Source organism: Citrus sinensis, chromosome 4 (assembly GCF_022201045.2).
Source record: "Citrus sinensis cultivar Valencia sweet orange chromosome 4, DVS_A1.0, whole genome shotgun sequence".
In the NCBI taxonomy this organism is placed as follows: Eukaryota; Viridiplantae; Streptophyta; class Magnoliopsida; order Sapindales; family Rutaceae; genus Citrus; species Citrus sinensis.
In genome coordinates, this window is record NC_068559.1 from 3,673,194 (window position 1) to 3,929,103 (window position 255,910).

General features: G+C 33.8%; 35 protein-coding genes, 2 long non-coding RNA genes, 1 other non-coding gene and 1 pseudogene across 103 annotated transcripts; 22 read left to right on the forward strand and 17 right to left on the reverse strand.

Annotated features, from left to right (window-relative positions):
* The first annotated feature begins 785 nt into the window (after positions 1 to 785).
* LOC107177997 (serine/threonine-protein kinase/endoribonuclease IRE1-like) lies at positions 786 to 1,816 on the forward strand. The gene is made up of 4 exons (XM_052439341.1): positions 786 to 1,063; positions 1,162 to 1,298; positions 1,379 to 1,623; positions 1,736 to 1,816. The coding sequence occupies exons 1-4, from the start codon at positions 786 to 788 to the stop codon at positions 1,814 to 1,816; spliced, it is 741 nt and encodes a 246-aa protein (XP_052295301.1).
* Positions 1,817 to 8,298: 6,482 nt separating this feature from the next.
* Positions 8,299 to 8,751, forward strand: LOC127901762 (uncharacterized). Its single transcript, XM_052439342.1, has one exon. The coding sequence runs from the start codon at positions 8,299 to 8,301 to the stop codon at positions 8,749 to 8,751; it is 453 nt and encodes a 150-aa protein (XP_052295302.1).
* Positions 8,752 to 10,201: 1,450 nt separating this feature from the next.
* Positions 10,202 to 11,375, reverse strand: LOC102622691 (uncharacterized). The gene is made up of 5 exons (XR_008054351.1): positions 11,142 to 11,375; positions 10,949 to 11,053; positions 10,662 to 10,865; positions 10,406 to 10,576; positions 10,202 to 10,320 (listed from the first exon to the last, which is right to left on the reverse strand). It is a non-coding gene; the product is annotated as an uncharacterized LOC102622691 (long non-coding RNA).
* A 96-nt stretch (positions 11,376 to 11,471) lies between these two features.
* Positions 11,472 to 12,140, reverse strand: LOC107177996 (uncharacterized). The gene has a single exon (XM_015532613.3). The coding sequence runs from the start codon at positions 12,138 to 12,140 to the stop codon at positions 11,472 to 11,474; it is 669 nt and encodes a 222-aa protein (XP_015388099.2).
* A 21,386-nt stretch (positions 12,141 to 33,526) lies between these two features.
* On the reverse strand, positions 33,527 to 35,365 carry LOC127901935 (uncharacterized). Its single transcript, XR_008054289.1, has 3 exons — positions 35,264 to 35,365; positions 34,658 to 34,837; positions 33,527 to 33,751 (listed from the first exon to the last, which is right to left on the reverse strand). It is a non-coding gene; the product is annotated as an uncharacterized LOC127901935 (long non-coding RNA).
* Positions 35,366 to 36,111: 746 nt separating this feature from the next.
* LOC102622391 (LOB domain-containing protein 1) lies at positions 36,112 to 38,049 on the forward strand. Its single transcript, XM_006485865.4, has 2 exons — positions 36,112 to 36,585; positions 37,395 to 38,049. The coding sequence occupies exons 1-2, from the start codon at positions 36,208 to 36,210 to the stop codon at positions 37,728 to 37,730; spliced, it is 714 nt and encodes a 237-aa protein (XP_006485928.1). The 5' UTR covers positions 36,112 to 36,207; the 3' UTR covers positions 37,731 to 38,049.
* An 11,532-nt stretch (positions 38,050 to 49,581) lies between these two features.
* On the forward strand, positions 49,582 to 51,110 carry LOC127898635 (LOB domain-containing protein 1-like). The gene is made up of 2 exons (XM_052439986.1): positions 49,582 to 50,257; positions 50,454 to 51,110. The coding sequence occupies exons 1-2, from the start codon at positions 49,994 to 49,996 to the stop codon at positions 50,793 to 50,795; spliced, it is 606 nt and encodes a 201-aa protein (XP_052295946.1). The 5' UTR covers positions 49,582 to 49,993; the 3' UTR covers positions 50,796 to 51,110.
* Positions 51,111 to 55,033: 3,923 nt separating this feature from the next.
* Positions 55,034 to 56,113, forward strand: LOC102627876 (LOB domain-containing protein 1-like). Its single transcript, XM_015532653.3, has 3 exons — positions 55,034 to 55,039; positions 55,132 to 55,485; positions 55,605 to 56,113. Exons 1-3 carry the CDS (start codon positions 55,034 to 55,036, stop codon positions 55,947 to 55,949), a joined length of 705 nt encoding a protein of 234 aa, XP_015388139.2. The 3' UTR covers positions 55,950 to 56,113.
* Positions 56,114 to 58,956: 2,843 nt separating this feature from the next.
* Positions 58,957 to 60,841, forward strand: LOC102621805 (ATP synthase subunit d, mitochondrial). Its single transcript, XM_006485863.3, has 5 exons — positions 58,957 to 59,242; positions 59,642 to 59,723; positions 60,238 to 60,302; positions 60,390 to 60,476; positions 60,553 to 60,841. The coding sequence occupies exons 1-5, from the start codon at positions 59,072 to 59,074 to the stop codon at positions 60,652 to 60,654; spliced, it is 507 nt and encodes a 168-aa protein (XP_006485926.1). The 5' UTR covers positions 58,957 to 59,071; the 3' UTR covers positions 60,655 to 60,841.
* Positions 60,842 to 61,124: 283 nt separating this feature from the next.
* On the reverse strand, positions 61,125 to 66,099 carry LOC102621508 (uncharacterized). The gene is made up of 7 exons (XM_006485862.4): positions 64,465 to 66,099; positions 63,773 to 64,190; positions 63,349 to 63,493; positions 62,564 to 62,679; positions 62,392 to 62,470; positions 62,009 to 62,242; positions 61,125 to 61,787 (listed from the first exon to the last, which is right to left on the reverse strand). Exons 1-7 carry the CDS (start codon positions 65,630 to 65,632, stop codon positions 61,440 to 61,442), a joined length of 2,508 nt encoding a protein of 835 aa, XP_006485925.1. The 5' UTR covers positions 65,633 to 66,099; the 3' UTR covers positions 61,125 to 61,439.
* A 5,307-nt stretch (positions 66,100 to 71,406) lies between these two features.
* On the forward strand, positions 71,407 to 72,569 carry LOC102621215 (uncharacterized; annotated as a pseudogene).
* Positions 72,570 to 72,618: 49 nt separating this feature from the next.
* On the reverse strand, positions 72,619 to 75,877 carry LOC102617222 (sodium/hydrogen exchanger 6-like). Of its 32 annotated transcripts, none has more exons than XR_008054115.1 (7): positions 75,239 to 75,877; positions 75,082 to 75,133; positions 74,883 to 74,996; positions 74,146 to 74,210; positions 73,958 to 74,009; positions 73,821 to 73,840; positions 72,619 to 73,733 (listed from the first exon to the last, which is right to left on the reverse strand). XR_008054115.1 is itself a non-coding variant. In XM_052439522.1 (5 exons), exons 2-5 carry the CDS (start codon positions 75,426 to 75,428, stop codon positions 73,270 to 73,272), a joined length of 369 nt encoding a protein of 122 aa, XP_052295482.1. In that variant the 5' UTR covers positions 75,429 to 75,456; positions 75,566 to 75,875; the 3' UTR covers positions 72,619 to 73,269. The 32 variants fall into 32 exon arrangements, 7 of the variants coding, with proteins under 7 accessions (XP_052295482.1, XP_052295483.1, XP_052295481.1 ...); XR_008054114.1 differs by having other exon boundaries at positions 74,875 to 74,996; XR_003066403.2 differs by lacking the exon at positions 74,883 to 74,996 and having other exon boundaries at positions 72,619 to 73,027; positions 73,636 to 73,733; positions 75,239 to 75,873.
* Positions 75,878 to 76,539: 662 nt separating this feature from the next.
* LOC102616707 (mitochondrial import inner membrane translocase subunit TIM14-1) lies at positions 76,540 to 79,255 on the reverse strand. Its single transcript, XM_006485852.4, has 3 exons — positions 79,078 to 79,255; positions 77,504 to 77,682; positions 76,540 to 77,080 (listed from the first exon to the last, which is right to left on the reverse strand). The coding sequence occupies exons 1-3, from the start codon at positions 79,078 to 79,080 to the stop codon at positions 76,924 to 76,926; spliced, it is 339 nt and encodes a 112-aa protein (XP_006485915.1). The 5' UTR covers positions 79,081 to 79,255; the 3' UTR covers positions 76,540 to 76,923.
* A 428-nt stretch (positions 79,256 to 79,683) lies between these two features.
* LOC102616417 (methylesterase 1-like) lies at positions 79,684 to 81,149 on the reverse strand. Its single transcript, XM_006485851.4, has 3 exons — positions 80,697 to 81,149; positions 80,329 to 80,466; positions 79,684 to 80,227 (listed from the first exon to the last, which is right to left on the reverse strand). Exons 1-3 carry the CDS (start codon positions 81,126 to 81,128, stop codon positions 79,946 to 79,948), a joined length of 852 nt encoding a protein of 283 aa, XP_006485914.1. The 5' UTR covers positions 81,129 to 81,149; the 3' UTR covers positions 79,684 to 79,945.
* Positions 81,150 to 83,249: 2,100 nt separating this feature from the next.
* Positions 83,250 to 85,952, reverse strand: LOC102615935 (septin and tuftelin-interacting protein 1 homolog 2-like). Of its 2 annotated transcripts, XM_006485850.4 has the most exons (3): positions 85,793 to 85,952; positions 85,436 to 85,601; positions 83,250 to 85,128 (listed from the first exon to the last, which is right to left on the reverse strand). In XM_006485850.4, the coding sequence occupies exons 2-3, from the start codon at positions 85,548 to 85,550 to the stop codon at positions 83,474 to 83,476; spliced, it is 1,770 nt and encodes a 589-aa protein (XP_006485913.2). In that variant the 5' UTR covers positions 85,551 to 85,601; positions 85,793 to 85,952; the 3' UTR covers positions 83,250 to 83,473. The 2 variants fall into 2 exon arrangements, with proteins under 2 accessions (XP_006485913.2, XP_006485912.2); XM_006485849.4 differs by lacking the exon at positions 85,793 to 85,952 and having other exon boundaries at positions 85,436 to 85,723.
* A 9,358-nt stretch (positions 85,953 to 95,310) lies between these two features.
* LOC102615633 (uncharacterized) lies at positions 95,311 to 103,016 on the forward strand. Its single transcript, XM_006485848.4, has 23 exons — positions 95,311 to 95,678; positions 95,789 to 95,868; positions 96,001 to 96,087; positions 96,188 to 96,238; positions 96,335 to 96,452; positions 96,536 to 96,592; positions 96,938 to 97,002; positions 97,533 to 97,616; positions 97,865 to 97,915; positions 97,999 to 98,061; positions 98,167 to 98,213; positions 98,514 to 98,583; positions 98,725 to 98,787; positions 99,392 to 99,481; positions 99,575 to 99,613; positions 99,893 to 100,042; positions 100,128 to 100,205; positions 100,304 to 100,389; positions 100,745 to 100,793; positions 100,892 to 100,972; positions 101,400 to 101,493; positions 102,272 to 102,389; positions 102,750 to 103,016. Exons 1-22 carry the CDS (start codon positions 95,561 to 95,563, stop codon positions 102,334 to 102,336), a joined length of 1,686 nt encoding a protein of 561 aa, XP_006485911.1. The 5' UTR covers positions 95,311 to 95,560; the 3' UTR covers positions 102,337 to 102,389; positions 102,750 to 103,016.
* Positions 103,017 to 105,028: 2,012 nt separating this feature from the next.
* On the reverse strand, positions 105,029 to 110,786 carry LOC102614957 (protein IQ-DOMAIN 3). 5 transcript variants are annotated; one of them, XM_052439528.1, is made up of 7 exons: positions 110,643 to 110,786; positions 108,773 to 108,852; positions 107,927 to 108,016; positions 107,503 to 107,829; positions 106,993 to 107,220; positions 106,459 to 106,581; positions 105,029 to 106,047 (listed from the first exon to the last, which is right to left on the reverse strand). In XM_052439528.1, the coding sequence occupies exons 3-7, from the start codon at positions 107,999 to 108,001 to the stop codon at positions 105,346 to 105,348; spliced, it is 1,455 nt and encodes a 484-aa protein (XP_052295488.1). In that variant the 5' UTR covers positions 108,002 to 108,016; positions 108,773 to 108,852; positions 110,643 to 110,786; the 3' UTR covers positions 105,029 to 105,345. The 5 variants fall into 5 exon arrangements, with proteins under 5 accessions (XP_052295488.1, XP_024956978.1, XP_006485908.1 ...); XM_025101210.2 differs by lacking the exon at positions 110,643 to 110,786 and having other exon boundaries at positions 105,029 to 106,044; positions 108,773 to 109,081; XM_006485845.4 differs by lacking the exon at positions 110,643 to 110,786 and having other exon boundaries at positions 108,773 to 109,079.
* A 1,301-nt stretch (positions 110,787 to 112,087) lies between these two features.
* LOC102614657 (cyclin-L1-1) lies at positions 112,088 to 116,293 on the reverse strand. The gene is made up of 9 exons (XM_006485844.4): positions 116,147 to 116,293; positions 115,596 to 115,777; positions 115,401 to 115,482; positions 115,022 to 115,162; positions 114,615 to 114,784; positions 113,227 to 113,500; positions 112,709 to 113,129; positions 112,532 to 112,570; positions 112,088 to 112,426 (listed from the first exon to the last, which is right to left on the reverse strand). Exons 2-9 carry the CDS (start codon positions 115,745 to 115,747, stop codon positions 112,368 to 112,370), a joined length of 1,338 nt encoding a protein of 445 aa, XP_006485907.1. The 5' UTR covers positions 115,748 to 115,777; positions 116,147 to 116,293; the 3' UTR covers positions 112,088 to 112,367.
* A 92-nt stretch (positions 116,294 to 116,385) lies between these two features.
* Positions 116,386 to 122,595, forward strand: LOC102614084 (protein REBELOTE). Of its 3 annotated transcripts, XR_371445.4 has the most exons (15): positions 116,387 to 116,571; positions 116,714 to 116,841; positions 117,012 to 117,069; positions 117,335 to 117,458; positions 117,546 to 117,591; positions 117,690 to 117,784; positions 118,062 to 118,130; positions 118,453 to 118,980; positions 119,273 to 119,575; positions 119,739 to 120,062; positions 120,295 to 120,501; positions 121,222 to 121,311; positions 121,393 to 121,490; positions 122,122 to 122,332; positions 122,429 to 122,595. XR_371445.4 is itself a non-coding variant. In XM_006485843.4 (14 exons), the coding sequence occupies exons 2-14, from the start codon at positions 116,733 to 116,735 to the stop codon at positions 122,246 to 122,248; spliced, it is 2,175 nt and encodes a 724-aa protein (XP_006485906.1). In that variant the 5' UTR covers positions 116,386 to 116,571; positions 116,714 to 116,732; the 3' UTR covers positions 122,249 to 122,595. The 3 variants fall into 3 exon arrangements, 2 of the variants coding, with proteins under 2 accessions (XP_006485906.1, XP_006485905.1); XM_006485843.4 differs by having other exon boundaries at positions 116,386 to 116,571; positions 117,015 to 117,069; positions 122,122 to 122,595; XM_006485842.4 differs by having other exon boundaries at positions 122,122 to 122,595.
* A 1,153-nt stretch (positions 122,596 to 123,748) lies between these two features.
* LOC107177991 (uncharacterized) lies at positions 123,749 to 124,791 on the reverse strand. The gene has a single exon (XM_015532589.3). The coding sequence runs from the start codon at positions 124,690 to 124,692 to the stop codon at positions 123,910 to 123,912; it is 783 nt and encodes a 260-aa protein (XP_015388075.1). The 5' UTR covers positions 124,693 to 124,791; the 3' UTR covers positions 123,749 to 123,909.
* Positions 124,792 to 129,443: 4,652 nt separating this feature from the next.
* LOC107175982 (uncharacterized) lies at positions 129,444 to 131,843 on the forward strand. The gene is made up of 2 exons (XM_052439347.1): positions 129,444 to 130,079; positions 130,161 to 131,843. The coding sequence occupies exons 1-2, from the start codon at positions 129,444 to 129,446 to the stop codon at positions 131,841 to 131,843; spliced, it is 2,319 nt and encodes a 772-aa protein (XP_052295307.1).
* Positions 131,844 to 132,062: 219 nt separating this feature from the next.
* On the reverse strand, positions 132,063 to 133,180 carry LOC102611942 (uncharacterized). The gene is made up of 4 exons (XM_052439348.1): positions 132,989 to 133,180; positions 132,806 to 132,901; positions 132,579 to 132,707; positions 132,063 to 132,461 (listed from the first exon to the last, which is right to left on the reverse strand). The coding sequence occupies exons 1-4, from the start codon at positions 133,178 to 133,180 to the stop codon at positions 132,063 to 132,065; spliced, it is 816 nt and encodes a 271-aa protein (XP_052295308.1).
* Positions 132,580 to 134,485, reverse strand: LOC127901905 (uncharacterized). The gene is made up of 7 exons (XM_052440066.1): positions 134,260 to 134,485; positions 134,067 to 134,171; positions 133,765 to 133,983; positions 133,506 to 133,676; positions 132,989 to 133,420; positions 132,806 to 132,901; positions 132,580 to 132,707 (listed from the first exon to the last, which is right to left on the reverse strand). Exons 1-5 carry the CDS (start codon positions 134,320 to 134,322, stop codon positions 133,217 to 133,219), a joined length of 762 nt encoding a protein of 253 aa, XP_052296026.1. The 5' UTR covers positions 134,323 to 134,485; the 3' UTR covers positions 132,580 to 132,707; positions 132,806 to 132,901; positions 132,989 to 133,216.
* An 81-nt stretch (positions 134,486 to 134,566) lies between these two features.
* Positions 134,567 to 135,256, reverse strand: LOC127901764 (uncharacterized). The gene has a single exon (XM_052439349.1). The coding sequence runs from the start codon at positions 135,254 to 135,256 to the stop codon at positions 134,567 to 134,569; it is 690 nt and encodes a 229-aa protein (XP_052295309.1).
* Positions 135,257 to 137,201: 1,945 nt separating this feature from the next.
* On the forward strand, positions 137,202 to 140,757 carry LOC102613779 (adenylosuccinate synthetase 2, chloroplastic-like). The gene is made up of 5 exons (XM_052439213.1): positions 137,202 to 137,364; positions 137,965 to 138,269; positions 138,994 to 139,686; positions 139,878 to 140,189; positions 140,335 to 140,757. The coding sequence occupies exons 2-5, from the start codon at positions 137,979 to 137,981 to the stop codon at positions 140,503 to 140,505; spliced, it is 1,467 nt and encodes a 488-aa protein (XP_052295173.1). The 5' UTR covers positions 137,202 to 137,364; positions 137,965 to 137,978; the 3' UTR covers positions 140,506 to 140,757.
* Positions 140,758 to 141,831: 1,074 nt separating this feature from the next.
* On the forward strand, positions 141,832 to 144,777 carry LOC102613486 (elongation factor 1-alpha). Its single transcript, XM_006485840.4, has 3 exons — positions 141,832 to 141,997; positions 142,892 to 143,373; positions 143,563 to 144,777. The coding sequence occupies exons 2-3, from the start codon at positions 142,912 to 142,914 to the stop codon at positions 144,442 to 144,444; spliced, it is 1,344 nt and encodes a 447-aa protein (XP_006485903.1). The 5' UTR covers positions 141,832 to 141,997; positions 142,892 to 142,911; the 3' UTR covers positions 144,445 to 144,777.
* A 507-nt stretch (positions 144,778 to 145,284) lies between these two features.
* On the reverse strand, positions 145,285 to 147,873 carry LOC102613194 (uncharacterized). The gene is made up of 2 exons (XM_006485839.4): positions 147,708 to 147,873; positions 145,285 to 146,052 (listed from the first exon to the last, which is right to left on the reverse strand). Exons 1-2 carry the CDS (start codon positions 147,778 to 147,780, stop codon positions 145,409 to 145,411), a joined length of 717 nt encoding a protein of 238 aa, XP_006485902.1. The 5' UTR covers positions 147,781 to 147,873; the 3' UTR covers positions 145,285 to 145,408.
* A 54-nt stretch (positions 147,874 to 147,927) lies between these two features.
* TRNAP-AGG (transfer RNA proline (anticodon AGG)) lies at positions 147,928 to 147,999 on the forward strand. Its single transcript has one exon. It is a non-coding gene; the product is annotated as a tRNA-Pro (tRNA).
* Positions 148,000 to 152,358: 4,359 nt separating this feature from the next.
* LOC102612893 (transcription factor GTE1) lies at positions 152,359 to 157,356 on the forward strand. Its single transcript, XM_006485838.4, has 9 exons — positions 152,359 to 152,691; positions 152,789 to 152,914; positions 153,070 to 153,285; positions 154,002 to 154,079; positions 154,761 to 154,976; positions 155,156 to 155,254; positions 155,598 to 155,656; positions 156,600 to 156,750; positions 156,851 to 157,356. The coding sequence occupies exons 1-9, from the start codon at positions 152,380 to 152,382 to the stop codon at positions 157,037 to 157,039; spliced, it is 1,446 nt and encodes a 481-aa protein (XP_006485901.2). The 5' UTR covers positions 152,359 to 152,379; the 3' UTR covers positions 157,040 to 157,356.
* A 645-nt stretch (positions 157,357 to 158,001) lies between these two features.
* LOC102611995 (E3 SUMO-protein ligase SIZ1-like) lies at positions 158,002 to 171,589 on the forward strand. 6 transcript variants are annotated; one of them, XM_015532595.3, is made up of 17 exons: positions 158,002 to 158,170; positions 158,250 to 158,300; positions 159,541 to 159,621; positions 161,769 to 161,839; positions 162,049 to 162,211; positions 162,413 to 162,543; positions 163,894 to 163,962; positions 164,764 to 164,851; positions 164,966 to 165,041; positions 165,695 to 165,768; positions 165,966 to 166,073; positions 166,423 to 166,581; positions 167,832 to 167,936; positions 168,023 to 168,103; positions 168,201 to 169,325; positions 170,185 to 170,545; positions 171,297 to 171,589. In XM_015532595.3, exons 2-16 carry the CDS (start codon positions 158,271 to 158,273, stop codon positions 170,191 to 170,193), a joined length of 2,370 nt encoding a protein of 789 aa, XP_015388081.1. In that variant the 5' UTR covers positions 158,002 to 158,170; positions 158,250 to 158,270; the 3' UTR covers positions 170,194 to 170,545; positions 171,297 to 171,589. The 6 variants fall into 6 exon arrangements, with proteins under 6 accessions (XP_015388081.1, XP_024956395.1, XP_006485897.1 ...); XM_025100627.2 differs by having other exon boundaries at positions 168,201 to 168,762; XM_006485834.4 differs by having other exon boundaries at positions 158,003 to 158,170; positions 168,201 to 169,317.
* Positions 171,590 to 175,011: 3,422 nt separating this feature from the next.
* LOC102611312 (uncharacterized) lies at positions 175,012 to 184,074 on the forward strand. 9 transcript variants are annotated; one of them, XM_052439596.1, is made up of 12 exons: positions 175,018 to 175,180; positions 175,695 to 175,932; positions 176,008 to 176,118; positions 176,344 to 176,432; positions 177,380 to 177,488; positions 177,944 to 178,011; positions 178,475 to 178,552; positions 179,110 to 179,174; positions 179,351 to 179,417; positions 179,517 to 179,699; positions 179,899 to 179,955; positions 183,236 to 183,496. In XM_052439596.1, the coding sequence occupies exons 2-12, from the start codon at positions 175,698 to 175,700 to the stop codon at positions 183,479 to 183,481; spliced, it is 1,308 nt and encodes a 435-aa protein (XP_052295556.1). In that variant the 5' UTR covers positions 175,018 to 175,180; positions 175,695 to 175,697; the 3' UTR covers positions 183,482 to 183,496. The 9 variants fall into 9 exon arrangements, with proteins under 9 accessions (XP_052295552.1, XP_052295556.1, XP_052295558.1 ...); XM_052439598.1 differs by having other exon boundaries at positions 175,019 to 175,180; positions 176,020 to 176,118; XM_052439594.1 differs by having other exon boundaries at positions 175,031 to 175,180; positions 176,008 to 176,166.
* Positions 184,075 to 184,404: 330 nt separating this feature from the next.
* On the forward strand, positions 184,405 to 188,422 carry LOC102610310 (uncharacterized). 3 transcript variants are annotated; one of them, XM_006485827.4, is made up of 7 exons: positions 184,405 to 185,040; positions 186,514 to 186,631; positions 187,180 to 187,310; positions 187,404 to 187,472; positions 187,619 to 187,765; positions 187,963 to 188,088; positions 188,184 to 188,422. In XM_006485827.4, the coding sequence occupies exons 1-6, from the start codon at positions 184,798 to 184,800 to the stop codon at positions 188,077 to 188,079; spliced, it is 825 nt and encodes a 274-aa protein (XP_006485890.1). In that variant the 5' UTR covers positions 184,405 to 184,797; the 3' UTR covers positions 188,080 to 188,088; positions 188,184 to 188,422. The 3 variants fall into 3 exon arrangements, with proteins under 3 accessions (XP_006485890.1, XP_006485891.1, XP_052295559.1); XM_006485828.4 differs by having other exon boundaries at positions 184,418 to 185,040; positions 186,523 to 186,631; XM_052439599.1 differs by having other exon boundaries at positions 184,796 to 185,040; positions 186,504 to 186,631.
* Positions 188,423 to 191,828: 3,406 nt separating this feature from the next.
* On the forward strand, positions 191,829 to 194,338 carry LOC102609997 (hypothetical protein). The gene is made up of 4 exons (XM_006485826.3): positions 191,829 to 191,986; positions 192,716 to 192,872; positions 193,061 to 193,357; positions 193,508 to 194,338. Exons 2-4 carry the CDS (start codon positions 192,738 to 192,740, stop codon positions 194,132 to 194,134), a joined length of 1,059 nt encoding a protein of 352 aa, XP_006485889.1. The 5' UTR covers positions 191,829 to 191,986; positions 192,716 to 192,737; the 3' UTR covers positions 194,135 to 194,338.
* A 1,578-nt stretch (positions 194,339 to 195,916) lies between these two features.
* On the reverse strand, positions 195,917 to 198,910 carry LOC102609225 (uncharacterized). Of its 4 annotated transcripts, none has more exons than XR_371444.4 (5): positions 198,658 to 198,910; positions 197,739 to 198,482; positions 197,202 to 197,621; positions 196,263 to 196,333; positions 195,917 to 196,140 (listed from the first exon to the last, which is right to left on the reverse strand). XR_371444.4 is itself a non-coding variant. In XM_006485823.4 (5 exons), the coding sequence occupies exons 2-5, from the start codon at positions 197,744 to 197,746 to the stop codon at positions 196,114 to 196,116; spliced, it is 405 nt and encodes a 134-aa protein (XP_006485886.1). In that variant the 5' UTR covers positions 197,747 to 198,482; positions 198,658 to 198,908; the 3' UTR covers positions 195,917 to 196,113. The 4 variants fall into 4 exon arrangements, 3 of the variants coding, with proteins under 3 accessions (XP_006485886.1, XP_006485887.1, XP_006485888.1); XM_006485823.4 differs by having other exon boundaries at positions 197,202 to 197,500; positions 198,658 to 198,908; XM_006485824.4 differs by having other exon boundaries at positions 197,202 to 197,500; positions 198,650 to 198,908.
* Positions 198,911 to 199,578: 668 nt separating this feature from the next.
* On the forward strand, positions 199,579 to 208,127 carry LOC102607668 (RNA pseudouridine synthase 5). 6 transcript variants are annotated; one of them, XR_008054179.1, is made up of 15 exons: positions 199,579 to 199,656; positions 202,072 to 202,149; positions 202,237 to 202,294; positions 202,459 to 202,486; positions 202,601 to 202,647; positions 202,758 to 202,848; positions 203,718 to 203,883; positions 204,287 to 204,374; positions 205,256 to 205,334; positions 205,539 to 205,614; positions 205,874 to 205,941; positions 206,476 to 206,548; positions 206,627 to 207,060; positions 207,183 to 207,303; positions 207,583 to 208,127. XR_008054179.1 is itself a non-coding variant. In XM_025101036.2 (15 exons), exons 1-15 carry the CDS (start codon positions 199,632 to 199,634, stop codon positions 207,300 to 207,302), a joined length of 1,170 nt encoding a protein of 389 aa, XP_024956804.2. In that variant the 5' UTR covers positions 199,579 to 199,631; the 3' UTR covers positions 207,303 to 208,127. The 6 variants fall into 6 exon arrangements, 3 of the variants coding, with proteins under 3 accessions (XP_024956804.2, XP_024956805.2, XP_024956807.2); XR_008054180.1 differs by having other exon boundaries at positions 206,627 to 206,705; XM_025101036.2 differs by having other exon boundaries at positions 206,627 to 206,705; positions 206,967 to 207,060; positions 207,183 to 208,127.
* A 4-nt stretch (positions 208,128 to 208,131) lies between these two features.
* Positions 208,132 to 216,889, reverse strand: LOC102608361 (uncharacterized). Of its 5 annotated transcripts, XM_006485822.4 has the most exons (7): positions 216,610 to 216,889; positions 216,322 to 216,439; positions 215,947 to 216,238; positions 215,314 to 215,572; positions 214,718 to 215,211; positions 212,785 to 213,966; positions 208,132 to 211,295 (listed from the first exon to the last, which is right to left on the reverse strand). In XM_006485822.4, the coding sequence occupies exons 3-7, from the start codon at positions 216,167 to 216,169 to the stop codon at positions 208,261 to 208,263; spliced, it is 5,193 nt and encodes a 1,730-aa protein (XP_006485885.1). In that variant the 5' UTR covers positions 216,170 to 216,238; positions 216,322 to 216,439; positions 216,610 to 216,889; the 3' UTR covers positions 208,132 to 208,260. The 5 variants fall into 5 exon arrangements, with proteins under 5 accessions (XP_006485885.1, XP_052295926.1, XP_006485884.1 ...); XM_052439966.1 differs by having other exon boundaries at positions 214,718 to 215,572; positions 216,322 to 216,428; XM_006485821.4 differs by having other exon boundaries at positions 208,132 to 211,292; positions 214,718 to 215,572.
* Positions 216,890 to 225,398: 8,509 nt separating this feature from the next.
* On the forward strand, positions 225,399 to 230,295 carry LOC102607377 (serine carboxypeptidase-like 27). Its single transcript, XM_006485815.4, has 9 exons — positions 225,399 to 226,348; positions 226,509 to 226,604; positions 226,758 to 226,850; positions 226,952 to 227,037; positions 227,162 to 227,422; positions 228,935 to 229,062; positions 229,145 to 229,240; positions 229,694 to 229,799; positions 229,929 to 230,295. Exons 1-9 carry the CDS (start codon positions 225,985 to 225,987, stop codon positions 230,067 to 230,069), a joined length of 1,371 nt encoding a protein of 456 aa, XP_006485878.1. The 5' UTR covers positions 225,399 to 225,984; the 3' UTR covers positions 230,070 to 230,295.
* A 9,225-nt stretch (positions 230,296 to 239,520) lies between these two features.
* LOC102607086 (serine carboxypeptidase-like 27) lies at positions 239,521 to 243,333 on the forward strand. Its single transcript, XM_006485814.3, has 9 exons — positions 239,521 to 239,974; positions 240,187 to 240,282; positions 240,404 to 240,496; positions 241,334 to 241,419; positions 241,512 to 241,772; positions 242,087 to 242,214; positions 242,332 to 242,427; positions 242,722 to 242,830; positions 243,025 to 243,333. Exons 1-9 carry the CDS (start codon positions 239,590 to 239,592, stop codon positions 243,175 to 243,177), a joined length of 1,407 nt encoding a protein of 468 aa, XP_006485877.1. The 5' UTR covers positions 239,521 to 239,589; the 3' UTR covers positions 243,178 to 243,333.
* A 1,243-nt stretch (positions 243,334 to 244,576) lies between these two features.
* LOC102606795 (tetraspanin-6) lies at positions 244,577 to 246,581 on the forward strand. Its single transcript, XM_006485813.4, has 3 exons — positions 244,577 to 245,315; positions 245,460 to 245,773; positions 246,293 to 246,581. Exons 1-3 carry the CDS (start codon positions 244,824 to 244,826, stop codon positions 246,330 to 246,332), a joined length of 846 nt encoding a protein of 281 aa, XP_006485876.1. The 5' UTR covers positions 244,577 to 244,823; the 3' UTR covers positions 246,333 to 246,581.
* The last annotated feature ends 9,329 nt before the right edge of the window (positions 246,582 to 255,910 follow it).

Here is a 255,910-nt window from a genome sequence, read left to right on the forward strand (position 1 = left end):
AATAATTCACAAAATAAATCAATAACATATTCACTGATATCTAAAACTCCATTGTTTATGCTGAATAAGATCACCCAAAAAATATATATTCTTTAAAGATACATAGGTTTACATTTTAGTAATCCTAAAAGATGAACACCTAAAGTGAACCTGTGTTAAAAGAAAAAAAAACAATAATGATTTATGATATGAACAGATATAAAACTAAAAAAAAAACGTGTACAAACTCATTAAAAGTTATTTTACAATTGGTCTACAAATATGCAACACACAAAAATAGAAAATCAAGAATTACTAAAAAAATGATAAACTCAACAAACAATTGGGTTAGTGAGGTAAACATTTTCTTTGGATCTTTATGCAAAATAAGTATAATAAGGCTCATTACTTTTAAAGATATAAGCTTCCTCACTTCTTTGAAAGTCTCTGGCGGTCGAGAAATGTTTTTGTTGTTTTCCATTAAAATGTTTCTCTACCACTCAGAATCATTATTGCCTTCATAAGGATGTTGGCCACCAGAAATGTAGTAAAATTGAGCACAAAAATTCACCATAAGTCTTTAAAATGCAAATTTCAAAAATTCATAGAAGGGTTAAATTTCTGGATCTAGAATAAAAATTATGGAGTATTAAATATCAGTTATTTTGTTTATTGATTTAATTTATGAATTAGTGATATATGTTTATTTTCATCAATTATCTTTGTATTACAGAGTTTCTGTGATGAAACATTGCGATTATACTGTTTTTGAGATATGTTTAAGATATGGGAGTCGTGGGTCAACCATGCGGAAAGACACACATGAGAGGCGTAGAGCGGTTGTGAAGCTATTTTCAGAACATGATAATGAAGTGAGAGTGCTAGCTCTTCAAAATTTGAAACAAATAAATTCTGATTATGTTGTTCGCTATTTTAAAACAGAAAGAATGGATGAGAGTTTGATGGTTTTCATGGAGCATCGCAGTGGAAGCGTTGTGGATTACTTAACTTTTAAGAAAAATCCTAACATGTTCAAGAAGTTTGCTCACTATGACTTCTCAACTGAATCAAAAAGGCTGATAAAGTAATTATAATCTAATTTTTCCTTTTGTCTTTTCTTCTCAGAGTTGTTACAAGATTGTAATTTTAATAAATTAATCACCAACTGGCATGGCTGTCTAGGGATATGATTAAGGGGTTGTATGTGCTACATGGTCAGAATTGTGTACATGGCGATATTAGGCCGAATAATATCCTAATTGCGCATAGAGAAAGTCATCGTGCAAAAGTTGATAAGTGTATAACTTCTTTTGGAGTTGGTAAGTAATCTGTATTTTTAGAGTTTCTTGTGTATAAAAACGTTATGTTTCAGCTTATTTTTTATTTTTATTTTTTTTAGGCACACAAGGTTGGCGATCGTCTGAATTCAATCCGGGACCAATAAGGGCAGCTGAAGATATTTTCAGTCTGAGGTTGGTAATTTTTTACTACATTTCTGGTGGCCAACATCCCTATGCAGGCAACGATGATTATGAGCATGAGAGAAACATTTTGATAGACAACAACAAAAATATTTTTCTACCAGAAGAGGCTTCAAAAGAAGTAACGGATCTCATGACTCCTCAAGCAAGCAACCTCATTGAGGTTATATTATGCAGAGATCCAAGAAAAATGTTTACTTTCACTGTTTGTTTAGTTTATAATTTTTTTTTGGGTAATTTTGGATTTCTTATTTCTGTTTGTTTTATATTTGCAGGCCAACTACAAAAGCTCTTTTGAAACATCCTTTTTTTTGTCAACCAAGAAGGCTATGGAATGGACTTTGTTCAAACCCTGAGCAACATACTTTTTACTAGTCAAGTAAAATATCAAGTGGATGCAAAAATATATCTGATTCAAACGTTACTTGATTTGAGTAAATTGCATGGCGAATTGCTGGACGACATTTGGCATATATCTAACAATAATCCTCCAAGAACCAGGCACTTGTTGTTGGAGATCGACAACACAGCTGATCACTTGTACAACTATCGCCCTAGCCTTTTTGGTATATTTGAGGAAAGAGTGTGTGATTACTACTTTACGAAGCTACTGCGTCTCCTAACTGAACTGTATTGGGTGGTTTGGGCTGATAAAGACACGAGAGAGCAATAACATATTCACTAGTATTTAAAACTCCATTGTTTGTGCTGAATAAGATTACCCAAATACATGTATTCTTTAACGATATTTAGGTTTACATTTTAGTGATCCTAAAAGATGAACACCTGAAGTGAACATGTGTTAAAAGAAAAAAAAATAATAACGATATATGATCTGAAAAGATATAAAACTAAAACAAACAAATGTGACAAACTCATTAAAAGTTATTTTACAGTTGGTCTACAAATATACAACACACAAAAATAGAAAATCAAGAATTACTAAAAAAAATGATAAACTCAACAAACAATTGGGTTAGTGAGATAAACATTTTCTTTGGATCTTTATGCAAAATAAGCATAACAAGGCTCATTACTTTTAAAGATATAAGCTTCCTCACTTCTTTGAAAGTCTCTGGCGATAGAGAAATGTTTTTGTTGTTTTCCCTTAAAATGTTTCTCTACCACTCAGAATCATTATTGCCTTACTAAGAATGTTGGCCACCAGAGATGTAGTAAAATTGAACACAAAAATTCACCATAAGTTTTTAAAATGCGAATACAAAAATTCGTAAAAGGGTTAAATTTCTGGATCTAGAATAAAAATTATGGAGTATTAAATATCAGTTATTTTGTTTATTGATTTATTTTGTGAATTAGTGATATATGTTTATTTTCGTCAATTATCTTTGTATTATAGAATTTCTGTGATGAAACATTGTGATTATACTGTTTTTGAAATATGTTTGAGATATGAGAGTTGTGGCTCAACCATGCAGAAAGGCACACATGATGGGTGTAGAGCGGCTGTGAAGCTATTTCCAGAACATGATAATGAAGTGAGAGTGCTAGCTCTTCAAAATTTGAAACAAATAAATTCTGATTATGTTGTTCGCTATTTTAAAACAGAAAGAATGGATGAGAGTTTGATGGTTTTCATGGAGCATCGCAGTGGAAGCGTTGTGGATTACTTAACTTTTAAGAAAAATCCTAACACGTTCAAGAAGTTTGCTCACTGTGACTTCTCAATTGAATCAAAAAGGCTGATAAAGTAATTATAATCTAATTTTTCCTGTCGTCTTTTCTTCTCAGAGTTGTTACAAGATTGTAATTTTAATAAATTAATCACCAACTGGCATGGCTGTCTAGGGATATGATTAAGGGGTTGTAGGTGCTACATGGTCAGAATTGTGTACATGGCGATATTAGGCCGAATAATATCCTAATTGCGCATAAAGAAAGACAACGTGCAAAAGTTGATAAGTGTATAACTTCTTTTGGAGTTGGTAAGTAATATGTATTTTTAGAGTTTCTTGGGTATAAAAACGTTATGTTTCAGCTTATTTTTTATTCTTTTTTTTAGGCACACAAGGTTGGCAATTGCCTGAATTCAATCCGGGACCAATAAAGGCAGCTGAAGATATTTTTAGTCTGAGGTTGGTAATTTTTTACTACATTTCTGGTGGCCAACATCCTTATGCAGGCAACGATGATTATGAGCATGAGAGAAACATTTTGACAGACAATAACAAAAATATTTTTCTGCCAGAAGAGACTTCAAAAGAAGTAAGTGATCTCATGACCCCAGAAGCAAGGAACCTCATTGAGGTTATGTTATGCAGAGATCCAAGGAAAATGTTTACTTTCACTGTTTGTTTAGTTTATAATTTTTTTTTGGGTAATTTTGGATTTCTTATTTCTGTTTGTTTTATATTTGTAGGCCAACTACAAAAGCTCTTTTGAAACATCTTTTTTTTTTGTCATCCAAGAAGGCTATGGAATGGACTTTGTTCAAACCCTGAGCAACATGCTTTTTACTAGTCAAGTGAAATATCAAGTGGAGGCAAAAATAGATCTGATTCAAACGTTACTTGATTTGAGTAAATTGCATGGCGAATGGCTGGACGACATTTGGCATATATCTACCGCGTCTCCTAACTGAACTGTATGGGGTGTTTGGGCTGATAAAGACATAAGAGAGCAATAACATATTCACTAGTATTTAAAACTCCATTGTTTGTGCTGAATAAGATTACCGAGAGACATGTATTCTTTAACGATATATAGGTTTACATTTTAGTGATCCTAAAAGATTAAAACCTGAAGTGAACCTGTGTTAAAAGAAAAAAACAAGAACGATATATCATCTGAAAAGATATAAAACTAAAACAAACAAATGTGACAAACTCATTAAAAGTTATTTTACAGTTGGTCTACAAATATACAACACACAAAAATAGAAAATCAAGAATTACTAAAAAAAATGATAAACTCAACAAACAATTGGGTTAGTGAGGTAAACATTTTCTTTGGATCTTTATGCAAAATAAGCATAACAAGGCTCATTACTTTTAAAGATATAAGCTTTCTCACTTCTTTGAAAGTCTCTGGCGATAGAGAAATGTTTTTGTTGTTTTCCCTTAAAATGTTTCTCTACCACTCAGAATCATTATTGCCTTCATAAGGATGTTGGCCACCAGAAATGTAGTAAAATTGAGCACAAAAATTCACTATAAGTCTTTAAAATGCGAATACAAAAATACAAAATTCGTGAAAAGGTCAAATTTCTTGATCTATAATGAAAAATTATTTTACTATAAAAAAAATTAAGATTAAAGAATAATAATAATCAAAATTAATTGCAAATATCTCTTACTACTGTTATTGGGTCCGGATTAAATTCAATTGATTGCCAAACACATGTGCTTACAATAAAGAACAAAAAGTAAGAGCTAACACGTAATGTATTTATAACTAAGAAACTCTAATAGTACAAATTACTTTACCATCTCCAAAAAAAGTTATACTCATGTCAATTTTTAGACGCCACCTTTCTCTATGTGCAATTAGTACATTATTGCATATGAGGTCATCATTTACACATTTTTCATCAGTTATTACATAAATCCCCTCGATTATATCCTACAAAGCGATGCCAATTGACAATTAATTTATTTAAAGGTGCAATTTTGCAACAACTCTAAAAAGAAAAATTAGATTATACTTATTTTATTAGTCTTTTTGATTCAACAGAGAAATCACAATCTTTAAACTCCTTGAACAACATGGACAACTTCGGTTTGTTTGGATTTTTCTTAAAAGCTAAATAATTTACAAGGTTGTCAATGCAATGCTCCATTAACACCAACAAACTCACTTTTTCTACCAGAACCACACGTGAAAGTTCCCCTACAAGTGGCTCGTCTGTGATAACTTGTTTGGATTTGCGTGAACTAGCGGACTCCATTTCTTTATTTTTATACTAAAGTAACGAATAATGTAGTTAGGGTTTTTTTTATATAAAGTAAAGATTTTGCACGTTTCAGTGGATTATTTTTTCGAAAAATTTCTTCACAACTACTTACAACTCTCTTGTACGCCGCTCTGCACAACTGATCTACGACTACCATAACACAAACATATCTTCAAGATAATATACATCATGATGTTCAATTATAGAAACATAATAATACAAAGATAATTGATGAAAATTAATAAACAATCACTAATTCACAAAATAAATAAATATACACATTAGTTGGTCTATGCTTTATGTTGAATAAGATCACCTATAAACATGTACTCTTTAGTAATATGGGAAATTTACGAAAATAACCATTAATATTTTATTATTTTCGCAATTAATCCTCTCAACTTTTTTCTATCAACATTAGCCAAACACAAGCCTTTCTTCCCAAATTACCCTTCTTTACAGAACAAAACCAACATTGTTTCTCCCATATCGCCAAACCAAAAGCAGCTTTTCACTCTTGAATCATCAGCCAACGGCGACCGCAAAAGACAACGATAAAAGTGATATCCGATCATAATCTATCCAGATCCAACACAAATCGACATCACTTAGTGGTATGAATTATTTTCTGAACTTACTGAACTGAGTCGGGTGACAGGTTGCCTGTCGCACCCACCTGGAGATTCATTAAAACTGTATTATTTTAATATGACTCAAATAAATTTTTTTTATAATTTCAGGCTTAATGGATTCAGTTGTACTTGAATTGTGTTACGATGGTTGGTGGGAGACATTAGAGAATGGCCGTATGGAGTACGTGAATAGTAAAAATCGAGCTTTTTTGGTTGGAAAAAATTATCTGTTTGATCAGTTATTGGCAAGAGTATACGAGGTGTTACAAATAAACCCTAATGACTATAGTATCACAATGAAGACAACATTGAGGTCTAGTAACACATTATATCGTATATGTGCAATGCCCATGGATATATGTGACGATGAAATGGTGAGGGTTGTGTTGCATATGGCATCTGACGTAGTTAATTTTGGATGCATTCCTATATTCGTGACCACATCACCTTGAGTTCCGAGCGAAGGTATTGAGCCACATGTCGATACAGAAACTTCGTTTAGAGCAAATATGTCTAGCCCCGATAATGATGAAGAGGTGTTGCCAAGGACAATATCGCTGCAGCAATATTACTCTCCAATCCACGACAATTATGACAACGATGATGATAATGGCGTTACGTTACAGGATGTTGGAGCAACGGTATTTTCAATAACGTCGTTGGAGCAACGATATTCTCCGTATTACAACAATGATTTTCGGGCAATGATGATTTTCATAATGAGACAGAGGGGGATAATGTTTGTGCAGAACCTTCTAATAATACGAGGCGAGGCACTCGTTTCAATAATGATGGTGATGATGGAGGAGTCGGTCCTTCGAATGTTCCGTCGTTTCAACATGAGGATGAGTGTGAAGACAATACTCCTGTGAATAACAGAGGCAATAGACCTATTCCTTCTATGGTTCGATCGAGAAAGAGAATTGACCCCCTTATAAGTCTTGCTCCAACTTTGCCTTCGAACATGGTTGCTCCAAGCTTTGTTAGCAGTTGTGACTCAGATGATATCAGCGTGGGTAAGCTATTTGCTGAGAAAAATGAGCTTATATTACAACTATGCAAGGTGGCCTTTAGAGATAAGTTTGATTTCAAGATTGCACGGTCTACTACGACACGTTTCGAGGCTCACTGTTGTTCAGAATCATGTAAATGGCGTATTCGAGCAACTAGAAGTTCGAACGAGCAAAATGTTCCTTGGGTGGTGAAGAGAATTGATAATGTACACACTTGTCATAATGAGGTATTGGTTGATGGACGTCATCAAGTAAGGAGCCGGGTTGTCGGTCATATTATCGCAGAAAAATATATTCAAGATAAGAGGATTTATACTCCCAATGACATAAGAGCAGATATGCAACAAGAATACAATGTTCAGTTAACATACCAGCAGGCATATAGGGCGAGAGAAGTTGGTCTTGAAATAGTTCGCGGCAACCCTGCAGAGTCATACAACTTGCTCCCTAAATATTCTCACGTACTAACTACAACGAATGAGGGTACAATCACTCACCTCGAGCAGGATGGAGATGGTAATTTCTTGTACTATTTTGTAGCACTCAGATATTCCATCAAGGGGTTTATGCAGTACATTCGGTCTGTCATTGCTGTAGATGGTACTCATCTGAAGGGACTATATCGTGGAAGCATGTTCGTGACAACATGTCTTGATGGTAACAATCAATTGTATCCGTTAGCCATTGGGATCATGGATTCAGAAAACAATGATGCTTGGGAATGGTTTATGATGAAGTTACACGCAGTGATTGGTGATAGACCTGAGTTGGTAATTATCCCTGATCGATGCACTGCCATAAGGAGAGCCGTTCTTAAAGTATTTCACAATGCAACTCATGGCGTTTGTTTTTACTACGTCAAAGGTAACATTAAGTCACAATTTAGAATGTCCAAAGCTCTTTGGGATAAATTTGAGCCTGCCTTTATTAATGCAGCAAAAGCATATGGCCACGAGGAATTTAAGAGACAACTTAAAGGGTTGTGGATGATCCACTCGGGTGCGGCTGATTACCTAGAAAATAATGTCGGTACGTGTAATTGGGCAAGGTCTCAGTTTGAAGGTAGGAGGTATAACATTCTTACCACCAACATCGCAGAGAGTGTTAATGCTTTCATGAGGGAACCTTAAAAATTTCATGTTACTCATCTTGTTGATCACTTTAGGAAAACATTGCAGCAATGGTTTTATGATAGAAAAATTGTGGCTGAATCAATGACTACTCGGCTAACAACATGAGCGAATGAAATAGTCACTGAGAGGAGAACTATAGCTGAAAGAATGATAGTTCGGCCGGTGTCTCCGCATCACTTTCAAGTTATAGGCGGTGGGCTTAAGGAAGGGTTGGTTGACTTGCAAAAGAGAACTTGCTCCTGCAGAGTGTTTCAGCTTGATCAGCTTGTGTGTGCTCATGCAATTGCGGCGTGTCTAACACACCGGGTGGATTTTATTAACTTTTGCTCGGACTTTTACACTACAGAATTGTTGGCGATAGCTTATGCACAACCAGTGGAGTCAGTTGGTGATGTGGCTGATTGGGAAGTTCTAGATGAAATTCAGGAGATGCAAGTATACCCACCAGTTGAGGCACCACCACCTGGCCGTCGTAAAGAGCTCAGAATACCCTCGGCTGGCAAGGACATTGACCGGCGGACTGTAAGATGCGGCCGGTGTCATGAACTAGGCCATAATCGTAAGCGATGTAAGAATCTTATTGCGTCGACTCGAAGTTAGTTGTATTTTGTGTGTTATTCGTTGGTTAAAACTATTATTGTTTTTGTGTTTCGTTGGTTAAAACTGTTATTGTTTTTTGTGTATTGTACACTTATATTTCAGAAAACTTTATTTTATTTTAAAGTTCAAAATGTGAGGCATTAAAATTATATAAACTTAAGTGCGCAAATTAAAAAAAATCAAATTTCAACATTAAAATTACTACATAGGTCTACAATATAATATCGTCATTAAATATATCAACGACAATCTTCTTTCTAAAGTACTCGACATGACTAGCGTTAAACTCCAATATAAGCCCGAACATTAAATACATCGTAACCATCAATACAAAAACACCGCAATCGCCAGTGCCTCTTTCTTGTTGCGGCACGCTCTTAACTGCAATAACTTTCCACGGGTCTTCACTCCACAACTCGGGTCGGATATTGTAGAAGCCAACATATTCCAACCATCGAGGGAATATAACTTCAAGTGGCTTGAATTTCAACTTGTACCTTTTGTCGTCGCGAAATGTGAGTAATGAGTCATAAATCCAAACTTTATTTTTCCGAAAGTGAACTCGTGCTAGTACCCAATGCGCGCCGTCCAAGTTAACAGGGATAAATAACTGCATATAAAAATTAAAAAACATGTTCGTTATATATGCAATTGAAATACAACAAAGAAAAAGCAACAACTCGAATATTTTCATTATAGAGCACGTGAAATGTAATAAAATACATACCATATCGACATCCGTCATTGATTTGGACATTGTGTGTTGTCGCCCATAAAGATAACTATTCAAGCGGTCGTCGAATACTAATGAATCGACCGCACAATCCCCGTTGTTCCATAACTGATTCAAGAACACCTAGTACATAGATAACCAAGAAATGCATAAATGAACAACACTTAAAGGCAATAATTAAAAATCAAATTAAATAGTATTTATAAGTTTTGTCGGCACGTTACCCAAAAAAATGTGTCAGTATGTGTGACACGTTGGAGTAAGGCATTTGGATACTGCCGTTGTTTCTCGCTAATCAAGCGGAGATACTCGTGAATATGCTGTATAAAAAAAAATATTACAATTTAAAAAAAAATTATACACAAATCCACAACAGAATACACCACGAGGAAAATATAAATCCCTCATCGCCTAGCCATCCCATCGAAGATATATTCAAAATTATTTGAAAGAATGACCGCGGGTACTGGACTCTCCGGCGAACTTTGCTATCACCAGTGAACCATTCGATCAAACTCAGCAAACAGACTAGAGTCCTCCAATCCTCTCAGTGGATTTACATCCACACTCGTACTCATGTCAATCGCATGCTCCATGATTTGGGGTCGCGATAAAGGCCGGACGTTCTGTCCTCGCCTGACCGGAGGAATCATGTAAGGACTGTTATAAACATACGATGGTATGTACGCGCGGCCGAACTTACTAACCCCCGGAGGCGCCTCTGTGAACACCTGCACGCTCTCCCCACTAACATTCCCGTAGAAACTATACAATGACGTGGGCGTAGACAAATTTTCATTGCCCACGTCAGTATACACTCCATAGTCATCCGGGGCCTGTACATTCGCCAAAAAGAACATATTAAATAACTATCAAATTAAAAGTTAAACGAACATAATTATTAAATTTAAATTAGCTTACCGCATACGAGCGTGCAGTGGGAGAATCCTTATTTGGACGCTTAGAAAATGTGTCGATGAAGCCAACAAAGGTTTCTTTAAAATCTTTTAATTCTGACTTTATTTCATACACGTTACGATCAATCTTATCCAGCCGTCGTCGTACGTAATCATTAAACTGTTTTGTCCTCGACTATTACAAAAGGAAAAAATAAATTTAGAATAACAATAAAAAAATAATAATTTATAAAGGAAAAATATCATATATTATTTATAACCTCAGAATCCCGTGCGTCATCAGAGTTGTCTGTTTGCTGCTGGTGGTCATCAACAGCCACCTCATCCTCAAAAGTGTCATGACCCACCTCATCCTCAAAAGTGTCATGATGCTACTCTGGTATTGGGTTTGGTATGTCATCATGATCGTCATGCTCGTTTGATTGCCTTGTAACCGACGGCATCGCGTTGATTGAGGGTTGGTGCTGTATAAAGTATCATTTAAAATTAGTAAATGAAAAGTCAAAAATTTCGATTAACAAATTTTTTGTACTTAGAGTATACCGACCTTATGAACCCAGTCTGGAATGCTTGGCAAGTAATCCTTCACAGAGAGCCAATATTTTCTGCTACTCTCCTTTGAATTTAGCTCAAGAGTTTGTAAAACGTCCCCCTGCCATAAATTCAATTGAAAATTTTAAGTAAGTATACATTTCTTAAATTTAGTAAAGTTAAAAAAATAAGTAATACATATTACTTACAAGACGAGATTCGTCGTTGAAGAACGAATAAACCTCCGCAAAGTTGATTCTCGAAGACGCCATGGGCTTCCATTGCAGAATGCAGGGAATCTTATTCTTCATTTTGACGACCCATGTTGATGGCAACCCTCCGATTGCTTCGTAAATCCAAGCCTACAACAACCAAAGTGAAAAATCAAATAAAACAACTATCAAATATTTAATACTATAAAACTTATTAATAAACAAAAAAAAAAGCTCCTGAACCCCAGACGTAAAGCCGTAAAGATTGTATTTTTTAATATTATGATCTGGATTTTTCAACCGAGTCTTCTTAAATTTCTCGTCTTTCTAGAATAGTGCATTGTCAAGACTCTCGTAAATCATTTCCCACGACAATAGACCCCATGGATGCTTTCGGAAGTACTGGATATCATCAACTTGGTCAAGCCAATCGAAATTAATTTGACAGTGATTTTTTCTTGCATTCAGTACTCTGTCCGCAAAATAAAACAGCGCAATCTTTAATGCGTCCATATCGTCCATTTCCTCGAATTTCAACTCCTTAAATACTGCATCGAATTGCTTCACATTAATCTTACGATGCACCCCACCAAAATACGTATTCCGTAGCCTCTGCTCCATTTCATCATTTTCTTGATTGGTATCAACACCAAATGAAAGTCCAGTAACCAAGCACCATTCAACAATTGACAAGCGAATCAAATGCTTACCAATTTGAAACCATAATTGATCCTCACGGCTATCTTCTTCATGGGCCACTTGCTGCAGTAAAAGATTGTGCAAAATTACCCCACTAAATGGAAAACTTCGACACTCCAAAAAATGCCCAAATATATCCTTTTTGAACATACTCAACTGCCGCTTTGTTAATTTTTTCTCGATGGCTTTTACGACCGAAGATAACATACACATGCTCAAAATTCGACCAGGAAAGTGATCAGCATAACGAAAATACATCTTGCCTACTTCAATATCCGGTGATTCTGATTTCGCCATGTATCTGTAATATTTATAAAATTATTACATTACATTTACAGAAAAAAAATTGACTCGTTAAAAAAAACTCTAATTTTTGGTGCAACAGCGCCTGCTGTCACACCAAATATGGTGCGACAGCAAGCCGTGCATGGGCGCACGCTGCTGCCTAGCGATGGACGCGCGCGCGCCCTGCGCCCCTCCCTCCCCACCCCCAAAATTAAGCGCAATCACTCCAAAATCGAAAACAATACTCCCAAACACCACCAACCACCACAAACATCATCACCACCACTATTATTCTCAAGCTATAACTATTATTATTCTAAAATCTCATTTTAAATTAATGAAAATAAGAAAAATAACTAACCTAGGTTTTGTTGAAGGTTGTAGATCGTAGATCGGATGTCGGTGAGAGATGGAGCCGCCGCCGACGAGGGTTGATGTCGTCGCCTATGATGGGAGTTGGATCGGTTTGGGAGAGATGAGTGAAAAAGAGTGTTAGGGGAGAGATGAGGGAGGGGTATTTTGGTCTCAAATGTTGTTTTATGGCTAATGTTGATAGAAATATTTTTGGGGGGTTAAGATGAAAAAAAGCAAAAATTTTTTGGTTATTACTGTAAATTTTCCTAGTAATATAGGTCTACATTTTAGTGATCCTAAATGATGAACACTTGAGGTTGGGCTGAGTGAACCTGTGTAATGCACAAACAGAATTTATCTCAAGGGCAATAAGGCATTATATATCTTTCACTAGAATTTTTGCAGGATTTAAGATCACAAAATCCGTCTAACATATTGTAATGTACAAACAGTTATGCAAGAAGTGAAGATAGATCAGCTTGTCTTTGGAAGATTAATAAAGGAAAATTATGTCATAGTTTTCTTGGTATATAGTACATATAAAAGATATTAATTGCATAATAATTTGGCTTGAGCTGTTTACTCTTCCATTTTTTTATGATTGTTAGCTGTAAATTTTTCTTATTAATTCCATATTTGTTAGCTGCATAATATTTTTTTCATTTGAACTTTTTTAATTTCTCTTTAGGTCAGCTGAATGGAGTTTTTGCTTTGGCTTTTAGTAAAGGTGGATCTCTACTTGCTCACAGTGGGTTTGACGGGTCTGTCTTCTACTGGGACTCTGTAATTTTTTAATTAAAAAGGAAAATTTAGCTTATCAATGGGGACATTGAGGTGAAACTATTTGATTTCTTTTTTAGTGATCAAGTTATTCTCTTTTATTTTTTTTAAACACTTATAACTAAACATATGGTTTTCTCTCAGTATTAAGTTGGCACTCAACAAGCCATGTAATATTAGGTGGTCAAGAGATTGTATGGCTTACACATATGATACTGCAGGAAAGGTTTAATTTTAACATTTTTGTAGGTTATAGCAGTAGAATGACATGTGGTGATTTTACGCCTGATAGTATTCATAAATCTATCATTTTCTTCTACCTCGTTTTTTAGGCTTCAACTATATTTGTTTTATTTATATATTTTGTAATTTTATATTGACTGTTGTTTGTTTAAGGTAACGCAATTTGTGCATGTTCTGATGATACATCATTAAGGATTTTGAATTTTGGAAGCATGAAAGAAAGAAAGGTCAAAAAAGGTATAATTATAGATTTTGATTTGCAATTTCTCTATTTGTTTTCCCTAAGTCACTGAAGTTGAGATTTGAACTCAAAGAAATGAGTGGATAAGGAATTTTAAAATTCGAAATTAAATATATGATGGTTGCTTTTAATTAATTCTCAAGCTTTTTCACCTTCTTCTCTTTTCCCAATCTTTTTAAACATCGTCATTATATTTTTCTTATATCTTGAGTAATTAAAAGTTCCCAAAATTATAATTTGGCCTTTAGAATATGCATAAATATTGTCTTGGTTTACCTTCTCCTTAACTACTATGCTTAGTGTTTGCATTTAAAATAATTAGAATTTTAAAAAGTTCGAATTTATTCCAATAAAGCTAGTATCTTCTCATTTTATAGAATATGGTGGCTTTTTTTAGAGGCAAGAGGCAGCACATGTCATGTTTGTCACCTTTCTTTTATTCAACATATCTTTATAACTAGAGTGTACCAAACTGTCTTGCTTGATTGTTTTATAGTTCAAGTTTTGAAGACTAGATCTACAATAGGATTAGTTGCTTTATGTTTTAATTAAAGATTACATTAGTAGTTGTTTACTTTGTGTCATCTATTTATTTATGTTATGCTTTTTCTATAAGAAGTCGATATCATGGAGCGGGTTTGATATGCTTGACCACAACCTCGGATTCAACCCTTACACTTACTAGTTCTAAAGATGGTTCTGTCTATGTCATTAGATTACCAGATGGAGAGGTTAGACTTTATTTAGTTTCAATAAAACTTTTCTAATCTATATTGTTATTTATTCTATTTCTATGTTGTTAATGTTTCTTAGAGTGGGTAACTTAGTTCACTTGACTCTCGTAATTTTGCTTTATATAAGCCTTTTACAAGTTGATCATTTAAGTTATAGCCTGAACAAGCACTTTTAAATTATGGTAAAGAATAATAATTCTAAATAAGATTGGATAAGTTCATTTTGTTTGTTGAATCAAATCCCAGTCCATCCTTTTAACTTGTGTAAAGATATTAAATTTTTCACATGCTAAATTTCATTACATTTTTCTAAGAAAATTCATTTTTCTGTTCTTGTTTAAAGATATTTACCAAGTTGACATTACTCCTAGGCATCGTAGTTGACACAGTATGGAAAGATAAAAGATTGTATGTTTTTATTGATTGATATTTCTTGTTTGGGATAGGGTTTCCACAAAATGATGTTTGATGGCACGCTTGTCTCAGCACATGTAGGGACATGTTCAGATATGGATGATCAATTTTTTTTTATTCCATGTACCCTACTAATGCCACTCAAAGCATAAATGCAGACTAACTAGTTCTTTTTGAGAGGTTGACATAATATGGGAAGATAAAAGATTGTATGTTTTTATTGACTGATATTTCTTGTTTGGGATAGTGTTTCCACAAAATGATGTTTGATGGCATGCTTGTCTCAGCACATGTAGGGACATGTTCAGATATGGATGGTCAATTTTTTTTTTATTCCATGCACCATAACAATGCCACTCAAAGCATAAATGCAGACTAACTAGTTCTTTTTGAGAGGTTGATGTGTAGGTTTTTGACCTTTTATCCTTTGTTTGCACGTAAAAGTTTCAACCAATTGGCTTAGTCCCTTGCACCAAATGGTGACAATTGTTGACTTTTGCTTTATCTTTAATTTTTGTTTAGTTATTGAGGGTGATTAATTGTTCTACTAGGGGTGGCAATACTACCTGTAAACCCACAAATCCGCCTAAATCCGCCCGTTACAAGTAATTTTGTAGGTTGCAGGCAGATATGGTATCATAAATTAAAACCCACATCAAGTTGCGGGTGAGTTTGGTATATGTCAAATATTCGATGGATACCTGTATAGATGTCCACTAACCTACACTTTTTAGGTATTTTTAAAATTTTAATTAAAAATATTTAAACTTAAAAAATATAAAGTGAATAAATGTAAATGTTCATTTACATTTATTAATAATATACATGTCTACATTTTGGTGGTCCTAAAAGATGAACACCTGAGATTGGGCCAGACGAATTTGCTTCTTAAATGACTAGAAAACTAAGCTATACATAGTAGGCACTAATTGATGTTCTATCATTCAAATCACTTTCGTAATCTGCATCAGTGAATGCAGTAACTTGAGATCATCATCTTTGACAAAATTCAAACCATAATCTCATGTCTCTTTTCAGTATCTCAGAACTCTTTTGCAGGCCATCAAGTACTGAAGAGTTGGTGTACAATGTAAGTAATATGGTCTTATTAAGATTAAGTACTGAAGACCACCAACTATACTCCTGTAATAAGTAGCATCTTCAATGTAATACTTTATCTCTCCCTCAATAATCTTCTATAGTTTAGAATCTTTACCACTGCTCATTAATGTGATTATACCTTTGCATTCAAGCATATCCACTTTACTAAGTAAGTCTCTGATATATTCTTCTGAGACAAGTAGATGTTGTTATGATTATAAAGCACTTCTATCATAAGGAAATATAACAATTTCTCTAGATTCTTTAATGGAAATATAGAACTAAATTGTTAAATAAAATTCTCCAACACTATACTATTGGGTCCTATAACAAGAATATCATCAACATATATTAGCACCATAATCAATGATGTTTTGGTTTTTCTCAAAAACAATGATGAATATGATTTTGAATTCTTGAAACCCTACTATAAAAGGCGTCCTCTGAGTTTTTGAAACCAAGCCTTAAGAGCTTTTTTGAATCCATACAATGCATTGGGCAGCTTGCAAACAAAATTAGGTTTGTTCTAATTGGGGATGACAATGGGCACCGCCCGCAGCGGATTTGGTAATGTTTGTCATTACCAAACCCAAACACGCACAAAATTTAAATTACCAAACTCACCCGCAACCCGCAGCGGGTTTTATTTTTTTAACAAAACCACCCGCTGCAGGTTTCGATAATTACTAGACCCGTAATGGTATCCAACTAATTTTTTACGAGTTTGTACATTTAAAATCATAAATGTTCAATATATAAATTTACAATAATAACCTCAAATTTCACATACCATATTCAATTTTAAATTTAACCAATATAAATGAAAAATTAAAATTTCAACATCAATCCAATACAAATTCTCAAATTTAAATATAAAATACACAACATGATACCTCTAATAATGATTAAGATTAATATTTTTAAAAGAATAATACTTTTCAAATATTAATCTGAAGAAAAAAATTATAATAATGAAATAATTCATTCAGTAAGTTAAAGAAAAATAGTTCATATAAAAATATTTTGATTATTTGGCACTTTGCATAATTGTATTATTTTCCTTATATACTTTTTAAATTTAATTTTTTTCAAGTAAAATTAAATTAAAAATATTTAAAAAAATATTGCAGGTCTAGCGGATATCCATGCGGGTATCCGTCAAATATGGGGCTAATACCAACCCCATCTGCATCCAAGTGCGGGTTTCAATTTGTAATACCAAACACACCCGCAACCCACAAAATTATCCATAGCGAGTGGGTTTTGGCGGGCAGGTTTGGGCGGATTTGCGGGTTTACAGGCACAATTGCTATCCATAGTTCTAATCAACAAAACACTTTGGTTGCTGCATAAAACTTCATCTATTAAATCGCCATTAAAAAATGCATTGTTAACATCTATTTGTCTAATTGGCCATTGATGCATCACAACCAAGAACAACTCTGACTGTTACTAGTTTTACAACTAAGGTGAATGTTTCAAAATAATTTACCCCTTTTATCTACTGAAAACCTTAACTACTAATCTTTCTTTACACTTACCTAAGTTGGCATCATTATTATACTTCACTATGTACACTTATTTACTACCAATAATTTTCTGATTTTCAAACTTTCGTGCTAAAGACCAAGTGTCATTCTTTATCAAAGCATCATATTTATCTTTCATGGCCTGAAACCATTTTTCATTTCACAAAGCTTCATTAATTGTAAAATCTAGTTCTTTATGGATCAGCAGTGCAGTATATACACTTTTGGCTTAAAAATACATGTTTTTCCTCTTGTGATCATGGAATGAGTATTCTGGTGTTTGTTTTACAAAGGTTAAGTGGTATTGATTGTTATTTGAGAATATGATAGATAAGATAGAAGAAGAAATTTAAGTATTTATTGTAGGCTGATTAGCTGTAAAATTAGGAATATGATTAGTGTTTAGGATTGAAAATGTGTAAAACCATTTGCCTGCATTAAATCTACTGATAAAAGAGGTTCAGTATTGCTAGAACATACTGGAAGAAAAGATTTAAAACTACTAGTTGAAGGATTAAAAATGATAGGAAGAGTAGACAGATGAAACCCTTGATGCGGAGTAAGAGAATAACCAGACTCTTATTGTACTTTATCAATAGAGGTAAACAAAAGATCTAAAGCAAAAGGGAAGGTGTTTTAATATATATATGTCTTGTGATATATGTGTGCCCAGAAAGATGTAAGCATTTGTAACCTTTGTGAAAAAGGCTATAACCAATGAAGACACATTCAATTTAGTAATAATCAAACTTGTGTTTATTATAATCTCTTAAAAATTGATAATAAGCACAACCAAAACACTTAAGCATCTTATAATCAGCCTTATGCTCAAAAAGTTTTGATATAGGGTTGTCATCTTAAGAGCAGAGGTTGGTAACCTATTCATGTGATAGAGACATGGAATTAGACCAAAACTTTAAAGGTACTTTAACTTGAGCTAGTAATAAGGCCTAACTCAACAACTTGCCTATATTTACTCTCAACTAAACCATTTTGGTGATGTGTGTATAGACACGAGTGTCCAAAAAGGGTATCACATTGGTTTAAAAGTTCAACAAATGGTCTATATCCCCTAGTAATTATTGTTTGAAATTGATTTTCAATTTGTAACTTGTACAATTGAAAGACATCTAAGGCTTCATATTTCAACTTCAAAACATAAATCTAAGTATATTTAGTGAATTCATTAACAAAGCTCATATAGTATCTAAAGCGTTCTCTAGAAAGGGCTGGTAAGGGTTCTGACAAATTTGTATGAACAAGCTTAAGTACAGATTTGGTTTTAACTTTGTAATAGGAAAACAAAGTTTATATATCTTGCCTCATTGACGTGCTTCACAAAAATGTCATGTTGTTTATTTAATCATGTTTGTAGAAAGATTATCAATTTGATTAAACTTGAGTAAATACAGTAAACTTTGAAGATTAGAATGCCCAAATCTTCTTTGCAGAAGAGTTATTTTATTAGCAAAATCATAATATATATCAAAACTAGTGTTATGGAAATGAATTTTTGAAGAACTAGTGTTATTTATAAAAGGCACTTGAGAATTGATAACATTGAATAATGGTTTATTGACCTAACTCTAAGACAAAAAAGAAGAAGGTTTATTGATCTTGGAGGATTTGAACATCAATTTATATAATCCTTTCTCAGCAATCCCTACATCAAAACCTACCCTTTTAGTAAATCCTTCACAACACAAAATGAACCAAAGAATTTAATAGAGATATTATTATCACCAGTCAGTTAGGAAACATTTAACAAGATCTTTATAATAGAAGGAACAAGCAATATATCTTTAAGCACAATATATGAATAAGCATGTGGTATTTTAAAGCCTCCAAATGCAAGATAAGAATCACCAATGTGAGTTATTGATAATCTTTCACCAATCAATGATAAGTTTGTCACTACCTCTTAACTCCTTTGTGACATTCAGGTTAGCCATGCTGTTAGTTAAGTGATGAGTAGCACTACTATCTAGGTACCAACCTTCATCTGTTGGCCCTTCAAAGTTTGCAACATAAATAGCTTTAACTCCAGGCAAGCTAATAAAGATAGTCATATAGGATAGTCCAAGAGGAAACCATAAGTTGGTTATTTTAAAGTAAGCCATTTGTGTTCTAGAATTGTTTACCGACCATGGACTATTATTTGGTGAGTAGTATTTCACATAAACAATTCAAAGTTAGCCATATAAATAGATCTTGGAATCTTGCCCTCGTAAAACTATCTTGTTGACTGAGATACATAGTTTTCGATACACATGTGCTAGCATTCAGCAGCTGTATGCCTTGACTTAAAGCAAATTTAACATGTAGGTACTGATTTATCTCCATTAGTGATCTATGATTCAACAGGGGACAAATTACCATTGTCAATCAAACCACCACCAAGAGAACCCTTTCTAAAATGAGCAAAATTTCCAATCATCATCATTTGACCTCTTCAATGATTAGCAACGTGACCAATTCCAAAAGGAAATCCTCTTGGATAAAAGTTGAAGAATATCGATATGCCACTTAATGAGCTATTTCTAACCCCTGAATGATCACTATAGTTGTTCTAAAAACCTCGTGTATAACCTTTCTTGTTATCATCACCTCTTATTTATGCATAATAAGCATTGATCATGCTATAGTTATTGCAGTTAGACATATTACCATAATTGACATTGAACATATGTTTTTCACTTTGACTTTGTTCAAGTCCAGGTTCATAAGTAAGAAGTAAAGCATAAGCATTATCATAATCTAATTTGCTTGTTGTTATGAATGTAGCTATACCTAGATATCCAGCTTCTATGCCATTTAAAATCTATTGTAACAAAGCTTTTTCACAAATTGGAATAACAGCACAAGCTAGCTTATCTGCAATTGATTTCATTTTCAAGCAATATTCTTTTATACTTAAAGAATCTTTACTCAAGACATTCATCTCATATCTAAGTTGAAGAACCCTAGTCTCTGATTGGACTCCAAACTTTTTCTTCAAAGTTCTCCAGAAATCAAAAGAAGTATTACACGAAAGAACAATGCTTAGGATACCTTCACTAATGGAGCTAAGTAACTAGTTATGCAGCATTTGATCATGTGATCTACAAGTATTATACTCAGGATTCTCAACTTGTTGAATAGATCCAAATGTTGCTCCAACTAGAGCTACCAAAATTTAACACGACCTGATTACCCGAAACGAACACGACATGAATGAATGGGTATGAGTCCTCAAATTTAACAAGATTATTAAATGGGCCTGGTCCAGGTTGACACGAATTTTTTGGTGTCAGGCTAGGGTTAAAGTTCTTGACCTATTTTCCTAAACAATGACACGATTGTATTTTATATTTTAAAATAATTTTTAGATTCTTGTCATTGAAATCAAATACTAGACAAGATTCTGTCTTTTTAATTTTTTTTTTTTTGAAGATGGATATATATACAATGTTTTATTTATAAAATTTTATATAAATTTAGAACTTTAATAGTGTAAGTGTGTAATTTGTTGATACACATGTATATTTTATGATATAGATATATAATATTATTTACATATATATAATTTAAACTTTAAATAGTATAAATGTGTAATATGTTCGGGTGTGTATATAACATTTGTTAAATATATAAATATTAAACAAGTTATTGGGTAACTTATTTATTTTCCGTGTTGGGTTTGGATCTCAATATTTTAACACAATTATTAAATGGGTTGTGTTTACGTCGACCTAAATTTGACACGACACAAAAATAATCCGGTGACCCATTTTGCCAGCTCTAACTCCAACATAGTTTGGTCAAGCTATGAATTGGTTTGGAGCTACTTTCTCTCCAATGACGTAGCCTTCGAGACGATTTCCTCTTATGGAAGCAAGAACAAGATTATGCCAGATCACGTAATTAAATCGATCTAATTTTACTGCAATAATGAAGTAAAATGTTGTTTGTGGTATTTGACTTGTAGTAATTGAATTTGAATTTGAATTGAGATTGCTTGAGCTAGCCATTTTGGCTCTGATACCAATAAACAATTGTAATATTGAATGAAGAGTTGTTGTTTGGCAGCTGAGAAAATTTGAGAAAAAAGATAATTTTCTAAATTTGTTACATATTATTTCTTAATAGAACAGCCCCGAATATGAGCTGTCGATATGCGCATTACAAGCATTAACAAATCATTAATTAATTCTAACAAATCAGTAACTAATTCTACTTAGTTAACTCTAAGCATGTATAACAGAATTAGTTGAGCTATCACTGCTGCTGCTGATCTGTCTTGTTGACTTGGCATTACTCACACGTGACTTAACAACCAAATGGCTTTGCTTCTTCACTTCAGCATAGCTAGCTATCTTCACAAATATCATCTTTGCTCATGAGCAGTTCATATAATGTGATGTTGAAGACGATGTTATAGCAATAATGGAAATGAATGTAAGCTTCAGGAAAATGGAAACGAGAAACATATATTAAATATCTCAGTTCCACATCTCACAGGGCCGATAATCTACTACTCTCTGTACTTAACGTAGACATGTTTATTGTTTCAAACATTGAAACACAACAGAGAAGACTGTTTCTTGTTTTGGGAAGCTATTACAAATCCTGGATGAAATTAATGGCTACCGTGTGTTTGGTTAAACAATCAACTTGGTTATGGAAGCACACAAATTTTCCTTGTCATCATCAATTATTTGCAGAATTTTTCTGGAGCAGTGTGCTCTGGAATCTTTTTGCTTCTTGTCCCTTTGGCTGTCCCGGTCTTCATTCTTCATTCCCTTTCTGTTTGCCATAAATCCTTGGGTTCCTTTGTCTTCTTTCAAAGGGGCAGGATCGGAAGACCTGACGCCTGAAGGAAAAAGTACTCTGTTTCTTTCAGAACCAAGCTTCATATTCCCAGTTTCTGTCTTCTGAAGCTTGCTAGGTATTGTTCTTTCTGAAGCTCCATTGCAGTTACCAGTAACTGTCCCAGTTTTAGAACTGCTATGTGTACCGAGGTGGAACTTCAGATCTTCATTCGGTGTTAATGCCATAGAATTTTCCTATCAATAGAAATATTATTCATACAATTGGAGGAATTAGCAACGAATAAATTTATTTAAATGAAGTTGTAAATAAGCTAATTAGTAAACAGAAAAAATGAACCGATATGTTTTTAAATGTGTATAACTAACCGCATCAAAAAATCCAATCTTCGGAGATGGCATTCGAAGACCTGAAGGTTTGGTGTTTCTTGATACATTCTTGAGAGCAGAATTGCTTCCTTTTGCCTTTTTATTGAGATGTTTAGTTTGAGACCGTGTGTCCGGATTTTCATGCCTTATACAGCCTTCATTATGATGATGGCTCTCAGAATCTAGTGCTTGAGTGTTAGCACCATCAAAAGATGTCTCTATGCAAGGAGTAGTGTCCAGATTTCCTGAGGGGTTCTCAGATATTTGGCTAATAGAAGCAAGTAATTCTGAGGAGCTTATATGGACGGAGCTTGCAGGTGATACGTAAAAGGACTTGAAAGAGGATGGCAGATGACAAGGAAGACTAGAATTTAGAATATCAATTTTTTTGGCAGATAAATTTCTTAAAGCAAAAGGCGAACTAGAAAGTCGAGAACTCAGAGGAGATCTAGCAGCTTGATCGGATAGAGGAAAGGCAAGTTCTGCAGATTCATTTGTGGGAGTGTGTGAACCAGAAGAAGTTGATTTAGAGGATGCTGTAGCATTAGGTATCACACAACAGGATTCTGCTAGAAAAGGTCTTTTTGCTACATTCAAATGTTGACCTGCGTAGTCGTTACAAAGTTCAACAAAAGTACCAGTCAACACTAATGAAGACAGAAACCTCAACCATGGGAATGCTTGCCTGATGCAGTTTTGGTAGCTTTATTTTCCATTTTGATCGGCTTTGGACCCAAAGAAGCTCTTTTCCTGCAATCTGTCGATAGAGGGCTAACTCTACCTGGTACATTTGGCGACTTAAGAGATGACAAAGGATTGCAATTTCCACCTCTTGCAATATTCTGGATTCAACAAGTATCCAATGTCAGTCAAAAACAACATGAGTTCCATTATAGTCAATTAATACATACCTGTGCTTGAGGGGGGAGAGAAGTTGATTTTGCTATCCTTTCTGATGCATTATTAGTGTTATGCTTTTGCTTATTGGAAGCTGGCAGCAAGGATTTCATCTGAAATTTCAAGTTCAGATCGCTTCTTTAACAGAGATGCATCAGATATAGAAGATGGGAAGTGATAAGAACCTACCTTGACTCGAGAGGAAGTATCTGATTTTTTCAAAGCTGAAAACAAGAAGTTAGAAGCGCTAGTGAGCATGTGCAACCAAGCACAAAATATGCTTTCTGCAAACACTAATAATACTCACAATGGGAATTTATATCTCCCAACCACTTTCCTCTTCTTATATTGGAACTTGAATTCGCAGCATTAGATACCGTGGTTGAATTGTCAAAGGCTGCTTTTAGATCATCAAACAAATCATTCTCAAGGCTTGCTAGATGGAAACCATCACTCTTAGCTGTGGAGTCTGTCCCAGCAGAGCTCCAATTTTTTTCTTCAGTATCAGGAACTAGATATCTTCCAGAACCCCTATACCCTTTGTTTACTAAAGACAATTCTTCAGGATTCAAAACTCCTATTCATGTAAAAATAATATGTTCATAGTAAATGAAAGAGATAGCAAGGGCAATAAAAGGATATCTGCATTATGATTATTTCATTAACTCAATTCAAAATCATACCTGCACTTGTAAAAAATGCATTATCCCAAGCTAAGCTTCTGCGCGAATTATCCTGACAAACACTGCTTGTTCTTTCTTGTTCCAAAGGCCTTGACGGTCGAAAACTCAGAGTTTGAAACAGCTCTTCAGGCTCTAAAACTCCTGAGAACATGCATACACATTGCGTAAAAGTTCTCAGGTTGCCATGAACTCATTATGAAGAATTGCTAAAAGACAGAAAGGTGAAAAGCAAATTCCAATGTATAAATTATAAACAAGTACTAGTCTGAATTTTAACAAAACATAAGTGTAATCAGTTATTCATTAGTAAACACAAATATGTGTTGATGCAAATTTCTTGCATTTCAAGTTTCTGACAACAAACCTGGGCTTGTGAAAAAGGCGCTATCCCAAGCCAAACTCTTGCGATAATCATATTCTAATGAATCTCCTTTCTTTTGTGATGTTATGTCTGCTGCTTTCCTATTATACTGAGCATCAATCTTCTGTCTGCTCTCTGAAACCTCTGCAAAATTCAAGTTGGTGAAGAATATTTTACTTTATTCCATTTTTTCAGAATTCAGAACATATTGGCCAAAAAAAAAAAATGCTTCAGAAAATAATACTTGAAAGTCTTGATACTTTATAATTGCTTGATGATATTCAAGCAAAAAAAGTCTAAAAAATAAATAAATGGAAATGAAAAGCAAGGAGGAATTGGAAATAGTAAGTACTTGAGAATTGAAATTCTTGAAAATGGTTCTTGGATGACATCTCTAATTTTTTTTCTTTTTTTCAAGATTCTTCTACTTTGGTTGAATGTCTTTACTTAAAATACATATTAACGGAGGGAGGGAAATTAAAATTTTAAAATTTGGTAAAATTAAGCATTATTATTATAGTGATTAATGCGGCAGTTATGGAAATAGAAGATTCTGTTATAATATTAGCTGTAAATAAACAAAGATTTTTTTGTTTTTCCCCAAAATCAGCCAAATTGAACAATGACGAACAGCAATTTTTTTCCCCCCACTATGAAGAGATCAAAAGTACCATATTTGCATTATTTATAAATCAGCTTTGAGAAGCAAAATGTCTGTATAAGGTTAAGCTCTATAGAACTCGGCATCTTCTTTTTGGATTGATATTATAAAAATTGGATTGGCATCGAAGGATTTTTGTTCCAAAAATAGAGAAATTGATGAATGAAAAATAGCAATTTTATTTTAACATTTGAAGCTATCAAAATAACGTCTTTGTATAATTTAAAAATCTGCTTTGAGAACCAAATATCTGAAGGTTAAACTCTATAACCCCAAGTTATATTTTTAGAAAAACTTTGATTGATATTATAAAATTTTGTTAAAATTTAAGATTGAGGCGATCTGACTTTTAATTACGACGATTGTGAAAGATAATTGTCGAACATAAGTGTGCAAGTAGACGCAACAGATATAATATGAGTTATAAGAATTTGTTTGAGCAAATACAAGTGATTAATAAAATTAAAAAATAACAAAGAAATTATTTTAATATATATAATATAAACTATAAACGTGATTTTTAAAAGTTCATTAGAGCTTGAATATTATCCCTCCAACATACACTTATATGATTTTAAGAATGGAGCTTTTTACATCCCTTTTTAATTCTTATAATACTCCTTTATAAGAATTTTATAAAATACATACCATATTAGAATTTGACACCCCTTCATATTTTATTTTCTAAAATACCATTAGTGTAATTTATAAAATACATACCATATATTAAAATTAACCATCTTCCTGTAAAATTTCATCCAAAAAAATAATATTTCTTTTAAATTTTTATCTATAAAATTCATACAAATTTTAAAATCTTAAATTGTTTTCTTCTTATCATATGTTTTCTATCTCTATGACTCTAAGTCTAATAATTAAACCTTAAAGTATAAATATAAATTATGAAATAGTATGGGTATAAAAAGTTTGTTAAAGAATAATTTATTGGGGGGTTCAATTGAATTCCCACTTAAAACAAGAAATGAATTAATTTGTTTTGGTTATCTTGGTAATTAAGTAATGATATAGCCACAAACTTTTATACAAACTTATTTTGTACAAACTGATGTGGCATGATAAAATTAGTTGAATTAAATATCTCTTGGGCCACATGATTTAGTTATATTATTTTATATTTTCATTCAACCAATAAATTAATGCCACATTAGTTTATACAAAATAATTTTGTACAAGAGTTTGTGATTAAATTATTACTCTTTGTTCATTTCACATTAGAAAGGGGCTTCATTAGAAATTTTAAGGGGTGTCAAAAGGCCTACTACAATCGTTATCTAAGCCCAAAACCAATCTTGTCACTGACTTTTTTTGTTGGGCTTTGCAATTTACTCCATGAGTAATTTGTGAGATTTTTGCTATAAAATGTCGACGCCCAGTTATGGAATTTCATTTAAAATTTGCTGCTTCAACTATAAGTGTGATATAAAGTCCAACTTTTATTAAAAATTATTTGCATATTCAAAATGTTTAACAATTTTTATTTTTATTTTTAAGTTTACAATTAGAAGATCATAGCATCATGGCCATAAAATCTTTCTAATGTCCCATTTAAAGTCACACCCTTGCTCGAAAATTAAAAATTTGTGCGGTTCAATTAATCTGAACTAAGCCATAAGCAAGCCTTTTAGTTTTTTTTCAGTTTCATGTCCTAATAAAAGCTGAAATTTGTGGTTGCGACTTCAGCACAAAAGTGCTTTTGCAGGATTCTTATCTATCGTTTACAATCCCAAACGGGTGATAAATAATAAAAATCTTGAACCCACAGTTGATAGAGATGAGAGATTCGTAGGTTGAAAGTTAAAAGCAACTACAGACAAGAATCACTTTTAAATCTTCTAATTTAAAAGCAGATTCACCAACACATCATACTTTTGCCTAGCTCTTTAAAATTATTTTGAAGCATACAACTTCCCCAGCCTTTAAATAAAAGTTGTAAAAGAAAAAAAAAAAGTTCACATATGCATTATTAATTCTCTCTCTCTCTCTCTCTCTCTTTTTTTTTTTTTTTTGAATTGACATTTGCATTATTCTTAGATATATTGATTGTACGACCAAAAGTTATTTTCATATGCAAATGTCTACATTTTTTTACATTTGAACTAATTATTAATGACTAGTGATAAAAAATATTTAAAAAAAAAACTCATAACATTAAGATGCTATGATGATACAAATACTATATTAGTTCATTTCTCCCCATATTTTGTAGCTAATTATCTGTAGTTAGCTCCAGTTTGTATTTTATGAAATGCAAATGTTCATAATAGGGAAGGACTAATTAATATGATAAAATATTATGTTCAATGAATGATAACTTTTATAATTTTTTCTTATGTATATTGTAAAATTAAAATTTTTGTGATGTTCATTTGCGTACTAGATTTTGAATAAAGTTTTTTAAACTTTTCTTCTGTTTGCTTTTGTTCTGTCATCAATTATTTATAAGTGACAAATTTATTTTTCTTTTAAATTTTAGAAGTTTGATGATATTTTCTAAAGTCATGTATTATTTTGAGAGTTTAACTATAAAAAGGAGTAGTTGGTACGCTTCAAGTTGGAAAATTGACTCTACCAATCAAGACCAATACATTCCATCAATTCTAAGCTAAAAAAATAAAAATAAAAATTTAATTAATTTGCTTTTGAAATTGTATTATGTATGTTAATTAATTCATACTAGGGATGGACTAATTAATATGATAAATATTATGTTCAATGAATAATAACTTTTATAATTTTTTCTTTTATATATTGTAAAAGTAAATTTTTGTGATGTTCATTTGCGTACTAGATTTTGAATAAATTTTTTAAAACTTTTTTTCTATTTGCTTTTATTCTGTCATCAATTATTTATAAGTATCAAAATTTATTTTTCCTTCAAAATTTGAAAGTTTTATGATATTTTCTAAAGTCATGTATGATTTTGAGTATACAACGATAAAAAGGAGTAGTTCGTACACTTCAAGTTAGAAAATTGACTCTACCAATCAAGAGCAATATATTCCATCAATTCTAAGATAAAAATAAAAATTTGAATTTAATTAATTTGCTTTTGAAATTGTAATATTTATTTTATGGTTGGACTTTTGTCCCTCAAATGGGTTCAATGCCTTGAAATTTGATTTACATTTAGAATACAAAAATCATGCAAGAATGTTGCACTTCATTATCTACTTACTAGGGGAATCTAGAATTTGTCAAAGGACATGGAGACTTACCCTTTTGTTTAGTTGCCAAAAGTCTCCACATAAACAACTTTTTTAAATGGATTTGTTCTAATTATTTTAATTAAATATCTTTTATGTCTCTAACATGCTCTACCAATAGTACCTACCCTTATTCTTCACATCCCATTTCAAATATTTTTAATTTTAAATGTGTATGATAGGCAGGCCAAAGAAAATTGCATTGATTTTTTAATTAATTGTATAATGTCAATCATATTTGGGGGGGAGGGGGGAAATTGGAAGAAAATAAAATTTAACGAATGATTCAATTATAAACAACCAATAGGAGAATACAATAAATTCAATAATTTTGAATTTGAATCGTACGGGTTTACAATAATATACAGTAACATATGTTGAAATAATCTGGTTACTTGACGAATATTTTTGTATACATAGAAATATTTATCTCGATTAATTAAAATATTAAACAAAAAATTAGGTGCCACACGTAATTGTTTGACCATAATTGCATGTAAGTTGCAATACCCTTTTCCTATTCACACAGGATGGACCTCTTATTGTTGGATTAAAAGGGTTTATTTAGTGGAAAGCATATATTGCTCCACTACGCGTATAATATAAGCAACAAGGGTCTTAATTCTTTTTCAATTATTAGGGTTAAATGGTTAGAAAATCAGAAATGTCTAGAATAAAACCCACTACATAAAAATTGTATATGTCATCCTCACAAGTTGGTTCTTTGACTCTCGAGTTCTTGAGAAGCAAAAGTGGCTTCCAACCAACCTTGCTTGACGTGCCAAACGGATAATACCATTCATATTTTCTTGCAAAGACTTGGAAAAGAAATGAAATGTGGATACACACAAACAATAATCAAAGTATCAAACCGCATCAAGTGTAAAAGAGGTGCATATATGAGAGGGAGGTGTGTTAACATCTTTAATTAAGAGTTTCGAGTAAAAGTGAATGTGAGCATAAACTTCAAGTTATTATGCTTTTATTGAGTAACATTATTAAAAGCATAAGAAGTACAGGCATGTTGCATGTACCCAATTGAGTAATTGTTGCAGCTCGGCACCAACTTTAGAGGCACAAAGTATGTATTCATGATACATGAATTTGAAGATCCAATTTTTAGGGGAAAAAGCTTAATAGATTGTAGGTGGTTGCCTTTGCATCTCACTTTTTATGAAAGGGAGGGGGGGGGGGGGGGGGGGGGGGGGGGGTTGATTTTGAAATAGAACAATAATAATAAAAAATGAGGGACAAAGAACCGAGTGAGAAAGCCACCAAAATGATAAGTCCAAAAACGCGTGGGCCTTCTTCGGTGGTTAAAGATTCTAAAGAATGTAAATGGGGGCCAGTTAATTTGGTGCAAAATATGCCGTGTCAAAAGTTAAATTCAACAAATAAATTGCTTTTACATTCGTGGTTTAAGAAAGGGCTTATAAATTCTCTATATAATTATATGGGGAAGCATGTGGTACCGTGCTACAGTTGCATTAAGTCGTTGGATGTCAATGGACCTCATCAATCCAAGTGCATCCAACGGTTTGATTCAACTGTGGCACGGTACTACAGTTGCACCGTAGCCTGATCCTAATTATATAATAAAAAGACTTTATCAAATTGGTATAGATTGAAAGATGAAAGTGTGCTATCATGCATTTAACTGAGTGATTTTCAAGCGTTTTTTTTAACCGACAATTTAAATTTAAATTGTAGAGAAGACAAGAGACTAAAAAATACATTAAATTTCGTTTATTCTTCTGTATTAAAGAAAAAAAAAAGATAAAATGTTTAGTTTTTTAATTAATCAATTATCAAACGGATTAGTCCTACCCACCGGACACATTAATTAAGTAGGCAATTTCAGTAGTGATTAATATAGAAAATCGGAATGTCTTTGGTCATCCAATGTTCTAGTTAAGTCATGGGCAAGGTACGCATGATATTCAAATTGTTGCTTCATGGGTCAATAAAAACTCGCCGTCTTGAGAAAATTGGTCGATTTTGAGCGATCTAGTCATATTTCTTCTGCTAATTTTAATAAATTTAAGAAGTAAAAAATTGGGAAAAATATCATTAAATTCAAATCAAGATCTTCCTATGCACGCGCATTAAACCTTTATGTCTCTACATAAAGCCACCTAACTATTAGCAGCATGCATGCCCAGTTAATTTGGCTTATAATAATTCCGAAATATATTTGCGTATAATTCTATAGTCTAAATTGGCGAATACAAACTATAAAATAAAATTCACTCGTGACTCATGACTTCAAATAATTTTAGTTATTCTTTCATATCTTCTAGTGTGTCTTTATTAATTGCAATAAGAGAGAATGATACATTCTTCTCCTTTTAAAATTGCTTTCACTATTTGGATTTTCGTTAAATTTTTAATACATAATTTTGTTAATGGTATTCAAATAAGAGTAATAAATATGATATTTTAAGTTTTAACAAACAAATGAAATTTAAATTTAATTTGTACGGGTCTCAAATAATGAATTTGTATGTGAAATGTTACATTTATCACTCAACTTTCTTTTTAGTTAATATTTTAACAACATAGATGAAATGTGGTATTAAAAATTTATAAGAGACCAAAATAGTAAAAATAATTTCTAGAAGGGACAAAAAAGTCATTCTTTCTTTCAAATAATTTTCTAAAAGAGAAAATAAAGGTATTTTTCCCCTTTTTCCACACTTATATGTCAATATGACTTTAATTAGTTATATATAATAGGTTAATATAATTATTAAGCTTTAATATTTGCATGTTGGGCACATAAAGTTGTTATAATGAGTACTGCTAAAGTTAATATATAAATCAAGATTTTTAATTTGCTGGCTTTAAATTTCCTAGTCTTACTTTTGGTTGACTTTTGTTGAAAGGGAAAAAATTGACGTAAATATTAAGTTAAACAAAAATATTGAAGACTTCTGTTAGATTTTTGGCGACAGCCGTTGATGTTGATTTTTTTTAGTGCCAAGAATAGGTGTCATTAGTCACTAGATTATGACTAATTGTTTATTTATTTTTCTTTAATAATGGAATTTGAGATTAAATAAGAGAAACGCATTATCCTTAAACTCTCCATTAGCTTTTCTTTTCTTTTTTTTTTCAGAAACTTATGAGTTAAATTCCACATGCAAAGGACTAAAAATACACGATTAGGACAAGGAGAACCTTCTTAGTTGAAGAATTTCTATCTTGACATGGAAATAGCCATGGTAGCCATCTTGGTTGAATATAATGAACTAAAAATTGATTGTAGAATTGGCTAGCTTTTGTTCTTTCGTTAATACATGTTATGATATTGACATAGCTAAATAATTATGATGTATAAGTTTCCATTCTTCCCCTTTCTATTAAAATATTTAAAATTAGTATAATTAATATTAAGTTATTCCTTTTAAATAAGAAAATCATTAAAATAGATTTTACTTAGAAAAAAGTTCGAGAAAATTTTAATTATATAATATTACACTATTATCCTTACGTTAAATATGTGGGTAATAGTGGCATTACACCAAAAAATAGTGGTGACAATTGTCTTTTCATCACAAAGTTATCTTAATTGAAATAAATAAAAATGATAACAAATGATGAATCACTTTCCATCCTAAAAGATTTTTAAATAAATTATCACTTAAGCTAAAAACTTGAGTGGATAGGTAAAAACTTGTCAATCCACCGAACCCCTTCTGATCTCCCTGCGTGGGTTGCATGCACACATGAAATTAATCAGTTGAATAATTTAATTAAATCACACAGAGCTAAATGCTAAAATTGATTTCCTTTAATTCTTGAAGGTGATAAAGAGCCAAGACCAAGAGGACACCAAAGTAAAGGATAGCTAGCGAAGAAAATCACAATCTTATGTTCCAACTGCTTCCACTATAAACCCATGTTAAAGACTTGATTTTTTCTAATTCAATGAAAGTAATGTTATTTGAATGAGTTTACAATGGTATATACAAGCCAAAAAAGTCTTTTTCACATATAAAAAAAGTCACTAACATTTTTAGACTTTATATATACATATATATATTTGCTATATCTAAATCAAAGTTCTCTCATTTTCTTGCTTCCCACGAGGCACGAGCCTATCTGTTTCACCCAACTAATGCCCCACCATCGGACCAAAACTTTCCCATTTTGTTATGATAAAATCACTTCAAACTTAAGTCATTATCAGTAACAGCATTAGTTGTTTAGTGTTTGGTTGTGAGAATATATGCTGTCTCTAATATGGCATCGGTTTTGATTTTATTACCTCATTGGATGAGTACGGGCCAGGTGGCTTTTTATTGTGGGAAGGTAAAGAAAAAATGGGACCAGATCTTGTGAGCTCTTGTCACATTATTAACATTGATCATTGAAAAGATATATAGAATTATGTTATTGGTACCTGCTTTATGATCGAGGTTAATTAACGCGGGGGTTAATTAACCTCCAATATTAATAATTACCCGTAAATCATGTACATAATCTCTTACAATTCTATTGACAGTGACTTCAATATTCTCTAATTATAAGATATTGGGCTTGTAGTTTAATAGGTTGATAATATCAACAATATTTAATGAAATCGACTTTAAGTCTCTACGAAGAATTTCTTCTCTTTTTTGATAGAAAAATGTGAAGTAGGGATAGATTTCTTTCAAAACATTATTAGTGAGAGTAAATTTCAAGTTACGATCCGAAATTGTAAAATAAATATACGGATTGTGACAATTTAAAAAAAAAAAAAAGATTTCTTCCCCATGTTGTTAGTGTGAGTAGATTTTTAATGTAAATTCTAAAATATCAATAGATTAATTACGATGAATAAAAAAAAGGACTTAATTGCCCTAGATGTGTTTTTAAAAAAAAGAATAATTCACTATTTGTTATTGTAAATATCGTTATATGTTATGCTTCTAGAATTTTATCCGGACCTAAGCTTTTCACTTGAGCATATTTCACAATGGGCAATGTTAGTAAATAAATTAGTAGATTATGAAGAAATAAGTAAAATCTTGACTGCGTAGATAAAAACTACACTTGTTACAAAATCCATGAAGATTTGTTTCTATTGTTTTTTTCTGCACTTTATTAACTGTACGTGGAATTGAGCTTGCTAAAATCGGCGTGATTGCATCAGCCATGAGGGCAGCGAGGCCTCCACAGTTGCGTGCTTGAACAGTGCTTCAAGTAAAGTAAGTCATTTGGCCAGCGCCTACTTATACTTAAATTATTTGACAATTTGAGTAACGAAATCATTAAGAAGTCTACTTAGGGAGAAAAAACAATGTATTGGTGTCGCATTTAGAGTAATTCTAGCATGAAAAGCTAAAGAAAAGAGCAAAGTAAGCCAAAATTAATGAAAATCAAGAAACTCAATTAAAATGTACTGTTTTTGCACCAGCTTTGAGAGCTATCCAGCTCCCCTGGATTATGTATTTAGACACTACTTGAATATTTGGATACAAAGTGATACGACCAAAACCAACAAAATTTTTTGAATAATTTGTAAAATGATCATGGTGAGCTACCTATCTATGGCTGCTGCATGTGATTCAACTTAAAACAAACATATATACCATGTCTCATTTGTACACTCATCCAATAAGATTTTGTAAATATAGATGAAATCAATCAATTATGGTAGCGAATAAAATAGACGTGACATAGTTTTGTTGACTGTAATAACGGTTTTATCTAGCTTCACAGGCATGGCCAATTGGTTTACAAACAGTTCTATTTAACTAATTATCCGGATTTAAATCTTAGAAGTAAGGAATATGAAATAAATTTGACCTCTGCCTACCCTATTGCCTTTAAAATTATGATAAATAATATTAATAAACGATCTATCTAAGACTTTCTTGTAATTTAATTTTATTAATTTCTTGACGAGTCAATTCAACCCCCCCGGAAAATATTGTGAGGCAGTAATCTTCTGTGCTTTTTCACAGCAAAATACCAATGAAGTAAAAGAGAGGGATAAAAAAATTAAAAAAAAAAAAGACTCAAGTTGTAACTTTGTGACTTGTCTTGTACTCGAAGTACAGTTTGAACACACAGAACTTTTGTTAGATAATAACCTATGAATTAGTTAATTAATTAGTTATGTTTATAAATTAAACGATACCTTGCTGCTGCGCATTTGTCAAAATATATTCCCCAGTAGGTGGTGCTTGCCACTTTGTTTCTGATGTCATCTACAGTAATGTGAAGGTGACTGCATATGCTGCAAAGGGATCTTAGTTGAGATTGCGTCAGTCAGTTGCTCACACTCGTTATCTTCTCAATCGAGTTCACATACGATTAACTGCTTTTTAACTGTAAAAATAATTAGCAAGAGTACTACTGGAAGTTCTTATTAATTGTTAAATTCATTTTGGATTCATTTGCAATGTGGGTGAAGATTTTCTTTTAATTATTTGGTGGTAAATTTTTGGTCCATTGTAGACAAAACATCTAACTTATGTTTTATAATTAAAGCATATAGTAATTACGTAGAGTATAATAACAAAATGAAGAGAAGACATATTACAAGATCGGTCACTCAAACCGATATATAAAATTGAAAGACTCCAGCATTCTCAAATGGGTTTTTTCAAATAAAAACCGAAGGATTATCCCACCAATAATAAATCATCTAACAGAAGACCCAAATTAATAAATCAGTCATACAAAAAAAATGTGCATATGATTAAAAATACATGCGGCGCCGAATTAGACTTAGTAATTCAACCATTTGATTTGCAATCACCGCGGAGGCTTGAAACTTGAACTCACAAATAAGATAAGCTAAAGCTGAAAATGAGCCTCTTATTTTCAAGGTGCAAAGCAGAACAACTAAAATAGAATGAATAAATACACAATCCGAAACGTGATTTTAATACAAACACTTTCATTTCATATGTATCATGCATGCACGAACAGCTAATAAGCAAGAGGTGGAAGTCTTTAGAAGCACGTTCTGATGTTGTACAATGCAATGAACCTCGAAGTTCCCAGGTTATAAGTAAACAGAACGACAAAAACTTCGTGGACTGACTTGGTCAAACTATCCTAAACAGTGAGCCAATTTTTGTGTGCGTTTCCTCATTTGTAGTAACAGCACAATTGAGTGCCATGTTATGACAACCTTGACCTGGAATGGTCCAGCATACTATTACAGGTTGCAGCCAACGTTTATCACATATTTGAAAGTACATCCATAACCCTGATCATCAAAATATATATATATGAAAGGTGGTTTTTTTTTTTTTTTTTTACCTTGAAAAATTCATATTAACGTTATCAATGATTTTTTTTTAATAGTTTTACCACTTATTTTTTTATAACACCTTGGTAATTTTGACATTAGGTAGCAATATAATACGATAAAATTCACCTCCATGTAATTTGAAGTTCTTTTCAATAATTTTTTTGACAAATTTTATAGAAGAATTTAACCTTTTTTTTTTTGGTTCAAACGAAGAAATGTTTCCGTCATTCAATTAAAATTAATGACATCATCTAGTGGCTCGGTGACATACGCTTTAGATACAATTGTCATTCTTGCCTTTTCCTTTCTCTATATAAACCCCTTTTGCCTTGAACTTTGTTTCAACTAAAGCAGCTCCTCCTCATCCCTTACTGTCTTTGCTTTCTCACTAACTACTACAACCCAACAGTTTTCTTCTCTCAAAAATGGAATGCAAACACAAAATTAATGTAGCAATCCCAATCACTAATATGAAGAACACTCAATTCTCATCTCCATCTACTTTCTCTACTTCTCCTCCTTCTCAATCTTCTCCACGCTTCCCTTCTCCTAATCATCAACAATTGTCTTCTCCAGAATCTTCTCCAAGCTTTAAAGCTTCTCCTTCACAATCCTCTCCAAATCTTGCAGCTCCCCTCTCTCCGCCGCCTATAGTTCTTAGCCCTTGTGCTGCTTGCAAAATCCTCCGCCGCAGATGCGTCGAGAAATGTGTTTTAGCTCCATATTTTCCACCAACCGAACCATACAAGTTCACCATTGCTCATAGAGTCTTCGGTGCTAGCAATATCATCAAGTTCTTGCAGGTATGCACTTCTTTTGTATGTGATAAATTCAAACTAATTAAATGTCCAACCATTTTTTTTCTAATTGGGAGAAAAAAAAAACTTGTTAATTGTTTTATTTTCATCAATTAGTTGTGTGATTAGACTTTGGAGTGGTTGATTGTTCCACTCTTTTTTGGAAACTTACGGACTTCTCTAATCAAAAGAAAAGAGAGTGTGACATTTCAACTGATTTCATGCAACTTTAATGTTTGTTTTCAATTCACTTTCTTTAATTTAAATAGAGTAGATTATTCAAATGGATCCTTTTTATTTCTCCTTATAAAGGAATCATCATCACTCTTCCTTGACGGGGCACTGGCGCAGGGTCAATCTGCCTCGTATACAAGTTTTACAAAGCTTAAATTTTGCCCCTTTCTAGAAAATATTGTGAATTTTACAAAGTCAAACAATGAGTATGAACTTAGCACATGGGTCCACATTAGAAACCAATTCCATGCCCCAGCAGCTTAATATCATAAAGTTAGCACATGGCCCGTTAAGACTTAAGCTTTGACAGAATCCAGCGCTCAGAGAACGGTTTAAAATGTTTCTCATTTAGACTAGACTTGCAAATTAAAATTAAAATATTTCAGTCATTTTATTTTATTAAAATGTAAGGGAGGGTAAATCCCAAATTAATTTTTCGCCTCCCATCTTCTCAAGATTCAAATTCTGGTGGTCAGACAATAAAATTGTTTGAAAACGATTTGAAGCAGCCTTGGGGCTGAAAATTTCAGTCATCCATATTTGCACACAAACAATGTCTCATGCCATTAAAAATTTTCCAGGAACTGCCAGAATCTCAACGAGCAGATGCAGTGAGCAGCATGGTCTATGAAGCAAGTGCCAGAATCCGGGATCCTGTTTACGGCTGCGCCGGGGCTATTTGCCATCTCCAGAAACAAGTCAGTGAGCTTCAGGCTCAGTTAGCCAAGGCACAGGCTGAGCTTGTCACCATGGAAAGCCAGCAACGCAATTTAATAACTCTAATTTGCATGGAAATGGCACAATCTCAAGAACAAGTCTTGCAGCAGCAGCAGCAGCAGCAGCAACAGTTCATGGATACTAGCTGTTTTTTGGATGACAATGGTATTGGATCAGCTTGGGAGCCTCTGTGGACATGATCAAGAGAAATTAAAGCAAGATTGTTGAAATTTTAACCTTTTAAGAGATTATTTACATAAAGCTAAACATACTTAATTATAAAAGTTTCTGATCAATAATTAAAGTTATTTGCTGCGCGGTAGATGGGAGTGATTATTATGTGCTTTAATTTTCATTAGTCTTGTTGACAAAAAGGAATCTTTGAACCATCTGGAGAAGTCCTTTGTTAACGGTTCGAGATTAATTATTAGTTTATCTTTATTTACATTTAGTGAAATTTTGTTTTTAACTAATTTTATAGACATAAATAACCCAACCAAGATGGGAATTCAGTGCTGATTTGTGTTTCGTGTTGATATTTTTAAAAGACTGTGATCGCAAGTTGCATATATGAGATTAAAACTTGTCCATATATTATTATAAATGCACATGTAATATTATATTTTAAAAAGATTAACAACTTATATCAACATTGCATTTAAATTCTCTGAAAAAAAAAGGCAAGGATATAACTTTTTTTTTTTTTACGAGTTTATGCTAATCTTTTGATCAAATTAAAGAGCTATATACAATAAATGTATATTGGTGACCTAATTTTGTCATCTAAAATAGATTTTTTTAGTTCCTTGTCAAACAATCTCTTGACTTTGACTTTGTCACCTGTATATGCTAAAGAAAAATAACCTAAAAATTAAATGAAAATTTTTATGAGTTTTTTATACATCGCCGACACCAAAAATGAATAAGGATATTTTATATCTTAAAGATAGAATCCAAAAATGTGCACGCAATATTACAATAATGAAACTACTATACATAAAATATATTTTTTAGACAATTATTGTCGTTAAAATTCCATTGCGAAGATGTATTATGGAGTAGATTTTTGAAATTACATCATAATTTTATTTTTCTTAATAATTTTTAACCAAAAAAGTTTGGGAAATGTCATCGAAGAGACTATTTAATTTCTATGCACCTCACACGGGTTGTTGATTTGCTATAAGCATAGAAACAAGTTGTCGGCATCATTCTATTTTCTCACAACTTTTTCATACTTTCGCTACAAACAAGCGGTTCATATGTAAACTGATAAAAGGCAGGAGACAGAGTGAAACTAAAATTTAAAGGTCAAATGCTTATTGGGGCCTACTTCAACTTCATGGACCCCATTTGCGTATGCTAGCTCCTTCTTGATTGCAAAAATAATCAATGCTCTTCCAAAATCGTACCAGAAATCCGTCAGAATGGGAAGCATCTTCCCAGGAAAAAAAAAAAGGCATTAGTTAATAATTATATATATATATATACAGTTTAAATTACATTTATGGTAATTTATAATCGATTTTTTTAGTGTAAAATAAGTAATAAAATAGTGGGATCAGACGGGTCAGTGAGTAAATTTTATCTGACTGTAGGTTATATATATATATCATTGACTAGAATCGAATAATTTATAGCATTTTCTCAAAGTGATTTTGGACCGAAAGAAAATAGAAACATTATAAAAAAATCAGAATTTTACACTCATTAATTTACAAACACAGAGACTAAATTTATGTAATGATTAGAAATAATATGAAAATAATGCAATTAACATGAAGTAAATAAACAAAAAACAAATATTAAGGCAATTAATCTTCATTACTGATTCTTTTAAGTATTTGGTAAAATGTATCTGATCTGTCGATTAGGTTACAAATAGGGATGGCAACTGGATCGCTTCATAATGGATATCCACAATATCCATCCAATTGGATCGGATAATATCCATCCAAAAATTTTTAGATTTTGAAATTGATATTTTAAAATTATATCCAGATGGATATGGATAATTATTTTTACCCAATGGATATCCATTTAACCCAACACAAGTTTAAAAAATTTTAATTTTATAAAATAAAAAATATAAAATATAATAAACAAACAATTATAAAAATATTATATTAACTAGTGAAAATTTTAAATTCCTCTTATATTAAAAACTAAAATTTTCAAAATTATCCTTTAATTTTTTAACTTATTTAATACTATTAATAATTATTATTTTATTTTATTAATTTAATATTATAAATGGACATCCACCGGAAAGTCGCCGGACCACCACCGGATCTCGCCGGACCTCCGCCGGAATTCACCGGAAAGTTGCTGGACCGCCACCACCGACCACCGGACCGCCATTTTATTATATATATATTATTAGTAATATAAATAATTTAATAACTAAATTTAATATTAGAATTTTAAATATTTTATATTATTATTTTTATATAATAAAAATAAAATATCCATGGATCTTTATAGTTATATGGATAAAATTCATATCCATGTCCAATATTAAATACTGAATATGGATATGGATATATTCATTATGGATAATTATGGATTTATGTTTGGATGGATAATATCCATCCATAATTGGATATTTGCCATCCCTAGTTACAAATTTGTGTAATGGTAAATTCCAGTATAATTAATTATAACAAGTATGTGTGTGTGTGTGTGTGTGTCCCGATTCTATTGAATATATATACAGAGTTAAAAAAAAAAAAAAAAGACGATGCTGCTAGTGTAACTGCTGACGCTAAAAAGAAAATAACTGGTGTTTGAGCACAGCTGCACAAGTCTTCAAGAAAGCAAACCTTTTGTAATTAATTACCCGTCCTAGAGTGTTTACATCGTTAATCACTTCAATGAGCTGGACAAGAAAAATGGCAACCATGAAATTGATCATTAATGTAACAAGACAAAGCAACATTAATTGAGACGCATCATTTATCTTTGAAATTTGATTAGTACTACTTCAAGGATTCAGACTGCGAACACAAAGACCTTTTGTTCTAGCAAATAAGGCATTTTCCTTTGACAAAATTCCTGACGCGTATAAGATGCCATACTTATCAAAATATCCCAAATAAATTAAATAAGTAAGTTTTATTAATAAATTCACTTGTTCTGGAAACTTACATACCTTGCCTTCAAATTCACGATTATACTTTATTGAATTATTTTGTACTATATTAATACTTTTAAAAAAAAGTTTTATTTTGTTTTTTTCTCTACACAGTTTCAATTATGGTTTTCATTAGAGGGGTTCGGAATTTAATCCAATATGCTCAATCGGAGCAATTCGATCCCAATTGATTTGATTTATTTCAATCCGGTGGATTGATGGATTGGATGTAATTGAAAATTTTAAAATTTATAATCGGTCGATTGAATGTGGATTCGCTTACAAAAATCCAATAATCTAAGGAGTCATCTTCTGATTTCATATAATTTAAAGAGTATTTTTGCTCGCAGTAACACCAATTCAACTGAATAATAGAGGGCGAGAATTAGTGTTTAGTGGGTAAGGTTTCTTATTTCCTTCATAAATTTTTTTTTAAAAATAAAAACTGAACTAAGATAAAATAGTAAAAAATATAATAAAAACTTTGAAAATTTAACTTTCTTTTTTTAACAAGAATGAATTTGATGGTCTTGAAATATAATGTAAGAAATGATTTATTTTGTCAAACAGTATGGGGGTTTTTAATAATTTTTACTAAACCAGTTTAGATGGGAACAAAGAAACTTTCCTTTCAAAAGGAAAAAAAAAAAAAAAAAGCTGCCTTCCTAGTGTTAATTTACCCTCCGCAAACCATAAAATGGTTTAGGTTGTTTAATGCGCACAATTTCAATCATCAACTTATATTTTTATAAAGAGAGAAATTGATATGAAAAGAGGATCCTAATTCGAAAATTTGACAACTCAAAAAAAAAAAAAAACCATGCTGAATTTGTATCCCATCGTTATAGAGGAGTCACTTGTACTTATAAGTAACATAAACCTTTCCATCCGGGTTAGTTTTTTGAGTTGAACATCTGGATGTTCCTGGACTCATCCTTTACATTTAAGCATTATCAGGGCCTGGCATTCGGGATGTGCTGGAACAATACAAGTACCATGTAAGACGAAAAGACCGGCGCCGGTTTAGTGGAGGTATGGGACTATAATAGATCGAATACGTTGATGAGAGAATTTAATTCAATTAATGTTTTGAAAATCTAGGTTGCTCTCACATCCAAGTCACAGTTTGTGATCAGGACGAGTCATTCAATTGACGCTGGCTCTATAAAAGGTAAAAAGTCTAGCTTGTGGAAGCCAACTTACAATTAGTCGAGTGAAAGAATTCGTGGAGTTGAGATAATGATGTGCATGAGGCTAGGGTTGATTTGCAATACATATGAATAAATAAACATTTGCCCGCTTGACAGGGCACTTTGTTTACGTAGACAATGAACACCAGGGAATTTGTGGAATTCATCGCTCCCATGGAAGCTGCCATATGTTTGTTTACGTAGACAATGAACACAAGGGAATTTGTGGAATTCATCGCTCCCATGAAAGCTGCCGTATGAGGAAGCAAATTATTAAATTGCATGCAAGTTCGCAGTATATGCATGCGTTTTGACTTTGAAATATGTATACATTAAACGCAAGAAATTGACCGCACGTTTTAACTTCCTTCAGATATAGATGGTAATTGCATTTCGATTCTCTTTCTTCAAGTCAGTATATGTGCAGGGTGTATTATATTTATTAATGTGGGTACCAGTTAATTTTATAAATAAACCAAGTGCAACCAGTGCGAAGTGTGAACTGTTTAATCTATAAACTACAATCTCTCCTGCGATCCAACTTCGGGAGCCAAAGTCAAAACAATTCTACCGGTGGTTTCAAAATAGTCAACCCAGAAGAGTCAAACTGCCACCTCATCTTGAGTTCTTCTCCTCTAGAAAGTCTCCAGAAGTAATTTTCGTTTTTATTTTTCCGATTTTCTCTTCTATTTCAACTTCAAGACTGTTAATTTCCATGCCAAAAATTCTCAAACTCTAAGCACTTTTTATTATTGTTGGTAGTTACTAAATCTAGACTTGATCATTTGAGTTGTTAAATATCTTATGCTGTTTGAGTTTTTGTGATAGTTTATTGTTATGATCATAAGAAAATCACAGTCCTTAAATTTTTATTGTGCATTGATGTAAATACACACATGACTGAAGATTATAAAAATATCAGAGCTTATATCCAAATTTTTGGAAAAAATTACACCATATATAGAATCCAGATGCAACAATTCGAAAACAACACGATTTAATTGTCCTGATTTGCATGAAATCACACAGTGCTCAAGAATTAACATTTAACAACACCCATGATCTTGTAGCAACAGCTATTCAATGAAGCTAAATTAAATGAAGAAACATAGCATAAATAGAGAAAGGACCAGACAAGTAGTTTAATTTGAGAATTGAGAGTATAAAATGTATCTACGCAGTAAATGTTATGCTTTCAAAAATGAAGTTGAAGCTTAACAATTACACAACAGCCATTAGTTAGTTCATTTGCTTTTCATTAGTTTTTGACAAGGAATCCCATGGAAAAGGAATTGTAACTCATGGGGCTTTCCTCTGTGAGAATTTGTAATACAATGTGTTTGGTTAACAGGAAAGTTAACGAGAAAATGAAGAAAAAGAGATAAGAAGAATCTGGAGTTTATTAGATCTAATCACTCAATCATAATAATGATCTGAGCTCTCTTTATATACAAAGATCAATACACACACTCAAGTCTGTTATAACAAATACACGTACTTAACAAACTTGTTAACAGTAATCTGAGTCAGCTAACTAACTTGAACACATCAGCAGTAGAATTATCTTATGCTTGCAACTCCATACTCTAACCATGCTCTGTAACATCCCCTCTCGAGCTAAACTTTCCAGGATGAACGTTTAGCTTGCTTCGAAGGTAATGAAACTGATCAAAAGTTAATGGCTTGGTAAGTATGTCTGCAGTTTGATCTTCACTAGGAACGAATTGCACAACAATCTTCTTTGCTGCTACTTTCTCCCTGATGAAATGAATATCCAGTTCCACATGCTTGGTTTTAGCATGATACACTGGATTGTAAGCTAAGGCTATAGCACCTTGATTATCACACCACATTATAGGAGTTGCGGCAAGCTTAATTTTGAGTTCATCAAGCAGTGCTTGAATCCATACAGCTTCAGATGTGGCCTGAGCTAAAGCTCTATACTCAGCTTCAGTACTGGACCTTGATACCACTAGTTGCTTCTTAGAACACCAGGAAACTAAGTTTGAGCCAATGTAAACTGCATACCCAGCAACTGATTTTCTATCATCGTTATCACACGCCCAGTCTGAGTCACTGAAGCAATTCATTTGTAAAGTTCCAAATTGATAAAAATACAGACCAAATTGAATTGAGCCCTTCAAATATCTGAGAAGTCTCTTACAAGCTTCCCAGTGTTCTAAAGTTGGTGAAGACAAATATTGACTAAGTTTATTAATAGAGAAAGCTATCTAAGGCCTTGTAAGTGTCACTTATTGCAAAGCTCCAATTATGCTTCTATACTGAGATGCATTAGTAATGGTTGAACCTGATCCTTTTCTGAGCTGATGTCCTGTAGACATAGGAGTAGGAACAGGGCTACAATCTGCCATATTATGCTTAGCTAAGAGATCAGCTATATACTTTGCTTGAGAGAGATAGAATCCATTTGAAGTTTTTGAGACTTCAATCCCAAGAAAATAATTCAACTCTCCTAAGTCCTTCAAAGTAAAAGTTTTTTGCATATTAAGAATCATTTGCTGCACCAGCTGATAACTAGAACCAGTAACAATGATATCATCCACATATACAAGCACAAGCAAAATGTGACCATTTTCCCACTTATAGAAGAGTGGACTATCAGACTTAGAGTTAAGGAACCTCCATTGAGATACCATAGCAGATTTGAACCTGTCAAACCATGCTCTGGGGGCCTGTTTTAATCCATAGATGGCCTTCTTGAGTTTACAGACATGAGTAGGCCTGGTGGAATCAGTAAACCCTGCAGGCTGGGCCATATAAACATCTTCAACCAAAATACCATTTAAGAAGGCATTATTGACATCAACCTGTCTTAGAATCCACTTATTCATAACAGTTAAGCTTAAAACTATTCTGACAGTAGATGCTTTCACAACTGGACTGAAGGTTTCAGTGTAATATTCTACATGTGTTTGATGAAATCCTTTAGCTACAAGCCGTGCTTTGTATCTAGAAATGGTACCATCTGAGTTGTGCTTAATTCTGAAAACCCACTTACTTCCTATCACTTTGACAGGAGCTGAAGGTGAAACTAAGTCCCAAGTATCATTATTTTTAAGTGCTTGATACTCCTCTTGCATTGCCTTGAACCACTTTGGATTAGATATTGCTTGGGTTATAGATGTAGGTTCTGAAGGTTTAGCCAAAAGATCAGCAAGATATGATTTAGGCTTAAAAATACCAGCCTTTGATCTGGTTATCATATGGTGTCCTACTGGAGGAGCAGCAAGTATGACATGAGGTGGTGAGTTAATATGGCTTGGTAAAGATAGATTAGGTGATTGGTCTGTGGGAGAAGATATAGGAGAAGAAGATAGAGATGGTGAAGGAGCATATACCTCTCTGGGAGCTGGAGATGAAGTCGCTGAGGAATCACTTGTTGATTGAGGTTGTAGAGGAGATTGTATTGGAAAATGAGTAAAAGAAGGAAGAACAAAAGAGACTGTATTTGATGAAACACAAGACTGAGAGACAGAAGAAAAGTTTGAACCAGACACATATGGAAAGGAATTTTCATAAAAAATGACATGATTTGAGATATACACTCGACCAGAGGAATGAAGACACTGATACCCTTTATGGTGGCTGCTGTAGCCAAGAAAGACACATCTTCCTGACCTAAAAGCAAGCTTGTGTTTATTGTATGGCCTGAGATAGGGAAAACAAGCACAACCAAAAATTCTAAGAAAGTTATAATCTGGTGTTTAAGCAAAGAGCTTTTGGTAAGGAGAAATGTTATTTAAGGTTGGAGTAGGTAACCTATTGATGAGAAAGACAGCCGTGTGAAAAGCATTCCACCAAAATTTGAATGGCAAATTTGCTTGAGCTAACAAGGTAAGGCCAATGTCTACAACATGCCTGTGCTTTCTCTCTATTCTATCATTTTGATGGTGAATATAAGGACAAGGATGCCTAAACTGAATTCCAGACTGAGCAATATAAGTAGAAAAACTTCTAAACTCACATCCCCAATTTGTTTGCACAGTTTTAATATTTCTATTCAAGAACTTTTCAATGAAACTTTTGAAGGTTTGAAACACTTGTAGTGCATCAGACTTAGCAGCCAAAGGAAAAATCCACGTAAACCTACTGAAATCATCTAAGATTGACAGATAATAAGAGTAGTCTTGTGTTGAAGTAACATGTGAGGGACCCCAGAGATCAGCATATAAAAGCTGAAGAGGTTCAGTTGTTTTTGTGGCAACAGAATCAAAATGTAACAAATGACTTTTGCCAAATTGACAAGCAGAACAAAAATTCAAGACTTTGGTTTTATTGAAAATACCAATAGTACAACTCTTCAATATAGTTTTAAGAGTATGAAAAGCAGGATGCCCTAGCCTTTTGTGAAGCAAATTAACATTTACTTCACTTGCTCTAGCTATGAAAGCTTTCTTACATGACAGATGATGAACTGTATCAGAACTGTTTAGTGAACCAGAAGGATTACAAGACATAGTAGGAAAATAAGCAAACATAGACTCAAATTTATTGGAAGAAGATTGACATAACAAAGCTGTGCTAGCTTGAGAGAATTGAGATGCACTTTGAACTTGATACAATCCTCCTTTTGCAATTCCTCTAAGCAAAATGATCCCTGAGCTCCTGGCCTTAACAAAGCAAATATTTGCAAAGAATTCAATAGAAACATTATTATCAGCTAAGAGTTTGGAGACACTGAGTAAATTTTTGGTTATTTAAGGAACATGACGAACATGATTTAGTAATAAAGGTTCATATGTGGTTGTGTTTAGCAATATTGATCCAATGAGATTAATATGCAAGGAGGAACCATTTCCAACAAGTAGTTTTTCATTTCCAGTATAAGCTTTTGGTGCTAGAAGTTTACCTGAATCATTAGTGATGTGATTAGTAGCACCACTATCAATGTACCAGGTAGGATCTTCAACAATCTCTGGAACATGCACTAATGGAGCTGAGGAAGAACCACCACTGTTATAATCTTCATTGGAACAAAAAACAGGTGCAGAAGGTGTGAAACCAGAGGAGCTGCCATGATGAGCAACATAAAGTGCAGTGGGATCTGAGTGCATCACATAGCCTTGATAATCAGAACCTCTTGGCATATTAGAATTTCCAAGATTAGATTGACCAAACATATTGCCAGGCTGAGGATAAAAACCTCTACCATAAACTCCATTATAAGATCGACCACCATTGTTTCCAAAACCTCTTCCAAAATTCCTTTGACCAGGCCTAAAGTTGCCATTAAATGCTCCTCTAGCTTGATTCCTAGAAGGCACAAAAGCAGAGTTGTACCTGTTTCTGCATTTATTTGCTTCATGCCCAGGTATAAAACATATTAAGTGTTTAAATCTGCATTTTAAGTGGCATAATTCTAGCCTGAGACTGAGAGATAAACATACTTGTGAGTGCATCTAGGAGCTCTTTAGCTGTGGAGCAATAAATCACTGTTGCAAGTAAGTTTTGTTGGATGGACGACATCATCCAACTCAGAATCAATTGATCAGTCTTAGTCCAAGCTGTATATTCTGGATTGATCTCTTGATCCTCTACTAGAGTTGATCGACTAGTAATAGTGCTTGCTGACGAGAGAAACTTCTCTGGACAAATTCGATCACCATTGACAAAGCTTTCTAAACCGTTTCCTTTGATTTATGTTAAGATCTGAGTACGCCAAACAATGAAATTATTCTGATCTAGTTTGACTGGAGTTGCAAAGCTATAGGATCCAGAAATCTGATTAGAGCTCATCATGTTTACTCTGATACCGTGTGAGAATTTGTAATATAATGTGTTTGGTTAACAGGAAAGTTAACGAGAAAATGAAGAAAAAGAGACAAGAAGAATATGGAGTTTATTAGATCTAATCAATCAATCATAATAATGATCTGAGCTCTCTTTATATACAAAGATCAATACACACACTCAAGTCTATTATAACAAATACACGTACTTAACAAACTTGTTAACAGTAATATGAGTCAGCTAACTAACTTGAACACGTCAGCAGTAGAATTATCTTATGCTTGCAACTCCATACTCTAACCATACTCTGTAACATGGTTTTCCTCCATGTCACCAATTTTTTTTTTTTAAAAAGACTTATTGTGTTTATTTTGAGTATGCTTAAAAAACTTATAAGGGAACTAGGTGGTAAAAATAATTATTAAGTAAAAGTAAAGAAATGATACCTAAAAGTAACTTCAAAATATAACGTTACACACGATTTGAATTAATGTGAAAGCTTGTCTTAAAACTGTCAGTATTTATAAATATGAACGGTTGAAATCACATATAAATAAATAAACGTTGGCCCACTCTTTGATCTTATAATAAACAATCAATTTGGTCGACGTGCGCATACTATATTTGCGAAGAGTTTATGAATGTCTTTCATAATTATAAATCCTTTTATGGAAACCAATCAAACTTCGGTGCCATTAATCTTGATATAGTAGTTTTTATATATGCACCCACCAGGCCTTAAAAATATTCTCTCATTTATGTACCACCAAACATTGTTGCCTCTCTTAAGTAATTGTATATATATCTTAAAGAGCTTTAGCTTGTATTGTCATATATTTGTTTTATGAAAAAAAAGTCAACTCCAACACTTCATGAACATATATTTCTGTTTTTTTAATTATGTAAACTTGTACACAGGACCCGAGCTAGAATTGAAAATTTAGGGAGGCCAAATGTTGTTAGGGTATATATTTAGGATTAAAGATAAGAAAGAGTATTTTGTTATTTGGGTAAATTGTTACACTTTTAAATGGCCAAATTATGTTTAGATCGTCAAATTATTTTTTACCGAACACAACTGATTTGGGCTGTTCTTTTAAACTAGATACTCTATCAATAGTTAAATAAGTGATCGTCAAACATGACGAGAGGGTAGATTTTTAAATAAGTGATGTTTTGGCAATCCACAATCTTAAACATGTAGTTAATGAGATGCCGTATGGAATGCACAAATCATTTAGTAATAGGCCAGGAAATTGCAGTGCTAGATCCCAATAGACCGCAACTGTTGTTAGGGGACGAACTCGAAGGACAAAGATCTTTACTTGTCCATTTTCAAGTATTTGAATTAGATGACCTTGTATTAAACATTCATGCATGTGACTCTCGACCTTAATTGACAGTCAAGAATTAGCATTTTAATTCTGGTTTATCATGACGTGCATTGATAGTCCAATCGTTCCCCCTTTTGTACGGGAAACCTTCTTTACTTTTCAAGTCTTGAGGACAACGATAGTTCATCATTCTAGAGCACTACCACCGTACTTGACTTGCTGAACGAAGAATTTAAGCTAACATCTCAATTGATTTATTTTTTTATTTTTCAAAAATGAAGTAGGAGGATGGACAGTTCAAATTGATTTTGCAACTTCCAACCTCCTTTAGGAATTTAATTTGGGATGCCTACTAAATAAAATTATTTGAAAATTACTCAAACAAGACCCTTCAAAGCTTGGTGTGACGTTGTTGTGTGTGATAGTTGTTGTGAAAGTTAAACTAACAACTAAAATATTTAGTAAACCTCAAATACTGAACTATGTTTTAGAAACTAAATTAATTTTTAAGTTCTGCTATTATAGACATCTTTTATTTTACAGCAGTTACAGGTTTAAGAATCACAACACCTAAGTATCAAGGAGACTTTAATTTCTATGTTTAATCTCAAATGCTGTGAAGGAAGTTCTCTGACAAAAAAAATTATAAACTAGCTAGTGTGACAGTACCATATCATTTTTTAGAGCTTTATATCCGTAGTACAATTGGTAAGTGGCAAAGGAATGTTTGCTCTCAAGGAATCGCCATTAACAGTAGTTTCAGTATCACTCTTTATTTGATTGTCATAAATTCTTTTCAGTTAAAGAATTTCAATAGATAATACATTATATTGATGACGTCACCTTGTGAATTTGATGACATATTCTTAAAGCAGCCTTCCCATTCTTTGCTTTATTAGTTTTCTCTATTTATATCCACTTTGCTTTTAGCTTTAATTTGTTCAACTAAGGCAGCTCTTCTTCTCCTTATTGCATTTTGCTTTCTCACTGACTACTAATCAACTCCCTCAAAAGTGGAAGGCAAAGACAATATTGTAGCAACCCCAATTACAAATATGCAAATTACTCAACAGTACTCCACTCCATCTTTTTCTTCTCCTCGAAGCATTAATGCTTCTTCTTCACAATCTTCTCCAAGTTTTGCTACCCCACCGTCGCCGCCGTCTATAGTTCTTAGCCCCTGTGCTGCTTGCAAAATCCTCCGCCGCAGATGCGTCGAGAAATGTGTTTTAGCTCCATATTTTCCTCCAACTGAACCACAAAAGTTCGTCATAGCTCATAGAGTCTTTGGTGCTAGCAATATCATCAAGTTCTTGCAGGTATATATACACATATATATATGCACTTGTTTACTTCCATGTGAAAACTGAAATCAACACTATACTTCTATCTGATGTCCTAAACCAATTTAAAAATATTTTTTTAATACAAATTATTAGCGTTGATTTCCAGAAATCAATTCGACGCGCTAGCTAGCTTTAAATAACCGATATTATGCCATTAAAAAATATTCAGGAATTGCCGGAACCTCAAAGGGCAGACGCAGTGACCAGCATGGTTTATGAAGCAAATTCCAGAATCAGGGATCCTGTCTACGGCTGCGCCGGCGTGGTTTGCCATCTGCAGAAACAAGTCAGTGAGCTTCAGGCTGAGTTAGCCAAGGCACAGGCCGAGCTCGCTTCCATGCAAAGCCAGCAACAAAATTTGATTGCTTTGATTTGCATGGAAATGGCTCAATCTCAAGAACAAGTCCTGCATCGTCATCAGCAGCAGCAGCCGCCACAGCAGTTCATTGATACAAGCTGTTTTTTGGACGAATACAGTCTTGGCTCTACCTGGGAACCTCTCTGGACATGAAGAGAAGTTAAAGCAATAGGAGTGGTTGACACTTTTGACCTTTTAATTGCAGATGATCAAGATTTAAAAAAAGCTAAACATACTTGATTAGAAAAGTTGCCGATTAATAATCAAAGTGCTTTGTTACGGTAGGTGTGAGGAGGATTATTATTATATGCTTTAGTTTTCATTCTCCTCATATGGGTTCTTGATTCAAAAAACATGTTGTATTCTTGTTTTGATAAACAAGTGGCTCACATACAGGTTATATACGTCATTCTATATATGTAAAAATTTGCTCTACCATAATAAACACTCAGAGGGCTTAATATTCCATATATGTATTCTGGTTTTGACAAACACGTGGATCACATACAAACTCATAAATGCAGCGGACAACGAAATTGAAATTCGAAGGACCCATTCAATTTATGCCCCATATCGATTCCAATACGATTCATACCAGAAATCCAATTGATAATGTGAAAGCATATTCAAAACTAACAAGCTGTCACTCATCAAATAAATGTAAAATGAATATCGTTTGAAATTATCTACGTATGGGTCAATATTAATTTTGTAACCCACCAACTATCAACTATTGTGGGTCTGAATCTTTGAATCGTTACCTAAGATGCTTATGAATGCATCATATCTATGTAGTGCACCAGCGAAACCATATCCACTGGGTAGGTGAATTTATTGTTATTGTGTACACAATATATATGATAAAGAAATAACGTCTCTATAAATTAATATTGTTATGAATGAATTCTATGAAGTGGTGATAAAGATAAATAAAAGATAATGATATACGATGAATTATAAATTCAGATATTCTGATCAATTTTATCAATTAATGGCATGCCGTGTCATACAAGTCATGTTTCAAGTTTTCTGCCAGAAGCCAATCCCATTGGTAATCCATGCTCAAAATTTGAACGAATGGGTTTGAGTCCTCACATAAGTTGGGATTCTATTTTTTAATATTTGTGAGGGTAGAAATTTAAATTGTGACATAATAGAATTGATCTAAATTGTCTTAATAAATGACACATCATTTGGGATAAAAAATTTGGGATGTGTAGCATTACTCAATTTTTTATTGTAATATATACAACAGTCTTAAAAAAAAGTTGTGTTAGAACATTTAACTTTGTGTCAAACTTTTTAAGTTGTGTTTCAAGTCTTTACGTTAGAATTGTAAACCTAGTCATGTTCTGAAAGCTAATTAGTCAAAAAACTTTTTTTTTAAGAGGTTAATCAAGCATAGACTATTATTATTTTTATTTAATATATATTTTGGTTGAACAGCTATAATTTAAAATTTACAACTTTAAAATATTTTGTAAATACTTGAGATGTGGATTGTAAATTAAATTAAACTTTGTGTCAAACTTTTTAAGTCGTGTTTCAAGTCTTTACGTCAGAATTGTAAACTTAGTCATGTTCTGAAAGCTAATTAGTCAAAAAGCTTTTTTTTTTTAAGAGGTTAATCAAGCATAGACTATTAATATTTTTATTTAATATATATTTTGGTTGAACAGCTATAATTTAAAATTTACAACTTTAAAATATTTTGTAAATACTTGAGATGTGGATTATAAATTAAATTAATTTTAATCCACATTTATATGATGAGAATTTTATAATATATTTATTATTTTTATCAGAATTATTATTTAAAAATAGTATTCACCCCATACTATCAACTTTTATTTTTCAGTTTTTATTTTCAACAGTAGTTTTGACTTATATCTCACTTCAGCTAATCTAGATCCATTAATTTGTCTTTTGAATTTCATAGCTTAAAGCGGCAATTGTGATTAAGGAGTCGGTACACTTTTTTAATAACTAGCAAACCGAACATCGACACAACATGCGCGAACGTGCCGCTGCTGGCTAGCTTCAACGCAGGCTCAAATCAAAAGATCTTCACAAGCATTCGTTTTTCAATTAACAAAAGTTTCACAGGATATGCATTTCTTGGAAACCTTCAAGATCAGATCCGACGACGGCTAAAACCTTGTAACCATGTGCTGCCCCATGACTTGCAATTAAAGTATTTAGCTCATCGTGACTCATGACGTGAAAACATTTGTTCACAAATCTGAACACAAAGAAGATCCTGGACAACTCAGCTTCAAATTGGCCAGCATGCACCGTATCCGTACTCAATGGCGGATCTAGAAAAATAATTTACCGGGGGCTAAATTAAATGATAATAAAATATAAAAACTGAAACTTGAATATATAAAATTTTTGATAACACAGTTACAATTATTCTCTACGAGATTTCATATTCTGAAAACGTTGTGCAATAAATCCATTATCAATACTATTAAATACATCTTTCTACATAAACAATCAAATTATTATTTGTCCATTCATCTCCCATCCGATTCTGAAGTTCATTCTTCACAAATTTCGTTGTTGAAAATGTTCTCTCTACTGTGGTTGTAAAAACTGAAAGAACTTGGACTATCTAAAAATGTGACAGGGATTATTTAAAAATTTATTAATTTTTCTTTCAAACAAAAATAGTTTTTTTTTTTCAGTGGGGGCTTGAGCCCCCACTAGTCCTACACTACATCCGCCTCTGTCCGTACTGCAGGGGTCTCATAGAGTCTTCATGAGAATATTCGGTCTACGAATCTATGTTCTTTCTTGACATTGATTTTAAAGTTTCGTCGGTGGATCATTCTCTTATAGCTATTGCAAAATTATCACAGGCTTAATTTAGGCTCAAAAGTTAATTCAAGAATTTAATGTTGTCTCAAGTTTATTTACCGTTCATTCAATAACTAGTTTAAACATGTACATATTTGTAATTAAGGCCCTATTTAAGATTGAAATTAGATAATTGTAGTTTAAAAACTATAGCATTAAACTATTTAGTAAACACTAGTTGTTATATCTTGGAAATTAAGTTGATTTGATTTTATATTTGCATGATTGAAAAAATCATTATATCTTTACTAATTCTGTTAAAATTATAATTTAAAATTATATTCACAACATACTGTTAATTTTTATTTCATAATTACAGTTTTTTTTTTCACAGCAACCTCCAATCAGGGCCTAATCATATTGAATCAAAATCCGGATTCCACCAAACGGTTGCATGCTAGCTATATCGATATAGATTTCAAGCACTTAATCAATGGCCAATTAATCAAGAAATTCAAACTTTCTAGCTAGATAAAGTATTAAGATATTGCAAAAATGCGAGACGGACTTTAATTAATTCAATAATACATGTGCAGGTTCTTGCACGAGGAAATGATCGATTTTCTAGACTTGATGAGCATTGCTTATGTGAACAAAATAAAGTCAAAATTCTTCTTTGCATGCAGAAAAGAGATTCAATATTGCATGCTAGCTCGATCACATGGCCATCACTTGTGCTTTGATAAATTATCATGCCAAGCTGCAAAATGTTGACAATATATATTTTAGTCACGCGATAAAATGCTTTCCGTTTTACCACCTGAGCAGGCGCGCCGATAAACGTGAATCACGTAAGTTCCATTTTTTCACGTGAATACATTACTTGTCCCACATTTGAGTAACTGATCATAGTCTTAAATTTGTCCGGACCAGTCAATCCGTTTGCATTTTGGCTCACCGATCCCTCTAATCTGTGTGTTTTTATTTAAAAGAATTTATAGCAGCCCACTAAACGATCGAGGCCAAAGAGATAACCAATGGTGTGCAGCCACGTACATATTTTGACTCTGCGTCGATTGATTAAAATATAATGAAATAATATTTGCCTCCTTGTGGGGTTTCTTAATTGGTTTATGTATATATACTGATGAAATTAACTGACCCGTTTTATTTATGCATGCTACAAGTTCATACATTTGTTTTGACTTCAAGCTGTTAATTACACAGCACAAACATCAAATGCTTTTTTTTTTTTTTGGTTAATTCGAGTCATTAGTATGAAAATTAATAATTTAATTTAAGAATTCATTAATTGAGAATAAAACTATGTTAAAAAAATAAACTTATTCGTGCAAGTGATGTTACCTTATATTATTATGAAAAGAGTGATTAAATTGTCATGCAAAATATTCTCTAGCTCCGAATTCTGAAATATATATTCTAGATATACCAATGTAATATCAAAAGTAGTATTTATTATGGGGCTAGCCAATCACGTTGCTTATCAGCTGGAAAAGACAAATTGATAACTTTTTTATTAACTACACGTGCACGAAGCTACGCACTAGCTTCCTTGTCTTTAGTTAGGCATGGAAGTCGCTAGACGACTCAACTATTGAAGTAGAAAAGTTGAATGTATTAGGTGTTGAAATATACTGTGTAAATCTTGAATGGACTTAAAAATTAGTATAAATACCAACTTGGTATAACTCATTCACTCAAGAGGAGTGGCGCAGCGACAAAGTTGCATTATTATATTATCAATTTCATGACCATGCACACTACATTTCCCCCTCTTTCTTCTTCTCCTTCTCCTTCTTTTCAATCTTCTCCAAGCATTAATGCCTCTCCTTCAAAATCTTCTCCAAATCTTGCTGCCCCACCGCCTATTGTTCTTAGTCCATGCGCAGCTTGCAAAAGCCTTCGCCGGAGATGCGACGAGAAGTGTGTTTTAGCTCCATATTTTCCACCAACTGAACCACAAAATTTCATCATTGTTCATAGAGTCTTCGGAGCTAGCAACATCATCAAGTGCTTGCAGGTATGTATGACAGGGACTATAATTAGCTCAAACTATAGGGACAGAAGGAGCTGGCATCTACTCTTATTTGTGGCTAGCATTTACCCTTGTATGTACTAACAAAACATTGTGTTCTTCAGGGACTGCCAGAGTGTCAACGATCAGATGCAGTGAGCAGCATGGTCTACGAAGCAAACGCTAGAATCCGAAATCCGGTGCATGGCTGCGCGGGTGCAATTAGTCAACTCCAGAAACAAGTGATTAAGCTTCAAGCAGAGTTGGCCAAGGCACAAGCCGAGACGGTCAGCATGCAGTGCCAACGAGACAATTTGGTTGCCCTAATTTGCAAGGAAATGACGACACAATTTCCTCAAGAAACCATGAATAGGGTCTTGCCCCAACAGCAATTCAATGACGACGACGCCACCACATGTTATTTAGATGACAAGGATTTTGCCTCCACTTGGGATGCTCTTTGGACTTAAAATTAGAGTTAATTTACATGAAGTTGATGATTGATGAAGAAGAAGAAGAAGAGAGATATTAGTAATAATGAATTAGACAGAAAAGTTTCATTTGAAGTATACTATGGGTTGTAAACTTAGTCCGGAAAGAAATATTGCGATAAATTTGTTGATTGTGCCCTTCATCCTGATTTTTCTGTTAAATCTTAAAATAATTGGCAATGATCAAAATGCACATAGCATGCTTTTAATCAATAATGTGCCTAAGAAGAGACGGTGACACAGTGAAAGACTTTAACATAAAAAATAATTATTGTGAACTGTATTATAAATTTAATCAACCGTGTGGAGAATCTGCAGTGCACTTAAATATTTGAGAAATTTTATAACGGGTGTAAATTTATTTTAGCAAATATAAGAATTAACTTTTAAATTCTCAAAAAAAAAATTGAAATCTTCTGAAATGAATTTTAAACCTAATAAAGGAGGCACAATATATAAAACTTGCATATAATTAAATAAGTTAAATCTAATTTCAATTAAGATCGAAATCTTTTTCTTGAATTACTTGTTAGGCTCGGAGATCGGCCTCCCAACTCTCTAAACGAACCATTCAAGTTCGCTTGTCACCATCATTCTATCGAACCTTAACCTATTGTTCTGACAAACGTACGTGATTTAACCTATTAAAACGTATCCACCACCACACGGTCAAATTCTTAAACTTTGAAGAACTGCAACTCCTTGGACCCCATAACTTATCTTTACGGTGATATCTGCGCATATTAATATAATTTCTGTCCCCCCAATTAGGAGCCATTAATTAACCGAAATTTTTTTTTTCAACCGATTTCAATGTGAAAGTATTGTCTCTTTAATTAAACCGGCATTATACTATTAATTGTCGGATCCGTCAGATCCTACCATTAATACTACTTAATGAATCGTTATACCATTGAGTGGTCGACGTTCACAGTACAAGAATTTTGCAAACCGTTTGCGCCTATCGATTTTACAAATGCCTTTATGGAAGCCATTCAAATTTCGGTGCCTATATTAAAGTCTTGATACACCAACCAACCAGGCCCTTTAAACTCTTTCTAATTTACGTACCCACCAAGGTTAGCTATCTCTTAACGACGTGGCACATATTGGCTACGCAAAAATGTTACGCCTAACACTTGACGTTGATCTACAGAGATTGAGTAATTTGCATATATACAACACGTCGCGTTTTAATTGACATGCAGTATTAATACTTTCACACGGAAAATCTTCATCTTATAATTAATAATGATGTGGCTAAACCGCATTAACAAGAATGTCAATTGCCACACTAATTACATTCCGTGTATCTTAAATTTGTATAAATTTGTCAAAAAAAGAAGAAGAAAAATCTAAGACATTTGTATCCTCTTTCCCACATGATTTTCATCTAGCTTTACCCTTAGCAAATATAGAAACGAGACGCCATTGGTTTCTATATAATTAAGACAGTTCGTTCTATACAATTGATTGGCAAAACTTTCGAAATTAATACAGTTCAAGAAATGGATTTTTGCCATTTCTGGATATATTTGTATCAAACAATATTGTAGTTATTTGTAAACAAATTTAATCACGAATTGTTGGAAACTTAAAAGTACTTTTAAGCGATCACGAGACACACTGATTTATTCAGTTAGTAGAATTCTTGACGTTCAATCACATAACCAAAAAAGATAATGCTAGAAGCCGCAATAAGTAAAGATCCAGTTCGTGATGGGAACAAAGAGACTTCCCTATGAAAAGGAAATTAATTGAATAGAAGATACGGCAGCAAAAACCCAGTTTTCTGAAATTAATTCCACACAATCACGACCAAGAGACTCGGAATGACTTTTGGTGAAAATCAAGTTGAGAAAATGATGTGAAGGAAAGAACTCTTAACTTCGATTGGTTATGTATATATCGCTATCATTTACCCTCCTTGACGGGCGTTCTGTGTTTATACATGAACGCGCAGGTGAAGCGACTTCGAACGAGAGGGAAAAGTCTTCTTGTGTTGAAAGCAAATTTGTTAATGTTCTTTCACAAATTTGAACACAAAATCCCAGTATTATTAGACCCTTTACTTTCGTGAAAGATTCATTAATCTACAATTTCATCACAAAAACTTCAGTTTTGCACTTATTTTACTCTCGTAGGTACCTTCTCTCAAGTCTAAATCTGACAGATTGAGGGGCTGTTTGTTTTTTCGATTTAATAATTTAATTGACTTAATTGCAATCAGTTAAGTTATTAACTCTGTTTGATATTCTTCAAAATATACCTGTCTAATTAATTAATTTTCATCCATACCTAAATAAGTTTAATAATTAGCATTACTGTCCATCTCTATAACTTGTGATAATATAGTGGTAGATTATTTTTATTTTTATTTTATTCAAATTAACATTATTTATCTTTATAAGTTCAAATGAATATTTTTCATATGAAACATCATAAACAATAATAAAATTGATTAACATATAGTAACTTTGAATATTAAAGGGTTGTATTCAATTGAGTTGATTATGTCATGAAAATATATTAATTTATTTTTATACTTTGAGATGTTATTAATTGCTTAACATTTATAATTTGTAAGGATATAGATGTAAAAATTCTGGTTTTCATATTTTTTAAAGTTAAAAAATAAAAAATATTAATGCTTATTTTTAGTAATTCAGACAAAAAAATATATATTATTCAGATTTAAATATTCATCTCTATTCAGAATTCATATTAATTCAGTTTTATTTAGATTTCAGATATAAAAAAAACGACTTGAGAAAAGAGGAAAAAAAAAATATTGCAATGAACTGTTTGGGCCTAAACCAATTGAATCCTTAACCTAAGCAATTTTTTAACTGAATGGGAGAGTCCACTTAGAATAAGTTTGGGTGTATACAGAAATAGTTTTTAGTTCAACTGGATTGAGCCCAAACTAATATCCAGGGAGCAAAAAAAAAAACAAAAAAGAGACGGCTTGCCATCTCTCTGTCACTAGCACTTATTCTTTGTTTTGATACCCTCAGAAAACACAAAAGCTTGTTGTTTGGGAGCTGAGAAAATCAAAAAATTAAGAGAAAAGAAAAAGGGAAAATCAGTCGAGAGAGAAAATGAGCGGAGCTGGCAAGAAAATAGCTGACGTCGCATTCAAGGCCGGAAGGACCATAGATTGGGAAGGGATGGCGAAGATGCTGGTCTCCGATGAGGCACGCAAGGAGTTCGCCACTCTCCGTCGCGCTTTCGACGAAGTCAACTCCACTCTTCAGACCAAGTTCAGCCAGGTACCTAAACACTCTTCCTCTCTCTCGATTGTTCTCATCCTGTGTGGTTTTGGCTAGATCTTGTGGCTTAGGGTTTTTCTACATCGTATTGTTATCAATCAAACATTTTGATTGATTTAAAGTTTCGATCCCCCCCCCCCAAATGAAATGATTGAATTTTTTTTTTTGAGTGCAGTATTTAATTAGTTAATATTGTGCTAGGCATCTAACTGTAGGCATTGCAGCTGAAATTTCTAATTGTAAGAACAAAAAATGTAAATTTCAATCCTATTACACTTTTTATGGTAGGTAATTCTATAAATTCTTCTGAATTGGCAGTTTACAGAGATCATTCGTAGAAGGATTGTAGTTTTCAATAATTATTGATAAGAGTAATAACACCATTGCTGCCTTGTTCAGGAACCTGAACCTATTGACTGGGAGTATTACAGAAAAGGAATTGGCTCTCGCTTGGTGGACATGTACAAACAGGCTTATGAAAGTAATTTTCTAATTCATTATGGCATATAATGTATCTGTCAAATGCTACCAGAATTTGTAAGTAGTTAGATTGAGCAATATTATGTATGTTTTTATTAATTGAGTCCAAAAGGAACTTGGGTTTGCAGCAAAAAATTTGTCCTAGATATATTTATACGTAATACCTGAAGTTTGCCCCCTGGCCGTAGCTTGGCTGGCTGTGAATGCTTTGTGCCAGCGGTCATCCAAATTCAGGTAATAATAGGAGACAAGTGTTGGTGATTACTAGGTGAGGTTTCTCGTCCCAATCTAGACACTTTGAAGGCGTCTTTTCCCTGAGATAGTGTTATGCTGCTGAGTGTGTGCCTCTTATCATTGTTCAGAAACATCAGAAACATTGAAACCAGGAATGATTGAAACCAGAGAGCCAGCCTACTGGATTCTTGACTCATTTTTCTGCAGTTTTAATCAACTTGGCTTCTAAAATAATCTTATTTCATCTAATTGACTGTTCTTTTTTAACACATTTCTGGCAGGCATAGAGGTCCCAAAGTATGTAGACAAAGTCACCCCTGAATACAAATCTAAGTTTGATGCTTTGGTGAGGATCAACATGATTTTCTTTCTCTCTCTCGCTGTATCAACTCCTTCCCTTTTATCTGATACTTTTTGTTTTTATGGTATATAGCTGGTGGAATTGAAAGAAGCAGAAGGGAAATCTCTTAAGGAGTCCGAGCGTTTGGAGAAAGAAATAGCTGAGGTTCAAGAACTGAAGGTAAGTGGAATACGGACGTGTAATTTGTTTTTAACATGTAACAGTCTATGATTTCTCACGCCTGTCATTTGAACAGGAAAAGATCAGCACCATGACCGCTGAGGAATACTTTGAAAAGCATCCGGAGCTCAAAAAGAAGTTCGATGATGAAATCAGGAATGACTACTGGGGCTATTGATCACACATTTGCTCAATTTAGCAGCTGCATTTCCTAGCTCGGCCAAGATTTTCTGAAGTTGCCCTGTTTTCCCAGCTTGTTAAATAATAATGATCATTCGAATTGTTTTTGCATAAACCTGTTGCTCATGGTTTCAAAAATTTGAGCTTTGATCACATCTATGCTAAACATTCAGTTTTCGTGGCAATGCATACATTTTAACTTTAAAGAGCAAATAATGTTTCATCTCATGGTGAATATTGCCGAATTTCATATATTTCAGACAATTCAAGGGAAACAATCTTGATTCTAGAACAAAGTGATAGTCTGAAAACATTAGAAATCAATCAGTCATGTTCATCGACGGGGAATTCCAATCGATTGGGCACGGCCTTTGAGTCCATAGTCTCTTGAATTAGTTAATAGAACATATTTATTTGTGATCAGTGGTTGAGGTTTTTCATCAAAGCATAAAACTTCAAAACAGTAGGTATAAAACTGAAAATTTAACTGCACAAAATGTCAAAACGTACAGCAATGTCAATTTTGAATGCACAATACAAAACTTCAACCAGCAAGGTATTTGGACTATTCATCAATAAAGTATTTGAGCCTTGCGACCGAATAAAGTTCCGCAAGAAAGAAAAGCACCATGTCAAAACGAAAGGCAGACCGAAGACTTGTCGACAGATAAAAATTGGAAGCAAATGCCGCTAGTTGTTTCAGAAAGTGCACAAAACTTTCAGGCAGCACTAATTTGCTCAAGACAAAATTCCATGAGTTAGTAGTAGGACTATTACTTGTATCTATCCAGAGCTAGCCAACTTCTTCTGGGACAACTCATCTGCTACTTCATCATTTTTGTCCATGGCTTTCTTAGCTAGCTCATAGCCTGCAAAGTTCATAGCACCCAGAGGAGCAATCCAGAAAAATCGGGGCAGTGCTCCCTTAAATAGGCCAAGGGGTCCCTCATGACGGAGTATAGTGTAGGCTACCATCGACATTGTTGCAGCTCGACCCTGTGGAGCAGTCATCATTCTAGTTTTCATAACGTCAAAAGGTGTAGTGATAACAGCAGTTAGCCCTCCGGATAAAGCTCCAACAAAGATTGTTTCCCAGGGCTCCAACTCCCGCCCAAGAAGTTGCTGGACCATCTAAAATTATCATACAAAACCCAGGTTATAATCGATCAAAATTTAGCAAGATCCTTTTTAACATAAAAATTGGACAAAACTGCTGGTAAAACAGTCACAAAAAAAGGCAACAAAGGGAAAATAATTGTTCCAGAATGCACTGAAATAATAAATAATGAATTAAAAAAATACCATTAGCGCTTAGAAATTTTTTTCAATTCTATCCAATGTAAAATCTCTACCTTCTTGGATTCTCCATAAAGTCCTGTGCCAACAACGTAGAATGGGACCTCCCGGCAAAGAGTGGCACCAGTTCCACGGAAGAAACCCTTAAGACCATCCTGATGCCAAGTACCAACAATAGCTTCTCCAACATTGTTAAATAGCCCAGCCTGCAACCGCTGCTTGAGTACTTCACAAGGAATCCGCACAGCTGTCCCCAAAAATGTGCTACAGAATGATGATATAGATTGAACCTGTAAAACATCCCAATAAAGATAAGAATTGAAATCAGCATATACATTTTATTAGTTCTTTTTTTTTCTCAATTTTCAATTTTAGACGTACAATTTATTTGACTCTCAGAGCATAGTTAAAGAAAAAGGTCACAGATTGGTATCATTACCTGAAGCTCTTGTAGATTGGGAGCAACATTTAATAGCACAAGCTTACTTACTTCGTATATTCCGGTTCGCAGGCCATGGCTGTGAAATCAAAAGAAAAGCATCCAGAATTACAAATTAATGCAACCAAGTAAAAGGAAAAATGATGAAAAACGAAACCACTGCAACAAAAACCTTGAAAACTGTCCAAGAATTGCAGGAATTGAACCCCTATATAATGCCCGCACTCCAATTTGTGGAAGCTTTGCAATAATTTCTGGGAAGGTAAGAGTTGATGCTTGCACTCGAGTCTGGTATACCAAAAACCATCACAAAAAAGAATTATAAACATTAAAGAGAACAGGACTAAGTCAATATCAACAATCCAACATTTTGTACAAACAAAATAATCCTGAAGATAAATATAATTCTCTTTCCGCCTTACACCTTTTAGCTTCAATGTTTCATGTTGCAGTGCAGAAGGCATAGAGAGAACATCATTTAAGTTATCTTTAGACAATTCGAGTGTTTATTTGTTTCCTTTGTGATGCTCCTACTGGCCCATAAAGAAGGATGCAACAGCCCATCAGGAGAATACCTATCTGAAAGAGCCTAATAGGATATGATTGTCATATTCTACCATGTGGCACAAAGTGGATAAACAAGGCCCAACAAGAAATCAGTACTACAAATGAAACAAGTATAGCGTTCCTCATTATGGTCTATTAAGCAAAAGCATGACTTTTAGAGACTCTTTTAGTTATTCATGTCTATTTGTTCTCAAAAGTACTCATCTAAAAGCATGACTAAAACATGATAAAACCCATTGCTTGCTTGCTAGCTTCCTGGCACTACGATAACATCCAAGTGGCTCCTAATTTTTGTAAATTTTATATCCATAAAAGCAATTATTCAAAAGGTTAAATGAATAATATAAATGCCGCTACATGACTACAAAAGGATTAAGCTCAGGGATTTGCCTTTATAGTATCGACGGGGTGCATCAGAGAAGTGGAAAGTGCACATGAAAGGCCTCCAGCCAGTGCAGATTTTAGAACACTTCCAGCAGGTATTTCTACTGGTGGTGGAACAGCAACAACAGTCGCAGCTTCAAACCAAATACTCCTGTATGTATAACAAAAAGAAGTTACTAACAGATTCAAGTAACCTGGTCATTTGCAAAGCAACCATGTTATTTAAGAAAAAAAACAGTTTCTTTATTATCCCTAATCTCATTCCCAGAGTTTATTCTTCACACCCTAAGCATTGATCCCACGAAAAAGATGAAACCACTCATACCCTATTCAAACTACAGAAGTCATAATTTCTCTGAACAAAGGCATTACAGTAGTAAAATGGATTTTAGCACCTTATATCTCATTCAGATAAGTAAACTAATCTTACCGAGGATCATCTTGCAGCCGATCAGAGGGCAGCAAAACCATGAAATTCCGAAAATGTCCATATGATATAGATTCTTCTGTATCAGCATTCAGAAACCGCATCATAGCAACAGCATTTTCTTCATTTGCTGGAAGTCCTGCATTTTTTAATGATGCCAATATTTCGCTCTTTTGCAGTGTTCCAGACTTGCTTAAACAGAGAGAAGTATAAGCACGGAGAATGGTTGGTTCTTTCTGTTCCATTAAGGATAAAAACTGCTTCCAACCAAATGATTTTGAAAATAGGTGACTTCTAGTACGACGCATAAATTCCCGAGCATATCTCCGTGGCAACTTTCTCTTTCTCATTGCAATTTCTAGATCTTCCAAATTAACTTGGCCATCGCCATCTCTATCCAGTTCCTCAAAGAATCTCCTACCTATAGGAGTAGAAGAGTTAAAAGAGTAGTGATCGCTGTGGACAATTGTGTAAACAAAGATTACAACTTTGAAAATTTAGTAAACAAAAGAATGCAACTATCATTTCCATCAGAAGAAAAATAACCATATGGAGCCATTGGATCCAATGACTGTAGTTGAAAAGCACAATACAAACCATTCTTTAGCCAAAACTGAATCTATGTCCCCCCAAAACAATTAAAAACCAGAATTATGCAACATTCAATAAATAACTGAGCAGCATTAAAACTATACCTTCAGCCTCTGTGTATCTAAAGAAATCCTGGACAGAGAAAAGTTTCTTCTTATCAGGATGGTCTTTAGAAGTTCGCCCCAGCTGTGGTAAGAGCTCAATCAGTTCTGTCAATGAAACAGTGGATAATGTAGATCTCAAACGCTCCACATTTGATAAAGGAATACTAAGTATCCCACCGGCCACTTTCTGTGCAGAATTACCCCCTGTTTCTTCCCTACTGTCTGAACTAACACCATTTTCTCCCTCTTCATTGACTGAATTGGTTACCCCAACTATGCTAGAAGGCATACCTCCTACTCTCGCAAACTTTAGGTTCCCTAAAAATCCATCTACCTCAGCTTTTCGACCTTCCCAAATACTTATAAGTGCCTTCAAATGATCAAATTGAGAGGGAGGTGAGGATGACGGCGAACAATCACAACCCTTCTGATCACTTTCCTGCATGAGCTGATCAAACTTCTGAAGATTTTGTATCAGCTGATCAAATACAAACCCAATGAAACACTCGAGCAGTACAGGTTTTCCCTCGCCTGCTCCACCATCATTCTTACATGCATTATCTAACTGACCCTTTAATTCATTTCGCTTAAACTCACAAGAAACCTTCGATTTTGTCCCATCCACACACGAACTCAAATGCCCTTTATCTTCCTCGCCCAACTTCTGAATCCGTTTCTTCCCCATCTTAAACGGACTTGGAAAAGACTGAACAAACCCATTAAACAACAACGACCATGCAACCGCAAACTGCAAGCAGTTCATACAAGACCCATCATCCTTATCCAAAGCTTTATCTTTCACTCCTTTCTTCGACACCACCTCAACTTTCCCGAAATTTGGTGAAAACATCCCTAGGAATGTCTTCACCGGTACTCTAATTGACAACAAACCTTTCTTTTTCTCTTCACTCCCCACACACTGGCCATTGCCACACTCTTTACCACTGCTATTACCATTACCCTTCTTCTTCATTAACGTCTGTATTTTACTATTCTTTTCATTTCCATTAACTAATTCAAGATTATTTACATTCTTCTTATCAGCTACCAAGCAACTTTCAAGATCTTTCGCCGCTTTCTTAATTCCTAACTCTATCGGCGAAAGCGTTTCTTTAAAATGTTGAATCGAATTAAAAAACGACTCAATAGGATCATTTGCACTCACCATTACTGCCTGTTAATCTAATAACACTCTCTGAAGATTTCCAACTTCAACAACAGAAACAAACCAACATGTCCGCAGAAATTAAGAAAAATACCTGAGACAAACAAAATCACAGTGAGCGGAAAATTTTGTTACCATAAGATCGGTGGTAGAGGATGAAACGACGACGCAGGAAAGCTCATCAATTGAATCCAAAACAGCCAAAAGCTATCTGGAATTTGCTTTCGTTAATTTGTTCAAAATTTTTTAGATACGAAATGGGAAAATCATTCTTTTAAAATTTTTTTCCCTTCTGTAGAGTACAGATTCTGAGCACAGTTTGATAGTGAAATTGAAGATTAGAAAAGATATGAAATTACGAAAAAGGGGCTAATATTAGAAAAAAGAAAAAGAAAATCTAAAATTAGACAAATTTTCAGTTTGAGGCCGAGGGAGAAGGAGGAAGAAGAATAAGAGATAGAAGTTGTGGTTTTTTAGTTTATTTTTTAATTTTTATTATTCTTCAAATTTCAGTGAAATTTAGGAATAAAATAACAATAATAATAAAATGGAGGGTTATTATTTGTTATTTTTTAAATAAATAAATTATTTGGATAACGAAGGAGTATGAATGGATAGAAGCTGACGTAAGACCTTGTAGGATTAGATGGAACGGCTATTGCCTCTTGGGCCGTTTTAAGAGTTCTGATTACTTTAATTTTGTTTCTGTATTGATGTCGTTTAGTGTGTAATAAATTAATGAAGGAATAAATCCTAAATGGATTATGCGATAAAATGTAATCATTTGATTCCTTTCGTAGAAGAATTAATAATGACTTTTGTTATGTTATATAATCATGTAACATATATGATTATGTATCACTTATTGAATTTCATTCAACGATTGTAAAAATATGAGATAAAAAAAAATTATATTATTTTCACAATCGTTTGATGAAAATTTAACGGTTACTACATAATCATGTATGTTACATAATTATGTAACATAACAACCTCCATTAATAATATACTTTATCTTTCGGTAGTCGAAATAGATAGCCAAAAAGATTTATCCTTAGGGGTAATATATTCAAATAATTGGGGCATTTCTTTTATACCTTAAATTTAATATGTCTAAATAATAATTTTTATTAGTTCCGACTTAAGAGTCATCCAGGTTAAATTAATAATTGAATAAATTTATAAGATAATAATTTTTTTAAAAAAATTCCTATTTTCTTGTAAGACCCGCTACTATATGAATTAATAATTATCTAATTTGAAAATAAATCGACATGATATATCGTGTGACTTTGTAAAATATGTTCTCAATATTATTTGCAACTTCTTGATAATGTTTTAGAATTGAATCTCATCTTTAACTCATTATGTAATGCATAAATTTTAGTTTTTATTGTCTTCTTGTAGAGATAGACTCTATATGACATTTTTAATACATAAAGTGATGCAACTAACTCTTATTTAAATAAAACATAATAAATACTAAATCAAGGTGAATGAATACATATATATGATTATATCTTTCAAAAATAAGGAATTTCCTCATAAATTCATAATTTATTAATTTATTGATATATTAATATTCGCTAAATTAATAGATTTTCTATCGTGCTAGTCTATTAAGTTTTCAAGATTTCACTGTATTATTTAATAAATTTGTAAGATAATACATTATAAAAGAAGTTATTGTCTCCGTCTACCTGAGGATCTACTGATTATATAAATTAATAAGTGATTAATTAATATGTAACAAAATTCATATGATATGTTTTGACTTTCTGGCACAAAATGAAAGCAAAGAAGAACGACCCTTTCTAAGAGAATTTTTATTATCAATCAACCACTAAGGGCTCATTTGGGATTGTTTTTAGGAGACTTAAAAGTAATTTTGAAAATCTAAAAGCTAATTTTAGTGTTTGTTAAAAAACAAAAAACAAAATCACTTTTGTCAAAATCGGTATCTCCTACCGTTGATTTTAAAAAGCAGTGAAGGAGTAGCTTTTAGATTCTGATTTTGAAAATCAATTCTATACTTTAATACAATTTCATAAATATCCTTAAAATTATTATCTAAACCCAAAATTATCCTTATTCAAATTAGAAACAAAATAAATATTTTAATAAATTTGTATTATAATTCATCAATATTAATTTATTAATATAAATTTGTTAGTTGAATTATTATTAAATTTGTTTCATTATATTATTAATTTAATTATCAATTGTTTTAAGATAAAAAAATTAAAAATAAAGTAAAATCAATAAATTATAATTTTTTTTTAGTAAAAATTATTATAATACACAATGAAAAATATTATATGCACATGTTTTTATATGTATAAGTAAAAGTTACCCTATATTATGTATATTTTAGTCATTTATTTTCTCTCAGCAGTTTAATAGTAAAATTTATCAAACGTCCATAACTGTTTTCAAAACTCACAGTATTTCTTAAAACAAAATTTACTAAATACTTAACTGATATTCTTCACTGCTAATTATTTTTATAGCACAGCTAACAACAATTATTTTAAAAGCTACAACATTCCCAAACTGGCTCTAAAACAAATAGTGTTCAGCTCCCTTTTATATTTTAACATAATAAAATTTTAAAGACAAGATTATAGAAAAATTTAAACAAAAAAAAAAAACAGATAAAGAAAACTTAAAATTGCCCAAGCAACAACCTTTCATACATTGCTTTCGTAAAATATAATTTTAGTATTGTTTGTCTCTTCTTGAAATTAACATTGATCTAGATTTCACTTCTAATATCGTATTGCAAAAAGAGGATTTGGTGCGGTATTATCATATCTCATCTCAACAAAAAAAAAAAGTATTCAGTTTCATTATTGTTTTAAGTACCTTTTTTGTATATGTAGGTTTATAGTAGAACCATCATTTGAAGCTTACGTCAACAAAAGAATATTGGATATTAATAGTTTAAAAAAATACATTTATAACTAACAATCTATTAATTTATAGATTAATTAATTTTGGCTAAATTATTTATAATTTTCTTGGTTATTGAGGCATTTCATTGTATGAGGTGATTGAATATTGACTTATTGTAGGAATCGGATTTGGATTGACAACGAGTGTGTGCCAAGTGCCAACAACCCCACGTTCCTGTTTCTTACTATTTCACCAGCCCCTATGGTTCTAGGTGCTCTTTAAATTTAAAAAACACATGGGTTATTTGGATTTCTCAAAAACCAGTGCCCACAACATCTTTCAATAATTTTTAACCCGCAGTCGACCAAGCCATCTGTGGCACTGGATATAGAGCATGTTTGATATTAAGATGTTGTATCTTAAAAGCTACGGTTGTTGTGAAAAAAAATTTATAATTATCAAACAAAAGTTAATAATATATAGTAAATATAATTTTAATAAAATTATTAAAAATATAATAGATTATTCATCATACAAGTAAAAAATTATATTAATATAGCTTTTAAATTAAGCAATTAGTGTTTACCAAATACTTTTACTACTGTAAATTTTAAGTTACAGTTGTCCAATATTAATATCAAATGCACCCATAATCAGGCTTCATAATTGAGAATAAAAATTAATAGAAAAAAATGTGTGTTTCATTAATCTATTAATAAGATTTTCATAATTTCTAAAATTTCTTATTTAATTGTTTTATCTTCAATAAATAAACGTGAACCACCTCATGTGAAATTTGCTGAAATATTTCTTAAAGCGAATGTAGTATACTAAAATGAGGGTGAAAAAAGGCCGTTGCTTTTAGTTTGTGGTTATATGAGAAGTGATTTGAATCTCGTCCACTAACCAAAAAATAATTGAAAACACTTGAATACATATTTTGTTTTCTAAAGGAGATCGAGATGATTATGTTTTTGTTTTAGGATTCAAGCCAACTCAAGGACGGCAAAGGATGATAATATTAAACTGTTAAACTCATATTTGTTTAAAGGAAAAAGAAAAAGAAATCATTTTTTTTTTCTGGTTAGTATTAAAATACGAAGCTAAAGATTCTTAGGCACAATTCAATTGGAATATATATATATATTTTTTAACAAGACAAACCGACGGAAATATTGTTAAATAAAAAAAAATCGATGAGTGGCCTGTGGGCCTGTGGGCTATGGTGGCTGAAATTATAAGTTGACATGTGTATTCACGGGCTGTTGTGTCGTTTCACAAATATCGATGCCCCCGGTACCATTTTTCGGATAACAAAAACAATTGGCAATCCCTAAGTTACGTTTAACGTAACATACGATCAGCACATTTGAAACCGTCAGATGTCTTGCACTTCGATCGAACGGATAAAGAGAGACTAACCTCGCATGGCAACTGGCTGAATTGGTTAATTGAAGAAATGGGCTACCGGATTAAACGGTTTTAATGCTTTTTTTGCAAATCCAGGCGATTGATTGCTTGCTCTGCTGCCATTGAATTACAGAAGGGCAGGAAAGCCAAAGAAGAGGAGAAGAGTGAGGGGGGGATACAATTACAAGAGTAGAAAGTGGGAGAATTGTCGATAGCAGGCCACGAGACCTGCATAATTTGCCCCTCTCTCGATTTATCATTCGATAAATCGAGAACGCCATTCTCGAGCTATCTCTCAAAATTTCCTCTTTATCTCCCACACCCACATGGATCAGGTTGTTAGTTCTCCTTCTCGTTTCTTTTTATTTTTTTAATTTTCGAATTAATTTTGTTTGGTTGATAAATTATTTCATACAAGTAGTAGCTCTTGAACGCTTTCGATTACTTGTTGTCAGATTGATTAATAAGTAGTTTTAAAATATTATTAGGTTGAAGATAGTCAGTCAATGGAAGTTCACTTAGCTACGTTCTTAAAATTTGCATTTGAGTAGTTATACATGGAATTTTTCTTTTCGACAATTGTTCAATTTTTTTCCTTTTATTTTATTTTTAATTTGCTAGGACTGCCTTCTTAATTATTATTGATAAATAAGACAACGAGCCACTAAACTCATCGATCCCATTTGTTGCAGAAATCTGATGTTTATGTTGGTGTCGATATCAACTATGTGCAATCAAAGAAAAATGTATCTTTTACGGAGTGATGTTAAAAGTGGGAGAAGAAACGAGGCATGGATTAGTTATAATTCTAGTACTCATAATCTGAGTGTTGCTTTCAGTGGCTTGAGAAATAATTCAGTAGTGATGCAAGGCCTTGATTATCAGGTTGATTTAAGGCAACACTTACCTGAGTTTGTCACTTTTGGTTTCTCAATGGGGACTGGAGTAGATTTCGCGATATTTAGCATTTACTCGTGGGAGTTTAATTCAAGTTTAGAAATGGATGATGAGACTACTAATCATGTGTTTAATCCAAAAAGTAGAAGGAAAAACATAACAGCTCTGGTTCTGGGATTGTGTCTTGGCGGAGGGTTTTTGGTTGGTGGGGTGGTTTTGATCATTTGGCTTGCTGGCATTGGGAGGAAGAGAAAAGAGGGTGATGAAGAAGACAATCAAGGATTCAGCGAGTACATTGATGATTAATTTGAAAGAGGAGCAGCACCGAAGAGGTTTCCTTATAAAGAATTGGCTCTAGCGACAAATGATTTCAATGATGATCAGAAATTAGGACATGGAGGTTTTGGTGGTGTTTATAAAGGATTTTTTTAGGGAAACCAACTCGTAAATCGCTGTTAAAAGAGTGTCACTAGGGTCAAAACAGGGGATAAAGGAATATGCATCTGAGGTGAAGATTATTAGCAGGTTAAGGCACAAGAATTTGGTGCAACTACTGGGTTGGTGTCATGAGAAAAATGAACTCTTGCTTGTTTATGAAGTCATGGCTAATGGCAGCTGTAGATGAAAAATGGCACATGACTTATCAGGTGAGTGTATCTCATTTTATCAGCTTATTCAATATTTCCTTTCATTGCTTCCTATGGTTAATTGCTGCTGCCAATTTGCATCAGATGGAGAAGAACAGGGGTTTCACAGAGGCATATAGGAACCAGTTCACATCCTTGCATACTATAGTAGCTGTGGGCCATCAAAGTATGAAGAACTGGAAAATTTATTGGGTAACATAAGGGATGGCCGTTTCCTACGTGCTAAAGACATGATCTTGAAACTAAATAAACTGAAGTTACCTCTTAAGTGGGAGAACGTGGCAAAGATTGCTGGCAAAGGAGTTGCTCCTGGAAGACTGCATGTGGCTCGTGCTATGGTTGAAGCAGGCCATGTGGAGAATCTGAAACATGCATTTGCAGATATCTCTATGATGGGGGACATGCATACTCCACGTAATGAACCAGTGGGTGTTGTTGAAAAATGTATAGAATATAGTTAATGCATATTTCGAATAGATGAAACTGACTATAAAGTTTCTGTTTGCTGTGGTTGTAGGGGAAGTCAACCTCTGGCAGAGGTAGTAGTTGAATTGATACATAGAACGAGTGGGTTGGCAGTACTTGCTCATCCATGGGCATTGAAGAATCCTGCTGCCATCATTAGAAAGTTGAAAGATGTGGGCCTTCATGGGTTAGAGGTTTACAGAAGTGATGGAAAACTAGTAGGTGTGATATTTACATTGCAAGATGGTTCCCATTACGAATCCAAGAAAGAAATAGAGAGTATTGTGTTGGAAATTCTTTGTTCAATTATTTACTTGATGCGTGAATCTGAATTCGAATCTCAGTTTCTTCTCTAATTGGAAGAAACTGAGTTGAAGCATGGGAAGGCGGTTGTGCGTCGTAAAGGGCTATTTCGGGATATCAGGAATTCCACTTATGGTGGAGAAGCCACTGGCAGCAACCCAGGAATCAGTAAAAGCAGGAGATTAAAAAATTAGATGCACGGCAGAACTCAATTTTTGTAGTTGATAATTGAATCGATGAATCTTGTAGTGTTGTTGTGACTCAATTTTCGTAGTTGATATTTGTATATAACAATGATATAATAATTGAATCAAGGTTTGATACACCAGAAAATTGCGCAACTACTACAAGGAATACTTCACATTGGCATAATTAAAAAATAAAAATAGCATTGCTAACTTAAGTAGCCATTTAAGTACGATAAATAAATGGAAGAATCAGACCGTTTTTTGTCTACACAAGTATTCTACATGTCCTGAAAATTAAGCAAGAACAATTCCCGGTCGCACTTTTTACGTGCTCCAACAGCCGGATTTTCATCTCGTCGGCTGCAACCCTCGATACTCGCAATTTGTCTGCTCTTCTCAGTTCTAGCTGCAATTTTTCCCTTTTCTACCAGCTCTAAGAGACTTTCTTTTTCTTGGGAGTACACAGCCTGCTGTGCAAGTTCATTCTCTTTGACAGATCTGGAACTTTTCTGCATCTTCATTTCAACAGTTTGTAACTTACTGCTATCTATCCTCCAGGATTTCTTAGTCCAATCCTCAATTTCCCTCACTATCTACTTACGAGAAATATGGAAAAAGAACAAAGAGACAGCACTCTAAGTTCTGGAGACTGAACAGAGAATCACAGCATAATGTTTTAATCAAGATCTTCTTATGCACGATGGATTTTTGGCCTTAGAATAAATAATACATATGCAGTACTCACTTGTCAATATGCAATCCGGCATACTTGAAAAGGTTTAGGGAATTAAGGTTTCACAAAACATTGTAATAGATAAAAGTCAGTACAACAAATTTAATCAATAAAGCCCCAACAAAAAAAGGATAACAAAGCAGAAATAAATCCAACTCCAACACCTGCAAAGCAATACTGCATTATTACAAATGACATGAAAAAAGGGATTAATATAGCAATACTGCATTATTGATATAGGATCTATATATATGGCTCCTAAGCAGGAATAAGCCCTAGCTCTCACTCTACCACAACTGTTTGTCTTACACGACAATAACTAACCAGAGCATGAAAAAAGGCCAGAACAAGATAAATAAGCAAAATACACAGTGAATATAAAGCAGAACACCCAAAACTATAGATGATATAAATTATAACGGAAAGTATAATTTTTGGCAAAACTGCAAGATAGATTGAAAAAACTACCTGCAGACATTGAGCCAACAAAGGTCTCAAGAAACCTGACAATCACCAGAAAAAAATTTTGCCCAGATGAAGCATGACTTCTCACTAAGGACATTGTCCTGCATATCAAGAACAGCTTACTTCAATCCCAAATCCTAACCCACATAATGATCTAACTGGTTATGACAAATGCAAATTTTACATACCGGTACAAGGATATCGCCATCTACCATTTGTGAAACATACAAAAAGATCAATTCTCACACATTAAATGTTTATCCGGATAAAACAGAAATTTCACTCGCAAGAAAATTGGGCATCATAGCTATCAACAAAGACTTACTGCATCGTTCAAAACAGATTCCCCAAAAACCAATGCATCAGATGGGAACTAACTACAAACACCATATAAGCACACCAACCATTAAGAAAAAAAAAAATCAGATACAGATAATGAAAACCAAAGCAGATGAAACCTCGAATTTAAGCAACATGCAAATCCAGCCAACTTAAAAATCACTTTCTCCTAACCTTTCTTATCACGATATACAGCTTCTGCACCAAGTCCAGTTACAGAAGGATCCAGCTCTTGAAACCTACAAAATTAAATATGTATTTAAGTCACACAATCAAGTTGGATAGCGTCACCAAATAAGGCAAATATCCTATTTGCTTTTTCTAGCAAAATTTCTTAGAATAAGATATCATATTATTTAGAACAAGATCAAACAAAATAGGAAGTGGATATGCACAATCAAATTAATAGAAGGCAACTACTATGTAATTTAGTAACCAGTTCTCCCTTCTCCCTTTATCTTATCCCAGATAAATCTAGAAACAACACTGAGGAACAGTTTTGAATTACATAATAATAAATAGAATTCAAAGTTACAAATTCTTGAAATTGTAAACCATTGATAATTTTGAATTTCACATATCAACCACTTCAAATGTTTTCAGTACAATAAAAATATAAAGAAAACAAATGAAAAGAAAAATAAAAGTATATATATTTGTTTCCAGTATATAAGACATAAAACTCTCAAACCTTTATCTAAACTAAATAGAAAATGCAGGTTATTGGTAAGCCCAATCAACATGGAAATACCACCCATCTTAAAAAGATCGTCTACATACCCTTCCTAATCAGAGGTGGGCAATCATACAGTTAGCTTCTTAGTCAGCATGTAAAACAAACTTTTAACAATTAAAGCGAGCCCAAAAAGAAAATGAAGAGCACAATAGAAAGAGGACACTAACTGGTATACCCGTGACCATTGAAGCTAAAACGATTCCAAAAATAGCAAATGTCACAATGGCTCCAAAGTTAAAAATAAAAGCTTTCTGCCAGGAAAACAAAATCATGACGAGACAGGTTGCACCTGAGCAACTAGAGTTTTAGGATCACATCATAGAAGCAAAAATGGAAAATCCAGTGACATTAATTCATTAAAAGAAAATGAATACCTAATATTTGTTTCAGTATTAGAGATATTAGCCAGTGCACCAACAATTAAACCTGAAAAATATACGATGCAAGGATAATTATTCAGCCAGCAATTAAAGTAAAATTAGCAAGAAAAAGAAAAAGAAAAGAAAGGAATAAAAGTAATTAAAATAATACCTATGAGAAGAGAAGCGCTGGCTTCCAGAAGATAATAGAATTTGTGACGACGAAGGATGTGGCCGAGGACGAAAGAGAGTACAAGCATCGTGATCTGGAGGATTATGCCAACGCCAGTGACTTGCTGCTCCTTTGTGGGACTTCCACGAGGATCGTTCGCCGGAGATATCTGCAATGCCTCTCCGGTCATTATACCCCGATATCCCAACTTTTGAGCCCTAAAATTCAATTTCAATTGTTGTTGTTTTCTCCTTCACAATGAGCCTTATAATTTACCAATACCTATCGCTTGACTATTTATGTATCGAAAAACATATAATTAATAACCTTAACAATCATGAAGGCCAATTCCCAAGTTTGATTCATCCAATCAATTTGTTACTCTCAAGTAACCAAAGAACATTAGCGTTACAACCAACCGAAAAGGGAGAAAGAAAATAGTTTCTGAAAATAAATAGAAAATTTAACCAAGCATCAGTCACGTTTCTTCTCTTGTGAGCCGTAACGACTTCGGTGGTGGAGGATTGAATTTTGACGACGATTGGATTAAGTTGGAAGGGATGGGAATTTGAAGGTGAAAACGACGCCGTTACGCCAGTCAAGACCGGCTGTAGAAGGGAGTATCTCTCGTTGCTTGTTTTTGGTGACCGGTTTCAACCGCTTAAACCAGTTTAATTTTATCACTTATGTATCCACTTGGCAAACGTTTATTCACCAACTAGTCTTTTCACTGATTGTATCTTACAATAAACGTAACTTAGAGGGAAACAATTTATGATTCTGACGTGGCATGCTCTCGTTGATTATTTATTTTTTTAAATAAAATTACTATTCTTTCTCATCAATATTAAAGAGAGGGAAGGAAAAAAAATACTATCTCATTTAAAAAATTTATTTAGAGAGGCATTTAAAATCTTTAATTTAATATTATATTATTTTTTATTTCATTATTCTTAGAATTTTTTTTAATTATTATCATTTTAATAGAGAAAAAATTTAATTAAAATAATATAACTTATTTTTATTTAAAAATATTTTAAAAGATAATTTATTTTTTCATTTTACTATTTGTTACATAGATTAAAAAATAAACAAATATTTTAAATGTTCTTAGATCTCCAAATGGGTCCGAGTAAATATTTTAGAATATCGTATCTGAGAGTCAAATAATCAATAAAATTTGATTATTTGACAAGAGTGCGATGTCTTAAGTTACTGTAGTCACAACCAAATCTATGAAGTATCTCCTAATTCAATATTCTGTTTATTTCTATTTAAAAAATTAAAAAAATTGGACGAAATAAGAAATAAGAAACCTCATTGAAGCTAAGTATTGTTCACTCCATAACATTGGAGCTTCCAACACGGTAAAAATTTAAGCTCAAAAAGCTTCTCCCACTGAACCGTAACTCAAGAATGTGATGGGATATATTAAGCATATAATTATATTGCCCCATTTCTCTTGCATGTATCTGTAGCAGCGAGGCGATATTTCGTCATTATCAACCATTCTAAAGTTTCTATTCAAAGAATGGCACAATTTGGTGTCTTCCCATATTCGACAACGAAACCTCAATTCGTTGGCAAGCATCTGCCTTGCTTATTATAAGTGAGATACCTCATAGGATCGGACACTTGTTTTCTCCTGGACAAAGTTTGGCTAGACTTTGGCATTTTGAAGGTTATCAGAATGCAGATCCGCTGCCCTTTGTCTTTCCGAGCATTACATCTTTAGCTTCATTGATTTTGGAGGCAAGGTAATGGCTACCACCTGCATCAGGATGGTTTGCAACCATTACTCTCCGATGAGCTTCCTTGACTTTGTCTGGAGTAGCATTTTCCCTGTTAGATCAAATGACATAATGACAGGAGAAATATTAAACTACTGCTGATAGAGGAAGACCGAAAAAAAAGGACAAGAAAATCAAGCAAGGTAGAATTGGATTATGGTTCTCGTAAAATAAACTAATAGGTTTCAGATAAGCCAACTTATTTACTTCAATTTGTCAAATAAGGCTGGGGCAGCCAGAAATGCTAGGGACAACTATTTATTATTAACATGATTCAACTAGAGTCCAGAACTTTGGCAAACTTCGTCTTAGTTTATTCCACATCACTAGGTAATATTTCAATTTTGTATATTACTGATAGTGTACGTCCCACAAAAATGTGGTTACTGTCCAATTGCTCCAAACATAAGGGGGTCATCTGATTCTTTTACCGTAAAATCTATGTTGAAAAGTTTAAGAAAACTGTTATGGTTACCTAACGCCAAGAATAAGAGCTGCTTCCCTTTTTGTCATTGTAGTCTGGAAACCACCCTCGTAGAACTTACGGATTTTAGGTTTTGGTGGTCGTGTCTTGATTGCTTGCCAAGCTTGGATACCATATCTGCCAGCAAGAGCAGCTGCAGCAATTGCAAGCCCAGCCAAAAATGGTGTAGCCTGAGGTACATCTAGAAAATTAATAGGCAATATTGCAATACAAAACTAAGATTCAAAATGTTACAGTATCTTCTGTATAACTAACAACTCTAAAATAGTTTATAAGTGGGTGTTCACCTTTTCCAGCCTTGTGTGGCCGGTTGATCAAATGACTGTGATCTACACTATGACAAAAAGGCATTTCATCCATTTGAATGAAATGACATATGATACTGAGCAATGCACCGGTTTTTCACTTAATTTTGGAGGTCTCAAGATTGGAAAAAAAAAATTACAAATTCTATAAACCCAGCAGTACTGTATGGTATCCTCAAAAAAGGTGAATCTGATCATAACTCAGAAATTACTAGGGTTCATCGAATATAGCCACACATACAGAAAAGAAAACTCTCAGTAGTAGATTTTTCCACGGCATATGAAATCAGACACTACTTAACATGCACCTATCCACTCTAAATTAAGAGCTTCCCAGTTCACAAATGAAGAGAAGAACAAACATCCAACACCCACTTCTCTCATTCATTTGTTTTGCTGAAGCAGTTGAAGTGAAAGCATACTTTTCCCGAGCTATTATGAACTAAGTAACAAGTATCACCATAATCATAATTCCCCATGACCTAAACTTCCAGTCAAGAAATAGTTTAATACATTTCCAATAATAAACCCTTCCTCAACTGAAAACATGGGATGGGATGTAATTAAAGTTTACAAAGTACACAAATTTTCAAGAACTATCATAAAGAAAAGACAGAGAAAAGAATGGTCCTTGATGAGCTGAGTTAATCACTCAAACATGTATTGAAGCAAAAAAACCACAAGTTAGCATTACCTGATTTGACTTGGTGCAACATATTTATCTACGAAAAGAAAACGGTAAAGAATTAAGAGGCAGGCCGTAAACGGTAAAGAATCAAAATGAACAAACCCTGATTATTTCACAACAAAATTCATAAACAGATCTTTTCATAGTAGTAGTTGAAAACTGTTAAATTGATTAGCACCAGCTTCATCAATCTATCCATAGCTTAAAGAAAATTATGAACCCAGAAGGGGTAAAGAAAAAAAGAAAAAAAAGAAAAGCACATAACAGATTAGTAACTGGAACTGGGCTAATACAAAAACATTAACTGGAGAAATAACTCGGCAAATATCAATTTAAAGGAAACAACCCCACATAAAAAAAAAATGAAATAGAAAATCAATTCAGCTGCAAAAATGAATATCTAATTACAAATTCAGACAAATCTAGAAATTTACGAATCCTATGCGAAAGTCTTATGTAAATCAGCTTAAATTTACGCAACAAACAAACTAAAAAATTACAGAATCACAGAAAGCAAGTGATACGATGACAATTAACAGGAAGGGGGCAAAAGATGGCATTTTTGAAATTACCATTTATGTGAAACGTCGACTGTCGAGCTTTAGAGCAAGAGCAGGAGTTTCATTCGATTTATGATTTTTTTTTTCCAAACACAGTTTATGTTTTTGAAGCCCGGTTTCTTTGTACTGTGCGCATCGGCGGTAGTAAATGTCCAGGTTGGTACGGCAGCCAATGGTGATATGCCGCGTCAGAGTCGAGGGGACACGTGAAAAAGTGGCTCCTTTTTTTTTTCTTGGGCATATTTAGGTTCAAGCGGGCTTACAGGCCCAAGATAGTTCCTCTTTCAAATTCTGGACATAATAACCGAAGCCTACAAAAAAGTGTAAGCGAAAACATAAATGACTAATTATATTTTATACATGAATGGCTAATTATATTAAATTTATAAATGATACTATACTTGCTGTCATTTAATAGCTAATTAAATATAGAAGGTTTGTTCTATATTTCGTGCTCTAATTAATGGCATAAATAATTATTTAGCTGTTCTTCCAATATCTATAGTTAAAGACTATAGAAAAGTAAACGAAAAAAAAAAAAAAAGCGCACGGGATGGAAATTCCTTCGAATATGTCCACAAAATTTTTTTAAAAAAAAATTGATAAAAAATAACACCATTCAACTTCAATCCTCTTCTATCGGTGAATTAAGCATCAATTATTCACATACTTATTTCAATTACTACTCACATATTATTCCCTCAAATTTATAACACGTTCACCCTATCAGTGATGCTCCCACTTATTACATCAACATAAAACACAAAAAGGTATTTGGAAAAAAAAAAAACCAAGTGCTTATGATTCCATCGGAAATGCTGCCACTTATTACATCAATTACTGGTCGTTGTAGGCGTGTGATTATTGTTTAGTAGATAAATTAAGTATACTTATGAGCAATTTGAGAGAGACAATCAAGAAGTTGTTGGGGCTTGGAAAGCATTGGCATATGATCAGCACCCTTGATCTCCATCACCTGATCAACGGGATTGTTTTGGATCATCCAGTGCTGAAATTCCTTGGGAATACAAATATCCTCATCGCAGACAACATAAACTCGCTTTGCAGATCCGTATCCTTCATTGGTGAACTTATTTGCCTTGGATAAATCATCTTGAAATAGTGATCCTGGCCTCACTAACATCTTTCCCAGCTCCACATCCTTCAATTCAAAATAAACATTTATAATATTATCGATACAATTTTTAACTAAGATAAGAAATTGTAAGAGTGAGATGTTAAGAGGGAAATTAAGGCTTATACCTGTGGAGAACAGAGGGGATAGAGCTTGAGAGTCAAGAAGTTGTGACCAAAAGATATTGACACGTGAGATGGATTTGATGTGTCCATTACTGAAAATTGAGTGTCCAACCATTCCTCACTTGAAATCCCGTCCAAAAGCTTTTCAACAGATACAAAAAGACCATATATATATATATATATATATATATTAAATTACGGTTCAACGGCAAAATAATTATTTATGTTAACAGAAGATGAGAAATTGATACAATTTAAAACTTCCAGTGGACTGCTGCTGAACCAAATTCTTTCTTTCTTTGTTAAATTGGAGGAAAATAATGGGCGGACGATTTGATAAATTTTTTAAATTAAGTAAATTAATTCCATACCTTATCCACAACATAAGATGGTTGGTGTTTGGTGTCCGGCATGAATGCTGTTAAGAAAATAGCAACTGAAATTTTGTGCGGGAATGTGTCAGCTGCCAGGGCCAAACTCAAGCCTCCAAAGCTGTGTCCGACAAGTATGACCTTCTCTTCTGCAGGAAGTGAGGCCAGAACCTCCAACAAGGGCTCGCTGTATTCATAAAATGTAGGAACTTCCTCGATTTTCTTCACGTTGATGCCGGAGGCCGCGAGGTCCAGCGCCGTCACCCGGTGACCAGCTGCCTCCAGCTGTGGCTTCACCTTGTACCAGCACCAGGCTCCATGGCTTGTTCCATGCACTAGAACAAAATGCTTCTGTTTCTTGGCTTCTGCCATTCTCTCAATTTTCTGTTGTCGGTACGGTTTCATTTTGTCTTGCCTCATTCTACGCCTCATATAGATGTCTCTCTCTATCTAGTATCTACCATATCTCTATCTTTCTGTCCGTATGTGTACACAGGAGAATGACGCTTTAATCCTTCTTGTATTTTTATTTTCACAACTTCGGTCCCTCTTTTAGATTTTTATTACTCATTTCATACGTTGTGCATGTCAAAACAGTGACCAAAAACAACATTATTGAACAATTGAGACCCATGCAAAGTAAAATTATTAGTTGATTTATCTGTTAAAAAGTTATATCTACCATTAAACAGTGTGTTTACTCTGTTCGAACATAATAAACGCAAGGAAGCATTAAAAATCTGTCATTCAATAAAGTGTCGCTCTCCGTATATATCGTTTATAGTCTTCAAATTGTTTTTTGGGTGGCCTACGTTGATGACTATCAAGAAGGAGAAGGAGACGCACTAGAAGGTCGTGCTCATCCTCATGTATAAATAAGATGGTTTTATTTATATATATATATATATATAGCATAAGATATCAGACTTTTGCAAACGCTGCCGGAGAATCCAATGCTTGCTGGTGAACCAAATAATGAAAACTGATCGAGGCGATGATGATGAGATGATGCACGCAAAAAGAGGAAGAGGCCACTTTTTGTCAAGTCTTGGTTGAATATTATGGGTGTGGTTTGCTCCTCCTTTTGTTTCTAATTGAAATTTTGATATAATAACGTTAGACTGAACCCTAAACCCCGTTTAGTAATTTTCTAAATTTTCTTTTTCTCCTTTTTCCTCTCTTTTCTTCTTTTCCACTCTCGGCTTCTTTCTTTTCTTTTTCTTCTCTTTTCTCTTCTCTACTTTCTTATTTCTCTCCCATTTCCTTTATTTGCTCTCGGTGCTCAAATTGATAATGAGGCAGCTGTCAAAATTTTGCTTTATATAGCCACCGAATGGCACCGAATGCAAGCAAGCAGCTCTCACTTTTAAATATATATATGCACTGCTTGAAGAATTCAAGCATGTAGCTGGATGCTTCCTACTCATGCACGTGTGCTACATGTTACTTTTAATGAAAAACTTCTTACGAATAAGAGAAAATTTGAGAGAGTTACAACTTCGCAAGTAATACCCGACACAACATAGTGGGAAGAATGAAAAATAAGAAAAATATACACGAAGTTCTTCAGATTTCTTGGGTACGAAAGCATTGCCATTATTCAACTCAAACAAGAGTTTATATTCGACCGAGATATGAGTCGCAGATGAATTTGGTGCCAACGGAACGACTTGGAAGACATTATTATTCGTTGTGCCCAACAGAAAAATGCATATTCCCAGCTCGTTTGGTGAACCCCCCCCCCCCCCCCCCCCCCCCAAAAAAAAGAAAAAGGTGTCAAAAACTCTTTTCACCAATAATATATATGTTGGACGATTGGCTAATTGCAAATTCACCAGGGATGTAATGTTATATAAAACTGTTTTGACTAATCAAACGTTTGATGAACTTTTTCTTCATTGGCCGCATCATCACCCATAAACTTCATTATCTTTCAAGACACTCCTCTTCCCATAATCTTTATCATAATCACATGTAGTCGTATCTGTAAATTCACTCGTGGGGCTGTGCAAGGGATCATCATATATATTCTTTTAAAGTCTAAGAAAGTAAAAAGGCGTTATCGCTAGATTTAATTAGTTTCTTTTAATATATTTAATCATGTCCATGGACTTCACTTCTGTACTGGTTTTGACGCCCTGCTATTTAAAAATTTTAAGTTCATCTTCCGGCATAATAGCTCTTTTGCCACGGATAAGGGAGGGAGAGAAGGGAGAAGGAGGTTGTGGAAGAAAAAATAGCTAGGAGAAAAAGTGAATGGAAAACAGTAAAAATAAAATAAAAGCTTCTATAAAAGAAAGGCTCGCTCTTGTTGCATCAAGTCTTATTTACAACGTGCTTAAGTTTTCCATTATTGGGTCATAATTTTTTATTTTTTTTTGGTTCTTAATAACTAGTTATCCTGAATTGATACAAATTTTTTTAATTATATTTACAAACTTTAATATAACTTGTGTTTGTGTTACTGCAATGAAAAACTTCTTACTAACAACAAAAAAATTGAGAGCACTGCAACTTAGTAAACACCCAACGCAATGTAGTGAATGAATGAAATATAAGAAAAACGTACGGTTAAATTGCATATAGAATGGCCGCCAAGAGGCTGGCCGATTGTTTTCAGAAAATATTGATTTTATTTTCAGCTTTTACTCATCGCTCCACCGTCTTTTAAAAATGAATTTACGAACTAGAACAAGATACTTTCTTCGTCTCAGCCGAAGTTCTGTGTATTACAACACTTCAAATCAGCATGCGCATATCTCCTTACAAAAGAATCCTTAAGCATCTTCAAGTGGTATTGTCCGCAGCACCATACGATAACAGCGTTTTCTGAAACCAGGTTGAAGCACCTGCGCCGCATCAGTGGCGAGGGACAACATCTCATCACCGTTAACAAGGTTCTGGTTTTCAGGACTCTTTTCAAGCTCTACTAGGATAACCTGCAGTGGTCTCCGAGTCATCCCACCGTCACTCCCTGCATCCATACCATCTATCAGGGTTCCACTATCAAGGTCGGCCGCGGCTGCTTTCTCTTGGGCTTGTCCTGCTGCTTTCTGCTGAGACTCAAACTGCCCCAGCTCTTGTAGGTTAACCCGCAGTTTCGGATCTACATATTGACTCATAAGCTGTTCCCACGTTTCCGTATCAATCATAATCTTCCAAGGAGACAGTATACTATATGCAGAAACGTCACCTGGGTGACAAGCATCAAGAACACTTCTCAGCTTTGTAAGAATCATCTCATACAAACCCCCGCCCACTCTGAATCCCAAGAATGGAATCCACGGAAGCACCAGATCATGGATTGGAACAGTTTCCCGAAGTGCGTCCCAAGACTCTATAGCACTTGACAGTTTTGGCATAACTATTTCATTCAAAATAGTATAAAAAACTGAAGGAGGCAGCAAATTTTCCCAACACTCCAAGAATCTAAGCATCTGCTCAGAGTCACTCGTGTCCCAGGTATTGGCGCTAGACATGCTCAAAGCAGGTAAGACAATCTTTGAAACCAGCCAAGTATAAGGCATCGATTTCTCTGAGTCATCACAACAGTAGTCAAATTCCAGCACATCCATCCAAACTGACACCACATCGAGTTTATGGGATGGATTTCGAAGAGGCTGCCAACCTTGGAACATCCTCATAAAAAAGGGCAAAGCAAGTGAATAAGCAACACGGGACAACTTAAGGACCTCAAAATCGAGAGAAAACCTCCTCTTTAAGTCAATGAAATAGTATGCAAGTGAGTCCAAAGTCAATGTTCCAGAAGAACTCTCTTGCTCGATTTGGCTCAAGACACTAACAATTTTCTCAATATCAAGGAACTGCAGCTTTGTATCGGCCGCCATCGTTTCCAACTTCTCCACCTCTTTCTGCAAATTGAATGATGTCTCCAGCTCCTCCTGCAAGCGAAGTGCTTCCTTCTGCCTCTTCAGCTCCTCCTGCAAGCGAAGTGCTTCCTTCTGCCTCTTCAGCTCCTCACACAAATATTTTTCCATCATATTCGGGACTTCATGTGCAGTCTCAATGTCAATGGACTTGTGAAATTCAGATGGTTGCTGCTGCTGCCCCACAGTCTTATTCTCCTGTGACAGGGCTTGTTCTCTCAATATTTCATCCAATCCAAAATAATCATCCTCATTTTTCTGCAAGTGTTGCCCACCCTTCATAATCTCCATCCTGGCCATAGCACGCTTAGCCTTTCTGTCAGCCGCTTCTTCTCTCACTATACTATAAAACTGTTCCTGCTTCTTCTTTGACATCTTCGGACTCTCCGATCTCCTATTCTTCCAATACTCATTCGTATTTCTGATACTGAATCCTCTCTGCTTTCCCCTTCGCCTTTCTTCGAGATATTTCAACAGACTCTCATTCAGCATCAGTTCTTTATCAGAGTTAATGGCATCTATACTTCTTATTGGATCTAGAATGTCTGGAAAAGCAAATTAAAAATCAAATTAGCGATCCTAATAAATAATAGATATATATATATATATATATATATATATAGAGAGAGAGAGAGAGAGAGAGAGAGAGAACAGAGCGAGCGATTCGCAACGTTATCGGTGTGGTGTTGTTTCATCCAATTTTAAAACCCTAAGTCGGACGTATTAAAACAGAATTAGACAAAGAAAACACAAACTTCCAAGCTAATCTAAGGCATATTTAATATCTATTTTGATTCTTATAAGCATGAAGTACAAATAAATAAGCATTGAATTATGTTCTGTGCTAATTACCTCCTGTTGAAACGAGCCCCGGAGTAATTGGATCTCGGCGACTTCTGCGATCACTGAAATCAAGCACGTCGTGCATCGGTTGATTCCTCTCGTACTCAACGCTTTCCTCCTCCATATTTGAAAATTGTAATCCTTGTTTCGTGATGATTTAGCAATCGCCGAAGACCTAAGATATATATAGAGAGACAGAGATTTACCCATAAAATTCCAGAGCCAACACATTTTCGGGAAAAAGAAAATTACAAATATGGACAGAGATCCGAAGCACTTGCTATGATAGCGTCCGCGTATGCAATTATTCACAATTTATTCATAAGTATTATAAAACTTTCTGTAACTTAGGGGATCCTGAATTACAAATATTAAGGAACCGGAGCTTCGGATCGGCCGCTATCGTTTCCAACTTCTCCACCTCGTTCTGCAAATTGAATGCTGCAAATTGAATGACGTCTCCAGCTCCTCCTGCTAGCTCCTGCAAGCGAAGTGCTTCCTTCTGCCTCTTCTGCCCCTCACACAAATTTTTATATGAGTAATGATACAGCCACAAACTCTTGTACAAACTTATTTTGTACAAACTGACGTGGTATTAATTTATTGGTTGAATGAAAATATAAATTAATAAAAACAAATCATGTGGGCCAAGTGATATTTAATGCAACCAATCTTATCATGCCACATCAGTTTGTACAAAATAAGTTTGTACAAGAGTTTGTGGCTGTATCATTACTCTTTTTATATATAGAGTAAAAAATAGAGCGAGCGATTCGCAACGTTATCGGCGTGGTGTTGTTTCATCCAAATTTAAAACCCTAAGTCGGACTTATTAAGACAGAATTAGCCAAAGAAAGCAAAAACTTGCTGGCTAAGCAAAGGCCTGTTTTCGTCTCTTAGTAAGTTTTGTTTTCTTTTTTATTAAAAAAAAATATCTTTTTCGTTAATAAATCAAGTTTACTTAAAAATCCACAAGCTTGTCAGTTGTGTTTATGAGAAGGATTTACATTTTAACATTTTCCCAAATCCAAAAATTCCTAATTTCTCATGATTAAATGACGAAAACATTAAAAAAAAAAACCAGACAAATTCAAATATTAATCAATAATATAAACGAAACCCTAGCTACAAATAACTTGTAATTCATAAGCTTTTTCTTGAAATCTGAGAATACCTGTTTCGTTTTCAGTATTGAGGGTGAGAATTCGAAGAGAAAATGTGAGTGAGAGAAAGGCAGCTGAGATTGTATACAACAATTTGTAACTTTGGTTTTCTACCTTTTATCTATTTTCGACATTGACAAAAAACAAAAATTGAGATACATTTATATTTCGGTCAAATTGTGATGTGCTGTATCAAGCTTATTTCATCCTCTAGGCTGCTCATGTAATTAACAATAGCAAATTTTACCCGATGCCTCTCTACAGGAAGATGAAGGTTTCTAATTTCTAGGGTAACAAGGTTGTGCCAACATACAAAACCATTTTTGTCTTCCGTCATAATCTCATCCATATTTCTTCCATTGAATTTCAAGACCCATATGACCAAGGAATATGAACCCCCGATCAAATTATGCATAACCATTTCAAGAGATTCATTGAACACCATAAGCCTGAAAACTTTTGAAATAGTATAATTCGGCATTGATATCTTTTTGGAAGAACTCATAACTCATGTCAAACGCGGGGACGAACTATCTGCGCTTCTCGTTAATAACACGTGCCTGTACCCAATAACAAGCTCCATTGATGTCTTTACAATCAGACTCAGTAACAACAGAAGAAAACTATCCTCAACTCCGCGTAGGTCTTTTCTCTTTAGTTCTCTCCAGGAATCAGTACCCAAAGTGTACACTTCCACCCCTGTAGGAGAATACACATAAGAAGAAAGACGAATGAATCAGACAACCTTGAGATCATTGGATTTGGGATCATAACCAAACCTAACACCATTGTTCGGTATTTCGGACCTGAACCACGACTGTGTATGCAAGTTTCAGGAAGCTTCCTGGATTCCCTGATAGCAGGATTCGCTGAAATAATTGTACCAGATTTCAAAGAGAGACATATATAATGCCATGGGAATGAGCCGGCATATTTTCAACCTTTCCATGCTCATACAAATTAAATATTCCCAACAGCAAAAGGGTTATTCTCACCGGGTGCTGTTCCAGTATTGTTATTGAAGAAGCGGAAGCATAAGGCACGCTTTTCCCATGAAGCTGCCTGGAGACATCGTGCTTGTAAAAGAAGAATACCACAAGTGTCCTTGTTACTTATCTGGTTGCGAAGTTGCTTAGCTACGAATCTGGGGTTTGCAATGAGAGCATACCATGATTTTTGTACGATCTGCAATCCAACAGAGAGTCTGTAGGTCGCAAGGGGAGAATCTCGACCACTAAGTCTTCAGGAAGATCACTAAACCTAGTTATGAGTACCATATCAATATACTTGCCAAAATACATGTCACTGGTTGAAGAATCTAGCTATTGATTTCTTCTTCTTTCTTAATCTAATACACATGCACCTAGGGCACCATATCAATGTGCTTGCCAAGATAAATGCCATTTGTTGAAGAATTCATCTCGGACTAATCACATTAATTGAAGAACCCTAGAATTGGATAAATTCTAGAATACATCTGAGGTACCATGTCATTCATACAACAATTAATAATACCATGACATGTGTGCATTTATTTTGAACAACTATCATGCAAGTGGTGGTTGTATTAAATTCAATTACATTTGTCATGCATGCATCAATTAGTTGTAGTACATCTATTCTAAAATTTCTCCTAGAATTGATTAACATAGCATCAGATAAAGGCATTGAATTGCACTACCCGGAAAAAAAAAAATAGAGGCACAGAACAGATTAAAAGACAGAATATCAAATAAAATCCTATGGTTTTTATTGACTGATTGCCCAATCCAGTGCCTTAACGTTGCTTCATCCTTAAACGTTTTGCGAGATAGCCCACTAATTGAGCTATCCGCTGGAGGAGTTCTTCTTTGGTATGTTAATATCATGAGATATAGCAATAGTTTGTGGAAAATGTAGTAATTAAATCCCCACGTCAATTATACTTACAAGCTAATGTTGAATTAAAGATGAAGAAGAGATTCAAATGTTCTTTTTCAGGTCCAAGTTTCGAACTGCAAAGAACTGAAATATGGAAATTAACCTTGGAATTTAGTCCATCTACAAGCACTAGCACTTATGAGTTTGTATGATAAAAATCTAAGTAGCTTTATTGATATGAAAGGGTCATATGCCAATTTAAAAGGATGGCAAAGTACATCACATACCACAAGCAATTCATTAAGTGAATAAAATTCACCTACTTTCTAAAAGTACAGACGATTACATCATTTCCATACACAAAATAATTACAGTAAATGATGGAACCATGTCTAGCAATAGATGACGAGAGAGATAAATCTTATCATTGGTACAAATCTGTGAGTTTCTTTATGTCGGCTTTCAAGAGATATACAGCAGTCAGAAACTATAATCGATGCATAGCTTCCCTCGTCAGGTCATACTCTATGTCAAACTTGTTTCCTCCTCTAACTGAAACTACGCTGTTCACATAAGTTACAACAGAAAAGTGTTTAAGATCCCTCTGCCCGGGAAGATTTTTTATTTCTTGGATACCAAGATTGAAGCGGCATGCCATTCCATCCACATCTTTGAAAATAAGCTAGTTTTTCCAAAATACCACTGGATTTCGAAGCCCCGGATGGGTCCAATCATCAATAAAATTTTCCAAGTACAATTGGGACCAAATTCATCGATGATGATGATCCATTTCTTGTATGAATATGGACACTTGTCGGAATGATGCAAAACAAACGTAATAGATTCATTCAACGCCGTAAGCCTACAGAATTGGTTACCATTATAAATCAGTAACCGTATCTTTTGAAAGACCTCATCACTCATGTGAAAGTAAAGGATAAACTGTTTGATGTTCATACCATAATCACATGCCAACCAATAACAAGCCCCATTTTAAGTATTGAAAATTAAAGTTCCAAACAAAATATCTTACATCTGTGTGGTTGAGTACTCTCCAGGAATCTGTACTCAGGAGGACGAATCAAACCAGAATTACCGATCCAGCTCGGGAATTGGATGACTTTGTAAACATTGGATTTGGGATCATAACCAAAGCCAAAACAACATGACAAGGAATCTTGCAAATAATTTACTCAGTGTCTGTCAGGTTCTCTAAATTCCTTGATAACTGGCTTAGCTAACACGAACTTATCACAATCAAGTAAATGGAACATATAATGCCATTGCAATGACCCATCATGTCAGTAAACGTTTTTTTCCTCGGAAAAAGGAATATGAATGATATTGTCAATGACAGAAACATGATCCACACCAAGAGATGTTTGTGTTTTGTTACTAAGAATGAGCAAGGACAGGCCATTTCCTTTCTCACCAGAACCAACACCAATACGAACCTTAGATTTGAGAAGAACACAAGCAGTTTTCTTGTTATGTAACTGGTTGCAAAGTTGCTTAACTACGAATGTAGGATTTGCAATGAGGAACATGTTTTTTGTACATGTTTGGCTCAAATCAGTGAGTCTACAGGCAGCAATGCAAGAGTCTCAACCACCAATTCTTCAGGCAAATTGTTAAACCTTGCCACTAATCTGTGTTTTTTCTTCTAATAATATATATTGGCTTTAACAGGATACATAAGAGTGAATGAGGTATATCTTTCACAATGTAACATTTCTATTTCTTTAGTAACTCAAGTTACATAAAAATTATGAAGATTGTGTGTATTATTAGAGCATTTGCATTTGAATGTTTTCCCAAATCCAAAAATTCCTAATTTCTCAGTATCAACTGATGAAAGCATAAAAAAACCCAAGCAAATTCGAAAATTAAAGAATAATTTAAACCAAGCCCTAGCTATAAATAATTAATAAGTTTTCACTTGAGAATTGAGATGGAGAATTACCTGTTTCGTCTTTTGGAAGGGAAGATGACAAAAACCATATTTTAGAATTACATGTTTCATCAAAGGGACATGTAGTGGTCAGTGAGTGAGTGAGATGAGACAGAGACAAATACTGAAACTGAAGGCACTTTTGCTATTTTCTAGCTTTTTATGGAGACGGTTTTCTAACGTAAAATATCAACTTTTTGAAAACCGATTTTATAAATTTTTGAAAAGGGAATATTCTAAAACAAATTCTCGTTTTCAAATTTCAAAAATACTTTTTTTTCAACACCACCAAAATATTTGTAATTTTGATTAATTAAATAAATTGAACTATCATCTAGGAAAATAAACACCAACGTACACCTAATTTTTAATAATAAAAAATTTTCAATGGTAATTTATTTTTTGTTATTTCCAAATTTATTTTGTCACACAATAATTAATTATTTTACGCGATTTTCTGTAGCAGTAATAGAATTATAATTAATAAAATGAGGGTAGGGTTTTATGAGAATATTTAAGGGGGGTGGAACGCATTATTCTTTAACGAGCATACAACTTAAACACCCTGGCCTAATTCATAATGAGCGCTGCTAGGTAGCGAGAGGAACGAGAGAATGACGAGAGAAACGGCATCCTCTTCTGTCGTTTCGCTTCTCGTTCCTCTCGCTAAAGAATGAATAAAAAATAATAAAGAAAGACTGCTTTTATCATTTTGTGCAGAGAGAAATTTTAGCATTTTGTCTCCAGCCCTCACTCTTCCTCTCTCCCTCACCAGCTTCTCTCCCTCACGCTTCCAGAAGCTCCGTCACGGATTACGGCGTGCCTCACGCTTCCAGATCCCTCACGGCTTCCTTCCGGCGTGCCTCACGCTTCCAAATCCCTCACGGCTAAAGTTCTTGATTACCTTTGCTTCGTACAAAAAGGGAAGGCTTTGCACTAGTAATTTTTTTTTTCTCGGCTAAAGTTCTTTAACGAAGGGGAAGGCTTTGCACTAGTAGTTTTTTTTCTCGGCTTTGCACTAGCAAAGACATTCTCTCGATCATTTCTCACCTTATGTAACCGGCTCCTCTCTCTCCCTATTCCTCTAAAGTTATTCATATTTCCTAAATTCCATTTTTCTCTTTTCTTCCCCATTTTTTTTTCTATGTATGTATCTCTGAATATGCTGAATTACTCGATAGTTTAATTTTTTCATTTTTTTTTACAGCAGTAGATTTTTTAAAATCCACCTGATAAATTATTAAATGAAGCATTTTTTTTTAATTTTCGAGTAGAAATGTAAAATTAATGTGAATTTGGCTTAGTCATACTTAGTTAGCATTGTTAATTGCAGGATCACCATTGGTTTGAGCAGCAATATTATGAATTACTTGACCACTTTCGATCTCCGGATGGACCTATTTTTTTGAGGATTTGTGGTGAATATACTTGGGATGGCATACCAAATGATTATCTTGGTGTAAGTTTTAATTGTATCCTTAACTAATATAATTATATAAAAAAAGAACATTCATGGTTATTGTTGAGTGGCGAGAATAGTTTGAGGAATATTTGGACGCATGTATCATTTGTATAATTGTAATATTTACCAAAATCTTAATTCCATTAAACAAAAACAACACAATAACCGAACATTTTGTTTGATTTTTTAATTTGCCACTTTTTCTAACTTAAATTTCAATTTTGACAGTTCAAAGATAAATCTAACTGAAATAATAATGGAAATAATCGAAACAAATATAAATCAAACATCAATTGCAGCGATTGTTGTCTTCATTGCATTATTGATATAACAATTGTTAAAAATAAATAATATTGAAATAAATTTTGCATATCGTAACATAACCCGCAACAAAATTCACAACATAAACACCAAAGTTAAAATAAAACAAAATTCATAACATAACCCGCAACAATTTACTAAATTCCAGAAACTTAAATTACAACAAGATCCAGCAACAACATTAAAAGAAAAAAAAAACTTAACTTCCACAATACACTTAAATTCCACGCCAGATCTTTCACATAACAAAAAATTAAAACAAAAAGAACTTAACTTCCACAATACACTTAAATTCTACGCCAGATCTTTCACATAACAAAAAATTAAAATAAAAAGAACAAGCTGAAAAAGCCCACTGCTCACTTAATCTTTGCCGAGAGAGCCGAGAGAGGGGAAGACGGAGGAGGTCGTGAAGCTGCGTGAGAACTGACGAAATGGAGGAAAATGAAAGTGAAAGAGAAAAATGAAAGTGAAAGAGAGAGGAAAGTTTTGGGGGAAAACGAAAAAGTCAAGGAGAGAGGAAAGTGAAATCGTGGGGAAGTGAAAAAGTGAAAGAGTGAGCAAAGCATTCCAACGCCATTTGTTTATTCATTTGACCATTTCTTTTATTTTTTTTATGTTTAAAGAGTGAGAGGAAATGAGAGGAGAAACGACAGGAAAGATTGCCGTTTCTGTCGTCCTTCTCTCATCCCTCTCGCTACTTAGCATTTTCCATTCATAATAGATTCTGTTTCTGTACTTTCTATTACTTGGGTCCCGGTACTTCGAAGCCAAGACTCAGAAATCTCTAAACCTGGGTACATTCTTTGCCTCTCCAACTGAGGTGCGTGAGAAATATCTCTGTAAATTATGCTGCACAAGATAGTTATATGAAGTCATATTCTATTTGTTTAATTTAGTTTTGGAAATTAAGATTAGTGTTGGTGGTAAAACTTAGGTCATGTAATTAGGGCGTGACATGTGTACAATAGTCCTATTGACCGATATGTCCTTACAGTATGTTAGAAAGAAAAATCAAAGGATAGGAGTAAAATGAGAAGACTTAAAAAGAGAGAGAGAGAGAGAGAGAGAGAGCATGAGCCACCCTACTAATTTAGAAAATGCTAAAAACAGCACATAAAAATATCTTAAGGTTGTCAGGTATAGATAAGGGACTACTATAACAATGACAGGGCTTAAACCAAAATTATTACATGTCGCCATGTCGGCATGATATGAAATTCGCAGGAATCCTTTCAAAATTTCTCACGAGAAGATCACATGCACCAAGACTCAGAGAGGAAACCAAGTCAACTAAAATATAAGCCACCAAAAGAGGCATCAGTTGCCCCAAAATTCAATTGGCTCATTTCAAATGAGTCAACTAGAGATTAATATATGATATCGTCAATGACAATTTCTTGGCTAATACGTGTCCAACCCTAAAGAGGCTAAAAAATTGGAGTTAAATAGCTAAATTGAGGGAAATGACCCGTCACAGCCTATCACAATTCTAAAAAGACAACAAAATACCCTTCGAAGCACTCACTGAATACTATTAAGTTCAATTTGGAAAAAAACAAGTTCAATTCCTTCCTCATGATTCTCAATTTTTCGTTAATGTTAGGATTTTTCAGAAACTCATCACTCTCGCCAACACTTACGTGGCTTGACCATCTCGGATTTTGCCGCTGGCAACCACCTCTGTCGCCTCTGATAGTTGTTCTCTTATTTTTAAATCATTCCCAATTATATTCATCCCAAAAAATTGTTCTAAGACAAATCAATCCACACTATCAACATAACCACCCCACAAAACACATGATATCATATTTTTTAAATTAAAACAATTAATAAAACAAAAATTTTGGGAGAATTGTGATTAATGATACTTAATTTGGTTTCTTTGGTCCTTGGACGGGGCAACTTATGGGACATTTGAGATTTTATTTTATTTTAATTTAATTATTTATTTTTGTGGTTATTGTTCTGTGCTTGCATTGACTTGCTACGTGGCACTGGCTGATCAAAATGAGGACTGCAGCGGCTAGGGTTCAATCTCTGGAAGCTGAAAAAATTTCTCCCACCCAATTCATTAAATTTAAATGCATTTACCTTCTCAGGCTTAAAGGGCTTTGCTAGCAACAGTTTTAGGTGAATATCTTATTGGATATTAAATTTAATTTTTTGTTTCTTCAAACCCAATTCATTAAATTTAATTTGCTGTTTCTTCAAACCCCAATTTTGAATATTCTACTTGTCTTGGATGCCGATTCTTTTAAATTCGAATGGATGCCAATTTTTCAAACGTGGGTTACCAATTTCCCACTTTTTAAGAATCCAAAAAAAGTTTTTTTCTTTATTTTTTAATTTATTATCTGTCACTTTTCTTATAATAATAATCAACAGTTACCATGGAGACACCATGACGATAATTTTTTATCTGTCACTTTTCTTATAATAAAATCAACAATTACCACGTAGTTCCATGTTTCCTATTAATTTTAAAAAAAAAATAAATAAAAGACAATAAAAGTGGCACCATGACTCCATGAGACACTATTTCTTAACTGGTGGTGTAGATGAAAAATGACAAGATTTCACTTTTTCCGATAAGATTGGATACCGCTAAGATTATCAATCTAATTATGTATTATTAGCTATCCTTTGGTGCAATCAGCATAGACAAATAATACAAATTTCAAATTTTTATTTTAAATAATATATTATTTATTAAGAGTTAAGAGTTGATAATTTTTTTACAATATATAAGTTAATAAATTAGTATTATCTAATCAATCAATTAATAAAAATTAAATTAATTAATTAAAAATACGTAACGTTACTCGTTAGCCTAACCATCCAAAAAAAAAAAGTGAAATTAGTGGAAGCATCTAAATGGATGAGTGCGCGAATTATTCAATTAATGAATTATAACTATATATTCTCCATAATAAAAAAGAGGCTGAAAAAGATATTAACAAGTTGCAGGTGTCCGGTGGTTTAAGCCCCTTTCAGACAAAAAGGAAGAATATTGTTGTTATTATGACCAAAAATAAAAAAATAAAAAGACTTTGTTGCCGTGCCCTTTTAACTCACGGCGTGTCATTTTGAAAATAAAAGTCCCAAAAAGGCCAAAAACTTTTGATTTGACGTGGCAACATCAAATTGGTTAATGAGGCGGCGCCCCGCGCCGTTTTAGGTTTGGTTGAAACCGTATGACAGAGTTTCCTTCACAAGCGACCAGCTGACGCGCGTTTACCCTCGTCCTTTGCCTCTGCCTTGGCCTTTCCCGCTCCGACATTAACACAAATACTTTGCCTACAATAAAGAACTAAGAACTAAAACCAGACGTAAAAAACCAAAATCAAAACTGAGAGACAGAGCGAGTAGAGAAAATGAAGTACGTGTTGGTTACTGGTGGAGTTGTGAGTGGGCTTGGCAAAGGCGTCACCGCCAGCAGCATAGGCGTCGTCCTCAAAGCTTGTGGCCTTCGCGTCACCTCTATTAAAATCGGTCTCATTCCATTCACTATTATTATTATTGTTCTAATATTAATGTGCATATTTGATTTGAATTTTTTTTTTAATTTTTCAAGTTTGTTAACTGCGTCTCTTGTTTTGCAGATCCTTATCTGAATACAGATGCTGGTACCATGTCTCCTTTTGAACACGGGGAGGTTTTTGTTCTTGATGATGGCGGAGAGGTAAATTTTATTCATCCTCAAGTTTGAATGACAATGTAAAAATCTTGCACCGCATTGTGAGTTAAATAAGTAAATAATAACCAATTAGTGTGTTTACTAGTTTATAATTATTTTGGTATTTTTCTCAAAAAGGTGGATTTAGATTTGGGTAACTATGAACGTTTCCTCGATGTTAGACTTACAAAAAACAACAACATCACCACTGGAAAGATATATCAGGTGAGTGATTGAATTTTTATCTTTCTGATGTGAAATTTTTCATTTTTTGAGTTGTACATGAGTTGCTATAGTATGATCATCCTGTTCATTTTTTGATCAGTCTGTCCTTGAGAAGGAACGAAAAGGTGATTATCTTGGAAAGACTGTTCAGGTAGCGTCTGTAATTCGCTAAAGGTTACTTTATCTGAATTTGTATAAAGAGAAAACTGGTGACTTTAGCTTTTTTTTCTCTTTGGGTGGAGCCTAGGTGGTTCCACACATCACAGATGCTATTAAGAATTGGATTGAATCTGTGGCTGTAATTCCTGTGGATGGGAAAGAGGGCCCAGCAGATGTTTGTGTGATCGAGTTGGGGGGTACAGTTGGTAAGAACTATCTGTTACAATAAGACTTATGGTGCATCGAGAATTCTTGATAAGTTGTTTGATTAACACCAATTTTTTGTTAGGTGACATTGAATCAATGCCATTCATCGAGGCTTTGCGACAATTGTCCTTTTCAGTGGGTAAGGTTGTATATATGATGCTGTAAGGTCGAGCTTTATGGACTGCTAATTAGTGTCATAGACATACTCGGAATCTCTTATGTAATGCTTTTTTAATTGCTGGCATGACATTTTTATCAGCATCATGGTACATTTCTATTTGATTGAATTATTTATGTAATTATGTTGTGCTAAATGCTTGATGCTATGCTGGATAGGCCATTTGTTTTATTATCAAAAGCTAATGGAAATTCAGAAAATATTTTCTTTGATTTACGTCATGTGCTAGGCATATGCTCTTGGGTTTTGAAATCCCATTATAATGTAAAACAGTTGCTTACTTTAATTCTCTATTCCTTCCTCCAGGTCCGGATAACTTTTGCCTCATTCATGTGAGCCTGATACCTGTGCTGGGTGTTGTTGGAGAGCAGGTAATTGATAGGGCTTAGGGCTAAATAAGGGCTGAATTTTTTTAATTGAATCGAAAGAAAGAACAATCCTGACCTACAATTCAAAAGGTAGGTCAATCTCCCAAAACTCTTAATCACTCCTACTACTTCAGAAAACTCAGCATAAACCCTAAACGATTCCTTAATCTCTTATTTATACCTGAGCCCTAATTAATGAATAACTAAAATTATTAAACTGCCCCTGCCCTTGAAAAGTACTAAACTGCCCCTGCCCCTTTATATTTGCGCCTAACATAGGTTTTCATTGGTCTAATAGTAATTAATAGCTTTTGCCTTTTGTGTAAACCTTTATACCAGATGTGCAATATGAATTTTTTCTACATTTTGGATCATAGTATTAGAGGCCAAGATCAATGGAATTTTCCTAAAATTCATTCAACTTATTATTATTATTATTATCATAATTTTTTTTTTCGGAGGTGGGTTGTGGTTTTTCTCTCGCTCACTCTTTTGCTTCAAGGACTTAAATCTCTCTTTCTCGTTGCTTTCAGAAAACTAAGCCTACACAACACAGTGTCCGGGAGTTGAGAGCATTAGGCTTGACACCACATCTATTGGCATGCCGTTCTGCTCAGGTATTTCTTTTTCGCTGCCTGCTACCTGCATGTATACAAGTGGGTTAACAGATGGTAAAAAATTGGTGGACGGTGGAATCTTTTAGATTGTTGTCTTCAGTTGCCTGACTGGTTTAGATGCACTGATTTCAATGTGTTGCAAAAATTCAAGTCATCTCAAGTCTGAGCTTGTTGAATTGACTTTTGTGAACATGTCATTGATTTGTTTTTTAATTATGTTGTTTCATATTTTTTCTACTTTATTGCAGCCTCTGTTGGAAAATACGAAGGAGAAACTTTCTCAGTTCTGCCATGTTCCAGTAAGTTTTTTGATAATTTTTTTTCTTTTTGATCTTTGTTTTATTGATTAGCATCTTATATATCTTTTAATGGTTTCTTTCAGATTGGCAATATTCTCAATATCCATGACGTTCCAAATATTTGGCACGTTCCTCTTTTACTTCGAGTGGGTTTATTAACAGTTTTATGATTCCTTTTGCTTATTTTTTTAATTCCATTGTATTTTTATTCACATTTTTTTAATGTTCTTTGGTGTGGATACCTGTTTCAGAACCAAAATGCCCATCATTCAATTCTGAAACAGCTAAATCTACTGAGGTTAGTGTTTCTTTCAGCTTCTTCTGTATGTAAGGCTTAATTTTTATATCAAAGTCCTGGCCAACCTTGGAATTTCTCAAGAGTGTAATGATTATATCTGTGATTATTTATAAGGTTAGGATTGCCTTAGTAACTTGTGACTGTGCTTTGGTGCTTTGATTACATCTATGATTAATTAGTATGTAAGGGTTGCTGCCACTTGAACTTGATTGACAAGCAAGAAGAATGCCTGTTTTTGGAACATGTAGGAGGTAGCATTGTTCTTTTATTAACTAACTGACTACAATCTTCTGTTTGCAGCATAGCTGCTCCTCCAAATTTGCAAGCTTGGACAAAGAGGGCCGAAACTTACGATAATCTCAAAAATTCTGTTAGTAAAACTTCTGATAACCTTAACAAATTTTTCTTTCGTGAAGCAGAAGATATCAATTCTGATGCCATTGTTGTCACTGCCTTGTTTTTCTCGTTAATTTTTTTTCCTTATTATTTATAGAACATGCTGATATGGCAGGTGAGGATTGCAATGGTTGGGAAATATGTTGGCCTAGCAGACTCGTATCTTTCTGTTGTGAAGGTGTGATTCCTACTTTAACCCTCGGTTTAACCGAGAGGAGGAGCAATATAACATATAGAGCCTTTAGAATTATGACGAAAGTATGTACATTGATCTGTCATTTACCAATCAGGAAAAACTTTATAAAAGGATGCTGATGGATCCAATATGCTGTAGCATAGAACATCTGTCCTACTTGTGGTATTAATCTAATTGTTTTTGGAATGTCATGCTTCTGATGAAGCTTCAGAAATGGAAATATTCTTGTTTTGACTGGATTAATCCATGCGTGGCTGAGTTTTTACCTTGGTTTATTTTTGTTAGACGTGTACTGGTGAAGTGTAAGATTTGGGAAGACTACATCTACTAAGTGGTCTCAGCCTAATAGCATAAACCATTGGGTTTCTCATTAATTGTTATATAGATTATTTTAGGTTATTTTGGAAGGACTAAATGACACTGTGCCCCATGGTACCAGTTGTTCAATTAGGATAGTTGAGTGAATTAATGACTAGATCTTGGTTATGTAGAGTGAATTTATTATATAAAGCACATAAAAATGGCTGGTTTGGTTTCCCAGAATATAATGTATTACATCAACTCGCCTCTTTCTTCTGTGTCACAGGCCCTTCTTCATGCCTGCATTGCTTGTTCATTGAAGCCATCAATTGACTGGATTGCAGCTTCTGACCTTGAAGATGAAAGTGCAAAACTGGTACTGAACCTTCTTTGTTGCGTTTCTGTTGAATTTTGTTTCGTATTCTTGAAATTTTTGCCTTGTGTAAATTGTTTCGTCCACATCTTGCAGACTCCAAAAGATCATGCTGCTGCATGGGAGACTTTGAGGGTAAGCATTACTGTAGTCATCTAATTATTGATCAACACTTACACCATATCCTTTATTCTTTAACCAACCAAATTGCACTCATCTTCCTGCCAGAATCTGAAAATCGTTCATGCTGATTGTAAAAGCAAGAATTTCCTCATGTCAACATCAGAGCTTCTTTCTATAAATTAAGATAAATCTCCCTAATATATTTCATCATTTCATTTCATACAGTGTTAGAACAGCATTTGAATGTGATTATAGATTTTAAATTATTTTTGGTAAAATGTTCATTTGCAGAATGCTGAATGTGTCTTAGTTCCTGGTGGGTTTGGAGATCGTGGCGTGGGAGGAATGATTTTGGCTGCAAAGTATGCTAGAGAGAATAATATTCCTTATCTTGGCATTTGCTTAGGCATGCAGATTTCTGTGATTGAGTTTGCTAGATCTGTGGGTGACTTCTCTTCGAATACACTGTTCCATTTTCCGGACATTGTGGTACCATATTCTGATTGCCTTGAATTTTTTGCTTTAGGTTCTGGGTTTAAAAAGGGCAAACAGCAATGAGTTTGATTCTGAAACACCAAATCCTGTAGTAATTTTCATGCCTGAGGTATATTATTTATCGGTTGCTTTGATCTTCTCAGTTACTGTGAAACATTGCACCTACCATACAAAGTGTGTTATTGATCATTTTTTATCCACACGCAGGGTTCAAGAACACATATGGGAAGTACGATGAGACTAGGTTCTCGAAGAACATTATTCCAAACCCCTGATTGTGTCACCTCAAAGTTGTACGTGATGATTATATTTTTCAGTTTAGAAAGAACATCAAGATATATGTTGTTGTACATACAACTAAACAATTTGTTGAGCTTCATTGTTGTGATTTGTCTACAACAATGGATGCTTGTGCCTAGGGTGATTACTTTTATATACCAGTTGACCAATCTGGTGGTTCGTATGGTCACAAAGTTATTATTCCTCCATTTGGTGCTGCCTTTTGCCCAGCAACTTGCAGGCAGTTGGTAGATTTGAGGTTTCAACTGCTGGATTTAGAATCCAATAGTTTTGCTTACCCAAACAAGGACATTTAATGTTTGCATTTTGCTGTTGTTCAAGTTCACTATTCGTTGTCTTGTTTGCTAGGTATCGTAATGCGGAGTATGTGGATGAACGACATCGACACAGATATGAGGTTAGTTGTCAAACTTGATTTGATTTGAAGAAAAAGATGCTTGACATGCCTAGTTTCCAATGGTTACGGTATGAGACTTTGATCATTGCTTACTGCAGGTGAACCCAGAGGTAATTGGAGTTCTAGAAGAAGCTGGCCTAAAATTTGTAGGGAAGGATGAAACTGGAAAAAGAATGGAGGTGGGTTTTCTCAGTATTCGTATTAAGCTGTGTGTATGTTCAGCCATATTTGAAATCCATTGAAAATGAATCAGTTACAGCTGCACAACTTAGATTAAACTTCTGCACAATAGGCATAAAAGCTGAACAGCTTAAGACAGATTTTTATTGTTGCCTATCCGTCAATAGGCATAAAAGCTGAACAACTTAAGACAGATTTTTATTGTTGCCTATCCGTTCTCACACGAATTGAAGATCATTATGCTTTGGCATAAGTCTGTTGCCCTTCTTTACTGGAGAATGAGTAGTATGGCACGTAACTAAGATAAATATGAAGTTCTTTCGTTCCATTCTGTTTCTGCAGATATTGAAGCTTTATTCTCTTTCAGTAGGATGTCACGTAACTAAGTTAGATCTGAAGTTCTTTTGTTTCCTTCTGTATCCACAGATATTGGAGCTTCCAAGTCATCCATTCTATGTTGGAGTACAGTTCCATCCAGAGTTCAAATCACGGCCGGGGAGGCCCTCAGCTCTGTTTTTAGGTAATTGTCAGTTGACAAAGGAGCCCTGTACATGCTAACATCTAAAGATCCATTGACATTAAAATCAAGAGTTACGGCCAATTTATTACTTTAACTTTGTCATGATAACAAACGTCTTCAACAATTATTGAGGTGCAACACTTTTATACATTAACTAGATAAAAGTGTTACACTTTTCTGCTACTGCCTTTGGTCAAACGATGATGTCGTGATGATATCATTGGGGTAAATCTGTCTTTGCATAAAATACAACCCAAAATTGTAATATACCATAAAATTTGAAGTGCAAAACTGTCTTTAACCCAAATTTTATATCTACCAATTTTTTTTTCATATAAAAGATTTAAATAATTAAAATATTTCTGCTCTTACAAGTCACTTATGTTAAAACGCAAAATCAGTAAAGTGTTACCCTTTATATACTTAACGTACAAAGCTGTTATACCTCAATAATTGTTGTAGTAGTTAGTAATTATGACAGGGAGTGAGTGAAGTCCACCGCCCTTTTATTGAGAATATTGCTTTTCTTTTAAATTCACCAAAATCCTTTCAATTAAGAATGGATGGTATTAGAAGAAAGATTTTACATGTACATTTATGTACGTTCTTAACAGCTTGTACTATTTTCATGGCTTTCCTTTCAATCAAAATCACATTCTTGGATGTAAAACATTAGTTATACATTAACTCTTAGTCTGGAATAGCTGTAGTTACTTTGAGCTCCCTGAAGTGGAGACTAGTTTATTTTCTAGTTAACAATATGACACTGCAATTTCAGGTCTTATATTGGCGGCGACAAAGCAGTTGGAAGCATATCTTAATACACATCAGAATGGATGTTGATCTAGAACTCTTCACTGTCCAGAAGGTTCTAGAACATTTTTTACAATTATTAGGTAGGTCATATTACAACTTTGATGCGAGTATACCTTCTAGTTATATCTGCATTGTTCTTCATCCCTGCCTCTTTGGCTATTCTAATTGCCTGTGGAAGGATTGATTTTGTGTTGGTTTCAGAATTTTTTGTTTACGGTCTTGTCTCCACTGTATTATACATAAAGCTTTTGTGTTTGTAGTGATCAGCGGGTGTTTGTAGTGATCAGTGGGTGTAATAACTCATAAATCTCACCTAGTGTGCTACCTTGTCATAATCTGTTTAGTAGTTAGCAGGGCTGTTAAATCTTTAGAGGTTGGCTTCAGTTAAGGCTTGAAAAACCCTATCACATGCTCATTTATTTCTTTTCTCATATGTGCAGATTTTGCCAGTCCCGGGATGAAGAGTCCGAGTGGAGTGAAGAAAATTTTGTTGTACTTGAGTAGAAATTAGCAGTTATAGCATTCTTCTATAAAATATGCATATTCCCAGCTAGTTTTGGGGGGGAAAAAAAAGGTTTTCAAAAACTTTCCTCAACACTAACATATATGTTGGACGATTGACTGATTGCAAATTCTCTGGGGGTGTTATGTGAAACTGTTTTTACTAATCAAACGCTTGCTGAACTCTTCAATGATCTTTCAAGCAACTCATCCTCCCATAACCATATCTATAATTTACTGGCTTTGCTGCCCTGGTATTAAAATTTTTTTAACGTTCATGAGGGAATCTTCCGAGGTAATAGCTCTTCTGCCACGTGGAGGATGAGGAAGGAAAACTAGCTAGGAGAAAAAGTAAATGGAAGCGCGCTTGTGTTGCATCGGGTGTCACTTGCAACGTATAAAGGCTTCCATTGTTGTGACACGATTTTGCCGTTCTTAATAACTAGTTTTCCTGAACTGGTTCAAAAATTTGCTGTTTATCTACAAACTTATATTAAAACTTAAAGATGTGTTTATGCAACTTTCATTATATGTATTGAAAACGTCTTATTGGGAGCAGTGCAAGTAACATCCTATGCAAGGCAGGTGGATGATTGAATTGCAAGCAGAAAAAAAAAGTTTTGACATAACCATCGATTTTTTTAGTGGATGAAAAAATTGACATAGCATTTTTGTTAGACTGTTTACTCAAATTTGAATCTTGGATCAGTTACGAGTTCAAAAATTGATAGGGTTTAATCCTTCCCTCTACATTTCTTAATTTGCTTATTGATGTATTTTATCTTGTAATTTGTAGAACATTCGTTGTTGGCAAAACAGCACATTTTCAAGCTTCAACGCAGCCAAACCAATTATTGGACAAAAGTTCATTCATTCCAATAAATTTGTCCATTACAAGCGTTCTACAACTTTAGTCTAAAGGACTATTACTCCTGAACAGTAATAACCTCGCCATGCAGTAGTAAATGGCGGGTGATTTTGAAACCCTACATGTCTCTCCTCATAATCAAAGACCAAAATACTTGAGGGCTCTTTCGGTCAGAGATCTCCAACTCCACGAAGTAATTAAAAGAAGGTTATGGCTATGTTAGAGTATATTTATGGTGGCGCACGAATCTCAACCACACACGCCAAATAATAAATAGTAAAAAAACTTATTATAACTTTGATCGTGTAATTATAAAGGAGCGCTCTACCTTACAGCAACTCCAACATAACCAAACCCTTAAAAGAATTGGTGCGAGAAGAGCTTGTACTCAATTCGTACACGACACATTGTATTGTACATTTATAATCATGGCTCAGAGGATTACTGACAAACAATTTTTTTAGCAATCATACATTTGTAATCATAGAAGTGGAAAGGGAAAAAAAAAGAAAAAAAAGAAAGAAATTAAGGAATCAGACACCTTTTTAAAAGAGTTCAGGGCAAGTTCATCAGTATGAAGAACAGACATTTGATACCAGGCAATGTCGCGAGATGAAACAAGTCACCCGAGTGACGGTTTGTAATTTGTTATGAAAAGAGAGAGAGAGAGAGAGAGAAAGACAATTTCGTTTCTGAAGAGCCATGGAAGAATCTCGACCACCAATTCTTCTGGAAGATCTCTAAACACTGCCATTGATCTTGAAAATATAGTCAATGAAAGTACAAAGTTAAGTTTAAAATAGATGCGGTAGATACATTACATTCATTTTTCTATGAATGTAGATAATATTGAATTAAATCATGATGTTAATGATAAACTAGGTTCGCTCTAGGATCCCTGTCCATGGCTTTATAATCAAATTGATTTTTCCCTTTTTCCAAGTTAACAAGTCTTGAAACCCGCGAGGTTGAGACATAGTTAACAACTATGAGGTTCAAATTCTGAGGCACTCAAATCATTTGTAAAACAATACTAAATCGAGAAGAATTGACTCGAATTTTTTTTCAATTGATCTCTCTTTGATCCCAACAACACATGGAGATGGACATTGAAACTCTATTCATTAACATAAAAAAGAAAAAAAAAATGTATAATATTATCCTTCTGAAAATCTTAACGATGTACGAATTTGAAATGTTAACTATATCAACTGCCAATAAACCAAATAAAAGCATCTAGGATACCCCTAACGAGGGAAACAATTTTAGCACTAAAGGGTATAAGAGTTCGTAAGATTTATGTCAGTAATCAAGAACACAAAAGACTACAACCAATCAAATCACTAAGTGTTAATCAATCCCCAATCCTACTATAAAAATGAAGTAATATTCCTAAAAAGAGCAGTTTTTCAAGAATCAAGAACAATAAAAAGATACTGATAGTTAGCACAAATAGAACAACAGGTTAGCACAAATACAACAACAGACTTAATAATGAACAATCTTATTCACTCTTCCACCATTGCATCTCTTACAAGAGTAGCTACTAAAGAAGATGTTGTGGATCAAGTCCTAATTCATCCTTTTTTATTTGTTCTTCTTCATCTGCAATTTTCTCTAATCGTGTAGTTATTTCATGTTTCTTCCACTAATTGCTCTCTCCGTAGCTAACCTTTCTCTCCCACATGCACCTCACTGTCCTCCAAGGGACTAATATCCACCCTAGGAGGACCTGAATGTCGTCTTGGACCAGCTGGTGAAGATGGGAATGAGAGCCGCTTCTTTGCAGAACCCAATGATCTTTTGTCTGGTGTCCCGTTTAACCCTAACGGGCTTGTCCCCCTGGATCTAGCCTTTGTGGACTGAGTGGGTGCCATGTAACTTGGAACTGAAGGTGAGCTTGCAAGGCTCTCGTTGTCTCCCATGGATGATCCTGCAATGCTATGCCTCCTGTAGCGCTCGGATCGTACACTGAACACACTTCTTGAGTCACCATCCCCACCCCATTGGCTTCCCTTAGGACTTGGTGGCCTGACTTTCCCAGTTACTGATGATGTAGATGGCGCTTTGGAAGGAGGAGTTGAAGGGGACTGGCGACGACTGGGAGGTCGACTTAATTTATGTGCAGTGGGTGAATCTTTATTATCATGGTTGAGATCGCGACGTGAATAAGCTCTACTGATTTCCCCAATAGACATGGCACGGCTTGTTGCACTCTTAAGAGAGCTAAGATCATAATTATCAACTGTGCTTCCAGACTCCCATGGTCGGGCTGCCATCCATCGCTCCAACCAGCTCCAGCCCCAGTGGGGATTGTTTGGATCCATAAATGTTGGGTTTGCAGATTTTGAAGAGTTCCTCAACATCTTCTGTTGAAAAATTATCATCCAAGTGAATTCTAAAGTGTTAAACTAGTGCTTATAAAGTAGATATGCTCAGTATGTGAAGAATTAAAAATTCTCACGAAAATGATAACAAAATTCCAGAATATCAAAGCTGCTCCTATCCATGTGTTCAACCAAAACTTATCCATCCGAGAAAAAATTAAAAAGAACTTAAGATGTTCTTTGGCTAAAGGAATGAAAACATCAGTTGCCACCCCCCTCTCAATAGTCAAAATCATAAGCTAAATTTATAATTATCTAAAAAAGGGTAGAAATTAAAATCTCAAGTTTGTCAACTATGGACCATTAACAATCATTGGATAACATTATAAGAAGAGCTTGTCAACTATAGACTATTTACAATCATTGGATAGCATTATAAGAAGAGTCTGGTACCTGATTGGAAAATGCATAAGCCAATGCCCTCTCCCTTCTTATAGCAGCTTCCTGCTTGTGTTGTAACTTTGCTTCAATTTGCTCCTTAGATTTTGCAGTGTGATCCCACTCTTCTCCAACTTGCTGCAAAAGTACAACATGTTAATTTCTTTGCAATGCCAGATGGAAACTATGTTCATCTTCTTCATATACGTTTACATTTGCTATTATTTTTGGTGCCTCCCTGGCATACTTTTATTTGGAAATAAGTTTCCAAGTAGAAGGAAAAGGAAGCAAACTATGATAGTTACGAAAGTCAAACTAACTGGAGAACTACAATTATGACCCTAACTATAACTAGAACAAAAAATACAGATTGATACTAATGCAACCCAAAAATAAGTTGAACAAAAGGAAAACAAAAATGATCTCAATTTTTGTAGTTGTTAGTGCTAATCAGCAAAAATGTAACACATGCATGTGTGCACATACTCGTGTAAGTTCTAGAGTCACAAAGCCCAAAGCAACAGATAGAAATATGATGATGGCACTTACCAAAGCTCTCAACTTCTCAATTTCCTTTTCACACTTCTGTTGGAGCTGCCTCTGGAAAGCCTGGTTCTCCTCTGACATTCTAATCCTCCTTGCCCGAATCTGAGACTGAACACGAGCAAGAGTCTGCATGCATCTTAATGTGGTGGTTGCTTGCCGCTTTACGGAGTGTCCTTGTATCAAGGATTTCAGCCTCACCAGCCCTCTCAAAGCCCGCAATGCCCTCCTTGCCTAAAATTCCCAAAAGCAAGAACCAAGGTCACTTATAGAGCTCATTGGCAATGACCATCGCAGTTGCCGCTTATGCAGCTTATTTTTGGAATGCTACAGGTATTTGCAGGTATGTATTTGTACCCATGTTTAATGGACATCTGTGATACTATTTCTTCAAAACAAAGAGGCATCACATCAATTTAGATAGAGAAATATAAGTTCTACAGTCAAATGTTCTAGTTCTTAAAAGCATTCATTATAATACAGCACACAGTAGCGGTAAATATGTAATAATCATACCAAGTATCCCCGGAATGCTGTTTGAATCTTGATAACCGCAATTTCCTCCTGTGATTTTCCAGGGAAGCGTGCCACAGCAGTGAGGCGTACAACCTCTGCAGCAGCCTGAGCAGCTGCAACAGCCGCCTCAGCAGCCACTGCAGTGGCAAGAGCCACAGTGTATGCATGCTTGTTCTGCTTATTCTCGGATTCAATTAATTTTGCATCTTCATCAGCTGAACAAGGATGAGGGACAGGAACAGAAACTGCGAGATTTTCTTCAGACGACAAAACAGCACCAGAGCTCTTTTGCTTGCCAAACCATTTTTTCTTCAATTTAATTGTTTTCTAATACAGCCAGAAAACAAAAACAATAAATTCCAATGGCAAGCATATCCAAAAATCCAAAATTACAAGTTTTTAAAATTGAACCAAAGTGTCAAACCTGGTCTTTCTTATCTTTTTGTTCAGAGCTGAGAACTTTCTTCACTGCAGAAAACCAACTCCCTTTCTTTCCCATTTCCTACCAATTTACCTTGGGAAAAATACAAACAAGTTATTTATTTATTTATTTATTTTTATACAAACACGTAAATTTAAAGCTCAAATGATATCAAATGAAAATGAAAAATTGCCACAAATTTATGGGATTGAAAATTTAGCATATGTGATCTATCATCGAATTCAAAGAAGAATTATGTTAAAATGACTGGGAATTAACTCCCACCCCCATCCCTTTCAAAAATAAACTTTTAAGACAAAACTAAGAGCTTAAGAAACAATTCAACAATGAACAAAACCATAAACACTACCATTACTAAATGAGTTTAAATGTCAAAATAAAGAGTAGAAATTGACAGGAAACCGCCAAAACATTTTCAAGCACTTGCATTAGAAGTGGCCAACAATGATAAACTACCCAGATTCCAGAACTGCAAATCTTGACAAAAAGATAAGGGAAAAAAAAAATCAAATTTTCAAATGTAAAGAAACTTTCGTAGAAAGGAAACAAAAGAAATGGAGGGAGAGCCACATAAATGAGACAGATGTGGACAAATTTGTCATCACAAAAAATCAGATCAGTTCAAACCCATTAAAAGAAAAATGCCAAATGTGTGAAAAACAGATGCCAAAACACGAGAACGTAGCTAAAACAAAAAACACCCGGATCAAGTTTCCTAATTTAGAGAGCATTAAACAAAAAACCCATGTAAATGAGGACATAAATTGACAAAATGTACAACAAAATCCATAGCCAAAATAAAAACAAAAAATGAAAAATTCCAAATACCTGGAGTCAGATCTCTGTTAGTTCCAAAAACATTCTCCTCTTGTCTTCTGTTCTCTTCTCTTCTCTCTCTATATTGCTCTCTTTATAAAATAAGAACCAAAAAAAAAAAATTACAAAATGAAGTTAATGAACCAATGCTTCTTCTGTATGATACAGAAGAGAAACAAAGACAGAGAAAAGGAAAGATCTTTCCGAAAGAAAGCTTCAAAGATAGGAAATGGAAAATTTTAACAGCCTGGTTTCGTTTGTTTATGTCATAAGCGGGACCCACTATTTCCGAGGGAAAAATAGGGGGGCCACTTAGCCATTGCCAGACACTGAAATGTATGTATTTAACAGTTATATCAGTTATTTTTTTTTATGGATAAATGGGTTTTAAAAGTAAAATCAATTATTCCCAAAAAAAAAAAGAAAGGTAAAATCATTTAGTATTTAGGATTTTCACGAGTTTTTATAGGATTGATAATGGGATTATTCTCGACCCTTAATTTAAAAGTTTTAATCATCTACCATTAGTTTGACATAGTAGATAAATAACTATTCAATTAATGAATTCATCGTGTTTGAAAAATCTTGTAACTCTTTTATTTGTTTACTTTTATTTTTTGAATAATCCTTTTAACTAGTTTATTAAATGGCTACAACAATTTTAAAGACCTTATATCTTTTTATTGAGATAAATATTTTATACTATAGATTAAGTTCAACAGTACACATTTGTTATTTTAATAATGCTGTAAAAAAATAAATAACGACATCATAAAATGACTTTTAGCATTTTTTTTATTTTTTTCATTTTTTTCACAAAATTTAGTGAAATTTTTTAAAATAAAGTCAAAACTTTTCTATCAATTTATAAAAGAAATTGAAAAAAATATTATAAGGTTTCATTTTTAATTCATTGATTATATTTACAATAAAACCTCTTTATAGTTATATTGTTAGAACCAAACTAATTTAATTACTATGAGAAAGTTATAACTTAATAAAAGTACAGTTGCAAAAACTATTATTTTTAATTTAGTTATTCTTAGTAAGTGATGTAGATATTAAGCATTCACTATTTTAACAATTAGTTAATGAAGTGTGTCAAAACCAATATTCTATAAACATTGATAAAAGAGTTAGACACAGTTCCAAAAAAATATGGATATCTATATATTGTTAGGAATATGTAAAATCATCTTAAAGATCTATAAATATTTACATTCTTCTTAATGTTGTTCTCTCATTGTCTAAATGTACTATAGATGAGACAAGTTCCTAACGTGATATAATATATATTTTTTGTGATATATAGATAATTATTACTATATGAAAGTAATTTTTTTACGACGGAATCTAGAAAAATTAAGAAAATTGTAACTTACTATAACGTGAAGTTTACTCTTATTATATCTTACACTTTTTTTATTATATAAAGGTTATTCATACGAAAAGTATTATTATAGAGAGATTTTATTACAATCTCTTAAATTAATAATTTTGATTTTTAAAATAAAATATTTATAGCAACTTTGTGTCGCAACAAAGAGAATAAATAAGTGGGTTTGACATATTTAATTATCAAGTTATTTCTTGTAATAAAAAAAATTCTGTAAGGTAATTGTCTTTCTTATTGTCTCCCTGTACTGGTTTATTGGGCAAATGAAAGAGACAAATGGTGTAAATGATTACTCTCAACTGACAAACTTAGAAAAGATGAGGAATTAATTAAAATTAATAGTGTTTTTTTTTTTTCCAATTTCGGAGCTTAATTATAAAATATGTGAAAAAAAAAAGTGACTTTAAGACGGATGACGACGGATCATCACAGTTCGTAACTACCTCTACCTGAAAAAGTGATCCACAAAGAAGAGATTTTCCTTACCGCATCCTACGAAGCGCGTTTGACCCACATTATAAATGAAAGAGCAGTCCGTGAGCTGCACATTCTCAAAATCGCGTAGAGGATGTTGCTTTCTCTGTAGTGCAGTGCAGTGCAGTGCAGGCAACCGTTATCTTTAACGAGATTCACATCAGACAAATCATTAAGAGAAAGGCATGTTTTGGGAGGTCACATTAATGACATCACATGTCCGCTCTCTATCGACGTTACAAAAACTAAAAGTATGAAAAATATATATATATCAAAGGGAGTCATAATAACGGCAAAGTCCCCTATCTTTATTATTTTAACGAGTATTTTGAGTTTTTTTTTTCATTTATTACTTATATCACATTGAAGGGAAATCTCGGTTGTTTTACTAGGAAGATTGGATCATTAACCTTATACGATGCAAATAGAAACAGCTCGTCCTTATTTTCACAAAACTACTACAAGATTTTCATTCAATAATCACGTGATAAAATCTTAGGGGATTGCTACTTTCCCCCCTACAGTAATTAATATATATCATTTACCCTCCTTCTATTTTTATAATGGCTAAAAACCCTCGTGACAGCATAAGTTTACAATATTATCCTTATTTTTAACTATTCTTTTATTTACATTTATTATAAATTAAATAAATTACATGAATAGAAACAAAATAAAAAAATTAAGTATTAAAAATAATAAATATATATTTTTATATGAGCAAAAAAATTAATAATAAATTTTTTTCTTGTAATTATTTATTTTGTGAATATTTTCTTATAATAAATATTTTGTAATATTTTAAAATTAAATGTAAAAAATATAGGCAAAATATTTTATTATTTATCTTATAATAAATTTTTATTTGTCATTCAAGTTTTCTTATAATAATATTTTTATCATAAAAATTTATTATTAATTTTTTTCTTCATTATCAAAACATATATTTCTTGCTTTTAATGCTTAATTTTTTATTTAGTTTCTATTCACGTGATATATTTAATTTATAATAAATATAAATAAAAGAATAGTTGAAAATAAAAGTAATATTGTAAATTTATATTATTAGGGGAGGTTTTGGCCATTATAAAAATAATATAGAAAAAAATAATATATGTTAATTAGGGAGAAATTGACAACCCCCCTAAAATCTTACAAAACATTTTTAATAGTGACTACCCCCAATAATAGGAACAGGCCCACAGGCCCTTAGCCTCTGTAACCTTCCACGTGTGTTTTAATTTCTTACCCATCCTCATTATTATGATCGATTAATTTTAAAACAAAAAACAAAAATAATAAGACCTTATCAGATGGACATACAAATCTCACCTACTCCCAGGTACCAAATGTGGCTGCACTATTTTCAATTTAAAAGAAATTGAAAAAAAAAAATGAATTATCGGCAACTTCACATACTTTTGTCCAGAGGCCATACCATAATGCGTGACAAGCTGTTAGTGCTACTCGGAATGTGCTTTTGCTCTCCAGAATTGAGTGGCCAAGTGAAAACTTAGCCGTTCAAAGTGTACAAACATACACTAATTGCCAAAGTAATTATACTTGTGCTTTCTTTTTACTACTGATATACATCAACATGCAACATTTTTTTTAAACCTTGAATGTTAATCATCTCGAATCAAACAGATGATGCACAACCTTTTCTATCTTTTTTTCTTTGAGATGCTTGAGTTTAACGGCAGGCCAAGACAAACCTTAATGACTGAATTAAGAGTATTAATAATGTCTATGACGGTCTTTCTCCCTCGAAGAAGAATAACTGTGGTAGTCGCGATCTGAAAATGAGAAATCATTCGGGTTATAGTACTGACAAACATACAAAACTAATTAAATAATAATAAAGGTAATGGTTACGAGAAGGGAAAATATTAAATGCCTACCACGTGTTGAGTGATGTCTTGATTTCTCAGAATGTCCTCCTGCATTTAAGAAAGAAGTTTAGAACAAATATAAAAGACCAACATGGGATCAATAGAGCCAGAAACATTGACTTGATGTTATGCTACGAGTATAATTTGAGCATGAGTCCATCACAATGACAGATTTGATAAACTCACCTGAATCCTTCATTCTATCCTTAGAACGATAACCTCGATCCTTGATTTTATCGGTTTCATCTCGATCTCGTTCCCGATCAGAGTCTCTACCCCTGTCACGATCCCGGCTCTTTCTTCTTTCCCTCTCCCTGTCTCTCTCCCTATCTCTATCTCTCTCTCTGTCCCTCTCCCTGTCTCTGTCCTTGCTTCTTTCTCCACTTGCCTCTGTCTTGTGATCAGACTTGGGTCTCTGCACAGGCTCTTCTCTTGCCTCTCCATCAGAGGGCATGCTCTTGGATTCATCATCACTCTTCTTAGAATCCTTCAGTCGATCAAGTGCTGCTTTTACCTTGGATCCACCGGATTCAGGATTAATGGGTACTAAAGCTTCAATGGGAAAAGTGGTATGGTTATTAGCTTGTGGGCTGCTTTGCGGAACTTCCTGCAAAACAGGGCGGGAGTAATCACTATCCTTCACTTCCACATGCTACTGGTAAAACGATTCACAAGAAGTATAAGAAAAGGGGAAATAGAATCACCTTCGGAGTTGACTGAGGTTGTGAATCCACAGTCTTGCTGGAAAATGTAAATGATGTTCCATCCTTACAGACTGGTATATACTTTGCCTTGGGAAGGCTGTACAGGTGAGCCAGGACCCTACAAACTTCATCAATCCCAGATTTCTCTGCATCAAATGCTTTCCACCAAGGCGGATTCTCAGGAAGGGGTATCTGGAACCTACGAGCAGCAGCATATACAACCCCACAAGCCACGACCTCGCTCTTGAATCGGACACACAAAGTTGTGCGCAGACTATTCAAAAGAGAGAGTTTATATGGAATGGAACCAGGAAAAGAAAAATCAAGGGATACGATGACCACAAATAACAGAACCCCAGAAACTACCCGCAGGAAAAGGCAAGATACTCGGAGTTTCCAGAAATACTAGCTCTTGAAGCATCATATTCATGCAAATTTTGTCTTACACATTAAGATTCTCAGTAGGAAACTAGAAAAATAATAACTTTGATAGAGGTCATACTGTACTGTCATTTCACGCACTAATCATGCCACTCTACGAACTCACAATGGAAAGTATGAATGACAATACTTCTCAACATACCTTAATGCTAAACTAGTCGGATCAGACCAAAAAGCACTGACATGATGAAATAGCAGTATAGGACATATCATGCCAGCCTTCTTGCTCATATTCTACCCTTGTCACTTAATATCATAATCAAAACCTGATTCCCAATATGTCTAGTAGGCCAACTCCCAGATTATTATTATTCAATTATAGCTAATAGCTCCAACATCAGTGCTAGAGATGCCTTTTCTACAACTCACCATGGTCTCTTTCTTGGGAGATAATTTCCAGATGGTAAAACATAGTAAAGTGACTCTGCTCTAAACTGTTTAAAATTGGTCTCCGAAGAATAAATTTTACAGCAAATCCAGATTTTTTTCTTTTTTATGATAAACAGCAAATCTAGTTAAAATGATACCATTCCAACACTTTTAGACCTTTCTTTTTCTTACCCAAGAATTTCATGCTCAAAAGCCAAAAAGTTTAGCTGATAACAGAATGCACCAGAAATGCTTTTTCTCAATTCATATGACTCTTTTTTAAAGTTAGCTAAACTCGGACCTCGGAGAGGTATACTCCAAGCTTCATAATAAATAAATACCATGTAATAGCATGTAAATGAATATGTGAACATTCGGGAGAAGATTTGATAAACAACACCTTGAACATAATGTGGTAAAATAGATCATTTTGCAAAATGCTCAGAGCACAAACACACTAAAAAACTGAATTGGAATCCAACAATTATCATATCAAAGGATAAATCAAATACTAGAAGAAGAATTGACATATGAACACACACAAACATACTAAAAAGCAGTTCTGTTGCAACAAATACCTATCATTTGCTAGATTCCAAGCTTCCTGTCTCAATTCTAGAGGTGTCTCAAGGGTGGCAAGGTAGTTTGATATGAATTTGTGAGGGTGTTCAACGTGACAAACAAAGCCCATCTCTTTCAATATATGTCTTTCTGTTCTGCTCATTTCCATTTTCAATTCTGAAAATTTCTGTACACATGAATTATCAAAGAAGAGTTTAAATAAATAAAAATGCAAAGCAAGAGTTTTATAGAAACGCAGGAGTTTTATAAGTGCAAAAATTTACTTAAATGATTGATCTACCCACTAATGTGATCAGTGCACCTACTGCTAGAGTAAAGGAAATGACCAATGCCTTGAACCACAAGCAAGAAACCAATACGCATCAATACAACATATAAGTATGTAAACAACAGGGATTCTAACCTTTGAAAACAAATCCAAATGCTCTATGGGTAAGCCCTCCCTTCTGCATTCCATTCTATGGAAAACAATGATTACTTGCCTTGCTTTCCGAGGGCTCTCCTCCAGCTTTGATGCAAGCCATACGGAACTAGCAGCCACTATCTGGAAAATATCATCACATCAATGCAAATAATAGAAGACAAACCCAACAAATCCAGTCAAATTAAGCAATTAGTCAGTGTTTCTTAGTCAATAAAAGACATGATTCAGGGATCAGTATGAATCTTATATTTTCAAACAAAAACCTAAAGTTTAGCAAACCCAAATCATTATAAGATACACAAACACATAATTCAAAATCTCCTTTTGTTTGCACAATCACTCAGCAAAGATGGCTAACCTTCACATCAAAACGAGCAAATGATCTCTTGCAATAGAAACGATGGAATAAAACCTGACCAGTAGCCATTACAGCTTGCGGTCTATAAACAACACAAATAAAGGAAACAATGGAACCAGCATATTGCATAGGACACTGACAAACAAAAACTTAAAAATAGAAAATAAACTGAATATCAAAACAGTAGAAGGATACAATTTAAGCAAAATTCCACTTTCTTGAATGAGGTCACAGCCATAGATTCTCAAAGTGGTTTCTGTTGCTTCATCAATGCCATCTTTTCTAGACGGTGAGTCCTTTAGCTGCTCATCTGTTAGGTAAAAATTATCAATTGCCGTGTAAATCATTCTTGCTCAAGATCCCTCACTTTCAACTACCTGAAATGAACAACACAATATGAAACTTCCAATTATTTTCACTTGTTAAGTAAATTAAAAAAAAAAAAAAAACCCTAGGTTCTTGTTTGGCTGCGGAGACAAACTGAAGTTCTAAAGTGATTTGAGTTAAATCTGAAATAAATAAAGTAACATAACATGAGATTAATGAGTAATCATTCTACTCGAGTTGACTTAGCAAGTTAAATTTTCATGGAACAAACGAAGCAATTGATACATGAATTTTCTATTTTTTTTATTTCGAAAAATTTTCTCGTCAAAAGACGGAAAATAGCTACAGAATTCACATAATTGCAAATTTGAATTCAAAACATTGCTAGTTAGGAGGGAGAGAGGGAGAGGAGAGAGTACCTGGAGGATTTGCCTCGGCAACACTGCAAGCAGTGTCGTTTTGAGAAATTTGTGACAGAAGTAGACGATGCAACCCGGGAGGAATGGGCCGGGTCGACACTGAACCCAAACCCAAATGGGACTTAAATTTTACTTGCCACGTGGAGAGCTAATTGTCAAGACTGAAAATTACTAAATAGTCCCCCATTATTTTCGTAATTTACGCGTTGGAGTTCTCTTCTTCTCCATCCAAAAACCCTAGGGTTTTAGCGCGGCCCTGAAATTGAACTATTGTCTATTCATTTCATTGAAATTATGTCTAACTCCCCTTAAATTTCAGAATTTTTCAGTTTTCACACCTTTTAGCTTCCGAAACAAAAGGCAACACAAAACACATTCTGTGGAATTGATTGAGCTACCAAAAGCTGCTGTTGCTACAGCAGTTGGTACGAAGCGCTTTTTCAATTGTTTTAGTAATTTTTTTTTCAATTGATAATCACCTGTTAATGAATGAATTTTTTTTTCATATTTTAATGTAGCGTTTACTCTGATAGAATTTAAATTCTAATGTGCTTTTTTGTTTTTCAGGATCTTGGTGATTTGAAAAATGGGAAAACTTGGGAAGAAAGCGAGAAAGTTCGCAAAGAAGAATCTTCAGTCGGTTTTAAAAAGAAAACGAAAGATTAAGTCTACGTTCAAGAAGAAAGCTTCTAAAAGTAGGCATTTTGGTATTTATTTTTGTTAAATTTTAGTATGAGCTTATTTATGTTGCATTTCTTAGTACGAATCAAGTTTAGTGCAATATTTAGTGAAAGAATCTTATAAAATTTTAAGCTTGAGTTAATAATTTTTTTGGTAACATTGTTATTAATGCAATTTTCTGTAGAAGATCAGCGGGATGCAGCTGAAAATGAAGAAGAGAATGTGGAGTTGTCCACCAGAAGGTAAAACTTGAAATGACACGAGAGTTTAAATAATAACTGTTTTATTTTGTAATGGAGGAATGCCCAGCTCCATCTCCAAGATTTGTTAATAATTCTTGTACTTTAATTCAGTTTTTAATCTACTTTATATCATATTACTATATGCTTATGTAATTGAAAATAAGTGCATCATACTAGTCAATAGAATAGCAAGGTTAGATTTTAGTTGAGTATTTTATAGGCGTTTATCTAAAATGTTCATTACAAAATCTCAATTCTGTTACAGAAACCCTGAAAATGGAGATATTGAAGACATGTCCCTTGAGGCAATATTTAGTGAAGATGAGAGTGATGAAGATGAGGGTGATGTGGATGTAGATGACTCAGGCAGTGATGGATATCTTTCAGAGGTTTTGAAACCTATCGTGTGTGAAGTTTTTGTTAATGTGTTTCATCTCGTGGGGTTTAAATGTTGATGTAGTTGTTTTGATGACCAGGACTCAAATTGTCTGCCCATAGCTGAAAGTGAGATTCATCTAGGAGGTGAGGATTATTACCTATTGTTGTTTTTAAATTATTTCAAATATTTTTTTCTCCCTTTCATTATCTGCTTGCTAATTTTGTTAGAAATTTATTCATAGAGAATGGTGCTGCTGGCAAGCCGTCAGCACAGAACCAGGAAATCCTTTTGGAACTGGAGAATAAAAAGAAAAAATTGAGCAGACTGAAAGCAAAGGTAAGAGGTTTTCAATATACTTTTTTTGGGATGGATCTTAGAATATTAATGTAAATGAATTGAAACCGAAAACAACTCGATTTGAGGAGCTTTATTTTGTTTATCATTTGAGTCAAAACACTTGTGAGTTACATGACAGATCTTGAAAAGTTTGTTTCTTTTTTTTTTTTTTTTTCATCTGATTGTCCATCTTTTGTTTGTTTCCTCTGTTATACCATATCTGTTAATTAGAAATAATCACTCATTTGATGAATTTCTTTTACTCGAAAATTTTCAGGATCCAGGATTTTCCAAGTTTTTGGAAAGCCATGATAAAGGTCTCAAATCATTCAGAAATGAGAATGCTGTAAGTTAATTAAGGTGTCCTTTTCTTGAGAATGATATCTCGAGGAAATAATGTGCACTTCGGTTTACCCGCCTGGTGCTTTGGCTGTTTGTCATGCGCTTATATAATCCAATTAGTTCATATACAAGCGTTATTTGCAAAAATCTGACGTTGGGGGCCATAATTTCATAAAGTATAATGTGTCATGTTGATTGATCATTATGTTGACACAGGCTACTCTTGGTATTTCTTAAAATATGACGTTTGAATCTCAGATGTAGCCTGTTTATGTGTATTGGCTGGTTTTGCCATTTCATTAATTTTCACTGTCTTTCATGTATAGTATTCAGATGAAGATGAAAGGAGTGATGATGGTATGCAGTCAATGGATGAAGATGGCCCACATTTATATTTGAACAAGCTCTTGACTAGTTCTGCAATTAATTCTTGGTGTCACTTAGTTAAAGAGCAGCACAATGCCTCTGCCTTTATTAGTCTACTGAATGCATATCGAGCTTCCTGCCACTATGGAGCTGAATCAACTGGTATCCTTGGATCTGGGTCTGGCGCTCCCATGCTAGACTGTGAAACTTTTTGCAAGATATTGATGTTCGTGCTTCGTGAGGCTGATGATGTATTTCGTGAGATGCTGGGTATATCCTCAAACTGCAAAAGGGATACCATACTGGGACTGAAGAATAACTCAAAATGGAAAACTGTGAGGCCACTGATCAAGTCTTACTTGAGAAGTACACTGTTCATGCTGAATCAGGCCACGGACTCTGAGATATTAGCATTCTCCTTAAACAGACTCAGAGCCTCTATAGTATTTTTTGCTGCTTTTCCTCTTTTAATCCGTAGACTGATCAAGGTATTTTCAGCTGAAAAGCTTGTACATGAAATTCACTTTATTTATGCATTTACTATCCATCCAGTATAGATATCTAGTCAATATACGACAAAGTGTACTTGTGGTTAATATGAGTGTTATCATTAGGATTACACAGTTGGTGTAACGAACTTGACTTTCACAAACTAATGCATGGTACAGATAATTGCAATCTGTTGGAATGTGGGATCTTATCTTACTCTGTGAATGTCTTCAACTCCTAACCTATATCCTTATATTTATCATGGAATCTTACTCTTTGAATTACATACAGATTGCGGTTCATCTCTGGGCAACTGGTGAAGAGACTGTATCATTTCATTCCTTTCTGATCTTACAAGATGTGGCTTCTGGGTTTAGCTCAGATTGCTTTGACTTATGCTTGATAAAAATGTACAAAGCCTTCATTGGTCATTGCAAATTTGTGGAGCCAGCTTTATTTAAGCATTTACAATTTCTGAGGAACTCATTTGTTGAGTTATGCTCCCAAGATCTACTGAGATCATCAAACAAGGCAAAGGTTTCTATCAATAACCTTTCTAGGATACTTCAGTTGGGTCTGCAAACTAAGAAGAAGGTATGCTGTGAGCATGTTATCTTAATTTCCTTGTTTTCTTGAATTTAGATATTATTTCATTGCCGATTAGATGACGTTCCAATGGATATGTGCTGTTTATTATGACTTTTTATATCTCAGAGAACGTTTTCATCATTTTCTGTTTCTTATTGCTTATAAGCAGGAAGCAGTTAAGAAGATATGTAGTTGGCAGTATGCTAACTGCATTGATCTCTGGGTTACATATATATCACACTGCATACATGATTATGATCTTCAGCCGTTGCTTTATATCATCATTCAGATTATAAATGGAATGGCTACTCTATTTCCGGGACCTAGATATTTGCCTTTAAGATGCAAATGCATTGAATGGTTGAATCATCTCTCTAGTTCCAGTGGGATTTTCATCCCCGTCACATCATTAATGTTGGATGTTTTGGAATATAAAGTAAGCAAAGAGGTTGGGAAGCCCGGGAAGGACTTTAACTTTTCTTCTGCAGTAAAGGTTAGAAATTTCCTATATTTGTGTAATAATATTTGAGTGCTGCTATACTGTATTTGCTTATATGGTTATTTAGCATTCACATTTAGCTCAAATCTTTGTTTATTATTTTCCTTATTTTTCTTCTAATTTATATTTCATTGACCACCTATTCTTCTTTCAAATCCTTACATTTATCTATCCTAAAATCTCTTATAATTTTTGTATAACTAGTAATAGATGTATTATTCTGCAGTTACCAAAACATTGGCTGAAATCCCGGAACTTCCGAGAGGATTGTGTTTTTTCTGCCATTGAACTGCTCAGTGCACACTTCGCTCAGTGGAGCTACCACATATCTTTTCCTGAACTGGCAACTATTCCTCTTATCCATCTTAGGAAGTTTCAAGAGAAATCTGACGTTGAAAGTTTGCGGCGAGTGGTGAAACGTTTTATTGATGTGGTACTATTTCTTGTGAAAGAATTTAATGTCTTCTTATACCTCTTACCTTGACAATGAATTTAGTATTTCTTCATATAGGAACAAACCTTGAAAACTACCAATAGCTTGCTCCTCGATGATAGTTTTAGAATGAAGCACTACAGAAAAGAAAGGAAAAACTTAGTTATGCATTATGTACTTGTTCAAGGAGTGGTAGTTTACTGGCTGGGCTGGAAGCACGTTATGATAGACATTATAAGTTTAGAGAAGCTTGACAAAAAACTTCTGAGCTATTTGTTTGGACATTAACTGAATTTAGATAAGCTGTAGAGAAAATATGGGAACATGATAACAAAATTGAACTTCTAGCCAAGTAGATCTAAAACATCCACCCTCCTATCTTCCTATGATACCAATGATGTGAAAGTTAAACCTTTTCCACTTATGAGGTTTCTAAAGCAGTTGAAGCCTGGATTAATTTGATTGGTCTCAGATCAAGCCTGAAGTGCCATATTTTATTGGCAATAGGAAGAATTAATAAAAATCCAATACAGGACTGAAGACCTGAAAATTTGAAATGTTATTCTATATGTGTTGGCCATATTTTTCACTGAATGCATTATACTTCTTTAAATTTTCTGTTAAAAATCTGAATTAATTGGGAGAGTGATGTTTCATGATGTGACTTATTGTGTACTGAGTCTGAACATTTGTGTGCAACACTTTTTTCTTGCACTGTAGGTTGAGCAGAACATTGAATTTGTGAAAAAGAAGAGAGATGAAGTGGCCTTTTCCCCAAATGACCAGCAATCAGTTGAAGCGTTTCTTCAGGTCAGTATGTTTATATTATTTATATATTTTGGGGTTAGAGATATCTATCGTTCTCTCACTCTGATCAATGTTTAATGGCAGCCCGAGAAGTGTAGTGGCAACACTCCATTTACACAATACTACAGGAGTGTCATGGAAAAGGCAGCTTCTAGGAGTCTGATTATGAATGAGAATAAAAGGTGAAATCATCTTACCTGTTTCTCCCTTCCTACTCCTTCATTAAAGACCTGCACTGCATATCAATGGAAGTAATCTGTAAATCTACAATTCTACATACTTTAAAAAAAAAAAAAAAAAAAAAGAACTTTTAAATCTACCGGGTAATATCTTTTAATGTTAAGCCTGATGGAAGTCTAGTTTGAGCATAGGCATTGTGACACATTTAGTGATGGAACAAGCCAAATCAGAGGAAAAAATTAAATAATGTCGTAGCAAACAACATATTTAATATAAACTTTTGATTGTTTTGAATGTTGGAGTTTCTATGAATGTAACATAATAATTTAGGATCAAATAAGCAGCTTAAACGGTAAGTAATCCGATGATTGATGGTATGATCCTTGCGTCCTAGATTTGGATTGCATTTAGTTGGCCTCAGGACCTCATGTCCATTAAGACCAGACATATAAAGAGGCAGTTATTACCTATAGTTCTAGTGTAATCATGCCTTTTGTAATATCACTGGATCATGCTTGTTATCGACTCAAGCTGCTATCATGTTCAGTTGTCTTAATGCTATTGGTATAAGATATTAACAAAATTGGAAACATTTGCTCAATGTAACTATCTATAATATCGAACCTGCTGCAGTTTCCTTGAGCAGAAGAAACAAAAAAGAAAAAGGGGACAAAACATAGTCGATGTGCGTGCTAACGGTGAAAAAGTACCAGAAAAAAGCAAAGTAGACCAGGCAGTTTCTGTCAAGGATGGAAAGTGAGATAGAAGTACAAGCACAAAATGAAACACTTGAAGACAATGAAGAGTAACCTCCTCTTATCTCCTAATTTTGATGCCACATGAGGTTAAGCTCTAAGATGCTTTCTTAAGTTATTGATTTCTTATAAAATTACATTGTATGATACACATGTTCTCGCTTGGAACTATTCTTGTAAATCAGGGATCCAAGAGCCGCTGTTGTTTGGATAAGCACAGGTCAGTTCTAAGGTATAGGCTAAAGCAAATTTTGTCTCTGATATGAGAAAAGGAAATCAAGATTCTGACATGTTTTGTAACTCTTACTCCACGTGCATATCGTTGCAAAACTTCATTCATTTAATTCGATTGCTGCGGTTTAGTGGCCACCAAGCCTACCAGTAGAAAGGAAGAGTAGTTGAAAATAAAATAATAAATTTGGGGGAAAAAGAATGAGAAGATAAATGAAAGTTGGCCGTAAAGTATATGACATTTGAACGATATTTTGACTCCACAACATTAAACTAGCCAGCCAATATTAAAATTTAATCTTTCTTTTCTTCATTCAAAAAGGCTAAATAAAACTGCCCACTGGTCATGACTTGCACAAAATTGAATGGCTTTCGTACATATTTAAATAAATTTGCTCTACTTTTTGGAGTCTATCTGTATCAATTAGGTTCTAATGGGGAATTCTGCACTTTAGTTAAAGTGCACATGGTAAATTCTACCATATATAAATTTTAAAATGAAAAAAAAAAAAAAAAGTGCTACTAGTTTCAATGGGAGGCCTAGCTCCTATTCATATATCTTTAACTATCACAAATTGTAGATAAAACGTGAATTGCACCAAAATTATAAACAACGTGCACGCGTAAGCAAAGCACAAATGCAACCACCAAATTTGCCGGTTGCTCATGGGCTCTGTAATAAGTGGTAAGTGTTTTGGTTGTACATAATACTGATTATAAATATCAATTATGCAAAATTAGAATACAAATTATGTGTTAGTTATAACAAATCAGTGTTTTAAATTGAGATTTAAAATTAGGGGCGTTGATTGTCTTGTTCATTTAAGCTCAAACCATAGAGTTTTCAATGGCCCGAAATGCTAATATGCAAACCTCTTAGGTCAAATAAGAGTAGTTCGTACTTATTCTGACAACATTGTGAGAACGGATTCAAGTATCTTCGATGACATAAGATAATATATTTTTTTTCACAATTTTTTGAAATAAGTTCCTCTTTCTTTTAATGGGCTTGATTTGCATTATTGATTTACATTCTCTCTATGATGAAGAAATTACTTTTAAATTTTTAATACATGTTAAATATGATATATTATCAAAAGAATCATAAAAATTAACTCTTTTCGACTATATTATTCTTTTTCATGTGAAAATCTTAAGCAAAAGTTTGGAATCGAAGTGTTGTGACTACTCAATAAAATTGAGTGTTGATCAAATATTGTTGGTTTTCAAAATTAATTGGTAGTTTACAGAGAAATGAAAGGAGTTATATGATCTAGTTTGAATTCTTATCTGGATTATGATGGGTAGTTTATAAACAATAACAACAGAATAGATTACGAAATTTCAAATAAATTTCATCTAGTAGACATATATATCATTGACTCATTTTCAATCTTGGCAAAGCTCAACCACTCCTCCAACTAAAACCTAAGTCTCACACATGTCGAATGCGGTCAAATGAAGCTCTAACAACAGCATTTGCCTGCTGACTTTTACACCCCAAAATCTTAAGTAATGTCCGGATACCCTTCCATGGTGATCTCTTCCCACTCCTCCTATCCGCGTCGCCGCCAGCGTCGTCCGACTGAAACATCGTCGCCGGAGTCCTACGGCTCTGTCTGTTCTTGATGTCTCTCAGCTTCATTTCCGAAGGAAACCTTCCATAGCCAAAAGCTAACAAGTACCATCTCGGCTTAACAGAAGTTACTCGTGTTGACACTTGTTTAACTGGAAAATCATACTTTTGATAACCATTTTCTTGAGACAAAGCCTTGCAGCTGCGACTTCTTATGGCATGCTGTTGTGCTTTTGATGAAGTGCTTCTTGACATTTTCATTGAGTTCGATTTCCACGGGAAGATGCGATTCCTCTTATTCTTTTGCGTCTTCTGGGTTTGCTCCGGACGGACAGCAGCTTCCTCCTTGTAGGGAATCAGCTTCCCGCAAAAGATGATGTTGTCTTTTGGATAATCAGCACTAGCTAAAGAAGCAGTAAAATCTTCACTAAAGAACTCGAAGAAATCTTGAGCATCATCAGAAGAAGCGCTTTGATATTGATACTCCTCATTGGACCTTGAGAAATCATTGTTGTTCCAGTTACTGCCTTCCACAAGATCACAAAGAGAAAGTGTCTCTTCTGCTTCATGATCAAGATCTTGTAGTATGTAGTCATTGCTTTCTTGCACCACTGGCTGGTTTAAGTACTCTTCAGCCACCATGTTTGAATACTAAAGGAATTTGCTAAAAGGGTATCCTCTGTAATGATGGATGATAAAGAATAGCTCAAAGTTGAAGTTTTTATACAAGAAGGCAGAAGCCATGCCAGTAGGTTGGTGAAAATAAAAAACAAAAAGAAAAAAGAAAAAAGAAAAAAAATTCCTGCTGGATTGGGATGGCTCCTGTAGGAATATAAAAATCAAAGAATTAAAGAAAGGGTAATTTTTAAAAACCTCCCCTGAGGTTTGGGCTTGTTGCAAGTAGATGGCGAGAATTGATTTATTTGTAAAAAACCCCCTATCGTCAGTTAAGTTTAACATTGACCGTTAGTTGACCGTGCAAAGATAATATTACCCTTAACAATAGTTTATAAACGAAAATAACTAAAAAAAAACCAAAATTATTAGCTATTTTACACTTTTTAAATTATTGATATTTTCTTAAAGTTCTTATAAAAAATTAAAATTAAAAAATTAAAAAATCCTCTTTAAATTATTGATATTTTCTTAAAATTCCTACAAGAAAGATAAAATTAAAAATTTAAAAATGAAATAGTCATAATCTTTACCTATAATATTGTAAATTTTTAGAATTGACAAGGATAAAATTGTCAAAAAATAGGGTTTGTGCTTTTTGCACCAATAATTTTGGTTTTTTTTTTAGTTATTTTCGTTTATAAACTATTGTTAAGGGTAATATTGTCTTTGCACGGTCAACTAACGGTCAATATTAAACTTAACTGACGGTAGGGAGTTTTTTACAAATAAATCAATTCTCGCCATCTACTTGCAACAAGCCCAAACCTCAGGGGAGGTTTTTAAAAATTACCCATTAAAGAAAACAGTTCTTTCTTGCTTTAGTCTTCTAGAATAGCAGGCGTTTATATATAGACAAGAATGATTTATCCTATTATTAAGGCCAACTTTTTTTTTTATCTGAATCATAAGGTGGTCTTGAGTGGGCTCTAACTATGAGAGGTACTTTTAAACTCATACCACAACCCAGACTAATTCCCGCTTGCATTCTAGACTAATCCTTGTTTGCACTGGGTCGGTCCGTAAGGGATAAAGTGCTGGCCAAAGTGGTGACTCCATACGAGAGCAGAGCTTGAACCCCTAACCTCTTTTAAGGAGTGAGAGTACCGAACTACTCACACCAACCAAATTTAGTTTTAAGGGCAACTTTTTTGTTGGCACATAATGTGTAGAGTTGTTTTGTTAATCCATTATTTTAGCTATACCTTCCTTTTTCCTCTAATTTGGTTATGAGCGTCTCCTTTATGCACCTTTTTTTTTTTTTTTTAATATATACGACTGGTCGGCCTTTTTGTTAAATATATATTAATTTCTTTGTCATTATACAATTGCATGAAGTTGAAGAGGTGAGCCAAGTGATGACTTCACGCGAGGCGGACACTTCTTTTATTTCAAATATATTTTAGATCATGGGGGCCTGCAATTGCTTGACTGGACTTTGCTGTCTAACTTTAGTCATTCATCTTTGATGGCACAAAAGTTTGATTTTGCCTCACGAAAATTAGGGAACCAGAGACCACCGTTCCTGAGTTTGAAAAGTAAGACAAAATGGACAAAACACTTATATTTTTTAAGATTATCTTTTAATTTTTTTCTAGAATTAATGGATTTAATGATAAAAGAAGTATTGTAATTGAACACCCTGAACTTGATTTAATATGTTTTATCGACCTCATGAGTGGTTAGCATAATGACTAGCTAGACTCATAATTTGCGTAGGGTTTGAGTGCACTTTCTCATTCATATTCGAATAATATTAATAAGACGTAAGAATTTGATAATATTTTCTGCAATTTTAATTGCGACCAAAATTGTTAATAACAGTTTTTTGTGTGCGTCATAATACTACAAGGTTTCTTTTAGTATTGTGGTGTTGACTTTACGACTGTTGTAAATTGTAAGTTGAAATAATAAATTGATGGTGTTTAGTAAATGTGATTTTTGAAATCTATATTTTTGATAAAATACTAAAATAATAAGATAAAATATTTATTGAAACAATTTTATGGGAGGAGAGGTAGCGTTTACATTTTGATTTTGAGTGAGAATCTTGAGATTAGGAGTATGGAGTGGGAGTGGGAGTGAGAGTATATTATTTACTTACATTAGAATGAGAGCATGAAATTAAAATAAGAATCCAATTTATGTGTATACATAGTCTTGAGTTGGGAGTAAATGATTTCAAATTACAATTTTACTCTTATTTAAAGAATTGTAGATTTTAATTACAAAATTAATAAAAAAATATATTTGCAAAATAAAATATTTATTTTATTATATTTGTAAATTAATAATTATTATTAATATTCTTAATTATGTAAATCATAATTTTTTATTAATTTTAATTTTAATTATGTAAATAAAAAATTATTATTAAGAGTAACATAAATGAAACATTATTATTAATAATATAATATAAAATTAATATTTTCTTAGGATAAAATATTGATTATTATTAATTACTAATATTAAATAAATATAGTAATATTATATTTTCAAATAAAAATTGTATATAGTAATATTATTAATTCACTATGAGTATAATAATATTATTTTTAAGTAATTTTAACTTAAAATCAATGTAAATTATTATTTTTAATAAATATAATAATATTATATTTAAATATGTTTAATATTATTATTTTTAATACATATACTTTATAAAATAATATGATAATATTATTTTAAATAAATATGATATTATTTATTTTATTTTATTAAATAATATTTATTTTATTTTATTAAATAATATTTATTTTATTTTATTAAATAATATTTATTTTATTTATTGAATTTCTCCCACTCACATGAAGGAATGTGCAAAAAAAGTGAACTCCACGGATTGTGATTCTCATTCTCTTTTTAAAATTGGTAAGTAAATAATGAAGTGGGAGAAATTCAGATCAGATTCCTCCAAATCTAGCATAATTGAAGAAACTAACAATATGCTTTATCCCTTTCTTTTTTTAATGAAATGGAAAAAAAAAATTGAAACTAGATGTTGATTGGATTACAAGCTTGGGAACGACTTGGCAACCCCCTTAATACAAAACAACTTAACCAGTCATACATATGAAACACTAACGCATCATTTGTCATCCGCTTTAAGAAATTAATTTGCTAACCACCTACAATTTGTTCCACATAAACTTTTTTTCTTTTTTAAATCAACAATTTTTTGCCTCAGGTTTGGGTACATTCCCAAACCTCTTTGTCGTTTTGGGCAACAACTTTTTTTATTCAAAGCTCGTGGAAATGAGAAAACTTTGACAATTTCTTCCTACATTAACATTAGTTATCAATGTTGAAAATCAGTCAATTAAGCTCCAGAAGTAAAATTAGTCAATCCCCATGTTTCTTTTGTCATTCTATTTTACTTTTCAACTTATGAGAAGATAATTATAAAAAATAAATTATATTTTTCCCATTAAGAGATAAAAATTTGAAAGAGAGCATTGAAATTTGAACAGCATGCCAACACCATCGCGATAAAATCAATTTTGTTTATTCGCTGCATAATAACACTGTAACACACCAAAACGACAAATTGTTCATGCACAATATTATCATTTTTCTTATCCTAGTGTCATTGTGGGGTTCAATGTCTTCTTTCTATTTGGAATGGATTTAAAACTATGGTGCCAGCATTACAAAATGTTTTTAAATTATGATCATGTTTGAAATTGAGATACTATAACTTTTAAGTTATAGCTGCCGTAAAAAAAAAGATGTAATTATGAAATAAAAATTAATAATATATAATATATAAATTTTAAATAATAATTTTAACAAATTTATTAAAAATATAATAAATCTTTCATCATATAAGTGAAAAATCATTTCAACATATCTTGCAAGATACAATAATTAGTATTTATTAAACACTTTAATGTTGTACCTTTTAAATTACAACTGTCTAACTTCAATTCTAATCGCCCCCTAAATACAAGTGTTTGGGGTTTGATTCTTCAACAATATTTTGTTATAGTGTATGATTCTTGGGAAATTTACAAAAATAACCATTAATATTTTATTATTTTCGTAATTAACCCTCTCAACTTTTTTCTATCAACATTAGCCAAACACAAGCCTTTCTTCCCAAATTACCCTTCTTTACAGAACAAAACCAACATTGTTTCTCCCATCTCGCCAAACCAAAAGCAGCTTTTCATTCTTGAATCATCAGCCAACGGCGACCGCAAAAGACAACTGTGAAAGTGATATCCGATCATAATCTATCCAGATTCAACACAAATCGACATCACTTACTGGTATGAATTATTTTCTGAACTTACTGAACTGAGTCGGGTGAATCTGAATCTGGCGACAGGCTGCCTGTCGCAGCAAAACTTGGTGCGACAGGCACCTGTCGCACCAAGCTTCGGGCGACAGGTTGCCTGTCGCACCCACTCTTGGAGATTTATTAAAATTGTATTATTTTAATTAGGACTGAAATAATTTTTTTTTTAATTTCAGGCTTAATGGATTCAGTTGTACTTGAATTGTGTTACGATGGTTGGTGGGAGACATTAGAGAATGGCTATATGGAGTACGTGAATAGTAAAAATCGAGCTTTTTTGGTTGGAAAAAATTACCTGTTTGATCAGTTATTGGCAAGAGTATACGAGGTGTTAAAAATAAATCCTAATGACTATAGTATCACAATGAAGACAACTTTGAGGTCTAGTAACACATTATATCGTATATGTGCAATGCCCATGGATATATGTGATGATGAAATGGTAAGGGTTGTGTTGCATATGGCATCTGATGTAGCTAATTTTGGATGCATTCCTATATTCGTGACCACATCACCTCGAGTTCCGAGCGAAGGTATTGAGCCACATGTCGATACAGAAACTTCGTTTAGAGCAAATACGTCTGGCCCCGATAATGATGAAGAGGTGTTGCCAAGGACAATATCGCTGCAGCAATATTACTCTCCAATCCACGACAATTATGACAACAATGATGATAATGGCGTTACGTTACAGGATGTTGGAGCAACGGTATTTCCAATAACAACGTCGTTGGAGCAACAATATTCTCTGTATCACAACAATGATTTTCGGGACAATGATGATTTTCATAATGAGACAGAGGGGGATAATGTTTGTGCAGAACCTTCTAATAATACAAGGCGGGGCACTCGTTTCAATAATGATGGTGATGATGGAGGAGCCGATCCTTCGAATGTTCCGTCGTTTCAGGATGAGGATGAGTGTGAAGACAATACTCCTGTGAATAACAGAGGCAATAGACCTATTCCTTCTATGGTTCGATCGAGAAGGAGAATTGACCCCCTTACAAGTCTTGCTCCAACTTTACCTTCGAACATGGTTGCTCCAAGCTTTGTTAGCAGTTGTGACTAAGATGATATCAGCGTGGGTAAGCTATTTGCTGAGAAGAATGAGCTTATATTACAACTACGCAAGGTGGCCTTTAGAGATAAGTTTGATTTCAAGATTGCACGATCTACTACGACACGTTTCGAGGCTCACTGTTGTTCAGAATCATGTAAATGGCGTATTCGAGCAACTAGAAGTTCGAACGAGCAACATGTTCCTTGGGTGGTGAAGAGAATTGATAATGTACACACTTGTCATAATGAGGTATTGGTTGATGGACGTCATCAAGTAAGGAGCCGGGTTGTCGGTCATATTATCGCAGAAAAATATATTCAAGATAAGAGGATTTATACTCCCAATGACATAAGAGCAGATATGCAACAGGAATACGGTGTTCAGTTAACATACCAGCAGGCATATAGGGCGAGAGAAGTTGGTCTTGAAATAGTACGCGGCAACCCTGCAGAGTCATACAACTTGCTCCCTAAATACTCTCACGTACTAACTACAGCGAATGAGGGTACAGTCACTCACCTCGAGCAGGATGGAGATGGTAATTTCTTGTACTATTTTGTAGCACTCGGATCTTCCATCAAGGGGTTTATGCAGTACATTCGGCCTGTCATTGCTGTAGATGGTACTCATCTGAAGGGATTATATCGTGGAAGCATATTCGTGGCAACATGTCTTGATGGTAACAATCAATTGTATCCGTTAGCCATTGGGATCATGGATTCAGAAAATAATGATGCTTGGGAATGGTTTATGATGAAGTTACATGGAGTGATTGGTGATAGACCTGAGTTGGTAATTATCTCTGATCGATGCACTGCCATAAGGAGAGCCGTTCTTAAAGTATTTCACAATGCAACTCATGGTGTTTGTTTTTACCACGTCAAAGGTAACATTAAGTCACAATTTAGAATGTCCAAAGCTCTTTGGGATGAATTTGAGCCTGCCTTTATTAATGCAGCAAAAGCATATGGCCACGAGGAATTTAAGAGACAACTTGAAGGGTTGTGGATGATCCACTCGGGTGCGGCTGATTACCTAGAAAATAATGTCGGTACGTGTAATTGGGCAAGGTCTCAGTTTCAAGGTAGGAGGTACAACATTCTTACCACCAACATCGCGGAGAGTGTTAATGCTTTCATGAGGGAACCTCGAAAATTTCGTGTTACTCATCTTGTTGATCACTTCAGGAAAACATTGCAGCAATGGTTTTATGATAGAAAAATTGTGGCTGAATCAATGACTACTCGGCTAACAACATGGGCGGATAAAATAGTCACTGAGAGGAGAATTATAGCTGAAAGAATGATAGTTCGGCCGGTGTCTCCGCATCGCTTTCAAGTTATAGGCGGTGGGCTTAAGGAAGGGTTGGTTGACTTGCAAAAGAGAACTTGCTCCTGCAGAGTGTTTCAGCTTGATCAGCTTGTGTGTGCTCATGCAATTGCGGCGTGTCTAACACACCGGGTGGATTTTATTAACCTTTGCTCGGACTTTTACACTACAGAATCGTTGGCGATGGCTTATGCACAACCAGTGGAGCCAGTTGGTGATGTGGCTGATTGGGAAGTTCCAGATGAAATTCAGGAGCTGCAGGTATACCCACCAGTTGAGGCACCGCCACCTGGACGTCGTAAAGAGCGCAGAATACCCTCGGCTGGCGAGGACGTTGACCGGCGAACTGTAAGATGCGGCCGGTGTCATGAACTTGGCCATAATCGTAAGCGATGTAAGAATCCTATTGCGTCGACTCGAAGTTAGTTGTATTTTGTGTGTTATTCGTTGGTTAAAACTATTATTGTTTTTGTGTTACGTTGGTTAAAACTGTTATTGTTTTTTGTATTTCGTTGGTTAAAATTGTTATTATTCATAAAACTTTATTTTATTTTAAAGTTCAAAATGTGAGGCATTAAAATTATATAAAATTAAGTGCGGAAATAAAAAAAATGTAAATTTCAACATTGAAATTACTACATAGGTCTACAATATAATATCGTCATTAAATATATCAACCGCAATCTTCTTTCTAAAGTACTCGACATGACTAGCGTTAAACTCCAACCTAAGCCCGAACATTAAATACATCGTAACCATCAATACAAAAACACCGCAATCGCCAGTGCCTCTTTCTTGTTGCGGCGCGCTCTTAACTGCGATAACTTTCCACGAGTCTTCACTCCGCAACTCAGGTCGTATATTGTAGAAGCCAACATATTCCAACCATCGAGGGAATATAACTTCAAGTGGCTTGAATTTCAACTTGTACCTTTTGTCGTCGCGAAATGTGAGTAATGAGTCATAAATCCAGACTTTATTTTTCCGAAAGTCAACTCGTGCTAGTACCCAATGCGCGCCGTCCAAGTTAACAGGGATAAGTAACTGCATATAAAAATTAAAAAACATGTTCGTTATATATGAAATTGAAATACAACAAAGAAAAAACAACTCCTCGAATATTTTCAGTATAGAACATGTGAAATGTAATAAAATACATACTATATCGACATCCGTCATTGATTTTGACATTGTGTGCTGTCGCCCACAAAGATAACTATTCAAGCGGTCGTCGAATACCATTGAATCGACTGCACAATTCCCGTTATTCCATAACTGATTCAAGAACACCTAGTACATAGATAGCCAAGAAATGCATAAATTAATAAAACTTAAAGGCAATAATTAAAGAAATTAAATAGTATTTATAAGTTTTGTCGGCACGTTACCCAAAAAAATGTGTCCGTATGTGTGACACGTTGGAGTAAGGCATTTGGATACTGCCGTTGTTTCTCGCTAATCAAGCGGAGATACTCGTGAATATGCTGTAGAGAAACAGAAATATTACGATTTTAAAAAAAAAATTATACACAAATCCACAACAGTATACACCACGAGGAAAATATAAATACCTCATCGCCTAGCCATCCCATCGAAGCTGTCCCCAAAATTATTTGAAAGAATGACCGCGGATGCTGGACGTTCCGGCGGACTCTGATATCACCAGTGAACCATCGATCAAACTCAGCAAACAAACTAGAGTCCTCCAATCCTCTCAGTGGATTTACATCCACACTCGTACTCATGTCAATCGCATGCTCCATGATTTGGGGTCGAGGTAACCTCCGGACGTTCTGTCCTCACCTGACTGGAGGAATCATGTAAGGACTGTTATAAACATACGACGGTATGTACACGCAGCCGAACTTACTAACGCCCGGAGGCACCTCTGTGAACACCTGCACGCTCTCCCCACTAACATCCCCGTAGAAACTAACCAATGACGTGGGCGTAGACAAATTTTCATTGCCCACGTTAGTATACACTCCATAGTCATCCGGGGCCTGTACAATCGCCAAAAAGAACATATTAAATAATTATCAAATTAAAAGTTAAACGAACATAATTATTTAATTTAAATTAGCTTACCGCATACGAGCGTGCAGTGGGAGAATCCTTATTTGGACGTTTAGAAAATGTGTCGATGAAGCCAACAACGGTTTCTTTAAAATCTTTTAATTCTGACTTTATTTCATACACGTTACGATCAATCTTATCCAGCCGTCGTCGTACGTAATCATTAAACTGCTTTGTCCTCGACTAATACAAAAGAAAAAAATAAAACTTTAGAATAACAATAAAAAAATAATAACAACCAAATTGAAAAATATCGTATATTATTTATAACCTCAGAATCTCGTGCGTCATCAGAGTTGTCTGTTTGCTGCGGGTGGTCATCAACAGCCACCTCATCCTCAAAAGTGTCATGACGCTGCTCAAAAGTGTCATGACGCTGCTCAAAAGTGTCATGACGCTGCTCTGGTATTGGGTTTGGTATGTCGTCATGATTGTCATGCTCGTCCGATTGTCTTGTAACCGACGGCATCGCGTTGATTGAGGGTTGGTGCTGTATAAAGTATCATTTAAAATTACTAAATGAAAAGTCAAAAATTTCGATAAAAAAATTTTTTGTACTTACAGTATACCGACCTTATGAACCCAGTCTGGAATGCTTGGCAAGTAATCCTTCACAGAGAGCCAATATTTTCTGCTACTCTCCTTTGAATTTGGCTCAAGAGTTTGTAAAACGTCCGTCTGCCATAAATTTAATTGAAAATTTTAAGTAAGTATACCCAACTTAAATTTAGTAAAGTTAAAAAAATAAGTAATACATATTACTTACAAGACGAGATTCGTCGTTGAAGAACGAATAAACCTCCGCAAAGTTGATTCTCGAAGACGACATAGGCTTCCATTGCAGAATGCGGGGAATCTTACTCTTCGTTTTGACGACCCATGTTGATGGTAACCCTCCGATTGCTTCATAAATCCAAGCCTACAACAACCAAAGTGAAAAATCAAATAAAACAACTATCAAATATTTAATACTATAAAACTTATTAATAAACAAAAAAAAGCACCTGCACCCCAGACGTAAATCCATAAAGATTGTATTTTTCAATATTATGATCTGGATTTTTCAACCGAGTCTACTTAAATTTCTCGTCTTTTTCGAACAGTGCATTGTCAAGACTCTCGTAAATCATTTCCCACGACAATAGACCCCATGGACGCTTTCGGAAGTACTGAATATCATCAACTTGGTCAAGCCAATCGAAATTAATTTGACAGTGATTTTTTCTTGCATTTAGTAATCTGTCCGCAAAATAAAACAGCGCAATCTTTAATGCGTCCATATCGTCTATTTCCTCGAAATTCAACTCCTTAAATACGGCATCAAATTGCTTCACATTAATCTTACGATGCACACCACCAAAATACGTATTCCGTAGCCTCTGCTCCATTTCATCATTTTTTTCATTGGTATCAACACCAAATGAAAGTCCAGTAACCAAGCACCATTCGACAATTGACAAGCGAATCAAATGCTTACCAATTTGAAACCATAACTGATCCTCACGGCTATCTTCTTCATGGGCCACTTGACGCAGTAAAAGATTATGCAAAATTACCCCACTAAATGGAAAACTTCGACACTCCAAGAAATGCCCAAATATATCCTTTTTGAACATACTTAACTGCCGCTTTGTTAATTTTTCCTCGATAGCTTTTACGACCGAAGATAACATACACATGCTCGAAATTCGACCAGGAAAGTGATCAGCATAACGAAAATACATCTTGCCTACTTCAATATCTGGTGATTCTGATTTCGCCATGTATCTGTAATATTTATAAAATTATTACATTATATTTACAGAAATAAAAAATTAACTCGTTAAAAAAAAAACTCTAATTTTTTGGTGCGACAGGCGCCTGTCGCTCCAAAAAACTGGTGCGACAGCGTCTGCTGTCGCACCAAATTTGGTGCGACTGCAGGCCGCGCATGGGCGCGCGCTGCTGCCCAGCGATGGGCGCCGGCGCGCGCCCTGCCCCCCTCCCTTCCCACCCCCAAAATTAAGCGCAATCACTCCAAAATAAAAAACAGTACTCCCAAACACCACCAACCACCACAAACATCATCACCACCATTATCAATCTCAAGCTATAACTATTATTATTCTAAAATCTCATTTTAAATTAATGAAAATAAGAAAAATGACTAACCTAGGTTTTGTTGAAGGTTGTGGATCGTAGATCGGATGCCGGTGAGAGATGGAGCCGCCGCCGACGAGGGTTGATGTCGCCGCCGATGATGGGAGTTGGATCGGTTTGGGAGAGATGAGAGAAAGGGTGTGTTGGGGAAGAGATGAGGGAGGGGTATTTTGGACTCAAATGTTGTTTAATGGCTAATGTTGATAGAAATATTTTTGGGGGGTTAAGATGAAAAAAAGCAAAGTTTTTTTGGTTATTAGTGTAAATTTCCCATGATTCTTCAACAGTGTTTTGGAAAATAAAGTCAACAGTATTTTAAAAAGAAATATTTTTCTGTTATTTTAAAAAATTAAAAATGCACTTTAAATTTTTCTTTAAAACGGTATCGAGCGTTTTTTTTTTATTTAAAAGAAAAAGAAATGCATTTTGTTCCGGGTATATAGTACGAGTGAAAGGAGACCATGGACTTTCAATCACACACCACGCCAGTGAGCCGCCAAGTGGATACTTCTAGAGCGATGTGAAGTGAGGTTTTGACCTCTTGATTATTATGTCTAAGCCGTCGGATTTGTCTGAGGTCCCATTGACCAAACGACGAAGATTCTCCTTTGACCTTTGGCTTCCAGATAGACCAGAAGCCGTCGGATTTGCATGCTTCGGATGGTCAACTTTCGAAATGGATGCATCGCCAATGAGGAATGCTACGCCACGTGGAGAAAATTATAACAATTATTTTTTTTCCATTTTCTCTAAATTTCATTTTTTAACGATTCGTTTTCTCTAATTTATAGTTTAAACAAGTTGATGCGAGTTCCTACATTTTGTTTTTGTTTTTGTTTTGTCAAATAATTATTAAATAACTGGAGAATGGAAAATAAATTCATTTTTATTTATTTCTCTATAAGCAATTCGGTGCTGTTTGATGAAACAAAATTTTGTTTTGTAAAATAAAAATTACTAGAAATTGCTATGGTTATTAAACTACTTCTCCTCAAACACTAATTATTAATTTGTTTCAGTATTTTCCAAAAAAGAAAACCAATTTATCTTAGTTAATTAGAAGCTTCTCAACAAATAATCACAATTTAGAATGGTGGGTCGAATTTGTGTTGAATCTCAAATAAATTATGTCGAAATTTCACTAATTCGTTTTCGACTTTTGTATTAAACAATTATAAAATTAATGACCCAGACGAAACAATATTTTTTTTAAAAAAAAGTGAATTTGCGTCCATGCCCATATTTACTAAAAATCATCAAATTGCCCCAGATATTCATAAATCATCATTCCACATCCAAATAGTGAAGTAGATTAAAATAATAATAATGGTAAAATTTTGGGTAACCTGTGCTGTAACTGTAGTATCGTGTTACAGTTATGGGTCAGGATACAGTATAATTATGGTACTGTGCTACAGTTGCATCAGTTATTGGATCTACTCAAATAAATAGGGTCCACTTAAATAAGTAAAAATTCAACGATTGGGTACAACTGTGATACGGTACCATAATTACACTACAATTTTATCATACAGTTATATACAGCTGTTAGATGTTAATATACTCTACTAATTCAAGTTCATCTGCCTGATGTAACTGTAGTACGGTACTACAGTTGTACCGTAGCCTGATCCAAAACTTTCAGCTTTTACGCACTCTCACTTCACTTGCCTGCTTGTCTAGTCTCTTTGTCTCTCCCGTGCGGCTAAGAGTTTTAGCAGAACTCCTTCAGGTCCGATTCTTCTCGTTTAATTGTTCTTTTTAATTTTAATTAATTAATTTATTATTAAGTAAGTTTGTTTGGTTGTATTTATTTGGAATTTTGTTTGAATTTGATTACTCTATAGTTTCAGTTTTTCCTACGATTTTCAGTTCTTTTGTATTAAAATTGTTGTCTGATCTGATTCTTACTGATTTTATCAATTGGTTTTTGTAAATTTGTGGCTCGAATCATCATATGTATACATTCTGAGTGGGTTGGATGTATTCCTTCTACCATTAATTTGTGTCATATATACTGAATCTGATGTGGCATGTGTCGATATTGCTGAAAATTCTTTCACCTGATTTTGTAGATACGTGTCTTGACACTGGTGTGATTATAAATGTATAAGTTGCGTTAACGTTAATACAATTGCTTTCGTTGTTCTCGAAGGTTTAGTTTATATGATAAAGTTAAAATGTTGAAATTCAGTGTCCTTATAAGTTTGAGCTGCATCATTTAGACATTGTTGAGTTTGTGAATTATACTTAATACCTATCTCTCTCAAAAGCCCTCCCCTTCTTTTTCTCTCTTGGCTCTCACTTACTTTTCGTTATTCACTTGAACAAGACATTTAATGCGGCATGAACATCTCCTCAGTGAAGCTCAACCATGCCAGTCCTGTTACAGGACCCAAGTGGGCTGCCCAGTTCAGGCCCTTTTTTCATCACCACCGCAACAGCGACGTCGTTTCATTTGAGTCAAGGGCAAGGGCTGCTCCATCTTCATTAGCTGTGACAGCCAACGAGTCACCGAATCGAATTGAATTGCTTAGTCAGGTGTCAGGGGTGTTGGGTTGCCAGTGGGGTGATGAGGGAAAAGGCAAGCTTGTCGATATCCTAGCTGAGCACTTTGACATCGTTGCTCGCTGTCAGGTACACCCTCTATCTTCTATTAAATTCAAATATTAATCCAGTTTCACTAATTATTTTACTAATTAATGTATTAAATATTAAGTCTAAGAAGTACTTTTCAATGGTACATGAAGATGATGCACGGTTTAGTGCTCTGGTGGAATTTGATATTACTTGACAATGGATGTCTAAAAAGCACTACCAAACACTAAATTAATCTTTGTTCACTTATTGAATGTTTATATTGTTTCAAAACATTGCATGGTTCCTACTTTTGTATCACTAGAATCAAATAGAATTTCACCATTTGGATAGCTTAGTTTGTATTGCAACTGATGTATCACCAACAGAATTTCACAATTTGGATTAGAAATAATAAGGGTTAATAAATAACTATCACTTGAGCCAATCAAATAGTGGCACATCACTTGCTACATCAGTTGGGATACAAAGTAAGCATAGCATTATTGATTTATTGAATTTTTCTGCTTCTGTTTTGCATATAGTGGCCCAAGCATCATTGAATTGTTTGATCTGATTACTACTTTTAAGTCCAGTTATTAATTTTCAGCAGCCATTGGGGAGCAATTTGCTGAACTTTGTTTAATTTATTATGATTATTATTCTCTTTAGATGTTAATTTAGGTTGTAATCTGTTATTTATCAAGAATAAAAAGAAAAAGCTTGTAATCAGTTAGTTATTCTGATTATTGACAATTGTAAGTTTAACTATTGCTGATAACAGGGTGGAGCTAATGCGGGCCACACTATCTACAATGCAGAGGGAAAGAAATTTGCGTTGCACCTTGTTCCTTCAGGCATTCTTAATGAGGATACTGTATGCGTTATTGGAAATGGAGTTGTGGTGCATCTACCAGGTCTATTCAATGAAATTGATGACCTGGAAGCTAACGGGGTCTCCTGCAAGGGAAGGATATTGGTGTCTGATCGTGCTCATCTCCTCTTTGATTTTCATCAGGAAGTAGATGGACTTAGAGAAGCTGAGCTTGTTAAATCATTTATTGGCACAACCAGGAGAGGAATAGGACCTGCTTACTCAAGCAAGGTGATCCGTAGTGGCATTAGAGTTAGTGATCTGAGGCACATGGATACTTTTCCTCAGAAGCTTGATTTTTTACTATCCAATGCAGCTGCAAGATTCCCAGGTTTTAAGTATACACCACACATGCTCAGGGAGGAAGTTGAAAAATACAAGAGAATTGCTGAGAGATTGGAACCTTTCGTTGTTGATACTGTGCACTTCATAAATGAGTCCATTGCACAGAAGCGGAAGATTCTGGTTGAAGGTGGCCAGGCAACCATGTTGGATATTGACTTTGGAACTTATCCATTTGTAACTTCCTCTAGCCCATCAGCCGGCGGAATTTGCACCGGCCTTGGCATTGCTCCAAGAGTTGTGGGTGATCTAATTGGCGTGGTTAGTGGATAGTTTCTTTTTGTTCTCTTGGTTTCTCTTTCTCTTTTGTTAGGGATTTATGTCTTATCTCGGCAAGAGAATAGGCTTGGTTCTAATACTGTCAGTAGATTTCTCAAAATTATTCATGTTTACCAAAAAAAAAAATGCTGTTCACGAGATTCCCCATTGTAGCTGGTACTTCTTCTATGCAGGTAAAAGCATACACTACCAGAGTTGGTTCTGGTCCTTTCCCGACGGAAATTTTGGGCCAAGGGGGTGACCACCTTAGGTTAGCTGGGCAAGAGTTTGGCACAACTACTGGTCGTCCTCGTCGTTGTGGTTGGCTTGATATAGTTGCATTGAAGTACTGCTGCCAAATTAACGGCTTTTCTTCTTTGAATCTCACCAAACTGGATGTTTTATCAGAACTTCCAGAAATTCAGCTTGGAGTTGCTTATAAACGAGTTGATGGTACACCAATTAAATCATTCCCTGCAGATCTTGTGCTTCTTGAACAATTGAAGGCAAGTTTGATGTTGATGTTGTTTGATTTCTTACTGCAAATAAAATATTTGATGATATAAAATTATAGGAAATACATTTTTATTTCACTAATGAGTACTTGTTTTCCTCTTCCTCTTCAACTCTTGTTCCTTTCTGTGTGTTTAGGTGGAATATGAAGTTCTGCCGGGATGGCAGTCTGATATTTCTTCCATTAGAAACTACTCAGACCTCCCAAAGGCTGCACGTCAGTTTGTAGAGAGGATAGAAGAACTTGTTGGTGTACCTATAAATTACATTGGTGTCGGACCTGGACGTGATGCTCTCATATTTAAATAGGAAAACAGTGAACCGCCAAAGGCCGCCTGTTCTTTTATATCTCTCATCTTCATTTCTGAAGGAAACCATCCATGGCCAAATGCTGACAAATACCATCTTGGTTTAACAAATGTTGCTCGTGTTGTTGATACTTCTTGAACTGATAACTCATACCTTAAATAACAACTTTTATGAGACAAAGCCTCCTAACTTCCTATCTGTAACTGTTTTTTTCTTGCTGTCGTGCTTTTGATGAAGTGCTGCTTCTTGACACATTGAATGAGTTTGATTTTCTAGGAAAGATGCCAGTCTTTTTAAATATTTGCTGCTGCTTGGTACTCCGTTAAAAATAGTAGGAGATAAAGAAGCTTGGAAAGTGCTCTGAGAATTTCTCCTTTTAACTAGATTTTTCATTTTTGGGTACTTTGTTAATGGTCGCACTAAATTTGTGGGCTAGGGCCTTGACTTGTGTTTATAGGCTTAGGAGTTTTTCGCCTAGTTAATTAGTTTACGTTCACAAAATTGCTCTGGTCGTCTGTTGTATTTATTAGTAGACAGTAGTAATGCTATATGATTTGACGTACAGGTACAAAGTTTGCATCTGAGCTTATGTGGTATATGATGTGGCTTCATTACAAATTGTTATGTATTGAGTGATTGTTTATTTTATCTTCCACCGTCAGGAAGTGATTTTTCTGAAGTAACATTTTTGCCGGATTAGTTATTTTGTTAGTACAATACGACTAATTTCTTAATAGTACATTCACGACACCCAATTTGAATATTTCTAAATAGAAATGAGTAAGACTTATGCTCTCAAATATTTATGAGGAAAACGTTTGCACCTATGGGAAGGAGGCAGGTACCAAGTAATCACTGATCACATTGATACATTTGGTTAAAAACAACGTAAAAGCTCATTGGATTTTGGTTTTAGATCCCATTAACACAGGGGTTTCGGTAACTGATTTGTGTGTTTGGGGAAAATTGGGATTGAGTTAGAAAATCAGCGGGGTGTATTTAGTTCTATCCTGCTTTCAAGTGAGGGCCACATCCTATTGCCAACTCACATCAAGGTAGGGTCCACACGAATAATCGAACATACTTCCTGGCCAGGACTTCGTGGTGCTTGCCTGTCTCTCAAATATATATCCGAAACATACACACGCTCCTCAGACGCGCGTGTTCACTGATTCCTTGGACATTAGTCCTTACAACGATAATTCGCGAAACGCACATCGAAGCGAGTGGGATAAGAGGGACAAAAAAAAAAAAAAAAAAAAAGAACGAATCCCAATCTTCCACCACCATTATAAACTTACAATATTAGACTTTAGTAAAAAGGAGGACACGTAGGTAATTCCAATAGCACGTAAGGGTATATTCGGAAACAGAAGATATAAAATTCTCGTATAAAACTAGCCAACAAACCCTATACGAGATATCAGCTCTCTCTGTTCTGTCCAGTCTCTTTCTATCGCTTGCGGCTAGGGTTTTAGCAGAGCTCTTTCAGGTCCAATTTTTCTTCTTTTTGATGAGTGAACAAATTAAATTTTTTAATTGCATTTCTGTTTATTTTTCTATAAGTTAATTTATGACGAGAAGTTCATTTGATTCTTGCGATTTGAATTGTGTTCGTTGTTTTGATGTAGTACGAATGCTTCCTTCTTGTATTCAATGATTTTTGTCAATATGTTGATCTTGAATCGTTTATTTGAACATATGTTGGCTTTGAATCGTTTAATATCTGATTTTATTTTCATTATAGATGATTTTGGCATCTTTTTAAATAACATATGCGCATTCTATTTTCCTTTTCGGTTATTTGCTCTAGTTAGATTAACTTTTTAATTTTTATATACGTTCGGTGATTTTGTGCCTTAGCTGATTTAAAAAATAATAATAATCTATGATGTTTTTTTTTATTATTGATCAGATTCTGATTTTGTTTGATTTTCAATTTGATTAGTCTGTTGTTTCAGTTTTTGTAATTATTTTCTGCTCTTTTGGATTAAAAATGTTGATTGATCTGATTCATACTGTGTTGATATATTTTATTTTTGTAATTTTTGGTTTGAATTATAACATGATTACCTGCTGAATATGTTGGATGTGTGTCCCTTCTTCTATATATCTGTGTGATACAAACAGAGTTTACAATCTTTTTCTTGATTGTATGTGTGTGTGTGTGTGTGTGTGTGTGTGTCTTATTAGCTTGTAATTATGTGTATAAGTTGCCACTACTGTTAAAACAATTGTTTGGGTCCCTGAAGGCTCGTTTGATATGATACAGTTAAATGAAGATTAAATTGTCCTTCAAATTTTGGGCTAAATTGTTTGAGATATTGTTGAAGTTTGTGTTCTGCCCAAGCAAATTTTTCTGACTTGAACTTTTCCTTGGATACAGTTTTAAGCAAATACTTTATCATGGGCAAGGAGAAGTTTCATATCAATATTGTGGTTATTGGCCATGTCGACTCTGGGAAGTCAACCACCACCGGTCACTTGATCTACAAGCTTGGAGGTATTGACAAGCGTGTGATTGAGCGGTTTGAGAAGGAAGCTGCTGAGATGAACAAGAGATCATTCAAGTACGCATGGGTGCTTGACAAGCTCAAGGCTGAGCGTGAGCGTGGTATCACCATTGATATTGCTTTGTGGAAGTTCGAGACCACGAAGTACTACTGCACTGTCATTGATGCCCCTGGACATCGTGACTTTATTAAGAACATGATTACCGGTACTTCTCAGGCTGATTGTGCTGTCCTTATCATCGACTCCACCACTGGTGGTTTTGAAGCTGGTATCTCTAAGGATGGGCAGACCAGAGAGCACGCTCTACTTGCTTTCACCCTTGGTGTGAAGCAAATGATTTGTTGCTGTAACAAGGTAATGCTTGATACCTTAATAGTACTTACAATCTCGGCTTTGTGCACCTGATTCCAGCATCTCGTTTTTCACATTATTTTTTATACAGTTGCCTGTTCTATATTTCTAATTTCTCTAGAATCTCAGATGGCACTTGCTGACATATTTATTCCTTATCTGCTGATATATTTATTTTTTATGTTGGTACAGATGGATGCCACCACTCCCAAGTATTCAAAGGCAAGATATGATGAAATTGTTAAGGAAGTCTCTTCCTACTTGAAGAAGGTTGGCTACAACCCAGATAAGATTCCATTTGTCCCAATCTCTGGATTTGAGGGTGATAACATGATTGAGAGGTCCACGAACCTTGACTGGTACAAGGGCCCAACCCTTCTTGAAGCTCTTGACCAGATCAATGAACCCAAGAGACCAACAGACAAGCCTCTCCGTCTCCCCCTTCAGGATGTCTACAAGATTGGTGGTATTGGAACTGTCCCTGTTGGCCGTGTTGAAACTGGTGTACTCAAGCCCGGTATGGTAGTCACATTCGGTCCGTCTGGATTGACTACGGAAGTTAAGTCGGTTGAGATGCACCATGAGTCTCTCCAGGAGGCACTTCCTGGTGATAATGTGGGGTTCAACGTTAAGAATGTTTCAGTGAAGGATCTTAAGCGTGGTTACGTTGCATCTAACTCCAAGGACGATCCCGCCAAGGGGGCATCCAACTTCACCTCCCAAGTTATCATCATGAACCACCCTGGCCAGATTGGAAACGGTTATGCACCTGTTCTTGATTGCCACACTTCCCACATAGCTGTCAAGTTTGCTGAAATCTTGACCAAGATTGACAGGCGATCTGGTAAGGAGCTGGAGAAGGAGCCCAAATTCTTAAAGAATGGTGATGCTGGGTTTGTTAAGATGATTCCCACCAAGCCTATGGTTGTGGAAACTTTCTCCGAATATCCCCCACTTGGTCGTTTTGCTGTGAGAGACATGCGCCAGACCGTCGCTGTTGGAGTCATCAAGAGCGTGGACAAGAAGGATCCATCTGGAGCCAAGGTAACCAAGTCTGCTGTGAAGAAGAAGTGAACTGTGCTGGTATCTTTGTCTGCAAGTAATGTCTATAGGCGTCATCACAATAAAGATTGTGTTCTTTTTAGGCATAAATGTGTTGGATGTTTGGGTCGTCAATTTGCTGGTTATAATTACAATTCGTCACCATCGACAAGAGACTTTTGTTCACAGAACTGGGTTCTTGATCGGCGGTGGCGAGATTACTGTATTGAGTCTATTTTTGTTGTCCATGTCATGTTCAAACTTGGATATTTTGTAAGCAGCTCAGGAGTTTTAGGTCTCTGCTGAGCTCCTTAAGATGTTGTTTGTTGATGTTTTATGTTCTATCTAGTTTGCCATTTTCAAATATTTTTGGCTTCTGGAGATCTTTTATTCTTTTCTTCATGGTTGCAAGATACGGTGGTGGACTTTACAGCCAACTGCAATAATCCTTTCAAATCACTACTAGTCACAGACCATTTACAGATGAAAATGGTTAATAAACATAATTATATATGACATATCCTTGTTTACTTGGAATGGTTGCCATTTGTTAGTTTCAGGTTCTTTTCAATTTACCAAACTTTTTAAAATACATTGCTAATTTCCAATTACACGCTCACTTGATGGGCATACTGAGACGAGTTTTGAAATGAGTGGCATCGCTTCTATAGTTGTTATAAGATTTGTAATCTTATAATGATGATCATTTCATCTGTCATCATGCGATGCCAGCGTCAATAGTTCAACTGCTATAAATTGATATGGATAAATATGCATAATAGCCTCCCTTATTCAATGCAATGTTATTGTAAGTATTAACTAGCAAACCTGATTGAGCAAAATTTTAAGGCATGTAGCTTTTGATATAATAAATAAACTAACGAATCAAAACCATTTAAATTTGATATCTCACTAATAAAAAAGCAAGGTTGAAATGCCCACGCAGACATTAACTGATGCAGGGCTTATCAAGAGTACACTTAACATATAATTTCAATTATAGGTTCTTGAAAGCCGACTCCTGAGTTGCCTTTTGAGGGGTTAGTCTTGCCAACAAAGCCTTGTTATGACAATGCTCTGCATCAACGAAGTAGAAATTCTCATTGGCCTTAAATGTTACAAATGGCCTATTGGTCTCTGGTAGCCGGATATCAGCAAACCTGATAGTCTTTGGAATGTATGTTGCCAGCCATGACATCATTTCCACCTCAAAGCTGTCTGAACCTGGCTTCCACTTCAGCTTGTGAATATATGGGCTCACAAACCAGTGAAGAGCAGCAGTGGTAGTAGCACTCATAAATATCACAGACGATGCCACTGCACCCTTCACAATGACATTCATGTCTGGAGATGTCATGAAGGTTATGACTGGGCCTAAGGATACAGAAAGGCAGCAGGTTGAAAGAGAGAGAAGCTTAACTTTCTTGATGGTTGATGAGATTGGCCCATAATATACAACACTACCGTCCTTTTCATCTTCTACAGCTTCTCCCCCGCGATGTGGTCCAATGCTGATTTTGTTGTCTTCTGCAGCTGAATTTTGAGATGCCCATCTTCTTTGGGCAGCAGCGACCGGGATGGCAGAGTTGAAATTGACCTTAGGTGTAGGGGACCTAGCTCCCAATCTACAAAGTTGATAACCTAATGCCAGCAGAAAATCCATAACAATGAGTATAGCAACAACAGAAACAAAAGTTTGGATATTTTAATCATCAATTAGGTGAAGAATGCTTGATGTATCTAGGAGTTCTGAGTTTAAGAACAGACTTAATGGTAAACATGAGGTAATCAAAGATGAAATCTCTTTCAGGGATAAGCACAACAAAATGTGCATTTCACATAATAAGCATCAAGAAAGGGACAAATACATGTTCAGCTACACATAGAAAAAGTAAAATAGCAAAGGAAGTCACAGCATTCAGAATTACTACGTAATACAAAAGAATGAAGGCTAGGTAGGACATCCATTTAAATAAACCTCAGGGAACAGAAGAGGCTCTTAAGATATTGGAGATTAGCCCTTCATAAAAATATATAATAAGAATACGTCATCTCATGTCATTCACTTAAAAATATATGGAGAAAAACATCACCATATGTTGTGGTATATTCATTCTATGCATAGTTTATTCAGATAAGAGTGTAGAGAGATTCCCTATATGTATGATGTGATTATTTTCATTACCAAATACAAAATCAAAGACTATCTACATTCCTAAGATGAATGCAGAACAGTACAACGGCAATTAAAGAAACATCACCACACAAAGTATTATTGATATGTTTACCCAACTTTTGCCAGAAGGCACGACATATGCCAAGTCGACATGAGTTTTCCCTTCTTTTTCTATCTAAAAATTAAGGTTGTAGCGATATATACTCCAACTTGTGCAGCGTAGAGATAGTAGAAATATTAACGAAGAGTAAACTGACCACAACAATAGAAATTTGAAAATAGAAAGCTTAAAACATAAAAGTGATTGTTTCATAACTCCTAATGTCTAAAGGTGCATGAGATCGAAATGAGACCAGAAACAAGAAAACAAACAGTGTATTAAATAAGGTGTGCTTCACCTTTTAAGCCACAGTGGTTGTGGTAAAAGAAAAAAAAATTGCAACTATAAAATAAAAGTTGATAATGTGTAGTAAATATAATAAATAATAATTTCAAAAAAATAATAAAGATATTACAGATTTTTCATCGTACAAGCGTGAGTTAAAATCATCTTAACTTTTAAGACAAAGCAGCGAGCATTTATCAAACAGTGCAGTAACTTTACAGCTGCTCAATCTCAATACCAAATATGATATCTAAATTGCACAAAAAAACTGTTGAAATTGAACCATTCATTTCAATCTCTAAATAACAAAATAAATAAACGAAAAGAAAATTTTCTGAGTTGCTCAAAATAAAACATATTTACACTCATCTACTTTTCTTGATTTAATCTACATCAACACGTAACCAAAAACATCTACCAATATACATATCTATCGCGCCACAGAATCCACCACGTATATTATTTCCCGTGTACTATGTCCAACGATCTGATCTTAGTTTTCCTAATCTTACAAATGTAAATAAATATTTAACAGTTTGAATCTGAATTTTAAAAATTACCAGCCTTATTCATCCTCTACATCATCATCATCAAAACAAGAAAGACGCCTAACACAAATTAAGCTATAATCGCATCAAGTGATCGAGGTTTTTCACGTCGAGTTGCGTACTGAGCTTTGATGTTTCTTCACTGAAGCTGAGAAAGTAAAATTAAAGAGAGGTAAACGAAGAGAACCTGAATGGAAGCTTCTTGATGAGAGTTGTTTGGATTGAGATCGCAACAAGTGAACGAGAGCTGCTCTTGCCATTTCTGCTCAACTCCCAAGTGAGAGGTTTTTCGATTCAGATTTCAGAGTCACACAGCTTAAAATCACAAGGGTTTTACGGTTTTTGAACTCATTTTGCTACACTTATAACGTATAAAACCTTTTGCTTAACTTTTCACAAGCATCGCAGGGCATTTGGTCTAGTGGTATGATTCTCGCTTAGGGTGCGAGAGGTCCCGAGTTCAATTCTCGGAATGCCCCCTATTTGATTTTTTTTTTTCTTGCGGCGCCCTTCTAGATCGAGCCCACTAGTTGGGAATTGGATGATTGGATTAGTAATGACCGTCGAGCCCACCAGCTGGAAATTGGGTGATCCGACTAGTTGGGAATTTGGATGATTGGACGAGTGGTCGCCTTCTAGACAGTAATAGCTACTACTTATTTTGGTATGATTCAAATTGAAAACCGAAGGACGGTGAATGCTTTCGGGACAATCTGTCAACAGGGAGAAAATTGGGAAAAAAATAAAAGTAAGTTGAAATTAGAATTGGGAAGGATCGGACGGACTGAGTATTGACTATTGACTGGGTAGATGTCATTAAGTCATTCATTCAATAAAAATAATGGTTAATTTTTTTATGAATATGTAGACCATTTCGTAGAAGAAGGGTAAAGAACCAGCAGAGTAATTGCCTTCTAGATAAAATTGATTTTTTAACTTTTAAGAAAGTAACACGTAATGGGTAAACTTTCCAAAATGTTAACACACTTGAATACAATCGTATCACATACATACATACATACATACTTTATAATTTTAAACGAATTGTGCACTATCACTTAACATGAAAAATAAATTGGAGGACTTAAACAATATTGAGGATGAACCAAGTTTCTTTCTTAAAGCATTCATATGGGTTACATGCACCTTCAACTTTAACTCTTTTGCCAAGGCCACTAGACTTGTAGTTTAACGGTGAACTGTTACCCTCATTTTTTGGAATTGATCACCCTAAATATTAATAAAAAGTAAGTACGTCTTACTACGGTGATAAAGATCTCACCTCCAGTAAGTGTTTATTTTCGAGTTATACTCAATCAAATTTTATATTATATTGTAATTTTATGTATTCAAATTTTTCGTAAAACTCCACTTGTATGGATTGTAACAATCTTTTTCATTTTTTGAAATTCATATTATTAACAATTGTATTGTGTACATCAATGTAATTAATCAAGTAAGATTTGTCATGAGGTATCGCTAAGTTACGTTATATATAACTTACATGCAACCTAAAAGTTTCGTCAAATAACTTTATACATGCATCTAATTAAACAACACTTGAGTTATTAGAAGCAATTCATAAGCTAAAATAAGTTACATAAGATCTCACCTCTAGTAGGTGTGTATTTCAAGTTATGTTGAATAAATCTTCATATTATATTATAATTTTATGTATCCAAACTTTTCGTAAAACTCCACTTTTTATGGATTGTAACAATATTTTGTTAAATCCATATAATTAACAATTGTATTGTGTACATCAATATAATTAACCAAGTAAGATTTGTCATGGAGTATCATTTACTTCTATTATATATAACTTACATTCAACTTAAAAGTTGCATATAATAGCTTTATACATGCATCTAATTAAACAACACTTGAGTTATTAGAAGCAATTCATAGACTAATATAAGTTACATATGATGTAACTTAACATGACCCTTCTTACGACCACAAGATTCTTTCTTATGTTAAGACAATTATTAATTTTTGATTTCTTCTAAAAGAGGTGAAACTAATTGAGCTCACATTATGTTACTGGGTTGGAGGCAAACGGATATGTGCTAACTCATTAGATAAGAATTACTTTTTACAAGGGATTTTAAAGTACATCAGAGATATTACGTTCAATTAATGCATATATACCATGCGTACATTTGTTTTTTTAAAAATACTCCATAATTAATAGTTATATTTAATTAAACTATACGTACATGTACTAATAGAGTATATAACCTCTGATCTACGTGTATTCTACAATTTCTCAAACTTCTAGACAAGAACACTGGCTTTCTATTTCCTTTTATAAAAGAGTCAAATTCCCCTCCTTTCTAGAACCAGTGGCTGTACAGGCAACGACTCCCTCTCTCACGCTCCTTCCTTTCAACTAATATATTCACCATTCCACAGGGTAAGAGGAAAAATCAACACAAATAATATTTTTTTAAAGAAACAAAGTCCGAGCTTTATATAAGTAAATATCTCCCCAGCCTCTTGTAACATCAAATTAGTAATAGTCCTTCTGGTTCTAGCTGGTCTGTTAATTCTATAATGGGTCAAGAAAAAATGACAAATTTACAACAGCGTAAAGAAGGAGAAGAAGAATCGGACCAAGAACAAGAAGACGCCATTTCTCTGTGTGATCTCTCTACCGATCACTACTCCGATGACTATGATAATGGTGGTAACTTGGATCGGTTTGATCGGGATTCGGAAGACGACAACTTCGAGTTCTCTTTTAACAATCCTTCGATCATCACTAACCAAAACGACGCCGGTTTGATTAACAGCGACGACGACAGTATTAATGCCATCAACTTCTGTGGTAAGATCATAGTCTACAATAATGGTAGTAGTAATGACAATAATGCCAGAAACTATAAACAGCAAGGAGAAGCCGTTAACACGACGAGTGTTGAAAATCAAACGCGGCGTTTAAAGAAGAGTGCAAGCTCAGAGTCACAGTCACAGTCACAACCACAGCTGGCAACCGGGAGTTACCGTTACCGTTCGAGTAGTAAAAGTAATTCTTCTCGCTATAAGCCTAAGGTGCTGATTGGGCTGGTTAAGATTCGGACGGAGATGGACTTGAGTGATATAAAGAAGAGGCAGAGTAAAATGAGAAACCCGACGACGACGTCGCCGATGCTGCCGGGGACAGCCGGTGGTGATAATGGAAGTACCGCCGGCGGTGGCGGGAGTGAGAGGAGGCGGAATAGTAATCGGTGGGGTCTTGTTCGGTCGCTGACGTGCGGGGCCCGCTTCGGCAACGCGTTTGCTAGGAGTGCTTTCAGTTGTTTCACGTTTTCAGACTTTCGCGTAGCGAATTAAGCAAGACCTAGTTAGCTATCTCCGATTACTATGGAATATTCGAATACGAGATTATTAGCATATTTTTTTATTATTTCAATTATCTTGTAAATATATTATACAGAAGCTATCTGGCCGTTTAAATTCTCGAGTACGTCAATTGAATTTGAGCGATATAGCGATTAATTGTTAATCGAAATAACTTAATCATCTCCATAATTCGCAATATGACGGGATTAATTTACAATATATGAACGGCGAGTGGTCTAGCTCGTATGCAGATGTCCTAACGACTTAAAAGAATGCGGACATACTCTATAACTTATTATCAAAATATTGGTACTATTGTAATATTCGAATGTAAGTATTGATTATTATGCATCGTGAGCAACTATTGTCAAAACAATGTGATTTAATTATGATCATTTGAAAATATCTTAGGGAAATTATCTCCCAGCCATATTAAGAATATTAATCGTACTAGTAGCCACTATAGATTTTTGATAATATTTTAGAATCAGTTCACGTTTTAATTTTATATCAATCAATCAATTTTTTTTTATTAACTCTATTAACTACTGTTAAAAAATTTAAGAGATAGGGCTATTCTATCCCTTCATTCATTTAAGAAGCTAAAATAATATTTTTGGAGGCTCGAGGGATAAAGGATCATTTATCTTAAATTATTTAAAGGTGACTAACATAATTGATGTAAAATTAATTGGTTGATATAAAATAGAATTTGAGATGGTTCACTTTTGATATTATTGAGGTATTTACAGTGTAATTTCTCAATATTTTAGTTTGAAAAGAAATTAAACTTCACCCAATGTTAAATAAATAAAAAAATCAACTATTTTATGTGTACATAAAACAAAATATTTTGAACCGCCATTGTGCATTAATTGATTGAATTATTAAAACAACTAAAAGCAACATTCATCTTAATGATTGTCATATGTCTATAGGTGATTAAGTTGAATTGAGGAAAATGATATCAATTCGTGCAATTGTGTCATGTTAAATTTAAACAAACACTAATACAATTCATTTTTTTATTGTGTCAAAATATCAGAACGTGGATACTACACATTTATTATCATATTGACACATTTAAATTTAAAATAAAACACATATGTTAATATTATTCTTAGAAATGGGTATAAATAAATTAACATGATATAAATATAATATTTCTAATATAAAAATTTATAACACAATAAAAATATGACACGAATAATTAATTTAGTATTCAATGTATGTGTATAAATATATAATCATATTGAGGTAATTTAACAGAGATAAAAGATTATTATTTATCGTGTTATGTTGTGTCAACTCATTTATTATTTGTGTTAATATTTATCAACACAAATATAAAAAAAATCACCTGGTATGTGTGTCATGTGATGGTGTAATGCCCATTTTGCTACCTTTTGGTATACCAGTGCAATAACACTTTAGATGAGATGGTGCTTGTGATAATTATTTTTGTGCATCACTCCTTTCTCTTTCACAAAATTTTCACATTTATTAGAAAAAAGATGCAAACGAGTTTAACATATTTAGATCCAAACTATTTAAATCTACAATATGATACCTTTATTAAGAATTTTGGAAAAAATGATACGGACAAAGTAAATCAGTCTAGAGATTCTATTAGACAAAATGACCCAAAAAGAAAAAAAAAAAGTGTGAATAGCCTTGCGAAGGGAAGAGAAACGGCACCGTTTCGCACTCAGACAGCGCCAATTTCACTGTCGCGTTTTACGCTGTCTGCTCACCGCACTGCCTTCCTCATAACCTCTGCCCCCAAGCTCCGTTGCAGTCCATTCGATTCCTCGTGCTCCATCTCTGTACTTCTCTCTCTATTACACGTATAATCATTTGTGTATTTTAAATGTACCGTCTTTATTTTACGTAATTTTCGGTTTTTTTTTTTTTTGTATTCAGATGGAAGCCATGGATGCGCCAATTTCGAATTTCACAGCCGTCCACGCCGGAAACCCCGAATCTGACGTTGCAGAAGTGGAGAGTTTTACGCTTCGCGTAGATGATATATTTCAAAAAGTTGATAAGGTGAGACGACGACGTGTATGCTGCTTGTTACATTACTAACTGAAATCACATCCGTTGATGCGGAGCCTGGTTTCGACTGATTATTATCGAGTTTGATTGATCATATGGCATTTTTCTGATTTCAGAAACTTGATTGTTATGTTATTGTCTTATAGCTGGAGGAAAGAGTGAACGAGATCGAGCAGTTTTATTTGAATGCGAGTAAAAAGCAAGGGAGCAATTCTAAAGGGAGTTCAACTTTGAAGGATAAAGAGAAGGAGAGACACGTGCCTAGCATTAGGAAGCAGCAGCAAGAGGCGTCGCGGCGGGAGAAAGCTGCTGAGAAGAGAATGGAAGAGCTTATCCGCCAATTCGGCACAATCTTGCGTAATGTAAATCACCATTGCTTTCAATATTTTGATTTGTTATTAGAAATTATTTGTTCTATGATTAATATGTTATTGAATTATATATATTGCCAAATTGAGATATTTTCTGCATGTTTGCGCTTTATATGCAATAAGTTTGCAGAAAGTTTACAATACACTTGCAATGCTAATGAGATGTTTTGTACATGGCCATGCTGAGTTTTATGCACTGTAATTTTACAAAACCGCATAGGCGTGTTATACTACTTTAGATAGGTGACAATTTGTTTGTATCTTTTGGATTAAGTTTTGATTTTATTCCTCAAATTTTTACTGGACTAATGTGAGAATTAGTGGCCGAGTTCTGCTAACTTCAGCGCTAAAAGTTCAAAAGGGCATGTGAATCAGATGGTGTGGATGCCCATGCTCATATATTTGGGTAAATGTTGTAGTGATATGGTAATGTCAACCTAACTGTGATAATGGGGTGGTTGAGTAATTTTAAGAAGGAATTATCAGGTGACACATGTCCATACTACTACATGAGTTAGACGGAAGCATAATGGTCACTATTCCAGTCTTCCTTTTTGTATGCTTTTAACTCCGCAAACAACCTCATTATATATTGTTTCACATGTTTCAAAAATTCTATGCTTTAGATTTGGTCACTTGGGTGCTTTAACAAATGGAATTTGCTTCCTCTTAGGACTCACCTGTCATATCTTTATCCTTGCTTACAGATTACCCAGCACAAGTGGGCATGGCCCTTCATGCAACCTGTTGATGTCAAAGGTCTCGGTTTAGATGACTACTATGAGGTAACATTTTTCCTTTGATAAGAAACTAAAAAACAGGTAGTGGACCATCTGTCCACTCAGTACTATGAGGTAACATTGATTGCATCTTTCTCAGTCTTTCACATTTCAACAAGCATTATTAACAATTTTAATTGCTAGGTCATTATTTAATGAATCGTTTATTTGCAATTTAGAGTTTAGCCCAAGTATCACCATGGAGACAATGTTAAGGTGTCTAGCTGGGCAAATTTCTGAAATCTAAAAACTGGTTGTGACTATGCTTATAACTAATTTTATTTTTGGTAAAGTCACATACAACAGATATATAAATATCTATAAAAACCATTTGTCATTATATAGTTATTGTTGCTCATGTCCAGGGTCATCAGTGTGTCATGAATAATTGGATAATTATTTACTTTGTTTAAGTCTTATTTTGAAAGAAATAGTGAGGCACGTTTATTTATCTGAGTATTGAGCAAATATTTCCAACTGTTCATACTTGTATGATCACATGTAGACATATTGTCACTTGTTAATAAGCATTGGAACATGTGATCCACATAATATAAGGACTTCCCCATGGGATGTTTTTAGCGGGTTTTCTTCCAATTCATATCTCATTACTGTCTCTAGTTGTCTTGTCATTTAAAAATGTGAGTACATGGCTGTATTTAATTTTCTGTATACGGATTATACTAGGTTATTGACAAGCCCATGGACTTCAGTACAATAAAAAAACAAATGGAGGCCAAGGAATATAAGAACGTACGTGAGATATGCACTGATGTGAGGTTGGTTTTTAAGAATGCCATGAAATATAATGATGAAAGAAGTGACGTTCATGTAATGGCAAAAACGTTGCTGGCAAAATTTGAGGAGAAGTGGTTGCAACTTCTGCCTAAAGTTACTGAAGAGGTAATTTTTATCCTGCTATTCGACCACAAGTGGGCCTTGCAAATACATAACAGCTTTTGATACATCACTTTTCTAGAAGTTAAGCAGTATGGTTCCTTTTGGTGGGAAAGAAAAGTCAGATTACCTTTTCTGTGATTTTATTAAAATTTTTCTTGACTTCCAAAGCCATGCACCTGTAGGAAAAAAGACGAGAAGAAGAGGAAGCAGAGGCACAGCTGGATATGCAGCTTGCTCAGGATGCTGCTCATGCCAAAATGGCTAGAGATACAAGTAATGAGGCATGCACTTTGTAACTGTCTTTCTTAGAGATATATTTATGATGAAAAGATCTTTTTTTTCATGGGGTGGGGAGGAAAAGTTAGTAGATTTCTTCAAGCAAGTTGAAGTTCTGTTGAGATGATCTATTTTAATCAAAGTGTCTTATTAATAATGGAACATAGATGAGAGGAATTTATTAAAAACTATATTTCCATTTTTTGGTCAGTTTGGGGGAGGAATAGTTAGTGGATTTCTTCAAGCAAGTTGAAATCTTCCTGTTGGGCCAATCTAATTTAATCAAAGTGTCTTATTATTGATGGAACATTGATGTGAGGAACTTATTAAAAACTGTAATGTTTTCAGCTTTATGAGGTCGATGTGCATTTGGACGAACTCAGAGAAATGCTTGTTCAAAAGTGCAGGTTTGTTCCATGACAAATTTACATAAAGTAGTGAATAAGGTAACATAGTTTAACCATATTTGTTATATAGCATTTTTTATACTGCATCTCGCACTAAATTGCATTCTTCAAAAATTATCTTCCATTTGCTTTTTACTAAACTGTGTGTGAAGCTGTTGTGATTGTTATGACATTCTCCCATATACTGATTTCAGATTTTTTAACAGAAATGAATAAGATGATGTTAAAATTTTGGGTGTAATGTAAAAAAAGGGGCTTCTATATAGATATGTTGCTTCTGTTTGGCCTAACAAATGGATATGTGTGATGTGTAGCAAGATTTTTTGGTCTATCCCATGTACATACTGCTGTAGGCCTAATTTAATTAACTGTATTAGGCTCTTCAATTGTCATCTTTCTGCGTCCCAATTCAAAATTACTTTCTCTTCCTTAATCTACGTTAGGTAGTAGACACAATTTGGACTACCAACTTTAACAGCTTGTAAGCTGTATATTTCGGAGATCAAGTTTCTTATTAATAGGCACTTCGGGCAAATTCGTTATCATCAGTGGGATATTCTGTTAACTGAGGCGCTGTTTAGTTGATTTAAAACATTTTGAGTTGTGGGATGAAATCATCAACTCTTAAGGCTCTTAGCGTTTTGAAGAAATTGCTGGACATGGAAAAGCGAATGATAAAAAGGAGGATAAGCCTGGTCAGTCACACTTTAGCTTCTTAAGCCATCATACCTAGAAAATGTAGGCATTTGTGCAGCGAAGAGAGGAATCAGTGAATCACACCTTCCCTGTCTTCTTCATTTATTGATTTCAGTTGATAGCTTTGAAGGTTTTCAGTTGCAAAACAGATTTTGTTTCCTCACAAAAATTTTCAGCTGCATATCTCTGCCTGAAAATTAACAGCATTCTTTCTAATAACTGATGAGAATCTGAAATGCTGTTTCAGAAAAACTTCAACCGAAGAGAAAAGAAAGCTTGGTGCAGCACTTACCAGATTGTCCCCCGAGGATCTCGGTAAAGCATTGGAGATTGTTGCTCAGAGTAACACAGGCTTTCAAGCAACAGCTGAAGAGGTTGAACTTGATATGGATGCTCAGGTTCTGGTTCTAGATCAGTGTGATTGTCATTGAATATTGTTGTAGAATCTTGGTGTGTTTATATAATCTGTTGTTTGAGTGTGTTCTGTTCCTTTTGCAGAGTGAATCCACTTTATGGAGGTTGAAATTCTTCGTGAAAGATGCTCTCAAATCTCAGGGCAATAACAACAACAACGACAATAACAAAAACAACAATAACAGTGCCACCAACAACAACAAACGGAAGAGAGAGATTTGTGATGCCATTGCCAAAACTGCCAAGAAAAAGAAACAAAAGGCCTCTGCTTGATCATTTCAGAACTTGCTGACTGTTGTTTGCATTGTTTGTGACTTCAATTGCATCTCACGGGAAGTAAGTTCCAAGGCAACATTTCCTACTGTCAGAGACAAGCCTAACAGGTTTATTTGAGAAAACCACTAGAAAATCAGTTTTTCGACAAAGTAGTATGTTAACATATTAATTAACCATCGCATGCAATTCCAGGATTGCAACAGAAATATGGATGCTTGGTAGTTATTCGTTATTTATGTAAATATTTTTTTCTGTTCTCAGATAATGTGTAGTATTACATAATAAACCACTTAATTTCCTCGTGTTCTAATTCAGTATGTGTTTGCTATGACAAATTTGCTTCGTTTTGTTCAAAATATCTTTGTTTGGAGTATTGCGAACGACGCGAATGGATGCGTTGAACATCTATTGCTTTAGTTCAACTGGGTTGACGATTTTCTGAGAACACATTTCATAGATTGATCTTGGTAGCTTGGCAAAATGTTAACATAGTACGGTGCCATTGCTTCTTCTTCGCAGGTAATTACTATTATGAATTTTGAATTTATAAAAGTAAATCATCAACAAACACGTGCTCATGGTTAAAAGATCTAATTTTTAATTCAGAAAGTTTTAGTTTGACCATTGTTTGAAATTAATTGAAAATTTGGAGATTACAGTCACGTGATCCCTTCTATACGGCATGTACGGGTTACTCTGTGACCCAACGCGCACTTACTGACATCTCGTAGACCGAGAAATCTAGCGTACGAATTGTCTTTTCGCGCAAGTGTGATATCCTACCTGTCAGACAATCATTGGCTTTCAGCGGATTCTGAAAAAACCCACAGTGACTGCCAATTGTCCCCGCACAAAACTTTTTCAAGCACTAGTAAAACGACCCCCGCGGACGTCAACGGGAAAACACAAAACGGATTCCAATAACCTTTCACGTCCGCAATAAGTTAAAGGTGCTCAATTTCCCAATTACACCATTAGTGGTGACAGCACTTCCTCTCTTTTACATTCCCTTTCTCTCAATAGACTGAAACCGACTTAAGAAAATGAACGGTTACTTTGTTTCAGAGCAGTAGTAAATAGAGCAGCTAAGAGACTGAACTGCAGCGTTTTTGGTTCACTTGAATTATTGTTAGTATTTAATTTCTTATGCTTCTTGTTTGGGCATTTTTGTTTAATTTGAGCTGATTTTTTTTAAAAAAAATTTCAGAGCTTTATTATTTGTGAAGAGATGGAAACGGATTTGGTTGCCAGCAGCAAGGTGATAATGTTGTTAATTATGAATGTTTTTAGTTTTATTTATTTATTTGTGTTATGTAGATTTTGATTTGGGGTTGATTTTGATTTGGTGTTAGTTAAGTTTTGTTTCTAGTATGGTGCCTTTTGCTTGTATAAAGTATAAACCGTGTTTTTCGTGTTAATTACTTCTAAACTTTATCCTGGGTGTTTGAATAAATGAGTGATTCCAACAAAACTCTCTTTTGTTTTCAACTAAACCGTTTCCCGTGCCATTTATTTCATATCTTTCATGGATTCTTGTGGGAAGCGTATGGTTCTGTGAAATGGATGGTCCAGATTGCAGGTATGCAGTGATTGAGAAGTCCACCTGCAATTGAGAAGTCTTTCAGTGTCGGGAGTCTGCTTTCTTTGTTGGTCTTAATGTGATTCCAAATGTTAATTTGTTGCACATATTGTAAGATTTACATTATTCGTGGACATGTAAATCCATTGATTACTACAACTTGGTAGATTACAATGTTGCAATGTCCCTGATCATACTAAATATGGTCTTACATCAATAAATATATGAGCTGATATGGAATTGCCTTCTCAACGGCTTGCTGAGTTATGCTCTGTGATATATTGAGCAGATTTTAGGCAAGAAGCTTCAGTGGACTAGGTGTGGTGAGATGGTGTGGCATGGCTCATATATATTATTTAATTTATTTTTTCGTAGAAATTATTAACATGAAAACATTCTTGGAATCTGTAAGCGTATCACAACTAGTGGGAAGTTTGCTATGATACCCAGCCTAAAGAATGAGAAAAAGGGAAAAAAAAAGTCTAAAACAAAAAGTGGAAGAGGCTGCTTCAATTACATCAGTGGTGATTGGTATTGATCAAAATTATGGAATGTTGGCTATGTGCATGAAGAATATATGTGTGTTGGATATTTTTTTGATATTGCTGTTTCTTTTTGTAAATTTGATGCTGACCGTGGCTTATTTTTGGTTCATTACTTGATGCTTATTCTCATATTGTATATGATTATTTCACTTTTCTTTATTTTTTTTTCTCATGCATATTTAACCATGGAAATCTGAGAATGGTGTTTTCGTTGTAAATGGTGAGAGGAAAAGAAAATGAGATTTTTTTGTCCCTTTTGTTGGGGGGAGTGTACTTACATTTCTAGAATTCCAGAATTATGATTTTTGGGATTTGTTTTGTTAATGACATATGTATGTTTTGTATTTATGCTCATTCATGTGCTAAACTTGCAGGGCAAGTTGGTCAATTTTCGAATGAAAGAGCTCAAGGATGTTCTAACAAAGCTTGGTCTTCCAAAGCAAGGGAAGAAGCAGGTAATCTCTTTCATTATTGTATAATCCCTTTTGTCTTATTGCAATACTGTTGGATGCATGTTTGAAGTAGGTCAACTATCACACCCCAGCCCCGAAAGCGGTCCAAGGGTGATCTTTCTAGCAAACAATATCCCAAAAGTACGGAACACATATTATACATATGAGGCAACTTAAACGATAAAAAAGTTGTTAAACTTAGGGTTCAACAAATTCACTCCCAGAAAAAGTCATATTACACTTAATAAGTAACAAAAGTCTCATTTTCTAAATATAAATGTGGTAAAAACTTCACATCCAAATTCATTCAAAATTATTTCAAATAAATTTTATTTCAAGACTACTAAGGCCTCATTTGGTATTGCGGTTGAAATACTATAAGTAGCTTATTTCGTAGGTGTTGATAAAAATGGTGTTGGAAAATTTTCTAAAAGCTATTTATTTCATAAGTTTCTCTATTTTGGCAATAATTTTTAAAAAGCAGGCAGAGGGTTGTTTTTTTATAAGCAGCTTATAAAATAGGCTGCCACACTTTCTTATAGCTCATATTATAACCTTGATTATGCCTTAATTTTCCATAAACTCGAATATGCAAATAAAAGACAATTTAAGTTAATGTCTACTTTGATCATTATATAGTAAAACAACACTTTCGTAATAAAATTTATCAAATGCATCTATCTCAATTAGAAGTCCCGAAATGAAGCTGCTATTTTAATGGCATATATAGATAGTAAAACAGCCCTTTCATAATAAATTTTATCAAACGCGTCTATCTCAATTAGAAGTCCCGAAATGAAGCTGCTATTTTAATGGCATATATAGAACATAATACTTTATTCCAAGCGGTCATTAGTCGTTACTAGGATAAGAGGCATTCTTGTGAGGCATCTCTTTTATTAATTTGAATAGAATAGGAGAAAAATACATTTTCTGCTATATCCTTGTACCGTTTATCTTACTTTGCTTTTCAAACTCACAACAGCTGTAACAACACAATTTACTAAGCGCTGAGTTGCTTTTTTACTCAGTTGCTTATTCCATTTGCACAGCAGAAGTATCTTATTTCATCAGCGACCGCAATCCCAAATTGGCCCTTAATCCATAAACTGAGAATCTAGCATTGAGGATCCTTTAGTCACTCATGAACTAAAAACAATTAAAATACAAGGAATTAGGACCCTAATTTGTTCGTTCCTGATAAAACTAGACATCTTAAGGTTTTTACAATTCTATAAGCTAGGTGGGATCACCCAATTACACAAGATTGTGGTAGACTTCCCTTCAAGATCTTCCTGTTTAATTTCATTACTTGTCATATGTAACTTAATCAGCTGCTTGAGTTTTTTTTTTTCTTTTTTTCCTTTTTATGTGAAATATTTACTTGTGCCCTATCATTAACATGCACTACCACTTCTAGGTTGGTAGATGTCGACATTTAGTTTGGTGAAGCTAAGCATCCTGAGGTTAAAGTCAAATTGGTTGTTTAGTTGCTTATGCCTGTTGTTTTCAGGGCATGCATAGCCTATAAAATGTTGGAGTTATCTGGACATGCATGGTGTCAATCTGCTGCATAATTTGTTTCTGCATGTTGTGCTATCCAAAAGATGATTGACTAAGATGAGTGCTGCACATTCTGCTTGCATCAGGTTTCATTTTACATTTACTTTCGGGGAGGGGGAGGAGCAAAAGGGAGAGGGGTGAGAGTGGTCTTTTTTTTTTTTTGGGGGGGGGGGGGGGGGGGGGAGGGGGTGTTGTGGAAAGAAGGGGCGTTGTTGAGGCTGGAGAGAAACTCATCATCAACTTGCATGTAAAACCCCTCCCCCTTCCTTTTTTAAGGAAAAATTCCTTGAAGATGTGTTATAATTTTGCAGGTGTCTATTTAGATAAAAAAGCTTCGCTATTTCTTTTAGGCCTGCATTTGTTTTCACTCATCTGAATAAACGTTCAATCTGTTTGAGTGCTGTCTTGATTTTTAGTCATTAGATCAAAACTTTGCTTTATTCTAAAAGTTGATCATCAAACCTCACCCTTTCTGCCTATGTTATTCTTCACTACTGACAATTGCATTTGTTTCCGTTGAGTTGTTGACCACCTTCGGTAATATTTTCCCCTCAGATGTAAGTTGTTTTACTGATTCTTTGCTGCAGGATTTGGTGGACAGAATATTCCACCAGCTGTCAGATGAAGGGGTGGCAAGAATAATTGATGATACTTACAGGTTCTTCCTTTTTTTTTTTAGTTACATTAAGTACTGATAGTGTTCTGGACAAGCATGTTCTCTTCATCATTTTACATTTATTTTACACAAATGATTTCTGACTCTTAAAAGTTTTATTATTCCTACCAGTTCTCCATGTGATAGAAAAGTGGGGAGCTTTACTGCAGCTATGATCCGTGATTATGCATTAAATCAACTCTTTTTTCCAGAAAAATGCAGATATCAGAGGCTGCTGATTTGGCAATTATGGGACAGAGTGGTTTAGATATTTGCAATGTGAAAGTTGAAATGGAAGCTGAAGATTCTTTAAATTTAGGTGGGAAAATTTTCTGTCCCTGTGGAACTTCTTTGCCTAGTGAGTCTAAAATACAGGTAATAATAAGTTAGATTTGGGGTAGGTTTTTGCTTATATTTTTTCAGTTTCTATTCTGGAGTAAACATAGGACTTTGTTGCATTTCTAGTTTCAGAAAACTGTAGGTGCTTGGTGTAGTTTGTATGTCTTGCACAGTTAATATACATCTTATGACTTTGCTCTCTCAAGCTTTTTCTCACCTGTATTTTTTGTTGTGCAGTGTGTAGATCCAAGATGTCTGGTACAGCAACATATTAGTTGTGTTATTATCCCTGAGAAGCCTATGGAGGAGATTCGATTACTTCCACCTCTTTTTTTCTGTGAAACGTGTCGAATCAAAAGGGCAGATCCGTATGTATTTTACATTTTCCATATTTTGTTTCACTATGTTGTGTAGTGATTAGTTAAGACCATTAACTTCTTGTACATGGTTGCTGGTATGCGTGCACTTTGGTTAAGTTTAAATTTCTTTTGTGAATTAAATTATGATTGGATATTTCACTTGTAGCTTAAGCCTTTTAGTTGACTGTGTCTAATATGCTAGCAGTGTCAAGTTAGTTTTCTACCTCGTGATCTGTTGGCTGGCACATGAAGAGGGTGCTAATGTATCCCATATTGGTTATTTTTAATGTGTATTTTCATTACTAATGAGGCTGGTTAGGACTTGCACCTTGTGGCATACACATTTGCGCTGGCTTATGATTGTCTAATGGTTGACATTCGGTCTGGAATGTCCACCTGCATCTCTTGTTTCTCGTTCAGTATGTTGTATCAATAAGAAATTTTATTTCTATTTTTCTTCATTGCCAGTATTTTATTTCAGTATTCAATTCTGCAAGTTAAATTACCATCTCTAGGAAGGACTTAACTTGAGTAACCTTGGGGAATTGCACTTTTTTCTGTGTCTTGTTTGAGTATATTTGTTTGGGCATCATGATTCAAAGCTCTGGTCAATAACTATTTGCTTCAAGTTTGTGCTGATTTTGGCAATTTGCAGAATAAATATTTCTGATGATATAACAAAACTGTTTTGGACTCAATTAGGAGACGTTGCCAAATAGGTTTAAATTTAATTTCTGAGTCTTTGTGGATCAATTCTGTTGACTGTAGAACACCTCTCATTGAAAATGTCATCTATCCTTCATCTTAGAGCCTGTTCGTCTTTGGAGCCCTTTGTAGCAGTCTGTCACGGGCCGCTTAAATTTACCACCAAAGGGGCTAAATTGGTGTTAAGTGCCACACGGGCTGCTGCGCAAAGTGATTATCCCATGACAAGTCGCTGACCTAGATTTTTACGAGATCATCCAAAGCTTTGCTCTGAAAAGGGATTTCCTGCATCTTAAATTTGGCTCATGCTTTGTGAAAGAATTAAGCTTTTGTTTCTTAAACATCATTGTTAGATATTTGGGACAATTATGCTACCTGTGTTTAATTTTTGTTAAAAATGACGGTTAATTGATGATTTGGTGGATCGTAAATTGTAAATACTGGGAGGAGATATGATTAAATGTTGTAAGCAACTATGCAGTTGGAATAGCTTTCGATGATTGGATGAATTGTAACCTTTTGCTGGCTTATAAATGACTGTAAATTTGATGTTGGTGTTTCATGTTTTTGAACTCATTCACCTTCTTTCCTTCTTAATTTGGGAAATGAAGAGCTTCTTGGTATGCTAACATTTTTTTTTTTTTCAATGTGTAGGTTTTGGATAACTGTGGCACATTTAGTATCCCCTATGAAGTTGGTTGCTTCAAATATTCCAACTGATGGGTGAGTTTATTCTCTATTGCACTTGGCTTACCTTCCCCGGATGTCTTCCAAAGTGTTATTATTATCTGTTTACGTGAAGAATCAAATCTTAATTTTGTTTTTAAAGCCTCTAAATCTCTACATTAGAGGACTTTTGTTGGTTGAATTTGATATTGCTTAAATAATATAATGTGGTCTTCTCTAATAAGCAATGAGCTCGTCGGATCAGTGGTAATTCAACCTGAGGTCAAGTCATATGAAACTTGAGTTTTTGTATTTGGATCTTGAGAAAGCCTCATTTTAATAATTAAATTGCGGTATAGAACAAGGTGATTGTTAAGTTTGTTTATTAAATGTAGCTGTGAATGTGATTGGACATGTTAAGAATTTGTTTGCATTATTTAGTCATTGTCCATCAGTTTAAGTTTTGGGCTAGTTGTTGCTAACACAATTAATTGCTTATATTCACTGGTTCTTTCCTGGTGCTGCCCATCAAAGTATAGGATTTGAGCGAGCAAAAGATATCATATTACATAAACATTGATCTCTGACCCCTCGGGAAGATTGGGGTTGTAAAGATGTTACTCAGTTCTCTGATCCAGTTATAGAAAAGGAAACCTTAAGCAATGCTGCATCATGCCATCATGGTTTTGGGATTAAATTCAGACCTCAGACCAAGCAGAAACTTGATGGCCAAGTGGAACCTTTTTGTATTATTTTTAGCTTATTTTGTTTGCTCTCTCTCTCTTTCTATGTTTGTTATACAGTTTTGTGTACTCATCTGATGTATTTGATTTCAATATGATGTCTAATGTTCTTCAGGACAAACCCTCTGCAGAAAGCGGAAGCAGCATTTCACCTGACAAAAGCACATAGTGATTTGTTACAGAATACTGAATATGATGTTCAGGTCTGTTTATATTAATACTCTGTTGAAATGCAGTTTATGCTTTATTACAATTTATAACATACATTGAGTGTTCTTTGGCATAGGGGTCTCTAATACTTGGTTATTGCATTGCAGGCTTGGTGTATTCTTCTCAATGATAAGGTTTCATTTAGGATGCAATGGCCATTACATGCAGAGTTACAGGTCAATGGTACGGAGCTGGGTTTGTTTTTTCTGTGGTGTAATATTTATAGTGCAGTTACTGCAACCCCAAGGGGTTTGGTGGAGGTGTAAAAGGCCCTTGAATTCAATCTAAAGGTCAGCGGTTCAAAACCCCACTGGGGGTATCTACCTAGGATATTTGTATCTATGAGTTTCCTGTTGTCCAACAGTAGCCTTCAGTTTAACACTCAGTGAACTTTGGAAGTTCGAGGGATTTCTGGTATTTGGAAAAAAAAAAAAAAGGCACAACTGTAGCCTTCAGCTTCCCCTACGAGCTTAAAAACCACAGTTTTAGTTTCATGAGAATTATGGTGAACTGTCATGCTAGTGTTTCTGTTAGTGCTTGTAGAATATTCTGGGTGGCCATTGGGCAAGGAATCTGTTATGTCTTAAGGTGCTTAACCTCCTGGTATGCTTGAGGTGGGGATATTGCTTGCTCATACAATTAAGGAATGGTAACTTGCACATGGCTTATGACTTCAACTAGCAGGCAATTACTTGGTGATCCGGGGTCTAGGTTAGCCTTACTGAAATAGGAGATATGAATTAGGATACTTTTTGACAGATAAGCATGCCCTTCTTTTAGGGGGTTACTATTTCTGGATTGTTTAACTGCTTCTAAATTGATCCTTAATTTTGTAGGATTATTAGTAAGGACAGTTAATAGACCTGGAACACAATTATTGGGCTCTAATGGTCGAGATGATGGTGCATTGGTGAGTCTCTTTTACTTTCTACTTTATGCTATTAAGTTTTCTGTGCCAATATCTTTATGCAAGGCATCATTTGTGTTATTCTTTTGCTCTTATGTCTTTAAACTTCTCTTAAATAAAGAAATATGCTTTAATCTAAGTTGTGCTTTTTCTAATTTTAGGCTTTATTTTAACTTAACTTTTTACTTCCTCTATATCAGATTACATTATACATCGGTGAAGGAGTCAATCAGATTTCTTTATCGGGATGTGATGCCCGGAATTTTTGTTTTGGGGTCAGACTTGTAAAGCGACGGACAGTTGCGCAGGTATTACATTTTACATAATCTATTGGGTAGGACATAGTTGAAAATGAATTTTCTTGAAAACTCTTACATTTATGTTAAGCCATCATATTCAAATCTGTGAGATTTAGGAGTATTATTATTCTGCCCTACCATCTGCCAGACTCCTAAATTCTGAACATCTATAGATGTTGTTGATCGCAAAAATAATACACATGTTCATGTGCATGTAAATACATAGACCTCAGTCCTCATGTACTTTTTGAGGTTATTGGATAGGTCATGCCATTCTTTTTCCAGGCTCCTCTGTCAAATCTTGTTTGGTTTTTTCCTCCCTTTACAGATTGACATACTTTTCAAATTAAACATCTAGGTTTTGAGCTTGGTTCCCAAAGAAACAGCAGGTGAGGTTTTTGAAGATGCACTCACTCGTGTACGCCGTTGCTTTGGTGGAGTGGCTACTGGAAATGAAGATGGTGATAGTGATTTGGAAATCATTGCAGATTCAATTATTGTTAACCTCCGCTGTCCTGTGAGTTACAGCATAATTCTTAGTTTCCAATATGTTTTTTTCAAATAAAATTACTCTCTCTCTCTCTCTCCCCCCCCCCCCCCCTTCTATTTGACCTAGAGAGTTGGTGTTCAAATCCTGAAAAACCTCTGCATTATTCACTATACCACACAGAACAAGATGAGCTTACATTTGAATCCACATGACAATTCATTCAATTTGTCTGTGCATTGGAGGTTAACCTTAACGTTATGGTTGGGTTCTTTACTTTCAGCTTAGGCATTATATTAGCGATTACTTATCAACTGGCTAAATTCCAGTTGTTGACGTTTCAGAATTATTCAAATGTTTAGATTTAGTCTCATGCTCTTATTGCTTGAATGAAAATCCCTTTGTATTGCAATACATATCGATTGTGGTGATTTTAGATCATTGAAAGCAACTTCAATGTGGGTTAAAACAGACATCATAAAAATTCCAAGTTTGAGGATACATGTAATGCTTGTGTATTAGCTTTGTATGATCTTAGCTGTAGGTCTTGATTGTTAAGAAGTCACAATCTGTGAAATGTGGTGCATTGCAGCGTGATGTTGCCACATTTTTCGTGCATTTTAAATGTAGGAGTTGTCTACAATATGCCATCAAATGAAGGAAATAATTATAGATGTCTTTTTTTTGGGGACAGCAGCAGCATAACTAGATATTATGAAGTATAATTTTGGTAAAGATCCTTCGTAATATCTTTAAGTCAATTCTAATTATAGTTTCTTGCTGCTGCTTGTAAACTATTTACCGATCGTGGTATTTCTCATAGTGCAAGGCCTTCATGTTTTTGTGTCAAAGACAGTTTGATATACAGGAGCTTCTTTCAAAAGAATTGTGATAAGCAAAAAATACGGAATAGTGCCCAAAGCTGTGTTGTTGGTCTCAGATAGAAAAACTGCATGTTTACTTTGGAGAAACTGAGTTTGACATACAGTAGCAAGCAAAAAAATACCAAATAGTGACTCAAAGCTATATTGTCAGTCTCAGATGAAAATACTACATATTTGCTTTGGAGAAACAGAGATGTTTTTAATATGTATGGCCTATCTCTTATTCAGACCTTGCCATTATGCATATAAGAGTTTCAGATTGTGACTTTTCTTAAAATTTGTAAATAACATGTAAATCACAAGAAAGTTTTCAGTGAGGAAAATAGTGATGTGCTATTATTTGGCATCCCATTTGATTGTACTTTTCACTGGCTTTTTCTCACATGTAACTGGCAGATGAGTGGGTCTAGAATTAGAGTTGCTGGCAGATTCAAGCCTTGTGTTCACACGGGCTGTTTTGATCTTGAAACTTTTGTGGAGCTAAATCAGCGAACTAGGAAGGCAAGTTATTCGTTTATCTTATTATTTCTCTCTATGTTTCGAATTTTCAAGCTTATTAAAGTGGGTAAGGTGAGTGGTTGTTGCAGTGGCAATGTCCCATATGCATGAAGAATTACTCTCTGGAGGATCTCATCATTGACCCGTATTTTCACCGCATCACAACCATGGTAATTCATATGCTACATGTCTCAAATTCACTGTAGTTTATTAATTCCTATGAAATATAGATATAGAGAAAATTCTGATTTTCATCTCTTGGGACAGATGAGAAATTTTGCTGATGACCTAACTGAGATTGAAGTGAAGCATGATGGTTCATGGAGAGTTAAATGCAAAGGTGAGAACAACAATCTTGCGGAATGGCATTCACCTGATGGTTCAACCTATGCTGCCAGAAGTGAGGTTGTTTCCAACTCAGAAACGAAGCAGCTCGTGAATTCTGGGCAAACTATAATTGCCAGGATAAAAAAGAATCTCAGTGCTAATGTAGATGTGAGCAAGTATTGGAGCACTTCTCCCAATAAACACATGAGCTATCATGTTGAAAATAATTCTGAAAAAATCATTACAATGAGCAGCAGTGCCTCTGGCTGCAGCAGACACGAGGAAGATCCTATCGTCAATCAGGATACAAATAGTCGCAAGGATCTCAATGATATTCCTCATAGGATTGATCCTATTTTTGGAACTGGAAACCAAACTGATGGGCTGATCGGAGATACAGACATCATTGTTCTTAGCGATTCAGAAGAAGATAATGATCACTTAGCCCCTTCAACTTCCTACCAGTCTTACCATCCAATTGACAGTGCCCCTGACGGGATTTGTGAGTCATACTTTGAAGATCCTGCTTTTGATGGTGGTGATGGTCCTTGTTTTGGTCCTTTCAATGGAACTGTTGATGCTGTAGGGTTGTCTAACTGGTCATATCCGTCTGGCACGCAAGCGGGATCTAGCTTTCAAGTGTTTGATGCAGTTTCAAATGTTTCTGATGTTTTTGTCGATTTGGATCATCCGTCAGTAGCATGCTCTCTTCCAATGAATGGATATAAATCTCCTTCTAAATCAACTCTAACATGTGATAGTGGGGTCCTAGATTCTCCTGTCTGTCATTCTAATATTGACATCGGTGAGCAGCTAATAGACATCAGTGAGCAGTTAATAGAGAATACCTTGCCTTTTGTGAGAGAGGACCCCTCTATAGGACATTTCGTTCCTAGTCAGCCAACTGCTTTGTTTTCAGAGTCTAATTCAGGAAATTACACTTCTGAGAATTGGATTTCTCTTAGGCTGGGTAGCACCTGTGCCGATACTGGGTCTCATTCCCAGTCTGCTACCACTAATGCACTGGAATTGAGAAGCAGTTGTAGACCAAGTGGAGGTAGAGATGTATAAGTTATGTTGTATTGTTGCTAAAACCTAATTTGCATCATTCAAAATGTTAAATTTTTGTTTTCATATTTCTTTTTTTTTCCCCAAAAAAAATCAAGAACTTCCTGAAGAAAGTTTATCCTATTCCATTTAGCCCTGAATTGGCAGTGATTTTATTTTATTTGCAAAATGTTGCTAAAATTATCTTCAATTTTCTTTGCTTTTGCTTTCTAAAATGAATCTCAATGGGTGTATGGATTCTTCTTTACATGTTACTTTGACAAGCTTTCGGTAATAATGTTTGGACCCAACATCCTGTTGTCTGTTCTAACTTCCTGCAAAAGTAATTTATGAATTGTACCTTTCAGTTGCAAAGAAATGTACAATGTATCTATTGAAGAATGTTTGTTATCTTTTATTGCTATAAGTGAAGTCAACAATAGGAGTTTATTTGCTTTAATTTCATCCTGTTTCTTTTCTCCGTGGAAGTGATAATTGCCATCACTTGAGATCTCCAAATATGAAACAAGAGGGAGAATGTCATGCCATGCTAGAGGACTATTCTTATGCAAATCTCAGTAGGGTTATATATCTGTATACATGTGTTCAGTTAGTGTCTAGTAGAGTTTGTCTGTGCAATTATAAAATGTGGACATCTCTAGAAGACAAAAATGTACATAAAGTCCAATGGACTAAAAGACAAAAAGAGTGCATTGGAGATTTTATTTTATTTTTTTTGTATTTTCTTGTCTTTTGGTGATGTTCTCATATATATATTCGAGTTGTTATGTGCTTGTGTTGTGTTTTTACTGATATTGCTAGTTATTATCTGTTAAGACAAAGATTTCATCTGATGTTATGGTTATACCTGCAACAGCTTCTTTGAGAGGTGATCCAAAGTGTACAAGAACAAATGATGCCAAAATATTTGATGGCCCTTTCTCGTTTCCTCGCCAGCCAAGGTCTGTGAGGCAAAAGGTGCATCTGTCGTAGATTAGGACAGTGGCTGGATGGAACTTGTTGGAGTATTGGAGTTTTTTGTTCTTTTTTCAAAATCTACTCTAGTTGATGATGGCGATCATCTCGTATTGAAAGAGGGAAAATAAACATTCTCCCCCGGACAAATCCAAGTTTCTTTTCTTCTGTGGGGAATGCGTACTGGTACTGATTCATGGTTGTCAAGATGTTGCATTTCCTTCCAAAATTTATTGGCAGGTCCAGAACCGTTTGACTTGGTGGTGAGTCCAAACTTTACCTTCATGGTTATTATTGTCTATGTTGTCTAATTTGCAAGTACACTTTGTTATATCCAGTGGTGTGATTGGTCTGTGGGCGAAATTATGTCAAATTCTTGAATATTATAATGTCTTGAAATGTTAATAAGTATGTCAAAAGTAAATTATAATAAAATTTTAAGAACAAATCTGTAGCATTAATAGGGCTTATCTGCGCAAACAGTATTCTGTGTTCCCGTCCTAAATGACAAAAAAAAGAACTTCAATGAGTTAAAAAATTAAGTTCTCTTTTTTTTGGACGGGGGGTTTCGTTTGATCTCACTTTATTAAGGATGAGGGCATGATTGGATCAACAGATTTTGTGCATCAAAAGTCAAAAGTTCACCCCTCATCAATGAAGGTAGTCAGATAATATGTTGGAAAAGAAATTGCACCAGGCTTATTTGGAATTCTATGATCAAGTCTTAAACATTAAATAAATTATTTTGAGGATTGTTCATTCGTTTCTAAAGGCAACAAAACAGGTGGAGCTTGAATTGAATATTGCACCAAAACTGTTAGGATGAGTTGGTAATTTTGATGCATTATTAGAAAAAGCGTGAAACTACTGGCAGTTAAGTTGAGCAGTTTCTTTGAAAGTTTTCTAGTTGCAAGTAGATAGGGTCATATTAACACGGTGAGGAAGTCTCTTGAATACAAAGTTCTGAGGATCTTATACTAAATAAGAAGCTCACAATTTTTTGTTTCCTCACAGATACACGCAAAAAGCTCTTTCTCCTGATGAAGAATGCAACTCGTAGCTCTTGAGAAACCTGTAATTATTGGACTGCAAATATTACCATATATTAGGAAAAGTAGGACTGGATATTTTATCATAGGTTAGGAAAATTAGGAAACTGTGAACCGTCACCTTCCAGTTTTGAATCAAATATCTCATCATTTTGGGCTTTCTTCCCAGCATTGTATAGAAAACATACAAGTATAATGAGGTTTCCAGAGTTTCATCTGTATATATAACTTATTTGCTTGTAATGTCTAGTTATTTCAGATCTCTCGCAAAGCTGTGAGTTTATGGCTTTTATTAGACTAAAGAATTGATCCGGGAAAACCAACAGAATTGTTGCTGCTAGAATGAGATTTGAGATGCATAGCAGTGCAGTAACCTGTTGTCATTGCATATGTCTCAAGTCTACATTGAGTCTTGCATATTTTGTGATCGGACGGTTGCATGGTGAAGTGATGGAACTTCATTTATCAGAACACAAAGCATTATAAATGCATTCTGCATGCATGAAATTTGTGCTAGCTATTGGATTTAGATGGTGATGGTGCCTTGATGATGGTAGGGGTGTTTGCGGATCGGAGTTTGCATATTGGACATTAATCCATATCCAATTTATGATTTTACGGATCGTAAATTTTCAGTCTAATTCAATTCACAAATTAACGAATTCAATTCAAATTCAATTTATACGTCTGCAAATTGGATGTGGATTTAATCCAATTCATATTCAATTCATAATTTTATGGATTAAAAATTTTAAATTTTGTTCATTTTATGAACTAATTAAATAAAAAAATTAATATACAGATAATTTTACTAACGATCAAATTTAAAATTAAATAAGATTTAAATAAATTAATTGTTTAAATAAAATTAGAATAATATATTTAAATATTTAAAATATAACACTGAAAAAAAATTATTTATTTAAATCAATACATAAAAATTAATTTTTTTTAAAAGTTATATTTGTTTATTTAATTATTCAAAATATTTATTTATGTTTATTATATATTATTATAGGATAAGATATGTATAGTGTTAATATAAGTATATTTTAACTTATTTATTTGTTAGTAAGTAGTAATGTTATATTTACAAGTTTTATTTTTTATTAAATAAATAATTTTTTTTTTTTTTTGTGAATTCACATATTTGTGGATTTACATGAGTAAATTCATATCCATTCCACTGACTATGGATTTTTAAATTTTTAATCTAATTCAATCCACCAATCCACTAATCAGATTTTTATAAATAAAACGGATTGAGCAGATTAAATTGGATTCTGAACACCTCTATTTGATGATGAGGTAGGATTGGTTTCGCCTTAAACATGTCTACTTTGGAGAGAAATCAATTGAACACTTTGATAGTATTTGGGTTAAATATTTCATTTGTTTCAAGAAAAAAATACCAAATTTACACTGGGCAATATTGTGATTGCCAACATGATTCATGATTGCCATTTACATCTCTTTGGATTGATGAAAATTAATTATATGCATCAATTAAAATATTTGTTTGTTTTATATGTTCTCTATTTTTTGAATGAAAAATAAAATATTATTAAGTGATGTTTATTGATGTTTGAAACTGGGGCAATTCTAATTTGTAATTCAAATAATTCAGACATAAAAAGAATAATTCGAGAATTAGTATATTCTATTGTACTTCAAATCTCATGGTGAAAAGTAAAATTCGGTCGAGAAAACATATCGTGTTTGAAATCCAAAACTAGAGATGGCCAATGGGCTGGGTTGGCCATCAAAGGAAGGTTCGTGTGTGCTCATGTCGTACCGTATCTATAATGTGTTTTTTGTCATATAGTGTGTACTTTTTTTTTTGTTTAGGTCTGACCTACCACATGTGACGTGTTCATATATGCCATGTCTAAAAAAAAATGTCATGCTTAAGAAAAAAACGCAGTAAGTTATTTTTTTTAAAAAAAGTTAGAAGGACATGTTAAGTTGTTGTTGTATTATTTTCAAGGTTATGTATTTTTTTGGGTTCATCCGTTCATGTGCCTTAGTTAAATTTTGATAATTCAAAATTCAAATTTAAAGTCCTTATTTAATAATAATAAACCAATAATAATAAAAGAATGTAATATTAATTACTAAGTTAGACCTTACGACATTAAAATTCTTTTTTAGTACTTAACAATAATAATAAATTTTTCTTAAGGGTTAGTTTAATTGTTAACTTGGACTTGTATAGAATTATAAATCATAGTTTATAATAACATTAATATATATTTATAAAATTATGATATTTATAATTTTATTTTTTTAAATCAGGATATCAATTATTACTTTAATAAATTATAAACATAAATCAATTAGAGTGTTTTTTTGAGATAAGAATTAAATGAATTTAAAAAACACGTGCTAATAAAATATATTAAAAGATTTAATTTCAAGTGATCTGTAAAATCATAAATTTTTTATTTTACTTTTATTAGAAAGTGGAACGTACTTATTGTAGGTCTTTTCTAGTGCCTTACTTTAGTCCATTTCTAATCTTACCATGCTTTCATGATTCATGTGCTTAAATTTTCAAGTCCGACCCAACCCATATGTGTGCTATGCCATAATGTATGCTCCACCGAAATGTGCTTATACTGTGCCATATTGTACAAACACATGTTGTGCCTGCGATATGCCACGTGCCGTCCGACCCATTAACCATCTCTATCCAAAACATGAGTTTTCAAATATTAATGAAATATTTGTGTTTTGAGTGTACTTTATATATTTTGATATGGTACTTTGTATATTTGAGATTGAATTGGACATAGTTTTTCGTAGTTGAATATTTGTGATTAAACTGTAAAATTCAAATAACGATACAAAGTAATTAAAACATTGAAAATATGAATGTTTTATTAAATAATATTAAAAGTACAAGAAAAAAAATAAATAAAATGTATGATATTGAAAGTAAAATATGCATGACTTGTTGTTTATAGTTTCCTGATGCAGATGTCATGTCTTATTGTTTATAATTTTGTTAAAATTTGACTTTGAAGTTAAAAAATTATATATGACACATCGGTTATTTTTTCTTTACATATATGCATATTATAAAGTATTATTCTAGAATAAAAAGCACGCTGTAGTTTCACACATAGATGACATATTGTAATCAAATTTTCAGTTTGTGTAAAAATGTTTATAGCTTTATCACATTGACGCATGTCGTAAAATGTTTTTTACTTCAAAGTAGAAATATAAGATATGAGTCATGACATTTTATTATTTCTTCACATAAATGATGTAAAAAAACATTTTATTTATATTGTAAACAATTTTGTCTCCTAAAAGAAAAAAAAAAGTATAATGTCGCTTATACTAGTTTTAATAAATATAATCTTTAATTTTTAATATAATCTTAGAATTATAAAAATAATACAATAAAGTTTTTTAAAATTGTAAAAAAATTATTCTCAATCAGCAATTCAGATTTCAGCATCCCACGTTTTAGAATCAATCCTTCTATAGCATTAGTGTTCGTTCAGGGAAAAAAAAAAGAAAAAAGAAAAAAGAAATGGAATCCATAGCATTACGTAAAGTAGTCATGGCCTGATTTAAGATAATCAAATCCTAATTGAATTTTCTTGTTTTTATTTTTATTTATTTATTTATTTTTTTTTTCGTGAAGACGACAAGTAGACCCCCAAAAATGTTAAAAAAACAACCACGCAACCAATTTTTTTCTTAAAAAAAAAAAAAAAAATTTGCTTTCTTGCTTACTTTGAATTTCAGTATTAAAAGATTAACGAGGGTTTTTTACCTGTCGCTCTCGCAACGCTCTCAGCACTCTGAAATCCGAGTTTCTTCGTTCAATCTTTTGTACGGACCGCTTTTCGCTTTAAGCTTTTGATATGTGCATCGGTTTATGTGTTTCTTTTTATGTAGAATCAAACGACACCATTCTAATTTGAAGGTTTAGAGGTGTAATTGTGAAAACTAAAAATACCCAGTTGCGGTTTTGGATGATTTACGAGTTTTGTAAACTGTTTGAAGCTGAAAATGTGAAATGTTTTTGAATATGTAGGTCCTATTTCATTGAAATGCTTCTTGTTTTTGTTAACAAACAATGATGGTTAACACATAGAAGTGTTTAGTACTTGCTCTTTTTGTGATTTGTGGATGACACAGTGAAATAATTTGAAACCAGGAATAGTGGTATCATCTTTCTAGTGCTGTTCTTATTCGGTCATGATTTTGCCAATGTTAAATTGCCAGCTATAGCTATGATATGATTCAGGGAAGTAAATGGCTGATGGGTTTTCGGCATTAGGTTTCTTTTGGTGCTTTCTGTTTTCAACTATTGACGAAATATGATGTTAATTAAATAATTCAGTTTATGTATGGTAATACTACAGGAGTAATGGAGAGCCAAACTGCAAATCAGCTGCCTGAAGCAAATACATTACCCGATGGGTTCGTTGATAGCTCCACAGAGGATCTGGCTCCGCTAACCCCGAATGTGGAACAGGAAAAGCCTCATGGTGATTACAAGGAGGAGGGTTTTGCAGGACTAGGTGATTCTAGTGAGTCTAGGCATGAGTTTGCATCGAAAGAGTTTCAAACAAGCGAGGGTAGGACAGAGAAGACTCAGAAACTGAGAACTTTTCCTGTTCCTTTATCTGAAATGGATAATTCTCATGCTTCAGTGGACTTGGCAGAAGTGCCCAGTAAGGGTTCTGTGGAACACAGAGAGAGTGCGGTCATCAATCCTAATTCAGCTGCTGTCTCTGAGGCTTCGGCTGGGGCATCTGGATGCTGTAAGGTGAAAGGCCAAGTTCAAGAAGAATGTCAAAATATAGAGTCATGTAATTATGTTTAACTCGAACGAGTTTTCCCCCTTTTCTTCTAATTAATAAATTGGATGCAAGTGTTTGTAGCAGCTTTTTATACCTTCTTACTTGGAAATTTGGTGCTATTTATTTACTGGATCTGCTTTGCATTTTCTGATGTAATTTTTGCACCAATATTAATTTGTTTTGCAGCCATTGAAGAACGATCTGAAGCACAAGGGATCAATAAGAAGGATGTTTCTGTGTCAGAAAGTGATGATACTCTGAAAAACAGAAAACCAGTTAGTAATGCATTTTTACTTCGTTTTTATTTTTCTTGATATCCTTGTGATGATTGAAAAAGGACCATTTTTCTTGAATTACTTAGTCTATATTTTGAGCAACTTGTAATTTTTAAATTCGATATGAGTATCTTAGATGATTCATTTTCTTTTCCTTATATTGACAAGTGATTAATGCTTCGAACTTAAAACATATCCAGATAAAAGTAATAATAACTTCAGATGAACTGCTAGGATGAATCCCAAAAAAAAATTTGTAGGAACAACTCATGATTCCAAATTCACACTGAAGAATGATTCTTTATGTTCATGATCCTTATATTATTTTCAATTGATTCTCTTCTACTTTTGGAGGAGCTGCTGTTAATAAGTGTCCTTTGATGTAGATGAACCTTTTTAGGGAGATCCTATGGATAAAATGTTATTTGAAGGTAATTCGCTTCTTAGACAATTGCAGCAATGTTGACAATTGAGTATGAAAAATGTGTATAACCTATAATGGTTATTTGGTGTATTTACATATGCACATTCCTATCCAGAACTTACCAGAGGGTACAGCTCTTGTGCAAAAGGATTGCATAGCCAATCCCATTTAACTGGAACAAAATCCTTAGATTATATTTGGGGTTGAAGTGTTTTGGCTTTTAATCCACAGCTGTCGTGGGACGGACCCCCAAAATATCAAGTATTAAGTGTTTGGGTGGGTTTTAACGAGTTAACTACCATGTAAAAGTGAGTGTCTACGAATCCTTTAGTTTATGTGCTTTCACGGTTAAATGAAGCTTAAACAATCCGAAGCATACCTTTAATGGGTTGATTATTTAAGTACTCATCTTGGCTGAGTCTGTCTGTAGTTCTGTTTTGAAGGCGTGTTCTTAAGAACTTGCGGTTTTGTGGCTGTTCTTGTGTGCTCCTCCCTATGCTTCATCATTTTTTTATTGCATCAGGAAAATACTGAAACCCGACGTAAGAGTTCAAAGCGCACCTTTAAATCTGAAAAGGAATTTCTTGAGTTCACTCTAAAATATCAGCAAGTTCTTGCTGAAAGAGATGCAGGTAAATTAAAATTTTGGCTTGGCTCTTTTGACTTTTGTGACTGTTGCGGTAGACGCATATTGCTAGGGTTCTAGTTAAGAGGTTTCAGTGTAGATGTAGCCGATGTATGTGGTTTTTAAATCAGTATTAAAGCATTCTTATTTGGAAAAATAACAAATTGGTATGAAACATGGTGTAAATCCTTTTAGGCATGCTGAGATGAGGAGTTGAAGTTACTGGTACAATTTTGTTCAATAATGGAAATATTCTTTCTTTCTTTTATAATAGGAAATATATATTTTTTTGAACCCTTTAGGAAGTCTGCAAAAAAGTGTAAGACTGGTTTCTCACATTATAAAGGCAATGTTTTCTCACAGGAAAATTTGTTTTCTAGGGGCATGTTTATTGTATTGGCTTCTATTGTAGAAGAATTTGATCAATATTTTGTCAACTTCACTCATATTTCTCTTTTGTAGCGATGGCTGTTAGAGATAAACTGGAGTCGCTGTGCAGAGAGTTGCAACGCCAGAATAAAATGCTAATGGTACCATTCTGTCTGCTTTATCTTTTTATGTAGTAGGGCTTCTTTTTCTGCTTCTGCTTTTCCATTTTGGTGTTGCTGGGGTTGCTGATGCAGCTGCTTATGCTTGTGGTCTGCTGAACAATCAATTTAAATTTCTTACTTGATTGCTTTAATTTTTGGTTTCATCAATATCTTTCCTCATTTTTCCCCTGTGGCCCGATTGATTACCCAATCTATTTTCATAATGATCAATGATCGTGCAGAGCTGTAGTCTTCTTTTCTTAATCAAGTTGAGGCATACTTTTGGTCTTTTTTCCCCCAGTGAGCTAATATCTTCGCTTTACAACATTCTGTCAGTGTATTAATCTCTGCTACTGTTAATTTCTCTTACAATTTTGGTATGGAAAAATGTGAAGTGATCCATGATCTACCAGTTTTTCATCCATGAGAGTTGAGACTCTAATGCTTGTTCATGATTATACAGGATGAGTGCAAACGAGTATCATCAGAGGGGCAGAACCTGAGATTAGACTTGTCGGCCAAGTTCCAAGATGCAATTAAGGTCTGTTTGATGTTTCAAATCTAGTGGAGACAGTATGACTTATGCATGAATTCTTGATATTTACTTTATTTTTTAAACTAAATGTGACCTATTGAGCTACAAATAGATATGCATGAATATTCTGGAATTTTGCGCTTGCAGGAGTGTGTATATGTGTCAAATTTTCTTAACTTTCCACAAACATCCTACAAAACTTTTTCGCCCCAGTAATTTTTGTCTTAAGTGCTTAGTTTTAGCCAACATATTCACCTTTGCATCATTTTTAGTGTTAGTATTGGCTTTTAGTTAATAATGTATCCTTGTAAATTTAACTGTGGAAGACTGTGAATTAATGATCTGAGAACTCCAATGATGTGATGATAATTCTTGAGTATTAGTGTCCCTGCTAGCTTGTTTCTTGTTTCTTCAGTTACAGTTTAAATTTATTTTTCCTATGATGCATTATTTTTTTCCCCCCTCTGCATATAGAGCTTATGGTTGTTTTCATGCTCTCTCTTTTTTGGGTTCATTTTGATTTTTATGTTCGTTTCTGTAATATTTGTTTGTTTTTGCTGTAGGATGTTAGCATTAAGCTAGAAGAACAAAAGGATGACTGTCTTTCTCAACTAAAGGAGAACGAGATGTAAGAACTAGGAAATTCATGAGGAACTCTAAATTTTATTTTTTTTCGTGAACTTGATGTCAGCTACTTACAATAGACATTTAATTATTATTGCATTTTGGAGAATTAAAGTGGAACTGAATTTGAATTTAATACCACGGCGACCTTTAAGGTTTACAGTTATGTTTTGTGTCTAGGCTAAGGACTAATCTGAAGCAGCTAGCTGATCAGTATGCCCTTACCGAACAACAATATGCACAGAAGGTTTACTTACCTTGTACTTATTTATAGGTTGTTGTTCTGACTTGGTGTCTTTGACTTCATTGATTGATATTATATTGTGGCTGGAATATGAATGCACAGTTAAAGCAAAAAACACTGGAACTTCAGATTGGTGAATTGAAAATTAAGCAACATGAGGAGAAATTAGTTCAGGAACAGTCCCAAATGAAATTGTATGCCGAACAGGTGTCACAATTACTGGCTACCGAAAAGAATTTGCGCTTGCAGTTGACAGCTGATGGCGAAAAGTTCCAGCAATTCCAGGTCTACCTCATTTTATGTTATGTAGTAACAATATCAAATGGAAACTTTTTCTGACTGTTACCTGGAAATTCATTGTATAAATGGAAATGTGTTCTTTTTCTTTTAAAAAACATATGTTCTAAAATATCTCTGTTTGGCATCTAAATACATATTATCATCTTATCTTGGCCAAAAAGTAAAATGCAATTTGATTTTGCAGGATGCATTGGTAAAGAGCAATGAGGTCTTTGAAACATTTAAGCAAGAGATTGAGAAGGTAAATATTTTATTTCTTACTTTTACCAAGGTTGCTTACATTTGGTTACGGCTTACTTTTCCTTACAGAATGATGCTAATTTACCATCATATTTTTATGCTTGTAAATTAGATGGCAAAATCAATCAAGGAGCTCAAGAAGGAAAACGCGTTCTTGAAGAGCAAATGTGAAAAATCAGATTTTACCCTTATAGAACTTGTTGAGGAGGTTAGTTGGTGTGCATGCTCGCGATTTCATTTTCTTTTAATCATTTCTTTATTTTTCGACATTAATTATGTCAGCTCACTAAGGCCCCAATTCCTATTCCTTGGAATTGGCTGGCTGCTCTGAATCCATTCTCAGCCAGTTCCTCCTAAAGGACAATTTTGGCTCTCTCTCATTGCATCCTTTTCACAAGGATCCACCTCTATTGTTTCACCCTGAAAAAAAAAAATGTCGTCAATCATGGCACAAGACAATCTTGTGCTTTTTTTTCTTCCTGTTCCTGAGATCCTTTTTCTCATTATCAAGTAAATATAGTACTTAGATTTTTGTTCTTTGCCCAAGCAGCGTGAACGAATGAAGAAACAGCTGGAGAAATCCAAGAATCAGAAAGAAAAACTTGAATCACTGTGCCGATCACTTCAGGCAGAAAGGAAACAAAATTCCGTGGGAAGCAACAACTCAGATTCAGCTCCAGAATAAACACCAACAGATATAACCAAGTGTGAATCTTACGAAGAATTTTGTAACAACCATTTTGAATTACGTACCAAATTTCATCCCAGCTGTGACTTTACTCTTGAGAGCAACCAACCATGACATATCGGTAACTTATTTGAATGTAATGCATTCTTCATCATTCATGTATTGTCGAGCATAGTTTTGTTGCCTTCCTCGTGTGGACCATCATGACAATTGACATTTCAATATTATGTTAAGTCTCCTGCCTGGATAAGATAATTGAGATTTTTGTGAATGAATTGACAATGTTACTTCTACTGCAAAGTTGATGAAATTGGAATTTTTGCTCCGACTCTAGAATTATACTTTCAACGTCGTCGTGTGCATGTATTTATTAATCCAGCTATGATATTCAGACAAAGAAAGCATTGACAAATACAGTGTGCACGCGGCGGTTTAACCAGGAGACTAATGCTGTGGACTCTTTGTTATAATCACAACAAAAACGCAACTTCGACATAAACGATACGAAAGTCCCACAACCTGTTAGCTTGTTACGGTAAGTAAAAACAGAACTCAAAACGAATCACAAGCAAAAGTTGTTTCAATTTCCCTCTCAAAACCCAACAATTTTTCGTTTGATTTGATTCTTTTGCGCCATGGACGAAGGCAATAACAGCAGCTTGTGGACACTAGCAAGTGCGATAGATCAGTGTTGCTAATCAGTTGTCCACCATTGCACTCTCGCTCTCTAATACTCCTGATGATGATGATGATGACAATTCCACTCGCCCTCCTCCCAAAATCATCCTTCCCATCGACCTTCTTACTTTACGTTTGTTATCGCGATTTAGAATATATGTTTAAGACATATTAAAATTCAACAGAATTATTTAATCCACTTCTCCTGGCGAGAATTCTGGCGTTTCTTTGTTGAATTATCTGGGAAGAACTAGTCAGTGGGTAAATCTTTTTAATGATGTCTTCAAGCTTCCGGCAGTGCAGATCCTCTCTCTTGTTCTAATGCCATCTCAATGTCGTCCTACTTAAGATGAAAGCAGACATTATTCTGTCTAATTTTGTTTATATTTGTGCATCATGCACTACTCGTCAAATTCATCTGCAAGTATAAATAATTTTCCTGTATCTTATATTTATCCATATATCCTCTATCATCTTATATAAGTTGCTTGAATGGTGCTCAGTTCACCATGGAATTACCTGGCAATGAATCTGGAAATGCACCCAAGCGTTACTTCATGGCTATGTCTGAAGACTAGTTTCCAATGTACCTGTTTGCGGAGTCATCACAAGGTAAGGATGGTTCCCTGGTGCTTCTTATTCTATCTAATGCATAGTCATAGTGCTTCTATAATGATTTACTGGTTTATTACTTTTGATTTGACATTATATTATTAACTTCCACTCTGGTCCTTTTTCAATTTTTTTTTTTTCTGTGGAAATAGAAAATTATACTGTTAAATTATGGTTCTATCCTTAAAAAGTGAAAAAGTTTCATTGGAGAGGAAGCCTATGCTCAACTTCAACGCAAAGACTTCTAAATCTTCAATTTTATTTGAAAAAAAGATTAAAACTATGTCCGAAGTTCTCAATACCGCCATGGTGCTACCAAGAAACTGAATGCAAATAGAGCAAAGAGTGATGCCGTCATAGTCTCACATCAGTGTTTATCATCAAAAACATTAACCACGTCTTCTGGGGCATCTCCTTTCATTACAAGAGAACATCCATGCCAGTTTATACACCCTTCTATTGAGTACACATATTACTAATGCGTTAATTTCGGACTCTAACGATTAAATGTATTACATTTACCAGTTCTGAGAGTTTTGATTTATTTGGAGAGGACCACTGACCTTTTTGTTCCTCATAGTTGAATGAAGTGTCTTTGAAGATATAAGAAGTTTTACTTAGAAAAACTCAACCGAGGGGGGGGGGGGGGGGGGGGGGGGGGGGGGGGGGTAATCCTATTGCATAGCAGGAAAGATCTCCATCAAAGGAAAAATAAAGAAGAAATTTCACTTGAGGCCTCATCGTGAGAACTTGGAGAATGATGGAAAACTTTGCCGTGAACTGTCAAACAAATATATGAGCAATAATAGACAGATAAAGGCTGTCCAATTTGCTTACTGTGATTGTCGTTATAGTTATCATAGGTAATTTGGTCACATTTCTTCTTTTATGACCATCTCTTGATTCTCTCAAGAAAAGTTCTAGCAGTTCAGGTCTACCTCATTTTATGACGTGTTAACTTGCAATAGCAATGAAAACATTTTTAAGAAAATGACTGATACCTGAGAAGTTGTATAAATGGAATTATATTCTCCTTCATTTGAAAGAAGTAGCATTATAAATTATCTGTTAGTTTTTTATCAAAATACAAATTATCTTGCTACCTTGGCCAAAAGTAAAATGCTACTTGTCTTTGCAGGATGCAATATTAGGGAGCAATAAGGTCTTCAAAACATTTAAGCAAGAGATTGAGAAGGTATATTCTTATTTCTTATTTTCGCCAAGATTGTTTATAATTGATTAAGACTTATTTTTCATCATGGAATGATGACAATTTTCCATCATATTTTTGTGTATAAACTAGATGGCAAAATCAATCAAGGAACTCAAGCAGGAAAACATGTTCCTGAAGAGAAAATGTGAAACATCAGACATTATCCGTATAGAACTGTTGAAGTGGTTAGTTGGTTTGCATGTTCAGGTTTTTATTCTTTCTTTCGTCAACAATAACTATGTCATTTCAATACATCACAAGACAATTCTTCATAAGATGGACAATTCCAGGTTTTCTTGTTGCCTTGTTCATCCTCCTCTATGGCAGGCGCTTTAACTTGTATCATATTGTTTCTTGCTGTTTTTTGTTTTGTCTTGGTTCAATGGCACATGACAATCTTTTGACTGTTAGTATCAAGTCCTTGCCGTGTTTTTGTTTCACAAACTTACTTTAGTTACACTCTGCCTGCCCTGTTCCAGAGATCATCTGTCTTGTCACTTGTCTTTATTTTATGAAGTGAATAATCTTGTACATAGATTTAGACTTCTCCTTTGCCCAAGCAGCGCGAACGATTGAAGAAACGACTGGAGGAATCCAAGAACCAGAAGGAATAAATAGAATCGTTGTGCTGATCACTTCAGGCAGAAGGAAAACTAAATTCTGTGCGAAACAACTCAGATTCAGCTCCCGTATAAATATTAAATACTAACGGATAATATATAACCCAAGTATATGAATCGTACAAAGAAATTTGTAGCTTATATCTTGAATAAACATACCAAATTATCAATCCCATCTATGAGTTTACATTTGATAGGAATCTAAGACTTCAATAATAGAGCATTCTAATTTAATTGCTTTGGTTTGCAATTTCCTCACACGGATTTTGCCATTTCAGGACTTCTGGGCAGTAACATTGTCAGTCTCCTGGATAACTTAATCGAGATTGCTTTGTAATGTTGCTTCAGCTGAAAGCTCATGAAATAGGAAATTCTCGTCTTCTTGATTAGGCAACTTGGGAAGGGGACCTGTAAAGAGTGGCTGCTGCCCTGGAAAGTGCTTCTGCCTAGTGATTTTGTGAGCCTATAATATTGAACTTGAGACGAGCCTGCCTGCGCGCCTGCACTGCTATAAAAAACGACTCATATAATTTGATTCTGTGGAGATTTGGACCGCCGAGATACGAACAGAACCAAAGTGCCATTTATTGCATCTCATACAAATCCCACGCTAACTTGACTGATTTTACAAATTTGGTGATGATGCATTTAAGATTATGGTTTAAAAGAATAATTCAAAGACGGCGGTTTCAACTGCCAGATTTCTTTTGTTGGGTCAAACTCGAAAATAAGTTGAATAATCATAACAAAGAGAAAAAAATTTTCGTGCAACTGATTGGACAGTTTTGTTGCGACTCGCTCCATATAAATTTCCAATACTTAAAAAGTGGACCAGCAGACGCAGTTATGCTGCGGTTCCTATTGTTTTTCGACCAGTGTAAATATCCCGTAACGTGTTAGTTTGCTACAATAATAAACAAAACAGAGTTATGTAGTAGGATAAATAAAATCACCAAAACAAACAAAATCCAAAAACCGTTCCATTCATTTTCTCCCGCAATCACAAAACCCAACAATTCCGATTCAAATTCCATGGACGAAGGCAATAACAGCGGCAAAGGCAATACAATTGGTGGGATTGTGGATACGAGCAAGTGGGATAGATCAATGTGGCTAATGAAGTGCCCTGCATTAGTCTCTCGCTCCCTTAAGATTCCTTCTTCTGACAATGATGATGATGATTCCGCTCGCCCTGTCGCCAAAGTCATCCTCTCCATCGACCCTCTTCAATCCAATGAAGATTCTTCATCGTCATCGTCATCGTCATCTACTCGGGTACTCATTTTATTTTTTAATTATACACTCCAACAAATTCTACTCTGCGTCAGCGTCAATCATTTTTTGCCTCTAGATAAACATAGTCGTATGCATATAAATTCGCATTGTGTTTATTTGTGAGGGTTTCTTCTTGTTTATGTGCATACATTTGTTATTTATGTGAAATAATATTTGTGGGTTTCTTTTTCTTTTCTTTTCTTTTCTTTTTTAATGGGTATTGCATGCATTTTTTAGTTTTCCTTTTTACTACAATATTGGTTTATTATTAATTTGGCTTTGGTTTGCATTCTTTTGTTAAACATAGTTGGTGTTATGGGTTCTTGGTTTATTTCCATTTTAGTCTTTTGTTTATTTCTTTATTGTTTGTTCTGTGGAATTCACTGCTACACGAGTGAGATTTATGTTGACATTCTCAAATTTTTTGTTAGAATTTTAAATTAGGGATTTAACTTCACTGTTGGAATTTTCAAGTTCTGTGTTGGCGACTGCAATGTTATACCAATGTATGATCACTTAGTATCGAGGTTCTTTTATGTCGATACTGTACATTACTGTTTCAAATTCTTTTAGGATTTTACAGGTTTTGTATTTGCTTCTTTGGCGATCATGGGTTCACATTAAACAGCATTATTCCTTCCAGTATTGTTTTTCAGTGATTTAAGATGTGTCCTAGAAAATCCGTGTCTTTGAGTTCTCTTTGCAACCCAGGCGAGGACTGGTGTTTGGTCATAGCCTACTTTGAATTAAATGCTACTCCAAAAGTGAGCTTCTAACAAGTAAAAGCTTAACATTTTCAATTTCCCCTCCTCCCACCTGCATTGATAGTAATTTTAGTGAAAAGAAAGTAAACACTATTTGAGCATTGAATTGAAAAGTAGTCATCCTATAAATAACAAAGAAAGGACCCTAGATAGAGGAGAATGTTTCGTTGATTTCTTGCCTCTGTTAGTGACAACCTTTTTTTATACAGTAATGTGGATTATTCCAAACCAATTGATGAAAAACAAAATAAAATAAAATAAATTCTCTTTTACTTAATTATCACTATTTAGAATATATGTAAAAACAATTTCAAAAATATATGTAAAGTCATTTTTAAAAATTCAACTGAATATCTTTATCCACTTCCTTTGGCATGATTTCTGGCTTTTCTTTGTAGAATTATCCAGAAGAGGTGGATCATGAGTGACCATTTCTTCCACCCCCTTTTTCCACGTTGTCTTCAAGTTTTCAGTAGTTCAGATTTTCTCTCTTGGCCTAACGCACTTTTCACTGTTGTTCTTTTATTTAAGATGAAAGGTAGTAACTCTATTAATCTTGTTTATATTTCTGCATGATGTACTAATTTGTCTAATTTATCTGCAAGGATAAGCTTCTTTTATTAATACATTTCAGCCTCTGGGAGAAATATTGTTCTGTTTCTTACATTTATCCCTATATTCTCTATCATCTTATATAAGTTGTTTGAAGGATACTCAGTTCACTATGGAATTGATCAGCACTGAATCTGGAAATGCTCCCAAGCGTTACTCCATGGATATGTCTAAAGACTTGATTCCAATGTCCGTGTTTGCAGAGTCATCAAATGGTAAGCATTTTTCCCATTGTGTTTCTTATTCTAATATTTTCTTGGCATGGCCATAGTGCTTCTCTAATGGTTCACTAGCTTATTATTTTGATTTGACATGATATCATCAACTTTCGCTTTGTTCTTTTTCTCATTTTCTTTCTGTGGAAATTGAACATAGAAGGCAAGCATGACTTGTTAGAGTGCTTCACTTCAAGGCAAAGACCTCCTAAATTTTCAACTTTATTTGAAAGTTTTGACTAAAGTTCTGTATACAACTTTGGCATTAACAAGAAATTAAAGTACAAATAGAATAAAGTGTGTGACCATTGTGTTCTGACATCTGAGTTTATCTTCAATAACCTAAAACCACAAAATTTTGCTTCATGTCCATGCCAGTTTATACACCCGCCAATGAGCAAACACATCAGTAATTGTTCTATTTGGAGCCTAATGGTACAACAAACCTTTTCTTTCTCGCAGTTTGATTGGCATTTCCTGTCTTTGAAGAAATTGAAATTTTACTTGAGAAACTCAACTAAAGCAGGTGTAATCCTTTTGCGTTGCAGGAAAGATATCTGTCGAAGGAAAAATAAAGAACAAATTTGACATGAGGCCTCATCATGAGAACATGGAGAACTATGGAAAACTCTGCCGTGAACGGACAAATAAGTATATGACCAAAAGTAGACAGATACAGGTTATCCAAAATGCTTATGGTGATTGTGCTTATAGTTATTATAGGTAATTTGATTGCCTTTCTGTTTTAATGACCGCTTTATGATTCTTTCAGGTCATCGACAATGACAATGGATCTCATATGAGGCCTATGCCAGGGATGATGATTTCTACTGGATTTACTGTACTTTGGCTAACTTCCTTTTTATGTTCAGTGGAATTGTGTTTTGCTCTTTGCTATTTCTGGGAGAATCCTTTTTTCAGTATACATTCAAGTGAGACTAATCTTATAACATAGACCATATAAGGAGAGCTGCTGTTTTGAAATAGGAAAAGAAGAAACCGCAACCAAAGGGATCAGAAGTGAAAAGAACAAGAAGGGATCGTGGAGAGATGGAAGACATTATGTTTAAGCTCTTCGAAAGGCAATCAAATTGGACTTTAAGACAACTTATCCAAGAGACTGATCAACCTGAAGTATGTATTTTGATTGCTTGGTTTCTGCATGACATTTTTAATACTTGCTCTGGATGCTTGTTTTTAGTTCTTTTAAAAATTATTATTGCTAAAAGTAAATGAACAGTTTGCCACATAGACCTATGCAAGCTATTTAAAATAAACATTATATCGTTGAAAAGTTTTGAGGATTTTCTTTTGACCTGTTCCCTCTGCAGCAATTTCTGAAAGATATGCTTAAGGACCTCTGTGTCTACAATAACAAGGGAAGTAATCAAGGATCTTATGAGTTGAAGCCAGAATACAAGAAAGCAGCCGATGGTCCAGCTTCCTAATATGTCCTTGTATGTTGGCTAATTCCTCTGGACTAGCTTGGTATTGATTTAAATTATTTCTTACCATTTCGAAACTTCTTTTCTTATGCCTTCCTTTTGAACAGAATCAAATGTATATTCTCCAATGCAAGAGAGAAGACTGAGAAGGAAACGATGAGTATTTCTACTTCCATTGCTTTAGTTCTCATTTCTAGGCTTTCCGGCGCATAACGATCCTGGTGTTCTTATCCATTTTCCTTGTATCAAAATTTTGAAACATAGTTAAAGCAAATCAATGTCATGTGGCAAAATTCTTTCATGTTATGATAGCCTTGATGATCATTTTTGCTTGGGAAAATATTCATCATCCACCCGTTAACTTTTTTAAAAATACACAATTCCTTTTTTTTACTGAAATCCACCTAAAGTCATATTTTGTTTCACTTTTTCACTTCCGTTTGGAATCTGTTAAGAAAACTAACAGAAACTTAAAAAAAGACCATTTTACCCCCAAAACGAAAATTATAATTTTACCCTAACAATGCCAAAAATAATCAGATTTAATGATGAATATCATTATTGGTACGTTAATGAAGTACAAAAAAATCTTAACTACTAGAGATTATAACTCAATGAATAATAAAACTCTACTTATCTTAAATTCAATTGATGGTTTGCGAGATTGGGCTATTTTTAATACTACTGTTATAATTTAGCATTCTAATTACAAACATATTTTTAAAAAAAAAATGCATTTGATGGTTGTGAAATTAATTTCTTTATTAACCGATGGAAAAAATAATTAGATTTAATCTGATTATTTTTGGCAATTTTTAAGGTGAAATTGTAATTTTTGTTTTGAGGCGTAAAATGGTCATTTTTTTAAGTTTCTATTAGTTTTCTTAACGGATTCCAAACGGAAGTGGAAAAGTAAAATAAATTGTAACTTTAGGTGGATTTCAGCAAAAAAAAAAAAAGAATTATGTATTTTTTAAAAAGTTGAAAAAAACGGATGGACGGTGGATATTTTTCTTTTTTACTTATATATATGTAAATATACGTGTCATGTTGCATCTGTTTTTATTTTATATGTCATTTGGCAAAATTGCTTCATGTTATGATAGCCTTGATGAGCTTTTTTGCTTATATGTGTAAATATATGCATCATGTTGCGGCTGTTTTTATTTTGGCACATTCTGTATCACCATTTATTTTACTAATTTTTCTAGTGGAAGCAACTGCATTATTTTCTTTTTCCCCAAATATTTCTTTAAAATGAGTGAGTAGGTAAAATCTAAAATGATTCTTTTGTCTTCTCTCTCTCTCCTAGATTTAAATTCTATGGTCAACCGAAAAAAAAATTACTTGAAAAACAATCAACTAATCCCCGACAGGCTATTCCAAACCAACTATGTACTTCGGCTGCAAATTGAATTTCTTCATACTAATTGTTTGTTCGTCCTATTAAGGTCTAGCGTGAAGATTCTAGAGAAAAAAAAAATGGAAAATTAAGAAAAACGTAAATCAAAATATGCATAAATGAAATGGTCTTACAGTCATGGGCGTCGTGTGGCAGCAGAATTAAGTAAGTTTCAAAGAAGATGGGTTTAATCATTACTCAGCTGAAGGTGTAAAAATGCTTCAATGATTTGATTTTAGTTGTGCAGCATAAAAGGATAAAAACTGACTTACAATGAAATATTAAGATCCTGTTTGGGATTGAGATGTTATAACTTTTAAGTTACAGCTGCTGTGAAAAAAAATACTGTAACTATAAAACAAAAGTTAATAATATGAAGTAATATAAATTTAAAATAATAATTTTGACAAAATTATGAAAAAAATTTAATAAATTTTTCTTCATACAAGTGAAAAATCACATCAATATAACTTTTAAATTACAGCAGTTATTGTTTACTAAACACTTTAGTACTGTAACTTTTAAATTATAATTGTCCAACCTGAATCCCAAACACATTCTACGTAGCTTTGTCAAGTAATCAATTTTTCAAAATAAAGATTTCATACATGATTAAAATTGTTATGGTAAGTGAAGTATCAACGTCAGGGAAATCAATTTTAATATTAATTTGTGTGCAAAAATTCTGTCTAAGCATTCGACAAAATTTTTAAAGTTCTATTGACTTTATATAAAGAATTAATCAATTCTATGCAGCATGGTTTTGTAGAAGACCATGTCGTGGATATTTTATTTATTTTATTTTTTTAAAAAAAAGTCTTTTATGAAATTGAATAAGGTGATGACAAAATAGACCTATTAATAAATTAATCCAAAAATCTCATCCTCTCCTGTCCCCAAACCAATCCTTGTGAGGGTAGGTTTTCTCGTTCCTAGTTAGAAAAGAAAAGAAAAATAAAATAGAATATTGATTACTCAAATTTTATTAAAAATAAAATCCATCATTACATTTTTAATAAATTACTTCTATTTAATAGATTACAATCATTCGAAATTGATCCAAATCAATTAGATTTGAGCAGAGCAGAACAAACTAAACAAGGACGGTCATGATTAGCAAGAATTAATGAATTGTTATGTTTGTAACATTTACCATTGAAATGCTTATAAAATTGGGTACAAAATTTATGTCGCAAATGAGATCAATTAGATTTGGCAAATTGATGTCAATTAGGATTTACGGTTTGATAAATAGAGATTGTCAGTTTCTTTTATTGAAATTAATATATATCATGTTAGTTAATTTCATAATATCCAAAAATCCTCTTAGCACAACAAATTTAAGGAAAAAGAGGGATAAATGAGTTATTCGTTTAATATTTTTTCTTAAAAATATAAAATAATAATTATTGTAAGAAAAAAGTTTAAAGATAAAAAATATGAAAAATAATATTTATTATAAAAATATTTAAAAATAAAAGAGTAAAATTATTTAAAAATAAAAAGTACGAAAAGTCTTATTATTAATTTCTATTCACATTGAATCCTATATTTCTTATTTTTGTAGTATTTAAATTTCAATTTATATGATTCATTTCATTTATAATCAATATGTATAAAATTGTATTTGAAAATAAAGGTAATCCTATAGAGTTATAGTGCCAAAAAGATTATTAAGTATTACGAAAATAGTAAGGAATAAGTAATATATGTTAATTTCATTAAAAGGGAATAACAATCTTTCTTTGACAAAAAAAAAGTCAATTACATTTTAGGACTCGACAATTCGATGTTTACATTGATATTTCTATTTTTGTGGAAGCAAATCAAATTACATTATTTTATGAATAGGGTAAAAAAAATATTACTTTTATTACGTGTTATTAAAAAGAAAAAAAAAACTATTGAGATCGTTTGTTTATGAAAATAAAAACTAGAAATAGAACGATTTTTTTATTTTACTTTTTTTTTTAATTCCTTTATCATTATTGGGATCAAATAGTAGAAGAAGAAGCAATTATCAAAACGATACGTGGATAATTAATTTTACCCGGAACGAGATTTGTGGAGTTCTTCAGATGTGACAGTCTTTGAAAAATCATGAAATCAAGTCAAAAATGTCTAAAGATAAATTATCATTTATGCAATTATTTCAATTAAAATATCGAAAAAAAAATAATCGTGGAATACACACTCCACAGCCGTCGGCTAGCAACCATAAAATAAAATAAAATAAAAAGAAAAAGACAACACGCGCAATTATCATGGCAGTTATTGAACGCGCTGACCAAAGCGTGAGGGCCAAGGCGTGTGCTCAGCACGGCGTCGTTTACCTTCTCTCATTTTGGTAATATTATTTAATAATAATACACATATGAACCCATAAACGTTAAACAAAGAGCCAAGGCACCAGCTCTTTCTCTCCAATTCCACCTAACTCTCTCGCTCTCTCACATTGATTCGTTCCTTCGTCTCTGTCTCTCTCTCTCGGGTCTCTGCTCTTTTAAGGTATCATTTTAATTTTATCTTTTTTATGGGTTTTTTATTTGTACTTTTGTTATTATTATCGATGGCTATTCGTCCATTTGCATCACTTTTGTCTCGATTTTAACGTTTCTGGCTAATTTTATGCTTATTAACAATTGGGTTTTTCTGGGTTTTTGTTATAATGATCTGTGCATTAATAATAATTCATTTTCATTTTTGTTACGGTTTCATGTTGGCACCAAAGTTGACTTTGTAATTTAGATCATTGTGGATGTTTGATTCGATGTCGATATTAAAAAGAAAAATGCTAAGGAATTGTTCAAATTTTGATCCGTACAACTTTTGCGTATTGTGATTGTTTATTAAGATTCATGAAGTCACAGATCGTTGATTTTGCTATGAGTCTCAGTTATCTAATATGTGCAGGTCTGCATGTTTACTTTGTTTTAGTTAATTGTGGAGGGAAATTTGCTTTTTAGTAACAAGACTTGATAAAGTCTTGATAAATTATTGTGTTGTAAAGTTGGACATGCTTGGATGGTTTTGGCTGTGTACGAAGTTGTTTTTGTAGTTACTTGATTGCTCTTTACTTTTACTTTTCTATGTAGTTCTTTTGTTTGAACCTTAATAGATATTCACTTAAGCTGGTTTTTAACCTGTTGAGATTTTGGTTATAGAATTGGATTTTGCATTTTATGACTTGAAAAGCTCTGTTGACATTATTGCTGATGCCTTTTCTTCTGCATACAGGTGATTTTGCTCTGCAATCATAATGGGTTGTTTCTTCAGAGGCCTGAACGATGAGTCGGGAGCTTCTCAGCTGAACATTCTTAGGTGTCCATTTTTGAGGAACATTAATGAGCCCACTAATTTCTCCTTTGCGTCGTCCTTGCCCTTCCCAATGCCTGTAAGTTATTTATTTTTGCTTACTTATTCTTTTAGATCAGGCATTTTTTGCCTTCATCCGTTACTTGCATCATCTTATTGTGCCACACTTAGTTGCGTTGCTTGTGGATTTTCCTTTTGTGTTGTCCCTTTTCCCAAATTTAATTGAACTCCTTGTGACTCATGCCGTCTTCTATTTCTTTTGCTCAGGTACGTGCAGCAAAAGGTCCAATTTTTGAAGATGGTCCAAATTTTGATATGGCTTTCAGGCTCTTCCATGGGAATGATGGAGTAGTCCCACTTTCTGAAAGATCGTTTGTGAGACCTGATGTATCAGAGCCTGAGTTAAAAGCACCCCAGTTCAATCCTTTAGCTGCAAAAGCAGCCACCATCAGTCTGTCGTCCTTTGGACCTGGAGGGCCATTCAGTTTTGATTCATTTTCAGACAAGTGGAAGAACCAAAAGAAAAAGCCGTCGAAACCCTCCAAGAAAGAGTCTTCTTCAAAGGTAGAACCCACTTGCATTTGGCAAATTTAATAAACAATAATATGGCTTCTGAAAATTAAAATGTGAAGACTGTCGTTATTTCTCCCTGAATGCGGATTTCAGATTTCTTCTTTGGCGGTCTCTTGACATGTTTATACGTTGATGTTTCAGGGAGGAGACTCCAATCATGAGGCTATGAGCAATGAGTGGCTGCAAACTGGGAACTGCCCAATTGCTAAGTCATATCGTGCAGTAAGCGGTGTACTGCCACTGGTTGCAAAGGTTTTTCAGCCTCCTCCTGGAATGAAATATAAGTGCCCACCAGTGGTAGTTGCAGCCCGAGCAGCTATAGCACGAACTGCTTTCGCAAAGAGTCTCCGTCCGCAACCCTTGCCTGCAAAAGTACTTGTGATTGGGATGTTGGGCATGGCAGCAAATGTTCCTTTAGGTATATGGAGGGAACACACTGAAAAGTTCTCTGTATCCTGGATTGTCGCTGTCCATGCAGCTGTTCCTTTCATAGCCATGATGAGGAAGTCTGTGTTGATGCCTAAGTCTGCTATGGCATTTACCATTGCAGCATCTGTATTGGGACAGGTCATTGGTTCGAGGGCAGAGCGATACCGTATGAAGGCAGTAACTGAGAAAAGTGTAACTCTCAAGGAAAAGTCTGTCGGAAGTGCAAGTCAGTTACAGGTTGTTGCCGTTAATGGCGGGCATTGTGCTGAACCTGCAAAATGGGATTCGGTTTCTCTCCAGGTGGCAAAATCATCTTCTTCTGCGGATGTATTTTGTTGATCTTGATGTTGTTTCGCCGAGTATATCTGCTGATTGATTGTACCTCTATATCCTACAGATTGATTATCGTTTTGAGTAATTTAAAAAAAAAAAAAAGTATGTTCATTCCTTTCTTGTAAAAGACCACTTTTCGGGTGCTGATCAATTAATAAGAGAGATGAAAGTAAGAGACTGAATAATCATGTGCTCCGGCGGTTGAGTTTATTTCTGTTTTTTTTTTTCCTTTGGTGTAAAAGAAGACATCTTTTTCCGTTGTTGAGAGAATAATGTAGATCAAAATATGAGAACGATTTGTATTTTATTAAGGTTCATTTTCAATTACCGTGGAATTTGCAAAAATAAAGAAAAAAAAAAAAACAAAACAAAACAGCAGTTGAAGCTTGCAAAGATTGACAATTTGTCATGAATATTTTCAGCCGAGCGGTGGAGAAGACGGTGAGGCGGGTACAACTTGCATTGGAATTTCAAACAAAGCCAGCTTCATTCTTTGACTTAATCATTATTATTATTACTATTATTCCAGCTGCTACTCCCACTACTTCACGTGTCTTTGAATTTGGTGCTGTTTCAACAAACTTATGCGACTCGGTCGCTGTCATGTTCATTGTTTTCTTTAGCCTGCGTGGACAGGTTCCAGAGGAATGGGCCATGAAAGGGACCGGCATTGTAGCCGGTATGCTTAGAGAGCCCGGCTGTTTTTGGCTGCCATTTGGTGAAATCGGTTTTACTTCTTTTTTTTTTTTAATATTTAAAAAATAAATTAAATTAATGTATTAATTAAAAAATTGTGAAAAAATATCATTAATAGTAAGAAGAAAAATTGAATAAATAGAAATTCCATGTTTCATCATCCTAATGTTTAATTCCTTAATATATGCACCAAATTAACCAAACATATGTAATAACTCTTAGATGATGCTTGGTTTAAAGAAAGGAGAGGAGAGGAGTGAAATGGAGGGAAAGGGAGAAGAAATGAGAAGAGAAGAATAATGAAATGAAATTTTATTGTTTGGTTTAACATAAAATTTCATAAGAAAAGAAATTATAATTTTTTTAATTGGACAAATTTATCTTTTGCCTTAATATTAAACTATCAATACTAGAAATTTAATATAATATAAACTTCCGTCTATTTAAAAAAGATTAAAAAAACAAAAACATATATATACACACACAAAATTAATGTGAATAAGCCAAAATCAAATGCACTGACTAACTTGATCTTGGATTCTTGGTAGCTAGTGTACGAGTAATCTTGGTATTGTTGCGGTTTAGTTTGGTTGGATTTACAGAATAAGATCTACAAAATAAGTAGTCGGGTGTGCTTAAATACAATTACTTCTTAGTGCTTGTATTTGTTGAGAATACCGATTCTTCTTCCTCCCTTTCTTTTTTGGGTTAATATTTGGCATTTAGATTGAATCATGGCTGAAGAGCTGTTAAGACATTCAACCGTTTGAACTCATGTTCACATATAAGTCTTTAAGACTTCATATTCTCGCATCATTTGTTTCCTTTTTTTAATTTAAAAATTATGATGCAAAGTTTTGTGTTTATGGTAATCATTATTCTTAATATTTTTAAGTGGTTCGTAATGTACTTCTAGACATTTGGTGTCAAAATGTGTACAAGTAGAATAACTTTATGGCATAAAATTATAGAATTAGCTCAAAATTAGATAAATTATTCAGACGGGCATTAATTACCTCTCACTAATTAATCTCAACTGTTGATTGTCCATAAGATCCATGCAATATTATATACCTCCTTCGAAATCAGTCGGAGAAGAAAATATAGTCACCAATGGCATGAAGATGATTAAAATAAATACAAGCATTCAATTCAAGTGCAAAAGCACTAGAATACAATCCTGAAGTTAAATTTCAATGAGGTGCTCTACAACTACAGTTTGAAATTTCTTTTAGAAAGCTAAGAAGACTTACCATTTCCAAAATCAATTTTAACAATTAAGCATGCCTCTAGTGCTGAGCTGAAGGGTACAATTTCTGCAAAAGAAAAATGGCTATCAATCATGATTGCCAAAACTGGAAAAAAAAAAAAAAAGAAGCAGAAGAAGAACAATTAAGCAACAAAATCAACAGCAACTACTCCATCTAAACAGTATTACCTTGGGCTTAGCATGTAGAACCACCTCTTTACTCATTCTCTGAAGGTGCCTCAGGGATATCCTGGAAATATCTGCAATCACACGGGAAAAGGATATAGATCGTCAATTAAAGTAGTTTACTGAAAATAAAGAAATGAAGACCATGACTCGTAAGCATTAATATACATTATGTTCACATTCTCGTAGCTACGACAACAGAGATTAAAAAAGACAACATGGTAGATTTTTAGTACCCTCAGAAACCATGGAGAGGTTATGTTAAAAATACCAAGGAAATATTTAATTGTTAATAAACTGGAAAGAAAAGGGGATCTCAAGAAAATATAACCAGTAAATTTCTCAAACAACACTTTGAAACATACTTCAGAAAACCGCATCATCTGTATTCAGTAGCCTACGATCATAGTTCAGCCAAGTTTTTGCCAAATATCTAAAAAATATGTTAAACATCTCATACATAGAAGGAGAAGCATGACAATTTGCATTTCGCAACTTCACAGTGAAGAATAAAGGAAGCATACATGAATTAAAGGAAAAGCACAGAAATTACCCAAGTATTTTTTGGCACCATCAAATGTAACCTTTGTTTAGAAAATATTCTAAGAATGATTCCAATAGCTATTAACATAACATGTATCATCAGGCTTTGATCAGGTGGCAACTATTGAATCTCCCAATTACTAGGTGTTACAAATATAAATATAAGCCTTTTTACCTCTTGAATGCTAATAAGAATGACAGAGAACATCCTAGAACAAATGTGAGCAAAAACAAACTTAAAGATTGCAACTTTATAGTCCAAAATATGCACTTAACTATTTCCAGACATTCATTTTATATAGATTGCAACTTCATCTTTTTTACCAACAGCAAGGCTAGCAAATCACACTAAAACCAGTAAAAAAAATGACTAATAACAAAAGTTCATGAGATGAGTACCTTCCACATCTCTATTGGGGTGGTTGTGATGGTGAGGGCGGTAGAGGAAACCCAAAAGTTGTAAAGAGCCTTTGCTAGCCGTCCAGAAGAATTCGCTAGCTATCAACAAGCTATTGTTGCTGATCATAGAGGCACCGCTGCTTGGCAAAGAGTCGCAACTACTCATCAATGACATGCTACTGAAATGCTTCAAATTGCATATAAAGTTGGTTCTGCTTCCTGGACATACTAAGAACTTCACACAACAACTGCTGAACTGGATCTTCATAAGCTTCTGCAATAAGACGATCAGCCTGAGGCTGCACTATGCCACGTTTATTCAAAAGTTGATCGGGGGAAAGCACATCATTCAGTATGCAAGATTCGGATATATCCATATTAGAGTAAAACATCGTCACAAGATTCGGATAAACATTCTCCCTAATAATCAATGCATTGATCAAACCCATATTCTCTAGCAAAGTCTTAAGAGTTCTTCTACGAATAGATAAGTTTTCCAAATTGTCTAAATTTAGAAAGTAAGAATCGAGTACAGACCTAGACATAAACCGATTGTAAAATCATTTCCTTAAGGGTGGAGTTCGAAAATGAGTGGCAATGAATTCAAGGATGTCTTCAGGTCGTTCCAGTTGCCTCAGAGCCAAATGCTTGCATTTCTGACCACCCTTTAATTTGTCTCCACTAGCCATTGGTATTTACAATAATCACCCCAAATCCCCAAATTGATTTCGTAAATTTTTGTCTCAAATTAGTGACTTTCAACTGATTAGATTGAAGGCTGAGGTGTTTTAAGAAAATGTGTGGGTGAAATTTGTTCAATAAAGCGCAAGAGATGGGTCAATTTAGAGGATTTTGCTTCGGCCAAACAAGGGTTTACGGTTTAGGTATCTCTCAAAATAGTGACGAAATCGCGGGCTTATGATGAAAACCAAGTTAGATTGATGAGAAATGATTGAGAGATGTTACAAAAAGCAAGAAAATTGGTTGAAATTGAAGATTTTTAGAGAGAGAGAGAGAGAGAGAGGACGACTGCAAGAGCGAGAATGGCTACCAAACAGTTAGCAACTTTTCTAAGCAGCTATAGCTTCTTCCAATGTAGAACCCAATTGCCTAGCTGCTTCATTTGATCCCACTAGCCGGTTCCCTTGCCTTTCCTCATCTTTTTCCTTCGTTTCTTCATCTTCTCTCCCTAAAACCCTAAACCCACACCTCTCTCTCACTACAACCCACCATTTTCTTATGCTTTTCTTGCCGAGTTCATGCTCCCAAACCATTAATCATCTGTTCAACAACAATTTTTCGTCATCTAAACACCATTTTTCTACTTAAAATTCATAAATCCCTAATTATTTCACATACCACAAACAATTTAATATAGCACATAAACCCCTAATTGTTTCACATATCATTTCAGTTGTCACCACAAAAACCATAAGAATCAAGATTACCTCCTTACCTTGTATTTAACTCCAAATGAAAGAGAACGAGAGGCAGATGTGTTCAACGGCTCAAGATGGCACCAACCAATTGATGGATTCGACTTGTTGTTTGCTGTGTGGGAGATGGCCGCTTCGATTTTATGTGATTAGTAAATAAATCCAAGAGACAAATTAGTGATTTCAGAGAGAGACAATGAGAGACGTGAGAGAGATGTTACAAATTTGAAGGAGGGAAATTGTTAGGGATTTGAAGGAGGGAAAATATAATGAATTTTTAGCAATTGGTTTAATATTTATTTTTAATTTACATTTAATCTCAACCGTTGGATCCATTTTACTTGAATCCAATGGCTACATTTAGAAACCAGTACAATGCGCTGGGCATTGTAGCTTTAACCCAATTTTAAATTAAGTGTTCTTTCTTTTCTTTAGAATAAAATAATATAAAAAAAGAAAAGAAAATTCGATAAGAAGGATTTTTAGAGTAATATTGGAATAAAGGTTCTTTTATTTTAACCAAATAAAGATAAATTAAAAAATAAAAAATACACATTAATATAATATATTTTGTCCTATAATGTGTTGAGATTTATTGATTGTTTTAAAAATCGTTTTAAAAAGTCAAAATTATATAATCGTAAATTTTTGCATGTACGGTGTAAGTTTTATTTTAATCTAACCTAAATTGCTCCATGGACCCTGGATTATCTTCTACTAAACTCTTTAACTGACCGTAAATGATATTGTAATATTTTAATAAGGCTTCAAAAGAATTTATACACATTCTTCATTTTTATTTTTATTTTTTGACTAAAATGATTCCCCATTAAATCAAGGAAACTGAAGTATCATTACTGCAATCTCCGATAAGGTAAATTATAAATGGCATTTTATACCTTTACATAAATGGCATTATATAATAACTGACTAACAAATTATACGTATAACTCGCCAATCTCGTTTCGCAGCTGGTACCGTACGTAACAAAACTATGATGTCTGGCTCTTCGGAAAGAGTAGCCGTGTAGGGTTTTTAATTAAATACCCTTTAATAGTTTTAAAATTAGTTAAATAACTCCTCCTTTTTTGTTTTCATGAATATCCTAACAAATGTGAGCAAAGTCAGAAATACCCTTAATGAATGCATCAAATTCACTCAATGAATTCTCTTCATATTTCTTTCCTCATTTCTTTCACCCAAATTTATTTTTGCTGCCGATTCTTTCAAAATCTCTTAGAATCTCTCAAAATCTCTCATAATTTCTTACACAAATACAATTATGTATTTATTTCTTTAACACCCACTCTTTCTTTAAAGGTGCATTGCTTATTAAACAACCCAATAAGGTATGTTAATGTTGTTGGGTTTTAAATTTTTTAATTTTTAGGAAAATTTAGAAATTTTCCTCACATTACAATGTTTTTTTTTCACCATTTTTTCTTATACGTAGAAATATATACAATGCAGGTTGTTTTATTTTTTTTTCAGCAATATAACTTATTAATGGCGAAAATGTTTCGAGTCGTGCATTCTTTTGATACCGTGTACGTCATATAGTTAGTCATGTAGGTCGTGTAAGTAATATAGTCGTGTAAGTCGTGTAGGTCATGTAAGAAATATAGCCGTGTAGGTCATGTAAGAAATATAGTCGTGTAAGTCGTGTAAGTAATATAGTCGTGTAGGTCATGTAGGTCGTGTAGTTACTTGTATATGAATTTAATATTATTGTTTTTATTGTATCATCAGATATGATTTTGGTACGTGTGCTTATTCTCTTCAATGGTGAATGGATTGAGCAAAATGACGAGTATAAATTCAAAGGTTCAAAGACTAAAGGGATAATGATACCACGATCGACAACATATGCCGAATTGGTGGAGAAGATAGCTGAAGTTATTGATATAGATACTTCGGAATTCGAAATCACAATGAAGTTCAAACTTAAGACATTTGATCCTATGCCACCAGTTACAATTCAAACCAATGATGATGTGGAATTTTTTTAGATTCCAATTTAATTTCACTTCTTTTTTTTAATAATTTTCGTTGACATTTTGTGCATAGCAGCAAATATAAATTCTTAGCACAAATTAAGTCTTTAAAGAACTAAATTAATCTAATGATTAATGGAAAAATTCGTGTAATTTTAAAGTCACAATTAAACATATTACAGCCATTTAAAAAGTTTTTTTTTTTTATCTTCAAAGTGCTTTCTTCCTCTGGCCAAGCATACAAGCACACGAGGAATGCATGCATATAATTAATCCATGAAATCAATTAAGAAAAAAAATATCAACTATAGGAAATTAATGTAATATTATACACATAAGAACACTATTCGCAGTGATAAAATATTTCCACTCATAACTAGACATATCATAACTTACCATGGCTTATAATTGAAAATGAAGAATCTCTCTACCTAATGACATTTCACAAGGTAAAGGTATATGCATCATTCCAATTTATTGTGAGCCTAATTAAACTAAATGTAATGTGTAGATTCTATTGACAAAAAACAAAATGTGGAATTGAAGGTCGTGTAATTGTGTAATACAAGAAGATCGTGTAATTGTATAATACATGAAGGTCGTATAAACATGCAATACATGAAGGTCGTATAAACATGCAATACATGAAGGTCGTGTAAACGTGTAATAGATGAAGGTCGTGTAATCGTGCAATACATGAATGTCGTGTAATCGTGCAATAACTGAAGGTCGTGTAATCGTGCAATACATGAAGGTCGTGTAATACACAACCTTGAATGTTACATAACCTTACACGACCAAATCTTGTGTTACATAACAAAATTATAATCAGCACAATCTATTAATTTTTCACAATTTGCATGCAGCAAAACAACTAGAAATTTGTTTTCAAACATGTTGTGAGAGACCCACAACTAATTAATCTATTTTTTCAATATAAAACCCTAACTTTTTGTTTTTTTCCCTTGAATATTAACAAGAAAACTAATTACATGGAATTACTTGTCTCAACTAGTTACATTCTGATAATTTTGCAGTAAATGATCAACTCTCTCCGGTGATTATGTAGTGACGAACTATGCTTCACTTTCTCAGTTGTGGCAGCTTCCCCTTCTCAGGCTTAGTTTGCTCGTGTTGAAGTTTGATTTACCATGTATGGAGAATGAATGTTTGTTTCGGTAGAGGTGATGCCAGCGAGGGAATTGCAGTGTTTGTTTGTTTGAGTTTGATAATGGAGGGAATTGCAGCAGATGAGTGTTTGTTTGCTTCAGTAGAGAAGGGAGAGGTACTGTCCGTTGAGTTGAAATGTTTTAAAATGAGGATAACTTAGTAATTTCCTATCAATTTTTAAAGGGTATCGATCAAAATTTGGGCAAAAACAGATTTTAGGGTATTGAGATAATTTTTGAAGTATGGAGGTGTACCGGACGCAATTGGCACTAGCCGTGTTCGGGGAGCCATGGCCGCAACTCAACGAAGGTTTATTATACAACGACGTCGTTTCCCCCTCTGATTCGAGTAACTCACTCAATTCTCCTTTTTTGATCTGATTTTTTTTCCCCGCTTAAAGTTATCTTTACTTACTATTTGTTTTGATAATTATAGAATTGACACTGATCGAATTCTACTCTACCAAGCACAAAAATTCAGCTCCTTTGCAAGGGTAACTTCATTCTTCTAATATTATCCAACTTTTAAAGTTTCGTGCATTTTCTGTTTGGTTCCCGAGAAAACCGAAGGAAAATAATTGAAGCAGTGTAACAACGTTCATTCTTCTCTATTTTTTATTTTTGATTGCTTATTTCAAACTTACTAACGATTGAGCAGTTGGTTGCAGAGAATTCAAAATGGACAGGTAAGCTTCTCAAAATGAATAAAATAATAACGTTAATATATAATAATCAATCATACAATCATACTTGAGGATTGATTAATTCTCTCAACACTGTTTAATTTTGGTTGTGTTCAGATAACAGTTGATGGCCGAGTTGTTAATGATCCCAACATTATCCTCAGGTTCCATAATCGGTGACTTTTAGCAGTTTATTTGATTTGCTATTGTTTATGTATGCTAAGTAGAGATTGTTATGTATGTTGTTTTGTTGATGTCAAATCGAATATTTTAGTGCTGGTTCAGAACTAGTTTATCATAGACTTCCTTGGAAGGAGCCTGATGTGCCGTACTTGCTTGAGGTTTTCTATGAAGATGATGATTTGGTAAATTTGCTTTGGCTTGATTTTGTATTCACTTGTTTGTTTTCATAAGTTTTCAGATTTGTTGAAGTTGGAAGGGTATTTAAATTGGTCTAAAGCTTTGTTCGGAATGTCATGCTCAATTCTCATTATGGTTTTTTTAGTACCCCGATTGAAGTTCTGTGTCATATTCTTGGTTTGATGTAATTTTGACTTTATTATAGTAAACGTCTCTAAATGATCCTCTGCCATTTAATAAAACTTGGATATCAGACGATTTGAATCTAATGTTTCTGTCATTGTGTTACTGAGACGAAAACCCAACCTCAAATAAGCAAAATATTTATGTATCAGGTGCAATCATAGAGTACTTTTTGCTTCTGTTCAACATCCATTCAAGGACCATCACAATAATAAGCTTTTCTTCAGGTTCATTTCAGTATTACGCTCATAGAGTACTTTTGCTTTATCTTTAGAAAATAAAAAATAAAAAAGGAAAGGAAAGGGTGCTTTTGCTACCATTCAACATCCCCTCAAGACCCATGATTATAATAAGGCTGGCTTCATAGAATACTTTTACTTTTGTTCAAATCATGTTTAGATGATTTCTCTCATTGCTCATGTATTTTGTACAAGGAATAACAAACAACAATCAGTCAGATGATACGATACGAAAAGTTCTGGTGCTTAGCTTAGATACCCCATTGATAATTGTGTATTGCTTTAAGATCTGGATAATTTGAAAACTTTTACATATATCTTTAATTTCTTTCATTCTTAGACAAGTTGTTAGCTCCCAAAATAAAGCCTTGGAGCAAGTATATGTTAACTTACATGTAATCATCTGCCCTTGTAGTTTTCAACATAAATTAATTAAATTGTTTTGGATTCAGATTGCTTTAAACAAGCCTTCTGGTCTGCAAGTTTTGCCTGGAGGGCTTTTCCAGCAGAGAACAGTTTTAAAGCAGCTGCAATGGCGGGCAAGCAAGCAAAGCTCTTCCCTATCAAGTCAAGCATCACATCCTGTTCCTGTACATCGGCTGGGGAGGGGCACATCAGGTCAGCCTAGAAGTGGCACTATTTGCCTTTTTCATTTTCATTTTCATTGTTCTTTTATGAAACATCCGGTAATGGGAACAAATGTTATTGATTAAGTGAGAAAAGTAAGAGATCATGAGAGCTGAGAAAATAAAAATTAATGACGATTGCTTTTATTGGTTGCTTGAAATTTCTAACTACTGTAGATCCAGAATAGTTTGTGCAAAAGTAATGCATATTAAGGATGCTGGCGTGTTTCTTCCCTAGATGGCATACCAACATTTAGTATTCCTTCCTACATGATAAGCAGGCTGCTTCAACCTCATGTTTCTGTTTATTGTTGGTTTTATAATTTGATTAGGCAATGTCTGGTTACACTTCCTTGTTTTATGGTCAATTGGTTGGTTCTCTATTGGGTTTACAGGAATATTACTTTGTGCAAAGACAAAGCTTGCGAAAACTTGCATTGCAGCATATTTTGCCGATAAGACATCGGTTGTTGACGCTGACAAGTAAGCAGAAAAGCTGGTTTCTAACTTACAATTTGTTCTCAAAAGGGTAGATATTATGATGAATTAGAACTTCTTATGCATGAACAGTTTCTAAGCCAGTCATTAACACTTAGCTATGTATGATAATTGATGGCTAAGGTCACTGACGGTTTAGAAATTCAATTCATATAACTCAGAAAAGACATGAGAAACATATAAAAGTGCACACACAGATGAGAGGAAAATATGAGAGATGCCAGAGTGTTGCACTGTATGGGAGAATAAGCATACAGAGATTCAGTTGCTGCGTAGAAACTTGTTCAAAATCATTTTGAGTTAGAACTAATTTCTTAGTTTGGGTTTAGTGATTCCGAACTGCGGGATCTGGAAATCCATCAGATGAATGTAGACTGCTTGGAAGAAAGTCTTATATGATGAGTGTGATAAATCCAACAGTAGTAATAATTTTCCACAGATGAGATTAGACAAATAACCTTCACCCTATATTTTACCCAGATGCTTAAAACCTGAACCTCTCGTGCTGCACTAGATTCTTAAAGTTCTGTTATGAAGACTTTTTAACTGTTTTGATCTTGCAAATGTGTAAAAAATAACAATAAATAATTTAAAATATCGCATAAACCTAATGTGAACCACAATTAGAGTATCATCCAATTTAAGTTACAAAACCTAGTTTGTGACATCAAGGAAACCAGCTAACAGATTTCTTACATTGGGAGATGGATGAGAGGGTGCCCTTACAGTCTTCTGTACGGTTGAATACAAAAAATCTTGGCAGCTTTTTATCTTTTTCAGCCATGAATAAGAACTACTCCATATTCCTTTCTGTTTTAAGTCATAACATTAGTCACTGATTAAACCTACAATGCACGAATGTACAGTACTGTGATGGAGCTTTCTCAGAGGAAAATTACGAAGATATATCGAGCACTAGTGCATGGAATAGTTGATGAGGATAAGGTAACACTTAGGCCCAACTCTTATTTGCTTTTTCTTTCTTGGAGTATTATTTTTCTGATTGTAAGTTTTGAGGTATTATGGTGCCTTTTTCTATCCCTTAGCCGAATAGTTAATGATGTACTGGGCTAATAATTTGGCAAGCCATTCTCTATCATACTGTTACTTGTACATATATTCACGTACTAAAAATAAGTTTTGCATAAGGTTATCATCAAGCAGCCAATTGGAATTGTGCGGTATCCTGGAGTGGCCAAAGGGCTGTATGTTGCTTCTCCCTCAGGTTTATCAATCTCTTGTATTCTGCTCAATTTTTTCAAGTTCTATCCAGTTGTTACCCTATGGTTTTTTTTGGAAAGAGAAAAATTTCTTCTATGATGCCTCTAAATTTTAAATTATGTTGTACTACACAACATATTCATTTGCGTCAACTATTTTATTACTCACCCTTACAATCGTGCTTGCTTTTCCATTAAATTATCTTTATCATTTTGTGTATCTCCTTTTTAAAAAAAAAAAATTATTATTGTTATTCTAATCAGGAAAACCAGCTCTGAGCAAAGTTGATGTCCTTGAGAGAGATGTACAAAGAAACTGCACTTTGGTCCAGGTATACCCTTCTGTTCATTTTGTTACACCTTCCACAAGCTGCAAAGATTTTTCTTGCCAAATACAAGCATGTTTACAAAACGTTTGCTTATTATTTTTTGGGAACAAGAGGTAGCTGAGGACTATTTGAACAACTAATAAATGGGTTGACAAGCTGACCTTTGATTCACTCTCTTACATGGAAGTGATTGCATGTATTATGAACTCAGGATGAAAGTCCATCAAGTTTTTGTTTACAAGGCATCATAGAACATTCTCTGTCGGGATGAACTCAGGATGAACAAGTTATTGAAAATAGGTTTAGAAAAAATATCATCTTAAATCTTAAAATCAAGGTTAAACTGGATATTATTCCTATCTTTATCTAGATCTAGAACATACAGTCGTCCTAAATTAGGCTTTTTTTAACTTTTTTTCTTTTTCCTTATATTTTAGCAGAAAATTTTGAACATTCAAGTGTTAGGTGAGACTTGTATGCTGTTTTTTACTTTTCCTCTACAGGTTTGCAAGTTCTCTGATATACCTATTTGTTTAGCAGGTTGAAATCCAATCAGGCCGACCACACCAAATACGCATACATCTTGCCTTTCTTGGCCATCCTTTACTGGGTAAAATTTATCCATATATTTGTGTATGACATTCTAAGTCCAAGGTGATTCATGCCATCACTTTTTACCACTAAGCAGGTGATCCGCTGTATGTTGCTGGTGGCCAACCAAAGTCCTTCGATTCGGAATTTGCAGATGGAACTTTTGCACAAGATGGGTATGTCTATTAGTAAATTCCTTCTTCTCTTTCTTTCTGTTTTTACTATTTTTAATCAAACTCTGCCCGATTCCATTTCAATGGATGTATTTGTTGCATATATAGGGTTAGTTCTTGAACTTTTGTAAATGTAATTGTTTTACTTTCACCCTTCTGTTTTTGACACCATGAAAGCTGAAATCGTTCATGGAGAAAAAACAGATGATTTCATTATTTTCAGCAAGTTCTTTTTTTGTTGCGTTTACTTTGCTCATCATGTAGAGGGTACGAGAGACCTGTAAATCCCGTCCCTGGAGACTGTGGCTACTATTTACATGCATACCAACTATTTCTTTCTCACCCAACTACCAATGAGGTAAATAAATAGGAAGGGGCATCTTTTGACATCACTTCTTGATTTGTCATGTTGCTTCCTGATCGAAAAATGCCTCCATCTCACCAACCAGGCTCAGTCTATTGAAACTACTACATGTGCAGGTAATAAAAATTACAGCACCTCTTCCATCTGTTCTCAAAACACGAGAAGAAGGTAGAGAAGTCGACAAATCAGTGGGCTCAGAAAGGATACGGGGGATACACATTGACAGCTTGCCTTGAGGTCATGTACTCATGTCGCTCCCATCCCTTTTCAAAACTAGAAAATATCAATTCTGATTTAGAGCAGAAAGCTGGGACTCATGGTGATCTTAGTATATCATGTTTCCCCCTTGTTTTACTGAATGATCTTTGAAAAATGGGGTCGTCGTATATTTATTTCTTGGGACCGACATCAATCCGGACTTCGTATTGGAGGGATATTATTCTTGTTTTTAAGTGAAAGGATGAGGTTGGAGATGACATATTAGCCTGATAATTTTGACTTTTGGTTCTACAACAGAAATATGTCACGATCTGAGAAGCAACTCATCAGACATCCCCGTGACCTTGTCAAGAGCATCGAGGGCAAAAGATTCGCTTGCTTTATGAAATATTTTTGAAAGAGCCAAGGATTCTTATTTAAAGAATAAACCCAGTTTATAAATAGCAATAGCAAAGCTGCAATCAAAGCTCTATGATGGCGATTGATGGAAACAGAGACGCAAGAAAACCCCCGAAGAAAGTGGATTAACAATAAGAGAGGCAAAAGAAAAATAAAAACACAAGTAGAAGAGATGCTCAGATCCAGATAAAAAAGGGTGGAAGAGATGTTGACACTTGACAATGAAAACGCTGCGTGTAGAAATTCTTGTAAAGATGGTCAATTGTGTCAGATTGGTTGCTGTAAGGAGAACCCTGGAATTGCCTCTCCCAACTTGCCCAGATTATTCCTGTATTTCCATCACATACAACAAATACCAATTTGCTGCAATAATACAAGCACCTAATTTTTTTTTCCTTTTACCAAAAGAAAAAAAAAGGAAAAAAAAAAAAACAGAAACAAAAGATGTAACTGAAAACTGTCAACTGCCCTATCATTTTCCATTGAACAATACAAAAACTATTATACAGGACGCGGCAAAAAAAGACTATTTGCCGCTGAGGGCCTCCCTTCCAGGAAGCCCTCCTGAAACTCCTACTACCTGCCTATGTCCCCCTTGCCTCTCCACGACTCCTCTTCTCTGATGATACTTCCACCCTGGCCGCCATACTGCTCGGCTTTAGCATAGTGCATTCTAATTGCTGCCACAGGATCCGAAACACCAGTGCATGATCCACCCCCGACCAGTATGCCTCCTCTCCCCACAACATTCACTCCAACCATCCCCTTACCCTGCTGCTGTATGCTTGAAAGGGCCTCAAACCCATTTCGCCTTTGCATCTCTGCGAATAAAAATTCCTGCCTCTGCTTCATATCTACTGAAAAGGGCTGCACTTTATTACCCTCACGGCTCCGATACACCTGATAATCCACCACTCCATTACTGCTACTTATCTCCCTTGGAGGAACAACTGCTACACCATTCAAATGTCGCTCATTGCTCTTCACAACTGCTGCTTGCAAAGACTGCTGCTCCATTTTGGACGATGAGGCAGGATAACCGCCGAAGGCAGCAGGATACTTGGCCAACAAAATGGCAGAATCAGGCAGAGAAGAAAACCCTGTTTGTATTTTGCTCCCATCCCAAAATCCATAACTTCTCGCAGGACCATTTTCAAGGCCCACATAATTATTACGATCAAATTTCAAGAGAGCTGCACCACCATCTGGAGGGTGATGGGCAGTAAATTTTAAATTTGATGCCTTGCTGCTTTGCTTATGATGATGGCCATTTTCTCCATTGTCATGACTGCTAAAAGCTGACTTCTGAGAAGATGAGGGATGACTAAGAATCTTACCAAATAGCTTAACATCACCATTCTTGCTTGGTTTCTCTGTATCTGAAAAACTACACGAATGAGCTCGTCGACGATCACTTGTTTGTTCTATATTTTCTGCCAGAAATGGAAGCTCTGTAACTGAAGAGTGAGGCATTGAACTATTACACTTCCGAAGATAGCAATCCTGAGCCAAATATGGTTCATCAATATTCCTGTCTGACTTGGAAATGCTTTGAACTTCAGAAAGTTGTCTGCAGTTGATATCCCCATTCATCTCTTTCTTCGTTGAAATTGGTAATGGATAACCATTGAGAATCTGAGGAGATTCAATATGATTCACAATAGAATGCACTGATAGATGCTGTCGATAGTCATCACTAACAACAGATTTATGATCACTCTTATCTTTACTCCTCTGAAGATCAAGTGTTGATGACATCCTGTCTTGGATAAATACTTTTTTACATTGAATGACTGATGAATTCTGTGTGGAAGCAGCAGCAAGGTGAGAATTCCGCTGCGGCAATGAAATGAGAGGAGGTTTATCAACAGAATCCAGCTTTGAAGAAACTGAATGGGAACTTGCATCCACATAAAGGCCAAAAGCACTTCCAGTTGTATTTGAATCTTGCACAATTTCACTTTCGCCACATGCATCCACATTGCAAATTTTATCACGTACATCATTCAAACTATTTTCCAGCAACATTGGTTGATATCTCTCCAAACCATTTCCAAAACCCTCAGTAGAAGCCTCAGCCACCACATCATTTGTCTCTTCTACAGCATTTGAACTTGACGGGCAAGGGTCACTCTCCTCTCCAGCAGATACTGATAGTGCACCCTGTTCTGCTACTTTATCTCTTACAGCTGTTTTAAACAATTCAACTGCATTTTTCTGGTCCAATACTGACTCAGACTGGTTATCCATACCATTCATGTTGTTGCTTTCCAACTCAAAACTCCTACTTTCAGTCCTAAATGCATCATTTTTTACAGGTTTTACAGCCTCGGAATCCTTATCATTTAGAGAAGTTATCCCATTGTCATCTTCAAGCTTGTTCAGGTCAGTTTGCAAGTTCTTGGCTCCTGCAGAACAAGATTCTTCCTGGTTTGAATGTATCACATGGGATGGCAATTCCTCGTCTGTTTTGGAACACAACTTATCACTGCAGTTGACTGAGCTAGACTCTAGAACACATGCATCTTCTGTATCACTCCCACCGCCATTGGCATCATCATTTACAGAAGGTCCGACATTACCTCGTCCAGTATGTATCAAATCCAGCCCAAGGCACTTACGAGCCTTGCTAAAGAAAACCTTGCATTGATCCCTGGATCTTGTTCTAATGCATCGTGCTATCATGGAAAAGTCCTTACCGTAGGACGTGACTGCCTGGATAAAGATAGATTTTTCTTCATCTGTCCAATCAGAGGGATCCATTTCCCCACAACTCTCATCTGAGCATGTATCGTCATCAACATTCTGTGTAACATCTGATGTTGATGGCAGTCTCATGACAGAATCAGCTTTCTGGCGCCTCCAGTCTCGTTGGCCCTCAGCAGGGTCAACAGAACTTGTGATGCAAGAACTCATTGCCTCTGATGACAGCGAACCACATATACCAGCTAAAACATCAGCAGCTGCAGTTTCTCTCTCACCTCCAATAACATCAAAACTGCTTGACCTTTCAATGATGCCATCATCACCCAGTGACGTTCTAGAATCACCTCGGCCACCTGATGAGATTCTACCAGAACTAATCAGCTGACGACCGTCCACTTGAGCTGCAGCAGCTATCTCAGAAGCTTCACCCAGGATATCAAGGGAGGCTGCATTCATCTTTCGATTCCTTTTACCTGATGTCACCAAGTATGTATTAGTTAATGTCTTCCCTTGCTTACTAAAATCATGCTTCTTTTTTAGTTTCTCAAAACAATCAGATTTGTGATTTTTGTAGTAGAACTCAACACAATCTGCTGTTGTCTTGTAGTTAAGGAATGAAGCAATTTTTCTAAAATCCTTCCCAAAGGTTGCCAGCTTATCCACAAAGATTTCTCTTTCTTCCGAAGTCCAGGGATTTATCATGGCTCTTTCCTTTTCAACAGCACAAGGATCTTCAACTAACCCATTACTTGAGATAAACCTTGACGACATCTTCTCCTTCTTGTCCAATATTAATGCTGGCATCTTCAATGAATTCCTGTAAGTCTTGATTTGGGAATCTGATAACAGCTTGCTAGTGAAATTAATTACCTCCGCAGTTTGAACCAGGCTCAAATTTCCTGCTGCTAAAACAGTGAAAAAAAAGTCAAGAAAAAAATGTCAGTACTGGGTTGCTAAGAAAAATAGAGCTAAATTAAAATGTGAGGCCAGAAGAGGTATCATTGGAAAAAGGTCTCTATTTACCATCAAATGTTGATAAGAAAAATATATAATAACTAAAACCCTAAAAGAATTTGGAGCTAATATAAAAACTAACAGAAAATAAGCATCCAAGCAGACAAAATAGCAAAGGGGCCAACCACATGTTTCATCATCTCCAATTGCATACCTGAAAACCTTAACATAATAAAAAAGGCACGTCCTAGTTAGTGGCCAAAGACTTACTTTACCTTTAGATGTGTCTGATACTATGCCTAAATCAGGCAGCAATTAATTGCCCCACCATCATCAGAAGATAACTGTAATCAGAAATTGTGCCAATGATATGCTTACCATACTACGGGTCTGTTTGCAGCAGCTGCGCTGTGCTCCACCCCTTTTATTTTAGGAGCTGTGGCAGTACAGATGCCCCAAACGGATCATACATCTTAGTGAAAACAGCTGTCAAAACACATACCTATATTTCCAATTATCTTAGTATCCTCCTGTTTTTATATTCAAATATCAACCTACTGGCAGTCCTAGTTCTCAGCTAATCTCTATCCCACGAGAGCGGGTTTGCTAAGATAAATCAACTGGTTTCATCCTACTGATATTAGCCCCATTCAGCAATGAAGATCTTATGCACTTAAGACTCACAGGAAGTGCATAATTGCATCTAGATCAAACAATATGCTTCCAAAACAATATTTGAAGCATTTACACCCTCATATGGTTACTTCACAGGAAACACACGACATTCGCTACTCTAAGCGTGCAGAATGCGGGGAAAAAAACTTAAACATTAAATATGAACTAATATTCAAATAAATTAAACAAGTAAGTAACTTTCAAAAGTACAGCTTTGCAAAAATACAATACAACTAACATGCAGCTATCATCAGATCATAAAAATCAATATTAAACTAGCTCATATGTCACCATTTGGCATCCTATCATTTGTTGTCCACAGCAAACTATAAACAGAAAGCAATACATATCTACATGTACGCATATATCAAGGAAGAAAAAAACCATAAGTATAACAGTTAAAGCAATAACTAAAGTTTTCCAACAATTTCTAACATAATGCACATATTAATTCCATAATATAAATACCTTAAATCATATCATAGAAACCCAAAATGGACTAACAAGAAGTAACATCCAAGTAAAATATAAACAACAAAAAATTCAAAATTCACAGCAATGAAAATGCATACTGGTTCTCTGAGCATAATCTTAAAACTTAATTCTTAAACTAATTTAATCTAATGGGACCAGCTCTTATATTCTTCATCAGGTTCAAATAAGAATATTCACTTCTTCCTCAATCTAAAAGACAAATGATATCAAATCTAAAGAGAAAAAAGAGAAACAAGAATAAATATAAATCAAGAAGAAGATTTTTCTTACCAGGAGAAGAAAATCTAGAGCGAATGGAGGAACGATGCTTCTGATATCCAGTATAAGTCGTCCGCAAGCTCAACTCACATTTCTTCTGAGACCTTGCACGGTATTTCCTTATTGACAGCAAGCGCAAATCTTCCCTCCACAGGTGTTGAAAGGCTTTAAACTTAAGGGTCAAAACTCTTTCCTTAAATCTTAACAATTGCTTCTTTTTTGCAAATTTCTCTTTGACCAAGGAATCATTCTGACAGCAGAAGACATTAGCAACTCCTGAAATATCAATGTTACTATGATCTCTCGGCAGTAGCTTTTTCAATACCTCAGAAGCCTCATTTGCCAATTCTTTATTGGCACCCAAAATCATGTCACATAACATATTCTCCCCATCAGCATATGCACTGAAATTACTGGAGATAAGTGCATCATTCTTACTCTCTAGAATCATATCACCATCCCCACATGTGGAGGCACCAGCCACCACTTCCCCAAAGGAGGAACCAGGCATAGTGCATTTTACTTCAGTGTTTGAACTGTGAACTGTGTCCAAAACTCCAAAACTTTCACCATTTTTAAGCATATTGGATGGAGAAACTGGCTTGACAAAAGATGATGGTTCAACAAATTTAGAAGTAGCAGTCCCAGGACTATCTATATCCTCATCCTTACTGTTTCCATGAACTTCTTCCAAGCCATGACCACAATCAGGCATTCTCTCCACAGAAAGATCCCCACAATCAATTTGCAAGGGAGCAGGTCGTATGATTGAATTGGAGACAGTACCTTGTTTGTTAAATGGATTAGCATTATCCTCTACTGACAAAGAAATGGATGTCACAGGACAAGGGGATGTACTTCCTAACACAGATTTCAATGACTTAAGTTCATTCTCAAGTGAATCAATCTCTGTCTCTGTCATCTCCAGCGTCTTCAAAATATCCCCTTTCCACACTAGCAACTTATTCATTGCTGTAGATCGAACAAAACTAGAATCTACCGAACTAGGATCATCATATTGGAGCAATTCAACAAGTGAAGAACCTAAATTACCTATTGAATTGGTATCCAACTTCTCTAAATTAAATAAAAATCCCTCGCGATGATTCTGAGACACAATACTAGGTGAACCACATAAATTACTAACATCATTATCAACAGACACTGCCTTGCCAAATGCTTTCTCCTCCACACCTGCAATGATAGTACAACTAAATTTTTTTAAAATGCTGAAACAGTAGATGAATCATATCCAAAGATAAGAGGTAAGCTGATCGAGGTCTATTATTTATTTATTGAACAGGAATTTACTTTTGGGCTCCTCCACTAAAAAAGTAACTTATCGTACACAGTAACAAACCAAAAAGTAGCTGCAAATAAGTTAATAGTCCTATTGGAGAATACACTTTCAAACAGACAATATAAATAAGAAATTTACAGGCATCTAATTCAATATCAGGAAAATAGCTTATGAAGGCTTGATGTTTCCACCCAAATTAAAGGTAGGAAGATGATTTCACAACTAATTGCCAAGAACAAGAAAAAAAGCAAAAAAGAACAATAGGGATGGACAACAAAAAATTCTAGATTGATAGGAGTGCATAAAATTGCCAGGCCAAGGAGAAAGGAAATTATAAGTGTGTTTATTAACACATTGCAGGCATAAGCCACTTATCACCAAAGAAAATAGTAGAACTTAGTTCAAGATATAGCTAAATTTTCTCATAATTCTCGTGATTCACCAAACAGTAGCTGTAAAAAGTCCTTTGCATCAGTTTGAGAGGAAGAGGGGCAAGATGATATTACATTAAGTTTTAAGCTGAAATCAAATGGTAAGAATTCAATAATAACTACTAACAAAATGTTAAAGTTCTGAGTTTTTCCAGCAAAAACAGCATCTACAAAATCCTAACTAAAGAATATGCGAATAATTTCAGCTACATACCAGGTGAGGAACTGCAAGCAACAGAGGAAGGAGTTGCCGGCGAAGCACAATCCGAAAAACCCATTACTCGAGGACTCTTCTCAGCCAAGTTTGAAGATAGAGACTGCAAAGGCTCAGCATTACTGGAGAAATTAAACACACCATCTTTGTTCCCACTCACATCAGGAACTTCAACTTTCTTTTTCTCATACTTTGCCAGTCCCTCACCCCATCCAAGGCGTGGTTTCTTCCTAGAAGTAGTCTCCTCAAACAGTACACCAGATGTCGCATAAGTTGCAGCATCCCCTGAAGGAGACTGGATTGAAGTGGCATTTTTCACCTGAAAGTCGGTCTTCCCTTCACTGGAATCTACGCCACCCATGCTCTTTGAGCTACTCGAATGGCTTAATCCTGAACCTCGTGAAGACAGACTTCCTGAACGGGTCCATTTAATTTTTTTCCAGTCCAGTGAATTCTCGCTCTCACATCTCTGGCCTGTGGCCAACCCATTGACACTGCCAATTTTATTATCATGCTGGTCTTTCAATTGAAGATGATCCCATGTAACAAAGTCAGACTGAGGATGAGAGGGATAAGTTAGCATATCATCAACTGACCTCTGATTACAATTCACTTCATGCAGTCTGCCAGGGGTGGTGGCATACCCGTTGCTCGTATCCCATGCATAGCCTTTGCAATCGCTCTGACAAAAAGAACTTCTATTTTCCCTGCTATTCCTTCCATATTTTCCATCTCCACGTGAAACAGATATCCTGGTGCTCTCATCTTCTGGCATCTTGTCACTGGATCGATAAGGAGCATAACCATGACCAGATTCTTCAGCAAAAATGTGACAACCTCCCTGCTTACCATGACCTTCATAAAATATTTAAACAAAAAAGGAAAACCACAAAAAAATTAAGATACACAAAGTATATACTCTCCCAAGGAACCAAGAAAAATAAATAAGAGTTGTTAAATCCAGTCCACCCCTAAAAAACCCTCTCAACACACAGAAACCCTCCAGATCTGGCAAAAATTTGTGAGGATAATATAAAAACCTCAACTCCCAATAAAATAAAAAGAAACCCATCACATAAAGCATAACAATTTAGTCTAAGTCAGAATATCAAAAAGTCTATCAGACAACAGAAAATTAGAAAACTCAAGGATCTGCAGCTCCAATATAACTAACTAACTAACAAAACTAGTAACAATAATAATATGCAATTGAAAATACTAAAACGCACCTGGGGGTCTGCGAAAATCGGCGGATCCAAAGCGAGGATACTCGCGGCCGTGATGAGAGTAGTCTCTCCATCTGTGCAAGGATCCACCTCCTCCGTTGCCCCCGCCGCCTAGCAAAGACTCAGACGACGACCTATCGGTTTGGTGGTGACTACTATTATTGTTGTGGTGCTTCCTCTCTTTGAAGAAGTCCTTCCGATCCGAAGGCAGTGGTTCTGGCGGCATGTAATTGAAGTTCCACCTAATCGCATCGGCAGAACAAGCCAACCCCTCCGCTATTCGCGTAACCAAACACTGCAAAATATCAAATACAAATAAAAAAATCTCTCTATAAAGCCAGCCTTTTTTATCTCTTTCACCGGTAGCCAAAAACGCACCGCTCAACAAATAACCCAGATAATCTAGAGTTTCCAAAAGCTGATACACGGCTGGATCGACCAAGAACCTGAGAGGGCAGCCACGATGAAACTGTAATCCCACCGGACTGCACCAAATCTAAGGTTTTAAAACCCAAAAAAAGGAGACAAAAAAAAACCTAATTAGGCCGAAAAAGGAAAAGAAAAACAAGATCGAAGGAGAAGAAACGGGCGCCGCTAAGAAAATGTAAGCCCGTAACAGTGAATCTAATATGGTCCTGAGAGAGAGGAGAAGGCAAAATAACAAACCTGATTTAACGCCGCAGAGGCGCAGCGGCTGACGTCTAGGGTTTGAAAATTTGAAAAGCGTCCAGGTATTATGGTGATGAAGGTCTTCTACGGCTTCTGTGAAGCTCCTCCGGGACTTATGTTCTGTTCTCTGACGAATGATGCTGATTTTCTCGCGGATTTTCTCGGGAAATTTTTGTTTTTTTTTTTTCCCTCTCTATTGGGCGTTTGGGAGAAAAGAAAGCGAAAACGTTAGCCGATAAGGGACAAAGAGCGCCTTGAGAGGGAGAGAGAAAAAAAAAAGAGAAAGAAAATATGTGAGAAAGGGTGTGCGCGGGGGATCCATTAAACCATATTACAATGTCCTCTCGCGTCCGGCCCATTAAAAATTTAAAATATTTTTTATTCAATTTATTTATTTATTTCTCTTTTTTTAAAAAACTTATTTTAATTCCCCGTATCGGCCACCCCGGTTTGCTTATTTTATGATTTCAGAAATACCCTTGGGTTAGGTGAGTTATTACAGGCGGGTGGAGTATTTTTTCTAATTGACGGATTTAGCCCTGTGAATCTTGTGAATGTCATGGCTTGCCTGTCGAGCTCGGATGGCATTGGCTTTTTCGAATTTGAAGATTTTAATAATTTTTTGTTCAATCGTTACCAAAAAAGGAGAATTATTTTGAAATGGGAAGTTGTGAGCGATAAATTAGGGTTCCCAAAAGCATACTTGATACTAGCTGGTATTTTAAATACACGGTTCAAATGTTTTTGAGCGTCTGTAAATATTACATTAGTTATAAATTAGCCATTTTTAAAATCTTCTACTCGTATAAGACACTGACAACAACTAAATATAAATTCATTTAAAGTATTAACTGTTTTTTTATATTCACTAAATACATAATAAATCCTAAAATCTTACTTTCGTAACATTAGACGTCTGCTTCTCAATAACAACTATGTTTTCATGTTTATAACTCATAACGAGTTCGACTCAATAATCAATGAAAATAAACCATCTCACAAGTAAGCCGGATACCAAACCTTAAGGATTACACCTCAGCTACATCAACCATAAATCATTTTCTAGATGAGTCAACAATTAAATAAAAATAATAATTTTGTTAAAGGAACATTAACCTTCTCATATTCTTCAATTTATATCTCTGTGGAGGATGATTAGCCCTTCTTTACACCCACGTTACATGGAGTTTCAAAAGCTTAATTGAAAATGTTATTTGGTTTATAAAATTAAAATGATTATGATTTTCGTTGTGTCAATAAATCTTATGATTAAGATAAAATAAATAAATTGACAAAAATACATAGTGATAATGAAAATTCTTGTTGTTCTTTTTCTTTTGTAATTAAATGCACCGCTCTCAAACATGGTTAAAAAGTTATTATTGAAATTTGTATGCAAATTGTAAGGTGCAACATCTTATCTCAAATATGAAATAACCTTTATATTAGTTTTGGGGGAGGGAAAAAAAATCATATTGAAAGGAAAATAAATTTGGACAACACAACATTATCCACTTGAGATTGTGTGGCATAACATGATACATATGTCAGGAAGGGACGGTTCGTTGCTACGTCTAGTCTTTGAATAGCAATTTGTGTTAAAATGTTCTACAATTCGTGAAAAGTGAAACAATAATGATGAACTTGCAACTCATGGGCCAGAACATTTATTGAGTTGGCATTGGGAATCATTTTTTCAGAACCCTTGTTTATTATGTCAATTCTAAATTCCAAAATTAGAAAAAGAAAAACACAATATATGGGTTTTTTTAAAATTCCAAAATTAGAAAAAGAAAAACACAATATATGGGTTTTTTTTAAAAAAAAAACCATAATACAATCTATCAATATTTCAATAAAAAAATATACTAATAGTCTAAATTTGTGCGATAACTTATACAGTCCATGGTTTACCAAAATTAACTTAAAATTTTGCATCTAATACAGGCGAGATCTGTCTCACGCTTATAAACATTTGTCGTGGACATGAATGCCTTAAAAAAGTAATTTTAGCACCGGATGAACTATACTAGTGAGATAATGAAAAAACAATCTTGAAAATACACGTATTTGAAATTTATTCATCTAACTTCTCCAAAAAAAACTTTTTTTTTTTTAAATAAGAAACTATTATTAACAAATCATAAAGTCTCAAAGATTACAAGTTAAATAGAATAGATAATTTTCTATTCATACAAACGAATTTGAACATTACAAAGTAAATTTCACTAAAACATCTACTATGTGATTATAAATCCTTGAGACATGAGAAATTCGAAAATCTGATTTTGGTATAAGCAAGTGTCGAATGTCAATTATAAGTTGAAACAACTCAGTATGAGTAGAAACTTGACCAAAAACTAACTTCACAACACATAATGTATCTCATTGAACCAACAACGGAAGCTAAACCGATTTCATAGCAAGTCGTAAGCCAAATTGGAAGGCCTCAACCTCACCAAAATCAGTATCATCCATATAGCTGGATATATGAACTTTTGACACTATAACTTTACCCTTAACACATCATTAAGGGTTTTAGGGTTTAGTGTTTAAGGTTTAGGGAACGACCGCATCGATGTTGATGTGGCCGCCGAATTCCTAGAATTTAATTACTTAAGTGGTTAGAATGATTCGATAAAAATAAATTTAGATCTCAGTTGATATTAAAATGTTGGGGTTTGAGATCCATAACTATTGTCAAATTAAAGTAATAAATATTACATTATACTTATAGTCAATTGTGACAAATAATAAGATGTGTTGCCAAAATCAAGCTACAAAATTTTTACTAAATATTGTGATATAACAATTGAAGCATAGGAATATGTTATAAAAAAAGTATTTTCATTCGATAAAGCTCATCACAGAAGCATGCGAAATGTTTCTGATGTTTGTTTCTAATGCAAACATCATTTGAAAGTAGTATGTTTATTATTTATTGAAATATATAATACTTTTTTTTAGAAGTATAATTTTACGTATGTTAATGTGAATCTTAAAAATAAGTGTCATTGTTTTTGATATTACAAAATCGCTAACGTTTGCCAACAAACTGATAATGCTGTCAATATGTGATTTTTTTTTTTAATTTTAACATCAATAAAATCGTCTAACCAAAATTATTATATGTATTAATCTAATTATTAATTCATAAATAATAATTTTGTTATTCGGTAAACGTGCGAATATGGTGATACACTTGTTTCATACAATGCAAGTCATGTTGATTCCTTTAATAGAAACAAAATCTCAAAAGATCTAAATCCAGTAATTAAGGCACAAAATTAGGTAAGCAATTACACCATTTAACTAAAAAGGGTAAATTTTTTTGCATATTATCACAAATTATAATCATATTCAGCTGTAGTCATTAAGAGGATTTGTTCAAATTTAACCATAACTAGTATGAAGAGGTAAAATGAAGCTTTTTAGAGTGTTTGCAAAAGCATTTTCAATTAAAAATAATAACGTTTTTTAAACGTATAATTTTTTCTTAAGTAATAGCAGTTGTAAACATAATTTATATTTTCAAAAAATTGTTCAAACATTTGATTTACTAAAAAATTGATGCGACGGTATCAAAGAACTCTTATTACTAATCTCTTGTTATTTTTTATTTTCAAAATCACTATTTTATATGTGTATTTATTGTAAAATTTATATTGTATAAATAATATCAATAAAATGAACACAATTTTTATATTTAAGAATATTTGTAAAAGCATAATCTTTTTATGAATACATATGAAGGACACATTCTAATGTTTTATATTTTTCCAAAATGTTTGAAGCGTTTTTTTAATGTTAATGTGTATTTTTTTTAAATAGAACTTTAGTAAAGTTTAAAATATTTCTCTATAAAAAAAAGTTTAAAATATTTCAAATTCTCCCTCATTTTTTTTTTTATAAAATGTATTTTATTTTATGTCCAAAAAATAGTGCCAAAAATTTTATAAAGGAAGCTGAGAGATTTTATTGCAGGAAAAGAATAGATGCCAGTTGTAAAAATAGAGAGAAATAAAGGCAGTGGGTCCCTTGTTTGTAACTTCGGGGAAGAATAATGGGCAATTGGGTCAATATACAGACCTCCCTTGGATATTTTTGTTCAGTTCAGCCCGCACCAAGACGGAGTCAAACCCACGAAACGACAAAGGCGATCCACGTTAGCCGCGGCACGTGCGGACGCACATGTACGATCTCTCTCTCTCTTGCGTACATGTGGGCTTGAGGAGTAACTGAAAGCACACGTGCCAACGCAAGCAACACCCCCTCTTTTAATTCGATCAAACTTGCGTCACGCGTGTAAAGAGCGCGTGAGACGCAGTTAGGGCTGACGTGGCGAATCTATCTTCGGCATCATCTGTTTTCGTCGGCAGCTTTGTTTGGGATTCCTTCCAGGACCTTCCTTCTATTATTATTTTTTATTTGTTTTAAAAAAGAGATAATCACATTTATGATATTTTGGTACGAGTAAATTCCAGATTACCCCTCCATGATTGATGTAATAACAATAATATTAACATTATTGTTAACATTTTAAGATTTTACAGATGTTTGGGCCGCTGAGAGCGAGAGCAATTTTTGACATAAATTGAAAATTATATGTACAACTTGAATAGCATAAATTGTTTCCTTGAATGAAGAAAAAAGGTGATTGCTTGGGCATCAAACAATTTGAAAAGCAACCGGGAGAATCAAAGGTGAGAACAAAAATGAAATAAAATTACATATTTGATATTTGATAGCCACTCAAGCATTTGATCGAGTGTTAAACAAATAATTTGGTAAGAGAATTGGCTCGAGTATCCACTAAGTAACTCAATTTAATTTCTAAAGTCCGTGGGTAGATTTATATATATTTTTGCATACATTGAGTTCAACATATCTTTAGATAAAATTATATAGTGTATAAATTTAAGGTTCTAATAAATTTTAGATTGCAAATGTATGCAGATGCAGTCCAAAGCATTTCGAACCCTAACATTATTGTATGACCTCAAAAAAATTTACCAATTTAACCAATTAATATGATTAAATTTTAATTAATTCAAATGGAGTTATAATTGGTTAATTTTAAATTGTAGTTATTCTAACAATTTTGGCAGTTACCGTATATATTGTAAAATACAACCAAGACCCTAGCAAATACTAATTGCACACTCAACCAGTAGCGATTTGCAAAACTTAATATAAAAATTGAATGTGGGCTTCTCCAATGCCAAAGAAGTCAAAGTTAATTGCTTTAGCTTTTTAAAAAGAGAAATTTAATAATAATGGAACAATAAAATATTTCAAACATCTTTGAAGAAAAGGGTTCATGCTTCATGTGAGAGAACTCCATTATAATATGTGCGGCTCCCTGCTTTCAGCCGTTGATTGGTAACTACTTCTTAAGTCAACTCCATCAAAATAAATCTTTTATCCGCTTAAGCTAAGATTGTCACTAAAAGCGACGGCTGGTTGGAGAAATATATTTTTGGTGGGTGTATTGTTTAAGCAAGTTAGGCAGTATGGTGGAAATAAACGCTCTACTTTTGACTTTTAAATCAAACTTCTCTAGTGATGTGCTCAATCTCAACTTCAAAAGATTTAAAACAAAAAAACAAAAATTAAGATTTTTGGGTGTTATTATATTTTATTTTCTTGTAGTGTCTAAGAGTAAGAGATCCTGCTGATTAAACCCACTCCTACTAATGTATATTGTGGGTGGATGTAGTGTATTTTAATTTTGGAGAATAAATTTAACCTAAAAAATAAAACAATCAATTACTTGTGGTAATCTATACGAAAGGGAGTTCAAGTAAAGATAAAAAGATGACTAATTCGAAAAAATAACTTGGAAAAAAAAGGAAAAATCTTATCTCGACTCAATTGATTTTTGAGTTACAAAAATAGACCTAATCTTGACTCAAACAAGATGAACGATTTTTTAATCCTCTAATTTCAAATCTATCTTGTGCCTTCGCGAGAGAAATTTTTATTCTTAATGTCTAAAGATAACTCCATTCATTAGGGGTCCAAATATCGGATCATCTAATACAAGACTAATTAATAATTTTCAACAAATTTTTATTGTAAATATTAATAAATTTGCAATGCAATAACGTTTTTAACTCTTTCTCGTGTAATATTTAAAAAATAAAAAAACAGGTATGAAATAGAATCGCATTGCTTAAAACAAAAAGAAGGCATCACAATTCACTAAAGAAAACAACACAATAAGCGCCAAAGTATGATGAAAGAAACACATGGAAAGCAGTGTAGAGGAAAGAACAAGCAAAATCACGTGGTGTCGGAATTTACTGCTTCACCATCATATGACTTGTAGTCAAATTGGGTTTCGTATGAGAAGTTGGGCTCACATGATATGAATGTAGATTGGGCTTCATTCAAAGCCATATATGGCCCAAAAAATGACTTGCTGGCCCAAAAAAGCAAGCCCATTAAGCGCAAACCCTAGCATTTGCATGCAATGGTTGCAACTCAATGAAATCAATAACAACACAACCGCAAACACTTCCTACTAATAAGCGTGCAATCATTTTTCAACTAATCTCTTCAAGTCCTATCACTTTGTACATACTTATAGTATATTCAATTACTAAATATTAAGTAAAAATATAATTGATGTGTCAAATAGGTAGCCAATTATTACCAAATATTTAAATTACTTGGCTTCCAAATTAAGTATACTGTATATATATATTTTGTTAACATATATACTGAAAATACCCATTGAATGGAATGCACTTGTGAAATAAGCACGAGAAAGAAGAAGAAGAAGAAGAAGAAAGACAATGAAAGCATGAAGGATGGACGTGGACATGAAAATGAGCGTGGGATGATGTTTTGGCCCCTACCAAAGCCATCATTTCAATCATTGCTTTGATGTAAGTTATGAACATGGTAGGTCCTTGTAAACCTTGTTTTTTAGTTGCTACTTGTTGAGTGTCTTGAGAGTAAAATGCAATCCTCGATTAATGGCAAATGCTATGGTCCTTAATTGAACCTTGATCTTATTGCTACAACTTCAAAATTGTTGTCAATGGTCCCATAAATATCTATTAATCATTAGTGGTTAAGTAAAAATTAAATATGAACACCATCAAATGATCATAATTTATTATTAATTTTTTGATAATTTATTAGTATTCGGATAATAAGATATATTACTTTGAAGTATCGTGATTTATTGATTCACTGATATATTACAATCAGAACTCTATTAATACTTACATAATATTAAAGGATATTTATTTTATCCTAAATTATAGGGAGACAATTATACCCCTAATTAATTTTATTGGGAGGGAAAGTTCTCGCCATTGATGGGACTCTTAACTTGTGCACTCAAAGCCAATGGGCTTGTTACAAACACTAATTAATGTTGAGAAAACCGTCAAAAGAATACTTAGACATCAATGTTGCCACTTGCCATCACTGAAGACCTTGACTTTTTGCCGGTGCAGGTTACTGATTTTTTTCCCACAGGAGGGACCATACGGGAGCCCGCTTTTATATGTGGGCCTCGATAGTGGTCCAAGTCCAACTATGTAATCATGGAATAGAAAGCAGAAGAGAAAATAATGAAAGTGAAAAAAAATAAATAATGGATAGCGGTCCAAGTCCGTTATTATTTTTTGTTTGTTCTATTGTCTTATATAGATAATTATAAATATGATGTAATTTTTCAATAAGAATAAGTTAATAAATAAGAAACATATACACTTCAATACAATATATTTTGTCATATAGCATATTAAAATCAATTCTCTTAGTTTGTCATTTACCATATGAAAGAAAGAGAACTCTTAGAGGACTCATGTATATAGTCCTTCTTTAGTTCGTGCGTGTATGTGTGTGCGTGCATGTGTATATGTGTGCGCGTGTGTGTGTTGCACGTGCGCGTGCGTGCGTTAGTGCAAGAAATCAAGAATAAAATACATGTTGGAAAAACGTTACAAAATTGTAACTTTCTTTTAATGTTTTACTAGAGAGAATAGAATAAAAATAGTGATTAATACAACCTAAAAAGTTTGGTGAAATTAAACGTCTAACTCAATGTCTGTGGTGATTTATCTCGATTTATTAAAGTTGAACATCAACCTAAAATTTTGAAAATGAAAAATAAGTAAATGAATAAACTCTCATATTCACAAGAAACTTGAACTCTCAACTTAAAAAATATGATAAAGACTGTTCTTGATAATCAAAATTGAACTTCAAATTGAAAAATGAAAAAATAAATATGAACAGTAATAGAGTTATAAATGATTGTACAAATTTATTTTATATAAATTGATATGATATAAATTTATTGATCAAATAAAAATAAAAAATATATAGATCAAGAGATATTAAATAATAAAAATAAATCACATAAATCGAGATATATTTATATTGCATTCTTAAGTAGGCCCAAACTCTGAAAAATGATACAACTAGTTGCCCGATGAACCCATTCAAAGAATTGTTGTCACAATTCGATCATTTAATTCTCTTATGGTGGTAGTTGAATAATCAATGGGCCTCATTATCCCGACATCAGTGGGTAGTTATAACAAAACATTAGTAAACATGCATACTGATGATGGCTAGGCTGTCCTATAAAATTGTACATTTTTGCAGATTTGATATTTTTTTTTATTCTTTAAAATGGTTCTTTAATTAATTAAATAATTCTTATCCCTAACCAGTAACCAGGTCATTAGTAATTATTATTCAATATTCAGGCGTTGGCAGTATAAATATCTCTTGTGCTTTTAGAATTATATCACATTCTGCAAAAGCCTCTGCAAAACCACATGTGCGCCTGCAAGGCTGCTGCCTGTTTGGTCAAATGCCAATGAGCAATCACAAGAAAGAGAATATAAAGAAGATTCGAAAAGACATTTATTTAATAGATAAATAATTGGTGATCAAACGCCAGAAACAAATTGAATTGAAGACTTGCACGTCAATTATTCAATCTTTTCACATCTCACCAGTCACCACAACCATCACATTTGATGAATAAAATGCCAAATCTATCTTTGACGTAAATGTCACCTATCTCTCTCTCACACACACACACACTGCTTAGTTAAATTCTTTGACAACCCAGATAGGTTGGGATCTGGGTTTTTGATTTTAGTTTGACTTTTGTACTTCTTTTTTGTGTTTCAGTTTCTTGTTTGAGGACTTCGTAGTTAAGTTCCTTAAGAGCTCAGAACTGTTTTGTGTTCTGCTAGTGTTTGATCGACACCTGTACTTTAAGGATTCGTGTTTCAAGATTCTGTTGACATATTTCTTTGCAAAATCCAGATACGTTTAAAGATTCGTGTGCTTCTGGGTTTTGCTTCTTTTTGTTTTATCTTAATTGTTCACTTAATGGGACATTCACAATTTCTTGTTCTTGGCTTTTTGTACCTTGTATTATGTTCATGTTTCTCCTATTCTTTAGCTGATCAAGATAAAGACAAAATCACTGTGTTACCAGGGCAACCGACAAATGTTGATTTTAATCAGTACTCAGGTTATGTAAGCGTAAACCAACAAGCTGGGAGGGCATTGTTTTATTGGTTAATTGAGTCACCAGCGAGTCGTAAACCTGAGTCAAGGCCACTCATTTTGTGGCTCAATGGAGGTCCTGGTTGCTCTTCTGTTGCCTATGGAGCAGCTGAAGAGATTGGGCCTTTTCGCATTAGGCCTGATGGGAAGACTCTTTACTTGAATCCCTATTCTTGGAACAAGCGTATGTCAATATCTCAAGCCACATTCTTTTGATTCAGTTACCATTTTAGTATTATTCTAGTCATTGGTTACAAAAATTTTAGTATATTAATACTGTTTGTACGTAAATTAAATATAAGATAAATTGTCTTTGATTGTCAATTTTTTTTTTTTTTTGGCAGTGGCAAATTTGCTGTTTCTTGAATCTCCAGCTGGAGTTGGTTTTTCATATACAAATACCACATCTGATTTGTACACTGCAGGCGATGGGAGAACAGGTAATTTGTTGGGGGCGGTAGTTGTTGTTAATGTATATTTCCACTAGTGAAAGTATAGTGGTGGGATGCGTAAATTTTGTTGTTTCAGCTTAGAATTTGGTTGGTTTTGACATCTTTAGATGCTTTTGGGATCTGGGTGTTGTAAATTTGTAGCTGAAGATGCATACACATTTCTCGTCAATTGGTTTGAAAGGTTTCCACAGTACAAGCACACAGATTTCTACATTGCTGGAGAAAGTTATGCAGGTTCTAAGTTACTTTTCATCTACAGTTTTAAGACTACTATTGTAGTTGTTAAGATTTAACTGGAAATGATGAATGACTGTTGTTTCAAAAATCTGTTTCAGGTCACTATGTTCCCCAGTTGTCTCAAATTGTTTATGAGAGAAACAAGGGAATAGCTAACCCAGAGATTAATTTTAAAGGATTTATGGTGAGAAAATGAGATTTATTGTTCTTGGAAATTTTAGAATAAACTAGTTGTAATATGCCACAATAGCAATTAACCATTATCATATCGGTAATTCCATTTTCTTTTTTTCTTCTCTTTCTATTAGGTGGGAAATGCTGTCACTGATGATTACCACGATTATGTTGGCACTTTTGAATATTGGTGGACTCATGGTTTGATATCTGATTCCACCTATCGAAGTCTTAGAATTGCCTGTGAGTCTGGGTCTTCTGAGCACCCTTCTCTAGATTGCATGAAAGCTTTGAAAAGTGCGGAGATGGAGCAGGGAAATATCGATCCTTATAGCATTTTCACGAGGCCTTGCAATGGTACTGCATCACTAAGGCGCAACTTAAGGGGTCATTATGTAAGCCCTCATCTTTCTTTCCTTTTACCATAGTCATGATTGTGGGCTTTTTCATGAAATTTATAATGTTTCCATCTATTGTTGCTTCTTATTTCAAAAGTTTTTTGAATCTCGAAACCATCTTGGATATTTTCAGAAGTTAGGATGTGTCTCATAATGAAAGTTGAATTCAAATTGGATGATAGTTTGTCTGCAACAATAGAAGTGCTCGTCAGAGTGAAAGAGCGTAGGTTGTCTTTCTGTAAATCTTCAGAGTGATAGGAGATCTGTAACTGTTGCATGTAAGCAGGTTGGCACTGTGTAGATGCAATATCAAGAAATGATACTTTGATTTGTTTCAATAGAGAAACTACCAAAGTAAGACACAGCTACTGGTCATTTAGATGGTGCTTGGTATTAATTTATGGCATCTACGATAATTGAGGCAGTTGTTGAGCATCTAACTTAAAGCTGTTAAGGTCCCCAAGTGCTACTCTGTCATCAATGATGTTGGGGTAAGAAATGAATCTTGGGTCTATTTCCCTGCTCTCACACCTGTATGAGTCTTTTCTTGTCATCCTTTGTTCCCTCAGTATGCTTGTGGCCCACCAACTTTTTTAGTAAAAGAGGCTGCTATGCATCATTTTAGTTGAGTAATGTTTCTTTTCAACAGCAGCATCATTATGTGCCTGTTGTTAAAGTTGTTGTATTCAATTCAAAGAAACAGGAAAAGAGAAGCATACCTATCCACATGTTCATGGGCTTGGTGTCCTTGTAAGGGTGACTGGGGACATTGAGATTATGGCATATATGAGGTCATGCAGTTTTGATCGTGTTGTTTTGATCTGTTATTTGAATGCTGACTTTTTAGAAATTTCTTGAGATTTCACAATATCTATATTTCAACAATTGATAAAATTGTTGAAATAATACTCATTGATTTCTAATTAACATGTAGTGCATGTCTACACTACAGCTGCTGTCAATCACAGGGCCTCCTATTTTCTGTTGAAAACCTCAAAAGTTTGGTTGCACTTCCAAGAATTTTATTATTGATCCTTAAACTTTTGTGTATTGTACATAATGTATCATAAGTTGGGGGTCACTAACGAAAAACTTTGGGGTATAACTGATATCTTGGGGTTTTAATGGACAGTGGGGTGGCTGTAACTGACAGCGGCTGTACTGTAGTCATTCTCATTATTATGTCATGCCTTTTCTCTACCCAAAAATTTGTTTCTTTGCCTTCACCTGTTATTGCAGCCTTTTCTTTTGTTGCATTTGACAAGAGAAAATGCATTAGGAAGAGAGAAAAGGGCAGGGAATATGTTAAATGAAGTACATTTCAAACTGATTCTTGATTAACTTGAATGATTGCTAAATTCTTTATTACATGAGATATCTGAGATTGAATTTTCTTAGCATTGAAACATATGGGCTAATTCCTTCTTGGTTTCATGTTGCTGTGCCAATTTCATTTTCTTAAGAAGTTAAATTTAACTTTCATACGCTTGCTCTTTCTCTCAAACAAAGCCATGGATGTCTAGAGCATACGATCCTTGCACTGAGAGGTATTCTGAAGTGTACTTTAATCATCCTGAAGTTCAGAAGGCACTGCATGCAAATGTGACATGGATTTCTTATCCATGGAGAACATGCAGGTATTTTTTCGGTTATTCATTTCAAAGTAATATTTCAACATTCCCAATAACAGCAATTTTGAGTGAGTTTCTTTCCTCACAGTGAAATTGTTGGAGATAACTGGACTGATTCTCCACTCTCCATGCTTCCTATTTATAAAGAGCTCATTGCTGCTGGTCTCAAGATATGGGTATTCAGGCAAGTTATCTGCCTTCTCTTTGTCCCTTCTGCCCCTCGAGTCCTTGCTGAGTTCATGAAACTTTTTCACTCAAAATTCTTGTGCAGTAATAGTAGTAGTGAGCAAGAAATCATTTTTCTGGCTATTCTAGTTGAAGCATCAGTAATTTACCATGCATAGAATGAGCAAGGATTTTTGGCTTACAAACAGTGCACCTTTTCCTTTCCCTGCTTACTTTCTTTTAAATTTATGATTTCCTGTTTTTAAAAAGCAAAATATAGACAGAGTTTTGCCAAACCATGGTGTAAACTTCTTAGGATATTCTGCTAATTACAGAAACATTGTTCAAATGCATGCCATAATTTCACTTCACCTAGATATTCTCAACTCAATACTCTTTGAATTTGCCGTCATTAAGACATTTGTGCTGTGCATTTTCCTCTTACATAGCTCTGATTGAACTTTTTTTCCAGTGGTGATACTGACGCAGTGGTTCCTGTTACTGCTACTCGATACTCCATTGATGCCTTGAAGCTACCAACTGTCATCAACTGGTACCCATGGTATGACAACAGAAAGGTAAGTGGTTGGTTTACAGATGTATTATTTACAGCCTATATGCCATTTTATTTTGGATTATGTGATTGGGGGCTTTGTGCCAGTTCCGCAAATATCTTTTTGTCATAAGGTTTCTTCATCTGTATATAGGTTGGTGGCTGGAGCCAAGTTTACAAAGGGTTGACGTTTGTGACAGTTACAGGAGCAGGACACGAGGTTCCGCTTCATCGCCCTCGACAAGCATTTATTCTTTTCAGATCGTTTTTGGAGAACAAGCCCATGCCGAGCTAAACGTATTCGATTCCATTCATTATCTCTGACGAATAAAACATAATTAAGATAATAGGATTGTTCACATGTAGGAGCAGCAGAAAGACAGAAGAAGAGAAGCATTCCGGTTGAGTGCCTCCCCAATCTTGCCTCAAGTGGCACCATTTCTGAACTCATAATTATTTTCTAGATATTAAGTTGTAAGAATTTGGAAATTTATATATATAATCTGTTCTTTATCCAATAATTGAAATTGCATGACTAGCCAATATTGATATTAATCATATTTGTTTATCAAATCTGTTCTTCGTAGATTTGTTAAACATTTGAATGTAATTATTTCATTTTGACTGAATTACCGCTGGACTTTAATATCCACAAACTGTTTTTTTTTTTTTTTCTCTCTCTTTTTGAGTTAGAAAGAACTGAAAAAATGGAAAAGGATTTTTTGGGGATTAAAGTAATTTTTGGCATAAAAGAGCTTTGAAAATAAAATTACAGGGGTGCTTATGGTCACACTCATATTTTAAAAATTTGGGTGGGACTAATTCAACCAACTAAAATACTCCTTGAACCAATTTTATTCTTTAAACTCATCATTAAAATTTGAAAATTATAATTTTACTCATCATATCCACAAAAATGCCAAATATGTCCTCTGCAAGTCAAAGTTTATTCTATTGTAATTGCTAAACAAACCATTAAACATCATTATTCATTAACCTATCCACTGGTTGAGTTTAAATTGAGATTAATGAAAACATAAAAATAAGGTTTAATCTAAATCAATTGAAGAAAATTTAAGCTATGTAGCTTTTTGGCCAAAAAAATATTTTCAGCTTATTATCATTTTTTATAGGTAGTTTATTATCTCTGAAAACAAAATATTGGGTCTTGCTAAGTTACATAATGTATCTTACAATAAACCCAAATATAATTATCCATGACCTCACATTTATTTCACATAATATCATTCTCTTGTATTAGACAACTACTTTTGGGTTGTTATAAGTTACATAAGATGTAACTTAGCTCCTACCCAAAATATTTAGGACTCAATTAATTATATAAACATAAAATCTAAATAGATGTAACAGAAAAGTTAAACAAATAAAATTAAAATGATGAAAAAATATTTTTCTCTCTCTAGCCCTCATTTTTAGAGCAGTCTTTATAGTTTTATAGAAATAGCAAAACTAAAATTAGAATTGAAATCATATTTTTAAACTATAACTTAGGTTACACATAATAAAAATCCACTATTAAAAATCCCATTTCCGAGACATTTGTAAAAGATATGTATTAGAGAAGCCCATTGGATTATTGGTTTAGAGGATGAGAAGTCTATTGGATTTTGGGTTCAAAGGATGACGATGGATGACAGACGAAAGATAGTTTAGAGATGAGTATAAAGAGTAAATTATTATTTTTTAATTGTAAAATCTTGTCCTTAATAGTAAATATATTAATTAACATTATGATAATAAATATTTTTTAAAAAAAGATGAGCTCATAGAATATTTTAGTAGGTTCAAATAAATCCATCCAAAATTTTTTCTTCAATAACGAAAGGAAATTTCTACAATCTCTTTGGGTGTGAGGAAATTCTCACAAAACTGGAATGCAAAATTTGCATTATAACGAAAATAATATCAATCGACAACCATCACATTTTATATAATCTAAATTTTTTATATTATTAATAGAATAATTATATAGCACCAGTTAATAAATTAAATGACATGTTAGTATAATTATATTATTTTTCTCTACATAAAAAGTAACCAAACCCCTTTAATTTCTAAAAGTTGTTAGAAAAGAAAACATTATATTTATTTATAGTGTGTTTAATTGTGGGATTAGAAATTTGGATTCCAGAATGAGAATAATTAATAATATTTAATTGTTAAAATAAAAGTGGAAATGCAAATAAAAGATGTGGGGCTCTCATATTTTTGAAATTAAGAAATAGGAACTTGATTCCTATGGGAGATTAGGAATTAAATTATTATTCCTTACGGGCTCGTTCGGTACCCTTTTCTAAGTAGTGTTTTCATTTTCCTTTTCATAATACACACATAAAACATATTCGGTGGATTAATTTCAAAAAACCGATTACAAAACAAAAAATCTGGATTTAGTATTATAACTAGTAAATTGAAAACATGTTAAACATGTTCTCCAAATACTACAATCTAAACCTAAAAATGAATTAAAATATAAAAGAACATCGTGACATTCCCTCTCTTTTTTTTTATTTATTACATGAGACTATTGCTCAGATTACAACTCATATTATATGAGACTATAACTGATATTTATAAATCAGACTATTACTGGGACCAACTTACATCAATGCTAATGGAGCTCTGCCCAGATTTTAACCCTCACAAATATTCGAGGGATGTCTACTCCTCACTCATGGGTAAAGGAGGAGACTACCTTCACTCAACTAATTGAGGAAAGAAATACCCCCACAATACTTTTGGGGGGGGTTCGAACTGCTACCCACCAAGTTGGAGGGTAGCAACCCTGGCCACTCGGGCTGAGCCGAGTGGTTTGACCCTCCTCCTCCTTGTCTCTTCATTATTGCTCTCTCTTCCCCCGCAGCTTTCTCGATCCAGTTGCAGCAAATCTGCACTTTCTCCCTCCCCTTATCTTCCTCCAACATCTTTCTCTCTCCTTATTTCTTCTGATCCACTCTCTCTTGGTTTCTCTTGGTGTGCCAGCTGTTGTCGCTACTTTGTCTCAGACACTGTCGAAGCTCTATCTCTGCCGTAGCAGCTGCTGCTCTGACTCCGCCCAGCTGCTGCTGCTCCGTCTCTGCCCAGCTGCTGCTGTTCCATCTTTGCTCTCCCGGATTTGTCACTTGCCCAGTCGTTGTTGCTCTCTCGATCTGTCACTTGCCGATATTTGTTTTGTTTAAGTAAATTTTTGAGAATTTATTTGAGTGATTTTAATTGTTTTTAATAGGATGATATTGTAGATTAATAGCATGTACTGAAACTAGAGTATTGTAGATTAATCATATTTTATGCACTTATTCTTTCGCTGCTATAGTATTTCTTTTCACTCTTGAATGATGAATATTGAGGGTTATACTTGTTGATCCCTTCATAATGATAGGTTACTCATCAGAGCCTAGGATTCTTCTTATATTGTGTTGATGGGTCCGAACTATAAAAATTGCATGTTTATATATAAAGTTTTACTCAAAGTTAATAGAGCAATTTCAAAATTGATTTACTATGCAAAGATTGAAGTTCATTGACCACGGTTATCGCAGTACCTATGCCTTTTAATTGGGCTTTTGTTATTAAAGAGAAATAAAGATTTTTCAAGCTTTGCCCTAGATAGAATTCAGATAAACAGTTTGTAATTTCAATTTATTGCTAATTCACAATTTGAATTTATTGCCTGTCACTCTGAAAATATCGTATGGATAGAATTCACTGCAATCTGCAACTTGTGGAAGTGAGAACAAAAAATAGAAACCCTTTTTTTTGTTGTGCCCTAGAAAAAAAATGAGTTAAAAATTTTTGATGAGAGCTCGGCCTTAATTTAAATTGGCTTGTGTAATTTATAATTTATGTATATGTAAGAGTAGTGTTTTTAATTTGATTAATAGTTGATATATGTTTTTTTTTTTGGTTAATTTTTTCGGGTAACATTCAGTTTTTGATGTATGATATGTTGCTGAAATGACTTTCATGCTATGTTGAATTGGAATAATATTTGACATTTGTTATTTTTTTTTTCTTCTAATTTTTCAAGAGATAGATACACATGATGTTGATGTTGAGGATAAGACTGATTGGTCTAGTCGGACCGAAACCATTTTTATTCATATAGTACATGATCATGTTAAAAAGGGTGATTTACAAACATCAACTTTCACTAAGAAAATTTGGACCGCTATAAATGATGTGTTATTTGAACAATCCCAAAAAAGATTTAATGTAGGGCAACTTAAGTCCAATTTTAATAGGTTACACAAAAAATATCGAGAGTTTTCTGACTTAATAGCTCATATCAGGTTTGGTTGGGATCTTGTTTCAAATATGGTCACAGCATCAGAAGCTGTTTGGGCTAGGGATGACGACCAAACCCAGACCCGGATCAGACCCGGACTGAACATGGAAAATTCGATCCGGGTTCAACCCTCACCGAAAATTTTTTTATGCAGAATCCGTATCAGTTTTTCAGAACCCGCATACTTCCGGGTCCAATTCTGGTTTTAGGTGAATCCGCAAATCCGGAACCCGGATCCGGATATTATTTATTTTAATATTAATTTTTTAAAAATTATTAAATATAAATAGAATTTTTTTTTAAAAAAAAAGAAACCCTAGCCCTCTCAATCTCTCATTCATTCGTTCCTCTTTCAAAACTCAATCTCTCTCACTCGCTCCTTTCTCGATCTCTCACTCTCTTCAACTCTACTGTAATTTCTCCTCTCAATCTCTCATATGTTCGACTATTCCTCTCTCAATCTCTCTCACTCTGTCTTCAACTCTCTTGTAATTTCTCTTCTTCAAATCAGATCCTTCGCGGCGTGGCTGTCATCACTTTCACCGTGCGCCTGTGTTTGTTTCATCACTCATCAGCATCAGCATCACTCGTCTCATCTCTTACTCTGTCGCGGCCAGCAAAAGAGGGTGGATTTCGTGGCTGTGTTCTGTGGCCTGTGGGGGTGGATTTTGCGGCTGTGTTCTGTGGCCTGTGGGGGTGGATTTCGCGGTTGTTGTATTTGTTTTAGAACCTGGATTTGAAGTTATATGTTTTGTATTTGAAATTTTGTTGAACTAAACTAAAACAATCTGGATTTTGGAAGCAATTTGGTTATGGTTTGTGTAACTGTGTTCTTTTTTTTTTCCCTTTTTCCAGCAACTTAAGGAAAGCAATTCGAGTTCAAAACCCAGAATCTGGAAACTTGGATTTTTTTGGATTGAACCCAGACCGAACCCGAATGAAAAAAATCGGGTTCAATGCGGGTCCGGTAATGAGAATTTAGTGTTCGGGTCTGGATCCGGAACGGCTAAATCCGGACTCGAACCCAGAAATTGCCATCCCTAGTTTGACCTGAATATATTAAGGTAAAACTATATTCGCAATATATTAAATAGTTTCGTATAAAATTTAAATATTATTTTTTTGGTTTTATACACTTATTTTTTTCTACAGAGAGTGCCTGGAGTGAAGCCATATCATAAAAAAAGGATTAGAGCACTACCAAACCTTAGAGGAGATATTCAACACCACCACAACTTCTAGCCATTTAAGTTTTTCCTTTAGCTAAGTTCCATTGTCCTCGGATAAGGATCGTGAATTGGAAGATAATTTTCTTGGTCATGGAGTTCATGTTGATATTGAGGATGACGATTTAATGGAACCTTTTTCCGAGACTATGACAAAAAAAATGCCTCGTCGGCCAATTGCAACTTCAACTGAGCGTGATAAAAAAAAAAAGAGTGAGTTTGACATTTACTTTAAAATGACTAGTTCAGTGATGAATGCTAGAATGGAGATGGTTAAATGCAAAAGTGCGAAGTCAACTTCTCAATGTGTTGAAGAGTGGTCTATTGAAGAGTGTATTAAAGCTGTGGAGAAATTGGGAGACATTGATGGAGATACATACAACAAATTGATAGATAAGCTAATACCCAGTATTGAGTGGAGGAAAGTTTTTTTGAGCATGCTTGAGCATAGGAAAAAATATTGGTTAACTAGTTTATATTTTGTTTTTTAAGATGTAATGTGTTTAACTTGGATTTTATTGGTTGTGAACTGTGTGCTTATTCATTCTATGGTTTGGACTTTGTAGTGCTTTTATTTGTCAAACTTTATGTTATTTTTACCAGCTGAAATGTATTTTGTTGAACTTTATTTTATTTTTGTGAGTTGAACTTTCTAATATTTTTATTTATTTATTTGGTACAATTATTTTAGATGGTGAATGAATTTTGTACTTGTATGTTCATTTTATTTTATTTTTTGGATCAATTATCATATACTTGAGATATAATTATTGATTTTTTTAATCAGAGTAGAAAAATGAACAACAAAAACAATGAAGATGATGATATTGATAGTTTAACAGATATTGAAGAAGAGGTTTTAGAGGTAGCCATTGCTATAAAAATTTATGAGAAACAACAGCGTGCTATTAAAAGGCAATGTTATACAGGACAATTGTCTGGCATTAAATTTATTTAAGAGTAGTTAAATGGTCATCCGGACATGATGTATAATATGTTTCGAATGGATAAATAAGTTTTTATTCGATTAAGTTATACACATAAACACTTACAGTCATTAGAGAATGATAGACATGTTTGTATCAAGGAGGTTGTAGCAATGTGCTTGTATATATTGTCCCATGGTGCTGTTGTGCGGATTGTATCTGAGTGTTTTCAACGTTCAGTTGATACTGTATTTACACACTTTAAGCGTGTGTTAAAAGCACTTTGTCACTTGACAAATCACATTATAAAACCAAAACATTAAGGGGAAATGCCACTAGAGATTAAAAACAATCCCAATTTTTTTTTCCATATTTTGAAGTAAGAAATTCAATACAAGTTATTTCAATGTTTATGTGACATTAACATTTGATTAATAAATTAATAATTTTTGCATATTTTCACAAAAGTGTATCAGTGCAATTGATGGAACCCACATTGCTGCATGGTCACCAGCACATAAACAGATATCATATCGAGATAGAAAAACTCAGGTGACTCAAAATATAATGTGTGCATGTTCTTTTGACATGATGTTCATATTTGTATATATGGGCTGGGAAGGTACTGCCAATGACTCAATAGTGTTTATAGATGCTTTAAATAGACCAGAATCTGGGTTTCCACGTCCGGAAGAAGGTAAGAATATTGATATGTGTGTGTGTGTGTGTGTGTGTGTGTGTGTTAATATCTTTGGCATTTATTTTTTTAATTAAGTTATGTTTTATTGTTTCTATATTTTAGTATATTACTACGTTGTGGATTCTGGATACATAAATATGAATGGATTTTTTACACTATATAAAAGTGAGAGATATCATTTACGTGATTATAGAGGACTAGGTCGAGCACCTAGAAGTCCTCAAAAATTGTTTAATTATAGACATTCATCATTGTGTAATGTAATTGAGCGATGCTTTAGTGTTTTAAAAGCACGATTTTCAATTTTAAGGGATATGCATAATTATAGTTTACGTAAGCAACGTCTAATTTCAATTGCATGTTACGCTTTACATAATTTTATTCGACGAGAAAATGCAAGTGATAGGTTATTTGGGGACTTTGATATGCAAGATTTTATGGAGTGCCCTAGGGTCTTTGGTTGCCTTGTCACCAAATGCATTTTTATTGGCATGAATATGTTTGTCCTTTTGCTCATATGACCGATTCTTGGGAGTATGCCTAGAGAATAAGTTTGAGGTCATTTTCATGGTTTGTCCACACATACATGTGTTAGACATTGGCAGGTGATTCTGCATGCCTCATAAATGGTCTCAACTGTCCTGGTGAGCTACTTTTTGGCTTTTTTATAGGTGTAGTAGCCTTTTATCTGCTATTTTTCAACAAAATATTCCATAATTAATTCTTAGCTATATAATCAATTATTCTTTTTGGGCAATCTCGCACTTCACGAAGATGACATTTTTGTACATTTTCTCTACCTTTTGCGTTTGGCATGGTGCATTCCATGTACCATTTTGATTACCTGATATACCAAGCAATGACATAGGCCAACTTCCTCTTGGTGACTTTACAAACTCTATTTTGACACGTGGCGTTCTATCATTTGCTTTTTATTTCTTTCCCAAACAACAACAACAACAATAATGATGATGATGATATTGGAAATAGTAGTTGTAATAATAATTTTAACAATCATAATCATTTTAGTAATTTACTAATTTATGGCATTCATTCAATTCCAAGATAAAGTAAATATATTGATGGTAATATAACTCATTCTAGTTCTAATTCCTACAATTAAAATAAATAATTTATTTTAATTTATATTTTCTATTCTATTTTCAATTCATTTTAATTCTAATTTATTTTGATTGTCCATCGCTAAACACACCATTATTTTATTGAACATTTGAAAGTAGGCGAAAAGTAGGGCGTGCGATAGGAGGCCACATGTGGTGAATGAATTAAATCATCCGATCCGAGAAGATGTGGGGTGTGGTGGCCTAGGCACTAGGCAGTGCCGTATGTATTGGACCATGTAATTTGCGAAATGAAAGATCACATCACGTGGTGTTTTAGTGGGGTTCTGCCGCCAAACAAGTCCACTAGATCTTGTTTTCTCACAATTGTTATTTCTCGCATTTCAATTCTTTTTATTCATTTATTTTTTGCTAAATCATGGTCATTTAGGTTGAATTACGGTTAGAAAATCAATTAAATTTGACTATTTAATAATATTTTAGACTATAAAATATGATAACCCTGAGAAACCATAATTGTAATATAATCATTAATCTCAATAAATTTTGAAATAATTTTTTATGTTCTTATCATACTAGAATTCACTTCCTCTCTTCTTTAATATTATAATATAACTAAAAATCTATGGGACTCTTAGTTTTGATTTGGGATAAGCAGAAACTTTTGAGATGGTCTCATAGTATTTTTTTAATATTTTATATTTTTCCTTTAATCGCAATTAGTAGTGATATTTTTATCACGTTTTTTCCCTAACTTAAGTATGTTTATCGTTTGCAAAAATGTTTTGCCTCCTTGGTGTCTTATCCAAACCTTTGAAAAAAAAAAAGAATTCATTTAATAACTTAGTAGTAAATTATCTCTCGTTTTATTAATATGGGTGAGATTTTAAATTTTTTTAATAATCAAGTATAGTAGGCGTTGATGTTCTATTAAATATTTAAATGTAGGCCTTAAAAAAACAAAATGGTGCTGATTTAGAGGTTTTTGGACTTAGAAATATAATTTTCACAATTAGCAATTATATCTTCTTTCGCTACAATAAGAGAAATCTCCTTCAACACTCACAAAATCAAAGGAGTTAAACCACCAACCGCCCCACTAAATGAACTTTCACAAGATGGACATAATAATTTGTGCTACAACTAACATGAGTAGACTTGTATTCATGATATTATTAATTACATGAGATTTAGTTTTGATCTTTACTCTTAAAAATTAATTTTTAATTATACTACCCACTACCTTCATCATCTAAGTCAAGCACTAAAATCCTAAATTATGTGAAATATAATTCTATATACTTGCATCTAACTCAAGAAGAAAATGAAGTAAAACAATGAGATTAATTGACATTGGACTTATTTTTATAAATATAACAATGCTTTCATATCATCTAAAAAATATTCCATCATTTATAACAAATCATTGACCCTCAAGTTGTAAAACCACGTGGGCAACAATTTACTTAATTAAAGTCAATGCTAACATGCTTTGCATCCAATTAAATCATTCACAATTCACTAGATAGATCAAGGGCACTCTCAAAAGAAGCAACCATATTTACATTATTGAAAATGGGAAAGCAAAATAAGGGCTTGTTCAGCTCTTTGCTCTGTGTTTTGGGGCTCGCTATTGTGTTGTTCCCATCTCCAGTTTCTGCAATTTTCAAAGAGCAGGAGAAGGATAGGATCATCAAGCTACCAGGGCAGCCACCAAATGTGAACTTCTCGCAGTACTCTGGCTACATTACCGTGGATCGGAAAGCGGGCCGGGCCTTGTTTTATTGGCTGGTTGAGGCCCCGGTAGATAGACAGCCAGCGTCAAAGCCTCTGGTCCTGTGGCTCAACGGTGGGCCAGGGTGCTCCTCCGTGGCATATGGGGCCTCTGAGGAGGTTGGGCCCTTTCGGGTACGGCGGGACGGGAAAAGACTGAAATTGAATCCCTATGCTTGGAATAGAGGTGAGAATTGAGTCATATTTTATTAAAAACTTATCTTAATTATGATTCTCTTGTTCAAAAAACAGTATTTTTATATTCATATGAATAAGAATGCATTATTTATATGCCGCTTATATGGGTGGAGAGAGGAGATTGGGTTGGCATTAACTTAAACATTTAACAAGAAAAAAGTTACATGTTAATTATAAGATGATTTATTTCACATATTGTAGAGGCTAATATACTGTTCCTGGATTCGCCGGCCGGCGTCGGGTTTTCCTATACAAAGACTAGAGAAGATATATACACGGTTGGCGACAAAAGGACAGGTCAGTTTCTTTTGCATCATTACGGAGAAGGTTATGTACACACACACAACATTATTGCTGTAATTGTCAAAAGTTGGTTATCTAACTATTAACAAAATCTTGAATGTATCTTTGAAAGCAGGTAAAGATGCTTACACATTTCTCGTCAACTGGTTTGTGAGATTCCCTCAGTACAAGCATAGGCCTTTCTACCTTGCTGGTGAAAGTTATGCAGGTTTAATTTTTCAACCATCTCTCACATCTTTGACAAAATTTAATCATGTGCTTTTCTTTATTGGTATTCGGTAGTGCTTTTATAGGGTATAACTGTATAAGTGCTTTAAATTAAAGCATTTTATATGTTAAAGCTCTTGAAGGACTTATGGTAAAAATGAATAAAGTGATATCTAGAGTCTGTTTTGAATAGAGGTGCTGTATCTTTTAAGTTACAGCTACTGTGGAAAAAAAAAACTATAATCATGAAATAAATATTAATAGTATATAGTAAATATAATTTTTTAATAATAATTTTAACAAAATTATTAAAGATATAATATATTTTTCATCATACAAGTGAAAAATCATATCAAGATAACTTCCAAGATACAGCAGTTAGTGCTTACCAAACACTTTAGTATTGTAACTTTTAAACTACGGTTGTCCAACCTCAATCTCAAACACACCCCTAGACTCATGAAGTTCGTTTTAATATATTGGCAGACTTCTAATTTTCTAAGAATGAACAAATAAAACCCTTCTAATCTGGACTGTTGTGGTTAACGTTGCGTGTATAAGTAGTTTCTCCCTTACTACATTTACAAGACTGACCTCGCATCTACTTGGATCTAAAAAAATTGAGTATCGATAGTATGTTCAACTCTTTAAATTTATGAAAAACATAAAAGGAACTAAGGGATTCTGTATGTTCATTCTTTAAACAATGAGAGTTTATCATTATATTTGAACAATCTTTATAGATCTGAGTGTCTTTTTCCTTTAAAATAAAACAACCATACCTTGTTGGACTACTTTCAAAATGCTAAATAAGCTTTCACTTTTGCATATTTTTTAGGCCATTATATTCCTGAACTATGTCAAGTTATTGTCCGAGGCAATAAAGGTGTCAAAAATCCTATAATTAACTTCAAAGGTTTCTTGGTAAGTAAAATATTTAGAATTAAATCAACATGTATGCTGATTACAAATTAAAATCACTTCAATTCCGCTGACAATTTTAAATTTTGGTGCAGCTGGGGAATCCATTAATAGATGATTATTTTGATAACATAGGCACACATGAATATTGGTGGAACCATGGGTTAATTTCTGACTCAACATACCAAGATTTGAAGAAATTTTGTCCACACGAGACATTCCTCTTCCCAAAAAATGAATGTGAAAGTGCTCTCTCCCGAGCTTATTCAGAATTTGCAGATGTCAATCCTTATAGCATTTACAGCTCCCCTTGCTTTGAATCTGGCACTCTCAAACGCAATTTACAGCTTCCCCTGGTAAAATATCGGCACACATTATATGTCAACTGTTAACGCTAGTGTTATCAAGTCTGAAATTTGATTGATTGGTCACACGTTGTCACATATTGATACGATGTGGTGGGTCGTAATTAATATGTCGGATATAGGCTTTGTTCCATTTCAGGAGATTTTGTTAGTTGAATCAATTAGTACTCACGCATATATAACCCTTTTGAAAGTAGTACTTAGCAAACTTTAATACTTAACGAACTTTAGTTAATGTATCATCGAATTTCAAAAAACAAAAATGTATCATCTAACGAAATTGTGTCACATTTGTTGCAATTCAGCCATGGAAATTCAGAGGGGTGGATGAATGCGTTGTTAAGTACACAAAAGTGTACATGAATCGTTTGGATGTTCAAAAGGCTCTTCATGCAGATGTTTCTCTGATTAATCATCCTTGGGCATCTTGCAGGTTCGGATTTCTAATAAATTGTAAATGTATTTTTTTCTTCTTGTTCTTCAATTATATTGCAAATCCTAACTATTGATTCCATGAATGTTAATTCACTTCCATCTTACCATTTTGCAGCTCTGTCATTAGAGGCAAGTGGTCTGACTCTCCAAAATCCATGCTTCCTATTTTCAAAGAACTTATAGCAGCTGGAATTAGAATCTGGGTGTATAGGTATCTAATTTTTTGTTTTTTTCAAATCCATAATATACAAAATAAGTCAAATAATTAATTTTCAGGTGTTTGTTTTGGTGCTTAATTATCTGTAATGATTAGAAAAGAATTACTGTACATATATAGTGTGCCCCTTTAATTAATTATGGGTTTGGGTTTACAATTTACATTAATTTTTCTTTCTTTATAGAAAATATCGGAGTAATTGTGTATTATATTTGAGGTAAAAACTAATTATGAGAAGTCATTCGGCAAAAAATTAATTAGGAGAAGTTATTAAACTTTTAAATGCAGTGGTGACACAGATGCCATTTTGCCGCTGACTGCAACTCGATATTCCATCGGTTCCCTAAAGCTTGAAACCAATATCAGCTGGTATGCTTGGTTGGATGATCACTTTCAGGTTAGTGACTATATATCTTCTTGGTAATTCAAAATTTATTTCGGGGTTCAAGATATGCTTATGAAGTCGGGAAATAAAATAAAATATTTCAATTTTTAAATTAAGTAATTAATTTTAAAAAAAATTAGTATCAATTTTTTTTTTAAATGTTTCAATTGAAGAAAATTTACTGATAAATATTTTATGAACTTAAGGTTGGAGGTTGGAGCCAAGTATACAAGGGGCTGACATATGTGACAGTGAGGGGAGCAGGGCATGAGGTTCCATTGAGCCAACCTCGACTGGCATTGTTATTGTTTAATTACTTTCTCAAGAATAAGCCCCTGCCAGCCACAATGCCTTCGTAAATTTGTTACTTAATTAATTTATTGACCCATTAATTTTGGGAGGTTATTAGGTTGATGATCTTCTGTACGTAATAACATAAGTAATTACTTTTGTTAATGAATCCCACAAAACAAAGGTGCTTTTAGGTCCTTTCCAAGGGGTAATTATATAAAAAAATTAAATTAATATATCCTTGACGTATTTATAAAGGTACTGAAACTCAGTGGAAACGTTCTATTGCATTAAGAAAATTGTTGTATTTATAGTGGAGCCGTAAAGAGAATCAAACAGGGAATTAAACAAAGAATTTAAGAAGATAAGGATGAAAGAATCAAATATATTCTATTCTATAAACTAATCGCCACCAAGGCACCAAAAGATATCCAAATTGCGGTTCTCATTTCTGAATTCTTGCTTCTGATCGTATGCTTTATAATTAAGCTAGCTAGCTAAAAAATGGGGTCCATCTATATACCAAGTAATTATTCGTTTATCAAAATTCTGAAATTACCAAATTGACTAACCAAATGTTCTTTTCTTGCCTTGGAAATTGCATCCGAATTTATGCTTCTCCTATTCTCGACGCTTGTTTGGAAGTTTCCTGATAGTTTCATTGTTTTAGGGTTAAGGCAAGGCTATTCATTCTTGACCCAAAACATGTTTTTATAATCAATTAGTGAGCAGTAGCTGGTATATGAATCTCTGTGTGCTCGATAAAAATTGAATACAAATTTTGCTGGTATAAAAACACTTGATCTTCTTCTTGAAGAAGCATTTAACAAGCACTTCTCTAAAAAGCATTCATCAGGTGCTTTTACGGAAAGTCATTTGTTTTAAAGTGCTTTTGATTGTAATAGTCCTAAATTTATATATCCTTTATCCTTTGTCGATTAGCTAACTATAGACATTGGATAAATGCAGAAACGGCAACCGGTTAAACAGAGATAAGCATCTTTTTACAAATTCTGAAATTAGCAATTAAATTAAATCCGATTAGAGGTGGTAATAGAGAATAATTAGTATAAAAATTATCGATGGTAGCATATATAGTGCGGATACCTAGACCTAGAACAGATTGAATATAGTTTCAAATAATTAGAAGAAAATTAACTGCATTAATACATCCAAGTACTATAACTCATATATAATAATGTGGGAATAGAAGTGGCTTACCATTTAACTATTGGATATATAATTCTCAATTACACCTGTAATTGCTTTGTGTATTTATAATTTAATTAAAGCAAAACATGTTGCCGAGCAAATTCTCTAACAAATTAAGATTCTTAACGATTAAGAAGTGTAATTTAGTCATAATGCATGCATAACTATCAACTAAAGCTTTTGAATGCACCAATAGAGGGAAAGCAAATAGGGCAAAGGGGGATAAACATTTTGAAATTTCTGAAGCTCTCAGGAACTAAAATAAAGAAAAAGTAATGTCACCCATTAAAGTAGAAGAAAAGCTGAAGTAGAGACACTATAACACAAGAAAAGAAGCAACCAAAAAGCAAGATAAAGAGAGACAATAAAACAACTTATTCTAGTATAAGAGCTATAGCAATAGAGAGAGAGAGAGAGAGAGAGAGAGAGAGAGAGAGAGAGAGAGAGAGAGAGAGAGAGAGAGAGAGAGAGAGAGAGTACAGACTTACAGAAATTTTGAATCATGTATCGGTTCAGCAACACAGTCATCGGATTCTTGAACCTCTTTACACTCTTGGCTTCGATTCCGATCATCGGCGCAGGCCTGTGGATGGCAAGGAGCAGCACAACTTGTGAAAGCTTCCTTCAAACTCCTCTTCTAGTGATAGGTTTTGTTGTGCTGATAGTTTCTCTTGCTGGCTTCATTGGTGCATGCTTTAACGTTGCATGGGCACTATGGGTGTACTTAGTAGTCATGTTGTTTCTTATTGCCACCTTGATGGCTTTAACCATTTTTGGGTTTGTGGTTACAAGCCAAGGTGGTGGAGTCCAGGTTCCTGGGAGGGTGTATAAAGAATATCACCTTCAAGATTATTCACCTTGGTTGAGAAACAGGGTTATGGATCCTAATTATTGGAGTACTATTAGAAGCTGCTTGTTGGGTTCAAAAACTTGTGCCAAACTTGCCCTTTGGACTCCTCTTGATTATCTTGAAAGAGATATGACTCCCATACAGGTATTAACATGAATTCAGATTTATTCAGATTATTTCAAAGGTCCATCTCGAAATTAAAAAATGTTTAATTCTGATGAATTTACATGAGGAACTTGATAATTGTTTACTTTTTTTTTTTTTTAATTTTCCCTCCCTTTTGGCCAGTCTGGATGTTGTAAGCCACCAACATCATGCAATTACAATATGCCAACTATGGCACAAGATCCGGATTGCTACCGGTGGAACAATGCACCGACATTGCTTTGCTATGAGTGTGATTCGTGTAAAGCTGGGGTGCTTGAAGATGTGAGAAGGGACTGGCACAAGCTCTCAGTGCTTAACATTGTGATGCTTGTGGTTTTGATTGGGATTTATTCAATTGGGTGTTGTGCTTTTCAAAATACAAGAAGGGCACAAACGGATTACCCGTATGGCGAAAACCAGATGACCAAAGTCCGACCCAGATGGGACTATTATTGGTGAGTCAAATTCTATGAAATTCTCTCCTTGTTTTTGAAAGAAACCAGCCTCTCTCTCTCTCTCTCTCTTTTAATAGTAATTAATTAAGAAAAATAATTGCTTGATTGAATCATAATCACTTTACATATGGTAAAGATAGAAATTGGAATTGTATGATCCTTTCTCAATTCTCAGTGTTTTTGACAATAACCAGTCCACTAAACAGTAGTAATGATAGTAGAAAAATTCCCAAGCTGCTTGCTTGATCAAATTAACAAGTGCTTTTTCAAAAACAACTTTTTGGCACTTTTTTAAAATAAAATTTTCTGTAAAAATCCTGTGCAAAACTTATTCCATTTACCGAGTGAACAAATGTAGTATCTAGTGGACTAGTTCGAACAATCCCAACTTTAATCTAATTCTGACGATTGTATCAACTTTATTTATTTATAGAGAAACCCACATTTTTGGGGGGAGATAATTTAATAACTTCCACTTTTTTTGGCTGAGGCATGCTTCTGATTTTTACTTTATAACAGGTGGAGATGGTGGAAAGACATGAGAGAACGGCTTTGGTGAAGTAAAAGAACCGAGAAAAATTTTATGACTTGATGTGCTCCAAAGATGGGACAGTGCAGTTGGTTTATAGCTATGGCCTCTGGGCATTGCAAGTTTCGAGGCCCTTCTTTTTATTATTATTATTATTTTCTTTTTTACAGTCCTCTTCTTCATGCTTTGCTTTAATTTTCTGTGTACAAATTAATTAAAGATGGATTCTACTTTCTTTCCAGAGATCATAACAGTACTAATTTAGTGTCTTTTTATTTTTTCCGTTTTTGCTTTACACTTGCTTTTCTCAAGTAAAGGAGATTTTTCAATCTCATATAAAGGCGTATAAGTTTATCAACTGGGTTACATCACATGTGCTTCGTGCTGGGCTTTATTGCAATTTCCTTTTGCTAATTCAACAAGGGGAAAGTTGATCTGTTCATAGAAGTGTAGTGTCTATTTATAATCCTGAGGCTAAAGTATTTATAAAAATTATCTTAATAAGGGTATTTTAGGGTTTTTATCCGGGGTTAAATAGCCATAATTCTTAGAGTTGTTTAACTCCGAGACTACTGAAGCTTAGCCCTCGAGTTGAAAGTAAACCATTATAAATTTGTATGTTTATTTTTCTCTCTATGCAGTTACTAATGATCTTTCCCCGGAGGAAAAAAAGAAGTTACTAATAGAGTTGTCTTTATGAGTTACTAATAGATAGGAGTGCGCATAGGTTGGTTTGGTTTGGGTTTTAAATCAATCCAAACCAAATCATTAAAATTTAGGTCTAATTTAAACCAATCCAAATATTTTTACCCAACCAAAATAAATTTATTTGGGTTTGGTTTGGGTTTGATTTGAACTTTATAATCAAAATATTTTTTATTTTGATAAATTTAATTGTATAAAAATTATTGATTATTATTAATTATTAAATTAATATTAAAATATAAAAAATATATAATTGATAAAAAATTATAAATAATAGATTTTAGAATAACTTCATCCTTAAATATTAACCATATTACAATATAAATTCTGACAATGTTTATACAAATTAAAACGAGAAAAGACATCTCAAGTATCAAAGCAATCCCAAAATTAAATTAAATTAAATTATTCAATTTTATAAATTTAAATCTTCAAGAAATAAATCTAAAATTTATTGTAATTAGAAAAAGCTCAAAATTTTAATTGCAATAAGAAAAATTAGACATTAAATCCAGTTAGATTTAAATTTAATTAAAAAATAACAATAGAATCATATTTTATTTAATAAAATGTTATAATCAATTACATTTTTAATTTTAGTAAGTTACAATACAAATGGGACTATAAAATTATATTACAGGATTTCATAAAAATATTGTTCAAATAATTTATTAAAATATTAATTTAGCCTTTTAACTCAAGTTGAGACTGTAAAAAATTATTATATAATAGTGATTATTAATTTATAAATTATTAGTTTTGAAACAATAATAATGACCACCCAACAATAATAAAGACTTAAACTCTAAATTTTGGTCTATCTAAAATTTTCCATGTCAAAAGGAAATCCCTTTTTCTTTAAAAGTGGTTAAATTATTTTATATATCACTAGATACGTGGCAAACACTGCATAAAAACTCATCTAAATCTTTTTTTATTTTAAGCAGATTAGAAAAAAAATCTTTTTAATTTTAAGATAATGAGATGTTGGAAGTATAAACTCACAAACAAAATGAATAAATAAACAAATAACAAAGAGTGGAGTGCACATTAAAAAAAAAATTAGCTATTAAGGGGGAAATATTTTACTTCAAAAAGAAAATTGAATTTCAAAAGAAAAATAAGTCAAACACGATGCCAAGCATAATTAAATATATAAAGAAGTTAGCTTAAAATCTAATGGCTTAATAGTTAATACCTCGTTGTCGATTTGCTCATTTGAATGTGAGATTTTGGAATTGAAAATAATGGAATTAGTTGATTTCCATTTAGTTTGTTTAATTTATTTTTTACTAACATGTCACCTTGAATTTATCCATGACCCATGGGTAAACAATACTCAAACCATTATGAAATAATTTTTTTAAATAAAAACCCAAATTTAATCCATTTCATAATTTATCCAACCCAAACCATTTTATTTAGTTTTAATTTGGTTAAACCCATGGGTTGTGGGCGAGGCATGGGTTTGTGCCCACCCCTACTAATAGAGCTAATTGCACAATTCTCAAAGAGTATACAAACCTTAAACTTAATTCTCATCTTAAAATGAAACAATATTCATCAATTAAATGATGAATTGAGTAACAAGTACTTTAAAAGCTACAAAATTAATCCTCTAACAAATAAGTGCCACATCAATTAACACATAAGACGAAGATATTACGATATTGTTGTTATCATAGATAACAAGTGATGGTTTTATTAAGCTTTTTTCTTTTTTCAAATGTCATGTGGATTTCTGATTTTTAAAAAATATATATATTGGAAAATAAGGTCAGAAGTCAGAATTGGGTAGGGCCAAAATAAGGAAGCAACAACTTGGTGCGTGAATATGGTGGACCTAAACCAAGGTTTGGCACCAAAGGCCCGCCTCGTGGCCTTATGAATTAGACCACAAATTTGGAGCGCTTAAAAGTCTTCAAGTCTTCCCTTTAAAAGTGAACATTGGGAAAAAAAAATTCAGACTTTTGTGTTTTAATGGTTTTCATTCAGTAGAGGTTCAAATTAATGGGGATATATTTTCAATTATTTGACTTTTTTCATTTAAAAGCAAAATGAAAAAAGAAGAAGAAGAAGAAGAAGAATGGCCCTTAGTTGACACCTTAGCATTTCGGTATGAGATTTTGATTTCTTAATATATAGGTAACAAGTCAGTTAAGTTTGTTGGTCATGAAAACTAATAAACTTAAGGGTATAACTTATATTTAAGAATGACCAACTTATTCGAATTATTAAACACATATCTTAATTATATTCATTTCTTTATGCTAACGTACTTCCTTTTTAATAATTTTTTTATTTAATTTAAGTAACTCAATCACCTTCTCACGAGTGTGAGCAGATTAAACATCAGGCAAAAGATTTTATCAACTCAATTAATTAGTATTCACATATGTTCACATGTGAACATGTATGATAATATTCACGCACAAAAAAGAAAAAAAAAATTCTAAGTCGTCTCCTCTTTCTGGGCAACATTTTCTCCTTAAAAATAAATTTCCACAAAACAAATTAATGTAGGCTTAATTTTCAATAGAACAAAATAATGGGAACTGTGGACAGAATCCATTAGCAGAATATTAGCCATTAGCCCATTATAGAAATTCTAAAGTTCCGCAGACTAAGCTATACCTACTTCTAATGCCTCTTCTTCGTTTGTTATTTGTTTCTTGAAAATTGATTGTAGCTCCTCAAATCTTTAAAAGATAATTATGAGCTCTGTTGACAAAAAAAGATAAAAGCTAATTATTTATTTATTGGTGGGGATCAAATCAATCATGTTAAACTTCAAAATAATAATAAGAAAATTAGTATCCAACAATGTTGGGTTGAAGACCAATTACGTTTTTTTTTTTTGAAAACAAAAAGTCAAAAGAGGAGTTTGTAACCTGCATTATCAAAGTCAACTGGGCAGACTCTTTTATTTTTGGCCACCAAGATTATTCAAAAAAGTGGTGAGGGGCACCACTACGCGTTCTAGATAATTATTTTTATTTAAAATGTTTATTAATTTCAAAAAATTTAAGTTTTATTAGCCTCGTACAAAACCTTAATTTTTTACTATTTTTTTTATTTGATCATTAGCCAACTTATAAAATATTAATTTTGACACTTAATTAATAAGAAATGAATTACCTTCAATATTTTTGTTTTTGTTTCACTTTTTAATGGGTAAAAAATAATTTATAATGGGTTAAAAAATTAGTAGATTAATATTTGAGATTGAAAAGATAGTTTTGTACTTTAAAACTTATGATATAGTATAATTTTGGATAAAGTTGAGTGCAAAATTATTTTTATCTCCTTTGATATCATCGTGGTGTCTGTCATTTGAACAATGATGTTAATAGAAATGTATCAAAAAATATATTAGTAAAGTGTAACGCACTTCAATATTTCTTGCACCTATTTATTATTTCACAATTCTCAAAATAGTCAAATAGTAAATACCTCTATTTCTTTTGAATTATTTTATTTTAATAGTTTAATAAGCTATTTTTCAATGTATTCAATAATTTTTTTTTTTTTTACGTTGTGAATTTAGTGACCTCTCATAAATTTGATAATTTCTTATAAATGTTAAGGAAAATGATACATTCACCTTCAAAATTTGGGAAAAATGGTCATCAAGACCCTCAAGTTAGTACCCCTTGAATTTAGTAATTCAGGAAATAGACTTTGAAATTTTTTAGTTAACAAAAATTTAATAATAATAATAATAATAGAAAATTATTTTTAACATTTAAAATAATATTAAATATTATATTGTTTTAAAAATATATTTGTATTTATTATAGAGATTTGAAACAAATCTTTGGGTTAAATAGATTTTACAATTAACAAAATATCTCCCTATTCATAATATAAAAATTATTTATTTATAATATTCAAAATAACTTTGATTTAAATTTATTTATTTAATATTATGTTTCTGTTTATTGTTAAAATAACTTTAATATAAAAGATATTATTGTTAAAAAGATATTTTCGTATCCCTTATTAAACAGTCACTTATGATTTTTTTTTTTTTTTTTAAATATCATAGATGTAGGTGCCCTTTTTTCCCAAACTTTCAAAACAACGCATCATCTACTTGCCCTCTCCTCGCAACGCATCGAAATTGACACACGGCAAGTAGAAAGCTTTGCACAAACAAATCGGTGGATACGAGCAAGTAGGAAGCTGGTGGCTATAATTAATTAATTAATTAATTACGACACACGGCAGCCTGCCTCCAATGCAAGGGCATGAATCGACTTCACACAATTAATTAGTCCCATGCACATTGCCAAAACCCCCCCTTTTCCCTTTTAAGCCGTATTTATTATTGAATGAATAAATACAATGATTGTAAATTGATGGTCCATACAATTTGTCTTTTATTTTATTTTTATCATAAATCAGCACAAATTGATTAGCGAATTTCATGTTCAAATTTTTTAACCCACATTCTAATGTTGTTCACACATTTCATTGGGATGTAATTTTGCACTAATTTATCAAATTATTTTAATTTTTAATTAACGCGCTTAACTACAGAGTTCAATTAGTTATCTACTTTTATTAAAATAATTGGTAGTGAAAAAATAGACATTAAACTATTTAATTTTATTCCATTTATATATATATATATATTTTTGGAAAGTGTCATCGATCCTTCTCATGTAAGCGCTATAAATCCTTCTTATAATTATAAATGATTGATCACTTAAGGTTCTTGATAAATTTTCAATATTCTATTTCATTTTTGGTGTTAAAACCATAGCAAATAGAAACAATACATTGTTAAAAATTAAATGCGGCTTTTCAATAAATAAGTTAATCAGTTTTGATTTATCGAGATTTTAGATAAGCATATTTTAAGTGGAAAAAAAAAAACACTAGGAATGAAATGAGTAATTAAAAATTTATTAAGGACATCAGTGATAAAAATAATATCTAAGAGAGACCAAAATATAATTTTTTTTCGTGATGAATTAATGGTAAAAGCGATTCCGTACTGCTCTACATGTTGTACATTTCTCAATTAAATGTTGCAATGCAACTTGATCGACTTGACCATAAAATCCAGCTTCACCAATTTGATGTCGATTTGAGTCGTTATTGTTTTTGTGAAGAGATTTTAATTTATTGTTCGCGAGTAGTCAAACAAGTTAGAGAGAGTTCGACATTTAAGTCCTCAGTATATTTTTTAATTTTACTATTTAGGTCCTCAATCATTTTCGGTTTAAATTTGATTTGTACAATCAAATAAATTAACATTCATTGCTCCACCCTAATACTTTAAAAAGTCATTACTCCATCCTCATTCGTTAGATTTTCTGTTAAATATAAACCCGTTCACCTCTTTGACCATATAAAAATGTAAGGATTATTAATGTTTAAGTATTACAATAATCGTAACATATCAAATAACTACAAAAGATATCGGTACTATCATTTTGTTCCTGAGAGTTTTTGTATAATCTTTTATTTTATTGCATTTTCATTCACATTGTTAGTTGACCATTAATTGAATAGTAAAATATCAACAATACCTTACTTAAAAAAAATTCAAGAAAATAAAAAGTTAAAAAAAAAATCCAGCTTCACCATTTTCATGTCGATTTGAGTCTTTACTGTTTTTGTGAAAAGATTTTAATTTATTGTTGGTGAGTAGTCACAAATAATTAGAGAGAGTTTGAAGTTTAAGTCCTCAGTATCTTTTTTATTTTTACTATTTAGGCTCTTCTATTTGTGTAAATAATTTTACTATTAAATCTCTACAAAATATTTCATTTTACCACATTTTCATTAATACAGTTAATTGACTAGTAAAATACCAATAATGTTAGCATGACATGTAATGTGTTGGATTAACATTGTTAACAAACTGTTGTAAAATAAAAATATTGCAAAGATTCAATAGAACGAGTAATTTTTGTAGCAATTTGATATTTTACAATTTCAATGGTAGTTCAACGATAATAATCTAAAATATAAGGATACATTTAATTTATATAATTAAATGATTGAAATATCAACTTTAATATGAAATTATTAAAATATTACCAACATAACTTCAGTTTTCAAAATAAGAGCCCCCTACATTACGTTAATCGTAACGTACGCCACACACAACAATAATAACAGGTCCCACCCACTATTATTTCTGTGTGTGGCGTACGTTACGATTAACACTGGCTTCAAAATATATTCTTTATCTTTTCTTTTGTTTTCTTTCTTTCCTCTCTCTCATATTAATTCCTCACCTTCCATCAAATTTTCACTTACCAAACTTTGGATTTTTGATATCTGATTTTTTGTCGTTTATCTAATTTTCTAGTTGTTGTCATCTGTTCAATCCTTAAAGGTGGTGGTCTATTTTATGTGTGTTGAAACAAAACTTGGATTTATTTATTTTTTCTTGAGAGAAGTTGGATTGAACTTTATGTAACCATGCATATTTCTCTAGAGATAAAGCAAATATTTCATATTTCAAGGAGTTAACTTCAAGTTGGCGTACCATGACACCGACCAAAATTCAATGGTTTTAAGGTCATCTTATTTAGTTGATCATGTGCATTCGAATTCTAGAACATAGTTAGAGAATTAAAAAATTAATTTAGATCGTTAGAGAATTAAAAAGTTAATTTAGACTTTAAGTAATATTAAAGATATTAATATCTGAGTCTCAACTTATATAACATTCAATTATTAGAAGACATAATATTGATTTTATCAATTATAAAATTTATTATTCAATAAATGAATGATACATAATAATTATCAATTTGAGCTCAAATTAAGACTAAATTATTGAGATTCCTAAAGTTTTTGTTAGATTTTATCCGACCCTTATTTCCTTTTTTTTTTAAAAAAGAAAAGAAATAATAAACATCCACGAAAATTCCATTCTTGATTCTCATGCATGCAACTACAAGACTTTGGAATTGCCTTCATTCTACCTAATCCTAGACCAAAAATTAATATAAGAACCACAAAAACGTTATAAACCTCTGGATGACACTTCTTTCCGTTTGATAAGCTTCCCCAAATGAAAAGCCTCCAGGCATCATCATAATTATGTTCTTGTTACATCAATTTTAATTAAACTCTAATTTAGAGCAATCAATATTGTCTTTTTATATGTTTAATTAAAAATTATTGATTAGCTCCGACACCCCGTATATGAATTGAGTAACGTTAAAATTTTGGATTAATTAAATAATATTATGTGGTAATATTCAATGGCGAACTCAGAAATTAAAATGAGGGGGGACTTAGTTCAAAAATTTTATTTAACTTAGATTTTTTTAATGTTCACTTGAATATATTTTAAGTCTTATAAACTCAAATTTTATTATTTTTTTTAATTCTAAATAATAATAGTAATAAATTATTATTTTTAAATACATGAAAATATTATTTTTTGAAGTAGTATTTTAAATGCATGAAAATATTATTTTTTGAAGTAGTTTCCACAAAATATTTAAAAAAATAAAATAATGTGGCTAATGGAATTTGAACTAAGGTTTGAAAATCATTAAATAATACTCTTACCATTGAACCACAAGGCTTTTAATAAATGAAAGATGTGTTCAAATTGTTTTATCTAACTTTTTCAGAATGAACTTGAGGTATATTTAAAAGAAAACTTAATGGTCCGGGGGGGCTGAAGCCCCTCCTGAGCCTTAATTGGATCCGCCCATGGTAATATTACTCACGATAAAATGAACACCGTCGCTACTAAATCATTACTATATATATATATATAACACATATCAATTTAAAGAGTCTAACTAAATTAGATGAGTTTCACAATAAAATACTGATACTATACGATTATATAAATAAATATTAAATTTATACTTCCTGCTATAATTTGATAGCCATCGTCAGTGAAAGACTTGATGACGAGAACAAGTGATATGTAGCGGCCAGCATGTTGCAGAATTTATTATTATACTCAATACTGACAACGAAACATAGCTCAAGTGACACGTCGTTTTCATTTATCATTTAAAAATTTTGTTTAAAGTCTACTATTAACACTGTTTTGTTTTGAGAAATGCATCTCCATGACTCCATTGGGTAGGTTTGATAGGTTTTATCTGCGGAGGTTCCATTCAGCGACGGAATTTTCAAAAATGATTTATCCAGAGCTAAATTACATGATGATAAAGTATAAAAAAATTAAAATTTTAAAAATTAATGAATTTACAGACGTTATTTTAAAAAACTTAACGAGAATTAAATTAAATGATAATAAAATCACCCATAAGAGTTGCTTTAGGCTTTTATTTCTTTAATTAAAATATAGACTTTCATAATTCTTAAAGTTTAAATTTTATGAGTTTATGGAGCTATTTTTAAGAATTTGACAATACTATTTTTATAGATTTATTGGAACTAATTAATGATTTAAGTAATTTTTTGTTTAGTTTTAAAATTTATTCTCGAGGGGCCTTGAGCCCCTACTAAAGTGGACTGCTTCTAATTCCATAACTTATAAATTATATTATATGATATTATATTTATATTTTAAACCTCAAAATGGTATCCATCAAACTTGGTAAAAGACGCATTTGGGGGGGGGGGGGGGAATTGTATAATTAAAAAATTAAAAAAAAATTGCCATAAGTCTCAATGATTACTAGGTAAGAACATTGACCTTTCCATTAACTAATTATTTCATAATAACTCATTCAAATTACACGCTTATTCATATCATATTCTCGTGCTACACGAGAAAAATTAAAATTATTTAAGTGCTTTCATCTATAACCTGCTATACAATATTCTCAATATCAGAATTTATCAAATTTTGAGTTTTGTCTATGCTTAATTATTTCTTTAACATAGAGTGAATAAAGTAATTTGATTAGTTTCTCAATTATAATTTTATTCAAGAATGAAGT

Bases quoted from the DNA above. Each gene is read 5' to 3' on its own strand.
- LOC107177997 (XM_052439341.1), top strand. From the start codon at position 786: ATGCGGAAAGACACACATGAGAGGCGTAGAGCGGTTGTGAAGCTATTT. The intron at 1,064-1,161 runs GTAATTATAATC...ATGGCTGTCTAG, and splicing joins GAATCAAAAAGGCTGATAAA to GGATATGATTAAGGGGTTGT. The intron at 1,299-1,378 runs GTAAGTAATCTG...TATTTTTTTTAG, and splicing joins TATAACTTCTTTTGGAGTTG to GCACACAAGGTTGGCGATCG.
- LOC127901762 (XM_052439342.1), top strand. From the start codon at position 8,299: ATGATAGTTCGGCCGGTGTCTCCGCATCACTTTCAAGTTATAGGCGGT.
- LOC107177996 (XM_015532613.3), bottom strand. From the start codon at position 12,140: ATGGCGAAATCAGAATCACCGGATATTGAAGTAGGCAAGATGTATTTT.
- LOC102622391 (XM_006485865.4), top strand. From the start codon at position 36,208: ATGGAATGCAAACACAAAATTAATGTAGCAATCCCAATCACTAATATG. The intron at 36,586-37,394 runs GTATGCACTTCT...AAAATTTTCCAG, and splicing joins ATATCATCAAGTTCTTGCAG to GAACTGCCAGAATCTCAACG.
- LOC127898635 (XM_052439986.1), top strand. From the start codon at position 49,994: ATGCAAATTACTCAACAGTACTCCACTCCATCTTTTTCTTCTCCTCGA. The intron at 50,258-50,453 runs GTATATATACAC...AAAAATATTCAG, and splicing joins ATATCATCAAGTTCTTGCAG to GAATTGCCGGAACCTCAAAG.
- LOC102627876 (XM_015532653.3), top strand. The intron at 55,486-55,604 runs GTATGTATGACA...TGTGTTCTTCAG, and splicing joins ACATCATCAAGTGCTTGCAG to GGACTGCCAGAGTGTCAACG.
- LOC102621805 (XM_006485863.3), top strand. From the start codon at position 59,072: ATGAGCGGAGCTGGCAAGAAAATAGCTGACGTCGCATTCAAGGCCGGA. The intron at 59,243-59,641 runs GTACCTAAACAC...TGCCTTGTTCAG, and splicing joins TTCAGACCAAGTTCAGCCAG to GAACCTGAACCTATTGACTG. The intron at 60,477-60,552 runs GTAAGTGGAATA...TCATTTGAACAG, and splicing joins CTGAGGTTCAAGAACTGAAG to GAAAAGATCAGCACCATGAC.
- LOC102621508 (XM_006485862.4), bottom strand. From the start codon at position 65,632: ATGGTGAGTGCAAATGATCCTATTGAGTCGTTTTTTAATTCGATTCAA. The intron at 64,191-64,464 runs GTATAGTTTTAA...CTACTCCTATAG, and splicing joins TAGATACACAGAGGCTGAAG to GTAGGAGATTCTTTGAGGAA. The intron at 61,788-62,008 runs GTAGAGATTTTA...TGATAATTTTAG, and splicing joins TTTATGGAGAATCCAAGAAG to ATGGTCCAGCAACTTCTTGG.
- LOC102617222 (XM_052439522.1), bottom strand. From the start codon at position 75,428: ATGACCGGAGAGGCATTGCAGATATCTCCGGCGAACGATCCTCGTGGA. The intron at 75,134-75,238 runs GTATTATTTTAA...TATATTTTTCAG, and splicing joins CAGCGCTTCTCTTCTCATAG to GTTTAATTGTTGGTGCACTG. The intron at 74,211-75,081 runs GTATTCATTTTC...TTAATTTTGTAG, and splicing joins AATACTGAAACAAATATTAG to GTTTCAAGAGCTGGATCCTT.
- LOC102616707 (XM_006485852.4), bottom strand. The intron at 77,081-77,503 runs GTAACCATAACA...TTGATCTAACAG, and splicing joins GCTCTTATTCTTGGCGTTAG to GGAAAATGCTACTCCAGACA.
- LOC102616417 (XM_006485851.4), bottom strand. From the start codon at position 81,128: ATGAGGCGTAGAATGAGGCAAGACAAAATGAAACCGTACCGACAACAG. The intron at 80,467-80,696 runs GTATGGAATTAA...TCTGTTGAAAAG, and splicing joins CATCTTATGTTGTGGATAAG to CTTTTGGACGGGATTTCAAG. The intron at 80,228-80,328 runs GTATAAGCCTTA...TTTGAATTGAAG, and splicing joins ATCCCCTCTGTTCTCCACAG to GATGTGGAGCTGGGAAAGAT.
- LOC102615935 (XM_006485850.4), bottom strand. From the start codon at position 85,550: ATGGAGGAGGAAAGCGTTGAGTACGAGAGGAATCAACCGATGCACGAC. The intron at 85,129-85,435 runs GTAATTAGCACA...TTGCTTTTCCAG, and splicing joins GGGGCTCGTTTCAACAGGAG to ACATTCTAGATCCAATAAGA.
- LOC102615633 (XM_006485848.4), top strand. From the start codon at position 95,561: ATGAAGTACGTGTTGGTTACTGGTGGAGTTGTGAGTGGGCTTGGCAAA. The intron at 97,617-97,864 runs GTATTTCTTTTT...ACTTTATTGCAG, and splicing joins TGGCATGCCGTTCTGCTCAG to CCTCTGTTGGAAAATACGAA. The intron at 99,614-99,892 runs GTAAGCATTACT...GTTCATTTGCAG, and splicing joins CTGCATGGGAGACTTTGAGG to AATGCTGAATGTGTCTTAGT.
- LOC102614957 (XM_052439528.1), bottom strand. From the start codon at position 108,001: ATGGGAAAGAAAGGGAGTTGGTTTTCTGCAGTGAAGAAAGTTCTCAGC. The intron at 107,830-107,926 runs GTTTGACACTTT...TGGCTGTATTAG, and splicing joins AAAAAGATAAGAAAGACCAG to AAAACAATTAAATTGAAGAA. The intron at 106,582-106,992 runs GTAAGTGCCATC...GTACTTTTGCAG, and splicing joins TTGAGAAGTTGAGAGCTTTG to CAAGTTGGAGAAGAGTGGGA.
- LOC102614657 (XM_006485844.4), bottom strand. From the start codon at position 115,747: ATGATTTACACGGCAATTGATAATTTTTACCTAACAGATGAGCAGCTA. The intron at 112,571-112,708 runs GTGAGTTTATCA...TCTTAAATGCAG, and splicing joins GGATAGAATGAAGGATTCAG to GAGGACATTCTGAGAAATCA. The intron at 112,427-112,531 runs GTAGGCATTTAA...TCTCATTTTCAG, and splicing joins AAGACATCACTCAACACGTG to ATCGCGACTACCACAGTTAT.
- LOC102614084 (XM_006485842.4), top strand. From the start codon at position 116,733: ATGGGAAAACTTGGGAAGAAAGCGAGAAAGTTCGCAAAGAAGAATCTT. The intron at 117,070-117,334 runs GTAAAACTTGAA...ATTCTGTTACAG, and splicing joins GTGGAGTTGTCCACCAGAAG to AAACCCTGAAAATGGAGATA. The intron at 119,576-119,738 runs GTATGCTGTGAG...GCTTATAAGCAG, and splicing joins GTCTGCAAACTAAGAAGAAG to GAAGCAGTTAAGAAGATATG.
- LOC107177991 (XM_015532589.3), bottom strand. From the start codon at position 124,692: ATGGTGGCTGAAGAGTACTTAAACCAGCCAGTGGTGCAAGAAAGCAAT.
- LOC107175982 (XM_052439347.1), top strand. From the start codon at position 129,444: ATGGATATATGTGATGATGAAATGGTAAGGGTTGTGTTGCATATGGCA. The intron at 130,080-130,160 runs GTTAGCAGTTGT...CAACTACGCAAG, and splicing joins ACATGGTTGCTCCAAGCTTT to GTGGCCTTTAGAGATAAGTT.
- LOC102611942 (XM_052439348.1), bottom strand. From the start codon at position 133,180: ATGGAGCATGCGATTGACATGAGTACGAGTGTGGATGTAAATCCACTG. The intron at 132,708-132,805 runs GTAACGTGCCGA...TCTATGTACTAG, and splicing joins ATACGGACACATTTTTTTGG to GTGTTCTTGAATCAGTTATG. The intron at 132,462-132,578 runs GTATGTATTTTA...TTTTATATGCAG, and splicing joins CAATGACGGATGTCGATATA to TTACTTATCCCTGTTAACTT.
- LOC127901905 (XM_052440066.1), bottom strand. From the start codon at position 134,322: ATGTCGTCTTCGAGAATCAACTTTGCGGAGGTTTATTCGTTCTTCAAC. The intron at 134,172-134,259 runs GTAAGTAATATG...AATTTATGGCAG, and splicing joins TCAACGACGAATCTCGTCTT to ACGGACGTTTTACAAACTCT. The intron at 133,677-133,764 runs GTTATAAATAAT...CTTTTGTATTAG, and splicing joins ATGACGCACGAGATTCTGAG to TCGAGGACAAAGCAGTTTAA.
- LOC127901764 (XM_052439349.1), bottom strand. From the start codon at position 135,256: ATGGCGAAATCAGAATCACCAGATATTGAAGTAGGCAAGATGTATTTT.
- LOC102613779 (XM_052439213.1), top strand. From the start codon at position 137,979: ATGAACATCTCCTCAGTGAAGCTCAACCATGCCAGTCCTGTTACAGGA. The intron at 138,270-138,993 runs GTACACCCTCTA...TGCTGATAACAG, and splicing joins ACATCGTTGCTCGCTGTCAG to GGTGGAGCTAATGCGGGCCA. The intron at 140,190-140,334 runs GCAAGTTTGATG...CTGTGTGTTTAG, and splicing joins TGCTTCTTGAACAATTGAAG to GTGGAATATGAAGTTCTGCC.
- LOC102613486 (XM_006485840.4), top strand. From the start codon at position 142,912: ATGGGCAAGGAGAAGTTTCATATCAATATTGTGGTTATTGGCCATGTC. The intron at 143,374-143,562 runs GTAATGCTTGAT...ATGTTGGTACAG, and splicing joins TGATTTGTTGCTGTAACAAG to ATGGATGCCACCACTCCCAA.
- LOC102613194 (XM_006485839.4), bottom strand. From the start codon at position 147,780: ATGGCAAGAGCAGCTCTCGTTCACTTGTTGCGATCTCAATCCAAACAA. The intron at 146,053-147,707 runs GTTCTCTTCGTT...TGCTGGCATTAG, and splicing joins ATCAAGAAGCTTCCATTCAG to GTTATCAACTTTGTAGATTG.
- LOC102612893 (XM_006485838.4), top strand. From the start codon at position 152,380: ATGCAAACGAGTTTAACATATTTAGATCCAAACTATTTAAATCTACAA. The intron at 154,080-154,760 runs GTAACATTTTTC...GGATTATACTAG, and splicing joins GTTTAGATGACTACTATGAG to GTTATTGACAAGCCCATGGA. The intron at 154,977-155,155 runs GTAATTTTTATC...ATGCACCTGTAG, and splicing joins TGCCTAAAGTTACTGAAGAG to GAAAAAAGACGAGAAGAAGA.
- LOC102611995 (XM_006485834.4), top strand. From the start codon at position 158,271: ATGGAAACGGATTTGGTTGCCAGCAGCAAG. The intron at 158,301-159,540 runs GTGATAATGTTG...CTAAACTTGCAG, and splicing joins ATTTGGTTGCCAGCAGCAAG to GGCAAGTTGGTCAATTTTCG. The intron at 167,937-168,022 runs GCAAGTTATTCG...TGGTTGTTGCAG, and splicing joins TAAATCAGCGAACTAGGAAG to TGGCAATGTCCCATATGCAT.
- LOC102611312 (XM_052439590.1), top strand. From the start codon at position 175,698: ATGTATGGTAATACTACAGGAGTAATGGAGAGCCAAACTGCAAATCAG. The intron at 177,489-177,943 runs GTAAATTAAAAT...TCTCTTTTGTAG, and splicing joins TCTTGCTGAAAGAGATGCAG to CGATGGCTGTTAGAGATAAA. The intron at 179,418-179,516 runs GTTTACTTACCT...ATGAATGCACAG, and splicing joins AACAACAATATGCACAGAAG to TTAAAGCAAAAAACACTGGA.
- LOC102610310 (XM_006485827.4), top strand. From the start codon at position 184,798: ATGGACGAAGGCAATAACAGCGGCAAAGGCAATACAATTGGTGGGATT. The intron at 187,473-187,618 runs GTACTTTGGCTA...GTTTTGAAATAG, and splicing joins TGATTTCTACTGGATTTACT to GAAAAGAAGAAACCGCAACC. The intron at 187,766-187,962 runs GTATGTATTTTG...TTCCCTCTGCAG, and splicing joins AAGAGACTGATCAACCTGAA to CAATTTCTGAAAGATATGCT.
- LOC102609997 (XM_006485826.3), top strand. From the start codon at position 192,738: ATGGGTTGTTTCTTCAGAGGCCTGAACGATGAGTCGGGAGCTTCTCAG. The intron at 192,873-193,060 runs GTAAGTTATTTA...TCTTTTGCTCAG, and splicing joins CCTTGCCCTTCCCAATGCCT to GTACGTGCAGCAAAAGGTCC. The intron at 193,358-193,507 runs GTAGAACCCACT...TTGATGTTTCAG, and splicing joins AGAAAGAGTCTTCTTCAAAG to GGAGGAGACTCCAATCATGA.
- LOC102609225 (XM_006485823.4), bottom strand. The intron at 196,334-197,201 runs GTACTCATCTCA...GTGTGATTGCAG, and splicing joins CCCCAATAGAGATGTGGAAG to ATATTTCCAGGATATCCCTG. The intron at 196,141-196,262 runs GTAATACTGTTT...TTTCTTTTGCAG, and splicing joins TTCTACATGCTAAGCCCAAG to AAATTGTACCCTTCAGCTCA.
- LOC102607668 (XM_025101036.2), top strand. From the start codon at position 199,632: ATGATGTCTGGCTCTTCGGAAAGAG. The intron at 202,295-202,458 runs GTAACTTCATTC...ACGATTGAGCAG, and splicing joins AATTCAGCTCCTTTGCAAGG to TTGGTTGCAGAGAATTCAAA. The intron at 205,615-205,873 runs GTTTATCAATCT...TATTCTAATCAG, and splicing joins GTATGTTGCTTCTCCCTCAG to GAAAACCAGCTCTGAGCAAA.
- LOC102608361 (XM_006485820.4), bottom strand. From the start codon at position 216,169: ATGCCGCCAGAACCACTGCCTTCGGATCGGAAGGACTTCTTCAAAGAG. The intron at 213,967-214,717 runs GTATGTAGCTGA...CTATCATTGCAG, and splicing joins TGCTTGCAGTTCCTCACCTG to GTGTGGAGGAGAAAGCATTT. The intron at 211,296-212,784 runs GTAAGAAAAATC...TCACTGTTTTAG, and splicing joins CTCTAGATTTTCTTCTCCTG to CAGCAGGAAATTTGAGCCTG.
- LOC102607377 (XM_006485815.4), top strand. From the start codon at position 225,985: ATGGGACATTCACAATTTCTTGTTCTTGGCTTTTTGTACCTTGTATTA. The intron at 229,063-229,144 runs GTATTTTTTCGG...CTTTCCTCACAG, and splicing joins TATCCATGGAGAACATGCAG to TGAAATTGTTGGAGATAACT. The intron at 229,241-229,693 runs GCAAGTTATCTG...CTTTTTTTCCAG, and splicing joins CTCAAGATATGGGTATTCAG to TGGTGATACTGACGCAGTGG.
- LOC102607086 (XM_006485814.3), top strand. From the start codon at position 239,590: ATGGGAAAGCAAAATAAGGGCTTGTTCAGCTCTTTGCTCTGTGTTTTG. The intron at 239,975-240,186 runs GTGAGAATTGAG...CACATATTGTAG, and splicing joins TCCCTATGCTTGGAATAGAG to AGGCTAATATACTGTTCCTG. The intron at 241,420-241,511 runs GTAAGTAAAATA...ATTTTGGTGCAG, and splicing joins TTAACTTCAAAGGTTTCTTG to CTGGGGAATCCATTAATAGA.
- LOC102606795 (XM_006485813.4), top strand. From the start codon at position 244,824: ATGTATCGGTTCAGCAACACAGTCATCGGATTCTTGAACCTCTTTACA. The intron at 245,316-245,459 runs GTATTAACATGA...CCTTTTGGCCAG, and splicing joins GAGATATGACTCCCATACAG to TCTGGATGTTGTAAGCCACC. The intron at 245,774-246,292 runs GTGAGTCAAATT...ACTTTATAACAG, and splicing joins CCCAGATGGGACTATTATTG to GTGGAGATGGTGGAAAGACA.